Below are 215,148 nucleotides of genomic sequence, written 5' to 3' on the forward strand. Positions count from 1 at the left end.
GGGTCTCAGGTCAGACACACAGCTGTGGTCATCACCTTTCACTGCAGGGGACTCCCTACCCCCTCTCTCTCTCTCTCTCTCACACACACACTTCACTGTGATCATCGCTCTCTGTAGGAGCTTGACCTGAGCCAGATGGTCACTGCTCTCTTTTTTTTACGACTCTGTCATGTCCACACTAAGCCAGCGTTTTTCACACCTAAGAAATACTGCTCTTCAAATACACTCTCCTAGAGTGGATACGTTTCAAAACACCGAGCTTGCATTGTGGTGTGAATGAGGGAAACAATGCCAAATCAATTATGTATCAATAACATGCCTTTACAGGGAGTTGTGTATTAAGTAAGGCAATTTTCTGTTGCCTCAAACTCTTTGTGATTGTTCATTCTGAATCCTGTAGAGATCAGACAGGGATTTTATCATTACCCTCTTTTTACACTTTATACTGTTAAAAAAAAGAAGCAACACCCGTTCAGTTTGAAGCATTAAACACTGATCTTGAACTACTAAAAACTCATATGTGCAAAAACAATGATCCCTTTAAAGCTGTATGTTCAGTATATTCTATTTTACATTCATATTGTAATGAAGTGATTAGAAGTTTTAAAAGTTTCTGCACCTATTCTTATCATCAATCTCAGGCTCTTTCTCACGAATGAAGCAGATCTCACGGTGGCTGACGCTGTCTCCCTCTGCTGTATCCCTGCCTGTCCCTTCACTTCCCCGGTTTCCGATCAAGACACTGAACCCTTTATGTTAACCCTCATTGTAAAGCTGTCATGGGCAACTGCTTGAATTGTGTGAAGGAAAGTAATGTGAAACCCAAATACCCAAATGCAATATCAGATCCATGCACTGTAGTTTTTACGCACACAAAAAACATCCCCTGTAAATGTATAGGAGCCTGTGATATTTAGTGTGTGGTTTATACTTTTACTTTCCACAAGTTGCATCTGAATGGCGTTGGATGTGCACACGTACATGTAATGCTGCTTTGTGCAAGTGGTCGATGGAGTCCTCCATGGTTCACTGTATGTTAACATGGGCATTATTGTTTTAGGTTTTATACTTTTATTGCTGTATGTGTATTGTGCATGTTTTTTCGCACATGGATGGACGTCAGCCATATGACATTATGTTATGTTTACATATTTCTACCATGGTTATAAGATAATTTTGGTGAGTCAAGCTTGATTTAGTGTTACATCTTGGATTTTACAGTTAATTTTAATTTTTACAGTTGCATGTTCAGATCAGTCACGGCTAAATTAATTAGTTCTTCTGTCTCTGAAGTATAATACGTGTAGTTTTTCACAAGGTGAAACTTACATCGAAGGGAGCTCCCCTTGTATGTCAGTGTGTTTGTGTGTGTGTGCGTGCGTGAATGCGTGCGTGCGTGTGAAAAGATCAAACCAAATTACACAGTACCTAAAATATTTTTTATCAAGCTTTAGACATGTGTTTCCAATGTTCTTTAAATACACTCCCCGCACGCATGGACACACACACACACAAACACACACAAGTGCAGTTCTTCCACTGCCAGATAGTTGAAATCAAACCCCTCCCTTATTGTTGTCTGGGAGACAAAGTTCAATTTTTCTGCTTTTGGCATCAGACTGCACATGATTTAAGAAATGGAAAATCAGAACAGTAATTGTCAAAGTGACTATCAGTGCAATGATTAAGCTGGATCGTTCACATGTCGCAGAAGATTTTTAGAAGAGCCAGCTCTCAAGAACAAACGAAAAATAAAGTTTTCGTTTTTGTAATTGGAAATTAGTATTATTATTTTTTGTCATTTGTAGGAATGTGTAGTGCCCTCACTACAAAAGTTAGGAAAACAGGTAGGATTTTAGATCTAAAAAGTCTAGCAGATAATGTAAAATAAGTAACTTTAGAATACAATAACTTTTAGAAAACCTTTCCCAACATTTACAAGTCAATTACTCAAAAGTACCTATATTACCAGTATTTTACTCACAAGATCTCACAAGCTCAAACTCTTTATTGATACCAGATGCTGGGTCAATTACAGGAGAGGAAAAAAACTGTTGAAGTAATGTGCTTTTGAAGTAAAACATTGTTAGTGAATGTGTAAAAAAGCTGTCTCTGAATGTATCCAAGGATTTGCAGAAACAAGTGTATTGAATCTAAAGATTTGCACGAATCGTGAACTGATATTTTCTTGCGCAGTTGCAAACATAGCCCTGTGTGTGTGTTACTCCTCAGAACACTGTGGTCAATCCAACCAGCCTCTTAGCCTGGCTGTGTCTCTGTGGCCTGGCTACAACCTCGTATGGTCTTACACACACACACACACACACACACACACACACACACACACACACACACACACACACACACACACACACACACACACACACACACACTGCAGTCTTGTAAACCCAGGTTCTGTTGTTTCCAGCAGCAGCAGATCTTTATAAGGGCATGGACAGGGGAATACTGGCAGCTCAGGTCACGACATGGGGTTACCAAGTGAGTGTGAGTGAGTAAGTGTAGGATATATGTGTGATTTTGATTGAACTGCATCCAACATTATGCTTGTAAGAACAGCTTGAACTTGGTTTGCTGCATGATCATTCAGCCCCTATTTGTATTTAAAGGACTACACCAGACTGTTCCATATTTAAAGCGCTTCACTACTAACGTTATATGTTGCCTTACTCTTTTTAAAGACCTGACATCTGTTCTACACCAGTGGTTCTCAAATTTTTGCACTTCAAGGACCCCTAAATTTATACAAACTAGACTGCGGACCCGTTCACAAGATTTTAGTTTTTAGGTGTTTTAGTACAGGAAGTGTATCACATTCAGGAACAAACATTCTCTCAAACTGCTTTCAGACATGCACTGAGCGCCGGACAGACTTTCTCCAGCCAGACCCTTGTGCAAAACTCTGGAGAATACCCAGATAAGCCTGTGTGAGAAAACAGCAGGAGATTATCTGCAGGATTCACAGCAGATAAGTTGATGACATTTCTGACACGCGACAGATGCAAAAATGAAAAACAAAAAGACTATAAATATCTATGGATGAAAAAGAGGTGCCATACATGTAGAAGATACCAACTAAGATGTCAAGAGCTTTTGGTGATAAAGGCAGACCCCAGTGTCGATGTGTTGTAAACAAAAACACATGATCTCCGCCGCAGAATTAATACATTACATCCCGTCTCTTCCTGCTGCGCCAGACCCGCGCCTGGAATCCTATGGAGATTTCTTTGTTGTTGTGAACGTGGCTGAACAGAGAATCTCCTGCTTCATTATTCATGTGTGAGAGGAAAACTCTGGAGAAAGTTTGGACCTACTCAAGTGGACATTCTCCATTCTCAAGTTTATTTCTGAAAATGGCTTCAGTGTGTTACTTTTTATTTGAATGACAGTGAAAAAAATAATTCTCCTTTCTGCCGGAAACTCCCTAGAACCCCAGAAGGACCCTTAGGGGTTCCCAGACTCCACGTTGGGAACCCCTGTTCTACACAGTTTGAGACTAATTGAGATTTCAACTTGTTTAAGAAGTCAGACATCTGACAGTGATCTGTTAATAAAAATATTTTTAATTTAACACGATCATTTTGGCGTCTATGTTTGATTTTAGCTGTTTTTTCATGATGCAAAAAAACTCAGATCTTGGCCACTTATACATGGAATTCCAAAATGTATTAACTCTTCTGGTGAAAAATGTTACTATAGTCACTAAACTGTACTGTAAAGTGCTTTGAGTGGTCATCAAGACTAGAAAAGCATTATATAAATACAAACTGACAGAAATCCAATATGATCCTGATGGTTCGAACATATGCAAACATAACATCATGTGTCTTGTAAGAGGAACTGACCTTTATGACACTGACATTTGTTTGTGTGATGAAAACTGAATATTAGATGAGCAAAGAAAAGGAGCACACACTCGAAAAAGAGCCGCGAAGCCACTGCCAGCAGCTGGGATCCTTTAATGTCTCATGTTCAGCTCCAAGAAAGCAAAAAAATATTAGACTCTCTGCGTTCCCAGCCCTTTTTCCCCCCCTTTTTCTCTTTTCTTTTCCTGTTTTACTGCAGGCTGTAAAAGTTGGAGCCAAAATCTGCTGGACACTTTTATATAGAAAACACTAAAACGGCAAACAAGAGCTGATCACGAACATGGGGGAAAGGAAAGGAATGGAAAAAAGGAAAGGAAAGGAAAGGTTGTTTTATGTGACTGTATTCCCTTGCCCCCTACCCGAACCTTAACCATCACGACGAAATGCTTAAAACCTCATTCTTACCCGAAAAGCAACCCTCAAACAGCACCTTGGAAAAGTGAGGAGAGGCCAAAATGTCCTCACTTCCAAAGTGTTGCCACTCCTCGAAGGGAAAGTTCACCCAAAACAAAAAATGCACTCATTATCCGCAAAACACTTTTGTAGTTTCAGGGGTAAACAGCGTTTCAGCCAAATCCAATTCAATCGAAGTCAATTGTGACCACTTCTCCCAACGGAAAAAAACAACAGCAAAACAAAATAACAGGCCTCCAAACTGCTCCTGTGGTGTCATTCAAGAATCGGTCACCATTTACTTCAATCGTATTGGATTTGCGTGCAACACTGTTTACCCCTCAAACTCTCAAAGTGCTTTTCGGACTCAAACACTTCACCCCACCCCTCCATCAGCATAGTGGTGAGAAGATAATGAGTGAATTTTCATTTTTCATAGACCCTTTAAGGTCTATGCTCAAACCAGTCCTCACAATGATATAACTACAAGTAAAAAAAGATGCTCATTGAGCCTCAAGGCATTACATCCGGGAAAAAATGTCTCTTCCTCTCTTAATAGAGACTGCGAACTAAAAAAGTGTCTGTTTAATTAAATTAGACCTCATAAAGACAACCATATTTTATACCACATCTGAAGAGCAGCTCTGAGTGAGACCTCTGCTGGTTAAACACACACCTGTGGAACCCACCCACACACACACACACATACACATACACATACAACAGGCTACATTAACCTTGCTGTAATAACACCCTTCATGGAAGTAGGCTAAACAAACCTGTAATAAAGATATATACAGTTATCTCCTCGCTGTAATTTTGGCCTTAAAGGCACTAAAAGTTAAGTAGTAGGGATACTTTTAAATATAATGCAATTTAACTTCATACAGTGCAGTAAACAGAAACATTTATTAAGTCCAATATTTGGTCTGACAACCATTTGCCTTTAAAACAGCTCTAGCTCGCGTATGAACACTTGTGCACAGCTTGAAAGCTTCTCGTCAGGTTTTTTGACACAGGCATCTTGGACAACTGCTTCCTCTGTGGATTTAGTCCATCTCGGGGTCTTCTGTCGCTTCCTGTAATCTCTGACTGCCTCCTTGAAGTTGTGATCGACGCTCTGTGGAGGCCGCACCAGCTGTTGCAGGACCATGTGCCTCTTGTCTCTGAAGAAGTTTTTTTTTTCCTGCTTGTTTTCCTGCTGCAGAATGAATTCAGGACTGATCAGACCCCTCCCTGATGGCAGTGTCTGAGGATGGCTGAGACTCTAAACATCCACGATGCAAGTTTCAAGTTTCATTTGTCATATGTAAGTTAGTACAGGGTCAACAGTACAATGAAAAGTTCTGAACAAGACGGACAAGTCAGCTCAGTAATGCAATAAGAGCAATGTCATAAAGAATATAAAGCAAGAATAATAGAGGAGACAATTTAAACAAATAAATTAAAAAGAGTTTAATATAAAAAAATCTAATACGATGCTATATACATTCATTACAGGATGCAAGATAGATAGATAGATAGATAGATGGATAGATGGATAGATGGATAGATGCATACATACATACATACATACATACATACATACATACATACATACATACATACATACATACATACATACATAATTGATCCTATGGGAAATTAAGGGTAAGTTGTATGTGACAGTGTATATGTATAAATAAGTCATGTATAAATAAGTCATTGCATTTTATTCAGCTGTGAGTAAACAGTGCAAACAAGCAGGTATCAGAAATACAGGGGATATATATTACGTACTTGTCATATCATTTGGAGTGAAAAGGCGTTCAAATTGCGTTTTAGTGCTATAAAAAAATAAGAAATTCTGGTTTTAAGTGAATAATAATAATTTAAAAAATCCTGCACTGGAATATTCCCCAGAGTGAGACCTCCTCCTTGACACCAGCGCCTCTCCTGCCGGAGCTCCGTGGCAGCAGCGGGCAACAGGTGTGGCAGCGCCGCAGCAGTTTGTCCCTGCGCGGATTCCGTCACACAGCTTCACAACAAACACAACTGTCACACTCAACTTCTGCTCGTTCTGCGCAGCCCTGATTTGAATCACATCAAACATGTCGTAGCTCCGTGTTTTCTGCAGTGACGCGCAGTTATCCCGGGCTCGTTCGGCGCCGCCGCATCTCACGCGTCTCCTTCCCAGAGTTCACCACGGGCACGTCGGTAAGTTTTAGTTAGCGTCTTTAGTTAGCGTTAGCATGGAGCTAGTTCGATGCTCGGTGTGTTAGCTTATTAGCTCTACCCTCAAAATGCAGCGACGACACAGGACTTCTGTGCTTTTATTTTTTAGCAGGAGGTAAACAAGTGCCGCATGGGGAAATGTAACAACACTGACAGCTGGATGTTGAAGTTATTTGGTTTCTCTCCGTGGCCCGAGCACGTCTGTTGTTTCTGATCTGTCCGATCCGTTCTGAAAGGCTTTATTTACTGTGCTCAAACACATCAATAGTCGCAGCGTTGACACAATCTGTCAACGCACAGTGGTTGTGTGAACGAGGGAAAAACAAACAACCCTGGAGTGATTCTGTTGGCAGCTCTGTGTCCATGTGACGTGCTTTCCCACAGACACGGGAACAGATCAGTGTTATTACTGTGTAGATTGTCAAGCCTTTTTACATACACGTGCGCACGTCGCGATTGCAAAACTCTTTGAGTTGTTGGGACTTGTCAGCAGCGGTGTTACATATAATTAGTTTTCAGTTAAGATAAAAAGAAACCACTCCCCTGTAGGCACATTAGAAACTAATGGTTTAGTGTTTGGCGATATGGCTGAAATTGATATTGTAATTGTGACAGTTCATACTTGATCGTGGAAACAGAAGGTGGACGATTTAATCGTTTTCCACATACATAAGTTTTCTCAAGTTAACCTCGAAAGTTTTCTGTGGATGAACAGTTTCCTACAGCTTTAGTGGACATCCAATATGATTCAGTCTTGGTTATTCAAATTCAGTTTGCACACTGTGTCCATTGTGGAAGACATTGGATCAACATGTTTTTGTCAAACCTAATAAAGTTTCTATAAACGCCCAACGTAACATGTAACATTACATATCTCTAACTCTAGGGTTAGTATTTGACAAAATATCCCATGTGATCCATGTTATATCCCCCATGATGTTCCTTTAAGGACAAATAGGTCTGGGTTCTTGTGGGGGAAGTCATGGTTTCTGAACACAGTGATGAAGATGGCACACACAGGAAGCTAAAAAGGGAACATTGAGTTAAGTTTTGGTTAACTAAAATGAAGTGGAAGCAGATTTTGCCTGGATGGCTGAGTATCAATTTGATGATGACGATGCTTTGCAAAACAGTCTGAGCTATAGTTAACATATATATTTTAAATAATTTAAATCAGGATCAGATTTATTCCCAGAAGGTGGGGAAATTAGGGCCAAAGATTACGCAGCAAGTAGTGTAAGGAAAAAGACAAAGGTAAAATACAATACAACGCTAACATGGTGAAGAACATTACTCTGATCCTGACCCAGAGGAGAACCAACTTACATAAACAATTCCTGTCTTTATTGTAAATGTCAGTCTTTATGTCAAGTTAAGAAATGAAGTGAATACTTCCTCTTATGTTTTGTCAAGTAGGCAAGCATCTGAGGCCAGGACCACAGAGGCGTCAATAGCAGGACAGAGGATTCACTTGTTTCCTTCAAACGGATGTGTTGTTCTCAGTGAAAAGACGACGCAGAGCTATGATAGAAATGCTTGTAAAGATGTCATCAATGTCCAGTGGAATGGAGCATCTGAAGTGATGGAGAACAGAGAGGAGAGGTAAATATGACACACACAGTCTTGTTCCTCTCCTGTTTATTTTGCATCCTGGACCTTTTTCTACTGTAAGCATTTTGAATAAAAATCCAAGATGCCCACAATATTGTGTTTCCCCTAGGTAGAATCTAGATTGGATATAAGATTATGTTAACCAGTACATTCATCTTACTGGTAAGCTTAAGTAACTTCTCTGGTATATTAGTGTTTGGTTCAGTAAGAGCATTGTTGCTGTTCAGTCATGTGTAGTTCTCCTCCCACAACACATAACTTCTTGTCAGGGCCTGCAGATGTGAACATGCACCTACTGGTTTAATAACACATTAAATGGAATTCAATCCAACTTTCTAAGAACTCGTATTTGTCTTATTCAAATACAACTAATGAATTAGAAGAAGCTCTTTCATTTTCTGAGACCTTGGTGGTGGTTACCATGCTCAGAATTTAGTGCTGGACAGTAGGGCTCCACTATTAATCGTGTTCAAATCGGGATCTCAGTTTACATGCATTCTCAATTCTAACTGACATCGATTCTGCAGCGTTTTAAATAGGGACAAAATCATAAGCTTATCTTGGCTTTCTCCTTCAACTAGCGCTGTTTCAGTAATACCCCATGTGATACAGAGTAGCAGCAAACCGGCTGTGATTCACAGACAGTGGCAAAAAGTTTGTGTAAAGGACAAATAAATAAACAACAATGGATTTAACTTAGAGGAAATCCTGCTGTTAACGGGAGAGAATCATGATCTCAATTCTAAGGATGAATTGTGAAACTCTGCTGGAAAGAGGTTTTGCACAGAATGATCTAATATGAGACTGATACATTTGTTGTGTTTTATTACAGGCCTGCATATGAGCAGGTCCCCACACCTCCAGAGCGAGGACTTCTCCACATCTGGCAGTCAGCGGGGCCCATTGAGGAGCTCTCTCTAGGGAGAGTGCTGCTTTCCAGGCCTGTTCTGCAGGTCACCCTGGGAGAACACCATGGACTCCTGCTGACACAGGGTGAGTGAGTATTTGTGGTGAAGTGCAGCTGGGAAATTAAGAGCTATCACGTGAGGGCTCACATCATCATCATATTATGGATACAAATTCTCATATCTAGATATGGTTTTTCATGGTTCTCATTTCTAAATGCATGAACACATGAGCACATTGAGATTTTGAATAATGTCTAGTAGGGTCATCTAAAGTGGTGAATGTGACTTGCATGCTTAAACAGGTGACAAATTATTTTGGAAATGTCGTAACACGGTGACAATTAGATAAGTAATCTTGTTGTTATCCTCCAGGCGGTCAGGTGTATTCTTTCGGGGAGCTGCTATGGAGGGATCTGAGCATCCCGTTGTCTGCTCCGGTGCTGGAGGAGTCGCTGCTGGGGAAGTCGGTGGTGCGTGTGGCAGCCGGCGGCTTCCACTGTGGAGCGCTGAGTGAGCAGGGCAATGTGTACATGTGGGGGGAGAACACTGCAGGACAGTGTGGCCAGACTGAGAAGGGCACTGTCACAAACATCACAGGTTGGTTAACACATTCCCAATTAAAACCCGACCGATACCAATATTGGGGAGAAAAAGATTTCCAATATTATGTATTGACCTATATATATAGTAATACATTTGTCAATGAAGTTTTCACTATCAAACATTTATGACAAGGAATAGTAATTAGTGTTGAATGTGTTTCAGGGCAACATAGATAGATTATACAAAGATCAAAAATAGGTTTCTATAGTTTTGGTGTAAATTCCCTTCAAATTGCATTGAGACGCTGAATGTGTATGTGTGTGATGATCATGCCTTGTGGTAGTTTCAGAGCCATGCCTGGTCAGTGTTGTGGACAGTGAGGTCGTTCCTCCAGTGGTGGTTCGGGTCATGGATCTGGCCTGTGGACGGGAGCACAGCCTGGCTCTGTCGTCCCAGAATGAGTTGTGGGCCTGGGGCAGTGGCTGCCAACTCGGCCTGGTCACAAACAACTTCCCTGTGTGGAGACCACAGAAGGTAAGTTTGTGTAAGGTTAGTGAATTTCAGGAGCCTAGTCAGATGTCAAAAAGTCAGAATATAAAGCATTTACTCAACCCTATAATGCAAATTGAATAAATACTGTTTTATTTATTTTATTTTATTTTTATTGGCGAGTATTTACCATTTGTTTAACTGAGCATACATGCTGTCAACTCTTCTAAAACTCAATGTACTGTTTGATGGGGACTTGATATTTTTGTTGAGCTGTGTGCATGTGAGCATTTCAAAAAACCTTTTAACCTAATTATCCAAATCTATATTATTATCTGTGTTCCAGGTGGAGCACTTGGCTGGCAGACATGTAATTCAGGTACTTTGTCTCCGTGATATCTTCACTGATACGTTTAAAATACAATAACTATGTTCCACTTCCACAAACACCAGCTCTGTTATATTCCTGCAGGTGGCTTGTGGTGCCTACCACAGCCTGGCCCTGGTTCGCAGTTTACTTCCTCAGAACAACAATACCCTGAGGCCCCCTGAGAAGAAGGAGCGGGGCCAGTCACCTCACAGCTCAGTGACAGAGAGGGAGGAATCGTTAACAGCTGATGATGCTCACTACTGTCCGCTGGGGGTGGAGCTGTCTGAAGTTTTGATAGGGGAGGTAAAAATACTCCGAGAGGAGGAAATCAAACAAAATCATGTGATCAATAAATACATTCAAAATGGATACGATACAAATATTGTAGAAAATAGTGCAGAAATTCTCACTACAAGTTAAATCTAGCCTCAACAACAAGGAAGGAAAACAATCACATCATCTAGAGGCTACAAAAGATTTTTTGTTCTTGTGATCTGGTATCATGGGATCTTTGATGGGATTTTTCAGCTGCTATAACCTTACATCATACTGTTTCTGTCTGCTTGTGTCTATATGCTTTTAAAAGGTTCAGTTGTTAAAGCACCGGTTGTTGCCCCTGTCTGCTTTGCATTCACAGACCACTCCCAGGAGAAGAGGTCCCAGACGACGGCTCCATCCTGTGGGGAGGTCAGCTGGCAGCAGCCCTGGCTCTGGCTCATTCCCATATTCTGGAGATGGAAAATCCAGCACTGCACAGTACAGTGTTATATAACTTATGAGTTTCTCTCTTTTATCCCTCTATTTTTTATTTTTTACGTCTTTGCCCTCTGCTTTTAATATTTTTCTCTTTCTGTTGTTTCTCTCTTTTTGGTCTCCCTGCATTACAAAACTTCAGGAAGTTACCGGAGTTAGACGGACACGCCGATCATCTAACTCAGACTGACGGCCGCCCCGTGTCCCACCCTTTGCCTTGCTGGGGGGCCAATAAGAACTCAGCTTTTCCTGATGAGATGGAGCTCCAGAACATCCTGCAGAAACTCTCTGGTCACTCGTTAGAGACGCAGCACATCAACGGGCCGGGAGATACTGACTCACTGAGCAGTCACACGTCAGGTTTGTTATGTATCTGTTTGTTTGAGTCATTGTTCATTACTTTGTTCTGACATGAGATCATTTATTCTTTCATTTATGTCTTTATCCTTTTCTATTCTTATTCAGAAATCTATTGCGTTGTTGATTCTTCCTCTGTCACTCTTTGCTTGCTTGTTTGTCTCTTTTTGCTCCATCTTGGGCACTTTCTAATTCCTTACATTCCATGTATTCATTCTTTTGCTGTAATTTTTTGTTTTGTACCTTGACATGTGTGACTTTGTTCCTCTGCCCCTTCACCTTTCTCTCCAGATGACAGCTGTGTTTCCTCAACTCCTTCCACGGATCTTCTCATTTCCAGGTACAAAGACGAATCGCCAATAAAAAGTCAAACCACCAAGTATGATTTCACTGACAGTAAAACGCATTGTTTGGTCAATAATGTTGAAATACACTATCAATCTTTATAGTGATTATTTGTTACTAAAACAACAGGATCCTCATCTACCTTCTTCTGATTCCGTGTCACTTATCTGTCAAAATACTCTGCACGCAATGAAAACTGTTCAAGTGAATGAGACAATGCTGGAATGTTAAGCCATTCAGATACACACCCTGAATATTTGTGCTCTGATTCTGACCTGATCCCGCTCTCACCTCCAGTGTATTATCAGCCTGATCTTCTCCCCGACAGTAACAGTGGAGTGTCTGGGCCGTACTCCTCCTCCCCTGTGTGTTTGGAAGAAGTTCGGCTCTGTCTAGAGGCGGAGAAGAAGGGGCTGCAGGGGCAGAAGAGCTCCAGTCTTACAAATATACATCAGAAGGGGAAAACGGCAGGAAACAGGAGATGCTCACTGCCTGGAACACCCACCCATGGTAGGAATGGTAGGGTGTGAACAACTTGACTATAGGTTTTGGAAATATGCTTATTCACTGTCAAGAGTCAGAAAGGAAGGTTGATACCCTAATCTCTAAGTATGAAACAGGAAAGTTAGCTCAGAATATAGACAGGAAGAAGCTGTTCACCAAGAAATATGTTACTCCATGTAAAACATGCTAGTTGGTAAGCAAATTAAAATACTTAAACCTACTTAAAAGATGCTGGTATGAGTATTTGCTTGAGACAAGCTAAGCTAACTCCTAGCACTAGGTTCACATTCCGTGCACAGATCGGCGAGAGGATCTTATCATCAGCAAGAAAGCAAACCTGTATCCTCATTGAAGTTGATGCTGCAGCAACTGAGTCACACCTGCCACAACAACAAAAAACACAACTTGAATGAACAGCAAAAGCCAATGATCAGAAACTGTGAATTTTAGCGTCATATTGGATTTTATCATAGGATCATGTGTTTTTTCTTTAAGGGTCCCCACGGCGACGGCGGCCATGTCCCTGCAAGCCATCCTCTGCTAGTCGTACCCAGGCTGCAGCATCAGAGGATGCAGGAGACGGGTTGCCGTCTCTGGAGACAGAAGTGTGGAGCTGGGGCCGCGGGTCTGAGGGGCAACTGGGTCATGGAGATCAGCTTGCTAGGTCTGGACATACAAACACACTTATAATATATCCTGGCTTTTAAAAATGTTCTCAGCCAGAGAAAACAAAACAAAACATCGAAGATATAAACTGTTTGTATCAGTTTCTACTGGTTCAGTGTGAGAAGCACATTAAGTACTTAGGATAAATCACTTAATAAAAGACAGCAGATACAGTTTGATTATAAATCAATTCTCATTTTGCAGTGAGAATAACAATGTAATAGTCTGCATGTAATACATATGTTTTTCTGATCTGAAAACCCATTCTTAGGACATAGAATAGTAGTTGTAAATGACTAATTTGTATCTTACTACATAAAACCTTTGTATTACTCAGATGTTAAACACTATATTACCTTTGTTTTATGATATAATACTGAAATTAATGACGTAAAATATACTTTGACTTGCAAAGATACAACAAAGAAATAATCCATAAGACTTAACACTGTATGTTTGTCTCTTTCTCTGCGTGTGTCCAGACTCCAGCCTCTGTGTATCAAGTCTTTGACAGGCGAGGAAGTGATTAAAGTTTCTGCAGGATCCCACCATTCACTGGCTCTCAGTGCTCAGTGCACGGTAACAGACACACACTTCTGTATGTTATGACTTTCATTGACCTACCACAATTTTCTAATTTTCATAACGTTAGCATAAAATTGGTCCAAGCAAACATTGAAGCACACGAGCACACTCAGACACACTATAATGTGCGTTGCAGGTGTATTCATGGGGCAGCAACATGTGTGGACAGCTGGGCCATGTCAACAGCCCTGTCACGGTTCCTCAGCAGGCGAAGGTACAGCAGTCTGTCAGCCAGTCCTGTTCTTTCACTCATTCATACTTTCTGCCATATAATCAATCACATGCTTATGTCTGTATTCTGTCATTTAGTAAATGTCCTGATAGCCCACTGTTTTGTCTCTGGCGGGACTCTGTAGCTGTCTGACGGTCTCCGGATTTGGGACGTGTCAGCCGGTCAGAGCCACTCCCTTCTGCTGGCTGACGGAGATTGTGTCCAGCCGATCCTGTTGTACTGCGGCCAGCATCAAGAGTCTTTATCAGCGCGGAGGGAGACGTCACACCAGAGTCAACGGTCATGCCAGAGGTCACCCAGCAGGGCGGAGATTTATTCAGTCAGACCCACCCTGCTCCCCTTGTGCATGGAGGTTTGTACGTTAAAAACACACTGAACTATTTTTTTTGTGTTTGCTTTCAATGGTATAATTACAAAGCATTAAGCAATGCCATGAACCACTCAGCTAATACTTTACACCCATTGGCATATATACAATGCTACTATATGCTGCACTTCTTCTATCACACACTACCGGTACAGCTGTCAGGGGCAATCAGGGTTCAGTATCTTTCCCTAGGACACTTTGGTATGTAGACTAGAGGAGCCAGGGATCAACCCACGACCTTCGGGTTAGAACAAGAAACAAGCCTGGGACAGTTTTTATTAATGACAAAAACAAAGACATGTGTCTTGCTAATGTTACTGCAATCTTAGAATGGGCAGAGATAGATGATCATCCCACATTCCTAACACTAATTCTATACACACAGAAGCCTCGCCTACCTTCTTCTATCTGTAGGCTCCAGGTGATATTAAGAAAAACACGATCATGCCGACATTAGTTTCTTCTCCCTCTCTGTGTAGATGGGTTACATTAGCAGTGTGTCCTGTGGTGGGCAGAGCTGTGCGGTGTTGGCAGACCAGAATGTCATGGGCTTCATCTCAGCGATCCACGAGCTGGCCTCCAGAGAGAGACACTTCTACTGCTGGTTGAGCAACACCAGGAAGCTGCTCCTCACCCCGCTACGCAACAGAGGTGAGACAGACTTCTGTGTCTCCACCTCTGACCCCTTCTCGTGGTGGTTTTGATAAGGGGAGTTGATGGGAGCCTGGAGCCAATCCCAGCTGACAGTGGGTGCAAGGACTTAGATCACCAGTCAATCACAGAGCTGACAAAAAAACACAAACATTCCTGCTGACATTCACACCTACAGACAATTTAGTTTCCAGTTAATCTAACCATCCATGAGGAGAACATGCAAACACACAGAAAAGCCCTGGTGGTTCCGGGGTTTGAACTCAGCACCTTCTTGCTGTGAGGCAGCCGTCAAAATATAACAAATGATATGTGAAATAATGAATGCATTTGTGTCTCCTCCACAGAGGGTGCGTGCCCCACGTTAGGTGAGCCGTGCACTCATCTCTTCTTCTCTCTCTGTGAGAGTTTTGTTCGCCTGAGCATCCTGATTGGCCGACACGCCACGTCGCTCAGCTACTTCCTGCATGATGTGCAGGGCGCTGATGTCAAGTCCCTTCCCCTGCTGACACATACTGATGACTTCCTAGTCATTTATAAAGAGTAAGGTTCACCCTTTTTTGTATTATTCCGCTTATATTTGCTTTTCAAAATTTACATTTTTTTCTTTCATCTGTAACGGTTATTCTATGTTTATGTTCCCATTTGTTTACTCCTTATTTCTGTGTTAAATCTAATGTCAGTCAAATCGATTGCATGGTGTTTTCACTTGTTCTCAGTCTCTGTTTATCATGTTTTTCCCACTTTCCCTCTTATTGTTATATTGTTCCTCTCATTTAGTTTGTGCTCATCCCACTTTATTTAGCATAGAATAACTGCCATTTGTTGTAACCTAAATGTATCATCTCTCAGACAACACACAGCGTTACGATGGCAAATACCAATGCTTTAAGTCCCCCTGTAATAACAGACACCACATACAATATCTGCACTGACTGCACTCCAGGCTTGGGCATTCAAGTCAGTTCTTCTTGCCTACACAGTTGGCAAACATTTCACAGCACAAACCAGGAAGGTGACTTGCAGAGCAAATAAAGTTAAACATCACGAAGTTTCTGTTGACACTAGATAGTGCAAGAAGTGAAGGACTGTAAAAAGGTTGTAAAAAAAAAAAGTTTATATCTTTGATGTGAGCTCCAGAGTAGAAGTTGGTTTCACCAAGGTCATCCATTTGGCATTCTTCCACTTTATCTAGTGTTTGACTTCAAATGAAAATCCCTGATAAAATGTCTCTATCTCTTCAGGTATTGTTTTGCACTTGGAAACTTCCACGTGATGGGGGGATTCCAGTCACTCCATAAACTCTCACTGTAAGCTCCTTATTCTTCAGACAAACAGACTCCGCAATCTCAGTAATTAGACCTGCGAGAGCCACTGCAGAGAGTCACAGCAACAGTTTCTTTTTGTCTAAAAACCACCTTAATGTTTCCATGAATAGATGTTGATGATCAAGCTTTCATAAAGTAAATGGATTAGCTTCCATTAACTAAAAAAAGACATATATTTATTATTCAATAGATAAATATACTGCAGATAACTAAGTCTTGAGAGAATCCTATTTCTCTGTCCAGGGAGGTTTTAGGTTCTCAGCAGAGCCTGCTCGCCCGGCTGTGTGTTCCAGATCAGTCCGTCAGTGGTGATACTGATCTGGTTTCGTTGCTGTACTGGCCTCTGCAGCAGCTCCACCAATACAGCCGAGTTCTGCTCAAACTGGGATCCTGTTACGATGTGGTGAGGATGAACCTCTCTCCTCTTGCTTCATGCCTCTTTCTGTTTGCTTTTTCTCACAGTTACTCTTTTGAGCTTCCTTTTCCCATCTCTTTCACTTTCTTCTTTTTATTCCTCTCTGTATTTCCCATGATTGAGTAACTGTGGATATATTGTCAGTTATTACACCACAACTCTGTGTGTTCTGACTTTTTCTCCCCCCCTAGTTAACTGAGGAGTATCAATGCCTCCATCAGGGCTGCAGACACTATGAGTCCCTGTCTTTGTCCCTGCTGAGGAGGAAGAAAGAAGCTGAAACCACATTTCTCTTCTGGAAGAGCCACTCTGGAAAAAATACAGTGAGCACGAAACTCAGGTTTTGTTATTATAACCTTCTTTACTCTACTGGTTTGATGAGAAACCCATCAGAGATTTTTACATTTCTGAAAAGACCTGCAAAAGACGTTTTTCACAGGGATAAGGATGTTTCTGTTCACAAGATAAAGGAAATGTTTGATTAAAAAAACAGAGGCGTCTTTCATAGAAACCGTGTACAGGGCTATTTCTGGGAAATGTAATTGAAAGTTCACCGAACTGGTAGAATCATAGCTCGACAGCTAATCAATCAAAAAGGTTTGCAATTTAACCCTGACATTGTGAATTATGAAATTAAGGGATTTATTGTTGCCACCAACTGTTTTTCCAAAGTAGAAAACATTTAGCAGTTTCTCTTCATTGAGTTTGCCGGACTTTCTTACGGAGCTGTGGATGCATGTTTGTTTTTCAGGAGGTTCTGCGTCTCCCGCAGCGTCGCGTCGTGTGTGAAAGCAGCAACAGATCCCTCACTCTGCAGAAGGCCGGGCGGTTCTCTAACCACTGGTTCATACTGTTCAACGATGCCTTGGTGCACACACAGGTACACATGCAAACACTCATGCAAACACACATGCAAACACACATGCAAACACAGATAGTTTGCCCAACAAAAGTTACTGTGTAAATATGATTAGCCAGCATTGCAATACAGTCAAGTATAATGAACCCATCTGTCCTACTTTTTAAATGATTTAAACTTGTAAACAGTAACAAAAAACTGCTTAAACATCAGAGAAAATCCACAGGCTCTTTGTCAGCCTTGCTCAGACCAGACAAAGCTTTATGTCTGGCCTCCTTGTGCTTCTTATCATCTACATCTTTTAAATGTGTACATTGTGTCTTTCGTTCACTCAGAATGCCATTCCCTCTCAAAACTTTGTAAGTATTTCTGACACCAGTTTATTCAACTTCACCTCCCACCAACCAGTAGCCACCCTGAGCTTTGTGCTGCAGCAGCATACTGTAGCTGGGCTGGCCTCTGTTCACTTCTCACACTCTTGCGAGGGTCACGTGGTTTTAGCGAGCGAATATATGAATATTAACACAGAACGTTGTGTAATGTTAAAGGGGCTCTTTGCCCAAACACCATTACATTTTTACTACTTCCAGATGGTTTCAGTTTGATCCGCAGAAATCTGCAGATACTTGTTAAACACTCAGATAATGTGACACAAAGCTAAAAACTAATGGAGTTTAGTGCAACAGCCCTCCTACCTTTATGAAGGGTACAAGGTGTCTAATATGTAATCTGATCATTTAAAAAAAATTAATATTCATATTTGACTTAATTGAATATTGTGGATGTTGTGATCTTTAGCATTACAAATGACCTGTGTTAAAATGTATTTGTGTTATGCATGATATTTTGTTCTGATGGCTGATTCTGTCTAAACTGTAGCTGCTGCAAAACAAACTGCACTGTGTGTGTGTGTGTATTTGACTTTAGCTGCATTTGTAACATTAGCGTTAGTCAGTTTGTGGTGAAAGGAATGCAACTTACTGCTGCACTCCAGCTTTCGAAAGCATGTAATCCAGGACATAACCACATCTGCAGCTTTGAACAGGATGAGGCCGGATTGTGTACAGTTTGCTACTGAACCCTTGTGTGTTTGGTGTGGGGTGGTGTGTTGATAAACTGCAGGTAGTGGTGAAACCTTCCCTGCTTCTCTCTCCTGTTTGTGGTTTGGGTTTATGTGTTGTGTTGTAGATTTCTGATACATTTTAGATATTTAAAAGCATTTTTCCTACTTAGTTTATTAGGTAAACTTTATTAAGCTATGTTTTTGTGCATTACCAATAAATAATTTTACCCATTATGGTTGCTCATCATCACACATTGGGACTTTTTAGGTTTCCTACCTTCCTGTTGTTCTTTTCAGGTTAAATCAACTTGAACAGACTTCAAACTAACTTTAGCTAATCGGAAAATTGAATGTGTAATGTGAGAAATAATAGCAATCATTTTTATATGGTCAGGTTTTGTCTCGACCACAAAAGTGGTGTGGAAACATTAATAATAAACCACGAAGGTCATGTTCCATTGAGGGAATTACTGACAAATATGAGTTTCTTTTTAACAGATTCAGGAAGTGGTACACAGTGACAGCTCATTCATCTCATTTAAGATCCCTCACATGCATATACTGCAGAGTAAAACTGAGAATGCAAGGTTTTGTGGTACTTCCTTTATCAAACTACAGTGAGCCGCAGATGCACACTCAGGAAATTTCTGAAGATACTCGTTTTGCAATCGCAGAGAGTTTCATATCCGGAGTGTGGGAATTTTTCAGGTCCACATACAGAAAGATTAACCCGTACTCTCCTTCTGTCTGTCTGTCTGTCTGTCTGTCCCTCCCTGCAGTTCTCCACACATCACGTCTACCCTCTGACCTGTCTGTGGGTGAAACCAGTTACTGAAGACACCAGGGGACTGTGAGTTTGTTGTTCCTCAAAATCCAAATTATGAATGTTAAACCTCACATAACTGATGCACATAGATATATAATGTAATGTTATAGCACCAGATTTGTTTGCTGATGCCACAACAACGTCTAGGTCTGAATAGATTTTCTTTTAAATCCTGGATTTTGAGTTTACTGAAGCTCACTCTGGTCAAGAAAGCAGCAAATATCTCCTCAGAGGTGTGAAGATATAAACCTGCCGGAAACAAATTATCAAAACATATTCTGTCATTTTGCTGTCTATGTTAATGAATTGGACTTCACTCTCAGATCTTTCTCATAAAAAAACTGTTGAGTGTATATGTTGAAGTTAATCTTTGTCCTTGTCTTGTGTGTCTTCAGCTATGCCATAAAAATAACATGTCCAGAAGAGAGTTTCACCCTGGTTGCCTCAACACCACAGGAAAAGGTACATTTATGGTTTGTTTATATCATACAAACACATTCTCCTGGCATACATTCATGCCAAGAGTTTATGCATGTAGAAAGAACTGCAGATTAAGAAAAAAAAACACATATATATATATATATATAACATTTTTTCCCCTCTGCAGAACAAGTGGCTACGATCTCTAAACCAGGCGGTAGATCAGGTGCTGGGTGGTGGAGGTCAGGGCTCATCGCCTGGGGTGACGGCAATATCTCGTACAGCCACCTACACGTTCACTGGAGAAGGAAGTTTTAAAGACGCCCATTACACCGGGGGCTGGCTGGCAGGACGAGTTCATGGCAGGTTAGGGAGGACGTTTGTTCACTGTCTCCCACAGGGTGGGAATTTTGTTGTGGTGGGAGGCATGTTACGTGACTAATGAGGCAGTTTAGCGGAGGAGAATGCAACCAAGGTTATAGCTATAGTTAACAGATGTCCCCTACATGCCTCACATGCAGGCTATTGGTGGATGCTGCAAACAGTGAAGCTACTAATGACAACTCAGTTAGTGCAACGAACAGAACACAGACAGGTGTATGGCCAAGAATGAGTTTGTCTAAAATGACACGTTATGCTGAAACTGAGTGATTTATCTACCTGGGCAGGACGCCCAAGTAGCCTTGGGATATTGTTTGTCTGTCTGTGTGTGCGTGCATGGGCCCATTTAATCTCCATCACTAGAGCTTAAATGTTATGTAATGCTTATGGGTGTATTCATGAAATGTCTTTTCAAGTGGGTGTCCTTTGTTTTTTTTGTTCCCAGCTCATATCTACATTGCACGACACAATGATAACATCAATTTGAATTCATTAAAACATGCAGAACCAGTCGTGTAAGATAGTGTGAGGATGGACACAGCATCTTTAGTTCAGCCCTCAAACTAGTTGAGATTTGTGGTGCAAGGAGATTGGGAATTAATGAGCTATCAGTGTATCTGCACGGGATGAGTTCAGAGTACAGTGCATTTGGTTAATTCAGACTTTGTTAGAATAAAGAGTCAAGTTGACTCTTCCTGGTAGAAACTAATTAAATTACCACAGGATTTAATACTGGCTGTGTAAATAGTGTATGCAAATGGTAAGACACAGTTTTTTCTTACAGAGGAACCATGAAGTGGCCGGATGGACAAACTTACACTGGGAACTTTAAGAACGGACTGGAGGACGGGTCAGTACATTAACATGGTGTAGTACAAAGGAGCTGCTTAAAATGCTGTTAATTTTCAACATGAATCATATCTCGAGCCTTAAGGAGATATGTGAACGGAACATAAAATATTTATGAACTTGTAGAAATAAATAATGTCAACATGATACAGAAACAATGTTGGGTAGCCAACTTGAATAACAATTTAAACATTTAGTTAGCAGATTCACTAAAACCAGATTTTTGCTATTTACAAATACAATTGTCTGATTAACCGGTAAAGTTTAAACTATTGCTGCAACATTCCTGTATACTTTTTATTTCTCTTGTAGCTATGGGGAGAGTGTAATGCCTAACAAAGTGCTGAATAAGCCAGACGGCTACCAAGGACAATGGAGAGATGGCAAGATCCAAGGTTTCGGCAAGTACAAGTCAGTGCACTGTTTTCTGTTGACTTTTTACTAAGTGTAGCATATGACAACTGAGCTGCAGTGTAGATAATATTTTAACATAAAGCTGGGTTTAGACTGCAGGAGAGAAGAAAAAAAACTATTTTGAAATCGGCATCTGGAACATAAGGAGCATCTTCACAAATATTCTTCTCTATAATCGTAAAATCTACAAGATTGCCTGTATGAGGAGACAATTACTTTTTCACTTTATTGTGGATCACTTTCTAGATACTTCTCATCCTGTTTAATGTTTGTAATCAGCAGTAATTTGGGTCCGAACAAGTCACCAGAATTGGGGCTGGGGTGCTACATCACCTCTTTATGTTATTTTCTTTTCAATCAGTGACCTGTGTGAGAAATGACAGAATCCTGGCCGTCATGGTGTATTTTTCTAAACATGACCACTCTCTGCGGGGCTGCATTCATGCCTCTGTGTGTTCTGCCCAGGTATGCCAGTGGCCAGGTGTACGAGGGCTGTTTCTATGAAGGGCAGCGGCAGGGTTACGGCATGCTGAGCTCGGGTAAACAGGCCAGGACCTCCTCCAGCGTTTTCATTGGACAGTGGGTCCAGGACAGGAAGACAGGATATGGAGTCTACGATGACATCACCAGGTCTGATTAATTCCTTTGCTGCAAACCAGAAGAAAGCTTTTCAGCATTTAAAAGTTGGAAATTCATATTTACCAGTTGTGGTGCACATCCCCCCCATGACGCACACATGATGTTTCCTCTAAGGTTTTCTACAAGGAGCCTTAAAAACCCTGGAGACTGAACTTTATTCTTGTTCTCCTGTATAATAATAATAATAATAATAATAATAATAATAATAATAATAATTCCCAAGACAAAAATGGCTTCACAATTTCAGAACATTCTGTCTTGAAAAATGTATTTGTGGGCGGATGAATAGTTACTTGAGTTCATTTTTATTATCAATTATAGATGTACTTGTCAGCCCAAAATATTTCAGTGGGAAGTGAAAATAATTTCTGCAAACAGGCAGTTTTCCATATAGTCATTTGTCATTCTGACTGTACTGTACTGAAAGGTGTGCAGTGAATTAATTTAAATTTCATTTGCAAAGACACACTGCTGTCATTAGTGACCGATCTCATGTGTTTTTCCCAGAGGTGAGAAGTATATGGGTATGTGGCTGGACGACCAGAGAAATGGCCAGGCTGTAGTCGTCACCCAGTACGGTATGTACTATGAAGGGACCTTCAAAGAGAACAAGATGATTGTAAGTTCAAGAGGCTCTTTACACATGTCCGTGTGTGTTTGTGTCCTGTTCGTGTTGCTAATTGAAATATGGAGTTTTTCCTTTGTTCTGACTGTAATAGATAGATATGGTCCAGCATGGTACATAGGGTTGCAAAGGGGCGGAAAATTTCCGGAAACTTTCCATGGGAAGTTAAGCTTGGGAATTTTGGAAATTTTGAACTACTTTCCATTAACTGACGTTTATGTGTAAAACTACTCCCCCTTTGCAATTTACATCCATTTCCTCTGAAGTAAAAATATATTCAGAAACCACCAATACTCATCTCCAACATACTGTCACATAGAGGAAACTGCTGAGGTCAGATTTTCATATTTAAGTCCTTCGTTCCTGCAGGTTTTGATAAGTTTTCACTGACCGGGTTCTATCCTGAGATCCACATAGAGACGGTAGAGTTCTACTCACAAATGGATTAAGTCAAAAATGTCATTTTTAAAATTTGTATTAGAAATGTTTGCATGCATGTCTGCTTATGACAAAACAAAATGTTTATATTTATGTCTACATATGACAAGGTAAATACAGTTAGTATAAATTACCCCAAAGTTTCCAGTTTATTCCCATTAATTCCCGTATATTCCCGTTAATTCCCATGGAGAGTTTCCAACTTTGAATATTCCTGGAATTTTGCAACCCTAATGGTACATGATAACTTTGGATCTTATTCTAAAATGTATTTCTCTATATTCATCTGTTTTTTTTAAGTGTTCCGTCTTACACAATGTCGTTCCTGCAGCCACTTACCTTGCTTCTATTCAATTGTTCTCAAATAAGCCATTTTGGGGCATTTTAGTTAACAAATGTGAATTTATAAATGAATATTAGTTCAAAAAATTTAACAAATGTAATCTATGGACACAATCCTAATGATTGCATATTTGTGATATGACTGCATAAAGTTTGACTTTTTATTTTTTATCAGGGTCCAGGACTGTTGGTGTCAGATGACGACACAGCTTTCCATGGGGAATTTGCTGATGACTGGACTGTCAATGGGAAGGTAGAAAGAATATCTGGCTTCTTCATCTGTGTGTTCCGGCTTTATGTCCCTCATTCTCTCTCAAAAGTTGTGTGTTTTAAATCTAATTACCTTTACAACTTGTTTTAAGGCTACATGAAGATGTTTTTTCATCTCTCAGTACTTAAATCCTTACCTATGTAGAACATGACAGATTAGTGAAGTTATTACAGAAGTCTTCACACAACGTCTCCTCCCTTGTTCTTCCTCAGGGTGTTTTGTCCCTGGCTAACGGTGACTGTCTGGAGGGACTGTTCGGTGGAGAGTGGAGCACAGGGCTGAAAGTGGTTGGAACTTACACCAAACCAGCGGCTGATGAACCTGACAATAAAGAGAGAAACAGCCTGTTGTGAGTATTAAATTGAATCGTCTGAAAAACAGCAATTAACCTGTATCCTGAACTGATTTCAGCTGAGCGCAACCTCTGTTGAGCAGCCACGTCTGACATCTGCAGACTTTTCTGTGTATGTGAGGATTAAAGTGAGGCTGTTGGATGTTATCAAAAATATAACAGGATATTATACTTTCAGGATGAATTTGTATCATGCCGAGGAAGAGGTTATTTTTTAATTTTACAATGTGTGAAACTCTGTGTGCATGTGCAGCAGGTTGGGTCAGTATCTGGTGCCTTCAGCTCAGAGGTGGGGCTGTGTGTTTACTGAGTGCTGGAGTCGACTGGGCTGTGCTGCAGCTGGGAGAGGAGAGAGGACTATAGCCTGGGAGAACATCGCTGTCACAATAACAACTGCACAACGACACAGGTAAATATATCAACACACGCTGAAGCAAATATAAGTGCATACTCACATAAATGAATATGTATCTCGGTGCGTGTTTTTGTGTCTGTAGTCCAAACCTCAGTAGGTCTCAGAGTAAAGCATTGGAGAGTTTGGAGTTTATTCCCCAGCAAGGAGAAGCTGTCACCACTGCAAACTTTGACAACATACGAAGATATCTCATCAAGGTACGAGTGAACTTTCTGCATCCCTGTCTTTGTAATGATCGGTACATTGAACAATTGTACAATAGAAACGTATCAACCCTCAGACCATTTACAATGTTGTTTAACATTAGCTACAACAAAGTAATAATGTCCCTTGATATATAAATATATATGTTTTTTTCCTAAAATCTAAGGCAGGCTATCAAAATGTCTCTAGTCTTTGGGTTATCCTTTACTTTTCCATCTCCTCAAACTGACCTGTAACTGTAAAACTTTGTATGGACAAGACATCAGTGGGATGCCGCATTGCTGAAGAATGAGACATTATGAGTATGTTGTTAACTGTTGTAACAGCTGGTGTACAGTGAGGATTATGGCTTTGGTTGATAAACAGCTGCAGGTCATGATGATTTACAGTCACTGGAAACAGTTAATTGCAGGATTTTAAGAAGTTAGACGTTGGAACGACATGCTGATAAAAATTGCTATCTGGTACTTTATGTGTTTTTTGTCACTGATAAATCACTTGACATTTAATAATTGATATTGACATAGAAAATATAATTATCATTGTCTGTGTGTGGTTGTATTTCAGGCATGCGAGACTCCCATCCACCCTCTGGGCTGGCTGGTGGAGACGTTGATAACAGTCTACAGGATGACTTATGTTGGAGTGGGATCCAACCGCAGGCTGCTGAGACAGGCTGTCCAGGAGGTCCAGGCTTACCTCACCCATTTCTTCAGCCTTGTCAGGTACAGTTAGCCCCTGAGGTCTCTCCTTTGTTTGCCTCTTAGGCCAACTCATTTGGCTCAGGTATGAAAAGAGGGCTGTCGTCTTCTCACCAGCTCGTGCTGTGATATGTTTGTAGTGGGAGGCAAAGACGAGAAAGAGTCACTGCACTGACTCAAGGTTCAGACGAAAACAGAGCACACACACGGTTCGAATTAAAATGATTTATTAAACAATTTACATGAACCACTCAGGGTCATGTGAAAAATCTGTGCAATCACGATGTTGCTGAAAACCTAATAAAGCAAACCAAACAGAGAGTGAGAAAAGGCCAATTTTACAGGATTTACCAGGTCAGATGAATCTCCTCTTACTGATGACCTCATCTCTTCTTGGATTCTTCCTGGAAAAGGGAGAATAAACAAGACCAAACTTTCTCTCCCTTCTGACAATTTACTCATCCCCCTGTCCTTCCTCCTCCGTGTCCTGGAAACTGGTCAACCAGTAGCAAAACAAATTTTTTCCACAAAATGGAACATATTACACATGTAGAATAAGAATCACAAATGTCTTGGATTATTTATTCCCTTGTACTCCAGAAGGTATTTCTATTCTTTTCTTTTTCTATTCCAAGTTTGGCTCATTCAGATAGAAAATATGGCCACACTCCTACTACCCTGTCCGTGCTCTCACTCCGAATGACCAGTCTTCAGCCGGTGAGACATACACTGCTGGAACAAAGATGGTAGCTAGAAGTTAGCCTGCGAGTCAAGGAAACGTTGTCTTCTAGCAGTTGTCAGGCGGTGCGCGTTCATATGGACGTAGCTTTGACGAGAGGTCCGATGGGAGGGGGTCGGATGAACTGGTTGCATTTTTTTGTATAGCCTAGTCTTGCTAGCTTTTCCAGGATTACCAACCCTAGCTATTAGTCAACCTGATATCAACCTGAGCCTGAGAAGGAAATGAGATCTACTGTCCTTTTGTTCTTTCACAAAGTAACTGCGCTAAGGTTTTTTTTTCAGCATACTAACAGCTGTTTTATTGCTCCCTTACATCTGTTCTGTTCAGTTGTTTATTCCTCATTATTCTCTGACGCCCTGGTGCTGCATGTATCTATAAGTGTTGCGGCAGTCAACCGATACCAGCTGTTTTTCTTTTTGTTGCTTATTTTTACACATTTGACAGCTGACATGCTGTGCATCATGGGAAGCTGCCGTCTCTTCAAAATGACAGCAGAGGGAGTGCGGACGTCCTGTCTGGTGTACACAATTCCTCCATTCCCAGTGCTCTTCCTCACATCTCTGCTCTCTCACATCACCTGCTGGGAGGAACTAAGATGTGAGGAAGTGACATGAGTTAGGGAAGCGAGGACCCATCCATTATCTATACCGCTTATCCTTTGAGGGTCACAGGGGGGAGCTGGAGCCAGTCCCAGCTGACATTGGGCGAGAGGCGGGGTTCAGGACAGGTCACTATTCCATCACAGGGCTGACATACGTGAGACAAACAACCATTCACTGTGGGAGGAAGCCAGAGTACCTGGAGGAAAACATACCTCTTCTTGCTGTTATGTTAGTGAAATTAGAAAACTGCCTAAGTAAACCAAGCCAAGCAGCAGGGAGGTAGAATGACTTGTAAATTGTTATTGCTGCTCCTTTCATCTCTGTAAGACATTTTCTTTTGTGTAAATACATATAACATTGATACACCTCTCCATTTACAGTATGTTAGAAACTGTCTTTTCTCATGAATCTATTGCACTTCTGACCGTCCTGGGACAAGGACCCCCCCCCCATGGGACTCTCTCTGAGGTGTCTATGTTTTTTTCCCCTGACCTTTTTGGTCCTTTTTCCTCACTCTTGATGTGGGTTAAGGGCAGAATTAGTCAGATCTGCCCTATGGGGTTAGGGTTTGACTGTATTGATATTATCAGTATTGTGAGGATTGATATTTCAGTCCACAGCTTCAGTCCATTTTCAAGCACAACAAAAAACAATACGGCAACGACAGAAACAACACCAGTAGAGTATGTTGTCATGATAAATAACCCTGAGGCAAAAAAGACCAAGGGTGAAATCCAAAATACATTACACTGTCTTAAACAGTTTATCTTAGATACTGTAGTTCAGCATAAGAAATACACTTTACAAAAATATGTTTTTCGTCTGCAGGTTTCTTTTTCCCGGGTTACCTGATGATGGCTGCATCATCCCAGACCCCCCTGCCTCTCCATCCAAAAGCAGACACAACTCTAACACAGAAGGGTGAGTGTAAACACACACGCATACAGTCTATGACCCAGCCACATTTCCTAGTCAGCTCATCCATCTCTGTTATACAGGCTGTATGTTAAACCTTCATCTGTCTTTCCCTCCTCTACCTCCACCTTTGTTCTCCAGCGTTGTGGTGGTGAGCTGCTCGTCTCTGCTCCTCCCGTTGCTGCTCCCTCGACTCTACCCTCCTCTCTTTACCCTGTATTCCCTGCAGGAGGAGCCGGAAGAGGCCCAGTACTGGGAACGCATCATACGACTCAACAAGCAGCCCGACCAGTCCCTGCTCAGCTTCCTGGGAGTGCAGGAGTATGTACATGCAAAACACACACACACATACAGACATTTATATGTAGTGTGTCCTTTCATTGAAGCATAGTACTTTACTGAGTTTGCAAAATATATTTGTCTTATTTGCTGGAGTGGTCATATATATTTTTTCCTCTTGTAGGAAGTTCTGGCCAGTGTGGATGTCAATTCTAGGAGAAAAAAAGCAGGTCAGATTCCAACTGTCTGTTTTCCTCTAATAGATTAACTCTGAGCCCAACCTAAAGTTAGAATGTGTGTTTTTTCACAGTTGCATCTGTTGTAATGTCCTCTTAAACACTTTTTCTCTGCTTCTGTCTCAGATTGTGTCCAGCAGTAAAGATGCCTGCTTTGTTTCCGCTGTAGAGACACTCCAACAAATCAGGTAGCTCCCATGTTAACTAACATGACATACAGGCGACATCAAAAGACCAAATTAATACAGTATATATATCCTGTTTATCTTAATATTGTGTGATTATAAGATCTCAGTGTGTGTTTCAGATCACAGTTCACATCAAACTTAATACAACAGAGGTTATTTGTGGTTTTAGGATAAAGTTGCTAGGTTACATTTAAATTCATTCTTGAGATTAGAAGAAGGGAAATTCATGAAGGGACAGAGACTGTTGAGACACTATTCTACCAAAGGTCCCATTGTATAACTCATCATCAGTACATGAGAAAATCCAAGTCTCCCCTGAACTAATGTGACCTGATGTGGCAGATTATTCCAACACTAATCATACAGCATTGACAACATTTAAAGTTCATGTGTTAGTATGTAATCAATGAATTAAATATTTGCCTTCCTGCACATGCAGCACCACTTTCACTCCTTCAGATAAACTCTTGGTCATCCAGAAAACGTTTGAGGAGTTGACCCAGGAAGTGAAACCTATGCTGGAGGGTAATTTCCTGTGGTGCATGGATGACTTGCTCCCGCTCTTCCTCTACGTGGTCCTCAGAGCGAGGTGTGTAATGTCCCACACAAACCCACTCACACACCTTGTTAGTAGATGTAGACGTTGCTGTGTAACTGGCTGGTGGTTTTAGTATCAGGCTACATCCATACTAATATGTTTTAATTTGAAAGCAGTCCATGCAAGCATTTTAACGGTAATAATCCCAGTCCATACTAAAACACCTGGAAGCATATATCACGTGACCATTCACATACACTGTGCATGTGCGTCCAGGTGTAAACAGGAGGCATATTGTCTACTCTGCAGTTGGTTTCTTATTTACTGAAAATACTACGAACAAGAAACACGAAGTAAGATGAGGGATTTTTCTTCTTGGACCAACAATAAGGTGGAACTGTTCCTGTAATGTCTTCACTGCTGGTCCTTTTTTTCTTGGAATAGAAAGTGTTTCTGTTAAAAAGCTCAAAACTAGATTCATCCCAGTGAAGTTGTTTTGCACAAAATGTGTAAAATATAATGGTTAATTACAGTGACACATGGTGTGACTGGTTGTTAAAACATGTTGTCTGCTCTGTTCTCCAGGATCAGGAATTTAGGAGCTGAGGTCAGTCTGATAGAAGATCTGATGGATCCCAACGTTCAGCATGGAGAGATGGGTCTTATGTTCACAACACTTAAGGTGACAACACACACACACACACACACACACACACACACACACACACACACACACACACACACACACACACACACACACACATTTTTGAATCTTCTCCATCACAAGTATTTTAAAAATAAACAGCTATAATGATTCGAAATGTGAGAGTTAGTAATTATTAACCCTGCCCTCTGGTTGGTTGGTTTGGGTGTTAGCAAGATTACGCAAAAACTACTCAACAGATTTCTACTTTCAACAAGTTCAAAGTTTATGTAGTTAAACCAGCCTCTTACACGTTGTCTGCAGGATTTTAAACATGTCCACTTGTCTTTGCTGCAGGCCTGCTACATCCAGATCCAACATGAGTCCACTTTGTAGGAGGACGCCCCACAGTCCAACCAGACCCAGAAACTGCAGTGGTGACTCAGTGCTGCATTCACAGGAGCTTCCAGAACAAACCAGTAAAACCAGCGGTGTTTCACTGGTGGCCACTAGGAGGCTGCAATGAGGCTGCACAGACAGAGCAGAGGGAGGAGACAGTGTTACACCTTTACCTGATGTCAACACACAGGAAATGATATCTGACACCTCAGTCACTGTTCATCCTTACGTTACATTGCGACACTCCAGTGTTCTTTCTCTGCTATTGAAGACAGTGTGCATAGGAAAGTAAAGCATCGCCCTCTTGTGGACATGTTAGAAACCTGCATCATTGTCTCGATAACGTGGCTGTAAGTGGCTACTGTGGATCTCCAGCAACACTTTTTTGTAATACACCAGCTGAGCTTATAAAATTTTTTTGTAATTTACAATATTTTCCAAAAGTGTAATTTATTAGACTAGACTGGAATTTGCCTGTGAGGTGTTGTATGTCAAATTTGTCCTGTAAATTTGTCACATTTCCAGGAAAAGGGAACTAACTAATTTAGTCTGAAACATGACCACATTTTAAAGGGGAAATCACAGGTTAATAACAAATAATAATTTAATTATGCTTCTAATGGCTCAGCATTAATGATAGCAAATTAACAGTGCATTTACCACAGTAAATACACTGTTGGGCTGGTCCAAATTTAATTAAGTTTACCTATAGGTACCTATTTAAACTGTGTGTAGTGGTTGATTGAGTGTGGCAACTACTGTTTTATAAAAAATCAGCAGTTGAGAACTGACAGAAGCTTTTTAAACTGTCGGCTGGTACGCGTTTTTTGAAACTGAAAATATTTTCTTGCACTTCAGTATGTTTTTATCATTTTATATGGTGGCGTGAGTGCTGCATTTTGATTGCGTTTCACTGATATCAGAGCATCCACATGAGACACAGAGGGAGTTAAATACATCAGAGTTCGACTCACCTCCGGGGCAGAGATCAAACCTTAGGCTCACCAGTCAGCAGCTGCGGCAGCTCAAGAACAAACGGGACGAAAAGTTTGTCTTTTCTGATTAAATGAACTTTACGAATCGGCTTACTTATTTTCTCTGTGTGAAAACAGAGAGAATTGCCTTTGGCACTACATGACTCAGTTGTGTTTTTATATTTTCATCCTCACAACTCAAATAAAATCACTTGGTCCGAAAGCTCTGAGTGATAGTAAGGGAAAAAAATCTCTTGTAACAGTCAGTTTATTATATGCTAATAACTTGCATAGAGGTCAAAGATCCCCCTTTTGTAACCTCGCCTCTCGCTTCCTTGAGAGTGGTGTGTACAGTTGGGATATATCTTTTCAGTGCAGGAGAGGTAGTTCACACTAAACAGACTTCCAGTTTTCTGGGACTGTTTAAATTATTTGTAGTCATTTGTTTTTTTCTTGTACTACACATCTGACGTGTGTGTGAAGGAGTTCAGATATTCATCACTAATATACAACTGACTGGTAGGACAGTAATAAGTCACTACAGCGGGAAATGATCTGTACTTAATATTAGGGGAAACCTTAACGTTTATTTCAAGGTTTGTTGTGCTGCGAGGTGTATGTGTGGTGTGTGTGTGATTGAGCATTACGAACAAATCTGACAAGGAACTATTTTAATGTTGCACTGACAGAATTGTTAGATTGAACAGTATAAATCCCATTTTATCAGCTACTGCACATGTCTTCCATGAACGTCTATCACTGTGTGTGCTTTAATGCAGATGTAGAATTAACTATTTTTATATTTCATACCTTATAATCTCACTTACAAATGATTTCAATAACATACATTGTTCCTCTGAATCCATCTGTATATGTTTGTGAAGTCCCAGATCGTCACAACATCAAGTTGGACTGTAAATCAGAATGAAAATAATTATTTTGGGCATTTATTGTTAGAATGTGATTTTAATATATTACAAATAATTTATAGCAAAGAAAGAATTTATTTTCTGCTAAATTTCCCACAACCTCCCCTGCATTTTCAGACACAGTCATGTAACATATTGTTAAAGATATAGACCCAGTGTCATGAAACAGCAGCTACATTCCACGTACAGCATGTCCTGCCATCCTGTTACTGACCGTTGATGAACGAGTGAATACAACACGATGAATGAGTGTTGTATTGATGTCAGGAATAAAACTGTAAAAAGCTCAGGTTGAATGCAGCATGAAACATTTTGCCAAAATAACAAGCAAGCAGCTGCTGGGTTCAAAATAAAATTATCTTCTAATTTCAATTTTTTTTTCGATTTCTACCATTTCACGTTGAAGTGTGTTCGTACTGTATTTATTCCTACTCACATCTTTTGCAGAATGTAACATGTATGTCGAGGCACAGTCAGTTCAATGTTTTTGTTATTGCTATTCAAATCCCTGGTTTGTTATATATCTAATGTAGATGTAGCATCAAAGGAGGAATGATAAAATAGCGCCTGGGTGACGACTCAGTCCTCCATTAATACCAGGTTAAAGAACAATCCAATGTATTACAAGTCTCAAAACTACAAATGAGTATATTTCAGGACTGTCGGCTAATTTGTGTAAAGTATGTCAGGTAGACGTGCTTCACTGCACAGCAGAAAAATCTGCCTTCACAGGTCTGAAATATGATAATTCATCATACTGAGTATTTCCCATTTTCATTTTTATTGATTACATCATCGTCTTATATGAAGCTGCAGTTTGAGCAGGAAATGTCTCACGGTGAATTCTGGCTAAAACGAAATCAAACCAATCAAAATAAAATAATAAATGATAACAAATGATGTGGTGCATGAATTGTAATACATTTTCCAAAACATGTTACGGTGCTGGATTTCTTGGAGGTTTCTTGAAGGCTGTAAACTGAATTAATGACTAGTGTTTCTAGTTTCAATTTTCTTTGAGACTTCATAAGTTGGTGATCAGGGGACCTGACTCTAGAACATTTATTAATTTTTGATGGATAAATTAACTATCATAGGAAATAAATAAATGTGTTTACTCAAAAAAGGACAATAAATTTGGGTTCATTCTGAAAAAAAAAAAGTCTCTTGATGAAAATTATTAATTTTTATATCGTAATGCTTGGATGCAGGACTACACACTGGAACACTTTGTCTGTTCTATTGAAGAGTGAAACTGGATTTTATTATTTACACATTCAGTATACTCCTGGGACATATCAAAATATCTTTTATTTGTTGTTCACCTGTGGGCTCAAAACATCATTATTTCCCCCAACATATGCCCTCATGTCTGTACCATAGACTGGTCTGTACATTGAAGTTGCGTTCAGTTAGGATCAGCTGCCTCACATTTACTTACTGTGGTTCATTTGTCCGACCACAATTAAAATGAATTTATTGCCAAGATATTAAAAGTGCAATATATCTCGTTATTTGGCTTGAATTGACTATTTCTTATGACAAAACTATCTGACAAAATAGAGTCTATGAAATCAGTCTCCATCTTCATCCATTTACAGCCTATAGGAAGAACTGAATTGAATAACTTTGTTTTCACCATTTTTTTGTAAAGCACTTTGCAACCTTGTTAAGATAAGTGCTATACAAATAATATATAATATATACAAGTTATTTTTAATATTTTAACCGAACAGTGATGTCTTTTCTCTCAGGTCATGTATCATTTAAAACCGTAATTCTCAGTGTACTACCACAATTTTTAACAGATTATATTTTTTAATGAAAGGTGTCAGGTGAGCTACAATCGTCAGAACAAGAACAAAGGGTTGTCTCTCTTCTCTGTCACTAATGGATGGATGGTTGGATGGATACATGGGTTGATAGATAGATGGATGTATGGATGTATGGATGAATGGAAGGGAACGTAGGTACACGTGTATACGATTGTAACAACTATATTATGTGATATAATCTTAAATATTTAGCACTACAGTAGTATCGTGCTAGAGTATACACGTAGTATATCTCATTTCAGGAACCATGACCCATTTCGTCCACCGTCTCACGGGGGCAGTAAAACCCGGGCGCTCGAGCCGAACCCCAGTGACGTCAGCACCACGTAAATTCCCTGCCTGGCGGCCTGATCGTTCTTTCGCCTCTCTCGCGCTGCTCGGTCGGCAGGTCTGCTCTCTGTCTCTGGACGACTCAACACCTCCACAGCCAAAATGATCATCTACAAGGACATCATCACCGGTGAGTCCCCGCCGTGCCCCCGCTCTCTCGCGGCGACCCGGTAGCATCTCTGCCGCGGCGGTTATTTACCCCTTTTACCGTTACTGGAAAACGGGGAGAGTCGGCGACGCTAACTAGCTAGCTAACGCGTGTTATCTTGATGCTAGCCAGACGTGGCCTCCAGCACTCCTCCCCTCCCCCCACCCATCCCCACAGAAAAAAAACTGGAAACTTCGCGGTTTACAATGAAGGCCGACGAGTCCTGTCGAGTGTTCGCCACTTTGTTTAGCCGGCTACGGGCGCTGTGGAGGCCGGGCGGAGTTGTAGCACAGGCCGCGGCTCGGCTACCGTCAAGTTGGCTCAAAGTAGGAACGTGTGACTCCCCTGCCTCGGGTTGTACCGGGAGGCCTCGGCGGGGCTGGTGTGGTCCAACGCACAAATGCAGCGTCAGTCATGCCGGTGGGGGGACGTGGTTTATGGGGCCTCCCGGCGTCATGTGGCCGCTCTTTTCGCTAACGAGCGAGATTCTTTTCAGAGTTAGCTCGACCGGCGTTACTTCGGTAACGTGTCCCCGCTCCCTCTGTCTTTGTTTCACCGGCAAAAGGGAAAAAAGGTCCCGTGTGTTTATTCCTTTACTTAAACCCGCGTGTATGTGGCCGAGACGGGGGGGAAACGTCCTTTCTGGTCCCAAGTGTCCTAACAGTGTTTCTTCCGCCAGGTGACGAGATGTTCTCTGATGCCTTTCCCATCAAAGAAGTCGAAGGCGGTTTCATGTACGAAGTTGAAGGAAAGGTGAGTCACCGATATCGATTCAGTCGCTTCTCAAGTTAACAAAATAAGACACTAGCCTCGTGGTAAAACCTGAGGTCTGCTCGTTTCAACCAGACTTTTAGGTGTTTTGATCAACTTTTTAACCATTTACGTTCTTTCCCCTAAATTTGTGTTGTGAAGTTTTCCAACTATGGAAATGATGAGTCAATAATGTCCCCGCCTTGGTACATAGCTAGATGGGGTGTTTCTCTTCCACACGGTGAATATAAGTCTTGTTTATTATAGCTGCTTTCAGACATACATTAAACCCTAGAGATAGAGTTTCTCTCTCTCTCTCTAACGGGCTGTGTGAACGCAAATGAGGTGACCACCAAGAGCTACTACCAGATTTAGACTAGAAACCTACAGTGAAATGCTGAACATTGCTCTGTATTATTAAAGAAGTTAGGATTGCGGATGGAATCGTGGGTTTGTCGAGCTCTGGCACAAACGCGTCTCCCCATACATTTTCTGTGGCCTCAGATCAATATAAGAGTACAGTTATTGTTGACAGTCCTGTACTAAGAAGCGAGTTATGCACACCCAGGATATCTTTCAGATACTCGGGTGAACATAACCTCACAATCAGGCTACGTCACATGAAGCTGGTTATAAACTTTGTAAGTCAACCCAGGTTTCCCTCAAGATCTGAGCGCATGCACATAAAAGGGGCGGTGTTTACACCGTATCACCAACACAGACTAGTGAACTGGTGGCATATATATATATATATATCAATCTGTTATTTACTAACATTACCTGTCGAACTGAACTGAAGAAGCCTCTTGGATGAGAGATGAAACATTTCACTTAATCACATGATGTAGCCTCTATAGTGGGCTTAAGTTTGACACACTGTCTGCACTGACTCTGGGGACACACTGTGGTGACAGGGTGCATCTAGAAACGAGGGATTGACATGTACTGGGTGTGTTAGCGGATTGACTTAACCAACCAGACATTGTTTTAAACTTTCCCTATCTTTTTGAGGAGAGTGCGTAACTGTAGTGTCATTTTGGTGAGGGCTGACTGTTGGAGTTTCACAGAGGGGAAGGGAGGGATGGGGGCTGTCACAAGGTAAATCTGTAAACTATTCCCCATTCCAAATAAATGTTTAATTTCATAGGATAAACCTACTTGAAGGAGAGGATAAAAGTATAAAACTATGTCCGATTATCCTACTGCTATGTCCAATGTCGAACCAGCAAATCAGATATCAGGAAATTCTGACGGGGTGAAGAAATAAACGTGATTGGCCGATTTTAATTGTCAAAGAATAAAGTTTACCAATTGGGTGGGCAGAGTAGCAATTTGGATGGGCATTTCCCAGGGGTGGGGCAATGCCCACTTGTAAATCCAGACGCGGTTGATCTCTAATCTCCAATTTTACTTTCTCCGGAGCAGGTTAGCTGTTCAACATAAGTTACCATGGTGATTTACCCCAATACAAAGTGAGGGGCCTTCATAGGACTGGAAAACCTGAAGTTACTTCGATGAACCAAAATCCTACTTCGTAGTAGTAAACGGATGACTTTCGAAATGCTGCTGGCCAGGCTTAAACTCTAGGTCAGTGTTTTAGTCTGGACAGGCTGAAACTAAGATTGTTGGAAATTGTGACTGACACAAAAAACTGCTTGCCGATTGGGTCTTCTTGGTCACAAATTGATCTACCAGGCTCCTATCACACAAGAAAACAACCATTGTTAGCCTTGGCCAATAGTGTAGAATGCTACATGAACATTCAATTACAAGCCTTGCTAACACCTGTTGTGCAGTTAAATTCTGCATTATACAATAATAGAACCACTTGCATATCTGTTGGGCAATCTGCAACAATTTCCATGTCCAGCAGGACGCGAGTGTGTATGTGAGTGGTCACCTGATGTGCGTTTTCAGCCTTGTTAATATGGACTGGGATTAAACTTGATGCAAAGCCACAGCAGAAACCATCTTTAAAATACTTTTTTGATGACCCACGTCGTCCATCCCAATATACAGTCCATATATAAAATCCATACCTACTTGCGTAAATCTTTTTTTTTTTTAATGGAACGAGTGAAGGTATCCTTGCCTGCCTAACCATCTATCCTATTCTCATGAATAACTGTGCTCCCTTCTCATTTCCAGAGAGTCTGCAGGACAGATTCAATCGATGATAGTCTCCTCGGGGCCAACCCTTCTGCAGAAGAGATGTGCGAGTCTAGTGACTCCGCAACTTCAAGCGGTGTGGACATCATCCTCAACCACAAACTGCAACAGACGAATTATGATAGGAAGCAGTACTTGAAACACATTAAGGAATATATGAAGGAGTGAGTATTGGCGTCTTCTAAGGTCACTTGCTGTGGAGAGAATTATTTTCTGTGTTCCCTCGTAACTATGTTGCATCATACTCTGAAAACAAAACACTTTACACCCAGAAGAAGACGCTATACAGTGTTTCCTCCCAGACTTTTAGCAGTGAGGGCCGGCTGATTATAACCATATCAGGGCTGCTTCCCCTTGGGCGGTTCTCTGGTCTTATCACTCACATGTAGAGCTTATCTATATAATAACCTTGTTAATTAGTATTTGGATCAGCAAGAATTGCGAAGCTTAGTTATGATAATCCTAGAACCTGAGGGAAAAGAAACGGCACCCACAAACACAGACTGACTCCACATGTATGGAGAGCAGGAGAAGATTTGGAATTAAGCTGTTTTTTATAGAATCAGTTCTACATGTGAGTGATTGAAAACATCAGAGGAGCAGAGTCACTTGTTGACCTGCGCAGAGCAATGCGCCTCAGCACAGGGGCACTGTTTTGTTTTAATTCGTGATGTATATCAATAGCGACTGATGTGACATAAATTGCACGGTTGATTTTTCCATATCGCCCATCCCTATATGGGGTCCATGTTGGCAGTTAAACAAAAGAAGAAAGACTAACAACTTATACATAACCATTCTTTTTTCATTTATTGCAAGTCATATTGTCATTGCAATTTTCAACGTTTTTGTATATCGCATCTTTTCCTAATATCGTACAGCCATACTTTACACTAAGGTTGGGCAATATGACATAATTTTCCAATCGGGAGAGAGAAATGAGCAAGCAGAGCCAGGACGGAATGAATGAAAATATATAATTTAGTATGAGAAGTGCTTGTCGTTTGTTCATTATACAGTTTCATGAACTCTCGAGGCGGCAGACCATTATTAAATATAATAATAAATCAGCAAAAAAAACAAGCGAGAGTTCTTCCTGCAGATTATCAGAGTGTTTATAATTTTGTGAATCGTAAGTATTATGAGACGAGTTCAGCATATCATGAAGAGGTGAGTGCTCTCTGGGCCCTTGTTACATCTTGACATTGCAAAGATTGTTCACAATTTTACTGTATTTGTGTTTTACAGGCTTAAGAGCAAGCTGGAAAAGGACAAACCAGAGAAAGTGGATGAGTTCACAAAAGGCATGCAACTGGTTGTCCAGAGGATTGTTAAAAACATTAAGAACTACGAGGTAAATATAGAGACATTGTTTTCCTATATGAAAATGTAACACATTGTTTCTTATGTGTTAAGTTCTTTCAATAATGGATGAACCTGAGTTGGGTAAAGGAAGGTATTTTGACGGCAGTGGAACATTGTGAACAATCATTTGTACCTACTTGTTTTAAAGCAGTCACACAGGGGATAACTGGTCACTTAGATATACAGTTATTGTCAGTGTTGAAAGGATTACATTTTCCTCCTATGAATTACACTGCACCCAACAGACATGATGCGGCTGTTCTCAATATAATCAGAATGAAGGAAAAATCTATTTCGATATGACCTACTACATATGAAGCGTTTCATTAGGCTTTTTGAGTCTAATATGTTCTTATACTTGTATTTGCAATAGAAACCTTGTATAATTCAAAGCCAGTTGCACTTGCACAGCTGAAGAAAAGAGAATTTCTTTAGAACCCTGTTTTTAAGTGCATTAATAGTGGTATGATAATATATTTTTTTTTAAACATGTCAATTGTAAACCAGCCCTTCATATTCCTGATTATCGTCTTAATAACATCCCCATTGATTGTTGATAATTGAGTCTTATTTTGTCTTTCTCCCCTTGCAGTTTTATACTGGAGAGTCCATGAACCCAGACGGCTTGGTGGCACTGCTGGATTACCGCGAGGATGGCATTACACCATTTATGCTTTTCTTCAAAGATGGTCTGGAGGTTGAGAAATTTGTAAGTAGTTGCATTAGCATGTATTTTTGACACTACTGGAAAAGAATCGGGTTCAAAAAAGGTTCAACGTTTTTAGTTGGACGTAACATAATTACAAGTCTCTGATGCAATAGATTAAGTCAAAAAGATCTAGCCTCTAAATTGTCACATACATTTTTTGTGTGGGTAATTTAAATGTAATAAGGAGTTGCACAGTTTTGTTTGTAGTGTTGTGTATTTTTCTGGCTCCAGAACCAACAATACTACAACCAGGCCTTGAAATGTTTGTCCTTTTTTAACGTCGCAGTAAGTGGATTAATGATTGTGAGAAATATAGGTAGATGCAGCTGTTGGTTGATGTGTAATCCTTTTATTTGTTTTGTTTTTCTTGCAGTAAATGACCTGGATATACATTTCAATTGGCTGCTGCTTCCTAAACGGCCCCAGGAGCAGACCGAAGATCAGTATTTTGCATCATGCCTGAACAGAAACATTCTTACACATACACAATTTCTTTATAAATTTGTGTTATAGTCCACAGTACCACTCCCAAGGCAAGGTGATCCAAACAGACATCAGATTTTAATAACTTCTTTTTGGCTTTTGCAGTGTCTTGATTTTTTTTTTTTGTCTCACGTTTTGTTATTTGAAAATAAAAGGCAGGACATTGAGCAAAGCTCTGACGAACTGAAAGATGCTATTTTCTTCCTATGCATACTGTTTTAGCAATGATCCATACAGATTGACCTCGTCATCGGCCCTCTGTGTTTATGGTTGCATCAAATTAAATTCCATCTACAATAAAGACTTGATTTGAAAATAAAAACGAGTACCACCACTTTTTCTATTCTGTTGTTGTGGTGTTTTGAGTGAACTTTCGCCTCCCTACACTTGAACAGGCAAAGGTACACGTTAGTAAATGCAGAGTGACCACTGACCTGTAGGAATGGTTCCTTCAAAGGTGCCCGAGCAGATCATTGGAATTTGAAGAAGAAATGTTTCCAATTCATGTCGAAAATTAAGTTAAATCAATTCAACTTATTTATTCACTTTTAATCTACTAATACAATGTAATTCAGTTTATTGAATTCACTTGCTGTCTGAAATACGATAATTGAAACACAACACTGAGGTGATGGATGACTGCTTAGCATCACATGTTCTCAGTGCTGTAAAAATCATTGTGTATATCAGTTGCATGTATAAATATACAAATGACACTTGAATCATATATTAGATCTTTTAATGAATGTATTCAATCTGAAAATTGTTACTGATGTACATTGTATAATCTATTGAACAAAATTACACAACAGTCAATGGAAAACACAATCACCAACCCGTTGAGGGCTGGATTCAAAACCACACCGACAATCGTAGTAAAAACATGAAATTACAGGTTGATCCAACTTGCGTGAATTTCATCACGGCAACTCAATGTGTCTCACAACCTGCAGACGAATCAGTCAGGAAGGATAAGGAGAGAACTGTCTGTGGCCAGCACATGTGAAACCATTCCTTTTTGGGGGTTGTCTTGCTTTTGTCTCTCCAATGCACCTGTTGTCACTTTCAGTTGCATCAAAGCAGGGGAAATTGAATCACAATCACTTGTGCTTCCTAAATAGAGAGATTGATGTCCCTGATGTTTAACTCACTTGGTGTTATACTGTGACGATAAGGTGTTTTTATTATTTTTAAGTGTATTTCTAATGCATAAATACTGGGCTTGGAATGTGATCCTGTTGTGTGACCTTTGACGGATTTGAAAAGTAACAGCACAGCTCCTGACCCTTCCACCTTGCTGAAATAAATCCAAATTAGATTGGAACTGCTTGCAGATGGACAGACTTCACAGAATACAATACTTCTTGTTGAATGTATTTTTAACTGTAATAATCCAGTGTCTTGGCGATGCAAGTATCATGAGTAAAGTAGTGACACAAAATGATCACAAGAGGGCGCCATTTGCTTTCATTGTGTGGCATCTGGTCCATAAAGGGAGTGTAGAAACAAGAGGAAAACAGTGGCCTAGCAGTTAGAAGGATAAAGTGAAATCAGGAGTTGAGTTTTTGCTCAGTATCCATGAGAACCTCCTAGTAGGTTCATAAAGGAAAGTTGAATAAATAATTATTAGTTGTGGTAGTAGTAGTGGTTGTAGTAATATAAGTGACTAATGCTTTGTTTCACTTCACAACCCACACAGTAATGTGTCTCAGTCATTAGGAGCATGTGACGTCTCCATAGCATAGATGTGTTCCACGCACAGCAGATGTCAGTGCCACCAACAAACAGCCTGATGTCACACCTTCCCCCGGGTGCCATCACAGATCAGCGCCTGTGCTGTAATGTGAGCAGGTATCAATTATTGATTTATGCTCCTGTTACTGTGACATCACCTGCATGAGTGTGACAGAGACAATGAGCCACATCTGATCCTTATTTCACTAATTATTGATTATGGACAGATACACATTAACTAGATAAATTGAAAATAGCTGTCAGATGCAACTAATAGTGATAATAGCTTATAGAGCACTTTCCAGTGTGCATCAATAATAATGTCAATTTTACTGAGGGATAAAAGACCCCAAAAAATCCTGGCACGTAGGTTCAGGAATACGCCTCCTAAAAAAAGTATGATTTTAACAAAGACACAGACTCAGACGGCCTTATTTCCTCAGGTTATTGTCAGCCTTGAACCAGGCAGTGACAGCAAGCCCTTGTCCAAAGATGGCAATAAATAGGGAGTTAAGAGATCAGAGATACAGCCTGAGGCCAGGCCAGGCAGAGAAGTCTTCAATACAATCTTAAAATCAATCCTAGAAAAAACCCAGAGCCAATTAATCATATACAGATTTTTACTAAAACTAGAAGGGCTTTCATGAAAGTATTGGGTCTTTAAAAAAAGAGAGGTGAAATATAGAGAAAGATAAAACAGAGGAATTAACAGGTGTCATATATCATATAGAATAAAGCAAACACAAAAAATCATTACAGATGAGATGTGGGTGCCATTTCTTTGCAGTATTAATCAGGTGGTTGCTCTTTTTGTTTTACGGATTGAAACTTTACAGTCGTCGCCTGAAGCTGCTCTGGTTGATCCCCTGCAGCTCTGCAGCCTCTGCATGTGTTTACATGAGAGGCCGAGCAGCAAGGCCGATCAAATATTTAAATAGAGACCTTGCATAATGAAAGACAGCACAGTTAAAATCTGGTTCCTTATTTGCTCTCTTTCCAAGATTTATAAAACCTGATTGTAAAGACTCTCTCTGAAAAATAATTGAATTGAGAAACAACAAGGAGTTCCTGGGTGTTTGATGGTGATTTGACTTACAAGGGAAGTGTCCTTTAAAATCTCAGAGATTCTACTGCGTTTTCATATAGTGTTTAAAATTTAAAATAATATAAAAAAAATTGTTACTATACTTCTCTCATACTTCTCGATCATGCTGTTTTGTTTTCACTCCATCTTCTAAAAAATCTAAGGTCATACGGTGATTATGATTTTACACATTTCTATCAGTTTTATTTTTATTATTTTACTCTTTGAACTTATCTTTTTATTTTTTTACAGATGTTATAATTTTTTTTATTCTATTACCTCTTTTAATGTCTTTTCCTCTTTTATTCTTCTCTTTTCCTTTGCTTGAAAATCCCTCTCCAGCACATTGAATCTTCCTCTTTGTACAAAAAGTGCTCTATAAATAAAACCGCCTTGCTCTTTTGTTAACAATATCCAGGAGACATTTGACATTTTAAATTGAATCTTGCCGAATCACCTCTTAAATCACTCTGTCAAACATGGCCGCTTCAGTCGCCACGTGGATCTTGTGAGAAACTAGTGTGATATTGTTAAACCTTAAGTTTGATGTTGTACATACACCTGAATCGAGGTGTGTTACTAAAAACCAACACACCAGTTTGTGTTTGTGACATTCTGCTCATCTGCACAGTAAGAACCAACTGAGGTCTGAGCTGCAGGTCAGCAGGTTCAGGTTGGCAGAGCTTCCAACACACACACACCCATTTTGGTTGTATGCCCACATCTCAGCTGTGTTTGCCGCAGAGAGGAGACACAGACAGGGGGAGCACAGGGAGAATACGAAGCAAGAAAGAAAAATATATAATCTCATCACATTGACCCTCTTACTTCTCTGTCTGAGAATGTACCTTTGATGGTTTGGCTAGCGTCCGATTTTTAATAAGAAGACTTGCTGGTGCAGTTATTTACCATCGTAACACTGATATATACACAAATACATTGAGTTTGTTTTGGTCACAAAGATGAGAGGATGTCTGCTGTCTGCAACATTTTCCATCTGGGTAGGAAACAGTCTGTTGTGTGAACCTCCAGCTGCAGTTTGAAGTGCAAACTGACATTTCTCACCTTTATCCTGTCCGGGACCTTTCTGCCGTCTCCAGACAGCCTTGACTGTTTCCTCCTCTTCGCCTGATCCTTGTGTAAACATCACCATTAACCTGCGTGTGTGTGTTTTGTATTTCTGTGCACACATCTCCTGTACATTATGTGTTGGTACGTTTGAAAGTGGTCCGGAGGAATGTGGGCTGGTGCTTGTGAGAGATTTAGAGGAATGTGTCTAAACATATATACTCTGTGTGTGAGGGTGTGTGTGTGTGTGTGTGTTTGTCTGAGTGTGTGTATTTATTTAAACAGTTGGTCTGGGCCCACACTGTTTTGGATGTGATTTTGTACAGGATGCAGTTTATTTCAGGCTGTGGGTGTGTCATCATATATACATCATATCACAACACATAGAAATTGTCAAAATAAAAACCAATGTGCAGCAGTGTCATTCTCCAAATGCACACGTGTATCATGTTGTGCTCTCCTCTACTCAAACTGTTTTCAGACATGCACAGAAGTCTGGAGGTTTTCCCGCTGAAAACCTGTAACTTATCGTCTGTAATTTCAACTTTAAGTTCAAGCGTAAATATCTTCCGAAAAGGAACCAGCAGGAATCTGTGCAATGACATTTCTTCACCTGGACAGTCTCAGTTTAAAACTTCATCATAAACAATGTATAAGACTTGCAGTTTATAATGAAGTGAAAAGGTTGCACTGCCACCACCTTGAACCAGCACGACTCCTGGTCTTAATGCTTACATACCAACAGGCAGAGGAAGTCAGGGCTCTGTAGAAATGGAAAGGTCACATGCACCATGGCCGCCCATGTGATGCTGTGGCTGGTGGCCTGACCCAAACTCATCATGATGACTCGTCAGGCGGCTGGTGAATGAACCGATACACACGTGTGTGTAACAATAACAAGAGATGGCATCAGACAAAATATTTGTAAAACAATTACTTTAATTTATCACATGCACAAACAATTACTTTGTATCTTTTAAATGTTTTTTGAAATGAAAGGCAGAGCATTTTACCTACAGGATGAGCTGTGGACGGCCACTGCTTGGCAAATATTTAATATCTTAGTTTATTCATCTCAAAATATTGAGATGAGATCAATTCAAGAGAAATGATTCTGACCAAGACCTTCTGCTGAGCTCGATGGCTTCTCAGAGTTTTCTCTAGAATTGAATTCGATCACTAACAAGCCAATACAGTTTATTTTATCTCAAGAATATTTGGGACTAATTAAGATTATTGTGGAGGGAGACTTTTTAAGAGATTTTAGGATCTTAAATGAGGATCAGAGATAAGAGGAAAAGGCGGAATTTAAGGGAAAGAAATTGTTTAAATCTCTAATTGATTTTTAAATTGAGACAAGTTATGTTAAGGAGAAAAGGGCAAGACAAAGAAAAGATCTTATTTGGATTTTCCTTTCCTCTGGCTGTGTAGGCGCCACCTCGGTGAGAACATGAAGGGAGGGCGCAGATGTGGCTGAGAGCACCTTTGTTTTGCTCTGAGTTACTGGTGCAGTATTATTGTTCAGCCTATGTAGTAACCTCTATGTTAAGGGGAGGGTGACGTTCTTTATTTAATGCTGATTTAAGGCATGAGACAGAGGTTGTCCACCTTATACGTCAGACAGTCTAACTCAATGTCCTCCCTTCGTCTTTTCACCATGTTACTTCCTGTCACCAATGACCACAAATCAGGTTAGATAAGGAACGACAATTTCATTTAAAGCCCCCTGACGGTTATTGAATAAAACCTGTGAAACATGCACACCAGCTCGTCTCAGGGACAGAGACACACAAAATAAAAGCAGATTAAATGGAAAAATTGTTAACTACAGGGTCACACAATGTATTTCCAAGTTAAGTCAAGAATTTGAGCACACGAGGTAACTGGATTTAGATACCGTAAATGTGTGTGTGTGTGTGTGTGTGTGTGTGTGTGTGTGTGTGTGCGTGGTGTGTGTGGTGTGTGTGGTGTGTGTGTGCTCGAGTATAGACGTTTTTTTCCTCTCTTTATTAAAGAGCGTTGTCTTTTCATTTTGAGAGCAGGACTTATTCCAATTTTATGCTTTCACTCAAACATCCTGCTTGTGCTTAGATTTGCTCTACATGAGCTCAATCTGTGCGCTTGCACTCAAGATATTTTGCTATTTTATTCACGGTGCATCAGTGTTTGCGCACGTTTTCTTCGTGTCACACGTTAAAAACTTAAAGAAAGACATGAAAGACAGAAAAGAAAGGCTCTGGTCATCTGGTGGCTGTGCATTAATTAGCTGTTCCCACGCCACGTCCTCACAACAGCTACTTTCAGTGATCACTGGTGGTGTTGTGTGTCCCTCCCAGAGGACACAGATCGCCTACACAAGCTCACGCAAACACACACATGCAGAGAGTACCTTGTGAGCGTCTGGATCAGAGCCAGGTTCGTGAGCAGTGTCATCTACACGATAGTCTGCGGCCACAAAAGCTTATTGTCTGTTGGAGTGAAACTAAAGCACCCAAACATCACACGGGAGATAAGCTCGGCCTGAGGTGGCCCACGTTCATATAGACGCTCTCCAGATTCAAACAAACTGAGTGCTGCATGGGAGTTAACCTATGATATGTTTTGTACATTATTATTACTACATCACAACATTTTAGGGTATATAATTTAACTGAAACCGGTAATGTGTGGATTAATGAGTATATGTAATGCATTTTGATTCAAGATACCTTTGGCTAGTTTGTATCAAAACAAGGTCATTTACCTTTAAATGTTTTTAGCGTAAATGTCTGCTGTGATCCACGTGGGAACGCTAAAAACCTGGTGTAAATGATGCCCTTTCGAGTCGAATTTCAATTTGAGGGCTTCCGGACACTGGGATGACACCAGTGTGCTGTAGGACTTCTTTCATTTCCCTGTTAAGTGTCAGTCGAGCATTTCCCAGGAGACGTACCGTAACACATCAGGCCAAAGCTCATTAATTAGTCACGCTACTCTTTTTCGTCGGTGCCAAGGCCTGATGGGAAACTGTTACTTGAGTTTACATTCTTGAGCAGCGTGTTTGTGTGTTTCCACCCACTGTCCCACATCCAAAAACACACCAGACCAACTGGAGTTCCCCACACACTCCTCAGAGGTTCTCCTTCTGTCGTCATCTGGGAAATTAAAAGAAAAAACTAACTACAGGAGCGAGGAGCCTTGGAGGGCTCCAAGGCTCCTCGCTCCTGTAGTTTGTTGTATTTCTCTTGGAACTGGACGACAGTTACTTTCCCAGGGAGTGTTTTTACGCCTGTGGTCACATGCTGTTGTGGTTTTTGACTAAGGGAGAATGATGGGCTACGGTTAACACATCGTGTGTTTATGCAGTGTTTCCAGGAAGAGTCGTCTATCACAAACTCCTGAGTGGAGTTTAAAGGTGAACATTCATCAAGTCTGTCCAGAGGAAGAGAAACATGTCAGCTGCTACTGACAAGATTTACATCGGCCACTCAAAGCAAAAGCTTGGAGCACAATCAGGACTTTTAGTAAAGGATCCGCTGCCGTGAAGGTTACAAATTAAAGGGTCCCTTCACCCATATTAGAAAAATGTTATTGTTACCAGAACTTTCCACACATGCACAGTTTGGATTGAACCCGCTGAAAACTGACATCCTGTGGAAAACTAAAATAGCTCTGTCTTTCAGCTCATTATACAGCAATGATGACATCATTACATTATGTGACGTGCAATGCAAAATGTGGTAACAGCAGGAAGTGGTGGCAGGAGATTTCCATTATCTGCCAGCGGGGGATAGTTGTTTGCATGATCGTGTTTTTTTCATGTATTTTTCATTACAAATAATCCTCAGTGTTGTGTTTAGTTGCAGCATCGTCCGTTTACAGCTTCCTTACTGCAACTCATCACCTGCATGTGTGTTTCCGCGCAGACGTACAAAAGTTCTGTGGTGCTAGTCTGTGCGTGGCAAATTTAAAAAATAATAATAACTAGGGCTATGTTGTAGCACTGAACGGGCCCGAGCACACACAACTCCGGACCTGTTGGTGGAGAGAGCGATCGGCGACCGGGCACACGGCTCCACGTTGCATGTGTTTTGCACACTGCGGGAAGGATAAACGCTTCACTTCCTGCGTCTATCACGCGACGTCGATCCTTGTCTACTAATTGCGCATTACGGTCCACGCAATCAATTGCAGATCACACAGTGAGAATTACATGTAAATCGAATGATAGTTGTAAAACAAAGCTTACTTTCATTAACGTCCGTCCGTCTGTCCGTCAAAAAAAAAAAATAATACGGACAGACAGACGGACGGATTTTCGTCCAGGAGCAGTTCATCAAAGTATAAAACCTGTCACTTCCTGTCGCCAGCAGGGGGGGCTTTGACGACGAGTTAATATTGACACATGGATCTGATCAGGGAGGGACTGTGAATGTGTAAACATTGAGGTTCGGCGAAGGTTCATACTTCGCCAAAGGAGACGATGTTGTCATAACTCAACTGTGCATAGTCCTATCATTACCAAACTTCTGTCTCATGATCAGAGTCCAAGCCTGAACAGCTCTATGTGTCAATATTTCCTCAGTGTCATAGCGCCACCTACTGAATCGCCATGAAACAGGAAGTACTTTGTGAATCCACACTGCATTATCCAACCGGCCCCCAAATGCTGACCTATGATCACAATCCTGACCTGAACACATCCTTATATTAATATTAGTGCAGGGTCACAGCGCCACCTACTGATTAGTGTGAAAATTAAGTTGTTGTAACATTGTCCAATTGACACAAAATTGCTCACGCTACATCAGAGCCCCTACTTGAACAGATCTATTAGTCTGTATGTAATAATAGTGATCGCGCCACCTACTGGCAACAGGAAGTAAGCTTTGTTTTACAACTATCATTCGATTTACATAAAATGTGTGATGTGCAATTGATAGCGTGGACCGTAATGAGCAATTACCAGGCAAGGATCGACATCGCGTGACGGACGCAGGAAGTGAAGCGTTTGTCCTTGCCGCAGTGCGCAAAACGCATGCAACGCGGAGACGTGCGCTTGGTCATTGATCGCTCTCTCCACTAACCGCAACAGGCTTCGAAATGCGTGTGCTCGGGCCTGTTAGTGCTACAACGTAGCCCTAGTTATTATTATTATAGCAAGGTTTGGTTGAATTTCCTATCGTGAGACGCTCTTTAAAACTTGGAGCAGTGTAGATCCAGGCCTGCTCACAAATGTGTTTTTGTCTGGCACCACACCAGGATAAATGTTGAGTATTTGCTCCACTCCATCCATCACTTTCAAGTTGAGGGGACACAAATTGGTAGTTTGTTTTTTTTGCCCAACGGACTATATGCACACTATTTGTTTTTGCACAGTCCCTTTAACCACTATATACATTTTAACTGTCTACCTCAGTATTTATGGATATATGTGTATGATGCCTTTGATGAATGTGCATTTATTTAAATTGCTTAGACTTTTTATTATTATCTTTTTCTTACTTTGTTTGTATTAGCTTGAGGTTACGGTCAAGGGAGAGGTGGCGGGTTAGGTCTGTGGCTGTTAGGGTTTGGGGGTTTCGGTCAGGGGTCGAGAACAAACTCTTGTGTGGGACAAAAAGAAGAAAAAGTTGGGTCGAAAAATATACATTACAGTGAATGTGAGGGATAGTGGCATAAACAATATAAAACAGTTTCTAAATAATAAGTAATAAAGTACAATATATGAAAAAAAGATCAGCCCCATCTTTTTATGAATCATTGCTTTGGTTCTAACACCAGCTAAATCAAGTACAAGAGGAGCTGTGTGTGTGTGTTTGTATGTGCATGTGCGTATGTGTGTTGACCCGGCTTGCTGTGGGTTGGCCTCACCTGCGAGCAGCAGTCGGTTGCACAGAGACTCAGTCACCACACTGCACACACACACACACACACACACACACACACACAAGCCTAAAAGCAGCAATGTGATTGTGTTTGAATCTGCAGATCCACACGTGTAGGATGCCACCGAACCCTGCTGTGAGCATTTTACTGTATGCATGTGTGTGTATGTGTGTTGGCTTTGGCTGTCTGAATAAGGGAATCAGCACTCAAACAGTTTTGGACTATTCTGCGGCAGGTCCAGGTCGTCAGGATGAGCACATCTTCCATCGTGTTTATCCAAAACACACATAGACACATTCAATTTCCCATGATAAATATAATATATATATATATATATATATATACATAATCGTTACTGCTGATGATGTTTCAATTTGACGTCCGGCTCGTGTGTTGTCTTACTCATTTGACTACAGTTTGTGTACATGTGCCAAGCTTTTGCATATTCAAGATAAAAAACCTTAGAGGAGGAATATTCAACTGATTCAAGATCAAATAATAATGGGTCACATTAAAATGCAGACATCAGACTCTTAAGTTTTCCTGCGGGCGTCTCATCAGGGGCATTAACGTGGAGGAGAAACCAGGTGGAACTTTAAAATGTCCATTGATGTGCTGCATTAGAGACACAGTGGAAGCCAGTGCCTGTATTCCACCAGTAAATTTAGTTCTCTTAATTTTTTTTAATTCACCACAAAATAACATTGATGCATATATCATTTGTTTTGGGATTGTGTTGAAATGTGAGAAACGTCACAGCAAACACACACAGAGGCGGCAGATTCTATTTTTTACCAATATCACAAAAACTGTTTTGTATTTATTCATGAAAATGTGAAAAATGTGTTATTAGCTTCTGGTTAAAATACAAGTTTGATAAGATTCCTAACTCTCCAGAAATAAAATAAACTATTAACGGAGAACTGCTGAGTGTGTGATGAGTCTCACGTGTATAAATGTTGGATTGTTTCAGCATCACTCTGCTGTGCATTTCTGCTGGCTGTTGCATGACCCCTCATCCCCACGTGTCAGTGCATGTGCATGTGAGATGTGTGTGTACACCTTTGCCTTTATCCATATACTGTAAGTGTGTACATGTGTGTGTGTTTGCCCTCTGCCCCACGTTCTTGTGCCCTCTGGGGTTTTCAGGCTCGCAGCCTTTGTGCATCTTTTGTCCAGAGCAGCTTTGTTCCCTGATGGTTAGTCAGTCAAACAGCAGCAGTTAGCTGCTAAACCAGCGCGCTTGGTTTTGTGCCTCGACACGGGGGGACAATGTGAAGCGAGCGGCTACATAACCACCAGAAGACTGAAACAAAGAAGTGCTGGGAGCACTAATCGTCAGGACAAAGAGGGACAAGCAGCCCTTCTCCTGCAGGGGCCAGGTGATGGGTTTCCCCAAAGAGACATGTTTGGGGTTGGCAGGCCTTAATAGACCATAGCCACATGGCGGCCATTTTCCTCTGACATCATGCTCAGGGAGGGTTATGAACAGAATAATGATGTAATGCTGTTATCAAGGTTTATAAAGGACATAAATACAGAGAATCAGACAAAGTCTTTGGTTAGTTACTGAAAAGACAACGAATAGACATGAGATTTGAGCTACTTGTTGTATTTTCAGATGCTGATCAGAATGAAAACAGAGCTTCAGAGGAAAAGCCATGTGAATATGGTCTATGGCAGCTTTACTTTTATAATATATGTTTAATCTAGTTCAAACCGTCATGAATAAGGATTTTTTACATTTCTATTTTTCTGCATTGTTGCGCTGCATTGGCCCCAGTCTTCACCTCTGCTTGGGTGTGGTGTGTTGTACACTTGTGGAGAATCTGCTCTCAGCCTTGGTTGTCTTGTAAAAAATGTCAGTGACTTAAATATTTCCAGCATTGCTCATGTTCTGAGGAAGGCCTCGCTGCTACAGACAAAATCATGTCAATCCAATCCAGTGTTCACAGTTCATGCACTGTCTGAGTGACATACCAGACAGGAAGTTACTTCATACAGTGAAGGATGATGTCATGTTCCAGTGCCGGCTCAATGATTCACTGTGTTTCTCAAGCTTTGCTTTGAAAGTGAGTTTGACTCTTTATAAAAGGTTAACAAGGTGCACTAAATGGATTTAATGAATCATTTATTAACGTTTTATAGATCACTCATAAGACATTAATGAAAAAAAACTCTAAATGGACACTTTGCCCAAATGTTTAGAATCTTAATTCAGTAGATGGTCTTCACCAAATGGACTGTTTGACCACTTTGAACGTTGGGATGACAAAACATTCATATAGGGATTGTTAATTCTTAACATTTACTACACTCAAGATAAGTCATAAAGAGAATGTAGTGCACACACACACACACACACACACACACACACGTCTGCATCTTCATCTGTTGTCAAAAGACGGATGAGGGAGAAGCAGCGATACTGACTGTGAGTATTGGATGGATTATGTATGAGGTCACCGTGAGAGCAGGTGAACCTCCATCGATGTCAGTCTGAAGTCATGTTGTCATGTTGTCAGTCAGTCTGCTGTTGCCACTGAGGAAACAGCAGGTTGGCCTTCAAGGTGACTCCAGTCTCTGCCACGAGCAAGTGTGCACGTCCACACCTTGTGTTGTGTTATTATTCATGCATGTGGGTGTGTGTTTGCGTATCACTCCGGGTTGAGATGACCTTTCTGGACCACAGGAACTTTCAGGAATCCAAGAAGCCTACTAGGAATTCAGGAAATTTACCTGCAATTATATCACAGGATTCGATGTGGTGTAGTTTACGAGTTTGCAGAATTGAAAATCACCATCAACTGAACAGGTTAATTCTGAGATATCTGCTTCTGTGAAGTATAGCTGCTGCCATCATGTGTAATACATGTGAGGGCAGATGAGAGGAAGAGAGGCTTAACTATATTAATTCATTCAGCTTTATCTCTGGTTTTGTCTGACAGACGTGCCTGTTTTTCATTAAAACATTGCTTCCAGCAGGTGTTGTTGTTCAACACTGTGAACTTCCATAGGGGTCACATCAGGGTAGAACAGGGCACCTCAGTCTGTCTCATTTCATCTCACAAGACGATGTGACCTTTCCATAGGTGATATTTTAAAGGTATATGACGGCATTAGTAGTCGTGTTGATCACATGATCGAATATAGACAAACACAAAATAAAACACGACAGCCCCAAAACTCAGCGACAAACCACCCAAGAACATTTTAGAAACTTCTCCTCTTACAAATTTATATAATTAGAACATTTCTTGTGTGTCTTCACATCATTTGTATCTGTAAGTACTTATACTGCAGTTGATCGGTCATTATTATGTTTGTGTGACAGGTTTTTGTTTGCAGTGGCTTACTTTAGATTATTACTTTTTTATTATTCATTTATCAAAACTGCTGGAGTGTAGAGAGCATGCAGACACACACACAAACACACACACACACACTTTTTGACAGGAGGTGATGTATTTTGTTGTTGTGTTTTTATTCTACAAGTATCACCAGTGTATTCCCCCTGTAGGGACGTTTACCCCAGTTTACCTGAACTAGTTTATTTGTCTCCTGAGACTGACAGAGTGAGTAGTGAGGTGCAGACCCGGTGCAAACACAGCACAGAGCTATGTGACCCACTTTGAGTGCCAGACTTAAGGATTGCCTTGAGATATTTGTGTGTGTGTGTGTGTGTGTGTGTGTGTGTGTGTGTGTGTGTGTGTGTGTGTGTGTGTGTGTGTGTGTGTGTGTGTGTGTGTGTGTGTGTGTGTGTGTGTGTGTGTGTGTGTGTGTGTGTGTGTGTGTTTGGTTAAGAACATTTCATTTAAAGGGCTTTTGAGGGTTCAGACTTTGTGTTAGGGTTGGAGTTGTGTTCAGGTGAGGATTAGGATTGTGGTTGGACATATATGCCTTGTCTACACTACTGTGGATATTATTTTGAATGGATATTTACCCCTTCAATTTTTAAAAGAATCTCAGTCCACACGACCTTCGTTTGAAAAATATCTCCATCCAGACGAAAACACAAACGCAAATGCTCAAAACAAGCATACCAGGCCAGTAGGTGGGGATACAATGTATATCAACGATCTGTCAAATACCAGAGAGGAACATTGAGAGCATGCTTGTTTACCTTGGGCCGTAGTAACTTCGTAACCACAACAATAGCAGCTTTGTTCGTAGTTATTTGACATCTGTTTCATCACCTTTCTGGCGCGTGGCCTAAAGTGCTATGATATACACAAAGCAACGGTAAGTTGTGACGTCATCGTTTCCCAAACACTCCCTTTTACGTGTAAACACAGAAAAACAGAAACCAGGGTTTAGAAAATCTGCACTTTGGAGGATATTTGTAAAGATTTCAGTTTTAAGGCCATTTGCATGTGGACGAGAGGCTCCAATGCTTGTTTTGCAAAATAGTAAAAGTGTTTATGTTTAGGGTAGTGGCCATTTTGTGTCATGAGTATAAAAAGATAAACATGCGTGTCTGTGTTTTCCCATTTTTCACCCCCTCCTCCCTCTGTATGATTCACTGTTGTTATTTCCTCCCTGTGAGTCACCATGGAAACTTTGTTTTGGAGAAACCAGAAACCATATCAATTATTAAAGTTTGCATTGTGTTCTCTTCAGAATGTAGCCAATCATTAACCATTTAATAAGTGACTCAGTTCACCAAAGCAACAGTGGCTGCTCTCAGCCACAGTGACCTTCATGTTACTGCACTGATCACTTTTCTACTGTTTCCTCAACACGCGCTTTTTAATGTTACTGTTCTTATATGTGAAGATAATGAAGGCCTTTCATTACACAGCAGGTACCAGTCAGTGCCCCCCCTCGTCTGAGTAAATGGACTGAAGCAGATTATTGTTGAAAAGAATATGGTTTCAACAAATGTCACAGGGTGAAGATCGACCTGATAAAAACAAAAACAAAATACTTTAAACAAGAGTATAAACCTGTGAATTCAGAACACAATGAATCAAGTTACATTAAACATTTACAAACCTTCTCAGTATTTAGTCACAGTGGATGATGTTTTTGTGATCACATGGTGTTGAAATAATCGCAGAAATGAGTTCCTGACTGGGAAAATTCTTGGATCCACACAAACAAATTGTATGGGTTCTTCTTGACCCATTCGGTTTCCTTCCACCAAGTTCCGTTGTTATCTGTCCATTCGTTTTGTGTAATCCTATTAACAAACAAATAAATGCAGACAAAAAAAAAATAAAAACATCCTTGCCGGAGGTAAATGTATTACAACCTCTGTGGTTAACTGCAGTTATCGTGATACTTACGAGTTCTCGCGTCAACAGTAACTAGGAGGATATCAGACGACATTTAGGCTAAGAACACTGTGTAGATTATGTCGTTTGGAGTCAAATTTGAATGTTGCGGCTTCCAGATTCTTGAATGACACCACACGAGCGGTCTAGAGGCATTTTATGTTTAGTTTTTTCATGTTTGAAGAATCGGTCACCAATTACTTCAATTGTATATGATTTGGCTGCAACGCTGTTTACCCCTGAGACTCCTGAAGTGTTTTGTGGACTCAAACACTTCACCCACTCCTCCATCGGCACAGTGGTGAGTAGATAATGAGTGAATTTTCATTCAGAACTATCCCTTTAAGAATGTTAGAAAGTGGAAGATTGTGTTTTGTTGTGGCAGAAATCAAGTCCTGATAATTAAAAGGTGCAGGTTACACTTGCTGTGTAATCCTAGGTGCAGTCATGTGTAAATATTTTAAGAGGCAGGTTTCCCTCTTTCTGTGTCGAAGTCCCTCAAGCTGCCCGTGTATTTGGATTTAGAAAAAACAAGCAAAAAAAAAACAACCTACAGCTGGAAGCCATCTTAACTTTTCCTGGGCACTGCCAGAGACCTGTGCCAATGTTGTTTCAGGACAGCAGCACTGAGGGACTCAACACAGACTGAGCATGTGTTGCCGTGTGTTTTATTTCAGGGGTGCATGTGTGTGTGTGTGTGTGTGTGTGTGTGTGTGTGTGTGTGTTTTAGTGTTTTCATAGAGTTACAGATGGAGCTCTGTCAGGCCCGGCTGGCTGCATCGAGGCCGGTGGGAGCGGGTCAGCAGGGAGCGAGGCGAGCAAATGAGCATGGCGATGAAAAGCAAAGAAGGAGGCTTGTTTGGGACGTATGTTTTCCTACAGAGCTTATTTTCTTCGTGTCACACCCTCGCACGCCGACTTCAAACATTTCCTTCCCAGCTCAGCCACCCCGCCCTCGTCTCTCTTTACCTGAATTCAACTCTCAGGTTTCGGGTTTATTTTGTTAGCGTTCACTTCTGTTTGTGCTCATCTCGTGCAGTGGTTTAACTACATGTTTCTGCTCCGTGTGCTCAGCATGAACCATAATTAGGGGGGGCAGGTTTCAGGTATACAAGCCAGAATATAGGTCGATTTACTCTACGCTCCAAAACGGGGCTACTGTTGAGGAGGTTTCAAACAGTGGAGATGCTTCGACAACAGAGCTGTGCACTGCACCAGTTAACGTCCTTATCCCTGCAATGCACTCGTGCATGACTGCTGACTTTAACGAGCTTCCCTGATTCGAGGTTGCCATCTCAGGTATTTCCCCTGTTAAAGTCGACGACAGCTGCTGTGTCACACGTGTGTCTGTCTGCCATCCTGCATACTTTTATGCATAATGATCACCTGGAGGAGCAGTAAACAGCCTCCCCCACCCCTGTGTCTGTGTTCTCAGGTCTTACAAAGAGCGACAGTATGTAGGTCAACTATACTTACATCCCTGTCGGTACTCGCACGTTGTGTTATTCCTTCACATGTAAAATTGAAAACACTGTGTTTGAGTGGGCGGACGACTCCTGCACATCTGGTTTCTACTTTTCGACTTTCCGTGTGCCAAAATGAACCTGCTGCATATTTGTGTTGCCTTTTTCAACTTTTGTGTTGCATTGACTTAATTTTGGACGAGAATGGCGGCTTCTCTCTCCCCTGATGGAAAACATCACCAGGTTGAGTGAAGTTGTAAAGAATAAATTACAAGGAGGCAGGAAAACAAAACCACTGTGCCGAGCGACTAAATATACACCAGGCAACATAAACACGTGACAATGGTTGGAAACTTTTTTTACAATATAGTGCATGCAGTATATTTAAGTTTTTATTCATCCTACAAAACCAGATTGGCACTCAGAAGAACGTTTACCTCCGCCAAGGCCCAACAATCCAATCAATTTATTTGTCATAAAGCATAGTTAAATGAAAATATTCCTGTAACTGCCCCTTAATCTGCATCAGCACCAAAAGGACCAGACCCCGCCCCACAAACTTGTGTGGTGGAAATTGTATTTTTAGTTTCTAAATAATGCTGCAAATGAAATAACCAACCAAACAACCAATCAATCAATCAACCAATCAATCAATCAAACAAACAAACAGGTGAGTGGTTTACACTGATTTCATCTAGAGCTGTAACGACCTACAATCTAATTATAAAAGAGACACATCAGCCAATCTTTTCTGCATCACACATCTAAGAGAGATGATTTCCCCTTTGTTCTGATGTAGACTTGTTTTCATCAGTTTTTCCATTGACATTTGATTCCAAGGTCACATTTTGGTGTCTCTCACCTACATGGGCTTGTCAAGAGAAATCCTTTTGCAGAAGTTTCCCAAAGACACAGGACAGGCATCACTTTCAGTCTAGACTTTAAAGTGAGAACAGAAAAGTGAACAAAAGGAGATGTTTTCTTACTGCGCTGGCTCCCGTCTCTAGTCTCCTTCATTCATGAACATTTGGTTCTTGCTTTACAATGACTCTTTTCTCCCCTGCAGTACTACTCCAGTCTACTCTTTCTCTCTCTCACACAAACACACACACACACACACACTATCAGACAATGGCTATGCAGAGATGTGAGAAGGGGAGGCTTGAAATCCAGGTCAGGCATTGATGCTGACTGTGAACACATGGGGACATTTGATCTGCTGCCAGGACCTCTGTTTTTTTCACAGCACTTCTACTGTCTCACTCACATACCTACAGAGAAAAGTTACAGGTGTTTGTGGCTTCGGGGGGGAGGTGCGTGCACAGGTTATTTCTTGGCGATCAAGCGACTGTGCACAGCAACTCTGGAGTCCTGTTGTCACCGAGAGGCTGCCAGGTTTTATGTACAGTGGTGCTTGTGCAGAAAAAATGCCAAACCTATCCCAGGATTCACCCTGCTCCCATCCGGCTGCAGCTACAGTCAACATGCAGGACTAACAGACTCAAGGACTCTTCTGTCCCTGCTGCCAGCGACCTTTTAAATTCTTATATGTGATTTTAATATCTTTTCCCCAATGAGCTTTTCATTAATTTGTGTGTTTTAATGCTGATTATGCTTGTTTTAGATTGTAGTGTGCACAAATTTCTATATTGATAGGATTGGCTCCAGCTCCTCCCACAACCCTAAAAGGAAGAGTGGAATTGACAATTGGATGGATGAGTGGATGGATGTGTGAATACTACTGACTGCACAACAAATTGCCCTTCGTAGATAATAATGGTTTCCTTGAACCTTGATCCTCAGTGATTATGTCCAGGCTTCATCCCAAGACGCCGCACAGAAGTGCTGCAAGGACGGACAAACTGATGTTGTCTGGCATTAGTTCAAACATCAATACACAAGATACAGCTGTATAGGTGTTCTGCATGTGGTAGATTCTTTTCTTTCCCCACTTTTGGTCTCTATATGCTAAGCTAAGTAAAAACATCCTTGCTCAACACAGACATTAGTTTGATCTCCTCATCTTGCAAGTAAATTCCTTTTTTTCCAAAATGATTCCTTTAACGTATAGGAGTCTCAGCATGTGACGTAATGGCAGTATCATACTTCACCTGCAGGCTTGGGACTGATGAGACAAACAAACTGAGAGAGCACAAAAATGGTTTTACATTGGATAAAGAAATGCTGCAATGGGAACAGACGTGATTAGATGTTTGCTTCGGGGGATTTGAGTCACCAGCAGAAAACATCAGTGATACATCAACCCATAAATCTATAAATCTATTTTCTACGTCACTGGGTTCAGCGTTCTGTCTCAGGACTAAAGTAAAGTGGAAGCCCAACTGAAGGTTAAACTGAAACATAATGGGGGCAGACATACCCCATGAATGGCTTTTACTCTGGGGACTACAGTGGAAGAGCTTTGGTGTGTTGCCTTTAAACAACATGTCTATATGATTATTTACAGTAAATTGAGACATAAACCAAATCCTCCCTTTTGTATTTACAACAGTGTAACTCACCTGTATGTCTACACTTAACTATACAGCAATTATACTCTTCAAAACACTCTTGGTCTCTTCCTCTCTCCATCGCTGGAGTTTCTGTGTTGCTCCCCAAGCACACCCCTTTGATGCAGTTGCTAGGCAACCCCTGCCCTGTCTCTGCCCCCCCTCCATCTCTCGGAGTGCAGAAAGTGCGTCTTGTCAGCGAGGGAGTGATGTAAGTGGACTGTAACTGATTCAGGATTGTTCACATCACGCTGAGTTGTCATGCACCATGTTAAACTGAGTTTAATTGTTTAATTGCACCTTTTGCTCACTGACCTCATGCTGTCTGCAGATGGTTATTTCTCCGATGTGTTCAGAGAGGGAGTCGGTAATTTGAGTCACTTCAGAGGCTGCAGACATTTGGGGTCAAAAGTGCACCTGCTCTTGAGCAGCTAATTGTGGAATGTGAACTACCTCCATGTAAATATGGGTTTGATTATCCAGATATATATAAATTCTACTCTACCAGGTGGTCTCTATTCATGTCATCTATGACTGTGAATTTTAAATTTAAAACCTGTTTTAAAAACACGTTTTTATTGATGTGCTTTCTCCTAGTTCTGATCTTACAAACTATTTTAATCATTTTATATGTTTTATTTTATCTCATTTTTACTCTTTTCTCATTTGTAACATGTTTTAAGTTACATAAAGTTCATTATTATTAATATTATCAATAATTATTACATGTACTTCACTGACAAGTGAATTTGTGTGAATGAACAACTAAGATTATATGTCAGTCCGGTATTTCTGCTACTGTCACCTGCATGTTTTCTTATTTGCTTGTTTATATATGTAGGTCACGTGTCATCCTCCATAAATCAGGAGATGCAGAATTAAAAAGCTCTGGGATCTGGCCACGCGCTCATCTCCATCAGGTGCACAACTGTGTGTGTGTAAAGTGAGGGGACGTGAGACCGAAGACTTCCTGTGATGGTCCTTCAGACTAAAGGTTTTGAAAAACGTGTTCCTGCTAAGTCTTAGTTGAACGTTTAACAACACGGAAACATAATTAAGTTGGTATAAAAGAAAAATTCGCGTGTTTTACAGTTTACATGAATGATTCGTGCCCGTCATCGGAATGCTGCATCGCGCTACAAATATCCCATACTTTTATTTTGAAATTTGATTCCTCGCTTTTCCGGTGCGTGCAGTGCCAGCTTGACGCAGAGGTGCTGTCGTCCGCCTGCAGCATCCGAGAAATAACGGGCTAAAGCCAGCGGATTTATCCCGGGTTATATCTGCGGAAGATGGTGGCTAAACAGAGGATCCGCATGGCCAACGAGAAACACAGCAAGAACATCACGCAGAGAGGAAACGTGGCCAAGACGCTGGTGAGACGTTCACTGGCCGCGACACGCCGGCGTCACATTAGCCCGGATAGGTGACGTTCCGTCCGCGGCGATCACAGCAGCATGGCGGTGCTGATGGTGGTGCTGATGGTGATGGTGGTGCTGATGGTGGTGATGATTGGTGTGAGGCGTGCCAGGGTTAGCACACATGTGTGGCACGGTTTGACTCAGCACCTGCTCCTGACCGAGCTGCTCTGGGTGATTGACGTGAGGAGCCGGCGGGCTGGGTCCACATCTCAATGTAATCTATTCGTTACCGTGTAACTAGACGTTACTTCGCCGAGTGCCATCATCCCATCAGTGTAATAGATTACATTTAGCTTTCATTCATTCATGAAATACTAAAAACTGGCGGACTGGAGGTGTGGAGATGAAGAGGCGTTGAGGTGAAATGATTAATCGATTATTCCACTGGAAAATTCAAGTCAGTCATTTTGAAAGTAAAATCAAAATGTTAGATGAACAACACCATCAAAAGGAGAAGACCATTCTGGACTCTGAGAAATTTTGATTCACATTTCTCACGTTTGTGTTTGACTCATAATAGAAATAGTAATTCATTAATCAATGCAAAACAATTTCGAATTTCAAAATACAAAAAAGTACATTTCCCAATTATTTTCTCCATTGACGTTTCAGAAAATCCTTATAAAAGAGTTTTGAATCTGAAACCAGTCTGACCAGCTACAAGATGAATCTCGGCCATAAAACATTTGATTCGTAGTTAAAAAATATTGGGAATAGAAAATAGGCAAAGGTACAAGACTGTATACACAAATATTTTGTGAAGGAACTACGCATCTTCTCATTTAAGTTAAACTGGTTCTGGTGATTTTCAGACCTTTGCACTCTTTTCCTCATCTCTAAGAAAAAACCGTAGCATGCTACAAATGGAAATCATGGTTTCTCTGTGGTGAACCTATTGTAACACTGAACCATCCAACTGTAGCCGACATTTCCATGGTAACAACGAGCTCCACCAATCAGATTGTCGCTACTACACCTGAGGATCGTGGGTAGTGTAGTATTTCTCCTTGACATCGCAAATAAAACTAACCAAAACTGAACTATAAACAAATAATACTGAATTGTGGCCTCTGCTGGAGCATAAAGCATTGTTTCATAACCCTAGGATGGTTAAAATACAATGACTCATAATTTCCATTGAGAAAATGAATGGGATTTTTACTTCAACAAACTCCACTGTTGAGCTCTATCAGCGCTGCCAAGGAGGTTATGTTTTCACCCCTGTCCGTTTTTGGGATGTTTGTTTGTTTGTCAGCAAGATTAATCAAAAGCTACTGAACGGATTTCCACTAAACTTGGTGGAAGGATGAGGTGTGGATCAGGAAATAACCCATTCAATTTTGTTGTGGATCCAATTCAGGAGGCTTCTTTAACATTGTGAAACGGGAGGTTTTTCAACATTGTCCTAGAGATTTATTCATGAATCCTGAGGGAAAGAAATCAGGCTAATTTAGGGAACTGATGAGTGTGTGAAATTTGGGGCAGTTTGATTGAAGTTAAGGGAATATTTGAGGTATGTGCTAATTAAAGGGATAGTTCACCCAAAAATTGTATTCACTCATTATCTACTCACCATTATGCCGATGGATGGGGTGGGTGAAGTGTTTGAGTCCACTAAACACTTTTGGAGTTGGTCCGCTGTGATCCACAGGCGAACGCAGCTTCGCAGGAGGATCACAGAGAACATTTAGGCTTAAAACTTGGTGTAAATGACACCACTTCGAGTTGAATTTGAATGTCGGGGCTTACGGACACTTGGATGACACCACAGCAGCAGTATGGAGGCATGTTATGTTTTTTCTGTTGTGTTTTTTACGTTTGAAGAAGGAGTCACCATTTACTTCAATTGTATTGGATTTGGCTCCAACGCTGTTTACAACTGAAAGTCCAAAAGTGTTTTGTGGACTCAAACACTTCACCCACCCCTCCACCGACATAGTGGTGAGTAGATAATGAGTGGATTTTCCTTTTTGGGTGAACTATCCCTTTAAGTACCTGCTCCCATATTAATTCCAAAGTCATGGTTGTGTGATAAAGTCAGAAGCTCCAGTGTAGAGAACATTTAAGTCTGTTAAGCAAGACCCATCAGTGAAGAAAATCTAAAGTTTTCAAAATAAGTTTAGTCGACCCATCCTCTCTGCTATAACGTTTCATCACACACTGAAAAATTATAATTAGATTAAGCGTGAGCGACCCACAGGGGAAGATTCAAATTAACTCGTGACATAAGATTGTTGTGAATGAGACTAATGTCCAGAATAGTGTTTTGGGCTTCACACACACAGGTTGTGTTGAACACAGGTTTCCCCTCCTCCTCTTCCTCTGTCACTACAAATGAAGGTTAAACAGAATCTCCCAGGTTAAATATGGAGGCTGCTCAGGCTCTGGTTTCCCTCACATCAGGTATTGTATAAGGAAAACAACCACTTCTTCCACAGATCGTCTGCGTATCACAGACGGTGAACGCCTCCCACACCACTAAGGGAAAAACATGTGACATGTGGTGTAATGATATCATCTTGTGGAATTGACGGCTGGTCCCTGAATTTGTCTAGACCGACTGACTCGTGCTGGTCCGCTCGTCTTTTCCACTCCATGTGAAAAACCACTGGATCTGCACCTTTCACTGGATCATTACACTCTGAGGTTGTTGTGGTTTTTTCAGTGCATGATTGGTGATTGGGGAGCAAGTGATAAAACCAAAATCATGAGCCGCAACCAGCTGACCAGTGGTGTGAATGGGAAACCACTTTGTGAATCTACCCACAGACGTTTTATTTTTGTTCTGCGGCTTTCAATGTACCGTGCCCAGTGTTTTTATCAGGTATCCCCACTAAGAAACTTCCAGTACATACCCAATTAAGGACACATAACACTATAGTTTAGTGACAGCACCTTTACTTCAGTGAGTTTGTTTTGCAAATATCAGTAAAAGGGATATCTGCAATAAATCAAGTTGCACAGAGGAAGGCATCTCCTCTATTCACTGTCAGTCTCTTTACCTGGCTCCTCTGTGTACCCGTCATTCAAGCCACACATATAGTGTCACATACAGTATAACCCCTCCCTCCGAAGCTCCAGCAGATAAATCCAGGCCTGAGTGTACACACTACACTACACTAGACCATTCTGTTGCAGCTGTAATGCTAATTTACTGTGTGTGTGTGTGTTTCCCACAGCGACCACAAGAGGAAAAGTATCCTGTGGGCCCCTGGTTGCTCGCCCTCTTTGTCTTTGTTGTGTGTGGATCAGGTACATTCCTTTTACATCTGTAGGAGAAAATGTGTTTTTGCCTTTGTTTGTGGTGAACAATCAAACTAATGATTTTTTTTAAAAACGCATTTCTTTCATTTCTTTTTCTTTAACTCACCACTATTTGTGCCCAGATTTGTTTTGTTCTTATTTTGTTTTTCATTGACTTACTATAATGTTTTGTCCTGTGTTGTATTTTGGTTAATATCTATTGAGAAATGTAATAAAAATCTTAAATTTCCAAGCGCAATATTGCTACTATGGTTAGAAGTTATGTCCCTGACATCCATTGGTGGCAGCTAACACCTGCTAACATCTAATGGTAGATGGTAACTTAAACTGTGCAGAAGACCTTTAAACGTACAAGGGATATTCACCATCTAGTCCTTTATTCTAAAATTATCCCAGATTTTTCCAACAGGGTTAAAACCCAGAAAAATCCCCAATTTTATTCAAAGTTACAGGACGTTAATTTCGGTCGCCTTTTAATTGCATCATATCCGCTTTATACCCATAGCTTTGCCCGTCTCTGCTAAAACTAACAGGTCAAACAAACGTATGAGGAAGAAAAACACGTAGCTAGGCAGTCGGCTGTTTCCTCTTTCCACTATTTGCATTGGTCACTCGTACTGGATCATGATTATTCATTGCTGTTTCCTGCGTAACATGAATACAACTTTGAGGTAATGTTTTTTAACAGGCCAAAACAAATCAAATGGTCTAACAAGTACGTCTGTTTGCTCTCAGCCATATTTCAGATCATTCAGAGCATTCGGATGGGGATGTGATTCAGAAGGAGCCTCCGGACCCCTGCCCCACCCCCCCATACCCTCACTGAGCCTGGCTATCCCGCGCCTGCACACCGCCGAACCCCCTCCAGAGGCCCAGAGACTGACAGCAGAGGTTCAGACCCTCAGAGAAAGAGAGAAGCTTCCCTGACCTCCACCTCCCTCCTCCCTGTGATCAGTGTTTACAGTGTTTACAGTCTGTGGTACTGACAGCTTTTCTATGGACAAGTCGAAAAACCACGGCGGCTGGAGAACATGCGCGTCTCATCACTCACTTGGCACCTGTGTTCGTGAAAGTGTGAGACTGTGTGACAATGTGCCATATCTGTCTGTGTTCGTCTGTGTTGAACCTTTTTTCAAATAAATGTCGAGCATTTAGCGAGCAGCCAGTTTTACTTCTGCTTCTGTAGACTCCCTGTGTTTATCAGTGCACACTCCCTCCCACACACACACACACACACACACACACTACAGGCTGATGTTGGTGTAGTCTATGAGGAGACAAACCACAACCTTTCCAAAGGGAAGCTCTAGGTTTGAGAAGCCAACACAATGGATGGGAATACTGCAGTGTGGGTTTCTTAAGGCTGGCAATATGACAGCACCAAGACAGAAAATAGTGTGAAATTAACAATGCCTGGCAAGATATTCTATTTAGTTGCATCCAGGAAATATTCAGATCAACAATTTACACCATCATCAAGGATGCTGTATGAGTCAGGGAAGAACCCAGTAAATGTTGTTGTGGAGGAATTTAGAGTGTAGATCGAGGGGGGAAATGAATTCAGATGATTTTAGCATAAGGCTGCAACATGAAATGTGGTAAATTTGAAGTAGCATTACTGTGTGAATGCTCTGTATACAGGTTATGTTCAACTGGAACGTAAAGATTTGTGAAGACCATGCTGTTTGATATAGTGACTGCTGACAGGCATGTGAGAGGTAAATGTATGTTTCACTGACCGAGATAAAAGCAGAGGAATTCCTTTTTAAATAACTAAGAGCTTTTAAATATGTAGTCATTAATCATTTATCAATGAAAACCTTATAGTTTTATTTCATTTGTGGGATTATATACGTTCCATGTAGACAACCCTTTTCTGGGAATTTGACCTGCTGTAGATTGACTCTAAGGCTAGTTTTTTAAAGCTGAATTTTACATACATACAAATTGTGCCAAATTACAAAAGGAAATTGAAAAGAATTGTGCATCAAATGTAGTTTTTAGCTCAGCCTTGAATAAAGCTTAATGAGGGCAGGAAGGGTCAGTGTAGTAGCTTCAGTCCACAAACCACATGACTGTGTCCTTTACCCTCACTGCTCAGCAGCATAGTAGACGGGCATTAACCCTGATTAAATAAAACCCCTGAAACAAGGAGTCCAGCTGCAGAGCTGCAACATACCACAAGAAAGCCAGCAGCCTGACTCCACATGTGACCAGACAAACAGCCTTTCAGTGACCAGAGGACGAGGAGAGATTCATAAAGACGGCGAACCCGGTGCTTATTCTTCCTTAAGCATGTTTATTGAAAGTTGTGAAGTGCAGCTGTCAAGTGCAATTGCGGTATGTATGTATGTTACAATATCTTATCCAGTCTTTGCAGAAACATGCACAGAACATGAGCATACAACTGATACACAGAATGAAAAAAGAAAAAAGAAAACATCTCCAGAGTTTGTTATTTTTTTGTTTTGTTTTTTTTAAATGCTGAGTTTAAAGATATTGTTCATCCAGAAGTACTTCACTGTCAAAACTTAAAAAATAATAATAATAATAAAGGTGCAATACTCCAGAAAGAAAAAAAGGTGAAAATGGTTTTACAGTCAGAGTAAGAGTTGCAGTAAGGGATGTGGACAGCATTGATGGCTGTTTTGTTGTCAGTTAAATAACCTAAACTCCCGTCGATCCCACAATCCTGAAAATACAGCAATAAAAATAGACGACACAGACTGGGCAAGACGATCATGTCCCTCGCTCACCCGCTTCAATCTGTGTGACCTAGATAGCATCTGTTATTTTTCTCCACCTCCTCACTATTTTACATGGTACTTACACTATACAGAAATATACATCATCTTCTGCCCATCAAACTTTTTAGGAAAAGAAAATGCAGCTTAGCCCAACGCCTCAACCCTGTGGAATAAGGTTTAAATTACATGCCACTGCAGGGTTGAGCCAACAGCAATGATGAGCTTTGTCCAGGGCAAAAATGAGAAGCTTGAAAGTGAAATACTGAAAATAGAATATTCATCATCTCCATAAGAAACCAGGTTTTGTTCATCCCACCAAACCCACGTTTGAAGTAACGTCATCAATGCTGCCGAGTGTTGTTCAAAATAGCCTCCCGCCCCCTTTCCGTATCCCTCCCCCATTCCAGATGGGGACTTTGTCAAGATAATAATTGCCAACATTCTTCATTTGTCACTCTGAAGGCTCTTTTCTCTCAACTTGTAACTTTAGGATCTGGTCTCGAGAGAGAACCACTTTTATTATTTACATCATTCAGCAAAAAATGTAACAACCAACACAGTCCCCCAGCTCCTGCATCTCCAGCATCACTAAAACCGACATCACTTAAAATCCAGACACAGGCACAGTGATTTTTTTTTGTTAAGTATAATGTCGCCACCGATAAGTTGTTTTCTCTTGGTAAGACATTCTAGTCGATATGTCCAAGGTTTATTTGGCAAATGTTCAATGATTCATCCTCTTGTGAGACAACCCCCCCACACAGCATCTCCAGACTGTCACCATCGCCGCTCGTGCCGCTAGCTGCATCCTTCTGAGAGATAAATATGTGCAAATTCTCGTCTTAACAGCGCAACCTCCAGCTGTCCAGGACGAGGTTCGGCTCTGCTGCTCTAGCAGAGCTCAAAAAAGTCGCCAGTCTGTCTTGACCTGTGCAGACCAGACTACGCCGAGGGACCAGAGCTGTGCGAGGTGGGCTGGGCGAGAGCAGCGGTGCTCGGGGGTCCCGTTGTGGCGGACGACAGAGGGGCGGGCGGGGAGCCAGTCTGAACTTGGGCCTGGAACTGCGCCATCTGTTCCGGGCTGGCCAGTGTCTTCAGCAGGGTGTTCTCCTGCTCCAACTGGGAGTTTCGCTCGATCAGCTCTTTGATCTGCTCCTTTAGGACCTCCACCTCCTCACGCACAGCGTACATCAGGTGACTCTTCACCAGGTCCTGAGACACACAGAGAGAGAGAGAGAGAGAGATGAGGCTTTAGGACGGGAATCTATCAAAAACATCACATCAACGAAAGAACAGAGAACTCATCTCATCTGCGGCCGAAATGTTATGCTCCAGATTTTTCATGATCATAGAAATAGATTACACATACTTATAAAATAAATAAAATAAAAACCCTTGGAAAAACAATGCTGAGACTTGTCCTCTGACTCTATCGGCACATCATGTGACCCTATGTCACCTCACTTGCTTTGGGTGGAGGGAAAAGGCTGGAAAATTACAGGGAATGGTTAAAACCCTTTTTATTTTAACCAACCATCGGGCATTTGAGGTTCTTGAGGGGCAATAAAAGTCACATGTGATAGTGAGGGAATTCCCAACCTCTAACATTTTACAACAAACTACAAAAAATACTGCAAAACAGAATTATAGCCAAATACTTTTGTCCTGAAACTACACATGTTTAATGACATAAGCAGAGGCAGACCTGTTTCCTTTATCAAATAAATTCGCTGTAGTGATGATACAATAAACAGATGAGACAGAGGGAACGTGAGGGAGAACGCTCCCAGGCTGCTACGTCATTAACCCAGCCCACTTTAGAGTGTCAGCCAATCGGGGGCCCCCATATATTTATAAACGGGCGTGTGTGCCTTGCAGTTTGCCTAGCAACAGACACAACAGCAACGACAACAGAGTGAAACCAAAAGAACTGGAATAAAAAGCTGTGTGATTTGATGTTAAATAAAGCGTTTAACTGCACCATTAGTTTGATAACACTACAAATATATTGTGATGACTACAGATATTTTGTTGAGGATGTTATTTTTTCTAAAACTACATCCACATGAACATAAACAATAATTATATCCTACGGAAAGTTAAACTGTTTATTAATAAGTGACCACCTCAGCACAATGTAAAAATCAATTTTGACTACATAACAATATATAAGAGGAGCTTTTATTGTTTTGTTGCTATAAATACAGATCTATATATACACACCACTAATGTCCTGCACATGACTTCACTTCCATAAACAAAGACATGTATCAGAATGTATTAATCAACTCAAATACAATAACAGACTCCTGATTATAATAAATGGAGTCCTACATTTAAAACACACACTGGGTTATTTAATTTGGATTAAAAGACACTCGTTGTCAATATATCCCACAGTGTCAATAACAATAAAATCAAGCTGAAACTCACCATCGCTTGTTCAATCTTGTTGTCTATGGCCACAACGCTGGCGCCTGACGAACTGCAAGAGAAGAACAGAAGAGTGAAACCACACGTTAGAATCGGTTCTGTGCTTTCGGTTCAGACACAAGGAAAGATGGAGCACCGCAGTGTCAGAAGAACCAGCATCGGTCCCGTCGCACGGCGGCGGGTCGTTGCAGGAGGATTGTACCGAGTCGACGGGGCTGGTTTTTCAAAGTAAGGCCCAAAGCGCTGGAGTCAGTGTGGGTGTAGCGACACCGGAGCATCCGTGGACCGAGCAACGTCTCCATCACACAGCAATGACACTACTGCTGCATGTGTGTGTGTGCGTGTGAATGTGTGTGTGCGTGCTCAATAACACATCTCTTTGTTACCTATTGTCGAGTTGGACGTGCGAGCTCTCCGCGCTCAGCAGCGACGACAGAAACGAGATGGAGAAATTTCGGAGGTGGCAGACGCCTAGGTCCATGGCCACGGTGTAGCACGGCGGGTTCATGCTGTTCATGGTTTACGATCCGGTATCGAACAACAACACCGACAGCCTCCGTGTGTCCCGACTCGACCTCCGCGCGCTCGCCTCCGAGAGACACATCCACACGCGCTATTCCGCCTGGTGTCCGGTGAGGGCTCGCGCAGCAGCCACCGCAGAGGTTACACGCACGATCCAAGGTCGGTTCATCTCGGAGCGACGCACAGAAGAACCCGCAGCTCCGGGACCAAGCCCGCATAATTTATCCAGCGACGCGCACACAGCTCGGCCCCTGATTGGCGGAGGGGCCGCTCGTTTGCATGAGCTATGCGGGAACGCCCCCACCTGGCGCTCAGCTGACGCGCGTTTTGCATAAAATATTCCGCGAGGGGAGAGGAGGTGGATGAAACCGGGGAGAACCGGATGGTAGAGGAAGAAGAAAGAGCTGGAGGAGTGAATAACAGGCAGGGGAAGGGCAGCAGTCAGGACTGTGGAAATACAGCCACAATAACACATTCATCAGGAACTGTGCTGCCATGGACAATACTCACACACACACTGGAATCTCACTTGAGGAGAAGATGTGGTTGTTTTCATTCCCCATAAAAAGAAGACAGACTGGAGTTTGTGATTCCAGGGAACACTTTAAAGGAATCCCTGTGTCTGAACTCATTGCACCATTTTACTTTTAAAATCTTTAATACTGAAATAATGCAAGAAGGAAATTAAGAAGATCACACTTTTCTAGATAGAAAGATGTATGATAAAGATGGATTTTCATTATATATATTAGATTATATATTGAAAAAATGATGAAATAATAATACAAAATGAAAGTATTTCAGTCATTTGTATCCACTCCTATATTGTTGATGAATATATGTGAATATATACAACATTGGAGGCTTTTACTCACAGTTTATTTAGCTTACATGCAATTTTATTGTCTTTTCTAAGTATTGAGAAAATGATGCAATAATTCCTGACATGATCATACGATCCATACAAGCTACAGTAACAGCTCTATAAATATTTATCAGTGGCATAGTTAACTGTCCTTTTCCCATAAGGTGATCATTTGGTTTTGGGGACAGCTGTTTAATTAAAGTGTTAAACATTAACTTCAAGCACTGTCTTGCATATACATATGCTGCCCCTATGTGGCCGTAAGTAGTACTACAGAGCTGTGAGGCTGTGCCACAAGATGATAAGGAGGCCAAGCAAAACAAGTCTCTAACATTTGAATTATCAAATTGGGTCTTCAAGCACAAAAGAGGAACAAAATATTTAACTTTTGTTAAGTTCAAAAGAAGTTGGACGATTTTGTTGATTAAACTTTTCTGACACATTTTAAATGGCTTCCTTCCTTACACCAAGCTAGATTGTCTAAGAGAGAAGATATTTGTGACAGAAGAAAACAATGACCCAGGTACTATCATACTACACAGTAGCACCAGCATCGCACTTCTAAAATAAGGTGTAACGGGCACATTGTCAAGCAACTTGTTTTAGAGACATGTCCTAGCTGTCACTAACTCCCTTACAACATTTCTTATAAGGTTTCGTCTCCGCTAAAGATTAAGAGCTAAGAGGTAATTGAGCTAAACACTGTATGACCCTTATATCGGTAAACCGCTTAACATGATATAGCAATAAGGTTAATCTGACTCACACAACATTACCATACAATCAAAACTGGGAGTATCATTGTGCTGGACAGTGACACACTCCCAAACAGCTCCCATCTCAGAGATAATCTAATCAAGACCCTCTCCCAAAAACACACAACTCCCTAAGTTCTCTGAAGAGCCAGTCACACACATTCCACTGACACCCAAAAGCCTAAAATATCACATGTCTGTCTGCTCACACCTGCTCTACACATACATAAGCGTAAAAGAAACAAATACACTGATCCTGCTTTTGCTTCTTTTCTCAAATTCAGACTAACTTAGAGATCTTCTTTTTTCTACCAAAGTAAAATGCGGTGGCATACTGCAGGTCACCCACAGACCATGCAGAGGCCCCTGTTAAAATTGTACGAATGGTCCTAAAACCTGGTCCTTGGCCCATTGAGTACTCCTGAGGTGTAGCTGTTGTACTTGATGTACCTGTATGTACAGTATTAATGAGAATATATTAAAAGCCTACAAAAACAGGGTACACACGCTAAGTACCCTACATGTGATTTCTCTGTCCACCTTTAAAATGGGGGCATAGTCTAATTTGGGCATTGCCTGGCTTATTAAGCACCAGTACTTTAAGGAAGGCTCATCCATAGCCTCTGGAAAACGTACAGAGTACTGATGTCGGCCTCTGCTGACCTCTGATCCCATTCAAACACTTCAACACTTAACAAGAAGTAAAACAGCTTAATAACAAGTTTAGAGCAGCGCTTATCTCTTCCGTTCTCTTCTATGACTCGGAGAGGGTATTTAGCCAATTACCCAGACCCAAATAGCCAGTAGGACTGCGGCTCTGATGTAGTCACACTCACAAGCCCAGAGGATTGGAAGGAGCTATACTTGGTCCTACTGGCGACTGGCCAAGAGCTAGATGACGCTCCAAGAAAATGCACTTTCATGAGCCACTGGTTAATACGATTTTCACGCTATAAACAAGAAACACGGAGTTCACGCACTGCAAAACAAAACAAGTGACTCATACTTCAGACTTTCACTTTCTTCCTGCTGCTATTGTTGAGATTTGAAAGGTTTTTAGATGCATGTTTTCATTTTTCTAATCTCATGCACACAGAATGCTGATTTTTCATTTTACAACTATTTAAGAATAAAACTATTCTGCTGCAACACCATGATGTCTTATATCCCCCAGGGGATTTAACCTGTTATACTGTAACAGTACTTGATTTATTAACTTGTTTTAACACTTGTTTTTTAAGTGTTATAATAGCAAAAATGTATTAAGACCCTTTAACAAAAGTCTGGTTCATGCACTACTTTTAACTGACACTAATTATTAGTTCTAATGGGCATTTGAAATACATACGAGTATACTATTATTTCCAAAAACAAATATGCATGATATAGTCATATCTTTAAATACATACTTTCTTTTAAAATATGTATGAATTTGGCATTTGTAATTCACACAAAGATCTAGCCCGTCCATGCATTACTCTACATTAAGACACCTTTCAATATACTGACTACAGTTATCATATATAATTCAACTTCGTAAACCTGTTTCCGTTTTAAGTATCCCTCAATGTGAATGCAACCCCTGACGCCATGAATGAATGAACAGAAAAGGACAATATAGCCACACAGCCTTTTGTGCGCAGCTACCGTAGTGATTGGCTCAAGCGGCTCACTCCCCGCTGCTTCCCTGTCTTTTATTTTACCTTTTGAGGTGCTCCTCCAGCTCCCAGAACAAAAGCTCCATCGCCATCTCGTCATGGCCCTGCACCCGCACACCCCGCACTCTCATGGAGCCGTCCGTCAAAAGGAACATGTACACTCCAAAGTGACACAGCAGTGTGCGTTTCCAAGCTTCTTTTGTTTAGTGTTTTCAAACGGCGCCCCGCTCCTTCTTAAATTTTAGGGGACAGGTCTGCGTCACCCCCTATAGATGCATGACTAAGTCCCGCTGCATTGAAAATCAAAAAGGCAGCAAGGCAGGTTATGAAGACTGAGTCCATGTGTGTATGTTATCTATTTGTGTTTGAATGGCTGACCAGTGAGTGAATTACTGAGTACAGAGAGTAGCTGGGGCGGGTGGTGACGTGCGATCATGTGATGCTGGAAGTTACATAAACCATCAACAGAGATTAGCATGTGGCCCAGTGATTTCCCTGCTTCTACAACACAAGCCCTCTGCCCCCTATAGCCTGAGACACAGATACACAATAAACTCTGAGGCTCAACTCTTCAGCCTAGCTTAATATCTCTAACTGTCCCTTTACTGATCCAAATACAATAAATCACAGTATTATTCAGTAAAGACAATGTATTTATGTATCTCCTCAGCATAATGTAGATTTATTTGCACATAGGAATGATGTAGGCACTGACCATACCCTGTCATGGTTTGGATGTGACATGATGGTACATATTGTGCCTTAAGTCAAGGGTGAAAGAGATTACCAAAAAGCAAAGGAGTTTTCTGTGGTCCATAAAGGTTAGCAGAGTCACTGAGGGATCAACCGTCAAAACTGCAAAAGAGGCCCTGACGCTCACTTTTTGGTGTAGTTGGCAGTTTTCTAAAGAATCACGATTATTTTCCCCCCGTACAAACTCTCGTTTTCAGTGTCAGCTCGCTGCATGACAGACAAGAGACCCTGTGCTTTGGGGTCTTACCTTGTCATTTCTCATTGAAAGGCAGCCTTAAGATGGCTTAGTGCCCCAGCAGACAGAAAACACAACATGCACTCACAGAGCCTCCGCTGGCTTAGAGACGGCCGGCCAAGAAACAACAGGTGAAGGATGAGCACAATGTGGGGATTTGACTTGACCTAACAGTCTCGACGTGCTGGGGTGAATCAGTGTCACATGACTTCTGGGTGGGTCGTGCAGTCCTGACAGCAGCCGTGCTCACAACACTTCCCGTTAGCTTACCAGATGTAGTCAGAGTAAGTCTTCAAACACCTTCATTCAAACTTAGTCCTCTAGTTAACTCACTTTGTGTTAAGAAAAGTCATTTTGTTTTTTATCAACTAGAAATACAGGAAAATACAAGTTTCAAAGCTCAGCACTAAAAATACCTGCAGAGTCAGAATACACGTCAGTGAAAGCACCTCTGTAAGCACGTCCTTAGGGTGCATGTCATCGTGCACGGGGCGTAGATCAGTGACGTGATCATTTTATCATAACATTAGTTCGCCTGATGGCAAAAGTTAAAAAGTCCAGTGCTACTGTACCACCGGCTAACGTCACCAGACGGGATTGAGCCAACCACTACACAGTGCTGACATTTCTGATCTCTACAATGTAGCCATGGACTGTAATCTCTGTTACAAAGGTCCTGTTCAGACCTGGTATTAACATCTGTCCAGAGAGGACAGCTGCAAGATCGTCTGTTCACACCTGGCAGTGGGATGCATCCTGAACGCGTGCGTCTCTCTGACCACTTCCCCAATTGATATGCAAATTACACATGTGCGTCATTTCTGTTTGCCAACACCAATTGATGTTGTTTTTAGCCGGGCTGACTATACAGATGTGTTTGTGTGTTTGTGTGAGAAGGTGAGAGAGCAGGAGAGAGCAGAGCCAGCGCTGCACGTAGTGTTACAATGAAACAAGATTTTACTTATAAAAAGAGAAAAAGAAAAATCAATATGTAGCGGTCCATGTTATTATTGTGTCGGTCGCTACAAATAAATCTGTGTATTGTAAGCTTAGAAATACTTTGTTTATTTTGGAAAACTGTAGCAGGTCAGAGGACATCAGCTGAGTAGGCGATGCTTCAATGTGGCCCAGGACATATCTGCATTCACACGGCTAACAGAATGTGGCCACATGCATCCCAGACCAACCTGGGAATGATCAGATCTCAAACTCGTCCTCAATGTGTCTTGTTCACACCTGAACTTTCTACTTTTGATCAGATCCCTCAAGACAGATGGTATCAGGTCTGAACAGAGTCATAGTTAAAAAATGAATAATATAAGGTATTTCTTTTCTAGGTTGTAAACTCTTGATCAGTGCTGGGAGTGTGGGGTTTGTCTGTCTATTACATTAACATTAACTGTTCTAACACATTTATTCAAAACAAAGTTTGAATAACTAGTGCAAATGCATGTGCTGCATCATGTTTATAAACCTACAATAACTTGATTTCAGTGAACATCTAAATGCTGTAGTTCACTAAATGGTTTACTGTTTATCTGACCAGGCTCGATATAAGTCCTAGTGGATGCTTTTCAAACTTTAGGCCTGTGGTAAAAACTAATCAATCTGGCTTTGCAGGGCTGCGGAAATAAGCTCATGCACATCAAGTTAGTGTGCATGTGCATCCATGAACAATGCTATCTATTTCAGAATGCTGTGTACAACACAAAGCCTGTTTTGTAATGTGTATTTCACATCTAAATCACATGTAAGAAATGTTTAGATAACAGTCATACAGAGGTCAAAAGCAGGTCATGATGGTTTATTTCTATAGTAATGCACACTAAGTATACTAGCAGAGCTTTCCAAAGCTCCTAATCTGTATGATTAAAATAAATGTGCTCCATTGTAAAAGTTTCTTCTGTACAAAGACTGAAAACTGCTTCATTAATATGACTATCCACTATTATGATGAAAGAGGTGCTAGACGTGCTAGAGTCCTGGTTATTTTTTGCTAAATGTGTCTTACAGGAAGAGGACCTGTGCCCACGCCTGCAGTCTTTCTGGGGAAATGTAAACTCTAAAAGTTAATAAACGGGGCCTGGCAGGTCCCAGCGATGAAAAAAAAAAAAAGAGGCCTATTGAGTTGATGAATTTGAAAAGGCTTTTAGCTGAGCTGGAGTTTGATAGTGGAAAGCACACACAGACTTTACCAGTAAGCCCTGGCAGTGGTTTTCCATAGTCACACCCTGACTATGGAGAATGACAGAGAGCTACTGTGAGTCAGTCAGAGAGGTACGGAGGAATGATGAGTGGCCATTTTGGCGTCCATATGTAAGAGAGAGAAGCATTATTGGAGCATTTGGGCTGACAGCAGCAAGTCCTTAGTCTTCCATACTAATACACACACATTGGGGGAGAGTTGGAGGGAGAGAAGGAGGGAGAGAGAGACTCAGCCAGAGATACAGAGCCAGAAGGGCCTAGATCCACCACCTCAGCATTCATACTGTCTCAAAGAGACTGGTCTGACTGCAGTCAGTGGATTTTTGTGTTTCTTTCTAGTGCTGCGTTAAGACACAAAAGCACAATCTGATATTAACTTGGTGTGTCCACTTCTTTTTGCAAATCATCAGGTCATCATTTTTGAACATGTCAAAGTGAGGAGCCTGCTTATTGGATTATTTTGTGTTTCTCATGGACAATAATTGCTACATAATCCTAAAACACCCTTATAAATAATTAATGATTACAGAAATAAGAAAATAATATCACGATTACAGCAGGTAGACTTTCTAATCTACCTGCAGCAAGTTATTCAACCACGTTCTATAGCGAGACACTTCAGTTCCTACTGGCAGGCGAAGTAACCCATTTATAGAATAGGACCCAACTCCTATACACACACACACACACACACACACACACACACACACACACACACACACACACACACACACACACACACACACACACACACACACACACACACACACACACACACACACACACACACACACACACACACACACACACGATCAAGGTTACATAACGTTTTGTGTGAAGTGTATGAGCAGCAGGTTTGAATAATGTGGAGTGAAACCTGGCATTAAAAGGATTAGAAGCCAAAGAACACAGCGCTCTGAGCGCAGACAACAGGAGACAGGAGTAAAGCTAATACAGCAGTAAAGAGGAGGAGAAAGGGTTGAAAGAAGAATGTAAAGAGCTAGATCTCCTCATAGAAATGTCAATACAGAATCAATAGTTGGATGCAATTATGTTTTTAAATAGTCAGAACTTAAACAGGGTTGATTCATTCACCTGACCCCCTCAGAAAATCATATTATCATGCATTTTACTTTTTGCATATAAAACTATACAATTCAAGTATAAAAGAATAATATCTACCCATTAATGTATTTTATGAATCTGAAAAAAATCTACAGAAAAGTGACGAAAGTAATTTTAAAACACTTAGGACCGTTTTGATACCAACACTAAAACTAGAATGACACTCAGTAGAACGCATATCAGTCCCCTTGAATTAAATCAAGAAGCACCACATTTCAAACACTCAGATATCAGTTCCCTAAATATGCCAGATTTCGGGAATTTCTCAAGAAATATGAGATATTTATGAAAAAAAAAAATCAGGCATGCGAGTACTAATATCTATGAACAGGTGGAATTTGGTGTGGATCCAGATAATGATCCGGATGTATCTGATCTCAATACATGCATATACAATATGATGATAAAGCAGCCAGTCAGCCTTGGAGGAAGTGTGCGGTCTCTGAGTGCCCCTCTAGGTCTTTTTATTATAGAGTTGCCTTTTTACCTATGCGAGGACAACTAGACACTAATTCTTGACTACTGAAAAGATGCCTGGGTACAGTGGGCAGGAAAAAGTATGTTAACGTCATCAAAAAACACCAACTCGATCTGTGTGAATTCCCCAGACAATGACTGGCTCTATTCACACATTGGCTCTATTGGACTGGGGCCCTGAAAACTGAGAAACAGACTGACGGGTCAGATTGTTGTAGAACCATCGACAATGTCTACGTCAGAGTACGCCTATTTGTCAATGCTATCTGTACTTGAAGAACACACTTAAGACTTTTTTTCAATACTTACTTTGGTAAAAAATATATAATGATACAGAAATGTGTGTCTCTAATTAATATTGATTGTTAAAATAAACAATCAAAAAAATAAAATAGTAATTCCTAAAAGTATCATTAATCCTGTTTTCTTTCCCTTTTACATAAGCTGCTGAAAAAATTAAGATACAAGCCCTGACCCATTTCCCTGCTTTTTTTATTTGTGAAGACAGAAGTGGGTGCACACGCTTGTGCATGATTACAAGTCAAGAGAAGAGGATAGAGCAGTGAGTGGATTAACTAATGATGACACCACCGTCACTGGGATGGAATCTCTGACGACAGCAGAGCTATCATAAGCACAGCTTAGTTACAAACAAAGTGTTGATTCCTGCATGGCTTTACAGGCCGGCCTGCCAATGTACAGTCTCACCATCATGACCAGACTTTCACTGAGACAATCATTCACTGTGCATCTCTACTTATATATACACCATTGTTCACTTTTCTTTGAGCAACTGCCTTTTTCCAACTATACAAAGCCAGGATAAGGTCATTGTGAGTTCAGACACAGTTACACTGCACAACTCCCAACAAACGATTACGAATCTGGTTTGATACTGATGAGAATATCTACTAATATGTACTGTTCAAATATATCTTATAAACAACTCACATACTCCTTGTAGAGAGTATATTTCTGAGTTTACATGTGGAGGATGAGAAAGAGGAAAAGCAGTCTGTGAATTAAATTCAACAGTCCCCTGTGACCTCTTTGAAAAACTTAAAGTAAATTTTGTTTATGGTGAGATGTATTTTCTCTGCTACGTCAACTTGATATCAAGTGGATGATAATTAAATCGGAACCTACTTAAATATGATGCAATGTCATACACCTCCTTTACGGAGATCCATATGTATTATAAACCAAGTTGCATTCGTCAGTCTGATGTTAGTGAATCTAATATTGTACACAATAAATGCTTTTAAGTAAGGTTGAGATTCTGTTGTGATGATAAATATAACAGGAAGTCTTTACTGTGGCCTCCTAACCTGGATCCTACCACACTGGTTAAATAATGTTTAATCATTTGGATCACAGTGAGTCAAAACAGAAAGATAAAGATAAGTCTTACCTGTAACAGCGAGAAGGCAAGACCACAGATCAACATGAAAGAAAGAAAAGAGGAAAAACTGATAAATGACAATATACCGTGGGCTCACAAAGTTCAGTTTGGTTCTGCTTTAGTCATCACTGTAAACATTTATAACAGTCAAGAAGTGTTCACATTTATTATTGAGAAGGTAAACAGCTGCTCACAAATCCAAACTTTATCCAAAAATAAAAAAAAGTTGAACTGGTGCACCGACATCTTTTGTCTTCAAATGTATTATTGAACCCTTACATAATCAAATGGAAAAGATAAAAGATGTCAGTCAACCAAAACGTCACAAAAACATCCAGGTTTCATTAAAAGTCCTTCTGAACAAAACATTTGAATTTTTGCTGAAGGGCAGTTTTCCAACAAAGGATTCTTACTCCTCTCAAACTGACAACGGCCCTTATGTTTAAATAAGGGGATTGACATCAGTAAGCAATCATGAGATGAGTCATGCTCCACCACAACGAGGAAACATCCTCCATCGTTATTATGTTCAAAGGTCAGAGCACTAAAATGACGTCATCTGATATATTTTCAAAGTCTATAAATTGGAACAGTTTTGCATTGGCAGCCAAGCCCACTGGCTTAATCCTTAGAATATAAACTGAGACTTCAAAAAGGTATGCACTGTTACACACTGCCATCTAGTGGCAAATACTGGAGCCACTGCATGCCTTACAACTTATTTAACATCTCCTTCTAGTTCAGCTCGTGTAGAGAAATGTTTCCACTTATATGACATGTCACAAAAAACGTACAGTGTGTTTAAATAATTGACTGGCCTCGAAAGTAGTTGATAGCGGCACTTGTAGAATGTCTTTGAGTCAAAGCCATTTTATCGAATAGTACATAATCTTCACTGCCTCAAATGAATGCATGAACAGAATCAAAAGCTTCGATCCTGACCTCTGTCAGTTTCCAATCAGCACATAATAACCTCAAAGTCAAGTACATTTCAATCAAGATTTTCCCAATGGCTGCTCTTAACATTCTTCCGCTCACTGAATCCACATATCCCTGCGTCAGCCTTGTTAATGTTGGTGAGTACAGCGTGCAACTCTACTGATAAAGTAAACTATTAAGACTTAAATAGTGGATGTGTATATTTCAGAGCAGTGTGATGCGAGTTCAAGTCCTTGATGTCAGTGTGAGAAGAGAACATTGCATTCTTTCCACGGCTAATCCCTCTTTTCATTAGCATAAAAACGACTTGTAATCACACCTTGAAAGCTATAAAACAACCTGGAAATAAAGCTGTGTGCACAGTTATTTCTCAGGTCACAGTCTACTACTTGTTATTCAGCACCCCACAGGCTCCAGTGCAGCTCAAACAATAGCTTACCCCTTTTCCAACATAATTATGCTTCTCCCTTATCTTTCACAATGAGATTTGTTTTGTGAAATATTTCTTCCCACTGTAAATTTCCTTCCCTGGAATAAACTGATTAGCTCCTTCCATTCATGTCCAGAACAATTGACAATTTGGGATCTCAACTAGTCCAACACGACTCAAGCACTGAAGCACAAACCTTTTTTAAGTGATTCACTGTCAACTCTGTCAGAGGTTATAGAGGGGACAGACGTAGCCAAGAGCCGCTTTGTGGAAAGAGTACTATAGCATCACACTGAACACCCTAACTGGTCTTGATGCTCTGTCATCAGCGTGTGACTGAGAATGAGTGAATGAGAAATTAAATAAATTGTAAAGCACTTTGAGCAGTCGAAGGACTAGAAAAGCACCAGATAAATGCAGTTAATTTTCAAGAATCTCCAGCTAAAAGTTGCCTTCAGAGTGCAGTAAGACAATGGCTTGATTAATGATAAGCAAAATCCATATCATAGGATTAGGAAATTATTGGCTAAGAAACTCAAAAAACAGGCAGGGGTTAGTTCAGCTGACTAACCCTGTACACATTTAACAGACAGTGGACCACAAAGCAAAGTGGCCCTTCTATCTGTGAAAAATTGTTTCCAATGGAGATATTTACAGCTCTGCTCCACGCTTCTCTCCCACCATCCAGGCTAGCATGCCTGATAAGGAGCATCTACAGCAGTAGCACTTTAACTCTCCTTCCAATTTGAGACAAATATGGTGCTTTCAAATCTAAAAACAGGTAGACAGGCCCACAGTGTGAGGAGCCTGGAGTGTGTAGGTAGTTCCACAGCTTGCCAGCCAGCAGGGGGTAGTAAAGCACCGTTTGCAGGGCTGAACATGGTTTGCAGTCAGATCATACTTGGCATTAGTGCAACTGTGGTAGTGCCAGTAGCAACCACAGGGAGTTATTTGGGGTATGATCTGTTCAGAACAAATTATTTTTTAAACTTTTAATCAGTAGTCTCAAGAGATTTGAAGTAAAAAGAACAAGTATGACAGAGTTGCCCCCAAACTTAGTTCACTCCAAAGAAAAGAAGAGGGCATGTTAAGCTGCAACATGTAGAGTCCTCTTCAAAATAGAGAAAGCAAACTATAATTTGTCCATCCAAATGCACATTGAATTTCAACAAGTTCAACATAGATTTAAAGAAATAATAAATAATACTAAAAATCTTTTCTTTTGGTGGGAGCGAGCATAAATTAAAGTAACGCTGAGCACAGTATGTGGATATTAAATAGACAGACAGACATGATGAAGAGCCAAGTGTCTCTGTGCTTTATTCCCGCTAATAAGAGAAGGAGCTGGCTAGACTGTTAAAAATAAAAAACTTGCTCCCCCCTCCCTCCAGCAGTCTTCCTCATTCAATCACAGAGCATAGAAAAGAGGATTAGCTCACACAAAACGAGAGTGAATGAATATGAAACCCAGTGGGAAAAGACACTCGGTGGCTCGAGCTCTAACACAGCTGAGAAAGGCTGAAGCGATCCAACTCCATTACTCTCAGCAAACCTGATACATTTACAACTGTTATTTATGAAGTGTACAAGGCCTGGGTTTGAGCTTCTCACAGAGCGTGGCTAGCTGCACAGCCCTGCCTCCACTCTTTATGCTAAGCGATGATAACTCTTAAGCCTGGATTTTACATCTGTGTTGGATCAACACAGTGTTTTGGATCCACAGAGTCTATAAGCCCTAGCCACTGAGCACTTATACTTGCTAGTTTGCGGTAGCGTTTCTATGCTATACTGACTTTTAACATTGGTGACAGAAACTGAGCAGATCAATCAAGTTAATTTCACTGAAATTCACATGAACCAATGTATTGCACAGACAGAATGAATATTGTAGTTAGGTAGTAGTTACCGGAGTGTAAGTGCAGTCCATAATGGATGTGTGTAGTTCTACTGGGAGAAAAGCTGATTGAACAGTCTTACTGCTGCAGGAAGGAACAACCTGCGATACCCTGAGACACTTAGGGTGAATCAGTCTGCCGCTGAAGGAGCTGCCCAGTGCTGTGATGGTGTCCTGCAGGGGGTGGGACTGGTCCAAGAGAACCAATCACATAGTTGTTGTTCTCAGAGTCACTACTACTTGTTAAATATCAAGGAATGTGCCCATCAGACTGCAGTGCATGTTATGAGGCTATGCTTTAACTAACGGATTGATTCAACACAGAACAATAAGGTCTTAACACTTCTTCCACCTCTTTAAGCAAAAACAGCAAATAAGTGCATTTTCCAAAGTGTAAACCCAAGGTTTTTTAAAAGGGTTTGTTCAATCAATGCCCAACAAGATTCTACATTTTTGGTGCCAATTCTTCCTCTTAAACATTAGTCAGTTAGTGGACTTGAGAAATTAGACAAACTGAAACCAGAACTAGAAGGCCTATCTCGTACTGACCAAGAAAGGGAAAATATATTCCTGGATCCGCCCCCTTAATGGAATCCATTCAAAAAGTAAATGTCTTCTTCCCATGTCCATATCCCACCCTTCTATCAAGCAACATAGAGACCATAGCAAGGAAAAGATAACCTTGGAGGTAATAATCGGTTAATAATTTTGACAAAACGCCCCAAAATTCAGTGCCTCAAACCTCTCTGATGTGAATATTTGCTGGTTTTCTATTAATAATAAACTCAATATCCTTGATCCATTGCTGCACACGCTTTACTCATAGAAAACGCTCGAGCTGAAAGGCCAATCAGGCCAAGATATGTCACATCATGAGGAGACAGCACACATTACTATTTGACACTTGATATTAATGTGCAGGGTTTTGCTCACAGACTCAACAATGACTCAGCTAGTCTGGACTGCAGATAAGAAGTTAAGCAGTATGTCATTATCTATTTTTTATGGGTTGCTCTGTTTATAAGCTTTAATAAAATTGTCATCTTTTATTACGGTCAAGCTGTAAAAACGAATAGATAAAGCACTAAGCTGAGAAAGAAAAACAACAAATAGAGTGACAGAAGAAATTGAGGAGTAAAAGGCAGGAATGCTCTTGCCGCTAGCAAAGTCATCAACCACATTTTCTCTATTAGTGTGTGTGTGTGTGCGTGCGCATGCGTCTCCTGGAGCTGACTGGACAGTGATCTGGCCACAGGAATGCCGGCCATGATTCAGCACATTGCCTGCATGTTTAGGGGACTGACAGTGGCAGCCAACTAAGGCCTAAAGATAAAAAAATGTGGGGCTGAAGATAAAGGCTCCATCAACACCATTACATAGTGTCCTACACTATACAGGCATTATAGATATATTATGTTACACATGATGTAGACAAGAGCTCAGTGACGACAGAGAAATTAATTCTGCCTTATTCTTCTTTAGCTTTTGGTCCAATTCACTTCTCTTACAAGGGATGAGAACTGTCAAAGTAACAAGAAACTTTCATACATTAAATATGGAACATATGATAATTTATGTCCACGTCATTTAACTTTTTACATTATAATTAGTGGGTATAAGTGCCGACGCCTTTGTCGGTGTCCTCTAAAGAACTTGATTGTTTACTTTGACTTCTTTTGCATTACCAGTAGAAGCCTTTGCCTTTTGAATTGTCTCATGTGTCATGTTCAATGTGCCGGAAAACAACTTTTCGGAAACCAAGTCATCAGAAACCTTCCCGTCTTGTCAGTGTTGCATCTAACCCTGACCACTGTACAAAGAAAACTCGCTGTTACGCGTTGTTCCTTAGATGTAAAAAACACAAACACTCATTGGCTATTTACGCTCCAATGTCCTGAAGCTCAATGCACGTCATAAGATTGCAGCAGAAAAGGTGCATTGACAGCATCTGTGCCAAAGTAAAGAAGAAATGAGGACATTCCCTCTGACATTTGCGTTCACACATACATTCCCTCCGGAGAAGGTCAGGAGATTATCCGGAGTTCAGTGCATGTCTGAAAGCAGCTATAGAGACTAGGCTGGTGGTACTTAAGAAACTAATGCTTAATGCTGAAATCATGAGGCCGAAGGTTGACAATGTTGCTGTATAACATTAACACTGAGAAGGAGACCAGATTATCTAGCAGGGGCACAGAGGAATTCAATATCTATACTCTCCTGAACTAATAAGAGAATAGATTGAAAGATAATCTGCCACAAAACATGTATATTGTGTTTTCATCAAAATTAGTTATATTGTGATGAAAAAAAACAATAAATTTATTAGAATGCAATAAAAACAGTGGAAGAACAATAAATAATGCAAATACAACCGCAAAATAATTGCTTCTGTTTGTAATGAACCGGTACAAAAAGAACCACAATTAAATCAGCGCAAGCCGTTTTAAGAGGGTCTGACTATCACGGCACTGTGTGTGTGTGTGTGTGTGTGTGTGTGTGTGTGTGTGTGTGTGCAGGGGTGAGAGGGCAATTTTCTCGTAGATGAAAGGCAGACTAAAAGCACAATCCGTTACCATCCATTACAAGCCATTAGTTTTCCCACTGAACACTTAAGTGAAACAATCCCGTTTATTGATGGAAAAATAAACCATCAGCAGTAAGAAGGCGGCACAGAAAAAGGAAATCAATGACACATCTGTATACAGGCACACACAGCAAACAAATCAGCAACGGACAAGGGTACGATGGGATTTCTGGAGAGATGTGCACAATGCGAGTGATCGGTATCAACCTCTGTTTCATCCAAACACAGTGAACCACTCAGAATCTCGGCATCACTCTGCCATTCCGCTTCCCCTGCTCAACTTAAAAAAACAGTAAATACTCAGTCACCTTGTTAACCTCTATGACACAAATTGTCGTTTGTGAATATGGGCTTTACAAATAAAATTTGATTGATTGATGAGTAGTGCGTGGGGAGACACCCCACCCCCCTCTCCCTCATACACAGTATGTTGCTGCTCTGCTGTGTTCTGGTGTTCTCTGGCTCGGTCTGTGTGCTGGGGAGGCGTCAGCAGCATAACAAATAACAAACGCTGTTTACTTTTAGTGAAACACTTCAGTGATGTGCCACTATGGACACACCCGAGTCCTATAAAAACGGCTGTGGCTGAACACAACAACATGAGTGCATGTGCTATGAAAAGAGTATTTGTGCTGGAGTTTGTTCTCGCTGCTTGGAAGAAAAACAAACACCTCCCGGTCTACCGTGCGTATTCAGTTCGTCACTTATTTCTATCGCCAATCAGCAAAAAAACATCAGGGCAATATGTTAAAAAACAAACAACATCTAGACATTTGTTATGGTTGCTGAAATGGATTTACTCTAATTAGATCAATAATTTGGACTCACCACCCTTTGCTTAAATGGCCTTTTCTGACTGATCATTTTCTCCATTTCTACAAAGCATCAGAAAACTAAAAGCACTCATTTAGTTTTCCTACAGCCTCGAGTGCGGTTAGAGGACATATATTCTGCCCTCCAATCAAAAAGCCAATTGTGTTGTTGCACTGACACAAGCACACAGCTGAGGTTAAGACAATTTCCATGTCCGACATACTGTCCATGTTAATACAAACATCACATGCAGGTGGGTGTCGTTTTCTCGGCTAACTGTATCCATAACGTCAATTATCATGGCATGCGTTCAAGTGCTTTGGTGTGATGAGCTGACGGCTGACTCTGGATAGAGCCTTTGAAGAAGTTGTCTTGACTAACCTGTTGAATAAACGCGTTTTAAGCCCAACTAAGCTCTCCAGAAGCCATGGAAAAACCCTCATCACTAACACATCTGTGTTCACCCCCCACCAGCAGATGAATTCTTCTTTGTTGAAAATAGGTGATAGTTGTGGTTGAAATCAGTTAAAATGTTACATTCCAACAGAGAGATGTGAAGGTTTTCCATTTATCTTAAAACATTTTATCAATGCAATAAGTGAACAGACTTGATAATCAGTTTGCCTCCAGCCACATTCCTCCATGTAGGATAAGTCTACAATTTCTATGGCCATCTTTCAGTCCGACAGGAGTTGAATATTCTATACTAAAAAACTCAGGGTGTAACTATTCTGAAACCCAAACCATGATACAAAGATCCATAATCTCGTTTCACAAAACAGAACGTCATTTGTATTAAATGTTAGGGCAAGGTGTGTTTTTGTAAAACTGTATTTTTCCTAACTGAATGTGTCGCGTGGCTATTTTGATAAAGACTGAGTGATCACACCTGCAATGAAAGTTAGGATAGTTTAATAACTGCAGCTCAAGATGGATGACAACTCTGAGATTGCAGACGCCCCTGGCACATTCAGGTCGGCAGTGTGGGAGCCTTTTGGGTCCCCACAAAAAGTATAAACCGATCTGTGGCTCAAAAGTCGAGGTCTGAGCCAAACCCATGGATATGGAAAATTACTAAAAATATACAATATCCAGTGGAGTATATTACACCACAGATGATCTTGTATTTCACAAAATATTCCAAAGCCTTTATGACACACCATGATATGCATGTAACTGAGGAGGAAAAGCTAAGATGGGTTAGAGTTTACAACAGGTCAGTGCTGCCTCTGACTCATCAAGATGTGGGTACAGCCATGAAAAAAAAATAAAAAATCCAGATGTGGCCAATGTTTAAAACAACTAATAAAACATCTGAACTGCTGCAGGTCTGTCAGAGTATATAAACTTCAAGCTTATCATCCATAAAACGATCAACATAAACGCTGATGAAGGAATCCGGACAGCAACGCAGAGGCAGGATTTATCAGAGCTAGAACAGTGATGTTCAACTCTGCTCGGACAGCTGAGTCCTTGGCGGTTGAGACCAGCTTCAGCAGATGTGACTAAGTTAGGTTAGGTCAGCTTGGGTCACTTCCTCTGTGTGTTGTGAATTTTCAGGGTCTAGTTGATCTCCACACAATGAGCAACAGGCCCAGCTCACACCGGCTCCCCTGCACTGCCAGGGGGAAGATTACATTCAAAACAGACAGCGGCAGAGATAGCCATCACGCTGCCAGCCAGCCAGCCCACCCACATTCCCTTGGGCCTTCACACATTCAAACGCACACACACACACACACACATTAAGTGTGTTCTGAATAACAATAGCACTGCATTAGGAAAACTGCAGTGTCCTAAATTATTTCGATGAGACCACTGGCTAGGCACAGCAGGGGATTAAACAACAAAATGTTGGTTTCCTTTCCAAAGCAGTTGTACCTGGCTCAAGTCGTGCAATGTGAAGTCATTGGCAGAGCACTGACCAGAACATGATGGTAGCTGAAGACAGACATCTCTAGTATTTAATACATAGCAATCAATGCCAAAAGCATTTAAACCCCAATCCAATGCCCCACTGCACCGCTTTATTAAAAAAGACAGAATAACCATCTGTTAAAATGCAACTTTATATTAAAAGTATCATATCTTGTTATTACTAATGCAGAGAAGATAGAAGGATCACATTTACTTCAACAACTATTAAATCAAAACTAAAAGTAATTCGACCTGGAACAAAGTTTCAAAAGCTGCTAGTGTAAATAGCTTTTCCAATTTCCTAACAACTAATTTAAAGTTAATCTGTGTTGTAAATTAAGAAGCTGAAAATCATACCATAAAACAGTATCTGAAAAGATTTTACACCTAAATCTCACCACACAAGATCACCAATACTGTGTAATAGAGAACAAAACTGACAGAAATAAACATTACAAACTTGAAATTATGTTTATAAAGTGCTACGTTTGAAACTAGAACAGAAAATAATACCAAGCACTTGATTCTCTCCGAAACTGAAAAGTCTATATTACCTCTCTTCACAAGACCATCTTCAGTGTGAAGGTTTGAAACAAGAACTGAACTACAGGACGTACGTGCACACACAGAGAAATGCAAAGAGAAACAAAACAGAAACCACATCAAGGAGTCATGCATGTGGAAACCTGCATATGACCATGTTAGAATACTTGCTCACACATTAAGTTATATTTTGCTCATGCTGTTAAATATTTAGCACCAGTGCAATTACTGTATTACCTTTAATGGCTGATAAAGCCACATCAGTCATATTCCATTAATGCTGTGTCAGTGCAGATAGAGCAAACTCACAGCTAACATCCTGCCTCAGACACAGCATTGTGCCTTAAGGGAAGATTTATGACAACAGGGTAAAACTATTAAAATACTGTAATGTCAACAGGAGCCTGTTCACAAGGACAAAGAATTTTTAATCTGCTTTAAAATTAACACTCAACTTACAAAAATGTGGCTACCAATAACTAACAACACACAAGTCATGAATCAGAAACCAATAAAGGGTTTTCTTGAAAATGATAAATTAGAATCTATAAAATGTCACAGTTTTACTTTAATGCAACTGCCTTTTATCACAAGATAAATCCAATTTAGAAACGGACTTAGATCAGTATCTGCAGATTTGAGATATCGAATATAAAGTACTCAGAGGGGAAAGAAACCTGATTAGGATGAGCATTGATTGTGTTTGTATCAGCTGATGAGAGGGATAAGAAATGGCCAGAGAAATACCCAATCTCATTTTCAGTGAGGAGGCACAAACTTCAACAAGCTCCATCAGCTCCTTAACTTCTAGTCGTGTGACAGCTCAGGTAAACATAGTAGAACTGAACCTAGAGGATAATTCGCAGAGACAATCTTCTCATTTGTAACAAGGGCTTTGGTTTCACCCAAACGCTGCTTATCATCAAAGACAATAATCCACCTCATCCCACATAGATGTCACATTCCTCCGAGTTAAACATCATGTGATAACAGCAGCCATCGTTCAGAGAAACTGAAACAAAACTACCGTCATTACACCCAAGGTACCTTCTACCTGACTGCATGTTTATCATAACTCAGGTGTGACACAAGTTGGTAGGGTGAGGGCTAGGGTAATTGGTAAAAAATACAAACGTAGGGGGGGAGGCTTGGGATTGTTGGGAGTGACTGAAAGGTGGGTAATTTCCTGCTGCTGCAAAGTGATTAAAATTCCTGTTCAACCTCAAAATGAGCTCTTTAAACTTATTATTGGGGAGGACATTCCATGGGATTTTCATGTGGGTCAGAGCATAAATCACTAACAAACTCTAGTGACAAGAGAGGAGTGACAAAGAGAGATGGTGAAAAAAAGACATGGGGTGGGGGGAAGAGAGAGACAGAGAGAAAGGGAGCACTTAATAAAATCAATAAGCTTTTAGTGAAGGAAAAAAGCTACTGCACTATACTTTTCCAATGTAAACGAGTAAACCACCATCTCATCCTCATGAGTTCATCAAAAGGTAGTGTTTCCAAGCCTGGCTTGCCTTGTGAGGTGGAATGTAAAAAAAAACAAAAAAACATTAGCTGTCATGTATTATTTCATCCGTGCAATTAAGAAAACTGATTTAATTTCCATCACAATTGCAGCTAGGTACCCTTTTCTATATCAAATGAAATGATCACACAACCTCCACTGTGTTTCCAGCTTTTCTACAACAAATGAGTGTGTACATAAAACTGTGCACGCAGGAGAAATTCTGCCCAGTAAACAAGACCATCAGGATTGAAGCAAATAGGGATTCAGGCAAGGAAAAAAGTCGAATCACTGCAGCCACTCGATAAAGACAAGAGACGTCACATCCAGCTGAGCCATGCACTGTGTCCCACTGACAGAGGACAGACAGACTGTGGCAGCCTGGCTACTGTCTGCCGGCTATCTAGGAAAACAATAACACCTTTCTTCCCTCACAGCTGCCACAGCAACCAGTGAAATTATCCAGCTTCAATCAGACTCTGGATGCTGATTTAGGCATCAAAAACCCAGTTAACAGCATGCGTCTATCTCTCAGTACGATGCTTTGATTCCAGACTAAGTGCTGAAATTTTCATTTAATGTGCCTGTGCTGAAACTCATGCAAATGTCAGAAAGTTTGTCACAACCAATTAAATAAATATGAACAAAAACAGTCAAGGATATAAGAGCTCTTACCCATCCTCCTCTCCATCGAAAGTCTTAAGACCAGCTGATGCAGTTAAGGCACTGGCGGTGGTGATATTGCCCTCAGCTTCTTGACCTTGAACAGTGCTGGATCCAGCCTCCCCTCCAGACAGCTTGGGCAGTCCCAACAGAGCCGACTGGTGCTGCAGAAGCAGCCGCTGGGCATCCTGCAGCTGAGTAGTGGTGAAAGTGGGCAGACTGGCATACAGGGCACTGGCCTGGGCAGCATGAGCGAGGGCCAGAGCACTGCTGTGGTTCTGGGACAAGCTGACAGAAGATGGCTGGCTGTGAGGAACAGCCTGCAGGGGCATCCTACCACTATTAGTGTTGTGGGCTTGGGGCTGAGGGTCGCTCTGAGGGTTGGGAGGAGGCACACTTGTTGCAGACACTTGGCCCTGGTGCAGTGTGGTGGGCTGCTGGGCACCAAGACCCAGGTTTTGGATTTGTGTTGGTAGCGACTGGGGATTCTGCTGCTGGCAATCCAGGTGACCAGGGTGGCTTTGAGGCTGCTGGCCGAGACCTGCTACACCAACATGAGAGGGCAGAGTGGAGGTGGTGGAGGGCTGCTGGGGCTGTGTGTGGAGAAGTGCCTGTGACTGCTGAGGGCCTCCTATCATCTGACATGCTCCATTAGCTGGCCCAGTGGGAGCTGATCCAGCTTGGTTGGACAGAGATTGAGAAGCAGCAGCCTGGGGGATACCTTGGTGAAGCTGGGTGTACTCAGGTGGCCTCACCTGCACTGGGGTTGCTTGGGGGGCAGCAGCTGGCTGCTGCTGCAGGGAGGCATAGCCCAGGTTTTGCTGCTGAACACCCACTAGGCCCTGCGCAGAGCCGGAAGGCTGATTTGAAACTGCCTGTGCGTAGGTCAGCTGCTGCTGGGATAGAGAGGGTGTAGGGAGTCCAATTGTGGTCTGGTGTCCTGGCATGGGAGCAGGCTGATGAAGGTTTGTAGGAGCCGAGGGGGCCACAGAAGTCTTCACATGCGAGTGAGTAATATCCTGGGCATGCATGTGAGGTTGGGCTTGTGATGCACCCATGGTGGGGAGGATTCCTTGAAAGCCCTGAGGAGGGGAGGCATATTCCTGGGCATGCTGGGGTACTGGGTGTCCCCCAGCCTCTCCACTGCACACACTCTCAGTATAATGGCTCAGTGTGCTCATATTGCTACTCACAGAACTTCCACTTGTGCTTTCCCTCTCTGAGGCTGCAGCAAAGTTCTCAGAGACATACTGACGCATGCCGAGAGACCCAGCATCTGAAGCAGAGGAACTAGGAGCAGAGGCTGGGTTATCCTTGTCATAGAATTCAGTACATGTCCATCTGCCCTTCTTAAAGGGCTCAGAGCTAGAGTCCAGCTTCACCACCCTGAAGCGGGAAATAGTGGGAGCCACCACAGGGGCTGGAGCAGGAGTAGATGATACAGAGGATGTGGCCATGGCTGCACTCACAGCATATCCAACTCTTCCCTGGATCCCACTGGAGGGTCCCATCCCTCCAGAGGAACTGACAGCAACAGCAGCAGAAGCATCAGGGGTCGAAGTATTCATAGCCATGTTTGAACTGATATTTTGGTGTTGTTGGACAATGCTGATATTCGTAGCAGACATTAGGTTGCCCCCGGTTGCAACAGTGCCACCTCCACCTCCGCTCCCCCCACTGCTGTTCATCATATTGATAGGAAAGCCACTAATGCTACTGCTAGCACTGGTGCTGATCCCCCCTCTCACAGGCACGTTGGCAGAGCTCAACATATTCACATTACTAACGCTGCTGGTCTGGGGATTAACTATGCTAACTGTAGTGCCAGTAACAGAACTGTGCATTCCAGGGACAGCTCCCGAGGCCACAACCCCCACAGACTGAGCGACAATATTTGGAGGGCCAGTCTGGCAAACATTCTCTTGAGGGCCCCCCACATTAGAAGGCATTTTCTGGGTGACACGAGGTAAAGCTCCAGAAGCGAGGGCAGACTGGATGCTCCCAGGCCCAGAGGACAGAGAGTAGACCTGGGTATGGTTAGGATGGTGAGGGTGTTGATTTTGGTGGTGGTGGTGGTGGTGCACAGTCCCGTTCACCATGGCCCCACCATGCTGTTGAGCCTGGTTCAGGGCATGGGGGTGCGAAGGCTGGTTGGGGGAGACAGCCCCAGGGGTCTCTGCCTCATGGAAATTATTGAGTGTCTCTTCCGAAGAACTTCTCTCTGCTCCAACTATGTCATTAGCTCGAGAGAGGGACACATCCAAGATTTCTGAAGAAGACAGATCCTCAGTGTGGGACTCATCCAGATCATCGTAGCTTTCTGTGTCCTCTGCAATACTGTTGTTGGTACTCACAGATATTTGTGCCGGGGTCACACTTGTGATCTGGAATCCACTCTTCTTTTTCATCTGGGCACCCGCCGACTGTGTGGGCTGGGGCTGGGAAATAAGATTCAGGCTGTGGGGAGGAGGATGATGGGGACCCGGGGAGGATGAACCAGCGGGAGGTTGGCACTGGATCAGCAGGGAGGGCTGATAATCATCGGCTGAGACGTGGCTGTTGTTGACCACCGGGTTCGCTGGTGTTGACAGCGTGGAGCCGCTCCCGCTGCCTGTGTTGCTACCTCTTCTGTGAAAGACAGCCGGATGCGCCATCTTTCTAGCACTGCTAGAGTCTCCTGCAGGGTCCGGATGATGCATTTCGAGAGGATCCGGGGGGTAGTTGGTCTCTGACAGAACGCGATAAGGTTGCGATTCGTTAAAGGCGCCGTTTTGACAAAACTACAGTCAACAGAGAACACGATCGAAACAACAAATAAGCTAACTAGGCGTCGGATAGCTGTAGCTAGTATTTACAGCCTCTCATACACCAGTCAGTGCTCTCCAGTGACAACGAGGCAGAGGAAGCTAGTGGCTACTCGCTGAGTAGCTAGCAAGCTAACGTCAGCTGATGCCAGTGGTGATTCGCCGGCTAACTCCCACCGTTTTCCGTCTGGGTCCTTGTTAAACACACGCTAACACTTTGCGGATGTAGCAAAAGTAGCTGTGCTGGGATGAAAACGCGCGGCGAGGCGGAACGGCTGCTGGGCGAGTTAGCGCTATGAGAAATGCTAGCCTGACAAGAGGAGAACCGTCAGCTAGCTAGCTGCCAGGCTCCATCACCGGCTAGCTAAACAGACCGAGCCGAGGCGTTTTCACTGCTCGGTTTGTTCAAGAAAAGGGAAACACGCAACCTTTCGTCCGCTGCACCGTGACGTGGAAGAGGACACGGTCAGTGAGTAGGAGCGGACCGACGGGTCAGTATATTAATCCACTGGCTCCTGGTTTGCCTGCTGGTTTTGCTGTATCACTGGTTCTCCCCAGCGGCAGCGTCGCTCGGTGTGTGTGTGCAGCCTGCTCCTGCACCGCTGCTGTGGCTCGGCGCTGTGACGGCGCTGGAGGGGAGGGGTGCTCGGTAATATGGCGACCGCGCATGGTCTGTGCTGCCAGACATAAAGCAGTCTGGGAGAGAGGCGGCGACGAGCCCCAGAGCCACACCGCGCACGAACTGTGCCGGAAAGAGCCGAGCGGAGGGCGCTCCCTCAACCGCCAGCTCGGGGAGCCGCTCGACAATAGATGATGCGTTTGACTCAGGGGCGGATGTAGGATTTTTCAGAGAGGAAACAAGTGAAGGGCAACACTCATGTACAAGTCCTGATTCAGTCTGGTGCACATTTAAATAATGTCTTGTTTACTGGTAGCTCTACGTGTATGGAAATATTTTATATTGTTTCTTCTTCAAGCACATTTAAGATTATCATTATCATTAAAAGCAACTTTATTTGACATTAGAGGAAACTTTATTTGATAACGCAATTCAAAGTGCTTTACACAAAATATACACTTAAATAATTACATAATAGGATAATTAATAAAAAATAAATTAGTAAAATAAGTAATGAAAGAGTGAAAGTAACAATGCACTGTAAGAAATGAGTAATCATTTGATTAAATAAAAGGCAGTGTCAAACAAGAAAGTCTTCCGCATTGATTAAATACAGAGCTGCAGTTATTATTATTATTTGTATTATAAGTAGTGGTAGCAGTAGTGGTAGTATTTACATGTTAACAATACAATAATATAGCAGAACTAATAAATCAACTCTCAGCTTCTTAAATGAAAGAGGCAGTTTTGCAGAACCTGAACATAATTAGTTTTATGCCTGAGTAAAATGTGGTGATAATGATATTGTATTTGTTTCTAACTTTACTAAGATCCTCTATCTGAATGGTATGAGCATATACTCACACATATATATATAGATATATATATAGATATATATATCTATATATATAGATGTATATTGCAATAATCCAGGAATATGGATTAATCCCTGCAGATAATGTAAAATAATATAATAATGAAACCGAGCAGACCTTTTTAAAGCTGTAAACACTTGTTTACATGGGCGACTGAGCAAAACATCAACATGACAACAGTGATTCAGAAACAAAGGTGGACAGAGAGCTGCTCTGTCCACCTTTGTTTCAGAATCAGAGACTAGATCTCTCTGCAGACACAGCTGTCAACTGTACTGAAGGATTTTTCTACACACAGGTACTGTTTTGGGCCTCTCTCTCTCTCTCTCTGACAGAAAACACACACGTGCTGGTCTGTGATGTTCCCTCTGCAGGTCAATGACCTTTAGTGTTAAACGAGTCAAGCATCTCCATTTTCTGTGCTCTGGAGTCTTCTGTTCCTGTCTGAACATAAAGACCTTGTTGGAATTCTCTTTTCAACCAGGGCTGCGAGCAGCGCTGTGCGGGCCCGAGCACTAGTGATCGGGACCTGATGCAGCTGCGGGGGAGGGCGAACAGGGACTGGGGGAAACGACTCCGTGTTACGTGCTTTTTGTGCGTCACGGGAAGGATAAACACGTCACTTCCTGCGTCCCAAACGTGGCGCTGGACCACGCCCAGTAATCACGCATTACGGTCTAGACCAGATGGTTAAAAATACGATGTAAATCGAATTAAAGCCGTTTGGCAGTAGGTGGTGCTATCACTATCACTACATTTTGATAATCACAAATCCTTATTTAAATTTTTCCTTTGTTACTTTTTGACCCGTATTCATTTCCTTGGTTATTTCATAACCTGTGTGTCTTTGCTATGTTTTTTTTAAATAAATTTATTTTATCATTTAATATTCTAAGTATTCATTAAATATCTTGTTTTTGATTACCCCAAATCATTATTTTCCTTTTTCCTTTCTTACTTTATAAACAAACGTAGATTTTGTATCTCTACATCACTTTTACACACATGGGTCAAATATCACCCATCATTCATTTCACACAGCTGCTTTTGCACATCTGATGCATGTAGGTCTTATTTTACAAACCATTACTAGTGAGAAAGAGAAATATGTTTCACACGTGTATCATGACCGGACGGGAAAAAAAGTCCCACCACCAATTTGATTAACGTTACAGGAAGTCTGCCATTTTGGGTGAAACCACAAAATGTGTGAAAATAGTACAATAGTGCACGGAATCTTTCCTTAAATTTTAGTTCATGGAAAAATTCAAGACATTTTGCTGAGTCAGTTTAAGGCACTGCAACAAATCCTAAGAATATCTGTCAATGTCTTAGACAGAGGAGAAACAGGGAGGGAGGGAACTGCTCGAAACACAGAGAGGAGGAGAGGAACAAACTTTAGAGAGGAAAGGCGGAGCAGCAGCTGTAGTAATGGAGGTGGAGGAATGAGAAGGGAAGAAGATATTGACTGTCAGGCAAGCAGACGGTCTATATCCATCGATACAAATGTTAGAGGATGAGAGACAGCAGGAGCCTAGTGCAGTGTAAGCGTCTGGTGCTGTCAGCAGCTTTAAATCACACTGGCACTCCACAACAAAAAAGACACAGCACTATTGTGCCACTGCACCAGCAATAATGGACAATTTATACTCAGGACTCTGCGTTCATTTTGTAAATACTCTGTTCTGTTTGGTAATAATCCACACTGACTGTATACAGACAAAGACATAACAATGTCATGCTCTTCAAGAAAAACTGAGCAGTTAGGTCTGACTGTCCACATGTCCCTGGGTGAGAAACTGAAACAGCTGCTACTCTAATTCACTTTGGACAAATGTATCTGTTGAATAAATATAATGTGATATAATTAGCCTCATAATTACTGTCTATGCTGATTGTCCACAGCCAATCTTCTTTTCAGAACAAAGGTTCCCACGAGAGTTGCAAAAATAGATATAACAGAAATAATTCAAAGTTTGCTGTTTATGTGTCCCACAATCAGTAAGTAGTTAAAACATGCCATAACTTGAAGAATTCATATTTGTTGTATGAATTGTTGAAAGGTTAGAACAACTGTCTTCAAACATTTAAATTGATTACCATGCACAGGAGGTTATGTTTCCTTCCTGTTTGTCTGTCAGCAAGATTATGCAGAAACCACTGAACTGATGTTATTCAAACCTGGTGGCAGGGTGGTGTACAGGCCAAGGGAGAACTGCTAGGCCGACATTTTTGTGAATTTCTCAAGAGATAGTGCAGAAATATAGAATCTGACATATTGGAGGACTGATTTCTAAGAGTGTCGGCAATTTAGTGCAGCTCAATTTTGGCATTTGCGGAGGTATGCGCTCTACTGCCGTGTAGACCTAATTTATCATATTAAAATCAGGTTCTCTGGTCACGTGCTGTATAATTACACATGCAAGGAATATGATTCTAGTTGTCAGCAGTCACTCTAAGTATAGTTACATGCAGGGCCTAACATACAGACATGCGCCAGTTATATGCAATTCAGATAAATACATTAACTCAGAAATTGTTTGACTAACAAGTGATTACAGCTCAAAGTATTCCTGAAGTTCTCAACATGCACAGCAATACTTATTCTCTCTGAGTAACTGTAGTGAGCCACGGCCTGCTGAAGGACGAGTGGAGTCTAAAGAGCATCAAGAGACAGATGTGACTGAGCAGAGTGGTAATGACAGCTGTGAAACAATCGTTAACTATGAAAGTGTCATGGACCACAGTTTAAGTGCGCCATAACATGCCGCATGAAATATTAGTTCCTCTGTACGGATTGTTAAATGTGTAAACTCCTGTCTGTTCACGGATTTCTTTTGAAATTAGGTAGTTTATTATAGATGTTGTTTTTTATGATTATAATTTAACATATTAAAATCACGTTAGCTGGTCATGCACTGTATAATCAGACATGCAAGGAATATGACTAGTTGACAGCAGTAGGTTGTTCATAATGCACATTTCATACACAGTGTTGTACAGGGACATAAAAACAACACAGAGACTAAATTAAAAGAAATACATTTAAAATCAGAAAGCACAGTTTAAAACAATTTTCAAGCAAAATCAAATAGATGTGTACAATAATAACATAATGATAGAATAAAATACAATAAGGGTATGACCTTGTGGGCACTAGTGAATAACAAAAGTGGTCAATCTGCAAAGTTTTAAAAACTGTAATGGATGTGGTCATGGTTGGTTCCAGTGCTGAATGCTGTGTGAGAGCAGTAGCTCCCAGTATAGTTACACACAAGACCAAATATACAGACAGATAAACAGGCATACACTAATCATATGCAATTCAGATTAATAGGTTCATTCAGAATTTGTTTGATTAAGTACATTGTAGTTCTCAACATGCACGTTGGTTTGATTTAAGCTGATATCTCACTCAGTTGAATGAGAGAGAGGGAGAATTCCCTTGTGCAGGCGAACAGCAATAATAACTCGAGCCATGGCTCACTGAAGGACATTACGTCTGAGCATAAAGAGACAGATGTGTCAGAGCGGAACGGTAATGACAGCTGTGAAACAACAGCAACAATGTTCAGGGTAAGGACCCGAGGACCCGTTGTCTCCTAACAGCAGCCTCACATTATGTCTCCAAAGATTTGTCAAAGCAATGTCTACAACTGACTGCTCTGTGTGTCTCTACTATGTGCTGCTTCAAGGTAATGACAAGTGACAAAAGCCTGGATTAAAGGCTTTTATGTTGAAATGCCGTGTCATTATAAAAAGGCTTGTTAAATCATTATTGCATTGACAGAGTAGCATGGAGTCAGCACAATGAATTAAACAGAGCAGTAACTTTAGATCTGCATGCTTGAGTGATGAGTGAAAGGGAAACTTGAGAGCATCTGGTGGACATATTGTATTTAATAATGAAGGAGAGAATCTAGGATGGCACACACTCACATTCACTTCAACTGAGACCATGTATAAAAGTTATTTTATGGGTATTTTGTACAAGCATATTCTGGTGATCACATATATAAACCGGATTGAAGGAAGTCCAATACTAAAGTTTGTAGCCTTCCATATATATTTCCGATTTGGTGGCAGACATTCTTTTCTTTGGCCTGTCTACAGGTTGCTGTTTTGATAACTGTATTGGTTTTTTGTTATGTAGGGATTGTGACATATGTTGGAACCCCCCCCCCGAAAACGAGATGGTACATTTTAAATAAATTTTAATTTTAATAAACATGTGAACTTACATGAAGATCAGATAGGTGATAGATGGATGGATGGATGGTTGGATAGATGGTTGAATTGATGGATGGATGGTTGGATAAATGATTGAATGGATGGATGGATGGATGGATAGATGATTAAATGGATGGATGGATGGATGGATGGATGGATGGATGGATGGATGGATGGATGGATGGATGGTTGGATAAATGATTGAGTGGATGGATGGATGGATGGATGGTTGGGTGGACAGCACTATTCTACTGGTGTTACAGAGCGTAAATATCTCCATTAAAATGTTTAAATGTCCTAAATTCAAAGCTACTGGTCTTTTTTTTTTAGTGATTAATACAATCCATATTTAACAATTACAAGAATAGTTCCCAGTTTTAATTATTACTTCTTTAACCTGACCGTCATCGTACACTTCATTTATCTGTAGCTTAAACCACCCCATTTGGTAGTTAACTAAATATTCCAGTACACTGTATGTGGATGACTTAAAAAAGGAAAAAGCACATCTTGACTAATTTATGTCTTATATATAAAGTTGTGGCAGTGATGGATTTCTAAATACTAACAAAAACAAATGAGGATGAAATCTACATGTGATATTTACTGATATATCATTCATTATCAGTTTTGCCTGTCAGCTTCTGGAGTAATTCTAATTTCTGCTTGATCTGGATGCAGTTCATCTTAAATTAATTCTGTCACCCCAGTCCAGCCCAAAAGTGGACTTCAACTGAAGGAAAATAAAATCCAGACCTCAATGTGAGGATGACCTTGAGAGGAAAACCAAAACCCTCGGCTGTTCTCTGCCAACTTAATTTTATCCCTGATGAAAGGGCTTTTCTGAATCTTTCATTCAGCAGAGCACTGACAGAGGATTTCTGCAGCTTCAAACTTGGGTAATAAGAGGAAGCCGAGCTTAGGGGTTCATTGTGTCCCTGCACACACACGCACACACGCACGCACACACACACACACAGGGACACTTTGGAGGCTGTGACTTGATGTATTGATGCAGACCAGTTTTCTCTGTGTTAAAGTTAATGTGAAAGTGCCGATGGATGGTCAGCTGACGGAGAGTTTCGTCTGAGCCGAAGCTTTGTGTTGCAGAGATGTTGCTGATTCATTCTAAGTCACACTGCTGAGAGACCGGTCTGACAAACCCATGCACAGGATTGAACACGGAGGTCTGAATAAGTGTGCAGGCTTCATTTCAATCAAAAATCTAAATCGCAACTGATTTTGAGAATGTTTAAACTGCACAAAGACCAAGACTCAAGGTTTATACTGACCCCTAAAGGCTGAGTCTCAAGACTAGATTGAGATTTTCACCACCATACTAGTGGTGCTAAACAAGGGGAGTGTTTATAGGAAAGGCAAGTAGCCATGATGTTAATAAAAACTTCTGGGATTTTATTGGTACAATATCACTTAAACTCTTCAAGACAACCTTGTGTCCTCCGTCATTATGTTCATTAGTGCTCAAAAATATCCTGGAACAGCCAGGACATTTAAGATGCATGGTGTGCAAGACTGTAACCTAAATATAATTGTTTTAATTGATAAGTTTATTTATGTTTGATATGTTTTACACACATACATAATAAAACAAAATGTAAAATATAAAAATGTAATTAATTCATAGTGGTACCATGTTAAGCTCTAGTAGTTATCCACAGGGTGGCAGTACATAACCTACAAATCAGCAGCAGTGGTACAGGACGAATGACTCGGAATGCTGTTCACTCCACCATCTAATTAAATAAGGTTTATTTAAGATAAGCTGCGTTTCTCTATTTCATTCACTGAAGACACTCATATCATCCGTATCTCCTCAGATATCATGTCGGTTTAGACAAAGACAGCATTATTATAATAAACATTATTATATGTAACTTGACATGAGTCTAAATGAACCTCACATCTTTGTTTTGTTCATATGTAATCCACCAGTGCAATAATAAAATATGAGACGTGGACATAGTACAGTAAAACTAAATCAATCAGTTTATCATAGTCAAAACAGAAACAGATGCATTAAGGATAAAGTGAACTAGATGAGCTTCAATGTGTCAGAGACAAACAGTGACCAACCTACTTAAAGTACGTCAAACTATTCAAAGATTAGCAAAACATAGAATTTTATTTTAAAACGACTCTGAATCTCATCTCTGTCAAACTTGATGTGTTAATCATAAACTGCACAAACGTTTCCCAGTTGTGTTGTTGAGCCACTTGCAGCACAGCACATGTTTACTTCCCTGTCATGTAAAGCAAAGGAGGGAGAATGTATGTGTTTTTATAATAAGTGCACTATTTACCTGCTTTGTGTTTTCTCAAAGGCCAACTGTTGCAGAGCACTCATTACATTTGCGTCACACTCCAGTGATTCATGCTAATGACCTTGTGAGCTAATGTTGATTTACTCAGGTTTCGAGCTCAGCATACATAATTAATTTAGTGAAATAAATAGTGCAGCCCTGAACCGCTGTGCATCTGCACATCTGTACGTCTGCACATCTGCATCAGATTTGGAACAGGGACGTGCACAGATATTATAAAGGCTGTAAATCTAATGACAAATCCCCCCCACCCCCCAAGTGCAGCCTCTCTGTTGATCCACATGGTGATGCTACCAGTCTCTGTTAAAAATAACAGAGAGAAACAAAATAGTGATTTCATTAAAATACACACATATGTTTTCACATTTTCCAATAATGATTGAGGACAAAAGAGAGAAGAATAAAAACTCAAATGAAATATGATTAAATTCTGATCGTATTTATGACACATAGAAAACAAAGGTTATATTGGAGTAAGTCTATCAACATATTGTATTGCATTAACATTAAAATCTCCAGTGTTATTTTATACCCCCCAAAAAAGTTGAACAATAAAATGATTTCATTAATGGTTTATTATTACCAGTAAATCATATATGTGAAGACTTGCTGATTTGTTGCCTCAGTCTAAACCCACATGTGAGTTAACACTTTGTTTTGCATCTGGGACATTTGATTAAATAAAAAAAGCTCTTTCAAAATCCTTTCTTCTTGTGAATACATTTTTCAGCAGGACATTCTTTTATGTGCTATTTCAATCTTTCAATAAACATTTAAAAAGAGAAGAATAAATATTGTATTGCTGGCCGTCACAGAGGGAGGTGGCTGTTAGTTTGCTGGTTTAAATGTTAATGATAAATGACTGTGTGGGCTACAGTCCATTCAGAAAGCCACCTACTGTATGGACAAGTAATGTATTCATTACCATGCTTGACTCTGGACTTAAGTGGCCGCAAAATCAGACGAAATTACTTTTGATTTTTTCCGCTTCGCAGAATAAATCCGAGATGTGGGTGGTGAATCAAAAGGTCTGGACTTAAGAGGTTAGAAGTTGTGCTGATATAACCTCAGTCTGTCGCCCTCTCAAATCTAAATTACGATAAGGATATATAGTCATACGCCAGCAGTGGGTGCAAGTGAAGAAGCGAGACTATATAATAAATCTGCCCATGATTGCCCAATTAGATGTAACCATTAGGCAAAAGATTGTGCTGCTTATAGCTCTTTAACCTTTTGGTGTTGTTCCCTTCTTACTGCGTGGTGTTCACTATTTCTCTGAAGTCTGCTGTGTTGAAATGTTACTCAACAATAACTAGATATGTATAATATAAGCACTGGATTAAATTACTCTATTAGTAGATCAACTGCTTAAGCACTTTGATTTTGAGGTGGGGGTTATTTTGTAGCTGCTGCTACCTGTCCATTTAACTATCTATCTATTAAATCTATCTATCCATTAATCTATCTATCAAAGCCTTAAAACCAATTATATTATGTTAGAGTTGATATAGTTTACTAGAATCTATCACAAATTGAATTTCCTTCAATTATGTAATGAGACATTTGAACTTGAACTATTTTATTGGAGATAGTTATGTCTTGCAGCTCAGTGCTAAACCAAGTCTTACATGAAATAAAATTACCTTAAACCTAATTATGAACAGATATTAATTAGTTGTTGTAAATGATTCAAGCTGTTGTGTTTTTTAAAGAATCTTCTCCTCACACCTGTTGCTGTTGTTGGGAGTTTTACTTTGAAAGATGAGACGGGGCGTTTTATTTTGAAGGGGGTGTGTAAATGAGGATGCTGCCGTGTGGCAGAGTTGTGGATGTGGAGGAGCTGCCTGCATGTGCTCGTGTTTACCTCGCAGCTGAGACAACGTTGGAACAATGTCAGATAAAACGGAGGTGAACCTGAGTGGAGTCAAACAAAGTAAAGGAGTGTGGCTCGTCAAGGTTTGTTATCAGAGGGAAACACACTGAATCCTGTGCTGCTTTTTATCAGCAGGACAAACAAAGGCCACAATGTGCTTTTCACAATTGTTTGTACTCATCCAACTCCAAAAGTATTTCGGCCTATTTTAGGTTTATTTAAGGTTAAATTCAGATGGAGCCAAATTAATCAGCAGTTTAATTAAAATGAGTCCTCTAATTAAGTAAAATGACCAAATTGAGTTTGTTTCATATTCATTATAAAAGTAATTAATGGAATTAAAGTGTTTCATTACCAATATAGACAGATGTTTGAGCCTTTTGAGTGTGTTTTGTGTCGATGTAACTTAATGATGCTTCATATCCCTCAACAGGTTCCCAAGTATTTATCTCAGCAGTGGGGCAAGGCCACAGATGTTGGAAAGATTATCATTGGAAAGTATGTACCCAACAGAAACGTCCCCCAAAAAGCCTGTAATACATTTTACTGATGATCCTCTCCTTATGATTCTTTGTGTTAGAGCTGCAACGGTTATTTTATTTAAATGATTGGTTAATCAGACAATTGCTCAGAAAAAAAATCATGGGCAGCTATTTGAGAATAGAATACTAAACATTTGCCGATTTCATCTTCTCGGGAATTAAGTAGTTTACGATCTTTGTCACACATGAACTGATGGACTTTTGTGATATTGCAAATGATAAAAATTACATTACGATAATTATTGATATAATTTTATTGCCCAGCTCTAGTTGCAGCCGTATAATAGTATCAGTGATGCATCTTTCTTGTCTGTCTCCTCACACACCTGCAGGAAACAAGGAAAAACGGAGGTGAGACAGCTTCATAGAATACTGCATAGTTAAAGTCGGCCTGTGTGGGTTATTGGCAGTGATTAAAACATTGATTTCTGACTGTGATGAGATGATCTTTTAAACCTTCTCCACAACACTGCTTGTTGCTCACGGTGTTTCTTCACCTGTTTAATCTCTGTTCACCGCTGAACTGACTCAGCTTCCTTTCAGGGATCAGTAAAAGTTTCCTCGTATCTTATCTGACCTCATCTGATGAATCAGAGAGAAGGTTGTAGTCGGCCGCGTCTTGACTCAGCTGTGTTTCTCAGGTGCGTTTCAGCCTGAGCGCGGAGCTGAGCGCCCTGCACAGTGCTGTGGGGGAGAAGGATGCATCGCTGCAGGTCCCGAGGGATCATCCCTTCACCATGCACCCAGTGGGTGGACAGACCATGGCTGTTTTCAGCCAGAGCAGCACAGGTCAGTCTGCAGCTCGGCACATCCAGCCCTCTCTCTTTTCCGCTTCTTTAAATGTCATCTGAAACCTGTTTGACAGGTGGCAACATGGGTTCAATCTATTTATATTCAGTCTATGGTTCAAACTGAAAAAGATTTGATAGTGTATATGATTCTTGTAATGACCCACAGCACAGTGTGGTTTGTGAGCTTGGACATTTCCCCAAAATATATGATCTGTAACTCTGCAGATTCTGAAAGAAAAATTACTTTTAAAAAAACATCATGGTGTATATGCATGTCAGAATTATGATGTTTATACAAGAAGAAAAGGAACAAAATATAAAACTATAAAACTCAGTAGAGCACATGCCTCCCAACAGTCCACATTTATATTCAGTTAGATATTAAGTTAAATATTTTGAAATATACCATGACCTGGATGACTGAGAATCTCCAGACATTCAGCATCCTTCCACCACGTTTCATGGTAATCTCTCCTGCAGTTTCTGTGTAATTCTGCTGAAATACAAACAAACAGGGGTGAACACATAACCTCCCTGGTAGATGTAATAAGAATGATCCTAAATCTGAAACACTGTTTGAGTTTAAAGTTTGGATGACTTTCTCACTCTGTTATATCTTATGTTTGTGTTCCACATTGAGTTGTTGTGAATCAAACTAAAACCAGCAACATGTGTAAAGAATGTTCTTGTAGCTGCAAATACATTTATTTAAGATACTAGAGAGACAAATCCTGAAATCTGCTCTGTTGATGTTAATGGAGAAAACCAACACTCACTGAATACTACTAGTAACACATTGTACGAAATTACCTGAAGCCTTACATCCCGTATGTTTTCTGAGGTTTTCTTACTTTGCAGGGAGCATTGCAAATTCATTGATTGCACTTTGAAATTCACGAGAATCGTCGGAGTGGATTCTTGCTGCCAGGCGTGATGTGTCACACTGCGTTCATATCTTATGAGATGCACAGCACGAAAATAACTGTCACCGTGTGGTTCAGTGTCTAACAGCATGTGACCTGAGAACTATAACAGATATAGTTCTATATAGATATAATAGTGCTACGTTTAATTGGATAAAACTTTACGCGAGCACTTTAATGTCAGGTACCAATAAACAATTTCCATTTAATTAATTGTAGAAGGCAATCACGGAAAATTAAATATCAAATAGAAACTACAATGGGAAAAGTAAGTAAGTTAGCTGGAATAAAATGTAAGATAAAAATAATCTCTGTAACTCAGCAGGACGCAGAGCGATTAAATCAGCAAAATCCAAGAGCAATTCTGTTCCTCCCCGGGTGCCGGTGCTCAGTAACAATGAAATTACTGCTTCTCCATGGATTTCTGAAACACTTCCGAGGGCGTTTGAAATTTGGTGTTGATGGCACGAAGGCATATACCCCATTTTCAGCCAAATTAGTTTAATGGAAAAGTGTTGTTCGACCAAAACTAAATTGAGAATTAGCAGGTAGTGGTTTTCAGTTTGGAGTGAAAAAGGGTTTTATAGAGTCACGGCAACAAGAGAGATGGGATTTAACAAATAAAAACAAAAGGAACATACATTCTAGTTATTTGCCCAATTTATGCTCACTTATTTAAAGTCGGTGTGAGTCTCCACTGTGTTTTGCTTTCATTTACTTTGGAGCATTTCTCTTTTTCAAATTTGTCTTGCTTTATTCTCACAGGGACATTTTACCATGTACAGCCACTCTGGCTAATTTCAGGAGATTAACCAGAGCGTGTCTGAAAGCAGTGTCTTTGTGTGCATGCCCGGCCACTGAGAGACAAATGGACAGTAGTTGCAGTCCGCCACGCCAACATGTAGTTATATCTCTAGGGAGGTGCACATCAGACCAAAGCGTTGGGTATGTGTCTACGCTGCACCTCTAACATGCCTGTGCTGGTAAAGGAGTTCATCCTCCTTGCTCCTCTACAGTGAGAAAGAACAGAGACTAAGACAGAATCATTGTCAAAGCTTTTCAGCGGATCGTCTGCACGAGAAGCGAAGCAAACAGGTCATGAATCAACAACACATTGATTTAAATTGTGAGAAACAGCCACGAGAAACAGGAAACATTTAAATAATTGTCTTGTTAAGTCGCTGAGCAGACGGTAAAACAAGATCCAGACAAACCAGAGCAACGCTTCAATTAGATTATATCTGTCGTCAGCCGAGCACATGGTCACGAGATGAATTACACTGGAGACCTGTGGTGTTTTTTTGTTTTTTTATGTTAGCTTAACCTGTAATTATATTAGTTGTGATGTGTAAGAAAGACAAAATTTCAGTTGTATTTAAAAATGTATGAATTCATTCATTTTATGTTCTTTGTTCATTTTACATAATCAAATCATTTTACTTTATCTATCAAACCTTGTGCGTTTGCAAATAAAACCAGCCAAGGTCTACTGGTAAGAGATGAGAGATACAAATGTGAGGCTTAAAAGTTACTGAATAAAATTTGTATTGCATATATTTCCATAACTATTCTATAAACATACTTTGTAAAATCCTCAATTTAGAACCAAACAAATGGAGACTTGATCTTTAAAGTCATACATATATATTAGTTTTGTCTGGTTAAAAAAAGGATGAGGGAGTGTGAAGGAAACCAAAAACGGCTACGGGCAGGACGTCTAAAGAAGGCCGACACGGTGGTGCAGTGGTTAGCCCAGCAAGAAGGCTCCTGGTTTGAATCCTGGTTCGCTATTTCGTGTGGGTTTTCTCTGGGTAGTCCTCCCACAATCCAAAGACATGCAGATTGTGGCTCGGTTACCTGGAGACTCGTAGGTGTGAATGTTTGTTTGTCTCTGTATGTTGGTTCTGCGATATGCTCTCTCTCTCTCTCTCTCGCCCAAACTCAGCTGGGATTGCCTCCAGCTCTCCCCAGCGACCCTTAAAGGACAAGCGGTATAGATAATGGATGCACGGCTAAACAATGATGCGATAGAACTTGTGACTCCGTTCAGAAATATGGATTAAAACCACTTAAATGGGCATTTGCAACATTTACATGCAAGTCAACAAGTGTAAAGATTGAAGGGAAGGGGGGGAGTGCAACAGTTGTGCCTGCAAGAGACACAAGTTGTGCCTGCCATGACAACGGATGATTTCTCATCAGCTTCGTCTCTGTGTTTGTCAGTGAACCGTAATGAAAATTGAAATAAAGCTCTCTCTTCATCAGGGCACATCCGAGTGCCACAAGGTTTATTCCATCACCGCCCTCATGCACTTTAGATGCACCCACACTGACATGTGCATTAATACCTCCTACATGTGATAATGGATTTTTCTCCTTTTCAATCTTTTTATTTTAGTCTGTTATTACCTCAAAAAACCTCAACACTTCAAAACGCTCCGGCCTGAAATGTTCCTGCAGGAAAACTCTGAAGCAAAACGTTCGAAAGCTTCGTCACAGAGGATCGTATTCTTGTTTGTGAATGTGGAAACTTGGCCTTCAGGAGGTGTGGAAAAAAAAAAAACCTCATGGTTTTTATCTTAAAGGTGTCGCTGCTGGCTCGAGTGTGAAAGTGCGCTGGAAGTGAGGAGTGGGATAATGTCCTCAGAGATGTGGTGGCGTGTATAGTGTCTATTTACCTGACTGATGCTCAGCTCCACCCCCACTCGCCCACAGGAAGGTGTACTGTATGACACCGGTCTCCCACTCACTTTCCACACACACACACACACACACACACGGCAGCTATCCAAACTCATCACACATACACACTTGCTCTGTTTTGATCTGCACTTGCACTCTCACACTTTAACTAACACCTACTCAGATTTTACAGCTTGTGACAACTCGGACAGAGCAGGTCTACATTTTGAAATATTAGATCTACAGGTGAAACTCGTCTTTCTTCACATACCTTTCTTGTAATATTTCATTTTTGATATTTAAACTTAGTGTAGACTAAGATTTAATGTCAATTCACATCAGCCTCTCCTGTACTAGAGATTTATTAAAAGATGTTGACATGCAAAGGTTTTGAAAAATAGATTCTTTAAGTCCTACTCCAGTAGCTTATTACACCCACAAAACGTCCCCCCCTTAACATTACAAAAGGGTTGTCATGAAAAAAAATCTCCCCATGGCCTTAAGATACTTTAAATGTAACTCTACACTCTCCTTCCTCATTTCATGACTAGAATCTCTGAATATGCTTATATGGTCCGTCCCTGCTCCCCCTCTCTCCACACTCACAGCGCCACCTGCAGTTAAGGAGCAGGATTGTATTTTTTTAGTCTGGTGACATCACAAACCCTGGCTGTTTGAATCTGTTTTTTCAGACTCTTTACAACAGTGTAAAGGTGGAAATACTCATCCTTGGGGTTTACTGCTTATCTCACGTAAAATATGTCTTTGATCATATAAAAGGCACAATGGAAAAGCTTGATTTCCACCAGAGGGGGACTTTAAGTAACGTGTTTCCGTGATTGTTTTATTACTCAATACACTACATTCATAATGATGGTAGTATTGTCTTAAATCACAAAATCATATATTTAATAAACATATGGCAGTGATCACAAAAAGTTACCTGGGTTGTTGTGTGACCAACACCTCAAATTGGGCTCTGTCAGCTCTGTCTTTTGCAAGAAAATATGTAAATCATCTAGTCAATATAATCCACATATCTCAGACTGTGTATAATTAATTCCTCCAACTCTGCTGTACAAGTATTCAGCAAGTGGAACAACAGTGAGCGGTCTCTAATGGTTACCGTCGCTGATTGATACGTACACGAATGCTGTCTGACGTGGCTTTTGTACTCTACGGCTGCTAGCTAAATGTTCCTCCATTATTTCCCCTCTCGTTGTTCTGCTTTGTTCCGGCAAGGACAAGGTATTGATTAAGAGGTTGCTAAGCAACAGGCGTAGTTGCCACAGAAGCGTGCAGAGGAGAGGAGAAAGCCAGATGTAATGTACAGCTCTGTTACAGTACGACTTTCACTCTGCTGCCTCTGTGAAGCTTTTCACTAAAAGTTTGCAATCCTTGAGATCCTTTAAACAAAAGAAGATATCTACATTCACCTTGTCAGTTTGTAAACTTCTACATCATTTCTGACACCACTGCTTTGATCGCCCACATTCAGTTTAATTACGCCCACAACTTGTTGAACTGTTGGGGTGAATTATCTCTTTTCTGCTGATACATTTCTTTTTGATAATCTGCGTTCGGGCCTATTAAAACATTGTGGATGTAGACTTTAGAAAGAAGTTTAATTCTGAACGACTGACATTGACGAATCTGATGCTGTGGTCCTGAGGTCTGGAAGCAGGTTTAATACAAGAAGCAGAACTAATATCCGTTTGTGTAGTTAATGTGAAGAGTTGTGCTGCTGTGTGAGTGTTTGAAAGCCCTGTGGTGTTGTGTCCTCATGCATTAATCTGGTGGATGTGTGCAGGCTGCTGGTTGGATCCCGAGCAGACTGTTGTAGGTGTTTTATTGAAGGACTGTGTCTGGCTCAGCTTTGTTCATTTCAGAAGTGTGGCTCATGAACGGTGGAGGGTTTAAAGAGGAATAACTCGACTGAACGCTCTCGAAAAGCATGACTTTGTAGTCAGACGACAGGAGCAACGCATGCTCTCAGGGCCGTATCTGACTTCATTCACAGGGATTCGGATTAAGCACTCGTACATTGTGGACCATTCATCTTCAGCTTCCATCGGCTCCTGTACTGCGCCGGAAGTTTCGCACGATGTCTGATGTCAAAGAGCCATCTTTGCGCGTTTTGTTCTTTAGAATTAAGGCTGCGTTCAGAGGCTTCAGAGTTCCTGCTGTCGGCGAGCTGCAGCCTCTTGGGTGTACTCGCTCTCAGAGCTGTTGAAGCTGTCAGCTCTCTCCTGTTGCACCACTCTCTCACAGCACCAGCAGATATTACATCAGAAAAACCACCTCTCTCCAAATACGAGTGTAATAGGTATTGTTTGAAATGAATTTCCAGTCGCCCTGGCACTTGTTTTGCAGCATTTATTTATCCATGGAAATTCATTTGAGCTGAGTGCTCTTTTCTAACAACCCCCCCTCCTCTCATTTATACAGTTTCGCACATTCACACTGGCAGCAGCACAATTAGACAGTAAGAATCCAATGTTCACAGACTTATTGTGAGGGATCCGATGTATTTATATTTATCCACTCTGCACATTAGGTGCACTAATTAATTTTGGAGTAATAAAAGTCTTGGACATTTGTTAGGCCTAATTTTCTATTAAACAAAATTTGTGTAGCAGCACGGCTTCACCTCAGCTGCTGTTACTGTCAATTACTAACACAATCTAATATAGTTCTGCATAAAGCCTAATGGAGGTTAGAACTGAAACATTTCAACTGTTTGGTCGAGGATGTAGTTTGTGGTGATGTTGAGCTGTATTGCATAATCAAAGGTGTTTCTATTGTTTGGTACTTACATAAATGAGGTGAACAAACTCAAATTTAAGTTGTATTAATGCATCACTGTTAACGAGGTGTACTTACAAACTGTGTAGTGTAAAACATAATGACCACTCGTGTCATGTTGATTCTCAGTTAACATTAGACCCCGCCTCCCTCTCCGAGAGCAAAGTGTGCCTGCAGCAGCATCGCTAGCGAATAGGCTGCACTTGCTGTGTACTTTTACTTTTATGCATATTTAAAATCGGGTACTTACTTACGTACATTGTTGTTTATTTATTAGTGCTTTTACTCAAGTATAATATTTGAGGTCTTCCTCCATCACTGCCTGAAACCTGTGATTTCCACCACCGGTTTGTCTACTTCCCTCCATACACATCCTGGTACCATCACTGTTGTTAACGGAGCACACGTATGTGACGCTCCATGTGATGTGAAGGCAAACAGGACTCGTTTGACTTAGTGACCTTCTTCTGTTGATCCAGAATCAGTCGTGATGCCTGGGGGAATACTCTGGTGTTTTTGACATGGGTTATTATTAGGAGCCAGTTGCGTCTACGTAGCCCCGTTTGCAGCAAGGTGCATTGCACTGTGTGATGTGACAATCTCTTCTCATACCCATCACAAAATCTCTATGTAACCTGAGTACGGCTTTTCTGTCAGTTCAGACCTGACAGGAGAGGCTTTGTTGTGAGGACAGTCGGACCACTAGTGGCAGGTATTCCCTACTGCTGACTGGCAGCCCCTCTTTAGATTACAGCCCGAGACGTACGGCATGAATACTACATTACCCTGTATTATTAGAATAGGTACCCCATAGGTTATATCAACAATGTAAATTATATCAGTTTCTTTTAAACATCTACATTATAGCTCAGTGGCCATGTAATAATACGGAAGGTACCAAGTAGGTAGAAAAATAGCTAAAGTATAAGTTCTTTGTAAGATCTTGATTTGTTACCCCCTTATTAAACCACTTCATTTCACATCTTATTCCCCAGTGCTTACATATAAAGGCTGAATCCATACGACTACGTTTCCTTGTGCCAGTGACACAGGATTTGCTTGAATAATAGCTTGTGTACTACACATGTAAGCAGTTGTATCATTGTAAAAAGGCAGAATAGCTGTAAGCAAAGAAAACAGGGTCAGCAACACCTGATTATCCATGTTGCGTCTACACTGGTAGCCGAGGCTGATGCCGGGGTCATGTGATAGGAGCCTGACGAATCAGTGAAGTCAACTTCCAATCAGCGAGCAGTGGGGAGTGTCTACGTCATCGTTTCCAAACTTCTCCACCTCAGTAGCAACAGTAACTCTGTTGTTTCCGCACATGGCCCTTGTTGCATTGAATCACTATAGGTGATTATCATTCTCTACTTAAAGAGGACAGGCAGATGGTTGGTGTGCTTGTTCTCTGCTCATGCATGCAACAGATTGTTCAAAAAGACGATTCCCTGCAGTGGTAGTGAAGTTCAGGGGGATGAATCATTCCGCATCTCCTTCTAGGAAATGCATGTTTGTCTCTGCCCAAGGTGAAAATCCGAGAGCGAGCCAGCAATTGTCTAGAAATGTCATGTGCTTTCTCCTCTGTTTTGCTTCTTGAAATGAAGGTTTGTCCGACCCCGGCTGTGCTCCCACACTCAGAGTAATGATAGAGGGCTGAATGTTACGCTCACGAGTCGCCCGCAGATACGATATCAGCAGGTTGCTGAAGGACCGAGGTTATAGTCGAACGCTGTAAGCGTTTGGGAGATGAAACCTCTTTAAGCTGCTGATGGAAGTAGTTGATGTGTTTCTCTGTCGTGGCCCTTTGCTGCAATCTGCTAATACTGGAAATGTGTATTCATTCAAGTCTTTCCTCTCAGTTTGCTCTTCAGCTGTCTTCTTTTAGTGTATTTCATTTCAAGCAAGGCGACCACACAAAGACGGCTATACACCACGGAGAAATGCTGTAATTATTTTATACATTTTTCTCATTATTTCATCTGCATATCTTTCACTACTCTGTTACCGCAGCTCCCATTTTTCTGTACCAGAGCTCGCCCTGTGTTTTATTTCACCGCTGTGTTTCAAATGAGGAATCCAAATTACGCTAAGCGCCCATTATTGTTTTTTTAACAACCAGAAGCTCCAGTGACCTCCACCAGAGGGTTTTTCAGAGGGAGATTAGAGTTGGCTACTGTCTTCGTAGGAGCTCATGCACGCTGACATATGAATAAAAAAGCAGCACATTATTGTCAGACCGGAGCATGAGCTGGCTGCAAACGAAGACAGATACTGGCTCTTTATTAAAAGTGTAATAATAGCCTGTCCGATTTGTCCACATCTGATATGATGGTGGTTCCTACATTCGCAGGGCGCACAGGCAACGATGTGTGTTACTTTATTGAGAGAAGAAAATTGTTTTGTGTCGCGTTGGAGTATTTTACTTAACGGCAACAAAAACGGAAGTTCAGTTTTCAGGGTTAAATTCAGGGATGTTTTTGTTCAGATTCAGCTAAAATGGAGTAGTGAAGAAAAATGGAAAACTGTTTGTTTAATGCCGCATATTGAACGTCTGGCTCTGTGTAAGAGTTTAGAGTCTCTCCGCAGCTTCCAGTGAGTCATTATTCAGGTGTGAAATACAGGTGTGAGACGTGGTTCAGGAAAAGAATGCGAGGCATTTTTTCTCACATATTTCACTGTACACCGATCAGCCACAGCATCAGAACCAGTGACAGGTTTCAATCCGGTTGCTAGTAAATCATGTTGTGTCTCCACTTCCTTCTACTATCCAGAAATAAAACCAAAATATCACGTCTTTATGAGCCAGAGTCTGCACAGTAGTTATCGGGTGATGGAGCCGCTAATAGACACGCTCGACCAATTGCGAGTCAGTCTCGCTGTCGATCACGTTTCACCCAATTTTTATAGCATCAAATAGCTAAAACCAAGATAGGAAAAAATTAACACTTGAACTACTTAAAATCAGAGAAACAGTCTTTCATAAGTATTTTGACTTTTATGTTTGATCCATTCATTCACCTATTGGTCATGGGATTTATGAGCTATACTGCCGCCAGTCACCAGGGGGCGATAGAGATGCTGTGGCCTCACGTTTGAGGAGCAGTCATGTTTGTTTGTTTAGTCTATGATTTAATAATCAATTATTTATTATTAAAGTCACTTTAAAGCAAGAATACCCAAAATTTGCCAAATTGTCATTTATGTTTCCTAAGTGGAAAAAAAATTGCATGATTTGGAGTTTGTGATTATTAGTTTAACAATAAGCAATTTTAAAGACATTATCTTTGAAATTGGAAAATTTCTTTACAGATAAGGACTGAATTGTATGAGTCATCACCATTGTCCACCATCTAATGGGAAGATTGTATTGAATTTAATGTGTTTAAACAAACAGTTTTTTTTTTTTTTGAAGTGGGCTATTAAACCATAATCACATCATTTTTTGATCCAAAAACAAATGACATTTTTTTGTCTAGTTGCGAGATATGGACTGAATATTCGAGCAACAAGTGTAACTGCAGTGGGAACAGGTGGATTTGTCTCACTTCACTGACAGAATTTTTTCTTTTCATTTTGTAAACAAAAAACAAAGTCCTCAGGGTTGAATCAGAATCAAAAGAATCTTGATCAATGTTTTACATGCAAGTGCTGTTTCAGGTGCTTTTTAGAGGAAAAAGTACAGTTCTTGTTTGAAACACTTGAAAAATCCGATTTAAAGTATCAACTATTGGCAGCTTCAATGTAAAATCATCTAAATATATTCTGCATGAAAAGGTTTCTCTCAACTCACTGTTTGGCTGTGGCCCCCTGCCTCTCTGCATCTCCCTCTGAGTGTGAATAATGGCTGCCGCTGCCTCTTTTGTCTCTTTTGAGAGTGGAAGTATAGGGAATGGTCCTCACCTTCCCTCCTCCTCCTCTTCATCATCCTCTTCATCACGCCTGTCCTTTCTAGAGTTGAAAGATAAAAAAAAATGGAGGTATGGTAGTTATTTTTCGGCAAGCGACACCACACCACACTGAGGCAGCATGACAAGGAGGGGTGTGTGTGTCAGAGAGAGAGAGAGAATGTGTGTTGATTTTGCCTGGCAACAGGTGAAAAGAGGGAGATGAGACTGTCACCACCTCGCTCCTCTTTCTCCACCTGCCCCTTGCTGTCCTTTGCTTGCGTTTGACGAGGAGAGGTTCACTTTGACCCTTCGACTTATAAGTAAACCAGTCGCCTACATAAAAAATGCATGGTGCCACTGTGCAATTAAAAAGGCCTGGGGCTTGATGTTGTTGTCGGTGTCAGTGCTGTGCCTGATGCGTGAACGGCTACAGTTTGTCGCACACAGCCTTTACATGTGTGTTTGTGTGTGAGGAGTGGGCTGTGGATGAGGTTCGCCTGATGTCAGAGGTGGATGTGGGCGTATGAGTCATGCCTCGTGTGGGGTTGACGGCGGTTTGATGACTTTTCCTCCTGGAGCAGATGGTTTCAGTCGCCACGGAGGGGTGAAGTGAGCGCCGCTGCTCATTCAGAGGCAGCTCTCCGCGTCTTTTAAAAGTGTGCGAGGCAACTGTGAGAGGCAAATTAAATTGTTCTACGGAGGCTTTTTCACTTCGGCAGGACTAAAATCTCTGGCGGAGAAAGATGCTTTTCAGCGTTCGGAATTAATACGTTTAAACATTTCCACCCCCACCAGTTTCCATAAAGGGATCTTGACGCATCCCTGCTTCACATTGTTTGGACGCAAACCAGGCAAGGCTTGTTTTGCATTTGCTTTGGCACCGGCAGCGTCATCCACTGCCAAAGCAGCTTTTCTGTCCTTAAACGGAGCCACTACACACTTGTATAGCATTTAATTGTGACTGTTTATCATTTAGCTGGCTGAACCCTTGTGATTCAAACTGGGGCATGGTCATGTTGGCATTTAGGCTATCGAAAGGTTAAATAGAGTTGTACTATGGGAAACATATAAACACAGACACCACTTGGGACACTTCTGCCTGTAGATGTGTCAACGCCTCAGCCTGTAAACACATACAAGTGAACCGGGAGCTGTGGTCTGTCTGGATGAGAAGCACTTAAATGTGTATATTTCTCATCCATTTCAACGAGTCATATTTATATTCAAGGCTTTTTTATCTATGTGCAGTAGATAAAAAGTTTGATGTCCGGACGACCCAGTAGCAAACAATACTGCCTATGATTATATGTCAATGCAAACTCATTTGAGTAAATACAAATTAAAAAGGATATTATTGGCTCTTTGCCAATTTTTGTGTCCCATGCTTTCCCAAGCAACACCTTTGTGGAAGATCATTAATGACTTACTGGAGTACCATTCTGATCTGGTTATTGTGTGAGCTATTTAAACTTTGATTATTATATATTATTTATTAGGGTCACTGTCTATTATTATCAATACACAATATTTTAATAAATGATTTTATCGTATCTATTCTACAAGACACATTTTACTTGATAAAATCAAAGCAGTGGTGGGAAATGACCTCCTGTCAGAGAAAGACAACAACATTGAGGTTGCTTTGGGCATTCCTCTATCCCCTGAGGGCAAGTTTACACTGTACACGAATGTGAAGCGATTATCGCAGGTCAAAGTTCACCAAAGATGATCTCCATGCAAAGCCACGCTGCGAATTTGATTCGCCGCAGGAAAATAATGTTTTATTTGCTTCTTCGCTCGCACAGATTGGAAGTGAAATGGAGGCGTAGGTTCGCCACCGCTATACTCGCTTGAAGTGGGTGAGTAAGGGTCCGTCCATCAATTTTCTTCCACTTATCTGAGATGGGGTCGTGGAGGCAGCGGGCTGAGCAGGATGTTTCAGACGTCCTTCTCTGTAGCTCCTCCTGGGGGGGGTCCTGAGGCATTCCCAGGTGAGATGGGAGATGTAGCCCTCCAGTAAGTTCTGGGTCTACCTCAGGGTCTCATCCTGGTTGGGTGTGCCCGGAAAAAACTCCAATGGAAGGTGCACAGGAGGCGTCTTGATCAGTTGCCTGAATCACCTCAACTGTCCCCTTTCGATGTGAAGGAGCAGCGGCTCTACTCTGAGATCCCTCCAGATGTCCCTATCTCTAGGGTTGAGCCAGCCCACCCTGGAGAAAACTAACTTTGTTCTTTAAGTCACCACCCAGAGTTCATGAGCACAGGTTGGCTTCTGTGAACGTAGATCAACTAGTACATCGAAAGCTTTGCCTTGTGGCTCACCTCGCTTTTCACAAAACCAATCAGCAAGGTAATGCAGTAATTCAATTCTCATTAAGAGGGAGGATAACTAAAACAATCACAAACTCTCACAAAGTGTAATATTAATGAAACTGGGAGCATATAGCTAATGTTGATGATGGCACATATCAGAGTTTAGTGCAGAGTGAAGAAATTAGGTCCTTGAATAATAAAAGCAGGATTCATCTCAGACTGGCCTACTTTTAAAAAAACAGCAAGTTTCTTTACTGGATCTGGAGAGTTTAGTTTGAACAGGCTCCCCGAAGGCCTCTGTAGGTGGAGTTGCTTTACGTTTGTGTTAGCACATGGTTAAACTTCCTTTGTCCGTCATGAGAGCAGGTAAAGGAGAGCAGGTTTTCAATCGTTAATTGATAATGTGAGACAGACATTTTTCCATGATGACTGTTTTATTAAGAGATTAATTAAAAAAACAACCATGATCAAATTTTTCTCACTGTCCACAACCAAGAGCCTGTTGTGTCAGAGAAAATCTTTGTGAAGATGAACTTGACACCAAGACTGGATCAGGAACAACAGAAATCACAGCACTGAATGAATATTTCACCATCTAGTCTGCTCTGACTTCAGACTGGGCTGTAATTACATGATTCATCATTCAGCCGTGCATTCTAATATAAACGTGTGTGTGTGTGTGTGTGTGTGTGTGTGTGTGTGTGTGTGTGTGTGTGTGTGTGTGTGTGTGTGTGTGTGTGTGTGTGTGTGTGTGTGTGTGTGTGTGTGTGTGTGTGTGTGTGTGTGTGTGTGAGAATATCTATATACCTGTACATATAAGATATAATAGAACTTTACATCAAGACAATACAGTTGCTTCAAACCAGATACCCTTCAAAACACTTTGACCCAATAGTTTCATCGTCACTTTTATTTGTAAAATATTCACAATATTCATAGACATTGTTGTGGCACTGGCTTCACAGAGTCTCACAGCACTTAACAAACACACAGTTCATTCGGTGCACATGCATCATGCTAGATTCAAAGCCCTTACAATAATCACGGTTCTTTGCACTTGAAGTCAACTTGTCGACACGTTGTGAGAAACAGTTCACGCCGCTTGAGTCTGATTTGGATGTGAGGTTTGTTCGTCCATCAAGGACGACCACGGCGCTCTGTGGTTTTCCCTTCAGGCTCCTTCAGGCTAATAAACTAAACACAAGCTATTAAACCAACTAAACACTGCTCACACAGGGTAAAGCAACACACGTACACACACGCGCGGACTGTAGTAAAAGCTGAATGGCACCACAGTGCACATCGCGGCAGAAGCAGTTATTGTGCAGAGACGAATCCACTGATAAAACTGTTTGATCCTTTTGTCTTCTCTGTAGAAGCTTTTCTTCTAGATTACAGAGCGGTGCTTACGCGTATGATATCTCGTCACATCCAATTTAGATAGCATTAATGCTGAGTAGCTCTAAATTCTATACATGCTAGCTTACAAAGCAGTGCAAAGGTTGGTCCTGTGATACAGTCCCGGCCACCTGTTCTCCTCCCACCCATGACACATTACACGACCTTCAAGCCAATACCTTACATTAGCAGGGTGGATGTGGAATCAGGCACTACTCTTTTATTTCTCCACCGCTTCTTCTCCTCCTCTCTCGGTTTGCCTCCGTGCCTACTTGACAAAGTGAAGGGCCTCAGCCGCCACCACTGATCCTTTGCTGCTGTCGAGACTGGTGACCAGTTTGAAGCCCGATCTCAGCGCCAGCATCACCGTCTCCAGTTTCAGACAGTCAAGCGTGCACAAGAATGTGCTGTCCTCCTTCAGGACAAGCCGCGAGCCGGGTTCCGACTTGATGAAGTGCCGGAACTGGATCACGTTGGACGACACCTCAAACTCCTCCGGGAAGCCGTCCAGGCGGCTCTTGGAGATCTGGACCAGCCGCCCCTTCACCTTGTCGATGAAGGTGGGGTCGCTGCAGTACACCTTGAGGCCCTGCGACCTCTCATGGCTGTCCGTCACCTCCAAAAAGGCGGGTTCTTTCTGGGCCGCTCTCTGGCTCTCCCAGTCGACCACCGCTTCCACAAGCTCGCTCAGATGGTAAAAGTTGGCCTCCCGCCGCAGGAGCCCTGCCTCCCGGAAGTCGTCAGGTAGCTGGAGCTCACCAGTTCGCAGGTAGTTGAGCACATGGCGAAAAACTGGACCATCTCTATCGATAAACGGGTTACCCATGGAGTCGGTGTGCTGAACCGCCTTCTTGCCGTTGGCCACCTCTTCCAGAAAGGACCCCTGGTGCTTGGAAAGGGTGGTGCGGTGGGCGGTGTACAGGAACCCCCCTACATTGAGGGTGATGGTGCCTGAGGACGGCTTCTTGAAGCTCTTGCTGGGCTGCAGCAGGTCTGGGTTGATGTGCCTCAGTTCACTCTCCATCCTTCCGAAGTTCCATTCCATTCTCGAGTCAGCGTCTCCAGCCTCGGACCAGCTTCCTCAGAGCTGGTGCCTCTGCATGTGAGTGTGTGAGCAGCACAAACGGAGCCTGTTTGCTCTCTCTCTCTCTCTCTCTCTCTCTCTCTCTCTCTCTCTCTCTCTCTCTTGAATGAGGCTGTGTGAGTGTGTGGTGCTGCCGAGAAAATTAAAAGGTGTTGTCAGCTGTCGTGCAGTGAGAGGGGAATGTGTGTGATGGTGGCTGGGTGAGTCCTGTCTGGCAGAGGAGCTACAGTGAACTGGGAGCTGAAAACAAACTGGCTCTCTGTGCTGCTCGGTGTCCCTCCTCTCTCTCTTTCTCTCTCTCTCTCTCTCTCTCTCTCTCCCCCTTAAGAGTGAGTGGGCAGACAGCGTCACTCGCAGGGAGGAGAGAGATAGGGAATATGTGAGCAAACAACAGAAGAGAGCACAGACTTCAGGAGCTCTTTCTTTTTTGCTCCCTTTCCCTAATTATCTCTGATATAAAAGGTGCAGAGCCGAGCTCTTGCAATTAGCCCACAGACTCACACGCACACACACACACGTGCGCGCGCCCTCCTGTCACCAGATGGAGGGGGGGTTGCTTCCAGAATTCTCCTGCTGTGAAACTGTCTCAGCTTGTGTGAGTCCGAATGTGAAACTCCTTTTGCAGCCAAATCCATCTGTTTACCACACAGCGCTTCATGTGATCTGGAATCTGTTTGAGAAGGGGTCCAGTTTACTTCAGGGGCGTTTTACTGGCGCGATTTCTCTCCCTCGTCTGACAGGGAGAAGCCGGCTGCCGCTCTTACTTACATAAATGAAAGCAACAGGAAATGCATTTATGTAAATAACCCTGTTTACTCTCATGGAGGCCACCAAGCAGTTCTCTCACTTGTCCATTGATTGGTTGTGTGTGTGTGTGTGTGTGTGTGTTGGTCTTGTGTGTGTGAATTGACCTTGTGGAGGAAATGGACCAATTTCAGTCAACAGTGGTCTGCTCATGAAAGCCGTGTTTTGAACTGGTTTATCCCGTCAGACTGTTGACTTGCTCAGGGAGCTGCATTAAACCCTTTCATTTGGTACGAACACCTCACACCACCACTGTGTGTATAAATAGAATTCTATATACAATATAAGGAAAGAAACAGGGCTGTAAATGTTATGTAATAGTGCTGTTATCACACAAACATCCGAACACCGACCCCATACGGCCAGAGTCTTAAAAAGCCATCTTCAGACAAGGAAGACAAAGATGCCGCGGCCTCCTCTGAGTCCTGACCTCAACATCACAGGGTCGAACATCACAGAACGTAAGAAATGTTCATTCTAGACAAATGGCCTCATCTGCCATTCTTGTGTTAGTATTGTTTCATCTCTAGCAGGGGGATGCTCTCTCTGTATCGACAGGGAGTGCCAGTGTCTGGTCATGAGCGACTGTGCAGATACAATCTGTGTATTGAAGCTTCAGCTGCTACATGGTGAGTTCATTATTTATTTTAAACCCATAATGAGTTTTAAGAAAAAGAGCTCGATCGTTCCATCAATTCCTTTCTAGCCAATTCATTTGTTAGATTTCATGTTTGTTCGTGTTTCTATTACGTAACATCTCTTGGAAAATTCCAAAAACAATGAGGGTAGAAGGAGAAAATGTCATCACGTTAAACTAATTATTCTTATCGTACTCGGCATCTTCTCATTTTTAAAATACTTTCTCATACACATGCACCAACTCTTGAGCTAATAGCCTGAACACTAAATTTATATTGATGCCTCATTCTGACCCCAACAACAATCCTGCTGCAGAGATATTTCAGTGCCGTTTGTAACCTACTGTAGATGATTTTTTTCTTTTTTTTACATCAGCAAAGCTTTGCCAGGTAATTTGCATAACGAGTAATTTGGAACTTGCACGGGAGACTGGCAATGATGGAATACCTGAGTTGTGTCTGTATTTGTCACTGCAGAGCAGCAGAGGCAGTGCACACGCTGTGCAGGGATATTAACTATGTACTAATGTGATTATTACAGTTTAATCTCCATATTGTTTTTTTAAATCAACCTATGAATTATTTAGACAAAACATCAGAAAGTGTGTAATGCATAATGTCAGTCCAGAACCCAAAGATTTTCATTTTATTAGCACAGAAAACTAACAAGAAAAAAATACTGTAACAACAACTCAATTATCTAAATCCACTGATTGATTAATTCACTGTTTCAGCTGTTTAAAAAATCCATAATTCCAGGAGGGGGACTCAGCAGAAGTTTTATTAAAAAACTGCTCCATTTAAATTTAATTAAAGCAGGTTATGGTCGAGGCAGATTTGAAATCCATCTTTAAAAAGCTTTAGGAAAAAACTCCAGAGAAATACCACCCTGCTGCCCAATGATGAATGGATGCTTTTTAACATGTTACCTAACTACAAGCTGGTCAGTACTTTAATTATAAGCCTCAAGCCAACATATCACACTTATCATAATTAATACTAAAGGTCATATCTCACAGAGCAAACAGACGATTGTTCAGCTTTGGTGATTCTTCCATCTGCCATCTTGACATTTTTAAAACCGACTAATCTCTTATTCATCCCTGCCTGTGAATCTCTCCATCACTCTATTAAAAAGCGCCTTTTCATCTCTCACCCAATCCAAGGTCATGAGAAGCCTGGAAACAACATGAGAAAAATCTGGCCTTATCTGTCTCAGCTCTTCGGGCAGGGCGCTGTTCATTCTCTCTCTTCGACCACAGCAATGCCTCTCTGGTGGGCCTCCCCTCACACACAGTAAAACCCTTACACGTGGCCCACAATGCAGCAGGGTGTCAAATCACTGTGACACGCTGCTGCTCCTTGACCTTTAAATTCAAGTGACTACTACTCGCCCACAGTGTGACTCCAGGGTCTGTCCCCACCTACTAGAACTCAAACAGTTTAACCCTCCCTCTCGGCCATTACGTCTGGCATTACCATCCCTGCACAGAAGGCAATCACAGCCCAGACTCTTCATGTTTGCCAGTTCTCCAGTGGTGACAAATTACCAAATGCTATCAAAGCAGGGACACCCCTCTCTGTCTTAACAACTCTCTTACGACAGCACCTCTATCACCCAAACCAGCCTAAGTAGCACTTACTGTTAAGTGCAATTCCTTACCTGATCTGCTCAATTTTGTCTTAAGTCCCTTTTCCACTGTTCAAAAAACCCACCATCATCTGGCCTTTGTCTGCATTGGGAATGGATCCAATCTGCATTCACTCCTGGGTCAAATGATTCTGCAGTAGACGAAGAGTTTTATTGACTCCGGCTCTGATCGGCAGTGATGGAAACATGACACCCGGGGGATTGCGCTAAGACTCGTTCACACTGCAAGCTCTAGTGCTCGATTCTGAGATGTGAGCGTTTACGGTTTCATTTTTAACTTATTGTGCAGTGGAAGGAGGCGAATGTGGAAGCAGATGATGAGTAGGAGAAGAATGGAGGGAAGGAGAGCTGAGAGTGTAATTATGGCTTTTTGTGGAGCACCGGCTGCTACTTCTGTACAGAGGTGTGGATGGGGAGTTGGAGGAGGGGTGGGATCGTGACGTGAATGGCTTCAATGAAACAGATTTTATCCCAAATTTCAGGATGTTCAACTACATCTGTTAACGCCCGCCCCTTTGCCTGCGCATAATTATGAAGAATGTTGATCTAGAGTGACTGATATGATTCACATGGCTGTTCAGACTGGGGTCGCATTTCAAAAAATCTGATCTGTATCTGATTTGGAACCACATGTGAAAGTGGCCCAAATCTGATTTGAAAAGATCTGATTCCATGTGATTTGTGTTGTCATTAAGCAATCAGATCTGGGTCACATAAAGGGGGACAGATTTGGGCCACTTGGGCATGCTGTGTGATCGCTGATGCTGCACCTTTCCAAATGTTAAGATGCTCATTGAATTTCTAGACAAACACAGAAAAGCAAACTCCTCTTCTGGCAATGGGAAAGGAATCAATTACTTTTTTTAGCGGGTTTATGCATGTTTAACAACCTTATACCCTCACGTCTCACACCCAACCGAGTGTGTAGGAGGGAGATTTTAATCTTGAATCTTTATTTTAAGTAAACACTTCTTACTTTTGATAGTACCAGTTTTGTCCCAGATCATAAAACCTACACATGCCTCCAACAAACATTTTCAGAATTTAATTTTAAAAAGTACCACACGTCATGAAAGTCATCTTTAACAATAGAGATGAATCAACGGCTGCTTATCCCTTAAGACAAACTGTGAGCAACAGGTTATCAACCAGTTCCGCGTCAGAGCTGTTGCTGAACGTGGAAGATCGTTGCATAAGGAAGGATTGAAGATTTAATTTATGTGGAACACGCAGTATAAACACAGCGACTGCGGTGATGATCTCTCGCTCTGTGTGTGCGTGCGTGCGTGCGTGCGCGCGCACGCGCGCGCGTTACTGGATTCCTGCCTTTCTGTCTGTTTGTGTGTATTTATCTGGGAGAAGATCCCAGAGTGACAGCTCTCCCTCTCTCCTTGCCTCCGCGGCGATTTTGTAATCATAAGCGATTAGTGGTATCATCATCAACAACACTCAATTGGAATTGCAAACGAGGGCAAGATGCAGCAGAGAGGATTGTGGGAGGGTTGACCTGCTTTCTGCCTCCTGTTCATTAAAACTGGCTCATTGAGGACGGGCGCTATCTTCAAAGTCAGAGAAAATCTGTTGCCTTTTTTTTTCTCCTCACAACCAGGGAGGTTTGAGTAAAATTTCCCAAAAATGCCAAAAGCGAGGACTCTGCTTTCACCTCTTAGAGGTGGTGAATAATTCATGGAGCTGCTCTAAGAGCTTGTGGTGTTACATAGAGCCACTGACTGCTGTGAAGCTGGCATGGCAACCACTTAAAATAGGGTCTTATATGAGCTCAGAGCTGTCAATCTTCTGCTTCATCGTGTGTGTGTGTGTGTGTGTGTGTGTGTGTGTGTGTGTGTGACACATATAGTATCACAGACAAAAAAACCTAAAACACCTAAATATATATTATAAATATTTAAAAAGTTGATTGTAGATTTTACAATTATTTATCTAAACCAAAGTCAAGCCATTGCAAATAAAAAAATATATATATATATTGGAAAATATTAATTTATTCTAGATTTTTCTGTGTGAATTACTCAGTTTTGTTCACTTTTTAAGAAAATGTTATGTCTCGCACAAATAAAATGTAGGGTATATATCGAGTTGACATAATAGTATTATAGTAACAATAAATGATCATCAATAAAGTCAAAGATAAAAAATCTCACACTGATCAATAAGATTACACTCTGCAGGCTACTAGAATAAACTAGGCTAGGATACTCAGAGGCTCTGTTGTTATGAATATTATATTACAAATTTAAATGAATTAACATATTCCAGGGGTGAAGAACCATTTTTCGATTAAGGGCCATTTTAATTTTGCAATGTCCTTCGAGGGCCATAATGAATAGGGCGGTGTTTGTTAAGGCAGCTCCACCGTGACAACAAGGCTCCTTCACAGATTCTTCCTTCGCTCACCACTAAACTTACATTGTCTCTGTCAGAAAGCAGACCCTGCTTACTCCGCACGATGGTTTGGCTTTTTTTACGTCAACAAAACATACAGTAATTGTCCATTTCTCTTGCAGAGCTTGACATCCTGTATCTTCTTTTTTCCTGACGTGATGCTTGTCAGTGATAATGACGTTCAGTTCACACTCACTGTGAAATAACAGGCGTACAGGAGGGACCACTTTTTTCAGTATTTTCTTTCTTTGCCTATCCAAAACCCATGATGCACCATTTTTATAAAACTTTCAAATATAGCCAGTGACTTTGTCCAAGTGAGAAACACACTGAGAGCAGTCCAGTCCGTTATTCATTAAACTGCTCACCAGTTCTCACCGTGTACACATCTCTTTGAAACCTGTTTGTTGCATATGGATGGTGCTCGTTCAAAATAAAAGTGAGTGGGCCGAGTACAGTTACAGACGTCGGAAAATCACTTCAGAGCTAATGAATGGAATCATTAAAGTTCCTTAATGAAGCAGCCTCTGGGCTTGGTAGAGATGAGCTCTAATGGAAAATTATATTTGGAGATTCAATCAGCGATTTCCCTTCCCTCTCCTATTGTCTCCTTGTTGTCATGTATAGAAAAGGCTCTGTCACTAAACGACTGTATGTGTGTGTTTGTGTGCAGGAGAAAGAAGCAGAAACGTCTTAAGAATCGATCTCACTCTTTTTGTTTACTCTGTACGCCTTAAGACATTTTGTGTGTGTGCATACATTTGTATTTTTTTCAAACTGGCCCCAAATGTGATATTCACTCCTACAGATGGATGCAGACACTCGGTGTTGACGTATCAATACATCCGTCTGCTCCAGCAGCCATTAGAGCTGCATTGAGGATAGCCGTGAAGATTTAGCTTCACACAGCTTCACCTGTTCCGTGGCATCGTCCAGGCTGGAGCAGCTGTCATTATATGGCGGGCAGCGGCTATTTATAGCAGCTGTATCATTAACTCATCACATGTACCTGTAAACCATCATTAGCAGCGGCATCAGAAAGATAATGATGCAGTTCACATTGCTCGTGTCACAAAAGTCTTTCGACAGGCTTCACTTAAAAGTATAAAATGAAAGGTTCCCTAAAAAGCTCACATAAAATGAAGCCTTTATTTCGAATAAGTAGAAAATCACACAAAAAGGAATTAATCAAAGTTGTTGTGTTTGTAAATGCATCTCGATTTTCGATGATACTTTCAGTTGAAATGAGCAGGTTGACAAGCAGAGCTTCTACATCCTGGGATTTTTCTATCACACACTGTTGTAGCTTGCCCAAGGACACTTCAGCATGCAGACTGGGGGAGCCAAGAATCGGACCACCGACCTCATGGTTAGTGGACGATCCGCTCTACCCCAACTGCCCTAAAGACCTGATCACAGTATTAAGTGGTGCAGCGCAAATAATTCTCATCAAAATAATAATCCTGAGTTGCTTGGTCGTGTAATGACTGAGCTGGAATCTGTTTACCGGTGTTTCACAAAGTTGGAAATCTGAAGAGGAAAAGTTGCTTCACATAAATACTTTTATTTCTTCAAACACATCTTCTTTTCCCATAAACTCTGTAATTTCATTTCATGAAGTACTTCACATTTTTCCACCTTTCTATTTTTTTTTTTTAAGATTAAGAGAAGAAACATCAAACACAGCTTCTCTTCAAATCCACTATCAAGTCTTGTTTTTCAGTTAATATTTAGTCCACATGGACACAAAAATATGTGTGGGAACACAGATGTTTACACAGAGCCTGGTGCACAGCCTCAGAGGACGTGCGTGTGCTGCAGAGCCTGTGACACTGGCTCGACTCATTCACACAAGATCCTGGTGCCTCTATTTTCTTCCTCCTGGTATTTTGTACAACCGTTATATATAAAAGTGAGCTCATCTAGCTCAGTCTCTGAATGGGACAATACTTGTTTTATTTATAAGATTGTTACCAAATGCCAAATCTAACCAAAGTAGCGCTTGAGCAGAACAGATTTCCCCTGTGAGCGAATCCACTGAAGGTGATTTTGATTTAATTAATGCAAATTGCCGCAAAATTCTGCAGGTTTAAATGACGGTCAACAGTCCTGTAGTATTTGTATTATACAAATTTTCCTCAGTCAAGTAGTAGTAGTTTTGTATTCTTTTGCCTTTTTGTGTGTACATCATTTATACATGAGAACTAATATCACCTCAATCACGGCAGCGTAACCAGGAGGTCGTCAGGCTTCAGTCGGATTCCAGTGGAGATGAGAGGTGGGAGAGCGTTGATTTTGAGAAGCGTTGAAATCGTCCAAAGAGTCTTATTGGAGTGGGGTCTCAGAGCAGAGAGAGAGAGCTGGAGGGGGGGGTCACACGAGTAGCCTGAGGCACACAACAGAAGCAGCAAGTGCAGTGAGTCATAAGTTTAGTAAACCTTGGAAAACAAGACTGTTAGGCTGCGGTAGTTTTACAGAATTGAGCAGCAGTGTCCATGTTGCATGGATAAAGGGCTTTAATGTATTTGTACGTATTGCTCTAGCTGCAGTTTACATGTATGAAGCGCTCTGTGTGTGTGTGTGTTTGTGACGGGTGCACGCTGAAGCACATATGAGGAGGGAGCTGATCCAGAGACAGAAAAGGAGGATGGACGCCTGGTGGGCGGCAAAAGCTGTTTTCTTGTGTTTAACATGAGGAAGGTCAGAGCTTTGAGGAACGGGCCTCGAAGCAGATGGAGGTAAGAGATGAGCGTGAGGGGGTGGACGAGTGACCTGTCTCTCTCTCTCACCCTCTCCCTCTCTTTCTCCCTCTCCCTTTGCCGTCTTCACTAGCCCATTTCTCAATTCACGCTACTCCTAAAGAATTAACTATATGCAGTGCTTTTACATGTCTTTCCAACTACGTATTCATGTTTTCCTGACTCTACTTTAGCAGAGAGCAGTAAATGAGTGTAGTTTTACATGGATAAAAAGAACACAGTCACTATAGGAACCTTGCACACTTCATTTCAATAAAGTGTATAAAGACGTTGCATTGTCTTGTTTCACGTGTTAGCAGTGTTCTACATGCATCAGTGTGATAAGAACTACCTTGACTGACAGAAACGGTCATATCCCATCCGCTAACGTGGAGGAGGTGGCTTATACTGCAGTCAGCCTGTAGTGGGCGATCACTTCTCCAGAGCAGTCATGTCGTCCATCTTTATATACCATCTGTGGTTTTTGACAAAGCAGAAGAAAGTGTTGGATAAAGAAAGATGATGCGATGACTTCTCATCATCTGACAGACGAGTAGTAACCTCTCGTGCAGCCTCAGTTGAAGAATTAGGATATTGACTATCTGCTAAAGGTGTGACCCACAGCATCGATCCAACACTTAAGAGTTGCATAGTGAAGCCAACATGCAGGAGACTACTATTTATCTCAAGTGTTCCTCCCACACACAGAAGCCTTGAGCTACATTTTCGGTGGTCAGTCTTCAACCCATGCAGGTCTTCTCTCTCTCTCTCTCTCTCTCTCTCTGTCTGTCCATGATTAGAAAAACTCATCTCTCCTACATCCAGTGTGTCTGTGGGTCCTGGAGTGAGGAAACAAAGACCTGAATGGAAGGAGGGAAGCAGTGTTTATTATGGCCTTGACCCTGTTGGTTCGCAGCTGCCACACAACAGGGCCGTTGGGGTATAGGATGCTCAGTACTCCCCCTGCATGTGTGCGCACATGTTGCTTGTGTGTGGGTGTGTTTTTTTTAGACATGTTGCTGGCAAGTGCTCTGACACTCTTCAGCCAATGATTGCATGTAATTGCATCCATTTGTGGGAGAAAGGCGAAGATGAACATTAGAGAGAGATCCGTGACACCAACTGCAAAGTGTCCGTTGACTCAAGATTGAAGCTGACTTCTTTTTTGTTGTTGTTGCGTGACACGTGATGTCAGGTGGCATGCGATGGTTACTATGGTGACCATGGCTGGCGCCTCTGCTTTTGTTCAGCTTTGATAATCACTGAATACGTCAAGGCTGGAAACATCCTCCATCTTCCTTCAACAATGAAGTGATCCGGCTGACACGCACCACCTGTGGAGCCACAGCCTGATACTGCACTTGTTTTCCTCTGTGGCCACATAGGGCTGCTTTAGTGTCCTAAACCTATTCAATACACAGAACACTGTTGTACTGGGTGACACGTTCCTTCATTAGAAGAATCATGGGAGTTTATATTGTGTCAGTATCTCTTACGTTTACCTTCTGCTCCTGGGAAGAAAATATCCCCCAACAGATTTACCATGTCCTCCTCCTGTTTGTTTCATTTTTTCTGTTTTAGGGAAAAAAGCCTTTTATAAAACCGTATCTATATATTTGTTATTGGCATCTTAAGTAAGAAACAGACATAGATATAAAAAATGAACTACCTAAAATGACCGAAACCATCTTTGAGAAAAATGTAATTGACGTGTACTTGTCCCATCTATGAACATGGAGAAGGCGAGTTTATGAGATGGAGATGCTTTGGCTTCATTTTTTTGGGGACTGTGATGTCGTCAATCTTTATATACAATCTATGGTGGGAACCAGTGGGCTTAGGGTTTTTATATTTTCATGGGATTTGTCGACGATGAGAACAGTGTAAAAAAAATGTGAGTAGTATTGTCCTTACAAGATTTAATTCAATCCTTTAAAATCATTTTTAACTTCATACTGCTACAAATTTTCTTTGCTCGCGTAGCCACTCAAAAACAAAAAACATTTCACCAATACCAGTGAGTCTAAGAACAGTGAAACAGCAACATCCCTCCATAAACTAGGTTGTGAATTTACATAATTAATAGCACAATAATAAAAAAGGCCTTTGGAGCCGTGCAGTACAGTGAAGTGTGTGTTTGGGATTTATTCTCCCAAACAAACAACACTCTCATAACTGGGTCAACGCACAGTGTGTTCACTGTGGAGCTGATTAACAAGAGAAACACAAAACAACACGTTTTATCTGATGTTGTAGTTTGTAGTCAGAATCAATTACTCTAATATATTTTCAAACAAACATGTAAGCTACTCAATAATTTCAACACAATTTAATTATTCCATTAATCAATAAATAGTGATTTTTACATGTTCAAACTCAATAAATGCGGACTTAAATAATTGATGATTATAAAATCGCTCTGCTGCCGGAATAAACGGCTCCTGTGACTCGGTGTGAATTTATAGCAACTGTGCTTTGATTGGCCTGAAAAGAGGTTTGTTCATGCAGAAAAATATCCTTTCTGTTTTACAGTTTGTAATGTCATGTGGGAGGACGTCAATTAAATGTTAATGTGCGCCCCTCGTTATTATCTGCACAATACGTGACATCATCAGCGGAAAAACAGACCGAGGAACAAAAGATGCTGCGGAGCGTTTAGAGGCCGACTCAATGGTGGTCCTGCTGCGTCTCCGTCATCAGAGACTGACGTCGCTGCAGGTGACGCCGCGGAGGGAGAGATGTTTTATCCTCCAGTCTTTTCTTTGCATCTCAGCCCCCGCATTTCAAGTGGGATGGACTGAGACAATAGGGAAAAAGGATGTGAGTGAGAGGCAGTGTAGTGACGAGGGAGGGAATTGGCCTGTGACTATTGGTTCATACACACCTGGGGATCTTCTGTTCTATGGGAGAATGTTAAAATACAATAGAAATAAAAGCGGTTTTAATGTTGAGGTTTGATGGTGTCTGGTGTGTGTGAACTCTCATTGAGCTTCTCTCTCATTTTCTCTTTCTGCTTTCGTCTTGTTTTCCACTGCTGGGTCTGAAATGTTGCGGCTTCTCTAAACTTTTTTGCCGATGCCAAATCGTACAACAATAGACAATAGACAGAGCCGTTGCCAATATGACGCCAACGCTCACCAACTGGACTCCTGGACAGTCGATTTCAAATAAAAAGAATAAACAATGAAATGAAAGTGGCTGGCGGTAACGACTGGAGAGGACCAGCGGAGTCATCAGAGGGTTTAGCACAGAAGGTCAATGCTTCTTTTTGAAAGAACAGCTTGAAACATAAAGGCAGCAAATGAAAAGAATGTTCAAAGTGAATCAGCTGAAAATGTGGAGCTGTGAGTTGTGACTGGGTTATAAAAAGCCTGACTCATTCATATCTAGTTCAAGGTTGAGATCTATTGATTTAATGCTTTTTATGTATTAATAACCAGGATCATATTATTTAGAGACCTGAAAAATATTGCTATAAAAATACCATCATATTTGTGAAGTTTTTTGCTCTTCACATTTTAATGACGTTGAGATTTAAAGCCATCGTGAATTTCAAGTCTCAGTAAAACCGATACCGCTCGACTTTTTTATGCCTCTGCACAACTGGCATAATGTTTTCGGGTTGTCAGCCCCTCCGTCTCATTTTTGTGGACATGACATCTCAAGAACGCCTTAAGGGAATTTCTTCCAATTTGGTACAAACGTTCACTGGGACTCAAAGGTGAACTGAATAGATTTTGGTGGTCAAAAGCTAAAGGTCCTCTCAAAGCTTGTTTTTTCCCGCTGTGAACGCCTTATCTTGAGAACGCCACGAGAAAATCCTTACAAATTTCACTTAGACTCACGGATTAACAGATTGGATTTAGGTGGTCTTTTCAACACAAACTGTGTGTGTGGGGTTGTGGGTGTTTGTGTTCTTGCACAGCTGTCTTTGTGAGGACCAGTTTGAGTTTACAAACTATGGAGTGAGGACATTTTGGGAAAGTGAGGACCTTTTGTCCGGTCCTCACTTTGTGAACCCCCTTTAATAGACTGTTTGGGGGTTAAGACTTGGTTTTAGGGTAAGAATTAGGTTTGGTTAAGGGTAAGGGGCTAGGGAATGCATTAGGTCAATGAGTGTCCTCACTAAGACAGCTGTACAAACGTGTGTGTGTGTGTGATTGAACAGCTGACTCACTGTCTTGTGTTGTAGATGGAATCAGTCTGGAGGGCATGGTGGTGCACAGAGCTGAATGCAGACCAGTCGTCAATGACAACTACATGAAGCTGAAGAAGTGAGTCAACTTTTATTGTTTTGTCTCTTTAATCTGTTAAATCTAAAATATCAGCTTGACTGAATGTTCCCTCGAACAACAATAAAGTCTAAAGTGGAAATTTTCGAGATGCTCCTGACAATAACATGCATTTTTTTAAATTCCACCACAGTAAATGAGCAGACAGATGAATTATTCATCAAATGTGGGGAATAAAAACACAAATGCACAACAGGGCAGCATTTGTTCTTTTAAACTGTGGTGTTGAAGTTGAGTCTTTCACCTCCGGACGACACACTCTTCAAATGTTGTGAATTAATTCCAGCAGGAGCAGACGAGTTGTGATGGGTTGACTGCTACTGTTTGTACACCAAACACTCAAGTCCACTCAAACTAAAACCTGCTCTTTCTCTTCTGTATTGAAATCTGTTATTCCAGCCTGAGTTAGTGGACCTTATCGCTATAGCAACAGCATCACTGTGGCAGATGAACCCCTACAATACAACCAGAGGCCAGCACACACACAGTTGTTTTTTGTGTGTGAGACCATTTCACCCACTAATACATTACAGGAAAGATGTTTAAAGATAGGCGATGCGAAAAGTTCTTTCCTCACAGAGATTCTTCTGTGACCGTGTTACATCATCCGCCCTCAAACCACGGAGCGTCTGTGCAGATCGGAGCCGCTCAGATTCCACTGAGACGTGATATTTGTCTGCTGTACAGTAAAGTACACACTGAACTTCGATTGGTCCAGTTGTGTTTCATCTCAGACTCCACAAAGAGAAATCTTACATTTGCTCTCCAGTTTTAAAATCTTACATTTGGACAAAAATTAAGTCCCCACATCGTGGGTCAGGTAAAGACATGTCTAAGGTTACATTTAGGTTAAGGTTTGAGATAAACATTCTTTATGGTTGTTACCAGGGGCATATTTATAAAAAAATACAAATAGATTGCCTTGTAAAAATCAGGATTGGTTAAATAAATTAAGCGAGGTCGGGTTAGGTTTAGGTTAATAGACCTCATGGGGACCAAGGCCCAATCCCAATTAAGCAAAACTTTATTTCTGAGGTCATGGTTAAGTTTGGGAGACAAACTACGCTGCCCCAGGCTGTCTACAATGAATGAAAGTCAATGTGAATTCCTTATAAGGATAGCTACGCAAGCCTGTGTGTGAGAAAACCTTAAGTTTTAATAGAAACCTCACCACAGGTTTGTATTGTAGATGTAGTGAGTATATGAATCATCAGAATTCATTCCCAGAATTCTAATCTGAACATCCTTGAAGATACATAATTCAAATCATATGTATGTGTTAACTTGAGACATGTGTGTTTTATTAATGAATATGATCAGTTTAGATTTAGTTAATTCACATACAATATGGAGGATGAAATATGACTCATCTACATATAAACAAGAGAAAAAAGCAATTGTCTCTAATGCATCACCACTAACAGCTTTACTAACATGATCTCTACTCTTGTATCCGACCATTGATCTAAATCATTTGTTCAATGAGCCCGGTCAAGATGAATGACAGTCGACAGAAAATAAATAGAAAGCAGCTGACAATAGAAAGATGTTAGTTTAACCTCAGGATGCAGACAGATGCTCTGAGGCAACCGTGGCAACAGGCACATCTGTCTGTGTGAATCATGAATCATGTAGATCACAGACATGATGGCAAAGTGTGTGTGTGTGTGTGTGTGTGTGTGTGTGTGTGTGTGTGTGTGTGTGTGTGTGTGTGTGTGTGTGTGTGTGTGTGTGTGTGTGTGTGTGTGTGTGTGTGTGTGTGTGTGTGTGTGTGTGTGTGTGTGTGTGTGTGTGTGTGTCAGGTTGCAGCTCAAAGAGTCCACCAAGCCTCAGCGTTTATCACAGCAGCTCGATAAAGCCATCACCACTGTCTTCAAGCCTGTGGCCAACCACGATTTCAATGTGAGTACTATTAACAGCAGTGTGTTTGTATTTAGCTTTGTGAGGACCTGACAGAGTGTGGACGTTTTGTCTGGTCCTCACTGTTTCAAAGAACTGTTGGCGGGTTAAGACTTGATTTTTAGGGTTATTAGGAGAATTAGGTCAGTTCTTGTGAGGCCAAAACACCAGGTACACAAGTGATGATGTGTCTCTAACATCTGCAGGTGGTTGGTAACTTATCATGAAACTAGTGCAGAAGGCCGGACACGATAACTATTTTTGTTGGAGGATATATTGTCCCAATGGCGATAAGCGGTAATATTGTAATTTCAAGACCTTTTTGTGCCCCACAGTGTCAGCGTCCAGATTTCAGTCTGTGTATGTAGAAAGTCCGTTTCAGTCTCAACCATAAGAAACACAAACACAACAAAAAGATATTTTCTCAACAACTCAGGAAAGTAAACAGGAAGAGAAGTGTCCGTGTCCCAGTTCAACAGTAGTTTCTATGTGTTCAGGTTTCTCACCGTACTGTGGATGGTCAAGTCGGTCGATTAGTCGGCCATCCGGCGTCGGTCTTTAACTCCACCAAGGCCGGCAGCAGGTCTACAGGCCTCATATTCTGTGTGTTAGATGTCACACAACTGTCTGAATCACCTCCTGCACAGTGTTGTTTAATAAAATGTGATCCTTCTGCACCATCAGTGGCATAAAAGCTGTTTTAGCTTCTGCACGTCCCCATGTTTTTAATTTTTATCCAAAAGGGCCCTTCAGTTTTTCCACATCAATTTCAGTTTCTTTGTATTTTTCCACCTCTTCTTTTTCTCCTCTACAAAACAACTATGAATAAATTAGTTGACAAAATAAAGAGCAGATTAATCAATAATGAAAACAGGCCTTACTTACAGTCTTAATAAAGATTGCCGTGGTTTGGAAAGGAAGAAAAAACAACATTGATAACATCATAGTGATGCCTTCATGGTTTCTGTGGCCGGCCTTGGGGACCACTTGTTTTCAGCAGAAAGAAAAGCTTGTGTAACAAAGTGGAGGTGGAGTTTGAAGGACTTGAGCCTCAACAAGGCCTCATAGGAAACGTAGGATCCAGTTCTTAAACTAAAAGTCAGGATATCTCAACGTTAACCTCAGAGATTTTACTCAACTTTTTACAGTCCCAACAATTAAGTCCACTTCGTCAAAAAATAAAATATAAAAGCCAATTTATGAACATGATATTAACTAAATACTTATTTCATGGGAAGGAATGAGCGTTGGAGTCATAACTTCACATGTAGTCATATCCACAGACATAAATATCGACTGAACCCACAAACCTGTTTATTCTCAGTTGGAGTATGAGAAGAAGAAGAAGACGGAGGGGAAGATGGTGAGAGCAGAGCGACAGGTCGTGTTGGACATGCTCTTCTCTGCCTTCGAGAGGCACCAGTATTACAACATTAAGGACCTGGTGGACATCACCAGACAACCTGTGGTGAGTGAGCAGCACACACACACATTCACAAAACACACACACACAACAGAACAAAAAATAAAAACAATACACCTGCCCACTATCCACCTTGCTTTGTTAAATTTGAACAAAACGCCCACGGCATGATGTTCATGCCTGCTCACACTATCTGTTGTGGCTGAATTTTGGGCCAACACACTCACACTCACACACACACAGAGATAAATCAATACGGTGCCGTGGATTGGTTCCAGCTTGCGGAGAACAGCGATGTGTAGGTGCTGATGAGACCTCGAGGTCCTCCTCTCCCTCCCTGATTGCATCTGATTGCGTAACGGCTGAGTAGGAGTCAAACGCTGCAAAACACTCCACGCCACCACTTCTCTCCTGAAGCACTTGGCTAACACTCAAATTAACCAAACTAAAGTAACAGAATTGTCCATTATGAAAAGTCTTGAAACGCCGAGCGCTCTTATTCATTAGGCAGAGCCGGCTGGTCTCCGTAAGCTCAACAGAGGCACCTGGTGGTCGTTAGAGAGTATAGTCTCTCACAAATGGCACGACTGAGTTGTCTGCTCTTCTTGTAATGACAGAATTGTCTTCCACATTCATTCATGTTCATTAAAACCAAACTAAGAAACAAAGGGTCTGTGCAGATGTAAATGTGAAGTAGTCGGGTGGGTGAACACAAGCAGAGTCACAGGGAAATTTAAAACAGCTCAACACGTTCAGGGAATATGTGCTTTTGACATTTTTGTAATTAAATTCTCTCCTCTCAGACGTACCTGAAAGAGATCATGAGGGAAATTGGGACGTACAACAGCAAGGGAGCTCACAAAAGCACCTGGGAGCTGAAGCCGGAGTACCGACACTACCAGTCGGCCGAGGAAGAGGAGACGGAGGCCTCCTAGTTCCAGGAGGAACCTCAGTCTGACACCACCTGCTACGAGAGGTTGATGAGGAATTCAGGGACTTCCAAACGTAAATCCTCTTTATCAGACATGCAGCTAGAATGTGTGTTTTGAAGTTTCTTGGCAGTTGAGGAATGTGCAATCAGTTGCTGTGTGGAATAATAATATAAAAATGCAGATATAAAATGTAGAAGGCAAAAACAGTGACATTTTCCTTTTTCATAATCCCAGGATGAATGTTTAGTAATCTTTTTTGTATGTTGTATAATTCTATAGACATTTTGTGTCTGAGCAGGCCGCTGGGTGGACTGTTACATTATATTTAATTTGTATGTGGGAACATTAATGTGACTGAAAATCTGTTCTGTGCTGAACTTTTCTTTTGCTTCCTGAATAAATGTCACTGAACCTTCACATCTGTCCTACTTTTATTTCCCTGAACAGTCACACTTCAGCAGAACAGGGCTTTTATCACAGCAGAAGCACAAGTGGAGATAATGACAATCATGTTTTTAGTGAAAAAAATAATAATCCTCCTTTCATTACGTGCACTCAGTTTGTATGATGTAATGATTTAGAAAAGTAGAGTGACACACAGTGGAGCTCAGACCTCTGCCAAGACTCAACAGTTCAATTCTGCACCAAATCTGTCATGTGGACAAAGTTCTAAAACTAGTGAAGATATAGAAAACTGTTGCTTCTAAGGTGAATTATTATCTAGGAAATCAGTGGAAAATGTCAAAACAAAACCTCACAAGGATAAAAAAGTTCTGTGGAAATGTTGCGATGCTGAATCCAACAATATTCCTTTACAGATGGTGGTGAAGGGAAGAATCTGCAGTTTGATCAGTTCACGGATGTAAAACAGCAGTAATTTATTGGTCAGGCAGCAGCTGTAGTTGACAGTCGGAGGGTTTTTTCCCCTCTTGTGGCTTCAGTGAGAACAACAGGAACATGAGTGAGTTTGTGAGTGTTTTCGTGTGTATTTCAGAAAATAAAGACATCATCTCCTGTCGAAACGTTTCAGCTGCAGCAGTGAATCAGAGGAAATCAAAGACCGAAGAGCAACGCTGCTCGAAACCCTTTTCCCTGTCCCGGTGCACATTTCTAGTAGTGTTACTATGGCAACCGTGGCAACAGCATTTAACTGTGTTTACAGTGAATCACAGAGAGAAACCTGAGAGAAACCTGCTGGAATTTAAACATGGAGCGTCTCACACACTCTAAACACTTGTCAGTTTGATCAGGTTTATTTAATTTATTTATTTGACCTTAAAATTAACACTGTTTAGATAACAAAACATTATTGTGGAAACACATTCAGGCAGTAAAGAGATTTGTATTTTTCGACCAAAACAAAAAGATCCATATTTGAATTTTATAGGATGATTCTGGAAACTTCACTGGCCTCCACTTGAGAGCCACTATCAATGAATTATTTTTTCAATGAAATGAATATTGTGTTTCTTCCAAGCTGAACCAGCTCCTCTCCACATTCATTCTTTAAAGTAATATTCATAGTATTTCTCATTACACTTTATTTTGAAAGATGCACATTTTTTGCAGCAGAATCAGCTTTGTTTCATTATATTAATAATTATACATGTGCTATTTTCATTTAATGAGCCGTTTATTGGAAGACAGTTCAGTGAGGAGACTTCATGTGAAGAATGGACAAACTCACTGGTGGTGGTTGATGGAACAGAGAAACTGCTGAGGACCTGAAGACCAGGGCTCTGGACATGGAGCCTGGACGTGATTGGGTCACGGCAAAATACTGAAATGACAGAGAACAGATTCAAAGTTTGACAACGACATGATTGGTTTACTGTTAACATCCAAAAGAGGGAAGAGTGAGAAGTGTGAATGAATAAGACAGAGAAAGTCTTCCTGATTTTAACTAAACCCATGTGGTCTTGTTTGGTCCCTCTCTCCACATCCAGGGTTTAGAGAATAGTTCATGGCCCCTAGTGCCTCACTTTATTAAGTTTGAAATCTAGGTGTCATCTTTTACCCGACGTTGACATGCGACAGACATATCCCCACGGTCATCGAAGGTTTTTAGTTTCAATATAAGAAAATGTATTTGAGCTTCATACAAAACATGAACAGGAAAAAAGCAGTCTGACCAAGAGCGTAATAGATTTAAATAAAGTTTAAAAACTTACCAGGTCTCTTAGTGTGTCCGTTTGAGCAGAGTTGTGAACAAACAGTGGTCGTACTTCAAAGTGACTGGACTAATTTGTAAACATTTCAAATAAAACCGTTCACATCAACAGCCATGTTACCTGTAGAGTAACTTTATTTCTCTTGTCAGTGTTCGATTGTTTAGTACAACAGAAACCATTTTTATGTTTATTGTGATCACCTTTGTAAAACTCCATACCAGATGTGACGTCATCATCCAGTAGCATCGCGAGACGACTCCAGTTTATAGTGTATGTAGGAAAGTATCAAGTGGAGTTTCACCTGTGGGGGGCGCCCTACCGTCAAAAGTACTCAGGGCAGCATTCGTAGAGGAGGCAGGAGCCCGGTTAAAAACCAATGTGTGTATTCAAATAAAAGCCCTTGAAAGTAAAGACTTAAAATACTAGAGTGGAGCCTATGAAGACAACCAGCATACTCAAACAATTAATTCATGTACAATTAAACACAAAATAAACAAATTATGGAGTATTTATTGACAGATGATGATAAAGATGCAAGTGCAACACAGAAACAAGTCTGCACCCACATAGTACGACACCAAGGTAATAGAAATTATTTTTGTCTAAAGCAAAAATCATTTTTAGTTCAAGGCTACTGGAGTCAGGTGTTGACCAGTCGTCCTGTGATGAGCGTGGTTTGGGTTTTAGCAGGAGAGAATGACACTGGGAACACATCGTTTTCCAAAGTCCTGTATGACCTCGACTTTATAACCTGAACTGAACATTAAAAAAAAACTACAGCTGTCCACAGTCTGTGATGACCAGCTTCTTCGTGGGCACGCCTCCCTTCGTGCCCAGCTCCCCCATCTGCTGCACCACGTCCATGCCGTCCCGCACCCAACCAAAAACCACGTGTTTGAAGTCCAGGTGCTCGGCTTTCTTCAGCGTGATGAAGAACTGGGAGTTGTTGGTGTCGCGCCCACAGTTGGCCATTGACAGGATTCCTGGGCCCGTATGCCGAACGTCGAAGTTCTCATCCTCAAACTTGCTGCCGTAGATGGACTTGCCTCCCGTGCCGTCACCTTTTGTGATGTCACCACCCTAAGAGACCAATGTGGTTTTGTTAATGATGTTACACGAAAGCAGCTTCACAGATTCACACGAAACTTGGTGGAAAGATGCGATAATGGTCCCAATTTAAATGGAGTAAATTCGGATTAAGAGGCAGATCCAGGAACTTTTGTGAGATTGGGCATTTTTCAGCATTTGTCGTTAATTTCTCAAGGAATAAATCATGGATTAAGGTGTGAAAAAATAAATCTGGCATATTTAGGTGGCGAGTATCAATGATTGTGTAGAATTTGGTGAAGCTCAATGAAAGCCAATGAAAACCCCCAATGGGTGATTTTCACAGCACAAGCAATTGAAAAGTAGGAAATGTCTCAAAATCAGCATTATTTCACAAGTATCTACTAATTTTATGCACATTTGACAGACACGGGTCTGAGAGTTTGGAAATTAGTTAAGAAATTGGCAACCGTGATATCCAGGGCTGTAGGAAGAGTGCACGTTGGGCCTTGGCCGAGGTGTAGGCGCCATTCCAGTAACTTAGTTAGTCAAATAATCACATCATTGAAACACATTCATCTGCCATATTTACTATATCACATTCCATGATATAGTTGTAAGGCTGCTTCATGAGCAATATGACCCAGGAGTTTTGTAACAAAAATAAATGAAAACCAGGGTCTTTAAGTCCCATCAGGTCTCTTGTTTTCTTACTGAAAAACATAAAAATAAACCAGTGAGTCATACTGAACAAATTATTGTGACGCAAAGCCTGGGGAGTTATGACAGGAAGCATTTTTGATTCAATACAAATGGAAAAATAATAGTTGTACAACAACTACTGAACTACAATTAGATGAAACACTGATTTATTTTACCGTTTGTGTAAATTTGATATTCAAACCAAACTTGACGATAACCGTGCACATGAGATTTGAGGCATTGGCCCAAACAGATGAATGATTAAAACAGACTCAGTTACAGTTGGGCTGTAAGTACTGTAGTCAGGGCTATCATTACAGATGTGTTGAGTCAACACCAGTGAGCAAACATCACTCAGTGAGAGGAGAGCGTAGGTTTGTCAGCTCTAACCACATCATGCTCATCAAGAAATGCAGCTCTGCACAAGTTCAGTCATCTCCTCACCTGACACATGAAGTCCGGTATGACTCTGTGGAAGACGGAGTTCCGCAGTCCGAAGCCTTTCTCCCCGGTACAGAGAACCTTGAAGTTTTCTGCCGTCTTGGGCACAATATGGGAGAAAAGCTCTATGGTGATGGTGCCCAGTGTTTGGTCGCCGGCTGACACTTTGAAGAACACCTGTGGGTTACTGTCTCTGGAGTGCTCTTGAATTCTAGACATCTGTGGCGACAAGACAGACGAGTCATCGCTGCCGCTCTGGCCTATTCGGTTCTGACACTCGCAGAATGTCTTCTTGAATGATTCTGCTATCTCGGGGGTTTTGAACTTGGCCGCCAGCTGCTCTACTTCACCATCGCCATCTGGAAAAATGACAAGAGTCCGTCAAGATTACAGCTGAAAATGTATGTTGGCACAAAGCAATTTTTAATAATGGGCATTTTTGGCCAATTACTGCCTTCAGAAACCTTTTGTCAGATCTGCATCTGTACAAAACCTGTTTAAAATATTCATGGAAAAGAAATATACAGAGATAAAGAGGTAACAATTAGAATCACATATTAGGAAAAAACATGGAGCTGAATGTGGGTTTGCTGTGATCCAAGCTGCTCTGAACATGAGAACAGAAGATATCACACCAGTGTAGGGCTTTTTTTCTCACCACGGTAATAAAGCAAGTACACCCCCCCTGGTGTTGAATCTAGCTAATCTACATCAGCCTGAAGTGAACATTGGTGTCATAAGTGCAGAAACTGACATCACATCCGCAGCATGTGTACCTGAGTAGTCGGTAGCGGTCCATATCAGCGAGTTAGCCGAGGCGTTCATAGGTTTGAGCTCCATCACCTCAGTGATGTTGTGGTTTGCACAAACCCTCAGAACTTGCTCTCGCCGCATCAGGATTCGGTAGAAATGTTTGGACGGGTGGAAGAGGATCTTGAGGTCACCTACTCCGCGCTCTTTCCACTGACTGAGGTCCCGGTCCCATCGGTACAGCTTGGCACGCTCCTTAAACAGAATTTCCTCGTCCTCCTCTCCAGATTTGGTCTCCACCTGAGAGACACAGTTACATCGTGAGCTGTGGTCCTCAGTCAGTAAAAAAATTAAAAGTAGATCAAATATTGAAAGTCAGCATTTTAAACTACCTCTGGTAGAGACACTATTGGTTCAAAATGAATGTCCACATTGTTTGAAGACTCATCATCAGTGCCCCCCTCTTCTCCAGTATTTTTTGGTGCTGAGGGCACTGCACACCCAAACACTGTCGCTCCAGCATTTGCCCACGAGAAGTTGGAGTCTGCGAGAAAGACAAAACATTAAATACGTAGTGAAATATTATTTCGTTGTGGCGATACCTTGGTAGATACAATGTTAAAAAGAGGCAAATCAGAAGCCAACCTGTAGATCCAAATGAATAACCTTCTGTCGTTTGGGCCAAGTCAGCAAATGAGAAGCCACTAACATCTTTGAAGCCAAAGCTGGAGAGGTCTGAGGTGGGAGAACAAAGTTAACATTAATCAATCATAAGTATCAAAAGTATGTGAAAAACAGCTACTGTGATCTTTATTCTGAGGTTATTATAAATGAATGAATGTGTAAGTAGCATTTTATCTGTTCTTTCTGAACACTTTTCAGAATAAACCAGATTAGAAATTAGGGGGGAAACTCATCGACATCTGAGCTGAACAGAACGAAGAAGATGAATTATTAGCATCATCATGTGTAGTGGTTCCACACTGTGCTGTACACTGCTGATGAAGAGGCAAACACATCCAGACACCAGTAAATCAATGGCTACATGTATGTAACTTAAAATGACACAGAAACATCAGAGATGAATCTTGTGAAGATGGTTGTTTCTTAAACTGCCGGGGACATTGTGAGTGATGTTTAGTTCAGACTACATGATTTGTAGGAAGATTTCTCAGACATATTTTGGAACTCGCCGACAAAGGTCCAATTGCCATTTGTGAACTCTCAAAGGTACGATTCCAGAGGCTCGCCAACACAACCCCAGTGCAGGACAGGTTTGGCACGGTATACAGTTTGGAGACCAGACATACTAGTCAGGGGTTTCTACTGGTGAGCAATCGTGTATGACCTCCTATCGCTAGTCAGTTGAGTAGTATGAACTCATAACGACTGCAAGACTCCTGATCACACAAAAGGGTAAGTTGTGTTGTGTGAACTGCACAGCGATCCAATGACTCGAAAAGTCGCTTGGTCTGAACGTGGCATAAGTCAGCTGCTCCTTATATTTAGTACACCACACCCAAAATGTAAGATTATCAAAGGTAGTTAGTTGTAGTGAAAAGCAGAAAGTGCTCTGTACCTTGACCAGTTGTAGTAGAAGTGGTAGAAACTGTTGCCTCAGTGTTGGACTCCGGCTCTGAGCTCTTCTTTGTTGACAGGTCGATGGGACAGCTGCTGCTGCTGATGCTGCTGCTGGGAACTTGACTACAAGTCTCCACTGGCTGCTCCGGGGTCGGCTCCTGTGGCGTAGACGTGTTGCCTGCAGTGTCTGAGCTGCTGGATGACGGAGCTGGTGTCTGCTCTTCTGGGGCAACTGCAGAGCTGCTGGGGGCTTCTGCTCCTGTATTTAACTGGGCATCCTGGTACGAGGGACAGGGATAACAAATACAGTCAATAGGCTTGTAAGAAATAAGATATGTGAGATTATGTGGCCTACATGAGCGTTATTTATATGTATCACAGTGACAGGTTATTCAGTCATCAATTCATTATTGGATTGGACTAGTTATATACTATATATAGATATATATATATCTATATATAGATACTCTGTATTAAAAGGAATCTGATCATGCTGAAAGAAACTTGATCAGAACATCCCTGGTACTTAGATACTGTCTGCTTATATGCATATTTGATCTGAAATTGTATCTCTACAAGATTCAGTGCCCTTTCAATGTGCTGCATCATTAACCAGTTCTCGCTGTGCCTTGCGGACTTCTGTCTCGAAGTCCTCCGTCTTGTCGTGGTCTGTATCACTGTCTGTGGTGCTCAGGCCGCAGAAGAAAGTGGGTGGAAGCAAGAGGCTTTTGGCCTTCTCCTCTTCCTGCGGCGTCGGCTTCTTCTCCCACACCACCTGGCAGTCTGGCTCTGAAGGCGGCACACTCAAGATAAGGGCTGGAGAATGGAACCAACAGTTATAATTATTATGATTTACTGGACATTACAGAACATGACTGTGAGAGGATTAAGATACATACCATCGCTACACGCTGAGGCCCCTTTCTCAGGAGCATCGGGGTAGAGCTTTCCATTCAAGGCTTTTACTGCGGACTCAAAGTCCTCGTCTGAAAATTCAGAATTAACAGTATTTTTGCATTAATTACATTTTAATCTGCTAATGAGGAAGATATGTTGATTTCACTGTTCCCACTTCACTCCTACAGACTTGGCCAATGAAACAGACACAGGAGGGTCCATTTTAATTACACTTATTAATTAACTTTATATTGTTTGGCTAAAGTTACCATTTGTAATGAAATAGTAGCAACTTGAAAACAAATGCAAAAATGTATAGTGACTAGTCAATTTATTCAACTACTGTGTACAAGTCACCCTTTTATACTATTTTCAGACTCTTTTGGCCTCACCATCAGTTTGATCATCGCTGACGTATCCTGGTTCGTTCTGGTAGCAGAAGAAGGTGAGTGGCAGCAGGAGCTCCCTGGCTAAAGCAGCCTGTTCAGCAGTGGGTTCCCTGACATACAAGATCTCTACTTCTGAGTCCTCATCCGACCCTGCACCACCTTCTTCTGCCTGTGAGGGCCCTATGACACAGATACGATAGAGGTAGAACAAGACAGTCAGGCTGGGAAGGTACTGTTCAGAAGATCAGCAGAAATTAATCCGCCTCCACTTAATTCCCTTTAGAACCACAGGTGTTAGTTCACACACACAAATACGTCATGCTCAGCAAAACGGAATAACATGCGTTTGATTTACACATGTGTGAGACCTGTATTAAGAACAGATTATGTAAGCATGTCTCCATTTTCACTTTACTGACTACACCAGTTGTTAATTGCATAAATGTCAGAAGCTAGACTAGAGACAGGGAATTACATTTCACACTGTTGCTACACATCCTGCACTAAAAATGGAGTGAGTGATGTTTGCACAGTGCATTCCTCTGTGAGGGAACACTCTGTGTGGAATCTTCTCAGCTCGCCTTTCAATAGATATCAAGTGTAACGGATAAGTGTGCTGTTGGGATTCAAAACTCTAGTCTGTTCTGGCTAACATTTAATCAACTGGTCAATTATTACCAATTTTAGAATAATTGAAAAAGCTCAACACCGCTACGGACTGAAGTCCAGTATGAGATCTGTGATCGTCCTTCAGATGAGAAAAGGTTGAACTAAACACAATGACATTTGGTTTTTAGTAGGTAGAATAAATACAGCAAAGACTAAATTGAAAGATTTTAGATTAATTGAACTTTAAAATAATTTAGACATGGGAACTGTGAAACACAATGTGAAAAATGTTGTGCACGACAGCCATATGAAATGATCAGACATGATAATTCTGAATCATCATTCATCAAAGTTAAACAGACTCCTTGTTTATTGAACTTAATCTACTACTAAATATATATATATAAAAAAAAACTCTATAAAATGACCTAACTGCATGTCATTTCTCTCCCATCATCTCCGGTACGAGACACATGCTAAGGTATTATTAAAATCCATTGTTCAGTAAAAACTGCACCTCCACACACTGGACATGCAACACATTAGCTTCACTGTTTTTTCCACTCCGTGCATCTAGGTTATATTGTTTCTGGTAGTAAGGGCCAGCCAGGTGACAGCTGCGGTGTTAACACACACTACAGTGATTAGAGTACCTGGGGGTTCAAATTGGGTGGTTGATGTGCTGGTCCAAAAAGCCATTGGGTTATCTTTGAAAAGCCTAAAATCCAGCCCTAAGGGATGATGGGTTGTTGGGCGAAGAGAAACTAATCGTGAGCTTGGTAGCATAAATCATAAAACAAGGCCAAAAGTGTTCAAATGAAAATCTGAAATACCAAGAGCGTGTGTTGACTAAATAATACAAAAATGTGGGTTTTAAAAAAATATTACTACGGGTGAGTGAAACATATTTAGCAAAAACCTATTGTTGATTAAGTGTATAATTTTAAGATGGAGGTATATCTTCAGTAAAATTAAATAACAGCATAAAAAGTGGTTGAAATGGGAAATCAGATATTAATACAATTTCTGTCCTAGTAAAAACAGACTGGGGGCTTGGCTGAGTCAATCACAAAGATGATGGAGCAATGAGATGGAGATGGAACAAGACAATGAAGTAAAAATAAAATGATCAACAACAGACCTGAACCTGTTCAAAAACTGAAAAACAGGAAAATATCGAACATGTATTTAGAGCGTTTTTTGTTTTGATTTTTTTACCTTTCTCTGGGACTTTGAATGCAGGTGATGCAGGTGAAGGATGTCCAGCATCTTTAGCTTTCAGACCGGATGCAGATTCCTCACCCTCAGAGGGAGATCTCGGGGAGCCAAAAATCTTCTGAAGGCTATCAGTGCCAAAGACAAACTTAGGAGGAGACACCACCGTCTTTGAGGAGTTGCCTGGACCCGGAGAACTGGGTGAACATGGCTTAATGTCGGGGAAAAGCTCTGTACGTTCTTTTGTGGTCTCCTCTAGAACAGCGATGGCTGCCTTCCCACATACAGCTGTTGCAGTCTTTGTAGATCCTGCAGATGCAGTGTCCGGAGATGTGGGAACTACAGAGGTCACTGGAGTCATAAGTTCCTCATTTTCTTGAGCGACCTTGGCATCTTCAAAGACTTGTTTGAATGCGTTTGCAGTATCCTGCAGCTTGAACCTCACAGCCAACTGCTCAATAGTACCCTCTCCTTCTTCAGCAAAGTCCATGGCACTCCACACCCAGGCCTTCTCAGCGCCTTTCATAGGCTCCAGCTTCATGGCTGCTGATATCCAGTGGTTGGCACATATCTTAAGTACCTGGTCTCTCCTCATTATCAACCTCACTTGTTTGGTGGTAAAATTCTGCAAGATCTTGAGGTCCCCGATTCCCCTCTCCTTCCACTGACCCAGCTCCTTATCGTAGCGATACAGTTTGGCCCTGTGACTGAAGACCACCTGCTCATTTTCCTCTCCTGTTGAAATATCCACCAGATCAGGCAAGGGGACTACAGGCTCAAAGTACTGGCCATCCCTCTCCTCATCCTGGGTTACATCCTGCTCATCGTCAGTACCCTCTGACGTTCTGCTCTGGTTAGGCTTAGCAGGAGACTTGGACGGGCTGATGCCAGGTTGGAAGCTGAAGCTGAACCCACTAGTGGATTCTCCAAAGCGGAACAGGTTCTTTCTCAAGGGGCTACTAGTGATGGGAGAGGCATAGACTGATGTGTCAGCAGTATCATCTAAAGCATCTTCTCGTAGGTCGTAGTTATCCCACTCCAAGGTGGGACCAGTGGTTTCACCGTGACCCTTGATTACAAGGCTTGAAACATTGCTGGATGTTATATCTCCCTGTTTGTCATCATCTTTGATCTTTGTTTTCTCATCTGTCAAAAAGAATTTCAGGTCTTTCAAACCAGACTTCATTTCCTCTGCTTTCTGAATGAGATGCGCTGTCCGGCCTGTGTCAACCAGCTTGTGGGGGGTTTGCAAGGGGATGTCCAAAAGAAGCCTCTGACACTCATCAAACTTCACTTTAAACTCCTCAGCCAGCTCTGTGGTTTTAAACTTGGCAGCTAACTGTTCAAGTCTAGCATCTCCCTCAGCAAAGTCATTGGCCAGCCACATCCATGCTTTATCTGACCCTGCCAAGGGCTTAAGATTCATGGTGGTGGTGATCCAGTGGTTGGCGCACACCTTCAGCACCTGCTCTCTTCTCATGAGCACCCTGAGTCTGCCATTTGTGGTGTTTTTCAGGAATTTGAGTATCCCTACACCGCGCTCTTTCCACTGACTGGTGTTGGTGCTGGTGTCAAATCTGAACAGTTTGACACGCTGAGAGTAAAGAACCAGTTCATCTTCCTCCCCTGTCACCAGATCCACCTTATCAGGCATCTGAACCACTGGTTCAAACTGAATATCGTCATTTTCCTCTGTTTTATACATGTCGTCATCCTCCACTTCATGAGAGGCAACCGTCTTAGTAGGGGTTGCCTGTAACGATGAGAACATCTGCTCACCGGCCCCAGAGAAACCTTTAAATTCTGTGTCTTTCTCGCTTAACTGGAAGTCTGATCCAGAGGACTGTGCCAGGTCAGAAAAACTGAATGTATTGGGTTTTCCAGTAATTAATGGATTTTGGTCTTGTTCCGTTTGGTCCTCTGAAGGTGTAGACACATCTTGTTTCTCATTATGTTTGTCAGCTATGCTTTTAAGAAAGCTAGATGCTGACCCAGATGGAGGTGTTGGATCATCAGTTGAGGCAGTATCCTGAATGCCAAACTTGAAGCCACCACCTGCATTAGGCATTGAGAAAGAGAAGCCTGAAGCACTTGTGCTACTAGATCCAGACTGAGGAGTTTCAAACTTGAAAGAATCTGCAGAGCTTTTATCTTTGTTGTGGCCAAACTGGAAAGTGCTGCCAGCTCCAAACGGCAGTTTGAATCCAGTTGCAGGTGGCTGACTTGATGAACTCTTGGATCCAAAGGCAAAGCTGAAGCTGGAGGCTGTGGGAGCAGCACTGCTTGTGCTTTTAGCGTTGGGGTTTGGTGTCTGACAAGCCACACACTTATTGGCAGAGCCATTGTTTCTCACTAGACAAATGTCGCAGTCCCATTCGTCATCCTTCCTGGCAAACATGGCTTCTAAAGAGGGCGTTTCATTTGGGGCGTGGCATGAAACACATTCATTAGCTGATGCATCATTTCTGACCAGGCAGACATCGCAGTCCCACTGTTCATCCTTCTTTTCAAAACCAGACCCAAAACCTGACACTGCTGGCAGATGTGATGCTTCTGGAGGCCCCTCTGTTGATTTAGCAGCAGGATTTGGGCTATAACAAGCTACACATTTGTTAGCAGAGGCTTCATTTCTTACTGCGCATATATCACAATCCCACTGCCCAGGCTTCTTCCCAAACTGGGCACCAAACCCAGAGCCCACAGAACATGTAGAGGGCTCCACTTCAGGTGCATCTGCAGGTGGTGTGGTTTCTGCTGTAGCAGTTGTTTTAGCTGAGGCTTTTAGAGCATTACAAGAAACACAAGTGTCTGAATTGGCCTCATTTCTTACAGAACATTTGTCGCAGTCCCACTGCCCCGGCTTCTTTCCAAACGGAGCTACAAAGCCAGAACCAAACGCACTTGTTACTGTGTCAGCAGGTTTTAAGGAACTGGTCCCAAAGGTAAATGAAGAGGGTATAGAAGCTCCAAAAGCACCAAATCCAGAAAATGTAGAGCCAGAACTACTGGGTTTTGATGAATCTGTCCCAAATTTGAAACTAAATGGACTCGGTTTGGTGTCACCAGCAGCCTGAATGTCTGGTTTTGATGAAGAATTGGGATTGGCGGTTTGACATGCAACACACCGCACGTCTGTGGGTTTATTTCTTACATAGCACGCATCGCATTCCCATTCACCTTGTTTAAGTGCAAATTGGGCTGCCAGTGATTGAGAATCTTTGATGCTCTCCTCTTTCTCCTCCACTTGACTTTGCTCTTCTGGTGATTCAAGGACAATTTTCTGGGCTTCCTCAAACTTGGCTCTGAAAAGTGATGCCTCATCTGCTGTTTTAAAGCGGATGGCCAGCTGTTCTGGCTTAGGCTCTTCATCTGCATAATCAATGGCATTCCAGACCCAGGATTTGTCAGAGCCTGCATTCGGTTTTAGTAGCATATCAGCATTGATGTAGTGATTGGCACAGATCTTGAGGACCTGTTCCCTTCTCATTAAGAGGCGGACTTTCCCCTTAGTGCTGTGTTTTAGGATTTTAACATTGCCAATACCTCGCTCCTTCCACTCTTTTGTCTCCGTGTCAAAGCGATACAGCTTTGCCCTGTTACAAAACATCTCCTCCTCCTCTTCCTCACCCGTTTTCACATCTACTTTATCAGGAAGAGGTACAATGGGTTCAAAATGAGGGCCATCCTCATCCTCCTCAACATGAGTGCTCTCATTGTCACTCTCTGCTGCTTTTTCTGCCTCTGGTGTGTAACTGGATAACCCAAACACTGGCTTGGCGGTGTCAGAATCCCCAAATTTAAACGGCTGGTCCACTTTTCCAAACAGACTTGCAGTGTCGGTACTCTCTGCAGAATCGACAAAGGAAAAGCTAGTCGGACTTTTGGTGCCGAAGGTGAAAATGCCTGTTTGGCTAGTAGGCTGCTCCTGAGCGGAAAGCTTCTCTGGAACAGCATCCGTTTTAGTGGGAATGTCAGATGTAAGGAGACCAAGCAGACTTTCACTGTGCTTAGCCTGAGAAGCAGAGAAAGTGAAATCGCCATCGTTGGATTTAAAGTTGGAGTTGAATTTGAACGAAGATGAATGTGTTGACTGGGCAACTGCCCCTGCTCCAAAACTAGGCACTTTGGGGGCTTCAGCAGGCGCCTGTTGGCTGAAGGACAGCTTCCCAAAGTCCATAGGTTTCCCGTCTATGCTCTTTGGTGGCTGAACGGGGACTACAGATGGTTTGGTGAAGTAGCCAGGTTCAGGCAGAGGAGGGTTAGTGGTTTGTTGGGTTACACTCTGGCCATAGTATTCTTCACTGTATGGTGAAAGAAGGCTTGTGGCTGGCGATTCAAATCGCAGAGGGGCACCAAAGACTTGTTCTTGAGGAGGGTAAATGCAGGGTGGGGCTGTTTGCAATGGAGGTGTGTGAGTGGGCGGCTGGTAAGCATACATATGCTGCTGAGGTGGCATACGGTTCATACCGTACACTGGGCCCTATGTAAAGAAGAGAGAGAGAATAAAAATCTAATGTCACTCAATATACTTTCAGCAAGTGTGTTAATGTAAATCTGTTAGATGATGATGATACCTTGGTGGGGGTTACATTTACTGCAGTGCGCAGGAGATACTGAGAGTTATAAGCTGGAGACTGGTTGTAGTACGCAGAGGGGGTTGTGGTGGCAACTTGAAAAAGAAACATTACATAGATGTTTAATTTACAAAATCTTTAATACAGTAATTGCAAAGAAAAATATGTAAATACATATTTAGACATGCTATCTTTCCATGTAGTGTTCTTACCTGTTAGGGGGGCACCATGGTACGACTGGACTGGGGTAAAAGAATCCTGAACGCCCTCAGCCCCATAGCTCTCCCCATACATCTTATGACGAGGAGAGCCTGCATTCCCTGAAGAGTTGTGCCTTAGATCATGAACTTCATTCTGCAAAACGAGCAGCTTAATGAGAAGTGGCTTAACTTAAATACAGACATACAGAACAATTAACCCCCACTAAAAGTAACACAGAATAGTGATTAAGGACCATATCATTCTCATCACCACTCCACTGCTTTGAGTTTGAAAAAAAATGTATGTAATGTATGAATCTCTGTGTGGTTGCATGGAATACATTTTTTTTTAAAAATATGTTGAATCCAGACCTTGAGGGCTTCAACTTGCTGACACAGCATCTGAAGGAGACTTTTCTGGTCCTCCACCCAATGAGGTTGCGTCTTGGGAGAAATCTGAATGACAAGGGAAAGAAATCATAAAATGTGTTTTCAATCGAAACTGATATTAAAAGGAAACATTTAAATATAATAGACATGAGGAGTATTACCAGTAACCTGAACCTACCAGTCTTTTGGCAGGAGAGACTATGCTTTTGTTTGGAGAAGGACTGGAAAACTTAATGTGGGATATTGTGGCACTGGTTTCTATGGGATGAGCAGGACTAGAGTGCGCTGGTCCTCTCTGACCCTCCTCTTTCTCCTCCTCTTCATCTATGGCCTCTCCACTCTCCCCCAGCTGTTGGTTCACATCATTCAGGAGGTCCACAACTTCCTCCATGGACACAGGCAGCTGGAACATAAAATATAGGCAACGGAGTTCACATTTACAACGAAAGGCCAGATGATACCCTGTGCCGACCACATTGACTCAATTAGTAAACAATGTGTCGTGGTTCAAAAGACTTACCTTCTCAATGTCGTCGGCATTGGCATTGTAGATCTTAGACAGGTAGGTCCTGAACTTTCTCAGGAAAGTGATGCACCTGTCTTGGGTCTCCTCAACCCCATTGCTGGCCTCCTCTGAGAGCCGCTGGTAGATCTGCAAAGGAAAAGCACATCACAGTGACATGCACAAGCAAAGGTGTCAGAAACATATTAACTAACTATTAAATTAAAGGTCTAACAATCAGATGTCATATTAAAGGACTGATCCTTGTAAAATGTCTGGAATCTGTATGTTGCTGTTTGATTCATAATTATGACTGTGGGGGCAATATCTATGTTTTATGAGCCCCATTTGAGCCAGTAGCTGTCATGAATGAGAGCTGATTGAATAAATCTGGAAAAAAAGACTTACCTGAGCCAAATGCCAGAAGGATGACATGTTATTGATGGTTTCCAAGGTAGCAATGGCCTCCTCTGTCCTGCCCTCAATCTCAAGAAGAGCTGCGTACGCTATCTTGAATTCCTCTTCATAACCCTTCACAGAAGAAATCTGAGACGGGAGAAAGACATACACATAAATACTGGAAGCCAACACGATAGACACCAGTGGGAATCAAACCCCAATCCTTTAAGACTAGTACCAAAAAACCTGTTAAACCAATATTGATTTGGTCATTAAAAACAATCATAAATATAAATCAATTATAAACTATTATTAAGGTAAAGCACTCATATTCATTGCTCATAAACACACAAAAGCGAGACATTAAATTAACATTTCCAACCACTATTATAAAGTTTGAGAAAATGTTTTAACCTGAATATCTTTAGAGGGAAAGTGCATGAAGAGGGGGTCGAGGGGTTCGGGTATGCCACGTCTGTTTTTGATCTTTTCCAACAGTGGGAGGGCGACTTTCCAGTAGTGCACACTCCGACCAATGTAGTCCGTTTGGTCATAGTACGAGTTCACAGTCATATTAGCCTAATGCAGTGTTGACAATATTAAGGAAAGAAAAATAAGAATACAGTTTTCATAGAGTAATTTCCTTCCGTTACAAATTCTACACAATTTAAATAGTTACACAGTGAGAGAAGCAGCATACATGGTTGTTTTGATATCTTTAAGTTTGCAGTTGTAGAGTGAGTGACAAGGAGCAGGTGTAAAGCATGTGGGTCTCTGGTTAGTATCTGGCAAGGTGCTGACATATCTAAGTGGTTAGACATTTTTCTGTCTGTGCTAAATGTCTGACACCTATATATCTAGTGCTTGTATATTACTGCAGGCCAGTAGCAATCACACAGAATAAAAACAAGGATTTCAGATACAGTAATCTGTTGCTATGTGGTTTAGAATTAATATGACTATAACAAACTTTAAAATCTATTTAAAGCACAAATACAACATATTTCTAATCTGTCACAGAAACCCCACCTAAAGTCCTAACCAAAAGAGTGACAAACACTTCATCTACTGGCTAGACACTTCTGTTGTCAAGCTTCCCACTCACTGTGCTTGTGTTAACTGTTTGTGTGTGTGTGTGTGTGTGTGTGTACCGTCTGGCTGAGACACTGTGCCCAGTGGATGGCCAGTGCTGGTTGAAGCCCATGTTTCTCTCCGGCTCTCAGAGTGCTCAGTCCATGTTGCACAATCATTCGCCGCTTGCCAGACATGCCGGTGCTGCAAGATCAATTATCAAAATCATCAAAAATACTGAATATTCTTAGTCCTCAAGTCTTACAAAAAATGAACGAGTATCCTTTTTTTTACCCTTTTGTGTCACTTATTATGTTTGCAGACACCCGCCCTGGCAAAAATTTCACATTTGTGATCATACGTACTGTTTCATGATTTTTTAGACACCGACACAAATAGCCTCAATGTAAATGTAATCCCTTTGTCCACAAGTTCACCTTTACTTTCTATGATTTTCGTGAGATGTCACATCAGTAAATGATGTCTTTATGAGACAGCCTGACAAGTTGGCACCTCCACTGTTTAAATTTTGCAGGATTGGCAATGTTCAAATTATGAGACAAAAAAATTAAGCTTTGAAAGCCAATAACAAAATACATGTGCTCGCATGATGCCATGAGTGCAACATATAGGGTCTTTAGAGCAATATTTATCTTAAGGTAAACAAAGGTTACCAATGACATATTTATTGCTTTATGTGGGGACAACTTTTTCTATTTTTGAAGATGATTTAACCATCTTCAGGTTTTCAGACTCACGCTGTCTGTTTATGAATAAGGCTGTTGAGGGCGTCCCACCACTCCCTCTGTCTGTCAGTGGTCAGGAGGCGAAGGAGAGGAAGTGGGAGGCAGCGCGGCTCATAGAGCTGCTGTTGTTGCTGCTGGTTCAATGAACTGCTGATTTTCGCTGTTTCCTGGAATTGACAGTGGCTACAGAACACCACACCATATAAAAACACCTGGAGGAAAAACATAGGAGATATTTTAACATTTTGAAAGTGCACATAGAACCACATTTTCTGAACACTCTGATGCTGACAATTTTTTTTAATCACACCTTTTATCTAATGCCATTATTTTTTTTTGTATACGAGGACAGCAGGCTTATTGTTTACAACTAAAATTGCATGTTGCTTTTGATGGTGAATAATGTTAGTCCTGTAACAGCTACACAAGCTTTCCAAGCCACCTTGCAGTCTGAACTGCAAACATGTTTTTTTGTTAAGAATCATATTCATTCAACACTTTGTGATCCTGGGACAAGAAATCCCTTTGCATTACGAATTCAGATTTTTTTAAAGCTCTGGTGTAAATGCTGATAATAGGATTAATGCAAGATCAGATTTTCTTGGATGTCTTGAACATTGGAGGCTAATGAAAAACTATGTGTAGACGTCTCTAGAGAAAGCTTCATCTTGTTTTATGTGAACCCATCAAACCAGCTAGCATGGTTCGTCCTACCTCCAGGTCCAGTAGGCAGATGGACTCTGGTGCATTTGTGTCCAGTTTGGAGGTTTCCAGGGTTAACCTCGGAAAGAGCTGCGCTAGCCAATCTCTCAGTGCTGGTCTTTGGGCCAAAAGAGTCCACTGTAGCCCCAACCAGCTCAGATGTTGCAGGTCACCACCATGTAGAAGGATGGAGCCTAGAAAAGAGGCAACAGAGTTCTTAAAATATAGGAGTACTCAGAATGCGACAGCATTGTATGCAGAACAATTAAATACGTTTGCCACTCTTTGAGATGATCTGAAAATATTTCAAACAACTATAGATGGATGCAAGTATTATCAGCTCTGCAGTGTAAACTGTGTTTGTCTAAATCATGTAAATCTATAGACGACAACCACACTTTTCTATTATATTGTCTATTTGAAAGAAAATCATGACTCACAGCTAAACTTACTGTGAAGTTACTAAATTTCCCAATGTAGTTTTGTGTCCATTAATCATTTGCACATTACAAAATTAACCTGGCAAAGATACATATAAATGTTTATGACAATCATTTATTTATCAAAAACTAATATAGACAAGAGAAAAATCGACCCGATTTACTCAGTCCAGTAATAAGTTTTGTACCAGTGTCCCATTTGGCCAGTTGAGAGAGCTCTGGAACCATGGTGTTGGTGGTACGAATGTCATCATTGGCAATAAATGAAGATCCAGTGGAGGCCTGGGTTCCAAATAGCAATTCGAACAGCGAATCCTGACCACTGCGGTTTCCAAATACCTCAACCACCTACACACAGACAACATTAAACGATTATTATTATTATGTCTCTTCTAAATATATAAACAAGGCTGTCTCTGTGTGATATGAGGAATATGATGCAGAAATTATTAATGTTGGTCTGGTTTTCATCATTTATGACTGTAAACACAGAGTTCAACATGTCAGATATTATTTAACCATACTGACCTCTCTGATTAAGTTGGATAAATCAGTGCTCAGATTGAGCAACATGTGTCCAGCCTGACTCTGTCGATCGTTGGCCAGCAGCTCTAGAAGCGGTGGGGCTGGCTGGTCTCTTTTGGTCATTTTAGGCTTTGGTCTGGAGACCTGGTAGAAGGACAAACAAAAAAAGACTATTTTCAAAAGGTTCTTGGCTATGGCTGCCAAACAAAGTCTGCAAATGGAAACAAAGAACATTTAAGAACGAAGCCTGCATAAATTATCAAAGAAAAAGGCAGCTGTTTAAAGGTGAATGCATTGCTAGGGTAGGACCAGTATATGAGTTAAATTATTAAATTAACACAAAAATCCATAAGCTGAAAATAACCTGTAAAATACTGCAGGTAACATTTTTCTGTTTTACCATCCTTCAGATTTATTAACATGTTAACTATATTTGCTTTATCTGGCACATCAGTACCTGGTATGCTAGCAGGTAGCACAGTGCAGCCATGTCAATGACATCCCTCCAGGTCTGCTGGCGGTCCTGTGCCAGCTTCACCAGCAGTGTTGCAGCATGAAGGTAGAGGTGACCTCTCATCTCCACAAACACCTCACAAAGATCATCTGCGTGGCAGCCCGCAATGCTGCTCAGTGTCTGCATAGCTTGATCAAAACTGCACACATAGACATGCACAAGTTTATTATACAGCACAAAGTCTCCTGCTGTTATGGTGAATCGACAAGGGTCACCTAGAAGGTGGTGAAAATATGACAAACCTAAACCAAGTTATAGTATAAAATAATTATCACATATCAGTGATAAGATTAATGAGTCAATCTGCAAACTTGGTATGATAGAGCTGGCAGCAACTGAGGCTAACACATCAAATCTAAAACACTTTCCGTCACATTTTAATGGTAAAATGTCCAGTGTAGTGTTTCTATAACAGGGTGTAAAACATTCCTCACTGTGGCATCCTTTCAGTGTGTGTACAACGCCACAAGACCTCAACATGACCTACCTCTTGAGTGCGTCACAGCTGGGCTGCACACTGCTCTCAGACAGTGTGATTCTCAGCAGGTTGCAGTGGGCCAATAGCAGCTCCTTCTGGAGTCGCCGACACGACTTTTCATTACTAGAAACACTGGGCTGAGCCAAATATTCCTGAAAAAATATAATAATCCATTGTAAACAATATTTTGGAGTTTAAAAGGTTAGAGGTTATGTACAAAGCTTTGAAAAAGCCACCTATGCCCTCCTACCATAGCAAATATACTGTAACTACTGAACTTCTATCACTGAGTCCATGCTCACCTGCAGTGTGCGCACCACCACTGTGTACCAGTCCAGACTGTGGCTTAGCAAGCCCCTGTTCTCAGCAGCGAGGCAATGCTTGACGGCTTCATCCAGTCGACCATCCTGACAGAAGAGCTGAACCAGCTTCACGTTCACATGTGCATCACCTGGCCTCGCTGCCAGCTCAGCCTGGAGGAGGTCAAACAGCCGGTTCCAACCCTGCTGACCCTGACGACTCAACAGGCGCTCCTGCACAAAGTGGCACAAATAAACCAAAAATAATCAGCATGGCATCCCCTCCACCTTTGTTAAATGGAAGCCTCCGTGTTTTCTATTACCTATGGCTGCCTGCTTGTTTACTTTGTCCCGCCACAGACCCAACTCTTTTAAAATTTTCTAATAATAACATAAAAGACCTTTAGCCTTGTGTTTTTCTTACTTGTAGCACTGTGTGCAGCACACTTTACATCACTGTGAGTGAGTGTGTGTGTGTCTGTAACCGTGTCTGGGCCTCTTTCCCTTACAAACACATTGACCCGTCAAACATAGTCTAATTGGCCAACGGCAGCACCATGAAATATCCTGCTGTGCCGGTGGAATGTCAAAAAAATCCTTATAGTTTTTAAATTGTCTTGCAGGCAAAACAGAACTTGCTATAACATCAATATTGAGGGAGAAGACAGAAAGTTTTCCTCCGTCATTCCCATGCACAAGAGAGGGTACCACGTGTGTTTACAATAATGAAAGCCCTGTTCATAGAAAGTTACCAAGTTTAAGACAATGACAACAGTGTGAGGTGCACAAAAGGCTGTGATCTAGGCACAAATTAAAGAGTGATATTAGTTGAGTTGATGAGAAGACTGACAGACGCAGTGTCAAACAGAGCTCTTACTAGAGATTCAGAAGAAAAGAAGCCTCACCTTCAGGTTGAAGACAGCAGGGTTTCCTGGCAGCAGCATCTTGGCAGCTTTGTCCACCCAGAATTCTGCTTTGCCGTCAAATTCCTCCTGACTGACCAGTAACTCAGCCACCTTCAACACCAGGTCCCCCTGGGCAGGGTTCAAGTCCACCGACCGCTACAGACATACAGAGGTGAAAGCATCTTAAGGTCAGTTTTTAATAAAGCGTGCAGACATGTGATAGATCCAAAGACCATGACACTTCCAAAACATGGAGGAAGCAGGCTGAAGAGACCAGTAAGAAAGAGGAGCAACTTATTGAATAAACACAGTCAGGAGTCCAAGGCATAAGAATGTCATACACTGTGCATCCGGTAAAAACAGATTTCCCCCACAAATAACCTCTCTTTCAGTTAGTCAAAAAATTGTTCATTCCAGTAAGCTCTTCCCTCCCTATGACATGTAGGGTCATAAACCACCTGCTTCATCCAAGGTCATTTCTCTCATTGTTAGTCGGTAATAATGTCTTTTTTTCTTATCGACTCTTTGACAGTGAGCTGTCGATCCTTTTGCAAAAGCTTCTTCTTAATAAATATACAAAGACAATTTCGTTGTTTGCTCTATATTTTCAGATTTCCATCACAACTCTGACGCAATTTATGACTTTGGGATAAATTACACTGACTTGACTTTAATGTCAGGTTATCTTTTGATTTTATTTACTTTTTACATTTTACAAATGCTTTAACTCCAACAACAAACCCTGGAATGAATGAAGTTGAAAAGGCAGGGTATGTGGCAGACTTTCATTATTCTCATTTTAAAACACTTGGGCAACACCATTCGCTATAAGAAGCACAACATGCAATGCATTCTTTCAGGAGGAGGTAAGACTTTTCTCTGCACTCAGTGATGTTTCTCCTACCTTGTAACATCCTACAGCCTTGCCGATGTCTCCCTCTCTCTCGTAGAGATGTCCAAGGAATTTGTGTGCTTTAGGATCCCTCTGCTGGACTTTGAGATATTCTGACACATGTCTAGGAAGGGATGGCACAAGCAAGATATCTGTCAATGTAACAGAAACCTCTTGAGAAACTATAAACACCAGTAAACACCAGGGAGACGAGCATGCGCTTACCTTTTAGCAAGCTCATATTCCTTTGCCTCAAAGTACAATTTAGCAAATAGAAACCCCTTGGTTGGCTTCTGTGGAAAGACAGTATTGAAGAAGAGTGTGAGGGAAGCAACAACAGTTATAGCAATAATGAATCAGTGTTTTCTTACTCAACTATTTCGAAACTATGAATATAAATACGATCACAAATACAAGCTCTTTAAACATGATGTCTTCTAGTTGTCCATCAGACTCGAGCTAGTGTTGCTGACTTGTCCCTGGTTGAATACTTTATGAGTAATTGTTTCTTTGGAGGTGTGTTTGTGGTGCCAGGAAATGTAATAGTTTACCTTCGCATAGATGCTAACAAGTACGCAACTGAGTTTTAAACAGTCCACTTATATAACTGACAAATACACAAGTTAGCTGCGTACATGCAGGTTAAAAGGGGAAACAGGGGCTTCGTTGTTCCGGACATGTATAACTAACTCAGGAAGCTGTCAGTTATACATGCCTGTAGCTAGCTGGCTGTGTGACGGTAAGACGGGCTAATCGCCTAGCATAGCTCATACCCCATGCCGCCCATTTCTAAAAGGAGAGGACGCGACGGGGCGCTAACTTGCCGGTTGGCCCCACATCCGCGCTGCTAGCCGCGGGACGGCTAATGAAGCTAACACCAAACACACGACCGTTGCGACTGTTTCAACGCGTATTAGCACGATTTAAAAAAAAAATAATAATAAAGCTAGCGTTCATTTGAGCGGGTGTTCAGGCTGACACATGCTGGCTACCGCTAGCCGCCGGCTCGACTTACCTCTTTGAGCGAGGGAGAGGAACTCTGCGCGGAGGAGACGTACCGGTCCACTTCAGCCTTACTCCGCCGCATGGCTTCACAACACGGCGGCTGCTGCTGCTACAGCCGCGCACTAATGTCCGCGTAACACCAGGGAGTCGGTCAAAGTTTTCAAATGTAGCATTCGTGTGATCTCCTCTTCTTCTTCTTCCCGGCACTATTTAGCGCACTGCTGCCTCCCACCGGTAGGGACTTATCACTGCAGATTGTGCCCTCAGTCGATATCTTGTGTGATCTCCCGCTGACACTTCTTCACGTCCACAACACGTGACAGCGCGCAGGCTGGGCAAGGAAGATGAAAGGAATCGTACCAAGAGGTACGATTCCTTTCATCTTCCTTGCCCTTTGAAGGAGTGTTGGGTTTGACTTAACCCTGCGTATAAATACAGGAAATATAATAATATAAACAATATTTGTAATACTAGAAGTGCAATACAATTCTGTTTTTCTTGTTTATGCGCTATTGTACGATTTATATGCAACATGTGCAATATTACAGTTTTTTCATCATATTATTGCAATATCCCATATTACTTAATACCTCATTTTATCGTTACCTCTCACAGCCCCTTTTGTTTTTGTAGTGTTAGTTTCACTGTAACTTGCTTATTTTATTCTCAATTCTCCCATTATTCCTGTTTGGCACTGGTTCTGCATACCCGTTATATTTTTACTTAATTTACAATTCATTTTTATTTTCACTTATATTTTTAGAATAAGACTCTCCCGTTTTATTCATAGGCAAACTTACTTGGCCATTTTAGGACAGATACAACAAGTACAGTATGTGTTAAGAATAAAAGCAGTCAATTCCTCTGTGCTTCATACACCTGATCTGGGGGTAAAAATTAACCAAAATGCTTTGCGTGTCATTTCCCCAACAAATGGTATTTAAGGTCCAGCCTGAATGTTACTTTCATTGTAGGACAGTCAAAACAAATACCTGCACAAGTATTTAGAAACAAGATATTAAACAAACGAATTTAAGAGCTTTCTATAGACTTGATTGTTTACATGTATTTATTCACAGCAATCTCTACAGTCACGTACGCTGGTCACTGACTGGAGGAATCTTATTGGGAATCTGCCATAAACATATGAAACTCCTTCACCAGCTCATAATGTCATGTGACACACTGACAGGCATCTGGAATTGAAACTCAAAAACACAACTGCGTGCACAATATTAGCATTGACCAACATTTATTCAGAAGAAATAATAGAATTAACTTAGATATACTGAAAAATAAAACATGCACTTTGGTGTGTTTACATGGAGAAACATTGTCTCTTGAAAAAGCATTGTGAAGATAAAATACAATGTAAGAGCGGCAGAGTAATCTCCGTCACCCAGGTAGTAAGATATCAAATAAAACTACAGTTTGGACTCTTTATTATTGAAGCTGACGTTCTGCTTCACAACAATCAATCAGATGGAAAGTGTTACCCCTATGTGACATATGAGAAATGGGTGGGTTTTTGTGGAATGTGTCTTTCTTTACACGATAGAAAAGCTTTTCTACGATAAAATACAGCTCGAGTGGAACCTAGTGAAATACGGAAACGATTCTTTCCCCATTCACAACAGTTGTTTTTTCTTTGCTAAGAGGGTCTGAGGCCCGAGGAAGTCGGTACACCTTCCTAAGAGGATCACTTTCTCTGGATTACAAACCACACGCACACACACACACACACACACACACACACACACACACACACACACACACACACACACACACACACACACACACACACACACACACACACGTCTCGCACATACCACAGCCTATCATGTTGTAACACACAACCACACACGCAGTTAGTTACCAGTTGTCATGAAAATCAAAGCTGTCACTACGCAGTACAGTATTTGTTGACAGAGTGTCAGAGAAGTTGTTCATTTCTAAGCGGGTGTTGAACTGGATTGGATTACTTTTGAAAGGTGTTTCTAATATTCTTTGACACTCATGTATTTACTGGAATTGACAGTGGATAAAACTAAAACTGAATTTAATAAACGTGTAACACTATAAATACCACTTTCCACTTGTTTTGTATTGTTTCAGATATAAAATGCATATATGTAACAAGGCAATCCATCATAGTGCAGATAATGGTTTAGTCCATCACTGCAGCATCAAGGAGGCAGAGTGATGTCCTCAGACCATCGCTGCAAAAAAATTAAAATTTTATAGGGCTAAAAATAAACTTATTTTGCATATTACAGGAAATACAAGTTAGTAATACATAAAAGAATACAAGTTGGTGAAAAAAATGACATATTAGATATAATATTATATACACATTTGGCTTTATATGATATAAGAGTATCAGTTACATACGGTAACAGGAGTCAAACAGGAGACACGTTTTTTGGCATCAAGATAAGTTGGAGAACTGTCGATCAACATGTCAACACAGCGTTAAGGGGATATACTACTCCCATGTGTCAATGTTCTCTTAAAGCTCATGATACTATAAATATAGGACCTTCGTCAGGCGTGTTTATGTTTATATATACTTATATGTATAGCAGTGAAAGAAGGCAAGCATGTGAATAAAGTACAGTGCAGTAACTGAGCTGAACAGGTTCAAGTCAAACCAAGAATCCAATAATCTGAGCCTGTCAGTTTCAGGCTGACGAAATGATCCTCAGTGCTTTAAAGCTGTGACTGAGAGGACAAACAAATTGAGCCTTTCACAGAAATAACCAACCTAAATTTAAAATACCAACGATATCAACCACATAATCTCTTATCTCTTTTACGATTGTCGCTTCGGGAAATGTGACTTTTTCCATGTGAGGCCACCTCAGGGTCTCATCTTTCTCTCCTGCCTGCGGCTCGACCGTTTGTTCACTTGCGTGCCACAGTTTCGGAGAGTTTCTTCAGTCTCTTCTTCAGCTCCAGAGGGAATTTCTCATAGCACTTCTTACACACTGGCTTCATATCAAACTCCACAAACTTGTTCCTGTAGGAGAGAGAAGAACAAGTTGGAAATGAGACGTCACTCTCAGTATGTACATTATATACATGTACAATTTTACATTTTTAGATCACTAACAGAATATTTTCATAGTCATTTTTATTTATAAGTGCCCCAGTCCCTGATCCCTACTTTGAGGTTTACTTCAGCCAAATCATGGGTTTCTTGTACAGTTAATTTGGATGACATGTATAATGCATATGATTTATCCATAGACAATGGGTGAAAAAAAAAAGTTATGTCTTAGTATAGATGCATGACTAAGATCTCTGACAATTGTAGCTGGGAGATACCACCATTTTGAGATCTGTAAAGCCTCTGCAGAGTTACAGTTTTTGCTCTATGAGTAGCTCCTGGTTGTTTTCTAAATTGAATGCCATTTATTCCACTAACACCGGCCAGCTCTCTAAACCTTTCCCCCCAGCTGGCCCTGGACGACATTCCCTCCAAAAGCAGATAATCACTGGCAGGACCAGGGCACGTGTCAAACCCAGTGGGACCTCGGCACTCATACAGTTGCAGCCAGAAGGCTGCCGGAAGTGATTAAGGTTTTACACCTTACGCCCAGACAGACCAGGAGACCCGGGAAACAAAGCCTCCCCTTCACCATGTGACTGATCTAATTTACTTGTTTGCATAGCAGAGGTTACCATAGTGACCAGCCTTAATCTTGACTAGTCTTTCTGGATGAGAGGTGGTGAAATGTTTCCAGTGTTGGTCTCTCAGATGAGTTTAGTCAGTGCATATTCACCTACTAACACTTTACTTGCATGCAGCATGTTTGAAATATGATGAAAATGACAGAAGAATAAAAACATAAAGGAAGAAAGATGGAAAACTGACCAAAGGAAGAACAGTGGAAATGAGAAGAAAGGAGAAAGAGAGGATCACAGACACATGGGTATCAAATTCTTCTTCTTCTTGTCTTTTGAGTCACGTTCCCGCTTGGCAAGTCGGCGCTTCATGTCATCCGGCAGGCGCTCATAGCAGTGCTTACACACGGGTTTCAGATCCACCTCCACAAACTTATCCCTGACAGAGCAGGGAGGAATGGGAGAGAGGTGTGATGTGGGAAAGAGAGGGGAAAAGAGGAAGAAGGGCAGTTGGAGAGGAAGAGGAGAGAAACATCAAGGAGGGAAGAAAACAGAAGGATGAGAAGGGAAAGATAAAAGGTTGGAGAGAGGACAGGTGGCACAAGGGGACGTATACAGGAGGACAAACAAGTGGGACGACATACGATTAAAAGAGAAAGGGGAGAAAATCAGGAATGGACAGGTTTGAAAAACAGCTGCAGATTGTCCCAAACGCAGCGTAGATGTGAAAGACAAGCATGACAAGCAGCAGAGGGAACTTGGCCAGGTCAAATGTGGATTCTTATCAGTCTTCAGAGAGTTTAATAAACACTGAATAAGTACACAATCCAGGGTAAATGTGTGGATGTGACACACATACCACTCCACAGGGCCGTGACTTATTGCAGCAGCGTGTCTCTTATTAAGACTCCACTTACTTGAGGGTGAGCTTGGTGTTGCAGGTGGAGCAGGCAAAACAGTTGACACACCAGGCCTTGTTCAGAGCAGACACCACTGAAACAAAAACACAATCACATGAGACACTGATCAAGACCATCATATGACAACAGAGTTCAGTCACGAGGGGTCTCTCAATCAAAACCAATCAATGTGTTTTTCCTTCATCATACGTTGTTTGCCCCAAAAGTCAGAGCAAAGACATCATATGATGAAAAGGAAAAGGCGAACAAAATGAAACGTCCTGTTACCTTGAATAAAATTGGGGATTGTTGGAAACATTTTGTATAATGTAAGTACACAAGTCAACAAAATATAGGTCTAGTCATTTTTAGACATTCTAATGAGGAATTGTTGCATATTATATATTTAAGGGAGGCTTTGCTATATAAATCAACTCACAATGTATAGATCAAAATACAGGGAATGTCATGAAAAAGAGAAGCATATGGTAAAAAAGTTCTTTAATGAACTAAAATGTTAACAGGGCAGAACAACATGTAACATATGAGTTCTTTTAAAAAAAAATAACTTTAACTTTCATATATATTTTCAATGTAAATGAGTTTTCTCACCATCTCCTTCAATTACACGGTTGCAGTGGTAGCAGACGTCTCCAAACAGCTGAGCGTGTCGAGGGGAGAGAAACAAAGAGGGTGAGCGCTGAAACATGTTGTGAGTTATATCTCATGAAATAATGCAACACAATGAAGCAACAGTAGTCTTCACCACAGTTAAAATAACACTGTGCACTCCTATACCATGCAAACAAACACAGGCTACACAGGAATATTAAAACTTCCCACAGTGTTGTGTTGAGTTCCTCAGTTGTTTCAAACTCTATTTTATGTGTGCAAAGCCCAGTTGATTGTTACCTGGTTGTAGTGTGTTTCGCAGTAGGCCAGGCCCTTGCGTTCGTAGTGACGGTGTCCCAGGAACGGTTTCTCACACTTAGCACACACAAAATGCTGCAAACAAACCCATGGTCAAGCACACATGGTTAGAACAGCCACAGTCAGTACATTATCACTTTCAGACCATGTCACAGGCAACAGCACAGTCTTTAGACATTGAATCAGGTCAGACCAAAACCACATCAGCTCAGCCCAGATGTAAACTGAGTCTAGAGAGTAGAGAAGATGGACAGAATAACGACCTCCAGAGGGCGCACTAGTCGGCTGAACAGACTTAAGGAATTGATTTAGAGGATGACCGAATTTAAAGTGGATTTAGTCTTTAAAACTTTCTCAATGAGGAGGCATTGTGTTTGTGTGTGTGTGTAAACAGACATCATGGATCACACAGCAGGGTTACACCAATAAAAACTTTTGAAGCCAAAACAAAGGTGAGGTTTGAGATGGAGAGTGTTGCCAGCCATGTTTAAATTTGACAATTTTTACAATCGTTATTAAAATGATTTCACCTAGAATGAAGACTTTTTGATTAAAGACTAATTTGTGAAGTTTTATATGAGTGTAACCCTTATGTAAAGGCTGGTAGATTGGAGCCAGGCAGGGGGAGGCGAGACATGGGGCAGCAGTCAGCAACAGGCCGATCCTTAATCCCCTCACCATGTCAAAGTGTCTTTCACAATAGGCACGACCACCTCGCTCATAAAATGGGTGGCCCTGAAATGGGCGCTCACACACTGTGCACACATGATGCTACATGTGGACAGGAGAGGACAGGAAAAATGTGAAATGACAGAAGAGAAGATAAAGATGCAGAAAACGAGAATTACTGCACTGCGGTTGTATGCCTCTGCCAAACAGTGCAGTTTCTGTGTACCTATTTCTACATACTTTATTTTCCCAGATTCATATAAGGTCACTGTGACCTTTACCTTTGGCTACAAAAATCAAGTGAGTTCATCTTTGAGTGAATCTTTGTGCCAAATTTAAGGAAATTCCCTCAAGGCATTCTTGAGATATCGCGTTCACTGGAAAAGGACGGACGAACGGACAACCCGAAAACATAATGCCTCCGGCCACTGGCTGTCGCTGGCCTGGTGGCTTTAAATAATACGGAAACAAACAGCAGATAAAAGAGGAATGATGATGATGTTGTACACATCTCGGAGAAGAAAACACTGAACTTCACTGTGGAGATAAACCTGGAAAATAGTATGAGTCACACATACAGACATTTTAAAGATCAGTCACTGGAATTAAATGAAAAGTACAATGAATGATAGAAAATCAATCACCTTAAAACATAGTGAATAAGGAGATATTTCAACAAAGTATAGTGCATTTCAGCAGGAAATCTATTACATAAAATAAATTTCAATATTCTTTCATATACTGTGAGACCTAAACCTCTTATCTCTAAAACAGGCTTTACCTGTCAAAAATCAGAAAATAAATTTCTTTAAATTGACTTTTCTGAATGGGAATGTAAAATCAAGAAGTAGGAAGTTTACTTTGCTCAGAATAACTGAAGTTTGTCTGTTAACAGTTTAATACCACACCTCCACATGCCACTGCTTGCCCATGGCATTGACCACACGGCCCTCGATGGGTCTCCGACAGGCTCCACAGATGGGGACACCCATCTTGTCGTGGCAAGGCAGACAGTAGAGCTCCCCCTTCAGCTCCCTGGCATCTGCGGTCAGCTCCTTACTGCAGACACAGAGGGAAATAACATCACATCACTTAACATCATCATCAGTTGTTTTTTTTTCCACAAAAAATAAACATTTCTTTATGTATTTGTTATAATAATGCTAAATGTGATTGGGAATTTACATTTATGTAAAAAGATGAAAACATGGGGAAAAAAACACAAAATCCTGCTCTTCCATAATAATTTATATGTGTGAAGTGAATTACACCAATACTACATTACAAAAAAATCACCACGTCATTCTGTGAAGACACTGTTTTCATATAACTTGTCATAACACACAAATTTAGATCACCTCCTGGAACTTGTTCTATGGTTACATATTTTGTCCAGCAGAGGGCAATAAGACGTTTTTGTGCCACATCTGCAGACTATACACTTTCATCCTAATTTGTTAGATGTCTGTTGAAGTTAGTGTAATCATTTTTATTTTATCAGAGAAGATTGTTGTTGTAAAACTGTTTTTGTTGTAATAATGAACCTGAATCTCACAGAAGAATTGTCACTGCATTAAAAAGTGTGAATTGGACATTGACATAAAAGACCTGTGTCTGTAGGTGGGAACAAAAAAAGTGTAACTACAATCACGGTGTTCATGCTGTGAGTGAAGTGACTGACATGGCTGATCAGGTTTGTGTGTGTGTGTGTGTGTGTGTGTGTGTGTGTGTGTGTGTGTGTGTGTGTGTGTGTGTGTGTGTGTGTGTGTGTGTGTGTGTGTGTGTGTGTGTGTGTGTGTGTTTACCCGCAGTTGTTGCAGTTGAAGTGATCAGGGTGGTAGGGGTCATTCTTGAACAACAGAGGCTGCTCCTCAATGATAGCATGACACTTCTGACAGATGTACTTGCCCAGGCCCCGAGCTTTCTCTCTGTTGTGACACGGGCGACACAAGTGCCTGAAGGAAGAGAGAGAGAGAGGAACACACACATAGATAGAGAGATTATCCTTTATCCTCCAGTTCTGGTTTCTCCAGCCTTCAGTATATAATCAGCATTTTTCTGTATATGACAATATCTGCTGTGATTACACAAACATCCGGAGTGACCAGTAGCTGGTTGTAGAGGGACTGACCTTCCAGCGTTCTTTACGAAACCCACATCGGCCAGCACGGCCTGGCAGATGTCACAACAGAAACAGTCAGGGTGCCAGCTGTTGTTCATGGCCTTGATCACACGGCCGATGATGAATTCACCTGAAAAAACAACAACAGAGTATTATAATCATTATAAAACACAAAAGACTATATACTCTAAGCTACATCTCCATATGACCCTGAACAGGTTGGAGCAGGTCATGAAAATTTACTTTTACTGCAGTTCCTACACTTACCACACTGGTGGCAGCAGGGAGCGAAGAGCATCTGGAAGTCATGTTCACAGTATTTCCTGCCTTCAAACTATCAACAGAATTCAAACCATTTGTAAACAGTTAATTAAAGCACACACACATACACTAACAAATTATAATAGCAATCATTAATTTACAGTATATAAACTAAACACTCAAACAAGGGTGAAAATAATAAAAGTCAAGCAGCTAAAATATGAGTCAATGTATGATGAGGGATTTGTTGTACTCTTTTTGTGTTTTTCAACAAAACTCAAAACAACAGTACAACAACAGCTACAAATGCCGGGACTATGTATAAACAGAACTATACATTATGGAATCGGTGAAGGTTGTCTCTATACAGCACAACTTCATTTGTAATCGACTTTAAACAAATCTCTATTTTGTCCATCTCGTGATGAAATACAAACATTTACTGCGTAGGTTTAAAAGCTCAAATCAATCTGACAAGAGGGATGACTGCATGTGAATGGCTGATCTGATCTGTCTTGCATCAGTCTTTCTGTATCAATGTGCACCACAACATGCAGATGTGGGTTTAAATATCTAAATCAGATGCCCTGAGTCACAACTCCCCATGTGATCCCAGTCTGAGCCAACCTGAATTCACATCTGCTGCACAAGAGAATGATTTAATAGATGAGTGTAGCGAGGACATTATCTGGCAGAACGTCTAGATTCTACTTCACCACAGATGATGATAAATAGCTCCTGCTGTGCATTTTAATTTTAGGATTATTCTCTTAAGTTTGTTACAAAATGTTTCTGTAATAACAAGTTTCTTAAACAGATGACATGATGTAAATTTACTTATTGAGACTTTATAGAACTGTAAAATTAAAATACAGACTCTATTCACTTCAATGCAGTGGAGTTTTTTTTACAGCTAACATCTAGTGGCCATAAAAGGAAATGCAGCTGTGAATGTTTGTGCGTGACTGAAACATTATCTTTCTACTTACAACAGGTAGAGTGTGAGATCCTGCTTCTCTGTTCAAAACAGGGGATGGAAATGAATGTTTGCCTGTTTCTTTAGATGTTTATATTGATCGGAGCACTACAGACACCCTATCTTTGATAAACTGACTGAACACAAAGAGCATCAGTTCTCCAGAGAAACATCTGGGCTTGTGTCAAGGCTGCTGAGCAAACAGGTTACTGGAAATGGGCTTCCAATAATTCAATAATGCATTAAGGCTGCACTCAGCCCTCTTTATTAACCTCAACAGGACTGTGTGTTTAAATTATTTGTCTAAGGGATGTACACTGAAGACGGCCTTGCTCTAAACAGTGGTTTTACTGGCAGTAAAATGAGAGGCCAGTTCATTAACCCATCACGATCATGTGTGTGATTTGTAGGAAACGGTTACAGCCGTACTCTGGACTGGTCTTTTTGAGGTCAAAGTCCAAACCCTTTGCAATCCCATGTCTCCTATAACTGATTGCCATGTAAACAACTGCATCACACATCTTTCATTGGATTATTATGTCAAAATGAAATCTTGGGACAAAGCTGTACCTCATAGAAGAGTCCCTCTGGGAACTGTTGGAAACACTGGGCGCACACAAAGCACTGCTCGTGGTAAAGTTCCCCGTTACTGTTCACGATCTTCTCTGCCGGGGCAAAGCCGCTCTTACAGCGCTCGCACATGGCGTTGGCCAGAGCGTTGGCCATGTTGCTGAAAAGACAAGGAAAATCCTAATCAGGATCAAAATTTACTTTCACAGTCAAAGTTTGTATAAAGGGAATTCATATAAAATGTACACAGGTAAAACATAGAAAGTAGAAGTGAACCATGAAATAAAACATCAAATGAAATGTACTGTAAGATGCTTTGATGGTAGGATTAAAATGTTACTGCTGATTTACTACAGCACATATTTAGTGTTTTCATATGGCAGTATTTTTGTCCTTATTACTCTTATTTAATGTTTAATGAAAAATATAATCCGATTAGATTCTTCCATGCAATGATTGTACATGTTTAAGGAGTTTGTCTCTCTGGGTCATGTCAGCACACAAGTAGCAGCAAATATCTTATATGTAGAATCCGATGTTCCCCAAGTCATGAGAACAGCTGGATGATGTACTCAGTAACAGGAGACAGGAGAGTAGAGACGGGAAAATGTGATGCAAGAGGTTATCAGAACACACACGCAATATCTTCGTTTATTTTGGATCTATTATTCAGGGTGTGTCGATCAGTGAAGTGAAACCTACTGAGAGATGTAGTTACTGAACTGAACTGCACTGAGCTCACACAGATATGGTTCTGTATCATATAACAAAGACATCATGACATATGAAGTTAATACTGGCATTTCATAAAACAATCACAAAGTTGTCTTTCTGACTCCCTCCGAAACATGACCAATATATCAACAGAGCAGAGCCCCCAGGCTTTTATTGTGGAAGTACTGCTGCCAGATCCTGCAGAACAAATGTGGTCACGACATTGTGAGTGGGTAAGAAACTGAAGGCATCTTTAAGATGAGGCACATTATCACAACCTCGTTCACCTCGTTCTTCGTAGATTTATGTTAGGGCTGATCCATTGGACTGATTTCACGATTATTCGCTCGTAATAAGAACGACTCCAAAAGAACAAATAATCAAACTTCTCCAAACCAAACACAAGCAGCCAAAAGTGCTTCAAACTAATTGTTCAAAGATGTGCCACAATAAAAACACTGCTTAACACTTAAAGGAAGTTGGAAGTGAATAGGATCAAGTCGAAGACAGAGATAGTAAAAAAAAGAGAAAAAGAAGAGAGAATGGTGGGACCAAACTGGTTTCTCTGCTTTGTTTGAAAGGTCAGAATACCACAGTGTATCCAGGCAACACACACACACACACACACACACACACACACACACACACACACACACACACACACACACACACACACACACACACACACACACACACACACACACACACACACACACACACACACACACACACACACGAATTAAAAAAGCTTCCAGACACTCTGCCTATCACCTCTCATTTCATGGATTTAACTTCTCATCGCTTTAACATGTACATTTCAGTTCTTCTATTGTAGCTGGTATACACTAAAAAAGATGTAGGAGTAAGTTCAGCTTCCATCTGAGCCAATTTCTCAAACATATTATAACCTTCCTGTTCCTGATATCACACACACTGAAGCCCTGCCCTATCCAAATGCTTTTTGAGAGGAAGTGATACATCCCTTAAGCATTTCCACCCTCATATCTGCCTCCCGCACCCTGCATGAGTTAGAGACGAGCCTATACACCAGACAGGACTGTGCTGAAAGTCTCTCTCTGCACTTTGTCCTGGCTGAAGTGTCTGTGAACTGGGCCAAGGAGGTTTTTTATCAGCGTTTGTTTATTTATTAGTTAGCAGGATTACATAATAACTACTGGACAGATTACCACGAAACTTGGTGGGAGGGTGATGTATGGGTCAGGAAAGAACACGTAACATTTTGGTGAAGATCTGGATCAGGGGGCGGCTCGAGGAATTTTTTTCACTGTCTTTCACTTTCAACATTTTCCTTGATTTAACAGGGAATGACTCATGGATCTTGATGAAAAAAAGTGTTTAGGGGAATGATATTTGTGAGTGTGTACAAGTTGGTGCTGATCCAAATAAAAATCTGGATCAAGTGAATGTAAATGTGTTTTTATAAGGTGACTGGTGGGTCTAGGGGGAGGTCTTCACTCTATTAAGTGCTATTCTAGTGTCTATAGAAATCTTCAAAAATATGAATTTATACTTTCAGCTTCAATTGTTCAAGCACTGCTTGCCTTGTATGTGCTGACTACACAGTCAAGCTTTAGGCAGTTTTAGGACTTGATGCAGTAGCTCCCACTCTTTAAGACAGAAGAAGACAAGAGTGCACTGTGACTATAAATGGAGTCTGGTCTTCAGTAAAGGGAAAGGATGCAGACTATCACTTCTGTTATGAATACACTCTGTTCCCTCCACTCTCCCTGCTCTGGTCACCTCCGGGTTTTTTTTAAACATCTTTTTTTTTGCATTTCCCCATCCTCACTGTTTATAAATGCATTGACTAAATATTTTTAAATAATCCCATCAAAACAATGACATTCTAATCTTTCATTTCCATATTGGTCTTAAACATTTCACACAAATTTTAATTATTTTCAACAAACAAAGCCATGGAAAACTGGGACCCAGATATTATTAACAGATGTCTGAATGTTCAGTCTGAACTAAGTTGAAAAACACTGCCTGCTCAAATTCTAAACTATTTTTGACTGACCCCATGTCTTCAAATCTTAGGAACCAAAAAAGTATTTACTGACACCATATGTGGCAGTCCGCAATTAGAGTCAGAGTCTGTGCAGTAGTGTTAGGGGATGGAGCGAGATGGTAGCGAGAATCCACCGATGCATGTGCTCGACCAATCTGGAATCAGACTCAGCAGTCAATCAGGACGTTTAACCCTAATAGCATCAACAAAGTAATTAAAATCCATCTTACTGGAAAAATTAGTGCTCAAACTTATCAATGTGATTAGAACTACTTAAAGTGACAGAAACCATCTTTGGGGAAAAATAATTTGATGTTGTGTGCTTTGACTTTTTAGTTTGGTTCAGGCGGGTTGCTATCAAGACACCTGGGTTTACTTTTGCGGAGCCGTCATGTCGTCCATCTTTATATACGGCCTATGATCCCACCTCAGCTCTGGCTTCTTGACCCAAATTTTGTATTTATTTTAGTCTCTAGTACCTGATGATCCTGAGACAGAAAACTGAGGCCAGTAGTACAGTCTGTATATTTAGCTTCCCTGCTCCTCATGCACACATACATGCACACATACTTGTAATGCCAGTTGGCGTATTCTACTTTGCATTACAACTCCCCCCTTGGCACGAAAATAGCCCTTCCTGTGTGCCCCCTCGTGTGGCGCACAGAGAAATCCCTGCACAAACAGGGCACCTAAGGCAGCTTAAGCCAGTCAGACTGTCTGGTAAAACCCAGGTACTAGAACATCAGAATTCTTCACATTCTGTAACACTGCAATAAGCTCGGATTGCACAATATAATACAATGTCAGCATATTAGCAGACCATACTCATTGACACACACAACTACACAGCATTTTTCCAGTCATCTGTTTAAATTACAAATGACCAAATTGTTTAAATTACCAATTTACAGTTGACATAAATGCACCAGAAATTAAGTGGTGGGGTTCTGTAGAAGGATGATGATGATGTATCCCAGAGAATGATACAGACTCTGAAACAACACTTGCATGTATATCTACAGACATCCTCATGCAATACTTTTTGATTGGTCAACAACTCTTTTAATAGAGTTGCAGGTTTTACTCATTAAGAAACATTTTAATACCGCACTAGAAAACCCTAGACATCTCATATATAACGCAATCATAAAAAACATATTCACAATAGCAAATTCCATTGTCATTGTCTTTACTTTGGTTGAAAACTAAACTGTGATCTAACCCCTGTCCACTGCACTGTGTACTTACAAGCGAGCGTAAAAATCACAAAACTCCTTATAGACTTTGACATCACTCTTCCGCCTCTGAGACTTGGACACTGGGACCTCCGCCTCCCCTCCGTCCTGAAGCCTCTGGTGGTAACCATTCATATCCCCATGAGGAACATGGTCCAGGACTTCACTATCCTCAGGTATTGACGGTGGCAGGGCACGACCGTTCTGCTCCATACTTAAACAGTTAGAATTAAGTGCAAAGATCCAGCTAACACCTGTGGGAATGTAGCAACTCCAGATAGTAAAAAGCCTCTATGCTGGGTCAGTGTTAGCTTCCAGTAACGAGAGGAGCTGTAATCCGCAGGACAAGAAGGAGACAGAACCGCTGATCAGACTGCACTGAGAGTACTCTCTTCCTCTCTCTCACACACACACACCCTCTCTAACGGATACACTCCCTCTTTCCCTTATTCCCACATCAACACACACACGCACACGCAGATGCACATGCACACACACTTAGTCTCCCCTCCTGTCACTCTGGCCGTCTATTCTTGGGCAGGTTACTGGAATTAAAGAGCCCACCCTGACGCCTGTCCAGACAGAGGTCACTGAGACACACACATGCACACGCACACACACGCACACACACACACACACACACCAACACACACCCACACACACAGATGCTTTTTTAATGCTTCGTGTCCCTAATATTTACAGTCTTTGGCTAATACCTACCCATGCTATCAATCTGTGTATGACTGTGTTTGCATGTTGAACAGCTGGAGCCCCCAGCTTTCTGGGAGATATAAAAATGTGGCTTCAACTCAGTGTTGCGCAAAGCGGTATTGTTGCACTGCAAAGCAGAGAAGCTAAAGCAGTCAGACACCAATATAACAATAATAAATTCTCGTTTATTTTCCTGTTTATTTCATCATATGTTTGACATCAGCGAGTAAACACACTAGAAGAAGAATTCAAGCTCTGAAACTGGAATTCGTCTCTCTTGCAATTCAGTTTGTTGAATTGCACATTTAATGTGTAACTGACACTGGTTGTATAAATCTGATATCTGCATCTGACACTGAAAAATGTGATCAAGTTTTGCATAATGTTAAAATAAAGTGAGCACATGCTGGCTAGCAGAGTTGGAGTCCTTGCACACGTTCACATTCACCATTTCCAAAGACACTTTAACCCCGCTACTGGTAAACAATGTTACGCGATTATTTATGGGCTGACTATTTTTGTCGGTACTGGACCCTGACAGGACTCAAATTCAGGACATAACAGACACATTGCCTGGGTCTTCTCCAGGTGGGTCAGAATGGCTTGATCAACAGTTTAAAGCATCTATCTTAGAAATCCAATCCCAGTCCCACAAGCCCACAAGTCGTTCCTTTGGGTAAATGATAGCTCTTTATGTGGTTAAACTCTACTGGAATCTCAAATTAATTATCACTTTCCAAACCATGAAAACATCAGGCCAGATCCGGAAATACACTCCAGGGAAACAAACATGTTTGATGGTTCGTTGGAGAGCAGCCACTGAGTTGGTCCTGTCTTCTACATTACTCCATCATTCCACAAATAGACACTCAGTGGAGCCTCAACTCCAAACTAGGTGCTGGCAGCTGCTGTTAAGTGTCTGTGAATGTGTGTGTGCGTGTGCGTGAGAAGAGTTTTGTATACATACTAGTGACCAATTTTGCCTGCTCTGAGAGCAGCAAACCTCAACTTTTTGCCAAATCCTGGCAACTTGGGGCTGATTTAAAGATTTCTTAAATGCAAGTATTAGCACTTCTTTTCCCCCTTATACTTTTTTTTACTATAGTTTAGTATATTTAATACAGCGAAAAGGCTTCTGTCACAGAACCTCATGTTCCTAACTTTTATAACACTAGTTAAACTATTTGGTCTCCAACGACAGACGTTCTGGGTTTTGACATGAATGACATAGCGAGTCAAACATTTCACCAGGAACCATTTAAAGCTTCCAGAGCGTTTCCACAGCAGATCATTGTTTCCAGTTCATAGTCACATGGTCTGTCGGGGAGTCTCATCCACTGGGAACCGGTGTTGACTGATTGGGCCTGGGTACAATGGGCAGAGGGTGGGTGCTTAACAGGAAACACGTAATCTCTCCTCTTGATTACAGTCATTGCCATGCTGAGAGAGTTCCACCCTAAAATGAGAGCACAAGAACTACAGTGTTCAGGTCTCTGGTGTTCAGGCTAACATGGCGATGTGCAATGTCACAATTTCAGTTTGAAATTCACACTGTGATTAAATCATATATTTAGAGTCAAAATAATGTAATAACCAGATATTTTAGCAAAGTAGTAGTAGCAGTACTAGTTGTAGTAGAAGAAAAAAAGAGAGAGAGAGAGAGAGAGAGAGAGAGAGAGAGAGAGAGAGATGATATGAATAACAACCTGATCATAAAACTGTCTGACTTATTTATGGGGTCATTAAAAGTCAAAGGTCAGGTCAGCCATGCTAAAGAAAAAGATGTGGGATATACTGTTAAAATAAACTGACCCCTGTGGTTATTATGGAGTTTAGACCATTGAATTTCAAGATGTACTTTTGACCTGTAAATGCCTGTATTGATGTGTTTGTTTGGTTTTGATTGTCAGATTAGCTTGCTAGCTACCTAGCTTGTTAGCTAAATCATTTGTCAATGGAACTTCTGCTAAGCATTTATTTGTGGCTGTCTATCCGATAAGGATGGATTAGGTTATATAAGATATAAAAAAAAGGATTCCACATTTTAAATGATTCAGCTGTGGGAAAACAAAATGGTTATTTTCACTGAACAAGTAATTTGAAAAAGCCAACTTGGCCTTCAGAAAAGTTTCGATGGCCAGTTCTTTTGTTTTCTTTTTTACAATTTTTAAACATTTTATAAACTATGTGATAATTACGCTTTAACTTTGAAGCTCAATCCATTTTTTTGAAACAGTCTCTGTGTACCACCACTCTTTTATTACACAATGACACATCACAATGATATTCAGGACATCTGTATTGCAAATCCAAAGTAATGTGTTTGATAATCAATCAGTCACGATTTCTATTTAGAACACACAATCCTGCATTGGGAGAAAAAATTAAACAACACTTTTATTTCTAACTTCTCATTGTAGGCTAAATTCATCTGTGTCTGCAGACATGCAGCCAATACTACATTTAAAAGTTGTAGACCTAAGCAACAGCCCTGACTCTCTCAACTGGTGCGAAACACACACACTCAGGCTGGATGAACAAATCAAACACACCCTGCTCTCACACACACACACACACTGTGTAAACAGAAACCATGGCAACATGGACATCAGGGCTTCTTGGGTAAAACCATTTTACCTATGACAAGGCATCAAGTGTGTGCACACAAACACACAAAAATGTGTGTGAGCCCTCAGTGACACACACTGATTCAGTTAGTGTGCAAACAGTATTCATGACTAACGTTTCCTTTGTTTTGCACTTTTTGTTCCAGACGCCCACTTAGACCTGCACTATCCATTTTCATCCCAGCACAGAGGAAAAGAGCAACACATTATACACCTCTTTTTTATTGATGTAAATCAATAACTATTAATTAACTTGTTTGGCGGTTTCAAATAAAAAAGATATTGCTTCTCGACTCTCCTTGTGCCTATGAGAGCTTGTTTATGAATGTGGACTTTATAGGTCTCCAGGCAGATAGTTTCCTAAAGTTTAATGTTAGTTTTAATGGCTTCGATATCACTGTGTTTTGCACTGACTCTTTATGTGTTTAGAATTTATGGTTTTAGCTGCAGGTGCTGCACTGATAGCAAAACACTACTCGCATAAATGTTTGACTGTCATCATCATGTTAAACTTTGCAGGAGATCCACTAAACAGAAAGTGGTTCTTGTCTTGGTATGAATGTCTTAAACTTTGTAACTACAATAAATAAATTCATATTCCTTTTTCATTGCCACTGTCTCCTTAAGCTTTTTTTTACTGTTTTGTTGTCACATGCGTTTTTCTGTCTGTGTGTAAAATGTGGCTCAATAGTCTTTTTTTATTGATGCAAATTAGGGAGAAATTTGAAATAATTAGTTTGACAGAAAATGTACCTTCTCATGTAATGACTGCAAAACCAGAGTTGTTGTGTAAGAATTAGATTGCACTCAGTCAATATTGTGGCATTAATTCCATTATTCATCCAGCACTACTATTACTACTATACTATACCATTGTATGATTGGTGCAAAGCAAATGAGACCGTCTGCTTGCTATCAGGAGAGAAATGAAGCGTCTTTGGTTTGACCGGAGACGCTGCTAATGGGTGAGCTCCCTCTTACTGTCCGCATTCCTCACATGACTACATTCCTCTAATCACTTCAGGAGCACACACACAAAGTGAAGGGGGGGGGAGAGAGAAAGAGAAAGAGAAGGAGAGAGAGAAAGAGAAGGAGAGAGAGAAAGAGAAGGAGAGCGAGAAAGAGAAAGAGAAGGAGAGAGAGAGAGAGAGAGAGAGAGAGAGAGAGAGAGAGAGAGAGAGAGAGAGAGAGAGAGAGAGAGGTGTTTATGAAAGACAGAGAGCGGACATCCAAAATCCCTCTGATGCAAACATATTGTGAAACCAGTATTGCAAAAGTCTGCATGTCAGCTGGTCACACAACTCGGAGGAATGCTCAGACTCAGCTGCGATATTTGCAGATCAAATACTCCACTACGTCTCACCTTATCACTCCCTGTCAAGAAAATCCTTCAAAGGGTCTTTGATACAGATTGTGTTCACAAGTCTCTCAGATTAATGTAAGACAGTGTCAGTCAGCACCAGATAAGGATAAACCAGCTGATAACCAGCAAAAGACCAGAGGATGCGGTGTTAACAAGTTTACACTCAAATCCCATTTTGAATGAGCCCACTTTAAATAGTTTACAAACAAAAAAGATGGAGGAATGAAATTAGGTAGGCAGACATCTCCACTGACAATTTGTCAAGAAATGTGGAAACCTTGTGATAAGAAAGCAAAGACACCATAGGATAATTGAATGATAGGCCATCAGATGATTTTTAAGCGTTTGCACATGGCATTTTTTTTTTTACAAGAACCCAACAAAAACAGTTTCTAAGACAGGCAACATGGAAGCTGGATTATCTGACAGGAATAAAAAGCAAGGTTTACAAACACAATACAACAAATTTTCCACCATGTAACCATTAACATGAAGCTGCTTTACTAAACCAAAAAGCATTTAATTTGTGAAACACTTGAGGAACATTTTCTTCTCATGCACAGACTTTTAACTTAAAAAGTGTACACCGCGATATTCACATGGATTATCAGTGGCACAACCAACAAATAAACCAGCAACACAAATAACAATCATCCTACTGCTGAATCAGCATTTCTCAAACCCATCAACAACTTGACACCAGCTTCACGAAGCAGGACTCACCTGAGGCTACCAAGACTTCCATAGCTGTCTGGTCTTTCCTGTCTCCGTCGGTACAAGTCTGAGTTTGATAACTCTTTCAGCCTCAATGTGTTCATCTCCCCTTCGTCTCTCTCTCTCCCTCCCTCCCCTCCTTCCTTCCTTCCTTCCTTCCTACCCCTTGTCTGCTGAGGACACTCAGTCCACAGAAGTAGGGAGACTCCTAAGCACTAGTGCACGTTTGGTTTAAAATGAAAAGATTAAATCTTGTGCCGCTCTCGTCCTGCCTCTTAAACACACCTCCAGGGCTCACAACCTTTAGAAAGGACATGTACAGAGGTGTGGTTTCCCAGCCAGCACACCTATCAGCTGCTTCTCGCTCCTCCTCCTCCCTGTCCTTTAGCAGGTAGAGGGGAAATGTCTCGCAGAAAAGGAGAACACTGCCCTTTTCTGGCCCTTGACCCAGTCGGTTTCTCTCCCTCCCTCCTACTTCTTCTTTGCATCGTTCCTCTGTTTTATAGAAAGTCAACAGAGGACACAAATAACTAAAGGGAAAATGAAAGGCTCTTTTCCCCTCGCACACGTAGATATTACACATACTGTACACACAATGGCAAGCTGTTAGTACTGATAAGTAGTTATGTGGAGCCCAATCATCCTACAGGAGGCATTTGAGGTCAGGAATTACAGCCTGAACAATACGGCATCATGTTTGATGCCAAATGCAAAAAACATTTCAAGAATATTGACCTGAACTTACATGGACATTTTTTGGCAAGGATCCCTGATGTTTGGTTATTAAAAAGACGTGATAAATATACTGAATCTGAATATTTATATATCTCAACACTCACAGTTAATATGTACGATATAAAGATAAATTAACCTGGAATCTAATTATTACCAAGAACTATGAATAAACAAAATATGAAATACGGATGAATAAAAATAAAGGTTTAATATGCATAACATTTATGTGCTGCAGTATCTTTTTCTCCAAATTATTCATACAACATCACACAATATGCATGATTTATCAATATCAAAAGATAAAATAATTATCTTAAGGACAGGTAAAGCTTTACTTTCACCAAAAAGTATTACAAATATTTTCTATCTGAACAAAGCTTGTATAGAGGGGTGGGAACATACAGACAGAGTGATGTACTATATGGAACAATGTCACCTATTATAGGGAACTATTTTCAAGTTTGATTTGTGCTCCTCTGTTGCAGACTGTGAGATTATTTCCCAGCGTGAACAAAAAACTACTGACAAAGGGTAAAATGTCAATCTATGAATAATTCATCACAATTTTACGTAGGAACAAGAGCCCCTCTCCTCTGAGACAGACACAAAAAAACAGCAGATGCACAGTTTCTGACGTTTCCGCCTCCAAGACATGTTTAATTACAAACAAGAGGCTGTGACGTCTTCAGAGCACAAGGCAGGAGCCAAACAGGCCAAGCCGACAAGCAGCCAATGGAGAAGCAGCTGTAAACGGAGTAGCTTGTAGTAGCTCTGTGAAACAGAACAAGCAAACTACAGCCTGAGTCGAGTGTGAGACACCACTGATAAACCCAGCTGTCTCTTGAAGGCCCCAGACAGACAGTCCTGAGAGATCTAACCACAAGTGGACAGCTCTAAGTTCATGTGTTCACACCTGAATGTGTCTCCTGTGACCACTTGTGATCGGATCTCACTTCCCCCGCTCTAAATGCAAATATACATATGTCATATCTGCTCACGTAGATTCATTAATAATTTGGAAAAACAAAGGAAATAGAAGGGGTGCCCGGAAAGTGCATACCTCTTTCAAGGCTAACGCCCTGTCTCGCCATGGTTTAATGGGTTCTTCTTTTAGTCATGCCTCATAAAATTACATGGAAATCGATTTCGCATAATCCTGCTTCCTACCTAACAATCAACTAAACACCAATGCAAACAATGTCATATCATTATCTCGTGGCCAGTGTCAATATTGTGACAGTGCACTCAAACAAATTAGGATATGGGTAATGCTCATTTCAGTTCAGTTCCTTGTGAAAGTGTAGCAGAGGATGTGAGCTGAATAGGAGGTCCTTCATATGTGGCTCAGGATGCATTTGCGTTCACACCCCAAGAAGAATGTGGCCACATGGATCCCAGACCACCTCTGAATGTGGTCTGAGTGATCGCATCTAAAGAGGCATTGAAGATGCATTGAAGATGCATTTGGATGCATTCACATCTGTACCTAGAGCTGTAGAATTGAACAGGGTAAAGTAAAAAAGTAAAGTAAAAACCAACTAAATATAACGTATGGATCAAAGCTCTTGTTTAAATGCAAACAACTGATGGAACAGCTTTACCTCTAAAATGACGGCCTCTTGATACCATTTTTATGAGTGCTCTGATTCTGACTGAATTTGACAGACTGAAATCTGATGGTTTCTCTTAGGTAAATTATTATCCTGTGTGTTCTGTTCATTCAATGTCAGGACCTCTTATCAAAGATGATTTATGTCTGATGGTGTTTTGGATTAATGGCTTACAGAAACCACGTCTCTCCTTTTTAAGAACAAACTTTGCACCTTGCAGGTTCAACCTCAGGAGCTTGTCTTGACCTGCTCCGCATTCCACATGGGTTTGACGAACACACAGAACCGTAGAATGTGAATGTTACAACTTCAATATGAGCTCCACGTCCTGAAGCAGCTGCAACGGGCTGACATGTCTGAGTATGTCGTGAAATTCATGATGACTTACGATGAGTTTTAGGGTTAAAAAAAAGTGGTTTCTATTTTACTGCAATCGTCAAAGTTGTTCCATAAGTTTGCATATCTTTCAAAATTTCTCAAATAATTCCAATGTAAATTCCAATGGTTAATTTTCACATATTGCAAACCACTTTACACTTAAAACAGACTTATGGATAAATGCTGTTATTTGGATTGAATTTGCATGCAACCATATGGTGGAAGAAATGTGCGTGAGCTAACACACACACACACACACACACACACACACACACACACACACACACACACACCAACACACACACACACACACACACACACACACACACACACACACACACACACACACACACACACACACACACACACACACACACACACACACACAGGTCAGGGGGTCCATGCATGTCTGAAAGCAGCTATGGAAGCCATGATAATACAGATGTGAGTAGGTTTACACACATGCCATTTAAACAAAAACACACTCCAGAAAAAATCTCAAGAGTGTCACAATGTTCCTTAATTTACAACATCGATTTTTAAGTATCCCAAACATCAACCAGATTGCCATGAAGCAACGTGACGGTCTTTACAGAACTTACTCCAGATCTTTTCAACTTGGAGAGCAGCACCGGCAAACCATCTACATGCAGAGAACACACATCTGCCTCATCTGTCAACACATCATAGCTGAGCCAATAACCAACTCCGAGCTCAGGTCGAGGTGGCAGAGAGGTCAGTCCACTGTGTGTGTGTGTGTGTGTGTGTGTGTGTGTGTGTGTGTGTGTGTGTGTGTGTGTGTGTGTGTGTGTGTGTGTGTGTGTGTGTGTGTGTGAGAGCTGAAGGAAAGGGAGAGAGATTGTCTATTCACAGCGTGGATCTGCTCTGCATGTCTGTGGCCCCCCCAAACCTGAAACCCATGATGTCATCCTAAGAGAGCAACGGCTACCAGCAGTTAGTGAGAAAGTGCACAAAACCCAAAGTCCACATCACACAACTACTGGGGTCAATTGTATTTACAGTTGATCACCTGTGGTGGAGTAAAGGGTTCAACGATAAAGTACGGTACAAGTGTAAGGAGACACAAAGAGGGAGGTTTGTGAGAGGAAAGTTGCCTTGACAGATATTATATGTATAAACTCCACACACACACTCTAGAAACAACACTGCCGCTGTGTGGACAACTCTGGTAGTACAGCAATTCTATCAACTTGGCACTCTTTTAACTCATCACTGCAAACCTACAACACTGCAATGACTGAAATGGGATAAGTTTAATCCACTGTGGAATGACTGTTGGTGGACAAATAAAATCAGCAGCTTCACTTAACATTTCGCAACAAACAGAACCGGAGTTCAAAACACCTTAAACTTGTGAAAGTTCAATTATTGCATATTCTTGTATCTCAATCAATACTTTGTCTCTTTTGTAATAATTTTACTTTCCATAGGAAGTTAAAATGGGATCTTGGCTTCACTTAAAAACATAAGAAGAAGTGTAAAAACAACTATGTAAAAAGGAACAAATGCTGAGACACTATTCAAAATGTCTGGAATTTAACATCAGTTTTAAAATCAAGCTGACTTCCTTATCGATGCACTGAGAACAAACGCACAATACGACATTCAAAGTTGATGCACAGTTCTGCAAACACGATAACGTGGTTCATACATCGAACATAAAAACAGTAATGGAGCCTATAGCTGCTAATGCTACTACAATTCCAATGAAAATAGTTATTGCAATAAAATAAAGTTATCTTACCGATGTTTTGTTTCAAACTGTAGTGAGGAAAGTAAGTTGTTGGTAAAGTCTCTTTGCTGTCACTGTAAACACTCCCACTGCCGTTATCTGCATGGCCACATAACTTCCTATTTGCTGTGTGTGTGTGTGTGTGTGTGTGTGTGTGTGTGTGTGTGTGTGTGTGTGCAACATGAGGGTGTGAGTGATTGCGTCCACTTGCGTGTGCCACAGTTGGTTGGATGTAAAGCCAGCCAGCACACAACCCTCTACACTCGTGGGTGTTTGTGGTTTAGGAAGGTGTGAGGAGGAGGAAGAAGAGGAGGAGGAGGAGGAGGAGAAGAGCACTTCAGGGATATAATAAAAGGTGGTGAAGAGAAAGGGGAGGAAGGAGGTGTGAGGAGATGCAGGAAGGCTTCAGAGGGGATGAATAATAAAACAGTTCTCATAGACCTGCCATGTTGTGTGTGTGTGTGTGTGTGTGTGTGTGTGTGTGTGTGTGTGTGTGTGTGTGTGTCTCTCTCTTCAGGTTCCATAGAGGAGGTGAAAGGTCAAACCCAGTGACAAAACTTTCAGATGAGGGCGGCGTCTGGATAGAGCACACATGACATATGAATTCCACTCGAGAAAGTATTTTGGTCTACAGCGTCTGCCTTTATCACCAAAAGCTCTTAAATCTTGTTGTCTTTCCAAGTTAATGTCCTCTTTGGCATCCTCTATGTTTATGAAACCTCTTTTTCTTCCCAAGATATTTGTATTCTTTTAGTTTTTTCAGTGTTAGAAACATCATTAACAGGCCCATTCCTGCTTTATTCTCACATGGGCATTTTCCAGATATTTTACTAGGCGGCTGGAGAGGAAACTACCGCCAAATGTCTGGAGAGCCGGACTTGGACATTTACGTTCTCACATACCTCGCCTCTTGAAAATTTCCGGAAAATGTCCGGATTTCAGTGCATCTCTGGAAGCAGCAATTTCATGTTGCAATGAGCAAATGTTGATGCATAAATCCACACGACACGTCACAATAAAAGCATTTTAGTACGAAGTGAGTGGACGGCCTTCATAGCACTAAGATAACCTGATATCCAATAACCCCAATGAGACTCCAATAAGTTTAACTAGTTACAATTAACATTTCCCAATCCCTCACGTCACACATGTTAGTACACTACACACAGTCTAACTCCTACGTCGCTCAAGTTCACTGCTCTTCCAAACAAGGACAAGTCCACTGCAGGCCCAGACATTCTTCTGAGCTCCAGTTGTATCAACACAGTGAGGAATCAGATACAAGTCTTATGTGTTGGGAATGCAGCAACGCTCACTGTGTCAAGACGCTCACTGTGTCAAGACTCAGGCCTCTTATAAAAGCCAGATTCATCCCAGGCTATGATTAACTCGCCAGTGCACACAGTAGCATTCACCCCGGTGGAAAGAAATATTACTGTGAATAGAAAGTCCTCAGGGAGTGGATGGTCAGGAAGTGGTTTGGAAAGCAACAACTACTGTCCAGTGAGTCTGTGTAGACATTCCTGTGCAGGGAGGAGGTTGATCTGCAGAAAATAGAGAAACATCCTCTTTTCCTCTCTAACGCCAGGGACACACCGGAGGCGGAAGCGCCGTGAAGCGCCAATTCTCATGTGAGCAGCTACCACCTCCGGTGTGTCCCTTTGCCGTAAGAAGACTTTCTCTCTGCTCTTATGTGACCCTTCTGGCTGAAGTGTGAATTTAGGGGTGACCCAAATATATCAAGTTGCCCTTAAAGCAATTATTAAAAAGAATCAGTTAGAGTACACAAACCTCCGGTGAATATTGATTTTTATTGATGTGTGAATAGGATAATTTAAGGTAGACTTAGCACAAGCTACGAGATCGTGAAACAATGTTACATGCTCCTGTAGAAGCCATAGGTCTGTAAGGTATCACGTCGATTTTAAGAAAACTTTTTGCAATGCTAAGGAGAAGCACCGCACTACCCACAATCCTCAGGTGTAATATCGCCGTCATTGATTGGTAGAAATGTTTATCACAACCATTAAAATGATGCCAGCTTCGATCAGACCATTCAGCGCTACCATACAAGGTTACTACACAAACTACAATATATTGCAACGCTACACTAACAACAATTCAAGAAGAAGAACGCTGGATGTCTTTGGAAAGGGATCATTTGCAATGGTTTATGGGATGTGTAGTATGTACCCACACTTTTACCTATGCCTTGTTACATATCTTATCTTTAAGCCATGATTACAACAGGTGGAAGCTGTGAGCATGCTGCTTTAAAATGTAACACATGTGAGGCTGACGTTTCCGCTGAGGGGGAGTTACTGCTACACCTGCATAGTTTTGATGACTGATGATTGGTTACATAGAAGAAAACAGATTACAATGGTTCATTCTCAGCATAGCCATAACACCAGGGCCAGTGTGCGCTCATGTATCTTATCCAGAGTGAATCATGTAGCCAGAGGCTCCGTATTTTACACCGGTGGCAAATCAAGCTCTTAAATCTAAGCAAGATTTAAAAGTCAACAATACAGATTTCTGATGTAATATGCATCACATTTTTATTTCGGCTTTTCCTTGTTGAAGTGGATACATTTCCGTCTTCTAAGATTTAATGCCACTGAATAGGATTTTAAGATTATTTGTGTTTTTAGATTAGTTCTTGTTAAATGTTTTTGTGTCTTTCTTACGTTTGTTTTCGTCTGGACATCTTGGGACCAGGTTGGAAATTAGTTTTTTCACTTTAACATCCTGTGGATCTTTTTGTCTTGTTGTTATTGCTAATGGATAAATAAAAATCCATCACTCAACATGACCCATACCAACATGGCGGCTTTGGCTTCACTCCCACATCCCTTTATGTACGAGGCTTTTTAATTCCATTGTTTGATCCTGAGCACAAGAGTAGTGTCCAGTTGTTGGTCTGCTGGAAGCGTCCCCCCCACACGACTGTAGAGGGCGCTGGCGAGTAGCTGAAGTGACCAAATTGAGATTGCGTCTCCACAGAGAAATTAACGCGTGAAGTTTACGTGTTTTAATGCTAATTATCCACTTTTTCAAAAGCAGAACAAGTCCAGCTTCAGACTAATAAAGTCAGCATTAACGTGGCAGCCTTTTCAAACCGGGGTCTTCGTGTTTACAGAACGAGAGAATGGAACAAACCCACCGGGACTACGTTTTTTATTTTTTCCCCTTTTTCTCCAGCGTCAAAATGTCAACTTCCAAACTTTTCACGCGCACCTTCCTCTTTTCAAGACCCTTGAAAACGTCGCACTCACCCGTTCGTCATCTCGCTGAGACCCAGCATCGTCCCGCTGCTGTTTTCACTCCGCAGCCGCTGCTCCTCCAGATGTGCTTCACCGGGGATGTTCCGTCACGTTAGCGGGGGTTGGGTGACACACCGCGGGGCAGAATGGCGAAGACGGGCCGCGCCTCTGTCCCTCAATGGAAGACTCCACTTCCGCTGGTCACTTTCGGAATAAAACCACTGTCAACTGGCAAATGTTTTTCTGAGTAAATTTAAAAAACGCATGGACATAAAATAGAACAAGGGCTATGAAGAAGGGCTTTTATAGCTATTATTTTAATGTCTGATCAATCTTCTGCACACACGAAGTGATACACCTAATTATATAAGTGGCAACGGTATCATTTTGCTTATTAATAACCACACCTTTTCTCCTAGTAATGTATTAGCTAATTGTTGTAAGGCCACATTTTAACTGGAGGGGATGAAAATGCATAAATCTGGTTATCTGCTTAAAGTTTGCAAAGAAAAACGCAATTTCTGTGTTCATTAATTAATGAATTCATATATTACGTTTTTTATTTATTCATTCATTCACTTATCTATTCATTTCTACTTTTATTGATTCATTTATTTATACATTTCTACCTTTATCTATTTATCTCTGTATTTCTACATTTACTTCAATTTTCTTATTAATTAGCTTCTTTTTTTTGTCATTCATACAAATAAGCTTGGGAGCAAACCACAGAGAGGGGCATGCACCTCATTCCATGGGAGAAATCTGTGCTTTTATTTTGAAAACTAAAGGAACTGTTGAGTGTTTAGTTGTGTTTCTCCTGCAGCTTCTCACGTCTCAGTCTGGGAGACTCCACCGCTGCAGAGTTATGATCCAGACCACAGACTGTAAAGAGCCGCCCCGCGAACACACACTGCAAAATGTGTCAACATGTGTGTAATGTGGCTGACGCCTCTGCCGCTGATTCTCAATCCCAGTCTGTACTCTCGTGTCATGTACATGATGTGTGAATCATATGGAAAGTCTTAAGTTTTCATTGAGGGAACTCTACAGAAGTTCAACATGGCGGGTGGGAGCCATTAAGAAACATGTGCCAGACCAATACTGAGATTTAAAAAAAGGGAAAAACATCCACAGGTTTTACAGACAGTAAATGGAAAGAATGTGTCACTATTACTACAGTGGATGAAAATAAGAGGATAATAATAGGTGATAAAATTAACTGCAAAGAAAATATGAAATCCTATAATGACAGTGCTGCGCCTCAGTGAGGCATTAGCATAATAATATGTCTAACTTTATTTCTCCCAGTGGCAGATATGGCAGCTATTATTTGTTGGTTCCTCCGCTGGCTGCGTCATGATACCCAAACCACATTTATTTCCTTAAAAGGAAAAGGCCTGACTCCCCCTTCTCTCCTCCAGGAGAGATCAGACTGTGATAGGAACAAGAGAAATTCAGAGTAAGAAAGAAACGAATGATGCATCTGAAGCGCTTTACAAGATTAAAATGACACAAGCAATTAAAAAAACAATTAGAATGTCAAGCAATCTTTAATGAAAGGAAGCCAAATAAAAGAAAGAAAATAAAACAGGAAAAATAATTGACATAAATAAAATGGGGGTTACAAGAATGTCATTGTATAAAAAGAGATGAATGAATAGATACGAGTAAGATCAGACCAGAGGGCTAATAAAAGCACATTCATAAATAATATATTCGTGAGAGCAATTTAACAGAGGAGCCAACCAGTCTGATCTCCCCTGGAAGTTCAATTTATCGAGTAACAGAAAAGGCCCGCTCACCCGACAAGCAAATCCTTGGGTGAGGACCTCAGGTTAATTCCGACTGGGCACACGTCAGTACACCACTGATGTACCTAGGTGCATGTCCAGCGCAGGCCTTAATGTCATTACCAATATATTCATGGGACAGAGAGTGATGTTTAACTGGGGGTTAACTGAGCCAGGCCTAAATATCAAATCATCATTCCCATTCATATTTGGTTGCAGAAAGTTCTGAGCTATCCCGCATTTGAGGTAACAAATGCAAGTCGTGACAAATTCATTGATTAAAAGAGAGGAACAAATAAGTGTCATCTGCGCAACGTTAAGATTTTACAAGTCTGGAAACACGAGGTGCTCTGTTGTCTCTCTCGCAGCCCCTCCTGATGAATATCTGAACAGTCTGTGTGCCTTGTATGTTCCAGCAACATGGAACTTCTCCAAAAATAAATAAACATGTAGCTGTGAAACACCACTGTCTGTGAAACCAGCTGTTGCCTTATGTAAATTAAGATTTCAACACAATAACACTCCAGTCAATATACAGTAAAAGTTTATTCACCCACATAGATATTATATTGGTCCGTTTTTCTCATCCCTCCTGCTGACATCAACCCTCATAAATATAAAAGCCTAGGATAAAAATACATTCACTCACGCTGAAAGAATCACAAAAAAAAAAGCTGCCAGTGGAATTAGAACAAGCCAGTTATCTTTATCAATGATTTCAATGATTCCAATGATTTATCAATGACTTTATCTTTATCAATGATTGAACTTCAGTATTTATGTAAAGGAAACATGAACAGAAATGTTTGAATGTGTGTTTTAGGGGAAGTGGGACCTCTGTGTGGAGTTGTGTCCCCCTCCAAAATCCCAACAGTAGGGCCGGAGGTCATGATGAACGCTGTTAATAGAAGCACCCATGAGTCTGGTTGGGAGTCTTGCTCAAGGACACTTTAGCAGGGTGGATGTGCTTGGTGTCACAGGGACTGAGAAGACAGCCGACTTCAGACGAAATCACTCATGTTTGGAGGTTTTAACGACAGCACAACAACTGACAAATCAATAATTGGTTCCAGAAAATGGAAACAGAAATCATGAAAACAATAGTTTGGTATTAACCACTAACAACAAATTACACAGAAACCAAAACAGAATTCAATACCATCACTATTGAATATGATTAACTGCAGTTGAGTAAAAGAAAGGTTTAACTGCTTCATTCTTCAGGCTTTAGTGAACTGATCAACTGCACGCTCAGTCAGGAAAAGTGCAAATATACCATGTATGATACTGCTCAGTGATGTTGGTCAGGTGAACCTGATAAAAGTTAGATATGCACCTCTTTGTAAATAAAGCGATTTTATGATGGATGTTTGCTTTAGCTCATGCACTGAAATCACATACTTAAGACTGTTTCCAAAGCACAGAATAGTAAAGATTTCCCCCCCCCCACCTTCCACACGACAGTAAAAACTAAAAGTGGAAATTATTTCAAAATGGCCACCTGTACAGGTAGAGTCCTTAAAAACAACTGAAAGAAATGTGTGTTATTTGTCCACAAAAGACCTAAAACAGTAGAAGTCCTTCAAATATCCTGTGCTGCCCATTAGATGTGGAATTCTTTCTTGCAAAGTAATCAAACATCTAAATATTGTATTGATGTTATGCTATTAACAGTTACCCCCCCATACATGGTCACAAATTAAACAATGTTTCTTACATCATTAACTCATTCACAATATTCTCATTGTGATAATGATGCCTTATAATCCCTTATGAGCTCCACTTCAAGGAAGTGTAACCATGTCCAGTAAATGTTATAAATATAAGTCAAAAATCATGGAAGACAGAATCATGTCCCTGTTCACATTCATTGACAAGAGACTGGTGTATCTATTGCACTGCTCATTAAATATTCATCTAAATGATTTAGTTTCATCTCTGTCCCACATTGTCATTCAGTTTTTGTACATTCTTTGGTCCTTTCTATTATGTCTCCAAACATTATTAAATTCCCCAGTTAGCATATCACTCATTTGACACTGTTTTGAATGAACAATACAGGTTTTCACAGAAAAAGTTCCAGTAACGTCTTAGCACTGTGCTCCCAATGTTCCCATTGTTGAGCTGGTTTGGATTCAGGTCTATCTGATTCCAGACCAGCTGTGGAGATAGGAGGACCAGCCCGAGCCCCGAGACCCAGACCCCTCCTCCTCACCTTCACAAGAGAGAGCAGAGAACATCTGGTTAGAAATTATGAAAGCTAAATGCTATGGTACTTCAACCTCTGGAGATGAACATTAACAAATAGAAAGTTCTTTGAATTAACCAGAGGAAGATGTATGCGTCAATAAAGGATAGATTAAAAAACTATTTGGGTGTTTGAGTCTGTGTGTTAAGATGCTGTGTGTGAACGTTGCTGTTGTGATACAGTAGGATGAGAATATGATGATTGGTTTAATGTCGGTTGCTACATGTACACATTATAGCAGTTAACAGATTCCAACTGTAAGCATATTTAATATATCAAAACATATCCAACATCATGATATAACAATGACAAACTAAGAGTTTATAGGAAGTTTGTCCAGTGCTCAGGTTGCAAGTACTGATATATTTTATGTGTATACTTTACATGTTACTCAATACATTTTTTTAACAATATGGCACCCCTTCTTTGGACCCATTCAGATGCTCTGCACAGGCTCTGTAATGACAGACAAAGCAGTATGATTCAATTAAATTCAAACTTTCATATTGTACACACTGTACCTTGTGCAATGGCAGCCAGTTTGCTTTTCTCCTCTGGACTGAGCTGCAGCATGGTGTGAATAACTGGCAGCAGTCCCTGCCTCTCACTGCCGGATCGCAGGAAGATGAATTGCAGCAGGACATTCTTCAGATACTCCAGGTTGGCCACACTCTTCTCCCTCTCCTGGTTTCGCTCGAGACGACGCACTTCACTCTTCAACAACTAGCAGGTGAAAAATACCGGCAAAATAAATTAGAACTAAATCCCCAAATCTGCACATCTCTCACTAGCATGGAAAGAATGGTGCTCACTCAACATTGAGGATATTAATGTGCTTGTGCAGAACAAGCATGTTCATGTGCCTTTCCTATGGAAATATTAAAAAAGATATCTACAGTGAGAAAAATCTGATTTCCTCAGGAAAAGTCAAGTAAAACAGCTTATTTTATAAAGAGGAAATAAGGTACAGATATTATAATTTTTCTTTTTTTGTATGGAACAATACATTTTCTGTCAGGGCCCCCACTTTGATCCTTCTGGCAACTCCTTATTCTCTTTCAAATCCCTCTTAATGTGTTTTTTCTCAGGATTTCAGGGATCTAAATTTATCTTCAACATTTTTATATCCTAGCTTTGATCTTTCCAGCTATTTTATTCATTTGAAATTTAAAATATTATTTTATTTGTAGTCTTTTCTCATCTGTAAGATTGCTGCTCTGTTATATCAAATTGCTCCTAATGTTTCCTTTTGTTTGCATTTAATCCTTCATTCTTAACTTGTAAAGCACAGCTACTGTGTTTTGAAAGTTTGTATATATACGGTTTTTATAAACATTGCAAAGCAGTTAAATGTGTAATTGAATAAAAACAAATTCGTTAAGTCATTAAATCAGTGTGGAAGTGAAGTGTTTTTGTTTGAAATAAAGTTATCGCGTTGCTCCTCTGTACGGGAATGGGTAATTTTGACCGCCTCTACTTACCGTAGTGTGACAGCATACGTCACGCATAACAAACATGGCGGCGCTCTGTAGGACATAGTTGCGCGGTGTGTTGGAAGAGACGCATTAAAAAAGCTCTCTATGGCAACTTTAAACGGTGAACACACACTGGGATTGTCTGTGAATTAGCTGAGTGTAAAACTAAAACGTTAACACGTCGGGAGAGATGGGTTTGGAGCGTCTGTGTGGAGTGTTGGAGTTTTACTCCAGGCAGCTCCGACTCGTTAACATCCAGCACAAAGTGTCAGTCTGTAGAAACGCGTCCATGTCGGCTCAGCCTTCACCGAGCAGCGGCCTGTCTCCCCGGGTCTCGTGTATACCGGGCCTGTGCTGGGGGACATCGGTCCAGTCGAGCCGCCACGCCGCGCACAGGCAGCTGACAGCCCGCCGCAGCCTCTCCACCTTCGCCCAGCCCTCCAGAGACGTCATCCTGTTCGACCACGACCGGACCCGCTTCTTCCAGCTCCTGGCCATCTTCTGCGGGGGACAGCTCGTCTTCTGGACCTACTTGGCTCACTTCGCCTACACGGGGCTCAGGAACACAGGGGGCACGCCAGACAAAGGGAAAGCCAAGACGACGTCCACCACCACCGGGCTGGCTGGGTTGTGGAGTTTTGAGATGAACCTGGGGTCGAACATCTGGAGGTACGGCTTCACGCTGGGATGCCTGGCAGTCGGTGCGGGGATCGTCGGGCTCGGGACTTTGTTTTGCCGTCGCTCTGTGTGCAAGGTGGTCTTACATCAGGGGGGGAGGATGGTGACAGTCGGTACACAGTCGCCTTTGGGAGCAAGTCAAGGCCGGAGAATAACTGTCCCACTGTCCGAGGTGGCCTGTCACGCGCACAGGCAGCAGTCCCCCTCATTTATCCCCCTCAGGGTCAAAGGACACAAGTTCTACTTCCTCCTGGACAAAGAGGGGACCCTGAACAACGCCAGGCTGTTTGATATCACTGTCGGGGCATTCCGGCAGGTTTAATTTGGTGTTGGGCACCAAAAAAACAAAACAAAAAAAAACTATCGAAGACTGATCAACGAAATTTAATTTTACACAATGATGGTATCTCATTTTCTGTTTGATTGTTTCTAAGCATGAAATAAAATCTGCAAACTCAAGACTGAGTTTATTTCTCACTACTATGACATGAGATATTTGTTAACACTCTTTAGAGCTAAGGCAACACATTAATTGCATAATTGATCAATAAAATCTGTTAATTAATCTTTCTTCAAGCAATTAAATCAAACATTCCAGTTTCCCAACTGTAAGGACTTTCTGTGTTTCTGTGTCATTATGAACAGATGGATTTTCAAAGAATAGTATATTCGTGAAATTTTAAAGTCTGAAAAGTATTTAATCTTTAAATTTATTTTAAATGAGCAGTGTGTGTAATTGCAAATTGAATCCAGTTAAATTAACTGTTTAAACAAACTGTTGCGAGAGTAAACTAATGTTTTTTGTGCTTCGTGTGTGTGTGTGTGTGTGTGTGTGTGTGTGTGTGTGTGTGTGTGTGTGTGTGTGTGTGTGTGTGTGTGTGTGTGTGTGTGTGTGTGTGTGTACATACAGTGATCTGCTCCATGAGAGCAGCGTTGGTGGCCTCGGTTTCATGCAGCAGGCTGTTCATATGCTCCATGCTGCGTGTGGCTGTGGTCAGCTTTTGACTTAGCTCTTCTTTGGTCGGCTCCACTGTCCACACAAATGGCTCTAGAGATGAAAACAAAGACACACAGGTTAAGATCGTGGTATGAGAAGTTTGCGGGCGTAGAAGCCAACTCTGTAGCTCATGTAGTAATGTCTTTATTTTTACATGTGTGGATGATCATTTGCTCCAGTGTATAGTGAAGTAGAATCTCTTTCTGAATTTGCATTTCTTGACCCAAACAGGGTCAAGAAAAACAGGTTTCGGTCACAGAATGAATCTGGAACTTGTGTGACAGACATTTTATATACGGAGTAAATATTATGGCGCATCTCATCACCTTGTTTGGGATCCGGAGACATGAGGAGCTGCTCCAGAGAGGGGAGGGGTGTAAGTGCAGGAGAAGGGCTCTCACTTTCAGTCATCTCCATACCCTCGCCCTCTTCCCTGGCCATAGACTGAAGGTCGCTGAGAGCCATCAGTCCCAGGCCTATCTGGTTTTGATCGGTGTTTCTGCGTTGAGGGTCTGAGGACAGAGACTTGCGGCTGGACTGGACCGACACTGCACCTGAAAGAGGATGAAAGGTTTGTAGAACAAATCTTTGCCTTTTTCAGCAGCTTCATACATGTGTAATAAAAAGCTGAGGATAAGGTTAACAAACAGAAAATGTAAAAAATGTAATATATACATTTTATTTATTGATTGGTTACACAAACTAGGATTACCTTAAAACTGGATAAAATTTGAGATAATTTTATAATTCAATTCATAACACTCTTATTCAAGTAACTATCACCATGGCTTCAACAAGTCAAAGAAATGTCAAAAGATCTTATATCATAGCTATTATCTCAAAGACCACAACTGAACTACATACTATGCAAAACATTTTTCTATCATTTCCACTTAGATTCACACTAAAGTGTGAGACATTGTCCTACTGCTTTGTGACATGAGGGGGCACCAGACACATTCCTGTTTAAACCAGTTTAGTTGGCATAAACAAAGACAAGTGGGAAGAGAAGGGGGACGGATGGGGCACTTGAGAGTGTGGGTGGACAAAAGAGAAGATGGTGATTAATGAACCTGAAACTGAACCGAGAGGCCAGACTCCGAACCAGTCCCCTCACCAACACACCTCTAGTCTGCCACTCTTCTAATGACCGAGATGATAAGATCCTGCTTTATGCATATGTCAGTTTTTTGGTTTTGTGAGTGTGAATGTGTTCGAGTGGGACAGTGAGAGCACATCAGGAACACAGCGCTGCAGCCTCCACAGGTTTTCTAATTTGTGAAACGTTTTGAGATTAATGGTTCAGTGTAGGGCTGCACGATATTAGGAAAACATGCGATAACCTTGTTGAATATCGCGATAACGATATGACTTGTGATAAATCTTTTCTGCACACTGGCCCCTTTAAGAATAAACTATGCAAAACATGAGAAATACTGATCAATTTGTAACCGTTATTACAACTTTCTGATTTATAAGAAATATTTTATAATAACAGTAAAAACAATAGCCCCAGTAAAACACACTGATGTGAACCTTGCGCATTGTTGCTTTTTAAATCCAAATATAGTGGTAAAAAAGCTCAAATATGACCTTCAGTTGTGGCTGATATTGGCTGTTGATATCTCACTAATACTGGTGTGCATCTGTGAGACACTAATGATGAGTCTCTCCAGATGCGACAGTGAGTGGTTTGCCACACTGAGAGGCGGGAACAGAGCTGAGAAGCCTCAGCAACACCTGGCCACACTGATGTGACAGAGGAATCACGCGCACACACACGTGTGCACACCTTTTCTAGTCATTACTACGTGTATTTGCTGTTTGACTCCAGAGGGCAGCTGTGTGGGAGGTGACGAATGTGTTTCCAGCAGACCCCCATCCTTCCTATGTTCTCTCTCACATAATTCCCCTCATAGAAGAGACCAATACGATACCACTCATCCACTCGTTCTATGTTTGAGCTGCAGTTACTTTTTTTGATTCTTATGTTTACTCCCCTATGTACAGAATCAGGTACTGATACATTTGAATGGATCAAGTTTGTAATTTGCATGGATGCTTACTGTTCTGGTTCTGCAGTGTGAAGAGCTGCTCCTCAACACGGGTCAGCTGGCTTTGCAGGGTCTCTACAGTGGCTCGGTGGTCATCCTGCAGCCTCCTTAGCTGCTCCCTGTACGTCTGCCGCTGGGCCTCCACCTGAGACAACAGGTCACTCTGAGCCTGGGACAGGTCTGAGCGCAGAGCCATCTTATCTGACTGCACAGACAACAGCCTTGAGGTGGAGACAGAGCAAGGTGGAATTGAAAGAAGACAGTTAGGTTTGTGGAGAATAAGCAGGAAAGGACCGAAGAGTGGCAGCTGTTTGCCAGGCCTCATCAGGTGTGAAGACAGAATGTGTGCATATGTCTAATGATTGCAAAATCACATCCGAGGAGTAAAAGTCAGATTGAAAAACAAACAAAAACAGGGATATATGGGGGAACATACAGTAATTCAAGCTCACCTCTCGCGGAGTTCTGCCTCCTTGCTCACAGTTTCCTGGAGGATTTTATTGTGTCTCTCCAGTAGAGTGTCATGTTCAGTCTGGAGCTGCTGCAGCTCTGCTGTGCTGCTCTGGAGGCTCTGCTGGCTTTCTGCCAGCCTGGACTTCAGCTGATCTACCTGAGAGGAGAACTGCTCCCTGTGGGACACACATCGCATTAATTACACTGACCAACTCGTAAGCTGCTTTCAGACATGCATGGAACTCTGAAGTTCCTTCTTATTTTCTATGGAGGTGATACATGCTCATAATCAGGGTAAAATGTAATTGTATATGCTCTAATGTTCAGAAAGAGACCACTGTCCATTGCTTCAGCCTCTGCCTGAGACATTATCGCCTGTCTCTTTAAGGCCCTCCCCCTATAAAGCCTAGTCTGCGCTAATTGGCCAGCTTGCCCTCTCTTTTGTTATCGGTCAACTGCTTCCAAGGTATATAGGAAATTTTGGCCTCCGCTTTAGCTTTAACTGGCTTAGGTGAAGTTAAGTGGGTGTGACAGACTAGTCGCTAGATGTGTATTATGCAAATGAAGGGTATTGTGATGTCCCATGACATGTTTGAGGGTGCTATACATGAGGACCAGTGTCAGTAGCCTTGTGTACAAATACTCTAAAGCCAGTTTTGAACAGTGCAGCAGCACAATGACAGTGTTAAAATTGCACCCACTAATTAAGACTTTATTTGTACAGCACCTTTAGCAAATAATATAACACAAAGTGCTGTACAGAATAAAAGTGTTGAAAACAATATCCCACACCCCACCCATAATTAGAGGAAAATTATAATAAGAGGAACTGGGGAAACACTGGTGTAAATCTCATGAATTTTCAATGAGGAAACACCAAAGGCAGGTAAACAAAGATAAAAATAAAACAAAATAAATACAAAAACATAACATTAAAGATAAAACATTAAAATGCTAAAAGAAACTGAATGTTTTGAAGTTAAGTAACAAAAGTGAAGTAAGAAATAAAGAGTGGGGTATTAAAAGGAAAACAATCCAGAGAAAATCAATAAATGAAATAAAAGGATATGCCAGTGAAACTTTCTAAGATGTACAACTATATAACCACTCAATAAATAAAAATGTAATTAAAAGACTGACTGACTATGCTGGATATGCAGGAGTACAGAGCCATTTCCCTGTACTCTGAAGGATTACATTCACTGAACACTCACAATGCATTACGTGTTGTTCTTACCTCTCTAGTTTGCCAGAGTCTCCTTCGCTCTGAGAGGTGGTTTTGCTCTTTTGCTGTTTGAGCACATTGTGAACTCGCACCTTGTAGCCCTCAAACTCGCCTGTCGTTGCCGCAAGCTCAGCCTGGAATCGAAGATCAAGCAGAGATATACAGTAAATAACATGTTAAATGTAGATTAATCTTTTCTTTTCTCTCAAACAGGGAAATAAAAGTGGGAGCAAATGGACAGACTGTAAGAGATGAGCAGATTTTTTTCATTTGTGTCAGACCATGATCTCAATGGCCTTAGTATTTATTTGTCTGATTGAGAAAATAACCAGTAAACCTGTAACATTTTCTCACTGATGTTTCCAATGGTGCCTCATCAAAACTCTCAGTCTGCTGCAGTCAGGTTCACTGTACTTGCACAATGTACCAATGTCTGGGAAAAACACCCCAGCTGAATAAAAAAAGTTGAGTCAGTTTCAATTAGAAAAACACTGCGTTTGTCCAACTGATGCTTGTGCTACTGACAATGTTCAAATAAGGTTAATGGATTTGCATTTCTATTCTTTCCAGCCATCTTTCCCAGTACAGTTGGAACCCTCTTCCAGGCATTTTTACACTGAACAAAAATCCATAAAAATATTAAAATCTCTAACAAGGCTATGGCAGAGGGGAGGGGGGAGATGAGGGAAAGATGAAAAAGTGCAAAGCCTGTTGGAAACTACCACCCTGAGGTTGTATAGCAAAATTATAGCTTAATCAGTAGTAGTAGTTAAAAATGGAAAATTTAATTTTCATGTACCGTAGCATCGTCTCTCTCCTGCTGCAGGCTGTTGATGCGTTGCTGCAGGGAGCTGCAGGTTCTTTGTTGCTGTTCCAGTGTAGACCTCAGCTGCTCCTGCAGACGATGACGCTCTGCCGTCAGCTCGCACACCGCGATCTAATTGGATACACACACTTTAATATACACCTTCTGTATTAAACTGTTGACAGCGGGAGAAGTTAATGCTGGGTGTAGCTGCTGGTGTTACCTTGGAGCTTTCTAGCTGCTGTTGGTTAGCCTCCAGCTCTCCTGTCAGAGAGGCCTGCTGCATCATGAGGGAGCTCTCCTGCACACACACACAGACACGCACAGTGAAAGATTAAATGCATACACCCGTATACGTAAACATGGCAACACACCCACAAATGATTAACTATTCCCAGCATCTTCAAGGCCCTTTCAGCAATCATTCCCACATATGGTAGCACACCACAATTTAATTTCATCAGGCAGTGACGCAGTATTAGGAAATCCAGTGGGACGCACACAAACGCACACACATAGATACACACACACACAGACCTGTTTCTTGGCATCAGACAAGTCCTTCTTGGTCTGCACCAGCAGCTGTTTCATATTGGAGGTCTTCTCCTCCCCCTGGTCCAGCTGGGACTTCAAAGCCTCTGGAGACAGATACAGGTTCACAGGCACATGAGCAAACACAAACGCACGTACACAGACAGATGAAATAATTTAAGTTCAATTCCTTCTGTAGACTTTTTATTAGCTATTTTTTTCAGTATTTTGCCTTCATTATACAGATTGACAGTGAGGAGCAACAGTGCAGTTACATGGTAGAACGCAAATCATTAGAGCTCTGCAGTAATAATGGATGTTTACTATCAGTGACTGTAGACTTGTGTTCCTAAAACCTGCAGTATACATTTATTTGTCACTGATGAAGAACTGAACAGGATTGCACAGGTTTGGTTTAAGTTCTGATCAAACAACAAGAAAACAAAGGGATAGTTCACATAAAAATGAAAATTGATGGTGGTGTCATCCAAGAGTCCGTTTTGTCCGTTTTTTTTTTTTTACATCTGAAGAAGGGGTCCCGTTTACTTCAATTACTTCAATGGATTCAGCTGCAACTCTGTTTACCCCTTAGACTCCAAACGTGTTCTGTGGACTCAAACTTCACCCACCGCTCCATCGGCATAGTGGTGAGAAGATGAGTGAATTTTCATTTTTGGGTGAACTATCCCTTTGATGTGGAATCATGCTGTGACACAACCATGTGATTAAAACTGGCAACTTATGTGATTCCTACATAATTACACTGCTCAACATAAAATAAATTGTTGGGGGTTTCAATTAGAGCGTCAGTAAGTGAGGGTGAGCGTGTACATACCGATTTCCTGCTTGAGTGTGTCCTCCTTCTGGGAGAGTATGTTTATCTGACTGTTTAACTCTTCAGCGCACTCATCCTTCTCTGAAATTTTGGCGTTGAGGTCTCTCACCAGACGCTCATAGTCGGCCATCTCCATGTCCATCAGTGAGTTCTGCTGCGCCCCCTAGAGGCAGAGTCAATGTACTACATCAATACAGGGCACAAAGCTAAAACCATATCTTCCTGTCAGTCAAATCATTTATCTCAAACTTTAGGAAAAACAAGATACGGTTAAGAATTAGAACTATTTTCCATAAAGGACTATTTTTTCTGAATTCTATTGACTATTTTACACTGCATGAAATACGTAGCTAGAATTTGTAACACTTTAAAATATAAATATCCAGAGCCAAACCAAGTATAAAATCTGTTGTTTTATATAACAACGATATTCTTAAATAATACACAAACAAATGTTGACAATAAGATGGTGACATGTTTTTCTGAAGACTTCTTCTGATTATCTGTGTTCACTGTTTCTTAATTTAAGATTTATATATAATTTATTGATTCCAGTCATGTTTTAGTAAAATTACTATGATAATGTAATCACTGATCACTATGTTTAATTACAATCTAGGAACATTGTTCAATTTAAACATGCTTCCTCAGAATGTGTATATTTGTATCACTACTATTTAATAACAAACATTGTGGGATCTTAATCGTGCCCAATGTATCAGTGTTGTTCTTTCTTCCATTAGTAGCATCAACCTCAAAAACATCACGTTTATTGAGCTATACTAAAAAATTTGGACATATTGTCATATGTCAACAAAGTCAGACCTGCGGGCAGCGTTTGTGTACACTGCTGTACTATGTAGGTCTCCACTAATGGAAAAGCAACAGCAGCTCCTGTGCTGTGGGCAAGAAAAGTTCCCCTTCTCTCTGAAAGGTGCTGCTGTAGCTGCAGGCCGGCCATCACCAGTCAAGTCGCCTGAGTGGACAGGCCCTCTGAGACACACTAGTGTCTGAGAAGCATTTTGTGTGTTATTCTGTTTGTGTACCTTGCGTAGCTGCTCCAGTTCCTGAGCAGTCTGCTGAGACTGCTGCTGCTGCTTGTGGAGCTGTGCTGTCAGCTCTTCTACCTCCTTGACGGCAGATGACAAGTCCTACAGTGACAAGCAAACACAGAGGGGTGTGTGTGGGGGGTAGTTTCTGTTGATTTCAGAAAATTAAAAAGGAATAAATCGTGATATGAAGACACTTAAGGAATTTGTAAATAGGAACTTAATTATGTTTTTCTAGTTTCAAATACAGTCTGTGTATCAGGGAACAGAGGCCAACAAGTGCACGGAATTAAAAGGGTGGATCCATGTCTCTTTATTTCTACCTTGATCTTCTGTTCTTTCATGGCTCTCTCAGCCATCAGGTCTTTGTCAAGACTGGCTGTGTGTCTTTGTAGCTCCTGGTTCTGGGCCTCCAGCTGCCTCACTGTGCTCCTGATGGTCTCCCCACCAGCCAACAGGTCCTCTTTCTGACTGCTCAACATCTCGTACTGGAAAAAGCATAGACATTGCAGGTGACAAACCTAAATCTCTAAATAATTATAACTTCACAGGAGTTAACAATACAGAGGATGTGATCTATTGATAATTTGTGAAATTAAAAAGGATTTTCAGAAGCCCAGTTTTACTCTTATGAGCTGCGGAGATCACGTGATTTTCTTTACGATACCGGTTTGGCTCTTATCACCACAAACTCTCGACATCTTCGTCAGTGTCATCTTCTACGGGGATGACACTGCTTTTTCACCTGGGCTATTTGTTTCCTTTTTGTTATTTTCCTTTTGCGCCTGTCGCACGTTAAAAGCGTCATCAACCTTTGACTTTACTGCGATTAAGAACAGATAAATGTTATTGTTCTTTTACAATCACACTAAAAACAATAAGGGTGGATGTCACAATGCAAAAGTTAAAACCATACAATGTTACCACTCGCAGATGCACGTTTTTTATCTGAAAATGCACAAACTGAAAACCATTCATGCAAATCTGACAGCGGCAGCCTCTGTGGGCTGTTTGTGCAGGGAACACTGAACCAGCAGCCGCAGCAGCAGCAGCAGCAGCCACCTCCCATCATCTGTCAGCCAAACACTGAAACTATGATTGGTAAACAGAGATGTCCAGACATACTGTGGGATCCCTGACGAGCTTCTAGTCTGCCCACCCCCCCCAGAGACCCATGAGTGCACACAAGAATAAACCTGTGTCTGAGAAAATGGTGTTGCACTTGCATGTGGCAGATGGAAGCTATACTCCGCTCCATTTACTGTACCTGTCTGTTGTTCTCTCACTGGAAAGAGACAGTTATGAGCTGGAGGAGAGGAGGATATATAAACACTATTTCTCCCCAGCTCACCCAGTCACGTCTGATGAGCTATTTGTGGGTGCCGCGCTGCCAAGCATAGCTGGGTAAAGTGTCCCTGGCTAAAATGACTCACTGTAAATCAGATAAAAACAGAGTTATGCGAGACGTATTGGAGAGATGTATTGCCGGACAAAGTGGCACTGCTTGGATTTAGCGGTGGGCGAGAGCACTTTCTATGTTTGTTACTGGTGTGTGTGATTGAGTGTGTGTTACCTGTGTGACAGCACTGCTGAGTCGTTTGGTCAGCTCTGCAATTTGTCTCTCTGCCGCCTCCACCTTCTCTTTCTCCTTATCCAGTTGCTCTGTTTGCGTGTCGTAATCAATCTGCAGATTCTACACACACACACACACACACACAAACAAACACACAAACATTACTGGAAGCCGGTTGAATAGCTCAGTGAAGGTAAACACTATGAATCTCAAATATCAGCTGCATTTACATTTGAGTGTGGATGGGGAAAAACTCTCATTAGACACAACAGAGTGGTTTCTTCTTTAATGGAGACTAAGTCATAAAGCACAGTGCAGTCTGGGGACTGATTATGAAAACCACTGGGGGTGACATCGCACACAAAGTCTGTTTTTGAAGAGAAAACCCTTTCACTTGCCATTTAGGAACATAATAGGGATGTACACAATTAAGCAAATGATTAATGATGGAAAGTGTATATTGTGCTTTTGTTTAGAAGAAAATCGTATCATTTAAAATGCCATCAAATGGAATAACATTTGATTTTGCAACCTTTAATCAACGGCAGACATTAGAATAAGGAAAAGGATAATGTTAACTCCATTACAAATTTATGGGTGCTCTATTTATTTACAAATGAAATACTAACATGCAACTCTAATACATCCAGCCATCGATTCATCCATCATCTGTACCGCTTATCCTGTAACGCCCAGGCTACACTGGATGTGTCAGTGGCACGTGAGCATCGCAGAACATCTTGGTTTTGATTCAGCGCCCATGTTATCAGGTCAGAGCAGCCACACTGCCGTGCTGCTCATGCGCCTTCTAGAGAGTCAGGGACTAGCCTAGTTTCTCCTCGTACCATGCCAGGTTCACGGCAAAATAGATAGAATTAACTTTTAACACAGTCTCTGTCAAATATGTAACAACCATGAATATTTACAACACTTCCTGTACCCATTTCAAAGTAAAAGCACTCAAGCGTTTATGTTGACGAAATCCAATGATTTGTTTAAACTAAGTTTTTAATGGCAGAACCGGAGGATGAACAGCTTCATCCCATAGAATCCTAATATTGGGCAAGAGGTGGACATACAGAGACAAACAACTATTCATGCTCATTCGTACCTATAGTCAACTTAAAAAGTCTTCAATTAACCCAACCTCAAGCTGTGGGAAGAATCTGGAGAACCCGGAGAAAACCCACACAGACATAAGAAGAACATGCAAACTCCAAACAGACTGGGATTCGAAACAAGAACCTTCTTTCTGTGAGTATTATGTAAATTACAACAAAGCATTTTATTCTGGTGTTTTTTTTATCCCACATCCTCTCGTACCTTGTAGCCTTCAGCACCGTGGATGATATCTTTCATAGAGCTGCTCACTTTCTCCCTCTCTGCTTTCAGTGATCCGACCACCTCATTAAGGTTTGCAATCTGAAATAAAAACAATAATCGAGTTAATGATAGACTGAGATTTTCACAATCACCAGTCTGACCACTGAGGGGAAAATATATCTATAAATGTCAAATAAGGGACGACAAACATTTATGGTTGAGAAATGTCATTCTTAACTCTACCTCTTTCTTACTGATGTCCAGCTCCTTTTTCGCTTTGACAGCGACCGCCTTGATTTTGTTCATCCTCTCGTCCTTTTCTTTCTTTTCTTTCTCCAGGATCGCTGAAGGGAACAGAGGTTATATAGAAGTTTTTATTTATATTCTGGGATTCAAAACAATTAATTTCTTAGCTGCTCCAATAAACAGGGAAACTAAGATGACAATATTTTTATAAAATAATGTTCAATTTTAGATATTGTATTTTTCTACTCATTAACACGGACATGTGGCACCTTCATACCTATTTTCTGTTTGATCTCATTGTCCACAGTTTCCTCAGAGGAAGCAGACTCCTGGGAAAGTGATAGGAGAAAGTAGGAGAAAAAGAAAAATTCAAACATAAATTACAGCATAGTTCTTTAAAGAAAGTATTTTGTTTTTGATCGTGACGCTGTAAACAGTAAATAATTTTACTCATTCCCTAACCTATATTTAAATTATTTTATTTTTATTAAGAACTGCAGTCGTGTGAGAAACACTTAGGTTGTCATTTAATATACATATTATTTTGTCAGTTAATCAAGACAGCAGTTTAGTCTACAACAGTGATTCACAAAGTGTGTGCTGCTGTCCACTGGTGGTATTGCAGGTGGGTCTCAGAGTGGGCGATAATTTTTTTTCCAAATAGTAAATTTATCAAAAATTTACTTTCTTTGTTCTGGAAAAAAAAAATCAAAGATATCAAAATATGTGTAATGAAGTATGATTTCTAATGTTGTTATTCACATTCTAATGTTATATTATGTCAAGTTGGTCAAATGTGTGATTTAGGCAATTCCCAATCATGGTACACATCATTCACCTGGAGAGCAGCCATTTCACTCCTCAACTGAGAAATGAGCGAGTCTTTCTCTGTCAGCTGATCAGAGAAAGCTATTCTTTCTTGCTGCATATCCTCCATTTCCCCTTCTTCCTTCTCTTCAGTCATCAGAGAAACTTGAGCCATCAGTTTCTGGTTCTCCTCACTTATCTTCTCACTGACTGACTTCAGTTCCAGCAGGTCTTTTTGCAGCCCTTCGTTATCCTTCACCAACTCCACCAGATGGTTTTTCAGCATGTCCCTCTCCTGTTCCAGGTTAGTGATGTGGGCCTGGAGCTCCTTATGAACCTCCTCTACGCTTCTCTCCCCTTGAGCCTGTTCGAGAGTAGTCTTCAAAAGATCCCTCTCCTTTTCCAGCTCATCTACACGCACTCGGAGCTCCTCAACCTCATCGGAGGAATTTTTGAGTGCCTCATTCATATTTTCTTCCAGAGCTCCGATGGAGGTGCGGGACTGCTCTGCCTCCTCTGTCGCTGAGCTCAACCTCTCCTCTAGCTGATGCTTTTCAGACATCTCCTGCTCCAGCTGAGCCTCCACTGCTTCCCGCTTGGAGCACAGAAGCTCCTTCTCGTCCTGGGCTTTGGCGAGCCCCGAGGATGCCTCTTCCATTTTGTGATGGAGGTCAGTCTTCTCTGTGGCGAGCTCTTTGATACTCAGCTCTAAAGCAGAAACAATCTCCTGCCGTCTTTTCACCTCCTCTTTCAGACTCTCTTCTATCTTTTCCCTCTCCTCGTTCAGATGTTGCACTTCGTCCTCCTTCTCTTTTTTCAAGCCCTTCAGCTCCTTCTCTTTTTCCTCTGTCAGCAAAAGTGCATCTCTTTCTTTCCCCTCCAGCAGCCTCTCAAATTCTTTTGCTCTCTCATCATTCAAATTCTGCATTTCTTCCATTCGCGTCTGAAGCAGGGATTGTATTTTGTCTCGCTCCTCAGTCAGCCTGGTGATCATCTCTTTAAGGTCTTGCGTCATGTTTTCCTTCATCTGCATCTCAGAGAGGATCTCCTTATTCTGCTTGGTTAGCTCCTCCACAGATTGCTTCAGCCCACCGACCAAACTTGTTTGTTCCTCTACGGATGCCTGGACTTTCTGGTCTTCAGCTGTTGAACCTTCAGGCTTCAGCTGTTGTTGAGCCATGGTGTCACTCAGAGTGTTGTTCTCCTCTGTAACCTCTTTGACCTTCACCAAAAGTGCATCTCTCTCCTGGCTGAGATGAGCGATCTTATCGTGGAGTTCTTGTAGAGTACTAGCTCCGTGCTCCTTCATGGCATTGTACTGATCAACAAAATCTTGTGTCTTCTCCACCAGCTCTGTCTCTACACCTTGAAGTATGCCCCTCATGTGTTGGCACTCAGCCAGGGCAGAGTCTCTGTCCCTGGTCAAGGCCTCACACTGATCCCTCAGGTTCTGCTGCTCCTCTGGATCCGTTGCCGACTCCTTGGATTCTCCTTGGACCTGTTGTTGGTCTGGATAGAGAGTCCCTACAGTGTCATTGGAGGCACTTTCCCTGGTCAACTGCAATTCATTGATTTTAAACTCCATCTCCTCTTTCTCCATCTGGAACTCCTCCTTGATCCTCTCCAGCTCTGCTTCCTGTTCACTTTTCACATTACTGAGCAAGGTGAGCTCATCCTGCAACATGGTGTTCTGGGCTTGGAGGTCTTCCAGAGCTGATCTCAGTTTGCCAGTCTCTGTTTCCTCTCCGTCATTGTGGCTGGACTCACCCAGACTTAATCCAGACAGTGCCAGCATTTTGGCGATCCCTGAACCCCGAGCAGGATCCTCATCCTCTTCTTGCACATCCTGCAGATAGCTGTCTGGAGAAGATAACAGTCATGTTAATTGAAAAAGTCTCTGACTTATTACTTGTACCATGGACAGAAATGGTGCTGCAACATTAGCATAATTTCCATCACGCAATAAGTTAGCTCCCCTTGAACATACAGTAGTTTTATTTAATCTTCTGATAACTCATTATCAGAAGGGAATTATGTTCCTGAGTATTTCAATGGCATATCTATTTGTATATTTAAATATTTATATTTATATTATGAACAGACAAAAAGACTTATTGCATCTTGCCTATGAAATATTAAGAAATAGCCATGTGCATTTTTCATACAATTCTGGTGATTAAATATGACCATTGTAATAATTAAAAAACAATAAATCGTTAAGATAACATAAATTGTATTATTGCGTCATTGAATGGTTAAAATTCAGACTTTTAAATGAAATGCTGTTGTACCTTTCAGAGCGAGCTGCTCCGTCAGCTCCTCGTGGAGCAACAGGAGACGGTCCCTCTCGATCTCGCAGTCCTCCTCCAGTGCCCTCATTTCCTCCTCATGCTGCAGACTCTTCTGAGCCAGCTCCTCCTTCAGGTTCTCCACCTCCTGCTGGCCCTCCGTCAGCTCCCTTTGGTGGCTCTCTTGCAGCTCAGCGATCTCCTGAGTTCTTCCTTCGCGGGTAGCTTCCAGTTCAGTTAGAATGGTTTGCAGCTGCACTTCCAAGCACCGGCGTACTTCTTCGGCACTCTCTTTTGCCCTGGCATGTTCAGCTTGGCGCTCCCTCTCCCTTTCACTCTCTCTCCCCCTGTCACTCTCTTCTCGCTCTTTCAGTAACTTCTGGAAAAAAGCCACCTCCTCTTGGTGTTTGTTGTTGGACTCCTCTATCCTGCTATCTAGGGTCTTGATATTTCTTTGGTGGTCCTCTATCACATGGTCAAGCTCTCCTTGCAGTTTCGCTAGATCATCCTGCACAAAAAGACAGTCAGACACATGTTGTAAGGATCCTGTTTCATTATAAACATACATGCATCAATGTGTCGACTATACATTCCCCTGGAATATACCATATTTCCTATGTTAAAGTAGATCTTAATTTTTCCCCACCTTTCCTTGCTGCTTAGTCTTCTCAAGGTCTTTACGAGACAGTGAGAGACTCTGCTGAATTTCTGCCTTCTCCAGCAGCAAGGCATCCATCCTCTCAGTCAGCTCCTACAGTATTACACACACACGTGATTCACATGATGCATTATGAAGATGGGAACAGCATGTTAACATATGAATAATTAAAAGCATACATATGATGAGATGCAGCCCTACAACCAAACCTGTATCAGCGTGGAGTCATCTGAACTGCTGTTACTGCTTTTGTTTTGCCGCTTGGTGGATTCCACTTCTTTTTCCAAATCTGATAAAAGATCACATCATAAGCATAAGCATGTCACATCCTCCTATACTGCTGGCCCACAGAGCCACAGAGTCCAACACAAGTATACACAAGATTTAAGAGCATTTATAACTTACCTGCACACCTGCCCTTCATCTTCTGCATGGCAGCCATCTGCTTCTTGGCAAACTTGATGAGGTCATCTTTGGACAGTGTATCCAGCTGAAAACATAATGTAAAAAAAGAGAGAATCAATATAGACAACACTGTGCTGGACGATATGACCGATTGATATCAATCTAATCACAACACCAGTGTGCAGTGGACTTCTGGGGTTTCATACTACTGGACTGCTTGGATTTAGGCTAAGTGTATTCTTTAAATAAGCTTCTCTGCTAGAACACTATTATATCTGCGGTCTTAGGTTTTGGCTTACCTTGATTTGTGTGAGCTAGGATTTTGTTTCACTGAAGTGTTTGAGCGTTAAAGAGAACCAGTTAGAGTTAAAGTGCTTGAATTTTATTCAGATTTTTGTCAAGGGCTAATTTTTATTTTACTTTCTACCTGTGAGGTAAATAGACTTTGTCCTTCATCAGTTTTTGGTAAATTAGGAGATTTTGTTTAACTCACCTCTTCACTGATAAAGGTGAGAAGTAAAGTGTTTGTTGCTGTTGAGCTCTGCTGAGTTTCTGTTGCTGGACCATCACCACCTGGGGCCTGATTTCACTCATTAGCAGGGGGTGTGGTCAGCACAGCTGTAGCCAATCATCGTCAACTCTGGTGTCTAAAAACCAGGGATTGGTTGAAGCGTCAGTGAAGACTTGGAGGATAAAGACAAAGGAGTCTTTCGGGGGAGGTTGACTATAACGCTGCTTCCTTTTATTTGAATATGTGTATACTTTCCGTCCCTGTTCACATATCTACTCGTAGATACTATAGGCCTTGCACTCATTTACATTACCGTAACCTTTCCTCTCTTATCTATCCCACCCGTTTCACACATATCCAACACCTTGTCACAGGGTGTCTCTGGAACTGCCAGTCCGCTACCCGCAAGACAGATTTCATCTTTGGCTTTGCTACCCAGCAATCGCTTGGCTTCCTTGCTCTCACTGAGACTTGGATCACACCGACCAACACCTCTGCTCTCTCCTCTGCCATCTCTTTCACCCACACACCCAGACCCACTGGTAGGGGTGGTGGTACAGGTTTACTCATCTCCCCCAAATTTAGTTTTTCTCTCTACCTGCTGCCATATTTTACACCATTGTCTTTTGAATTTCATGATGTGACAGTTACTCATCCGGTACAATTGTTTTCTACCATCCACCAGGTCTTTTGGGAGATTTCTTGGAAGAATTAGACGTCCTCCTATTGAACATCCCAGAAAATGGCCCTCCACTTGTCCTTCTGGGTGACTTCAACATCCAGACAGTCATCTGACCTACTACTTTTACTTTCTTCCTTTGCTCTCACTCAGCCCTTCCCCTCCTACTCACAAAGCTAGTAACCACCTTGACTTAATTTAAATTTTTTTCTGAAACACAGGTAGCAGCACAAATCTCTGCTTGACTGACATCTCTCAGTGGATGTCTGCACACCACCTGAAAACCAACCTTGAAAAGACCGAGCCACTTCTCCTTCCAGGGAAAAGCTCTCCCACCCCATGACCTATTACATTTGAAAACTCTGTGGTAGCCCACACCCAGACTGCTAGGAACCTGGGTGTGACACAGAGTCAACTCTCCCTTACTGCAACAACCTGTTCCTGTAGATACAGGCTGCAAAACATTAGGAGAATATGTCCCCTTCTTCCCGGATCGGGCCCAGCCTACATCCGGGACATGGTCAAACCTTACACCCCAGCCCGTCCATTCACTCTATCTGCCTGCTGCTCCCTTACTGCGAGCCAACCACTCAACAAAATCACGACTGTTTGCTGTCCTGGCTCCTAAATGGTGGAACAAGCTCCCAAATGACAACAGAACAGCAGAAAGTCTACACATCTTCTGCCGCAGACTAAAGACATCTCTTCCGACTATACCTCGGCTATTAAAAAAAAATAAAAACAATATCTAGTAGCACTTATATGGCACGTACATTTAGCACTTTGTAAATTGTACTTGCTTGATTCTTATTGTTCTGGGTTTGTACCCTCACGGTTGAATGCACTTATTGTAAGTAGCTTTGGATAAAAGCGCCAGTGTAATCATATCAATCTAATCATCATGATAAATGTCACATTATCATTGTGATTTTTATATTATTGATAAATTATATTGCAATTAAAAATAGTTTTATTGCCCAGCTCTAAGTCAACAGTACAGATTTTTGAAGCACAGATGGGTGTTGTCCCTGGTGAAGATAAGTACCTTTGACTTGGCTGCTGGGGATGGAGCCGCAGACTCTGCTCCGGAGCCACCAGGGTCCTGCTTCAGCAGAGGGGGAGGGGGGGGAGGAAATGACAAACCAAACTAATGAAAGAATAATAACTGACAGGTATGCTGTATTACTGGGTTGTTTTTGTCTGCTTAGTTTACGAACTCATACTTGATATTCAGCAGTGTTTCATTTGAAAAACCTTCAAAATGTTTCTCTGCTTGGAATCAAAGACCCATTGATCATAGAAGATTTTACAACATGTTTTCTGATTCATCAGGAGCCATGTTTGCACACACAGATCAGTTGAGGGTGGTTTGATTAGAATGTGACACTGTTTGTCTTTCTTACTGTCAATATTGACACGTGTACTGGAGGGCTGACAGAGCAATGACAGCCACTTTAAGAGGCTCGCTATGTGAAATACAGTATCGCTGTTCGGTTTACACACTGCTACTGTACCAGAGGAATGTGAGATTACACTTCAGAGCATTCACGATATTTAACGTAAACATATAAAGCTTTAGGATAAAGGTCGCTGAGTAAACATCACATAGCGTCACCCGCAACTGTCTGGTAACGTTTTAAAACTCCATTCACAAGTGAAAGGGAGAAGCATTACATTATATCAGAAGCTAACTCCAAGGTGCTAGCACTATCTGCTGTCCTGAGGCTGGCTAATGCTAACTCGACAGTGAGCATTTACCTCCATCTTCGTGGTTCGGCTGTTCAGCTGCTTCTCAGTCGTCCGACAGACTCAGAGACCAAAACATATAACTTCAACAGACACAGTCAAAGCGAAAGTCAGACTATTTCCAATTCCGTGTGCATTTAAAACGATAGTATCCCCTGTGTTTTGGTTTGGAGCTAACAGGCTCAAGCAGCAACCTACTTCCGCAATCGTCAACCCAGTGACGTCAGTGTGATATACGTCACATGTTAAACAGGATATGTTAATAAAAATATACTTTATTTGCATAGCACCTTTCCCACGAGAATTGTGGCACAAGGTGCTTCACAATAAAGATTAAAAGGTATATCAAATAAATATAAAAGCACCATATGAATAAAACAGAATGCATCTGGACATTATTCAAACTACTTGATGATTACAGTACAGCAAATAAAGGTAGAGCCGTCACAATAAAATAAGCAGTCAAAATAAAATATTAAGATTATATGTGTGACTTGAAGTGAGTACACATAAACAGGAGAGTAACCTTTTTCTTCATTCTCAGGATAATACAATGTTTTCTATGAAATTTATAGAAAATTATTTTTGACTTAATGGAGATAAGAAGGGCATAGTAATTTCAATGTAATTCAATTTGTAACTTATTTTTATGTTTAATTTTCCTGAACCCTAAACCTAGATGCTGTTATGTTCGTTAAGATTTATGTATTGTACGTTAAAGTCAGAATTCAGACAATGGAAGTTAAACAACTAGGAGAATAAATCCTCCTTAAATTGGGAGTTAAATAAGTATTGTAAAATGTATTTTCCACAGATTTTATTTTTGGTATTCAACACCTCCGCTGGTCTAAATAGCTTCTAATCCACCAATTATGTCCTTGAGTCAGTGACATCTGTCCATGTTCGATTTGAAAAAATCCTCTAGGGAAGGAATTATTATTATGATTATCTGGGTGGAAGGAGATCTATAGTTGTTTTACATTTATTTGTTGTTTACTGCACATTAGCACATGCAGTATGCATACAGAAATCAAACTCCCCGACATCAAACATGCATCTTTTAGTCAATTATGGGAACATTCAAGATAAAATAAACAATAAATATTAATCAGCAAAATATAGGCAATAGACATATGCACATTTTCACATAATAAATGGTAAGGTAACTGCAGACAGCCCATCCTGCAGCTGAGCACTCAACACTAAGTGATCTGTTATGTTATGTGTAGACAAGGGCATAGGGGGCATAAAATCATACCGAAGCTGTCTGATGCTTCCATGTTGTTGTTTTTGGGACTGCTGTACAGAGGTGAGGGGTGTCTGCCCTCATGCTGACATCAGGCCTGTCACAAACTCGCCGCGCTTCTGCATTCCCATCACGTGAGGGCCAGTTTTGTCTGCTGAATATGGAGAGTGTCTGTTTTGATGCGTGTGATAGAAGCACTGACAGGGGCAGTTTAGCGAGAAGCCTCTCATCCTGACAAGGCTGGGATGCTCTGGGCAGAGGGGCAGGGGCTCTGCCGACACGCTGTCTCATCTGGAAGAGACCCATCTCTGCGTTCCACCCTGCCTGGGTCAAACACACCCATCCATCACAGCCCCTCCCTTGTTTTCTCCCAGGGCTTCCAGACGTATTTTGCTGCCATTTTTCTCCCCCCACTCGTGGCCGTCAGTCAGGGATGGCTTTGCAGTAATATAACTGACACTGGCTGGCGTTCAGGGAGTAATGAATAGCCTGGCTGGGTCTATCAGGAGGAGCAACAGACGCCCTTTCATGCTTCCCTCCTTCTCTTTTGCTTTCCCTCTCTTTATCTGTGTCTCTCTCCGTCAGTTACCACCTTTCAAACTAATACAGAGCGGGTTGGACACATTGTAAATGTACGTTGTGGTTAAAGACAAAACGGTGTGTGAATATTTTTTATCACGATTACAGGGAACAAAATGATCACGGTTTTCGGTATTATTGCTGTTGTTAAAATGTGCTTGGTACACAAATGGAAGTAATTTCACAAAGTTTTATATTTTAATTATATATTCATTTTATACAGTACCAACCAAATCACCACAGTAATTACGGCATCTTAAGATTGAAATGGTACAACTAACCGTGAGTAAAACTGTGAAACCTCCCTAGTTGTGGTAAATAATAATGTATACCAAAATAAAAGAGTTGACTGCAGGTTTCATCCCATCTAAACAATCAGTTGGTTATAGAAACACTCAAATGGTGGTCCTCTCTAAAGGCTCTGTTCCCTCTATCCTCCTCCTCTTGCTCCGCCACTCCGACTGCACTCAACCTCCTAGCCAATCAGTGAAAGGTGACTTTGGGGGTGTTGAGGTGAAGCGTGTATGTCACTCACCCCCTGCAGTGTGATTGAAGCCTCTCAGTGGGGCCTCTTCAGGGGCCAAGTGAGGCAGGATTGTTGATTTTCTCCTAAATTAACAATAATTTGACTGCACACACTGCTCACCTCATCCCAATAAACAGGGGCAATTGATTGATGATAAAAAAAAATGTTTGTATTGATAAATTGAAATATATCACACAGTTATAGCTTCCACTAACCAGGGACACCAGCAGAAATACATCACCTCTCTTTTTCTCTCATTCGTCACAAAATCTCTGACTTACATTTTCTTCCTTACATTTTCTCACTTCTCGAACACTATTACTCATTCTTATAGCACCATATTTTATTCATTTGCAAACGCCTCCATCACAGAATTGGTACTTGCTTTTGTTTGAATGAGTCCTCCTGATAAGATTGTTTCTTTTCCACAGTATTTATACTGGTCCACTCCTTTTCTTTGTTGATTGCGTCCTGCATTTGTTTTCTTCCTGACATTTTGCCTCTGCAGACTGGCAGAACCATTAATAGCTTTGACATTTTAACATATAGCTTTGACATTTTAATGTAATAACGTGGGAACTGAACCTCTCAGATTGTTCTTTTCACTACCAACAGGTTTCTAGTAAATGACCAAAGCTTACATTTCTGAGAGGTGACAGAATGTGTCATTATATTCTGAGCTGCTGTTAATGGGGTTGGCTCTTTACAAAATAGGTTAATGGCTAATAAAGCCAGTGTCATAATCTCAAAAAGAAGTAATCTGTCAGTGGTTGTATATAATTAATCAGAAACCAATGTTAGAAATGAAAGATTAATCAGCTTTTTATGATTTTAATGATAATTTGTAAATTAATCAGGTTAATCATGTGGTAAATTTTTTTAATAGTAGTTCCTGCATTATTAAAGAAAACTTAAAAGCAATTTTAAATACCAGTGTGCATTAATTAGGAGGATCTGCTGGAAGTAGTGGAATATAATATTCATAATTATGTTTTCATTGGTGTGTAATTCCCTAAAACTATGTGTAAAGCGTAAAGCTAAACATTACACACAGATTACAACAAACACATTAAAAGTAGTAATAAAATATGATTAAATAAAAATATAATTAGACCAATAAAATAATAAGATGCATAACGTCTTCAAAAAAGGAATAAGATTATAAACAAAAGGAATAAAAAGCTGACCAGACTACTGAAAGATGAAGCTAAAATTAACATTTTTGCTTTATTTTGAAAAGATTATAGCATTACAACAGTCCTAAAGTGACATTTCTGTCCGACAGATATTAACTTGTATAGCAGATTAAACTTTCCCTTTAAATTTAATTTGATTTGTATGTGTAAATAAAAGTACAAGTGTGCCAGTACCAGTGGAGGCCCCATCCAGATGATCGTCTATTATTGATGATGTCAGCGCAGCGTCCTGTCACCTGAGCCTCCGATCAGACGAATCCAAACTGCAGAGATGATGTTTGATCTCAGCGATGATCTGACTCTCAGGAGGAAGAAGTCGACACGAAAAGTCAAAGACAACAGACTAGGATCAAGTGCTCTTGTGGACACTTCTCTAAATCTGTTTTTAACCCAGGTCAGACATCAGTTGTTGCTTCGCCTTCAATCTGTCACACTTGTGGTAGTAAATCAACCCGGACTTAGTAAATGCAGTAAATGTATGTTTTGTTTCAATGTGCCGCTGTGTGAGTGGGAGGGGGAATACAAGTGAGGGATGGCGTGATTAGGAAGAGAGAGTAGTAAGTGAAGCAGTTTTCTCTTCCGTGCCCATAGGCTGACAGTGTTGTTGTATATAAATAGTTTGGTGGCTCAGCAGGAGAACAGCACTTCATCAAAGACCACGGGCACAACCTGCATCCGTCTGCACTTACGCTAGTGCTCAGCTTTGATTACAACAAACAGTCTTCTCCTCCTCCTCTTCCTTTTCGTCCCCGCTCAGCTCCACTTGTTGTCCCTCCCTTCTTCATCCTCACGGCACATTTTGCATATCCTGTACAGATGTTGCAAA

At 41.3% G+C, this 215,148-nt stretch overlaps 10 protein-coding genes across 29 annotated transcripts; 5 read left to right on the plus strand and 5 right to left on the minus strand.

The window, feature by feature from the left end:
* The first annotated feature begins 6,266 nt into the window (after positions 1–6,266).
* LOC118119861 (alsin) lies at positions 6,267–32,231 on the plus strand. Of its 6 annotated transcripts, none has more exons than XM_035174246.2 (41): positions 6,267–6,473; positions 7,908–8,093; positions 8,935–9,095; positions 9,383–9,607; positions 9,897–10,087; positions 10,389–10,421; positions 10,515–10,715; positions 11,050–11,168; positions 11,308–11,525; positions 11,814–11,862; positions 12,196–12,386; positions 12,867–13,035; positions 13,520–13,616; positions 13,759–13,836; positions 13,979–14,206; positions 14,701–14,872; positions 15,220–15,415; positions 16,117–16,182; positions 16,444–16,603; positions 16,807–16,938; positions 17,367–17,495; positions 17,810–17,833; positions 19,317–19,387; positions 19,759–19,825; positions 19,971–20,149; positions 20,949–21,014; positions 21,326–21,424; positions 21,893–22,057; positions 22,574–22,685; positions 23,647–23,724; positions 23,955–24,091; positions 24,351–24,503; positions 24,592–24,706; positions 25,281–25,438; positions 27,587–27,679; positions 27,815–27,994; positions 28,137–28,182; positions 28,315–28,376; positions 28,816–28,965; positions 29,500–29,596; positions 29,915–32,231. In XM_035174246.2, the coding sequence occupies exons 2-41, from the start codon at positions 8,074–8,076 to the stop codon at positions 29,951–29,953; spliced, it is 4,926 nt and encodes a 1,641-aa protein (XP_035030137.2). In that variant the 5' UTR covers positions 6,267–6,473; positions 7,908–8,073; the 3' UTR covers positions 29,954–32,231. The 6 variants fall into 6 exon arrangements, with proteins under 6 accessions (XP_035030137.2, XP_035030136.2, XP_035030135.2 ...); XM_035174245.2 differs by having other exon boundaries at positions 6,268–6,473; positions 7,905–8,093; positions 24,348–24,503; XM_035174244.2 differs by having other exon boundaries at positions 6,268–6,473; positions 24,348–24,503.
* A 1,769-nt stretch (positions 32,232–34,000) lies between these two features.
* Positions 34,001–39,982, plus strand: tpt1 (tumor protein, translationally-controlled 1). Its single transcript, XM_035174885.2, has 6 exons — positions 34,001–34,154; positions 34,852–34,925; positions 37,071–37,255; positions 38,340–38,445; positions 39,049–39,165; positions 39,539–39,982. The coding sequence occupies exons 1-6, from the start codon at positions 34,127–34,129 to the stop codon at positions 39,539–39,541; spliced, it is 513 nt and encodes a 170-aa protein (XP_035030776.1). The 5' UTR covers positions 34,001–34,126; the 3' UTR covers positions 39,542–39,982.
* Positions 39,983–59,833: 19,851 nt separating this feature from the next.
* On the plus strand, positions 59,834–64,501 carry serp2 (stress-associated endoplasmic reticulum protein family member 2). Its single transcript, XM_035174823.2, has 3 exons — positions 59,834–60,027; positions 63,252–63,324; positions 64,072–64,501. Exons 1-3 carry the CDS (start codon positions 59,944–59,946, stop codon positions 64,110–64,112), a joined length of 198 nt encoding a protein of 65 aa, XP_035030714.1. The 5' UTR covers positions 59,834–59,943; the 3' UTR covers positions 64,113–64,501.
* A 1,114-nt stretch (positions 64,502–65,615) lies between these two features.
* Positions 65,616–93,405, minus strand: LOC118119890 (TSC22 domain family protein 1). 3 transcript variants are annotated; one of them, XM_035174311.2, is made up of 3 exons: positions 89,822–93,405; positions 68,517–68,568; positions 65,616–67,295 (listed from the first exon to the last, which is right to left on the minus strand). In XM_035174311.2, exons 1-3 carry the CDS (start codon positions 92,506–92,508, stop codon positions 67,026–67,028), a joined length of 3,009 nt encoding a protein of 1,002 aa, XP_035030202.1. In that variant the 5' UTR covers positions 92,509–93,405; the 3' UTR covers positions 65,616–67,025. The 3 variants fall into 3 exon arrangements, with proteins under 3 accessions (XP_035030202.1, XP_035030204.1, XP_035030203.1); XM_035174313.2 differs by lacking the exon at positions 89,822–93,405 and adding an exon at positions 72,362–72,978; XM_035174312.2 differs by lacking the exon at positions 89,822–93,405 and adding an exon at positions 68,903–69,774.
* A 9,072-nt stretch (positions 93,406–102,477) lies between these two features.
* Positions 102,478–136,177, plus strand: LOC118120500 (general transcription factor IIF subunit 2). 2 transcript variants are annotated; one of them, XM_035175504.1, is made up of 8 exons: positions 102,478–102,635; positions 102,986–103,050; positions 103,427–103,445; positions 103,736–103,883; positions 131,407–131,488; positions 133,309–133,408; positions 134,730–134,873; positions 135,632–136,177. In XM_035175504.1, exons 1-8 carry the CDS (start codon positions 102,570–102,572, stop codon positions 135,761–135,763), a joined length of 756 nt encoding a protein of 251 aa, XP_035031395.1. In that variant the 5' UTR covers positions 102,478–102,569; the 3' UTR covers positions 135,764–136,177. The 2 variants fall into 2 exon arrangements, with proteins under 2 accessions (XP_035031395.1, XP_035031396.1); XM_035175505.1 differs by having other exon boundaries at positions 102,478–102,587.
* On the minus strand, positions 117,394–119,379 carry kctd4 (potassium channel tetramerization domain containing 4). Its single transcript, XM_035175503.2, has one exon. The coding sequence runs from the start codon at positions 118,939–118,941 to the stop codon at positions 118,165–118,167; it is 777 nt and encodes a 258-aa protein (XP_035031394.1). The 5' UTR covers positions 118,942–119,379; the 3' UTR covers positions 117,394–118,164.
* A 2,246-nt stretch (positions 136,178–138,423) lies between the features above and the next one.
* Positions 138,424–159,485, minus strand: ranbp2 (RAN binding protein 2). Of its 4 annotated transcripts, none has more exons than XM_035175366.2 (30): positions 159,215–159,485; positions 158,425–158,492; positions 158,212–158,323; positions 157,308–157,463; positions 156,406–156,636; positions 156,113–156,255; positions 155,569–155,764; positions 155,115–155,255; positions 154,775–154,934; positions 154,159–154,340; positions 153,457–153,656; positions 152,779–152,902; positions 152,042–152,206; positions 151,637–151,774; positions 151,247–151,378; positions 150,905–151,129; positions 150,709–150,792; positions 150,349–150,490; positions 150,137–150,231; positions 145,566–150,042; positions 145,001–145,078; positions 143,742–143,918; positions 143,352–143,438; positions 143,090–143,268; positions 142,451–142,730; positions 141,517–141,606; positions 141,264–141,415; positions 140,898–141,171; positions 140,125–140,480; positions 138,424–139,011 (listed from the first exon to the last, which is right to left on the minus strand). In XM_035175366.2, exons 1-30 carry the CDS (start codon positions 159,284–159,286, stop codon positions 138,706–138,708), a joined length of 9,222 nt encoding a protein of 3,073 aa, XP_035031257.2. In that variant the 5' UTR covers positions 159,287–159,485; the 3' UTR covers positions 138,424–138,705. The 4 variants fall into 4 exon arrangements, with proteins under 4 accessions (XP_035031257.2, XP_035031256.2, XP_035031254.2 ...); XM_035175365.2 differs by having other exon boundaries at positions 143,081–143,268; XM_035175363.2 differs by having other exon boundaries at positions 143,066–143,268; positions 159,215–159,484.
* Positions 159,486–160,255: 770 nt separating this feature from the next.
* Positions 160,256–186,570, minus strand: LOC118119744 (LIM and senescent cell antigen-like-containing domain protein 1). 7 transcript variants are annotated; one of them, XM_035173958.2, is made up of 11 exons: positions 186,409–186,570; positions 169,259–169,418; positions 167,719–167,785; positions 167,461–167,581; positions 167,135–167,284; positions 166,238–166,388; positions 164,643–164,735; positions 164,343–164,391; positions 163,749–163,824; positions 163,082–163,270; positions 160,256–162,223 (listed from the first exon to the last, which is right to left on the minus strand). In XM_035173958.2, exons 1-10 carry the CDS (start codon positions 186,435–186,437, stop codon positions 163,126–163,128), a joined length of 1,041 nt encoding a protein of 346 aa, XP_035029849.1. In that variant the 5' UTR covers positions 186,438–186,570; the 3' UTR covers positions 160,256–162,223; positions 163,082–163,125. The 7 variants fall into 7 exon arrangements, with proteins under 7 accessions (XP_035029849.1, XP_035029850.1, XP_035029847.1 ...); XM_035173959.2 differs by lacking the exon at positions 186,409–186,570 and adding an exon at positions 183,143–183,218; XM_035173956.2 differs by lacking the exon at positions 186,409–186,570 and adding an exon at positions 178,664–178,876.
* Positions 186,571–187,930: 1,360 nt separating this feature from the next.
* On the minus strand, positions 187,931–210,978 carry LOC118119999 (GRIP and coiled-coil domain-containing protein 2). 3 transcript variants are annotated; one of them, XM_035174544.2, is made up of 24 exons: positions 210,788–210,978; positions 210,075–210,131; positions 207,840–207,924; positions 207,644–207,723; positions 207,423–207,527; positions 206,780–207,284; positions 204,520–206,348; positions 203,959–204,010; positions 203,679–203,779; positions 203,436–203,534; positions 202,113–202,232; positions 200,863–201,027; positions 200,537–200,641; positions 199,491–199,653; positions 198,662–198,762; positions 198,348–198,425; positions 198,119–198,256; positions 197,332–197,453; positions 196,094–196,270; positions 195,654–195,862; positions 193,914–194,141; positions 193,499–193,638; positions 190,959–191,160; positions 187,931–190,404 (listed from the first exon to the last, which is right to left on the minus strand). In XM_035174544.2, the coding sequence occupies exons 1-24, from the start codon at positions 210,791–210,793 to the stop codon at positions 190,331–190,333; spliced, it is 4,941 nt and encodes a 1,646-aa protein (XP_035030435.2). In that variant the 5' UTR covers positions 210,794–210,978; the 3' UTR covers positions 187,931–190,330. The 3 variants fall into 3 exon arrangements, with proteins under 3 accessions (XP_035030435.2, XP_035030434.2, XP_035030437.2); XM_035174543.2 differs by having other exon boundaries at positions 210,075–210,134; XM_035174546.2 differs by lacking the exons at positions 210,075–210,131; positions 210,788–210,978 and adding an exon at positions 208,333–209,684.
* Positions 191,915–193,049, plus strand: tmem223 (transmembrane protein 223). The gene has a single exon (XM_035174548.2). The coding sequence runs from the start codon at positions 192,103–192,105 to the stop codon at positions 192,910–192,912; it is 810 nt and encodes a 269-aa protein (XP_035030439.1). The 5' UTR covers positions 191,915–192,102; the 3' UTR covers positions 192,913–193,049.
* Positions 210,979–215,148: the final 4,170 nt, after the last annotated feature.

This window comes from Hippoglossus stenolepis, chromosome 13, assembly GCF_022539355.2.
Source record: "Hippoglossus stenolepis isolate QCI-W04-F060 chromosome 13, HSTE1.2, whole genome shotgun sequence".
In the NCBI taxonomy this organism is placed as follows: domain Eukaryota; kingdom Metazoa; phylum Chordata; class Actinopteri; order Pleuronectiformes; family Pleuronectidae; genus Hippoglossus; species Hippoglossus stenolepis.

Bases quoted from the DNA above. Each gene is read 5' to 3' on its own strand.
- LOC118119861 (XM_035174245.2), top strand. From the start codon at position 8,074: ATGGAGAACAGAGAGGAGAG. The intron at 16,604-16,806 runs GTGAGGATGAAC...CTCCCCCCCTAG, and splicing joins TGGGATCCTGTTACGATGTG to TTAACTGAGGAGTATCAATG. The intron at 22,058-22,573 runs GTCTGATTAATT...TGTTTTTCCCAG, and splicing joins GTCTACGATGACATCACCAG to AGGTGAGAAGTATATGGGTA.
- tpt1 (XM_035174885.2), top strand. From the start codon at position 34,127: ATGATCATCTACAAGGACATCATCACCG. The intron at 34,155-34,851 runs GTGAGTCCCCGC...TTCTTCCGCCAG, and splicing joins CTACAAGGACATCATCACCG to GTGACGAGATGTTCTCTGAT. The intron at 37,256-38,339 runs GTGAGTATTGGC...TGTGTTTTACAG, and splicing joins ATTAAGGAATATATGAAGGA to GCTTAAGAGCAAGCTGGAAA.
- serp2 (XM_035174823.2), top strand. From the start codon at position 59,944: ATGGTGGCTAAACAGAGGATCCGCATGGCCAACGAGAAACACAGCAAG. The intron at 60,028-63,251 runs GTGAGACGTTCA...TGTTTCCCACAG, and splicing joins GAAACGTGGCCAAGACGCTG to CGACCACAAGAGGAAAAGTA. The intron at 63,325-64,071 runs GTACATTCCTTT...GTTTGCTCTCAG, and splicing joins CTTTGTTGTGTGTGGATCAG to CCATATTTCAGATCATTCAG.
- LOC118119890 (XM_035174311.2), bottom strand. From the start codon at position 92,508: ATGCATCATCCGGACCCTGCAGGAGACTCTAGCAGTGCTAGAAAGATG. The intron at 68,569-89,821 runs GTAAGAGCTCTT...CTTCTCTTGCAG, and splicing joins TTCGATGGAGAGGAGGATGG to TTCGTCAGGCGCCAGCGTTG. The intron at 67,296-68,516 runs GTGAGTTTCAGC...TGTGTGTCTCAG, and splicing joins ACAAGATTGAACAAGCGATG to GACCTGGTGAAGAGTCACCT.
- LOC118120500 (XM_035175504.1), top strand. From the start codon at position 102,570: ATGTCAGATAAAACGGAGGTGAACCTGAGTGGAGTCAAACAAAGTAAA. The intron at 103,884-131,406 runs GTCAGTCTGCAG...CTTGTGTTGTAG, and splicing joins TTTCAGCCAGAGCAGCACAG to ATGGAATCAGTCTGGAGGGC. The intron at 131,489-133,308 runs GTGAGTCAACTT...TGTGTGTGTCAG, and splicing joins AACTACATGAAGCTGAAGAA to GTTGCAGCTCAAAGAGTCCA.
- kctd4 (XM_035175503.2), bottom strand. From the start codon at position 118,941: ATGGAATGGAACTTCGGAAGGATGGAGAGTGAACTGAGGCACATCAAC.
- ranbp2 (XM_035175363.2), bottom strand. From the start codon at position 159,286: ATGCGGCGGAGTAAGGCTGAAGTGGACCGGTACGTCTCCTCCGCGCAG. The intron at 151,379-151,636 runs GTAAGTCTTTTT...TTTCCTTTGCAG, and splicing joins CCTTCTGGCATTTGGCTCAG to ATCTACCAGCGGCTCTCAGA. The intron at 141,607-142,450 runs GTACAGAGCACT...CTCCCACCTCAG, and splicing joins TTCTACTACAACTGGTCAAG to ACCTCTCCAGCTTTGGCTTC.
- LOC118119744 (XM_035173953.2), bottom strand. From the start codon at position 173,452: ATGGAGCAGAACGGTCGTGCCCTGCCACCGTCAATACCTGAGGATAGT. The intron at 167,285-167,460 runs GTCAGTCCCTCT...CTCTTCCTTCAG, and splicing joins TTCGTAAAGAACGCTGGAAG to GCACTTGTGTCGCCCGTGTC. The intron at 163,825-164,342 runs GTGAGAAAACTC...TTTTTGTTTCAG, and splicing joins CCGTGTAATTGAAGGAGATG to TGGTGTCTGCTCTGAACAAG.
- tmem223 (XM_035174548.2), top strand. From the start codon at position 192,103: ATGGGTTTGGAGCGTCTGTGTGGAGTGTTGGAGTTTTACTCCAGGCAG.
- LOC118119999 (XM_035174543.2), bottom strand. The intron at 207,528-207,643 runs GTTTGGTTGTAG...GTAATACTGTAG, and splicing joins ATGACTCCACGCTGATACAG to GAGCTGACTGAGAGGATGGA. The intron at 204,011-204,519 runs GTGAATGATGTG...TCACTTTCCCAG, and splicing joins GTGAAATGGCTGCTCTCCAG to GAGTCTGCTTCCTCTGAGGA.